This window comes from Homo sapiens, chromosome 11 (genome assembly GCF_000001405.40).
Source record: "Homo sapiens chromosome 11, GRCh38.p14 Primary Assembly".
NCBI lineage: Eukaryota > Metazoa > Chordata > Mammalia > Primates > Hominidae > Homo > Homo sapiens.
The window spans coordinates 63,067,453-63,288,732 of record NC_000011.10 but is presented as its reverse complement, the minus strand read 5'-3'; the positions used below and the strand labels follow the sequence as shown (position 1 = coordinate 63,288,732).

Here is a 221,280-nt window from a genome sequence, read left to right as displayed (position 1 = left end):
TTAAGATAAGCAACATGATGTTATAAGATACATATGTATATATATAGATAAAGATATATAGAGATATATAAAATGCTAACTATAGTGGAACCAATTAACCTATCAATCATCTCACAAATGGGAAAAGTTACCCATTCCCCCCTTTGGCAAAAGCACATATAATCTATTCATTTATCAAAAACACAAGATACTGTTATTAATTACAGTTCTCCTGTTGTACATGAGATACTTCAACTTGTTCATCCTACATATAGGCTACTTTGTATCCTTTGACTTACATCTCCCCACTTCTTCCCACCCCTCACACCCCAGCCCTTGTAAACACCATTCCATTCCCTATCTCTATGTACTTGACCATACTTGACCTTATTATTTTTTTAGTTTTTTTTTATTATTATACTTTAAGTCTGGGATACATGTGCAGAACGTGCAGTTTTGTTACATAGCTATACATGTGCCATGGTGATTTGCTACACCCATCAACCCATCATCTACATTAGGTATTTCTCCTAATGCTATCCCTCCCCTAGCCTCCCACCCCCAGACAAGCCCCAGTGTGTGATATTCCCCTCCCTGCATCCATGTGTTCTCACTGTTCAACTCCCACTTATGAGTGAGAATGTGAAGTGTTTGGTTTTCTGTTCTTGTGTCAGTTTGCTGAGAAGGATGGTTTCCAGCTTCATCCATGTCCCTACAAAGACATGAACTCATCTTTTTTATGGCTGCATAGTATTCCATGGTGTATATGTGCCACATTTTCTTTATCCAGTCTATCATTGATGGGCATTTGGGTTAGTTCCAAGTCTTTGCTATTGTGAACAGTGCTGCAATAAACATATGTGTGCATGTGTCTTTATGGTAGAATAATTTATAATCCTTTGGGTATATACCCAGTAACAGGATTGCTGGGTCAAATGGTATTTCTAGTTCTAGATCCTTGAGGAGTCACCACACTGTCTTCCACAATGGTTGAACTAATTTACACTCCCACCAACACCTAAAAGCGTTCCTATTTCTCCACATCCTCTTCAGCATCTGATGTTTCCTGACTTTTTAATGATCTCCATTCTAACAGGCATGAGATGGTATCTCATTGTCTTTGTGATTTGCATTTCTCTAATGACCAGTGATGATGAGCTTTTTTTCATACATTTGTTGGCTACATAAATGTCTTCTTTTGGGAAGTGTCTGTTCATATCCTTTGCCCACTTTTTGATGGGGGTTTTTTTTTTCTTGTAAATTTTTAAAGTTCTTTGTAGATTCTGGATATTAGCCCTTTGTCAGATGGATAGATTGCAAAAATTTTCTCCCATTCCGTAGGTTGCCTGTTCACTCTGATGATTGTTTCCTTTGCTATGCAGAAGCTCTTTAGTTTAATTAGATCCCATTTGTCAATTTTCGCTTTTGTTGCCATGGCTTTTGGTGTTTTAGTTATGAAGTCTTTGCCCATGCCTATGTCCAGAATGGTATTGCTTAGGTTTTCTTCTAGGGTTTTTATGGTTTTAGGTTTTATGTTAAAGTCTTTAATTCATCTTGAGTTAATTTTTGTATAAAGTGTAAGGAAGGGGTCCAGTTTCAGTTTTCTGCATATGGCTAGCCAGTTTTCCCAACACCATTTATTACATAGGGAATCCTTTCCCCATTGCTTGTTTTTGTCAGATTTGTCAAAGGTCAGATAGTTGTAGATGTGTGGCATTATTTCTGAGGGCTCTGTTCTATTTCATTGGTCTATATATCTGTTTTGGTACCAGTACCATGCTGTTTTGGTTACTGTAGCCTTGTAGTATAGTTTGAAGTCAGGTAGTGTGATGCCTCCAGCTTTGTTCTTTTGGCTTAGGATTGTCTTGGCTATGCGGGCTGTTTTTTGGCTCCATATGAAATTTAAAGTATTTTTTTTTCAGTTCTGTGAAGAAAGCCAATGGTAGCTTGACGGAGATAGTATTGAATCTATAAATTACTTTGGGCAGTATGGCCATTTTCACAATATTGTTTCTTCATATCCATGAGCATGGAATGCTTTTCCATTTGTTTGTATACTCTCTTATTTCCTTGAGCAGTGGCTTTCTGTTCTCCTTGAAGAGGTCCTTCACATCCCTTGTAAGTTGGATTCCTAGGTATTTTATTCTGTTTGTAGCAATTGTGAATGGGAGTTCACTCATGATTTGGCTGTCTGTTATTGGTGTATAGGAATGCTTGTGATTTTTGCACATTGATTTTGTATCCTGAGACTTGGTGAAGTTGCTTATCAGCTTAAGGAGATTTTGGGTTGAGACTGGGTTTCCTAAATATACAATCATGTCATCTGCAAACAGAGACAATTTGACTTCCTCTTTTCCTCATTTAATACCCTTTCTTTCTTTCTTTGGCCTGATTTCCCTGGCCAGAACTTCCAATACTATGTTGAATAGGAGTGGTGAGAGAGGGCATCCTTGTCTTATGCCAGTTTTCAAAGGAACTGTTTTCAGCTTTTGCCCATTCAGTATGATATTGGCTGTGGGTTTGTCATAAGTAGCTTTTATTATTTTGAGATACGTTCAACCAATGCCAAGTTTATTTAGAGTTTTTAGCATGAAGGGGTGTTGAATTTTGTCGAAGGCCTTTTCTGCACCTCTTGAGATAATCACGTGGTTTTTGTCATTGGTTCTGTTTATGTGATGGATTAGATTTATTGATTTGTGTATATTGAACCAGCCTTGCATCCCAGGGATGAAGCTGACTTCGTAGTGGTGGATAAGCTTTTTGATGTGCTGCTGGATTCTGTTTGCCATTATTTTATTGAGGATTTTCACATCAATATTCATCAGAGATATTGGCCTGAAATTTTCTTTTTTTGTTGTTGTTGTGTCTCTTCCCGGATTGGTATCAGGATGATGCTAGCCTCATAAAATCAGTTAGGGAGGACTCCCTCTTTTTCTATATTTTGGAACAGTTTCAGTAGGAATGGTACCAGCTCCTTTTTGTACCTCTGGCAGAATTTGGCTGTGAATCCATCTGGTCCTGGACTTTTTTTGGTAGGTAGACTATTAATTACTGCCTCAATTTCAGAACTTGTTATTGGTCTATTCAGGGATTCGACTTCTTCCTGGTTTAGTCTTGGGATGGTGTATGTATCCAGGAATTTATCCATTTCTTCTGGATTTTCTAATTTATTTGCGTAGAGGTGTTTATAGTATTCTCTGATGGTAGTTTGTATTTCTGTGGGATTAGTGGTGATATCGCCTTTATCATTTTTTATTGCATCTATTTGATTCTTCTCTCTTTTCTTTATTTGTCTGGTTAGTGGTCTATCTATTTTGCTGATCTTTTCAAAAAACCAGCTCCTGGATTCATTGATTTTTTGAAGGGTTTTTCATGTCTCTATCTCCTTCAATTCTCCCTGATTTTAGTTATCTCTTGTCTTCTGGTAGCTTTTGAGTTTGTTTGCTCTTGCTTCTCTAGTTCTTTTAATTGTGATGTTAAGGTGTTGATTTTAGATCTTTCTCACTTTCTCTTGTGGGCATTTAGTGCAATAAATTTCCCTCTATATACTGATTTAAAATGTGTCCCAGAGATTCTGGTACATTTTGTCTTTGTTCTCATTGGTTTCAAAGAACATCTTTATTTCTGCCTTCTTTTCATTATTCACTCAGTAGTCATTCAGGAGGAGATTGTTCAGTTTCCATGTAGTTCTGCGGTTTTGAGTGAGTTTCTTAATCCTGAGTTCTAATTTGATTGCACTGTGGTCTGAGAGACTGTTTGTTAAGATTTCCATTCTTTTACATTTGCTGAGGAGTGTTTTACTTCCAATTGTGTGGTCAATTTTAGAATAAATGCAATGTGGTGCTGAGAAGAGTGTATCTTCTGTTGATTTGGGGTGGAGAGGTCTGTAGATGTCAATTAGGTCTACTTGGTCTAGAGCTGAGTTGAAGTCCTTGCTATCCTTGTTAATTTTGTCTCATTGATCTGTCTAATATTGACAGTGGGGTGTTAAATTCTCCCGCTATTATTGTGTGGGAGTCTAATTGACTTAGCTATTCTATGGCCTGTTTCTTCCCACATACATTTTAGAATTAAGATGTTTATATCTAAAAAATAACTTCCTGGAATTTTCATAAGAATTACATGAAACCTATAAAATCAATTTTTTACTACATCCTATTACATTTAACCTACCTATGTCCTTATATTTAAATCTACCACTTGTAGACAGCATTTAGATGGGACACCTATTCAATGCTGCCTTAAAACTGTGACTTTTAATTGGTATATTTAGTCCCTTTAATTGCAGTATTTAGTCCATTAAATTACATTTAATGTAATTCTCCATACTTTTGGAAATAAACCTGCTGCTCAGGTCTTATAAAGTTCTGTTAAAAGGCTTATAAAGTTAAAAATAAGCCTACTTAGTAAATAAAAATCACCAAATATTACCAAATATTTGTGTCCATAAGATTTCATAAAAGAATATGTAAATAGCAGCTGCATTTACAAAACATAAACTGAAAAAAAGCCATATGTCCAATAACAACATCCATCCAGCAATATGGATAAGTTGTTAACATCCATATCCAAATGTAATGTTACTCAGCAATAAAAAGAAATAGAATGCTGATAAAAACAAAAGCATGCATTAATCTCACATATACTATATTGAAAAAAGAAACTGTATGCAAAAATACAAAGTTTATAATTTCCATTTACATGATGTTCTAGAACAAGTATGATTAAGTCCTAGTGAAAAAAATATAGAATTGGCTTCTAGAAGGCTGATTAAAGGCATCTGGAACTCGCCATCTCCACAAAGAAGAACCAAAATAACAAGTAGATAATAACACCTCAAATAGATCATCTAAAAGGAAACACAAGAATTAAGCCAAGGAGTGACAGGAAACATCTAGGGAAGAATGAAGAAGGAAGCAGGGCAGTCTGCTTGATTAGCATTGTCTGTCAGCTAAGAGAGCCTCCGCAGTGTAGGAAAAGGGTAAGTTAGAGATCCCCAGTGGTTCACATTTCCTCCACAGACTCCTGTAGTCCTAGCCATGGGATAGCACCTAGAGCACTGTGGGTTTTCAGACTAACATAAGGAACTGCCTGAAGACTGTGCAATGGCATTGCTCCAGAGAGGGAGGTCATGCTGCATCTCACATAACCTCCCCCTCAAGACCTAAGCGGCTACAGCATGGCATCATTGGGGGAGCCCAGCCTATGGCACCATTTGGGAAACAGCCACCACTGCTGCTAGCAGCTGCCACCAGGCTGAAGCATGAACCACTGGTTGCTCCCAGTAGCAGCAGGTCACCCTGAATTTGCCTTCTCCGGGCCAAAGAGCAAGAAACTGGCAGCAACTTTGCTGTCTACAGTAGTAGGGTGGCACCATATTTGTATGTGCCTTGAGGGCACTCACTCCCCACTCACTGCCACCACTGTCACCCCCATCATAACACTCTGCAAAGGTCTGAAGATAACTCCATGCCTGCCCAACAAAGCCACCACCCATATACAATAGCAGAGGACCCAAGGACAGGACCACTAGGTCTGGCTCCGCCCACCACTCCCAGTGCCTGAGCACTCCATCCAAGGATCTGGGGAATCTCCTTGCAGTGTCCACTACTATTGGTACTTAGCACTCCTCCTAGAGCCTAAGAAGCAGCCCACACAGCCTGTCACTACAACCACAGCTAGCACCCATCTCTATGCATCACCTGTGGTCCTGGGGACTGGCCAGTGCAGTCCATCACTGCCACTGCTAACACCAATGCAGACCACTTGTGAGCCAGAGAATACTTCCACCACTGCTACTGCCATCACCCATTTCATGCATGCTGCCCAAAAGACCTAAGAACCTGTCCACTAGCATAACCCATTGTTGCTACTACTGGCAACTGAGCAAGTTGCCTGGAGGCCCAAGAATCAACTAGCCCATAACTGCTAACACCACTGCCAGCAGGCAATGCCCTGGAGTCCAAGGACAGGTATGCTTGGCCTGCAGCTGCCACAACTGTGACCTGAGCACTGGCCCAACTGGTGTCCCCATCTTCAACAAAATTTCACCACAGCCTCCACTTAGAGCCACTCCTGAGGCCACTGAGACAGTGCCCACTGACACTCTTTACAGTGTAGGAAATCATATGAAGACTATACTATTACAGCACCCAAAATCAAAGCCAAAATACCATACAAACCAAAACCATAGATAAACTATCAGAAAAGATGAGTTCATGTCCTTTGTAGGGACATGGATGAAGCTGGAAACCATCATTCTCAGCAAACTATTGCAAGGACAAAAAACCAAACACCGCATGTTCTCCCTCATAGGTGGGAATTGAACAATGAGAACATGTGGACACAGGAAGGGGAACATCACACACCAGGGCCTGTTGTGGGATTGTGGGAGGGGAGAGGGATAGCATTAGGAGATATACCTAATGTTAAATGACGAGTTAATGGGTGCAGCACACCAACATGGCACATGTATGCATATGTAACAAACCTGCACTTTGTGCATATGTACCCTAAAACTTAAAGTATAATAATGAAAAATAAAAGAAAAGAGTTCTCCCCTATGAAAGCAGATTAAAAAAAGGAAATGATGGTTATACCACATCCACAGATATCAATATTATTAATATAAGGATACAATAAATATGAAAAAGCAAGGAAATGGGATACTTTCTAAAAATCACAATAATTCTCCAGCAACAGATTCAAATAAAAAAGAAATTTATAAAATGCCAGGAAAAAGATTAAAAATATTAACATTAAAGAAGTTCAATAAGATACGAGAGAACACACAAAGAATATAAAGAAATCACAAATACGATTCGGGATATGAATCAGAAAATTGCCAGAGAGATAGATATGATTAAAAAAAGAACCAAATCGAAATCCAGGAACTGAAGAATTCATTAAATGAAATTAAAATATATGCCCAAAGGCTTCAAATGTAGACGAGATCAGGTAGAAGAAAAAATTTCATAATGTGAAACAGGTCTTTTGAAATCACACACTCAGACAAAAATAACAGAGAAAAATAAGGTATGAATAAAGGCTTTGTGACATATGAGACACCACAAAGTGATCAAACATTTGAAATTTTAATGTCCCAAAAGATGAAGAGCAAATGAAAAAAATATGAAGCCAATTTGACAAAATAGTAGGTGAATATTTCCCATGTCTACCAAGATATTTAGACATCCAGATATAGGAAGTGCACACATTCCCAAATAAATACAACTCAATATCTTCTCCATGACACATTCTTGTCAAACTGTCAAAAGTCAAAGACAAACAGGGAGTTCTAAATTCAGCAAAAGAGAAGCATTTCATTCCTTATAAGGGAACCCCCATCAGGCTACCAATGGATTTCTTAGCAGAAACTTCACAGACCAGGAGAGAATAAGATGATATATTCCAAGTGTCGAAAGAAAGAAAAATCTTTCATCCAAGGATACAATGCTTAGCAAAGTTATACTTCATAAATAAAAGAGAAATAGTCTTTCCCAGACAATCAAAAGCTGAGGTAATTGATAAATGCTAGACAAATCCTACAAGTCATGCTTAAGGGATTTCTAAACCTGGAAGTGAAAGAATGTTATCTATTAATACTACCCTGAATACACATGAAAGTATAAAACTCACTGGTAGAGCAAACAGACAGTTACCACTGTCAAAAGCCAACAAACCACACTGATAAACAATAAGAGAGAAAGTAAGGAACAAAGAGCATACAGAATTACCAGAAATCAAGTAATAAATGGTAGTAATAAGCCCTCATATATCAATAACAACCTTGATTGTAAACAGATTAAACTTTACACTGACAAGATATAGACAGGCTAAATGGATTTTTAAAAATTACCAACTATATTCTGCCTGTAGGAAAATTATCTTCTCTGTAAAGACAACATGTATAATGAAAGTAAGGGGATAGAAAATGGTATTCCATGTAAATGGAAACCAAAAGTGAGCAGGGTGACTATACCTCTATTGCATACAACAGACTTTAACTCAAAAACAGTACAAAGAGACAAAGAAAGTCATTATCTAATGATAAAGGGATCAATTCAGCAAGAGGGTATAACAATTCTAAATAGAATATGCCCCACCCTGGGGAACCCAGGTATATAAATTGAATATTACTAGATCTAAAAAGACAGGTAGATTTCAATATAGTAATACTTGGGAACTTCAGCACCCCAACCACAGCATTAGACAGAATATCTAGATAGACAATTAATCAAAAAATGGATTTAAACTGTTCTTTAGACCAAATGAACCAAATAGACATTTACAGAACATTTCATTCAACAGTTACAGAACACACATTCTTCTTATCAGTACATGGAATACTCTTCAGGGTAGACCATATGTTAGCCAACAAAACAAGTCTCAATAAATTTTAAAAAGTTAAAATCATATCCAATATCTTCTCAGACCACAGTAGAATAAAACCAGAAATCAAAAACAAGAGGAACTTTGGAAACTATACAAACACACGGAAATTAAATGACATACTCTGGAATAATCAGTGGGTCAAGAAAGAAATTAAAAAGTGAAATTCAGAATGTCTTGAAATAAATGAAAATTAAAACACAACACATTAAAGACTAAGAGATACAGCAAAAGTTTTGCTAAAGTGAAGTTTATAGCAATAAATGCTTATTTCAAATAAGGTTTCAAATAAACAATATCACAGTGTACCTCAAGGAACCTGAAAAGGAGGAATAAATCAAGCCCCAAAATTAATAGCAAGAAAGAAATAATAAAGATTGGAAAAGAACCAAACAATATAGAGACTTTTTAAAAAGCACAAAGCCTAATGAAATGAAAGATTGGTGTTTTGAAAAGACAAACAAAATGGACAAACTGCTAGCTACACAACCAAGAAAAGAAAAGACACAAAATCCAAATAAATAAAATTAGAAATGAAAAAGGAGACATTACAATAGCGATCACAGGAATACAAAAGATTGTTTGAGACTATTATGAGCAACTGTACACTAAGAAACTGGAAAACCTAGAGGAAATGAATAAATACCTAGATGCCAACAATCTACCAAGATTAAATCAGGAAGAAATAAAAACCTGAACATATCAATAAAGAGGAAAAATTTGGAATCAGTAATAAAAATTCTCCCAATAAAGCAAAATTTAGGACTAGATGGTTTTACTGACAAATTTTAACATTCAAAGAACTAGGCATACTTTACAATGGCTGACTAGAAGCAGATATCATGTGCTGCTCTCACAGAGAGGAGACAAAGTGGCAAGTAAATAGCAGATCTTCAAGAGAATCATCTAGGACACCATACTGGATTTCACTGAGGAAGTGAGGGGACCCACAGAGGAAAAAAAAGGAGCAAAACTGGGCAGCTGCCCACCTAGGACTGGTATGAAGCTAGAAGAAGCTCCCTAACATGGGGAAAGGGTGAGTGAATGAGAGTCACAAGGGGGTCCACACTTCCCACACAAGTCTTCATAACCCTGAACATGCTTGAATCCCTCAGACCCCACCCATCAGGCTTCTAGCCTAACACTGAGAGCCTCCTGGAGTTTTTGCAAAGACACCACTCAAGTCCACATGGAGATCTACGGGTCCTAGATCCCTGAGCAGCCCAGAATCAGCTGCCGTATCCCCAGTAGAGGCCAAACTCACAGTGTGGAGAAGCAGTCAGGCTACCCCACTCCTTGCTAGGCAAGGCTTGACTCAGTCTTCCACTACAGCCACTCCATCCTTGTCTGAATTCTGTGGATGGGCACAGCTCAGCATTACCCCAGAAACAGCCCATATGGTAAAATGTGTAACCCCTGCCCACACTGCTCTGAGCCAAACAAAACTAGCTGACTTGGGCTGCCAGCACAGCAGCCCAGCCCTTGCTTGAATTCTACGGGTGGGCAACTGGAGGTAGAACTGGAGAATTATCCAACCAATTCCAACTCTTACCAGCATTCTTCCATGAACCGCCTGGATGGCAGACCATGTGACTCATGCCCCACTGCTCTGAGCCACGCAAGGCTTGGCTTGGGCTTCCAGTGCAGTAACCCCACCCCTGCCTGAACATTGCAGTGGGTTGCAGCTCTGCAGCTCTGCAAAACTCCCAGAGGAAACAGACAATGCTTGGCACTTTTGTGTGCCTCCGACAGTGAAGTTCAGCATCATTTGGGTGGGAGGGAAGTGCAATCATGCCATATACCTCACAGCCACCAGTCTCCTTTGCCCCAGGTGGAGGTTCCAGCCATCTCCAGTGAATGGCCCACAGCAAAGCCACTCTGCCCTAACCTGAACATCTCATCTGAAGCCCACAGCCCTTCTAAAAACCCAACCCCAACAGGCCTGTGATATTTCTTCAGACTCCCACCACCTAAGCATTCTGCCTTCCCCTCCCTGAGAGTTTGGCTGGTGACCCAGGAACCCACCCACCACCCAACACAGCCAACACCTAAACTCTGGGCTAGCCTGACCATAGTCCAGCGCCTTCAGGACTCATACATGCTGTCCAGAAGGTTATCTAGGGGCCTGGGAACTGAAGAACTACCTAACCCATTCCAACTCTGCTTGCACTTAACACCTTCCCTCAAGGCCTCGGGTCAGGCCAACCCAGCTGACACCACCATAACCAACATTCACTCACTCACAAGCGCCCAAAGGTGAAGCCCCAATTTTACAAGAAGCAGCAGTGCTGCTGCATCAGAGAACAGGTGGGTCTAAATGCTATCTGTTTCAGATAAAGTGATGAGAATGTGCACCAGAATCACTCCCACAGAGAGTCACAAAACAGGCATTTCCCATGACTCTCAACCACATTGCAGCCAAGAGACAGACTACAGTATTTTTCTGACTAGGAGTCATGAGCCCTGAAACAGGGGTGTGATAGGGAAACAGATCATATTCCTGCCTATCTAAGACAGAGCAGGTGCAGTCCAGTCAAACTTCCCCCCAGAGACTTCAAGGCACTTTACCAGGAGCTCTTCCCAACCACCCTCATCAGGACAGGTGTCTTTACTTGACATTAGGATATTTGTGCACAAGCCAGGAACCCCAGCTCTGCCCAACTGTGTCCCCTCAACCCCATGGAACAGGAAGCTCAGGACACCAGGCACACCACTGTTCAGTTCTTCCCTTGAAATAACAGAGAGCACCTCACAGTAAACAAAAAACAGACTCATACCCATCTGCTTGTGCAGCAGCTGGCTCTTACCTGCAAACACCATCTACTGGCCTGTGGGTCAAACTTCAAAGACCAATACGAAACCTACTGATAGAAATGCACAGGAATAGAGAACCAGAGCCAAAAGACTCTACCCTGTCCAGATAAGAAAAAAACAGAATTCTGCCAACATGAATAATTTGGATGTTTTGACTCCATCAAATATTGCTCTAGCTCTGCAGCAATGGTCTCTAGCTAAAATGGGGGCAGAGAGATGACAGATGGAGAATTCAAAGCATGGATTGCAGGGAGACTCAATGAGATCCAAGATAAGGTTGAAAATTAACACAAAGAAATCTGTAGTGCAATCCAGAAAATAAAAATGTAGACATCTTAAAGAGAAAGCAATCAGAGCTAATAAAACTGAAAAGCTCACTTAAACATTTCAAAATATAATTGAAATCTTTATCAATATAATAAAACAAGTGGAAGAAAGAGTTTCAACTTCCTAAATTGATTGAAACCTGTCTCAGAAACTTTTTGATTTCCAGAAGGGACTCCTCCAAAACAAATTCTATGAAGCCAGCATCAGTCTGATACAAAAATCAGTTAAAGACAACAAAAATAGGAAACATCAGGCCAATATCCCTGATGATAACAGATACAAAAATCCTCAACTAAACACTTGAAAACTGAATCTAGCAGTACATGAAAAAGCTAATCCACCATGATCAAGCAGGCTTTATTCCTAGGATGCAAGATTGGCTCCACATGCACAAATCAATAAATGTAATCCATCACATAAACAATTTTTTAAAAAAAATCTCAATTATCATCTAAATAAACACACAAATAGCTTTTGATAAAATCCCTTATTCTTTCATGATAAGAGCCCTCCACAGACTAGGCATCAAAGGAATATACCTCAAAATAATAAGAGCCATCTGTGACAAGCCCACAGTAAACATCATAGAGAATAGTCGAAAACTAGAAGATTTCCCATTGAGAGCTGGAATAAGACAACTATACTCACTCTCACCACTCCTATTCAGCGTAGTACGCAAGTCCTAACCAGAGCAATCAGGCAAGAGAAATAAATAAAAGGCATCCAAATAGAAAAAGAAGAAAATTTATCTCTCTTCACTGATGATATGATTCTATACTTAGAAGACCCTAAAGCTGCCACCAAAAGGCTATTAGAGCTGATAAATGACTTCAGTAAAGTTTCAGAATACAAATTCAATGTACACAATTTACCAGCATTTCTATACACCAATAACATTTAAGTTGAGAGTAACATCAAGAATGCAATTCCGTTTAAAGTAGTTGGGAAAAAAACTAGCTTGGAATACATCTAACCAAGGAGGTGAAAGATCTCTACAATGAGAATTACAAAACAGTCCTGAAACAAAATCATAGACGGTACAAACAAATGAAAAAATCCCATGCTCATGGATCAAAAGAGTCAATATCATTAAAATGGCCACAAGTCCCAAAGCAATCTACAGACTCAACCCTACTCCCATCAAACTACCAAGGTCACTTTTCCCAGAATTAGAAAAAAAAACTATTCTAAAATTCATATAGAACCAAAATAGAGCCTGAATAGCAAAAGCAATTCTAAACAAAAAAGAACAAAGTTGAAGGCATTACACTACCCAACTTCAAACTACACTGTGAGGTTACAGGTACAAAAATAGACACAGACCAATGGAATAGGATAGAGAATCCAGAAATAAACCTGCACCAACCAAATCCAGCAGTACATCAAAAAGCTAATGTACCATGATCAAGTAGGCTTTATCCCTGGAATGCAAAGTTGGTTTAAGATACAGAAATCAATAAATGTATTCACCACATAAACAGAACTAAAAACAAACACCACTTGATCTTTCCAGAAATTATGGGTCCAACTGGCTGCAAGTCCATAGATATCCCCAGGACCTATTATTCAATCAGAGAATAGCAGATTTCAGCACCCTTCCCTAGTTGTGACCAAAATCCTAGGGGAACTGCTTTCCCATGCTGGACTTTCCAGAGGTCCCAACTGGTTCCCTTAGGGCTTATAGTTACATCCAAAGACTTTGGTATCCCCAAAGAAACTATCAAAAGAGTAAACAGACAACCTGCAGAATGGGAGAAAAATATTCACAAACTATACATCTGACCAAGTCTGATCTCCAGGATCTATAAGGAACTTCTACCCCAAAGGGGGTAGCCTAAGGCTTGTGCCTGAGCCCCTAGTATTTCAGCCTTCTGTAATGCCTCATCTTGCTCCTTATGCAGTACCAACTAGTTCAATTTTTCACTAGTCTGTATAGGGGACACAAAGAGCTAAATATGGACAAAAAGCCTACAAATATCCCAAAAGACCTAAGAAACTTTGTAACTGATTTTTTAAGTGTGGGAAATTGTTGTATTTCATTAATGGCTACACCTGGGATAAGGCATGTCTTACCAACCAAGTGACACTGAGGAACTTTACAAGAAATCCTGGGCCTTGTATCTTTTGGGAATTAATGGCTCATCCTCTGGATTGGAGAAGGGTGTACAATGAGTCAAGGTGTTGCTATAGCACTGACAAGTCTTCAGAGGTTAGCACAAATCATCAATGTAATGAAACCATTTAACGGTAGGTGGCAGTGGGCATAAAGTTAAATATCTAGAAGTAATTCCATGACAAATAGTGGGGCTATGTAGAAAACCCTGGGACAACACATGGACTCTCCATTATTGACCATTCCAAGTAAAAGGGAATTGATCCCATGTGTCAGGGTATAAAGCAATAATGAAGAAAGCATTGGCCAAGTCTAATATAGCATGGCAAGTGCCTAGAGTTTGTATTAGTTGTTCTATCACTTGAGCTATATTAGGAATACCAGCATGTATCTCAGGAATCACCTTATTTAATTTCTGGAAGCCTACTCTCATGTGCCAGGTGCCATCAAGTTTCCTTACCTGTCACATAAGACTGAAAGAACTCAGCTGGCCATATAATATTAACTTCAACAAGCTTCTGTACCGTGGCTGTAATCTCTTCCATCCCACCAGGAAGATGGTAGTGTATCATACTGATAATGCACCCTAGGGGAGGGATGTATATAGGTTCCCATTTTGATTCCCTTCTCAAAATAGCTTTTACTGCCCAAACTTGTGTGGAATTCTCCCAAAGATATTTGTAAAGTTGAAACCAAAGTCTAATCTTTTTAGTCACTTGCTTCTTATAGAGTTTTTTAACCCACACAGCTGAAAGCCATACTGCCAAATGCTATAACTTGGTCTTCACTAGCTTCCTTATAGATAACACCTCTGATGTATATGTCACCATGGTAACAATTGTTTGCTTTTTCAGGAACTTAGGGGCAGCCTTTGTCCAGCTTGAACTGGTTGAGACCACCAACCCTTCAACTGAGTCTGTTCAAATGCCCAAGCGACCTTTTAATGTCATAGGGCCAAAAACTTCTCCCTCAGATCCTGCTAATACTGCCATTTTCTGAATATGTGTCCTATGAAGATCTATGAACTCCGAATATGTTTGCGCAGATCACCAATTACCTCATTTACCTCCATTGCTAATCACCTTTTCCCACACCTTAGACCATTCTGCTTTTTTATCCCATAAATATTCCAAGCCCTATCTACAGAAAGGCAGATTTGAGAGCTATTATGTCATCTCCTGACTGGGTGGCCCTGTGAATAAATCTTTTCTGTATTGCAAAACTCACTAATCAGTGATTGGCTTTCCATGCAACTGGCAGAATGGGCCTAGTTTTGTATCAAAGTTCATCCTAAAAGGATGTCCATACCAAAGATATTTTCTGGAATAGGTGAGATTAAAACAGTATACTAACCGGGGGGACTCCACTCAACACCAAGGAGGAGAGGAGTTTGTTTTACTCAGATTGTTCACCCCTGTAATAATCTATAGCTGCCCAATTACCAGGGTATATCTCTGGATTTCCATGAATTAAGATACAGTCTACATCTGTGTCTATTAACGTTAAGGTTCTTTGTTTTTTTTGAAGTCCACTAGATTTTGAGCTTCACATGGCACCTCTAGTTGCCCCCTGTTGCTCACAAATGGAAGCAACCTTAGCCCTACCCCTAGTCTCCAGGCTGGGGAGGCTTCCACCTCTGGAACATGGTAATTGAAGTAATTTTATGTAAAGTTTCTTTTCTTTTGGTGGGGCACTAAGAAGGAGTCTAAACTAATGATCAGGAGGAGGTCTTTCCAAAGGCCCACTAATATGGCATTGGGTTGCTGGTCTATGTTTTTCTTTGTCTAGCACAGGTGAGATCAGATCATACCACACTTGTTTCCTGGTAATCCTATCTGGGCCTTTTAGACCTCCTTTTTTCAGGCTGGCAGGTTTGGCTTCTCCATTTTTTCCTTTTTCTTTAGTAACCAGTTGGACCTTATCTCTTCACTTTTCAGTTTCTCCAGGATCAGCTATAGCTTCCTCCATATTATATACATCTTGTCTCACAAGGGAGCTCAAGAAGGATATGAAAGAACCATGCCAATCATAAAGGGCACCTTGCAATGACTGATTTTTATGCCCATGGCAAACACAACTTTATCTGGTCCTAAAGTTGTTAGGCATATATGACCTGATGCTTGCCAAACTCCCATAAATCGCCCTGTGCTTTCTCCAGATATTTTCATGCTGAAATCTGACCCAGGAAGTCATTTGGCCAAGCCTCCATCATAGCCAAGATAATCCAGTCCGTAAGACTATGATTGCCCTCAAGAATTCTAGCATTATGCAAATGTTTCCTCAAAGGAGGATGAGAGGTTATATTACTAATTTTTTCAGCTTCACTCCCTGCTAGGGAAATGCCATCCACACCAGTATCCCATACTGCACCATCCATGTGGCTATGCCTTCTCTCAGCAACTACGCAAACATTTTTCCTATGTACAATAATTCTGCCAAGATGTACTCTCAGACAGTTAAGTTTTCTGAAAAGGCTGTCTGATATTGCCCAGCTGCATGTGTTAGGCATTTGCTTTCTGCTGTATGAGCGGTCTTGCTCTCAAAAAGGGAGGTTGGTTATCCTCTCCCTCCCTGAAAGAACCTATGTGTCTTCATCTGACTCACCAATGGGTCCCCACAAATTTCAGGTCTTAACATTCCAGTCCATAGACCTAAAACCATAAAAAACCCTAGAAGAAAACCTAGGCAATACTATTCAGGACATACGCATGGGCAAAGACTTCATGTCTAAAACACCAAAAGCAATGACAACAAAAGCCAAAATTGACAAATGGGATCTAATTAAACTAAAGAGCTTCTGCACAGCAAAAGAAACTACCATCAGAGTGAACAGGCAACCTACAAAATCGGAGAAAATTTTTGCAACCTACTCATCTGACAAAGGGCTAATATCCAGAATCTACAATGAACTCAAACAAATTTACAAGAAAAAAACAAACAACCCCATCAAAAAGTGGGCGAAGGATACCAACAGACACTTCTCAAAAGAAAACATTTATGCAGCCAAAAAACACATGAGAAAATGCTCATCATTACTGGCCATCAGAGAAATGCAAATCAAAATCACAATGAGATACCATCTCACACCAGTTAGAATGGCGATCATTAAAAAGTCAGGAAATAACAGGTGCTGGAGAGGATGTGGAGAAATAGGAACACTTTTACACTGTTGGTGGGACTGTAAACTAGTTCAACCATTGTGGAAGTCGGTGTGGTGATTCCTCAGGGATCTAGAACTAGAAATACCATTTGACCCAGCCATCCCATTACTGGGTATATACCCAAAGGATTATAAATCATGCTGCTATAAAGACACATGCACACGTATGTTTATTGCAGCACTATTCACAATAGCAAAGACTTGGAACCAACCTAAATGTCCAAAAATGATAGACTGGATTAAGAAAATGTGGCACATATACACCATGGAATACTGTGCAGCCATAAAAAATGATGAGTTCATGTCCTTTGTAGGGACATGGATGAAACTGGAAACCATCATTTTCAGCAAACTATTGCAAGGACGAAAAACCAAACACCGCATATTCTTACTCATAGGTGGGAATTGAACAATGAGAACACATGGACACAGGAAGGGAAACATCACACACCAGGGACTGTTGTGGGGTGTGGGGAGGGGGGAGGGATAGCATTAGGAGATATACCTAATGTTAAATGATGAGTTAATGGGTGCAGCACACCAACATGGCACATGTATACATAGGTAACAAACCTGCACGTTGTGCACATGTACCCTAAAACTTAAAGTATAATAATAATAAAATTAAAAAAAAAAACAAAAAAATTCCAGTCCAGTTTAGCAAGGACCACTCACACATTTGGCCAGTGCAGCTTCCTTCCTCCCTGGAAAACACAGCAGTAGGCTAGGATTTCCAATTGTGACTTTGAGTTTCGAGCTTATCCATCAGATTAGATGCTAACATGGATGTGAAATTTCTCATTTTTTTTCTAATTGTAATACTTTCTCTAGCTTTTGTACCTTCATCTCAGCTGCTAACTACACTTCTGTGGCCACTTGCAAATCTGTAACAGTGGCCAACCTACTGTTGACACCACCTAGCAACCTTCATTACCCCAGTGGTCAGACAGCTTTCTACTAGCAACCATTCTAGACCCGTTGGCACTTTTGAGGTGTTACCCTACTCACACAGTGGTCTACAGGCATCTAGTAAACAGAAAACATCATTCCATATAGATGAAGAGGACCACTCTGGAATTTCTTCTACTGATGTGTCCTTACTCTTGCCCAAACTTTGGTTCCTAGTCTCCTCCTGCATGGATTTCCAATTATTTTGTGAAAGGAACATATATGCAAAATGACCCCCCAAATGGGGAAGGAGTCATAAAACCAAAGAACAAGGGAGACAAATCCAGTTTGTGGGCAGAAGATGATTTATCGGGAAACTTATGGACAGACATATGGTCTTCAGTGGCAGCAAGACAGACAGATCGCCACACTGTTATTCCCAGGGCTTATAGACAATAGGGAAATACTGTATGTGCTCTATACAGACAATTAAAGGTGATGCTCCAGAACAGACAAGAATGCTATGTCTGTCATGGCCTATCATTCGTGTGATGACATTAAAATTGCTTTGATCTGGCCGGGTGCAGTGGCTCATGCCTGTAATCCTAGCACTTTGGGAGGTCAAGGCGGGTGGATCATGAGGTCAGGAGATCGAGATCATCCTGGCTAACACAGTGAACCCCATCTCTACTAAAAATACAAAAAATTAGCCTGGCATGGTGGGACACGCTTGTAGTCCCAGTTACTCGGGAGGCTGAGGCAGGAGAATCACTTGAACCTGGGAGGCATAGGTTGCAGTAAGCTGAGATCATGCCACTGCACTCCAGCCTGGGCAACACAGCAAGATTCCATCTAAAAAAAAATTGCTTTGATCTAAGGGCAGGATACATGATGAGTACATGTTCTTACATGAGAGATGGTAAATAAAGTAGAAATCAAGAGACATACCCAGGATTGGGGTTAATCAGCAGTCAACATGGTAGATTAGCATCCAAGATGAAGTCACTTTTATTTCCACAAGTTGGGAGACATCTCTGTCTGTCTGTATGTCAAGAGTTTGGTGATCCTTGGATGAAGCTTATCTTACAATACAGAATTCTTTTGTCTGTGTCCTGGGTTATCTTGCCTCCCTAGAAGGTAAAGAAGGTTCTGATTCAACTTATTTACTGAGAGGTATATTCAGATTTGAGGGCAGCATCTTCCTAGGGCATCTTTCTATGCAGACTTGTTGAAGAGGCCTCAGTTTTTACAGCAGTATTGCCCTACCAAAATTTCTCCAGTGATTCAGTATACAGTTTGCTTCCATTAAGCAAATAGAGATGTGAATACTAGTTTTGCCCCCTTGCAATATTGAAAGGTATCAATGAGATCAAAGGAAAGAACTGAGCACAGTAACAAATCAATTCAAACATCTTACAGAACTTAAATCAAGTTAGCAAAACAACTAGTAATGTTGGAAGGAAAGAAAATAATAGATGAAAATCAGAGCCCATAGGCACAAAAAACAGGGATAGCAGTGGTGGTGCCCAATGGGAATTTGACTTCAACAAGAAAGTGAGCAGCTTTCCTCTTTCTTCCATTGAAAGAATGAAAGTGTAAAAACTCTCATTACAGTACCTGGGCTTCTTTTGTCCAATTAATTCTAGAATCTGTGAAACAGAAGAAGCCTGGGTGCCATGAGGGTGGAATGAGAATTTTACAGGTGAGTGTTTGTATCATTACTCATAGTTTCCTAATTGCCACCAGTCTGATCCTCCACTGTGTACCCAACACTGGACTCCATGCCAGATTTTGTTAGGCTTTATACAGTGTTCACATCTTACTATCCCAGTCAACTTAATGGGGCATATTACAAGATTTCTCCATGTTACATTTCCCTGTAAACCAAGGAGGGTAATACCCATCTCACCGGGTTGTTGTGAGGAATAACACATGCACAGAAATCACCCACCCCAGTGTGTGACACATGGGAAATGTCAATATATTACTAGTGATCATTATTATCCTTACTAATGCTTTTTTCTCTGCATGCTTCTTTACATCCTTATTACTCTAGGGATACATCACTATTTTGATCTATAGAGCACTCATTCTCTTTCCTTTTTGTATCTATACTTGGTCATCATGGTACTTACTAATTTCCTCTTCTTTGGATTTTCTGTGTTTCATGGGAGATTTGGGGGATGGGGCACAATGGCTTCAGCTTCTTCTCTTCCAGCCATCTTGACTCTAGATAGGCCATCGTTGTTTCTCAGCATAAAAACAATCATTTAATTAATGAGATGAAAATAAGTATTTATTAAAGTGAGTAAGAGGCTTTTCCTTGGAGTTAGACTACCCTGGGTCCATATTTTGGCTCTACCACTTACACTCCATATATCCTTTGACAAATTATTTAGTGTTCCTAGGCCTCTGTTTTCCAAGGGGTAAAATTTAGATAATTTAGTGATAACTGAAGGAAAGAATACGTTAAAAGTGCTTACAACAGAATTGAATACTCAGTGAATTCACAACTGTAATCATCATTTTTTTTTTTATCATTTTACTCATGTGGCTCTGAATGGTTTGCTTTGCTGGAACATTGACTTCTCACTATTTTTAGTGGTCAGTAATTTTAGTAAAATAGAAACCTGATTTGTGCCCCTTCAAAATTCCTATGTTGGAATCCCGACCCCTAATACCTTCGAATATAACCATATTTGGTGATAAGTTAAAAGGAGGCCCATATGGTGGGGCCCTAATCAATACAACTGCTCTTCTTATAAGAAGAGGAAGAGAGCTAGGTGCGGTGGCTCACACCTGTAATCCCAGCACTTTGGGAAGCTAAGGCAGGCGGATCACCTGAGGTCAGGAATTTAAGACCAGCCTGCCCAACATGGTGAAATCCCATCTCTACTAAAAATTAAAAAAATTAGCCAGGCGTGGTGGTGCATGCCTGTAGTTCCAGTGACTCAGGAGGCTGAGGCAAGAGAATCCCTCGAACCCAGGAGGCGGAAGTTGCAGTGAGCCAAGATTGTGCCATTGTACTCCAGCCTTGGCTACAAGAGTGAGACTCCATCTCAAAAAAAAAAAAAAAAAAAAAAAAACAGAAACCCAGAAGAAGAAGAAAAAAGAAGAAGGAGAAGGAGAAGAAGAAGAAAAAGAGACACCAGGTATGCACATGCATAAAGGAAAGAACATATGAGGACACAGAAAGAAGGCAGCTATCCACAAACCAGAGAGAGAGGCTCAGAAGAAATCAAATCTGTTGATACCTTGCTCTTAGACTTCCAGCCACCAGAACTGTGAGAAAATAAATTTTTGTTGTTTAAGTCACCCAGTCTGTGGTATTCTGTTATGCAGCCCAAGCAAACTAAGACATTTCTAACAATTTACAACAGCATCTCACGATTCCTTAGATTTAATCTTTAGAATGAATCCATCAGAATCGTTTCCTGAAAAAGAATCCTTGCAGGCTGGGCAGAAATTTGCATTTTAACATGTTTCATGGATGATCATTTTGAAATTCAAGGATAAGAACCTCTAGTTAGTCTGCAGAATAAATTCTACAGGCTTTGCTTGTTTGGTTTGGCTCTTCATTCAATCAACCTACCTTCTCTCATTAATACCCTTCATGTTTTGCAGCTTCCAGCTTTTCAATATCCTATAGGTGCACAGTTATACCACACCATTTTGTTATAATTGTACACTTATTATTCCCTCATTTAGAAATTGGCTTTTTTTCATTCACTATTTCATTATCTCAAGAATCTTCCCCTAAGAATAGGTAAAAGTTAATTTCTACAGTGATGACTCCTTTGTCCCATGGCACCTACCCAGGAATCATTGAACAGTTTCTCTTTAATTCTTCCATAGGACACTGTCTATTTTCTTTATAGTTATGACATTACAGTATAATTATTTATGTACCTATCACTTATTAACTGGAATATGAAACTTTATAACATTGATGTCATATTTTACTTATAAACATATAAACATTTTACTTATAAACATATAAACAGATTAAGTATATAAATAAATACCATTGCTTTACAGCAATAGCAGCAGAAAGTTCAAAATGCTATTTGAAAAAATCAACAAATTTGGTGAAATAAACTATCACATAAAGACACTATTCCCTTCCTGTCTACCTCTTATCTTTATTTCCCTATCTCAAAAATCTTAACATCACTGTCACTGGTATGATTTGAACTGAAGCAGAACTTCAGTTACCAAAAGTCAATGTTTATACTTAACATTCCACCTGCTTTAATTAGACAAGAGCAAGACTCTTGTGTTCATTAGTGTTCACTAACTTTTAGTCAAAAGTCAGTCCTCAGCAAGAAAAAGCCATTCTCTTTGCACAAAGCATAATAAAGCAGTACACTTTTAAGTATCCAATATCCCTTTTCTGAAAAGAATGGCATACCATTGATCAGGTATAATTTTAGGTGTATTTTAGGTTGTGTGGAAATTATATCCACCTGAAAGTCCACTGTTGACTTCTCAGAAAGCTCAGAGATCAGGATCTTTCACAGAGTAGTCCTTTAAGAATATTCAGTTGTCAAAAGATAGATGTACCTTTGCCAAATAATTATATCTGTGACTTCGCTGAAACTATCTAGCTGCCTAAACTCAAAGGACTTGAGGAAAGTCCTTCCATTGCTCTTCTGCAGTGGTGTGACAGGGCCCACTGAGAAGAAAATGGTGTAAGGATCCACATGGCACTACTGTGACTTTGTGAAAGGGAACACTTTCTTCTTCTGAACTTATCTCTACAAAGTCATTGTGCTTCCTCTTGGGGATCACCTGTTCTGTCTCGATGGGTTTTGATATGCTCCTGGATCAAGTGGGTGGCCTGGGGAGATTCCAAATCTTTCATCTGATTTTCCTTACAATCTCCATCATTATACATTATCCTCATCTTCTATTGGAGAATTTCATTGCATTCATCCCTGGTCATCACTACTGGGTCCACATCCTGGACAATGACACCGTCTCTGACAATGACACTGGGACTCTCAGCCAGGTTGCCCTCCTGAGGATTTCCATCCCACTGGACTCAAACCTGAGGCCAGAGAAGTGTCGTTGCTTCATCCATCCCCAGTGGCATCTCCTTCACTTGAATGTGACCTTCTCAAACATGAGTGAGCCAAACACGGAGCCCTGTGTTGGTGGCTGGGTATACCACCAAAGCTCCTTCCTCTTCACCATTGTGACTGATGTAAAGGGACATGTTTAGATCTTCTGTTTATATGATCAAGATGTTTGGAGTTAACACAAAGAACAGACTTGCTTTATACCCTTAGTCCTCAGATGGTTACTGTTATCAGCTCTTTCTTCATTCCTTCAGCAGGTAGCAGCAATTGCTCACCAACTCTACAATACAGTCAAGCGCATTAGTATTGAGTGAATGAGCCAAACAAACTCAACATGAACCTCCTATTATATCGTCTAATTTAGTGAGAAAGACCTACAGTGTTTAAAGTAATTGAAATACTGTTTGGCAAACATTATGCTAGGTTAGTGTTCTCAATACTCATTGCAAAACTGATATCCACAGCAAGTAACCTCTGAGTACAGAATCCAGGGATCAGTATTTTTGAAGCACTTCAAGCGATTCAATGTGTGGCCAAAAAAAAAGATAGTTATTGTAGTAGTTGAATTATAAACTGCTAAGTGAAGTCAATGGCAAGGCCCTCATGTGGCCTACATGATGAAAAAAAGCCTTCCTGTAAAATTATGGGTTTCTAATATATTTTTTAAATTTAGGTAACTGAAGTTTTTTAAAAAAATTGTGTCCTTATATGTTTTTAATTATAATACCCAAAGAATGTGTATAACAACACAATAAAAGGTGGTCTGAGGGGAAAATGAATAAAGACATGTAGACACACGAATACAGACTGTTGGAAGGCTGGGAATTGAGAGGGAGAGGCAGCTGCATTTGAAAGCCTGAAATAAGTTTAGTTTTAGAATTTGGGCTACTAGAGCGTAGTGTCTATAGATGAATCTAGAGAGGGAGGCAGGACCCGCATAGCTGAGGATTGTGTACATATGTCAGTGTTTGGAGTCAGTTTCCATAAAAGAGCTGAAACTCTTCTCAAGCTCTGCTATGCTGATTTCCTTCTCTTCTAGTGGTACCTGGTATGTGAATCTCAGTGACTAAAATTAATCGGGTGGTAGTGGCACACTCCTGTAATCCCAGCTACTTGGGAGGCTGAGGCAGGAGAATTGCTTGAGCCTGGGAGGTGGAAGTTGCAGTGAGCTGAGATCGCACCACTGCACTCCAGTCTGGGTGACAGAGTGAGACCCAGTCTCAAAAAAAAAAAAAAAAATTAATGATTCAATCCCTACTTAGGGCTGGGTCACTGCTGGGAGGTCTAATATATGGCCATCTTTCAGACAGGTGAGTGTCATTTAACTTTCTTTGGGGCTATTTTTCAGGTGATATATTCATTTCTTTATTTTATAAATATTTAGTAAGCACTAACTGTATACTTTGCACTGTGCTATGTGCTGATCTCTCTTTCTGACTTCAGGAAGCTACAGCTGATTAAGAATACTTGGTGTTTGAATTAGAAATTATAGTTGGATATGATCTGTTCATTGTACTGCATCAACAAGGACAGAAAAAGACATCTAAATAGGATTCAAAGAAGTTTCAAGAAGGGATTTTTAGAGTAGTTTACAGGATTTTACATTTACATATAGAAGTTAGCTCAATACAGGGAGAGGAAAGCGGTTTGAGGCAGAAGGTGCCTTCCTGTTTGAAAGCACAAATTTGTGAAACAGTGTTATTGGCCTTGAAAATATTCTTAGCCACCTAGATCCTGTGAGATAAATCATTACAGACACTTTTAGACTGGCCATATTTTCCTACCTGCAGTGTAAGTGCTTATGTGCAGTGGATAGTCATTATAAAATCTGAGGGTTGTGCAAGCACTGTGGCACTCGCAGGATTGGAAGACATTGCACCTCTAACCTGGATGCTGATCCTGTGGAATAGCTTTAATAGGTAATTTTTGCAAAGTAAGAACCCAGGATGACTTGGCTTAAGGATGAGATATTTAGGGCTTTCTGTGTCCTGGCAGAGCTCCTTCTGGAGGAGGCAGTCAACCATGGCTGTCACTGAAGCATGTCACCCACAAGGACACTGAGAGGAGTTTAGATGCTCAATGCCATCTAATAGTCTCAGTTAAAACTTGTGACCTTTGAGTCTATCTCACTTACATATTACCTGTATATATTTCTGGGTTAGAGAGTTCATTTTCCCCTTGTGTTCAGACTTAGGCCTCTGTGCCATTAATTCAAATAGCAGAATTAATGAATTAATTAAACATTCGAATTTAAAAAGTGAATAAATAAGGTTTCTCAGGTCATAGGTCCAAGTTAATATCCATTAACAGTAAAAAGATGGGCAGAGGGGGCCAAGATGGCCTATTAGAAGCAGCTGCAGTTGGTGGCGCCCACCAAGAAGAGCAAAAATGGTGAGTGGATCCTGTGCCTTCAACTGAGGTATCCAGGTTCTCTCATTGGGACTGACTAGGCGGTTGGCATGATCCACTGAGAGTAAGAAAAAGCAAGATGGAACGAGGGCCCACCCAGGAGTTGCATGGAGTAAGGGGAGCCCCCACTCCCAGCCAAGGGAGGGAGTGAGTGATTGTGGTACCCTGCCTGAGAAACCACGCTCTTTCCACGGATCTGTGCAACCCATGGATCAAGAGATCCCTCGTGAGCCCACACCACCAGGGCCTTGGGACCCAAGCACAGAGCTGTGCAAGCTCTTGGTGGCTGCCCAGGTTGCAGCCAGTGGCAGCAGGACAGAGACTGCCTAAGAAGACAACCATCACTGTGGCTCCAGTCTGCTGTTCTCCCCTGCTGGTGCCAGGAAGACTGGGCAGTTTGGACCAGCAGGAATTCTCCGCAGCATGGAACAGCAGCTGTGGCAGATTGTGGCCAGACCCTCTGGTCCCAAATGATTCCATCCCTCTGATGTACTACATTATCATGTGTGAAATGTCCAGAAAAGTATTATTTCATTATAGCACACACTCAAAGTCCAGAATCTTACCATTTAAATGAGGTTCAAGTGTAAGTGAGACTACTTACATGGAGTTCTCTGGCTTTTATCTTTGTATTTGTTAATCTGTGAAACTGAAGAGACAAGACACTTGTCTCCAAAACACTCAACACACAATAATAATACAAGCATCCAATTACTACTGTAGACATTCCCGTTCAAAATGGAGGAGACGTGAGACACAAGGAGTTCAGAGCAATTATGAAGTGCACTTAGGCAAATATTAGAAGTTCCTTGAATAGGTCTGGAGGCATGAAAAATGAAAGCAATTTGGCTCTCAGCCACAGCCTCGTGCCACTTGGATCCAACATTTTTTTTAAAAGACAGAACATACCTCTAAGTGAATAGTATTCTCAGCTACCTTCCCACCCAGAGCATTTTGAGGACTACACAGCCTTTTTATTTTTGTACTGTCTTTGCCCCTTGCAGTCAAATTGGCAGCATTTTTCTGATAAAGATTTCTTTAAAAAGTTGTGGATGTTCTGTGAATCTCTTTGTGGTTTATCTTATTAGAGAAAATCTACCCCAACAAATATCTTTGAGATAAACTTTTCACCTTGGGCTTCTGCTGAGATGGTGAAGAAACAGTGCACCTAAGTATCCTAGAGCCTCTGTTGTTTGATTGAGGGGCATGTCCTTAATCTTTTTAAAGGCCCTTTGTTTCTCAGTAATACACAGAATCTTTGACCTTTCTGGGACCTTAAGAAATGTTGTACCGGGCAGACCTGGCAAGACGGCCAAATAGGAACAGCTCCGGTCTGCAGCTCCCGGTGAGATCAACATAGAAGGCAGGTGATTTCTGCTTTTCCAACTGAGGTACCCGGCTCGTCTCATTGGGACTGGTTAGACAGTGGGTGTAGCCCATGGAGGGTGAGCCGAAGCAGGGTGGGGCATTGCCTCACCCCAGAAGTGCAAGGGGTCAAGGAACTCCCTCCTCTAGCCAAGGGAGGCCTTGAGGGACTGTGCCATGAGGAACAGTCCCAGCCCAGATACTATGCTTTTCCCATGGTCTTCCCAACCCACAGACCAGGACATTCCCCAGGGTGCCTACACCACCAGAGCCCTGAGTTTCAAGCACAAAACTGGGTGGCCGTTTGGGCAGACACCAAGCTAGCTGCAGGAATTTCTTTTCATATCCCAGTGGTGCCTGGAATGCCAGCAAGACAGCCATTCACTCCCCTGGAAAGGGGGCTGAAGCCAGGGAGCCAAGTGGTCTAGCTCAATGGATCCCACCCCCATAGAGCCCAGCAAGCTAAGATCCACTGGCTTGAAATTCTCCCTGCCAGCACAGCAGTCTGAAGTCGACCTGGGAACTAAGCTTGAGCTTAGTGCGGGGAGGGGCATCTGCCATTACTGAGGCTTGAGTAGTTGGTTTTCCCCTTACAGTGTAAAAAAGCCACAGCGAAGTTCCAACTGGGCAGAGACCTCCACAGCTCAGCAAAGCCACTATAGCCATACTGCCTCTCTAGATTCCTCCTCTCCAGGCAGGGCATCTCTGAAAAAAAGGCAGCAGCCCCAGTCAGGGGCTTATAGATAAAATTCCCATCTCCCTGGGACAGAGCACCTGGGGGAAGGAGTGGCTGTTGGCGCAGCTTCAGCAGACTTAAACGCCACTGCCTGCAGGCTCTGAAGAGAGCAGCAGATCTCCCAGCACAGTGCACTAGCTCTGCTAAGGGTCAGACTGCCTCCTCAAGTGGGTCCCTGACACCCATGTCTCCTGACTGGGAGACACCTCCCAGCAGGGGCTACAGACACCTCATACAGGAGAGCTCCGCCTGGCATCTGGTATGTGCCCCTCTGGGATGAAGCTTCCAGAGGAAGGAACAGGCAGCAATCTTTGCTGTTCTGCAGCCTCCACTGGTGATACCAGTCAAACAGTGTCTGGAGTGGACCTCCAGCAAACTCCAGCAGACCTGCAGCAGAGGGGCCTGACTGTTAGAAGGAGAACTAACAAACAGAAAAAAATAGCATCAACATCAACAAAAAGGATGTCCATTCAGAAACCAATGCCAAAGATCAAAGGTAGATATACCTATGAAGATGGGGAGAAACCAGCACGAAAAGGCTGAAAATTCCAAAAACCAGAATGCCTCTTCTTCCCCAAAGGATCACAACTCCTCACCAGCAAGGAAACAAAACTGGGTGGAGAATGAGTTTGACAAATTGACAGAAGTAGACTTCAGAATGTGGGTAATAATAAACTCCTCCAAGCTAAAGGAGCATGTTCTAACCCAATGCAAGGAAGCTAAGAACCTTGAAAAAGATTACTGGAACTGCTAACTAGAATAACCAGTTTAGAGAAGAATATAAGTGAGCTGATGGAGTGAAAAACACAGCACGAGAACTTCGTGAAGCATACACAAGTATCAATAGCCAAATCAATCAAACAGAAGAAGGGATATCAGAGATTGAAGATCAACTTAATGAAATAAAGTGTGAAGACAAGATTAGAGAAAAAATAATGAAAAGGAACCAACAAAGCCTCCAAGAAATATGGGACTATGTGAAAAGACCAAACATGCATTTGATTGCTATACCTGAAAGAGAAAAGGAGAATGGAACCAAGTTGGAAAACACTCTTCAGGATATTATCCAGGAGAACTTTACCAACCTAGCAAGGCAGGCCAACATTCAACTTCAGGAAATACAGAGAACACCACAAAGATACTCCTTGAAAAGAGCAACCCCAAGACACACAATTGTCAGATTCACCAAGGTTGAAATGAAGGAAAAAATGTTAATGGCAGCCAGAGAGAAAGGTCGGGTTACCCACGAAGGGAAGCCCATCAGACTAACAGTGGATCTCTCTGCAAAAACCCTGCAAGCCAGAAGACAGTGGGGACCAATATCCAACATTCTTAAGCAAATAATTTTCAACCCAGAATTGCATATCCAGCCAAACTAAGCTTCATAAGTGAAGGAGAAATAAAATCCTTTACAGACAAGCAAATGCTGAGAGATTTTGTCTATGCCAGGCCTATCTTACACGAGCTCCTGAAGGAAGCACTAAACATGGAAAGGGACAACCAGTACCAGCCACTGCAAAAACATGCTAAATTGTAAAGACCATCGATCTATGAAGAAACTGCATCAACTAATGGACAAAATAACCAGCTAACACCATAATGACAGAATCAAATTCATACATAATAATATTAATCTTAAATGTAAATGGGCTAAATGCCCCAATTAAAAGACAGACTGGCAAATTAGATGAAGAGTCAAGACCCATCAGTGTCCTGTATTCAGGAGACCCATCTCACATACTGAGACACACATAGGCTCAAAATAAAGGGATGGAGGAATATTTACCAAGCAAGTGGAAAGAAAGAAAAAAAAAGCAGGGGTTGCAATCCTAGTCTCTGATAAAACAGACTTTAAACTAACACAGATCAAAAGAGACAAAGAAGGGCATTACATAATGGCAAAGGGATCAATGCAACAAGAACAGCTAACTATCCTAAATATATATATGCATCCAGTACAGGAGCACCCAGATTCATAAAGCAAGTTCTTAGAGATCTACAAAGAGACTCAGACTCCCAAAAATAATAGTGGGAGATTTGAACACCCCACTGTCAATATTAGATGGATCAATGAGACAGGAAATTAACAAGAATATTCAGAAATTGAACTCAGCTCTGGACCAAGAAGACCTAATAGACATCTACAGAACTCTTCAGCCAAAATCAACAGAATATACATTCTTCTCAGCACCACATCGCACTTATTCTAAAACTGACTACGTAATTGGAAGTAAAATACTCCTCAGAAAATACAAAAAAACAGAAATCATAACAAACAGTCTCTCAGACCACAGTACAATCAAATTAGAACTCAAGATTAAGAAACTCACTCAAAACCACACAACTACATGGAAACTGAAAAAAAAAAAAAAACTGCTCCTGAATGACTACTGGGTAAATAATGAAATTAAGGCAGAAACAAATAAGTTCTTTGAAACCAATGAGAACAAAGGCACAATGTACCAGAATCTCTGGGACACAACTAAAGCACTCTTTAGAGGGAAATTTATAGCACTAAATGCCCACAAGAGAAAGCAGGAAAAATCTAAAATCGACACCCTAACATCACGGTTGATAAAACTAGAGAAGCAAGAGCCAACAAATTCAAAAGCTAGCAGAAGACAAGAAATAACTAAGATCAGAGCAGAACTGAAGGAGATAGAGACATGAAAAACCCTTCAAAAAAATCAATAAATCCTGGAGCAGGTTTTTAGAAAAGATCACTGAAATAGATAGACTGCTAGCAAGACTAATCAAGAAGAAAGGAGAGAAGAATAAAAGACACAATAAAAAAGTGATAAAAGGAATATCACCAGTGATCCCACAGAAATACAAACTACCATCAGAGAATATTATAAACACCTCTACACAAATAAACTAGAAAATCTAGAAGAAATGGATAAATTCCTGAACAAATATACCCTACCAAGTCTAAACCAGGAAGAAGTCCAATCCCTGAATAGACCAATAACAAGTTCTGAAATTGAGGCAGTAATAGCCTACTAATCAAAAAATGTCCAGGACCAGATGGAGTCACAGCTGAATTCTACTAGAGTTACAAAGAGGAGCTGCTATCATTCCTTCTGAAATTATTCCAAACAATAGAAAAAGAGGGAATCCTCCCTAATTCATTTTATGAGGACAGCATCATCCTGATACCAAGATCTGGCAGAGACACAACAAAAACAACAAAGAAATTTCAGGCCAATATCCCTGATGAACACCTAGATGAAAATCCTCAATAAAATACTGGCCAACTGAATCCAGCAGCACATCAAAAAGCTTATCCACCATGATCAAGTTGGCTTCATCTCTAGGATGCAAGGCTGGTTCAACACGTGCAAATCAATAAACGTAATCCATCACATAAACAGGACCAAAGACAAAAACCGCATGATTATCTCAATAGATGCAGAAAAGGCCTGCAATAAAATTCAACACCATTCCATGCTAAAAAAAAAAAAAAAACTCTCAATAAACTATGTATTGATGGAACATATCTCAAAATAATAAGAGCTATTTCTGACAAACCCACAGCCAATATCATACTGAATGGGCAAAAACTGGAAGCATTCCTTTGAAAACTGGCACAAGAAAAGGATGCCCTCTCTCATCACTCCTATTCAAAATAGTATTGGAAATTCTGGCCAGGGCAATCAGACAAGAGAAGGAAGGGGAGGGGAGGGGAGGGGAGGGGAGGGGAGGGAAGGGAAGGGAAGGGAAGGGAAGGGAAGGGAAGGGAAGGGAAGGGAAGGGAAGGGAAGGGAAGGGAAGGGAAGGGAAGGGAAGGGAAGGGAAGGGAAGGGAAGGGGAGACAAAGAAAGGAAGAAAGAAAGAAAGAAAGAAAGAAAGAAAGAAAGAAAGAAAGAAAGAGAAAGAAAGAAAGAAAGAAAGAAAGAAAGAAAGGAAAGAAAGAAAGAGAGAAAGAGAGAGAGAGAAAGAAAGAAAGAAAAAGAAAAGAAAAAGAAAGAGAAAGAAAGAAAGGAAGGAAGGGAGAAGGGAGGGAGGGAGGGAATCAAATTTTCTCTGTTTGCAGATATCATAATTGTATATTTAGAAAACATCATCATCTCAGCCCAAAATCTCCTTAAGCTGACAAGCAACTTCAGCAAAGTCTCAGGATACAAAATCAATGTGCAAAAATCACAAGCATTCCTATACACTAGTAATAGACAAACAGAGAGCCAAATAATGAATGAACTCCCATTCACAATTGCTAAAAAAGAATTAAATACCTAGTAATACAACTTATAAGGGATGTGAAGGATCTCTTCAAGGAGAACTGCAAACCACTGCTCAGGGAAATAAGAGAGGACAGAAACAAACAGAAAAACATTCCATGCTCATGGATAGGAGGAATCAATATCATAAAAATGGCCATACTACCCAAAGTAATTTATAGATTCAATGCTATCCCAATCAAGCTACCATTAATTTTTTTCACAGAATTAGAAAAAACTACTTTGAATTTCATATGGAACCAAAAAAGAGCCCGCATAGCCAAGACAATCCTAAGCAAAAAGAACAAAGCTGGAAACATCATGCTACCTGACTTCAAACTACACTACAAGGTTACAGTAACAAAAACAGCATGGCACTTGTACCAAAACTGATATACAGACTAATGAGACAGAATAGAGGCCTCAGAAATAACACCACACATGTACAACCATCTGATCTTCGACAAACCTGACAAAAAAGCAATGGGGAAAGGATTTCCTATTTAATAAATCATGCTGGGAAAACTGGCTAGCCATATGTAGCAAACCCAAAACTAGACCCCTTCCTTACACCTAATACAAAAATTAACTCACGATAGATTAAAGACTTAAACATAAGACATAAAACTATAAAAATCCTAGAAGAAAACCTAGGCAATACCATTCAGGACATAGCAATGGGCAAAGTCTTCATGACTAAAACACCAAAAGTAATGACAACAAAAGCCAAAATTGACTAATGGAATCTAATTAAACTAAAGAGCTTCTGCATAGCAAAAGAAACTATCATCAGAGTGAACAGGTAACCTACAAAATGGGAGAAAATTTTTGCAATCTATCCATCTAACAAAGAGCTAATATCCAGAACCTACAAAGAACTTAAATAGGTTTTGAAGAAAAAAAACAAACAGACCAGGCATGGTGGCTCATGCCTGTAATGCCAGCACTTTGGGAGGCCAAGGCAGGTGGATCACCTGATGTCAGGAGTTCAAGACCAGCCTGATCAATATGAAGAAACCCCATCTCTACTAAAAATACAAAATTAGCCAGGCATGGTGGCACATGCCTGTAATCCCAGCTACTCAGGAGGCTGAGGCAGGAGAATCACTTGAACCCAGGAGGCAGAGGTTACAGTGAGCCAAGATCACACCATTGCACTCCAGCCTGGGCAACTAGAGTGAAACTTCATCTCAAAAAAAAAAAAAAAAAATCAGAAAGTGGGCAAAGAATATGAACAGACACTTCTCAAAAGAAGACATTATGCGGCCAATAAACATGAAAAAAGCTCATCATCACTGGTCATTAGAGAAATGCAAATCAAAACCACAATGAGATACCATCTTGTGCCTGTTAGAAAGATGATCATTAAAAAGTCAGGAAACAGCAGGTGCTGGAGAGGATGTGGAGAAATAGGAACACTTTTACACTGTTGGTGGGATGGTAAACTAGTTCAACCATTGTGGAAGTCAGTGTGGCAATTCCTGAAGGATCTAGAACTAGAAATACCATTTGACCCACCCATCTCATTACTGGGTATGTACCCAAAGGATTATAAATCATGCTGCCATAAAGACACATGCACACGTATGTTTATTGTGGCACTATTCACAATAGCAAAGACTTGGAACCAACCCAAATGTCCATGAATCATAGACCAGATTAAGAAAATGTGGCACATATACACCATGGAATACTATGCAGCCATAAAAAATGATGGGTTCATGTCCTTTGTAGGGACATAGATGAAGCTGGAAACCATCATTCTCAGCAAACTATCACAAGGACAAAAAACCAAACACCACATGTTCTCACTCATAGGTGGGAATTGAACAATGAGAACACATGGACACAGGAAGGGGAACATCACACTGGGGTCTGTTGTGGGATGGGGGGAGGGGGGAGGGATAGCATTAGGAGAAATACCTAATGTTAAGTGATGAGTTAATGGGTGCAGCACACCAACATGGAACATGTATACATATGTAACTAACCTGCACGTTGTGCACATGTACCCTAAAACTTAAAGTATAATAATAAAAAAAAATCCTTGTGATTTTTGCACATTGATTTTGTATCCTGAGACTTTGCTGAAGTTGCTTATCAGCTTAAGGAGATTTAGGGCTGAGATGATGGGGTTTTCTAAATATACAATTATGTCATCTGCAAGCAGAGACAATTTGACTTCCTCTCTTCCTATTTAAATATCCTTTATTTCTTTTCTTGTCATGTTGACCTGACCAGAACTTCCAACACTATGTTGAATAGGAGTGGTGAGAGAGGGCATCCTTGTTTTGTGCCAGTTTTCAAAGGAATGCTTCCAGTTTTTGCCCATTCAATATGATATTGGTGAGGGGTTTGTCAAAAATAGCTCTTATTATTTTGAGATATGTTCCATCAATATCTAGTTTATTGAAAGTTTTTTTCATGAAGCAGTGTTGAATTTTATCAAAGGCCTTTTCTGCATCTATTGAGATAATCATGTGGTTTTTGTCATTGTTTTTGTTTATGCAATGGATTACGTTATGATTTGCTTATGTTGAACTAGCCTTGCATCCCAGGGATGAAGCTGACTTGATCATGGTGAATAAACTTTTTGATGTGCTGCTGAATTCAGTTTTCCAGTATTGTATTGAGGATTTTAGCATCGATGTTCATCAGGGATATTGGCCTGAAGTCTTCTTTTTTTGTTGTGTCCCTGCCAGGTTTTCATATCGGGATGATGCTGGCCTCACAAAATTAGTTAGGGAAGAGTCCCACTTTTTCTATCGTTTGGAATAGTTTCAGAAGGAATGGTACCAGCACTTCCTTGTACCTCTGGTAGAATTTGGCTGTGAATCCATCTGGTCCTGGACTTTTTTTGGTTGGTAGGCTATTAATTACTGCCTCAATTTCAGAACTTGTTATTGGTCTATTCAGGGATTCAACTTCTTCCTAGTTTAGTCTTGGGAGAGTGTATGTGTCCAGGAATTTATCCATTTCCTCTAGATTTTCTAGTTTATTTGTGTAGAGGTGTTTACAGTATTCTCTGATGGTGGTTGTCTTTCTGTGAGATCACTGGTGATATTCCCTTTACCATTTTTTATTGTGTCTATTTGATTTTTCTCTTTTTTCTTCTGTATTAGTCTGGCTAATGGTCTATCTATTTTGTTGATCTTTTCAGAAAACCAACTCCTGGATTCATTGATTTTTTTAAAGGGTTTTTCATGTCTCTCTCTCCTTCATTTCTGCTGTGATATTAGTGGGTTTTTTGTTTGTTTGTTTTTTGTCTTCTGTTAGCTTTTGAATTTGTTTCCTCTTACTTCTCTAGTTCTTTTCATTGTGATTTTAGGGTGTCAATTTTAGATCTTTCCTGTTTTCTCTTGTATGCATTTAGTGCTATAAATTTCCCTCTAAAGAGTGCTTTAGTTGTGTCCCAGAGATTCTGGTACTTTGTGCCTTTGTTTTCATTGGTTTCAGAGAACTTATTTGTTTCTGCCTTAATTTTGTTATTTACCCAGTAGTCATTCAGGAGCAGGTTGTTCAGTTTCCTTGTAGTTGTGAGGTTTTGAGTGAGTTTCTTAATCCTGAGTTCTAATTTGATTGCACTGTGGTCTGAGAGACTGTTTGTTATGATTTCTGTTCTTTTGCATTTGCTGAGGAGTGTTTTACTTCCAATTATGTGGTCAATTTTAGAATAAGTGTGATGTGGTGCTGAGAAGAATGTATATTCTGTTAATTTGGGGTGGAGAGTTCTGTAGATGTCTATTAGGTCTGCTTGGTCTAGAGCTGAGTTCAAGTCATGAATATCCTTGTTAATTTTCTGTCTAGTTGATCTAATACTGACAGCAGGGTGTTAAATTCTTCCATTAATGTTGTTTGGGAGTCTAAATCTCTTTGTAGGTCTCTAAGAACTTGCTTTATGAGTCTGGGTGCTCCTGTATTGAGTGAATATATATTTAGGATAGTTAGCTCTTCTTGTTGCATTGATCCCTTTACCATTATGTAATGCTCTTCTTTGTCTTTTTTGATCTTTGCTGGTTTAAAGTCTGTTTTATCAGAGCCTGGGATTGCAACCCCATTTTGTTTGGGTTTTTTTGTTTGTTCATGTGAGATGGGTCTCCTGAATACAGAACACTGATGGGTCTTGACTCTTTATCCAATTTGCCAGTCTGTGTCTTTTAATTGGAACATTTAGCCTTTTTACATTTAAGGTTAATATTGTTATGTGTGAATGTGATCCTGTCATTATGATGCTAGCTGTTTAGTTTGCACATTAGTTGATGCAGTTTCTTAATAGTGTCATTGGTCTTTATATTTTGCTGTGTTTTGGCAGTGCTGGTACCAGTTTTTCTTTTCCATATTTAGTGCTTCCTTCAGGAGCTCTTGTAAGGCAGGCCTAGTGGTGACAAAATTCCTCAGCATTTTCTTGTCTGTAAAGGATTTTATTTCTCCTTTACTTATGAAGCTTAGTTTGGCTGGATATGTAATTCTGGGTTGAAAATTCTTTTTTAAAAAAGAATGTTGCATATTGGCATTCACTCTCTTCTGGCTTATAGGGTTTCTGCAGACAGATCCACTGTTAGCCTGATGGGCTTGCCAATTATTCCAGCACCCTTTGTTGAACAGGGTGTCCTTTCCCAACTTTATGTTTTTATTTGCTTTGTCAAAAATCAGTTGACTGTAAGTATTTGGCTTTATTTCTAGGTTCTCCTTTTTTAGTTTATTTTTTGAGACAGAGTCTTGCTCTGTTGCCCAGGCTGTAGTGCAGTGGCATGATCTCAGCTCACTGCAACCTACACCTCCCAGGATCAAGCAATTCTCCTGCCTCAGCCTCCCAAGTATCTGGAACTACAGGTTTGTGCCACCATGCCCTTTTGTATTTTTAATAGAGACAGGGTTTCACCATGTTGGCCAGGCTGGTCTCAAACTCCTGACCACAAGTAATCCATCCACCTCAGCCTCCCAAAGTGCTGGGATTACAGACATAAGCCACTGCACCCAGCCTATTTCTGGGTTCTCTATTCTGTTCCATTTGTCTATGTGCCAGTACCATGCTGTTTTGGTGACTATGGCCTCATAGTATAGTTTGAAGTCAAGTAATGGGATGCCTCCAGATTAGTTCTTTTTCCTTAGTCTGCCTTTGGCTATGTGGGCTCTTTTTTGGTTCCATGTTAATTTTAGGATTTTTTTTCTAGTTCTGTGAAGAATGTTGGTGGCATTTTGATGGGAACCATATTGAATTTGTAGATTGCTTTTGGCAGTACGGTCATTTTCACAATATGATTCTACCCACCCATGAGCATGGGATGTGTTTCCATTTGTTTGTGTCATCTATGATTTCTTTCATCAGTGTTTTGTAATTTTCCTTGTACAGGTCTTTTACCTCCTTGGTTAGGTGTATACCTAAGTTTTGCTTTTAGTTTTGCAGATATTGGAAAAAGGGTTAAGTTCTTGATTTGATTATCAGCTCGATCGCTGTTTGAGTATCTATGAGGCAAGAGATTCCTAGAGAGTTTTTTAATTCTGAAGAATATAATTTTTAGGTAATGGCTCATTAGTTGATAATTAATGTGAAAATAGGATCATTTGTTCACCAGGGCAACTGGTGCTGAAACAACTGCCTAAAATTTGGCCAAATTTGTTGTTTTGGGGTGTCATTCTTTATTAAGGACACCCTGGCTGAGGAGTGGAAAACAGTCACATTGCACAAAGTTCCATGATGCAAGATGCTTACAGTGCCATTTACACAGTCTACAAACTCCCATTACTATTTACTCAGTTAATCCCATGAACATTTCCAGGCAGTCAAAGGGTCTAGGGGTGATATGGTTTAACTGTGTCACCCGAATCTCATCTCGAATTGTAGCTCCCATAATCCCATGTGTCACAGCAGGGACCCAGCAAGGTGTAATTGAATCATGGGGTCATGTTTTTTCATGCTGTTTTCATGATAGTGAATAAGTCCCATGATATCTGATAGTTTTATAAAGGGCAGTTCCCCTGCACACACTCTCTTGCCTGCCGTGATGTAAGACATGCCTTTGCTCCTCCTTCACCTTCTGCTGTGATTGTGAGGCCTCCCAGCCATGTGAAACTGTGAGTCCATTGAGCCTCTTTTTCTTTATAAATTAACCAGTCTGGGGTATTTCTTCATAGCATATGAAAAATAGACTAATATAGCGGAATGGATGACCTCCTCCAGTACACTAGCACCTGGCAAAACACTGAGGACAGAAGGCCACCGTCTCCCACAGGTGGAATGTACCAGAGACCCAGGTTTGGCTTCGTACTGTCTTAGGGAGCCCTCGGTAGCCTTGCCAAGTTTGTGGGGTGCTGTTTCCCAAACCATAACTGGAGCTGGGTATGGAGAAGCACAGGTTCAGGATCTGTGAGAGCCTCTGCTTCCAGGAGGTCCCAGCAGATAGTCAATCATTTGTTGTTTTAATAGTGAGTGATGCAGGCCAAGAGGGGCAGTTCTTTGTTTATTTTATTTTGTTTTTTGTTTCATCGGAAGCTGTGAGGCAATTGATGACCATCATAAGTGGTTTAGAAACTCCAGAAGATGTATGAAGAAGTTGTCAAAGCCTTTACAGTGAAGATGTTTCTGACTTCACTCACAGAAGTGCCTGCTGATTTTAATTTGTAAGTAAATTTTGTAAATGAGGATGTGTTACCATCAGAACCCAAAAAGTGCTAAGAGATACTAGACTTCTATGTCTTTAAGGAGTGTGTCACATGAGTCTCCTTGGAGGAGGATGTACTCAAAGTAATGTCACACCTGTGTTCCTGGAGAAAGGTGAATATCCTCAAAATCTTGTCTGCAAAGATTGCATGGAATGACAAAGTTATGGAGATACCCCATGGGTATCCTGGAAAAGGTGTCCCTTTAGAGGTCAAGGCAAACTTTGACCTGAGAGGATGTTGAAATAGGAACTGAACAGTACATGAAAGGCAATCAATAAGAGCAAATATTTACTGGTTATTGCTTAAATAGAAGCAGTCAGTTTAATGAAATTGGACATTAAATATGAAAGCCTTGATGGATAGGATCATGACATTAAGCCTGCGTTAATCCATAGTGAGATATCTTTTATTTTATGTTTTCAGATTTAAGAACAGGCAAAATTGGGCTGCCAAATGGAGAAGCAGAGGAGAAAATCAGTCTTTTATTAATTAGCTTTTATATAATAAATTTGAATCCTTGAGGCCCTGTATTAATTTACATTGGGTCAGATTAACTATTTTAACTGGGGATTGAAGGGGTCCCCTTTTATCAAGCCAATTTATGTCAAAGGCTAAATTTATTATTTATTATGTTAGAGTATTTATGTTGAATATGGAATATTTTAAGGCAGTGGATTCTATGACTATGAGAAATTTAAACAAGGATACAGGTTTTTTCTAACTTTTAAGTTCGGGGGTACAAGTGCTGGTTTGTTACATAGATAAACTTGTATCATGGGACTATATCGGACAGATTATTTCATCACCTAGGTATTAAGCCTAGTACTCATTAGTTTTTTTTCTTGATTCTCTTCCACCTTTGGCCCTCCATCCTCCAAAAGGCCCCAGTGTGTGTAATTCCCCTCTACACATCCATGTGTTCCATCATTTAGCTCCCATTTATAAGTGAGAACATGCAGCATTTGGTTTTCTTTTCCTGTGTTATTATGCTAAGGATAATGGCCTCCAGCTCCATCCATGTCCCTCAAAAGGACATAATCTCATTCTTTTTTATGGCTGCTTAGTATTCCATGGTGTATATGTACCACATTTTCTTTATCCAGCCCACCATTAGTGAACATTTAGGTTGATTCCATGTCTTTGCTATTGTGAATAGTGCTGCAATGAACATACACGTGCATGTGTCTTTTTAATTGAATGATTTATATTCCTTTGGGTATATACCCAGTAATGGGATTGCTGGGTTGAATGGTATTTCTTTCTTTAGATCTTTGAGGAATTGCCACACTGTCTTTCACACTGGCTGAACTAATTTACACTCCCACCGATAGAGTATGAGCATTCGTTTTTCTCCACAACCTCACCAGCATGTTTGTTTGTTTTTACTTTTTAATAATAGCTGTTCTGACTGGCGTGAGATGGTATCTCATTGTGGTTTTGGTTTGCATTTCTCTAACAACCAGTAATGTGGGGCTCTTTTTCATATGATTGTTGGCTGCAGCTATGGCTTCTTTTCAAAAGTGTCTGTTCATGTCCTTTGCCCACTTTTCTATGGGGTTATTTATTTGTTTCTTGTAAACTTGTTAAGTTCCTTGTAGAGGCTGGATATTAGACCTTTGTCAGATGCATACTTTGCATAATTTTTCTCCCAGCCTGTTTACTCTGTTGATAGTTTGTGTTGCTGTGCAGCAGCTCTTTAGTATAATTTGATTCCATTTGTCAATTTTTGTCTTGTTTAAATTGCTTTTGGCATCATCATGAAATCTTTGCCCATGCCTACTTCTTGAGTGGTATTTCCTAGGTTTTCTTCCAGGGTTTTTACAGTTTTGAGTTTTACACCTAAGTCTTTAATCCATCTTGAGTTAATTTTTGTATATGGTGTAAGGAAAGGGTCCAGTTTCAGTCTTCTGCATATGGCTAGCCAATTCTGCCAGCAACATTTTTTGAATATGGAATCCTTTCCCCACTGCTAAAGTGAGGCAAACTCATTTTTCTTTATATATATTTAAGTATCTTCTCAAGATTATAGGAGCAGAGTGTTTAAATTTAGTGGAATCCTGGTGTATCATTGTAATTTGAGTCCCAGGGTTGATTAAGCTTGTGAAGTTCTGCCAATTGATGCATTTTAACAAATGTTAAAGTTAAGTTAAAGTCTATGTTATAGAGGCACAAAAGCCAATCAGTGTCTTTTTTAAATCATTTTGTTATATAAGTCCTTTAGTATAGAAATTTAGTATATAAATTTTGGATTTCTAATTGAGTCAAATTATGGAAGTTTGTTTTAACTTATTATATAAAATATACACATATACTTCATTTATCTATTTATTGTATTATGTATGTATATGTAATTTATTTAATTAGCTTTTATTTCCCCCCTGTATCTAGGGGCTTGTTTCTAAATCAGTAAGTAATATAGGGCTAATATCATGTTTGGTAGACCTGGTGTTTACTCAGGACTTAAGTTTAAAGTTCTTTTACTTATTTTTCAGATTCGTAGCCACCTACAGCTTTTTCCTTTTGTGCTGTAGTTTTGTTTGTTGTTTTTGTTTTTAGACTTTTAGTCTTCTGAAGTCGTGGCTCTTAGTTTTAATTTCTGATTTAAAAAAAGAGAGAGAGACAGGGTGCTGGTCCATCTAAGCAGTAGTCTCTCTCTTGAATCACCCCAGACTGCAAGATAATCATTACCTCCCTCCCACATAGGGACCTTGCTTTTTCTTTTAAGTAAATATTTAGAATAACTAGGCGCTAAAAAGTTTTTTTTTTTTTTTGAGACAGAATTTATTTTACTCTGTTGCCCAGGCTGGAGTGCAATGGCATGATCTTGGCTCACTGCAAACTCCGCCTCCCAGGTTCAAGCAATTCTCATGCCTCAGCCTCACAAGTACTTGGGATTACAGGCATGTGCCACCACACCTGGCTAGTTTTTGTATTTTTAGTAGAGACAGGGTTTCACCATGTTGGTCAGGCTGGTCTCAAACTCCCGACCTCAGGTGATCCACCCACCTCGGCCTCCTAAAGTGCTTGGGATTACAGGCAGGAGCCACTGCACCCAGCCTAAAAAGAATGTGTTCCCTCGCTCTCTCAATGTTTATGTGACAAGCTTCTGGTGGCTGTGAGTGGCCTCCCTTGTGAGCCTTGGCTTTCATTAGTGGTTCTCTTCAGCCCCATTTACTGACAGCCACCTCCTTCTTTTTTTTTTTTTTTAGGTCATGAGTTTATTGTCCAGTAGTCGGGCAGGCTTGTGCCTTTCCTTATTTGTCAGATTCTTTCATTTGCTGATTCTGTTTAAGCTCAAGGGTCAGTCACTGTGAAATGAATTTGCACCTCGTTTTCTCTTTAGGCTCCAAGACTCCCAAGAACTCCAGGGCTCCCACTTTCCCCATTCTGTGGGACTCCTTAGGGCCCAGAAGAGTGTGCTGTGCAAAGTTGGCTTTTAGAAAACTGGCTAGCTAGCTTGCTGGCTCCTCCACTTTCCTCTCCAAAACTTCAGAATTCACCACTCACTGTCCTACCAGAAATCCCCTAGAATTTTAAGGTCATGCTTACTCACAAAGTCTTGAACCCTTCTAAACACACTTCCCAAGAGACTGACTTATCTGGAATCTCATCTCTATAGAGAAGCAGCCTCTTCATCTCCCTTCAACTATCTTCCCATACTTCTCTGAACAATTTTTCTTGTCCTGCCAATTCAGTGTGATTGAAAACCTGAAAACCACTTAGCAGAGAATCTGGGCTTACATAGTGCTTGCCTGTGCAGTTGGAGACAGAGGAGGGAGAAGGAAGCACCGCAAATACTGCATGCTGCAGATTCATCTACTCACAGATTCAGACCTAGGAAAACTGTAGAGAAGACCCTCAACTCAGTGTCCATTCCAGAGAAGGGGGAAGATGGAGGAAAATGTTTCAAGATGAAAGGGCCCAATGCAGAGGATGCCCTGCTTTTGAAAAAGCTACAAGATGAGGATCCACATATAGCCTGCTGGAATTCCTTTTAGTCTGTTTCCTGATACCTGGTACCCAAGTGCAAATTATGACGTCCTAGTCTGCTGCATAAATGTCTGTACTGAACATCTTCCTTGTAGGGGAGGAAGGATCCCTTGGTTCAGTGTACTTTTTCCATCATAATGAGCATACCAGAGTCAAAATGGGAGCCCAGTGGCCTTCATGACCAAAAAGGTCCCTGGGATTGAGACCACCCTGCCTTCCACCTGAGAAGGAGTTTAGCCCTGTTCACCCTGCTTCTCTGTTCCTCACACTAATAGACTCCCAAGCAGAAACTGTATGGTTGTGAGTTATTGTGAAAACAAAAGTGTGAATCATTGTCTTTTATAGTTGTTGATTTTGTCCAGTAAACCCGAGGTAAAGAACACTCTGTCTCTGATGAATGTGATCAGAGGAAAAAGAGAAAAGAAAAAACAACAACCATGAATATGCAACCAGAAGAAGACAAACTACAGAAGGGTTTTTCCAATATGAAGAACTCTTATCTCAACCATCTATTTCAGGACTTGGAGTTTAAGCAATAAAATAATATACTATAAAAATGTTTACAAAATAGCAGTACACTCCGTGAAACACATGAATAAAACAAAATGAAAAATAAGAGACTCTTAAATTTTTTTCCATCTTCAACCTTCGCACTCTGAAACAAGAAATAATCTGTGTATAAAATAATTCTTCAAAGTAGCCCCATTCTGATTTTTCTTTTTTACTTAAAAAGGCAAATATTTTAACAAATGGCTTCATTACCTGTTCGATTACAATTGTGAAAAAAAAAAAAAAAGAGTTGTTGCTCCAACCTCTTTACTAACTGAATGCCTCTATCGCAAGGACAAAAAACCAAACACCGCATGTTCTCTCGCATAGGTGGGAATTGAACAATGAGAACACATGGACACAGGAAGGGGAACATCACACACTGGGGCCAGTTGTGGGGTGGGGGGAGGGGGGAGGGATAGCATTAGGAGATCTACCTAATGTTAAATGACGAGTTAATGGGTGCAGCACACCAACATGGCACATGTATACATATGTAACAAACCTGCATGTTGTGCACATGTACCCTAAAACTTAAAGTATAATAAAATAAATAAATAAAAAAATAACAATAAAAAAGAAAAAAGAACAGAAGAGGAAAAAAAATTCATGTACACTGAATACAACTTTGCAATAAAATTACCAAAAACAAAAAAGGAAAAGGAAACAAAATGCCACCCCCTGATGTTCAGCCATCTGTCTTTGCACCCGCAATAACTTTACTTTCCATGTCCAAAGAAGTATAAAGATGTAAAATTAGGTATTTAAAGAAATAAAATGAAGATCCTCTGTGTCATCAGAATGGTAACAGATCTTTGTTTTTAGGCTTTTCTGAGGAATGTTGTGATGGGGATGTCAGCAGAAAGAGGTGTCTCTTGTGTCCTGGTAGGAACACCAGAAATGTGTACCCAAGAATGTCAGATACCAGAGGTGAAGAGTAACCCAGATGGAGGCAGGGAGGGAGGGGGCAAGAGAGAAGAGGGGAGGAGTATTCAGCATGACTTGCATAAACCATGCCATCTATTGCTAGGGAAAAATTTTTCAAAGTGCTTTTCGAATGGAATGGTTTAGAACAATGCTAACCTGTGGAGCAGACATGCCAATCAGCACCAAAAATTAGTTTTTCCTAAGAAGGAATGCCAAGGTCACGTTACCCTTTTTAATACAATAAGAGAAAAGATTCCATTCTGGATGCCACCCCAGGTCTCCATCTGCCTCCATTTCATGTGAGTTTTGGTTACAGCCCATAGCTACATTTCCCCCATTAGATAGCAATACTGTGGTGTCCGCAATGAACTGCATTTGGAAGAAGCAAGATGTCACAGGACAAGAAATCCAGAAGCCAATCACCTGTGTCCAACTGGCAAAATAAAACATCTTATTTAGGTAGCAGCTAATGTAGACAGCAAGAGTACCCAACATAGAGATCCAACCACACTTCTGACTTAGTAACAGGTGGCTGAGAGTAAAGGTGCTTCTCCGTCCCAAATGGTTCAATCATGTTGAGAGATTGTTTTGTACTCCTTCCCCATCAAGTCCTTCCTTATTTCCAATTCCTTCTTGAGTTCATTGCTTTATAATCTAATCATGCCATAAATGGCATACACAGTTCCTTGAAATTATACTACAAGGGGGTGTATGTGCTAGCTCACAACATGAAAAAAAAAAGTCTCCTCTAATTTGTTTCCATATTGCAGACATACATATTCTCTAACTACCCTGCAGGTTTTCCTGCAAGCATTTTACCATTACTTTTACATAATCAAACAATAACTGTTCGAATATACGAGGGATTCCCTTATGCTGTACTTCAAATAAGCACCAAAGGCTTTTTCTTATTCTGTTTTTATAGGACTATTTTCTGTCACTTCTAAAAGATCTTTAAACACGAACTATGTGGGGGCAGAGGTTTTTTTTTTTAAGTTTCGCCCTAAGATACAAAGAACAAAACATAACCAGAAAGAAGGAGACAGCAGATTATGAATGCGCCTCTCAGCTGGACTGCCATCCTCACAGGTCGATATCTCACAGGTCTATAGGGGTGCTGGCTTGGCCCAGTTCATCCTCTGACTTGGATCTGTCCTGCTGGTCCTGATGGCACTGCTGCAGGCTGTTGAGGAAGACCACCTCAATATGCTCCCGGTTGGCTTTTGAGACAATCCACATCTGTGTTGGTGATCTTTGCCAGCAGCTCAGTCAGGGCATTGCAAGGGAGTGAGCTCACTTCCTCATGTTGCTGAAGTCCACAGATAGCTGCTCCTACACTTCCAGTTGCAACCATTGATGGCGGGTACATTGCATACAGAGCATTGAAGTTCTGGACTTGCTTGCAGATTGGAGACAGCTTCTCCCGCTGCTGGGGCAGCTTGTGCAAGATGTACTAAATGAAGTCATGAGGCGTGACAGCTGCCAGGTTCCACTTCAACTTTCCCAACACCACCAGTTCCCACTCCAGCAGCTCCTGAGGCTTGATGGAGTTGTCGGTATAAATGCACAGCTTTTTGGCAGTCAGTGGGCTGGACTCTTTGAGCCTGGAGGCCAGGAACATGCAGACAGCACCCAGGAGTTGCAGATGGGACTTTGAAGTTGGGATCCTGGCGAAGAAACAGTCCAGGTAAATCGTGGCCAGAGGGAAAACCTTTTCTTCACACTTCTGTTCCTCACAGACCTCCAGCATTAGTTAACAGGTGGCTGAGAGTAAAGGTGCTTTTCCATCCCAAATGGTTCAATCATGTTGGCCACCATCAGAAGTGGCCACCAATCAAATGGCCACCATCAGAAGTGGCCACCATCCTGTGCATGTACGGCTGGATGGCCTTCTGCACACACTTGAAGTAGGAGCATTACTGAAGGTAGCGCTTCTTGATAGCAAGCAGGTTCTTCAGGACACGGTCAACTTGGAGTAGGTTGCAGTCCCTCGTGGCTCTGAGGACCGGGTCTACCTCACAGCCCAGCAGCTGCATGGCCAGCTCTGTGACCCCTCACTCCCCTGCTTTCTCTGGACTGGAAAAGTGTGTTTGTTTTTGTTTTTGTTTTGGAGGGGGAAGGCAAAAGCATTCCCCTCATCTCCTTCCTTTGGCTCAATAGGGGGTTTTCAGAGGAGAGGTGAGGGCAGAGACAGAAGGTGGAGGAGAAGAGAGGTGAGGATTGGGCAGTGGGCGAGCAGAGCTTCCCTGCCTGCCTCGCTCACATCTCTCCTCCCCTTCGAACTCCACCTCCTTCTTTAGTGTGTCCCAAGGAACCTTATTTGGGTTGGGGCCAAAGAGCAATAGAAACGAGGGAAGGCAGCAACATAGGGATCACAGTCTATGAGGGTTAATATTGAGTGTCAACTTGATCAGATTGAAGGATGCACAAAGTATTGTACCTGGGTGTGTCTGTGAGGGTGTTGCCAAAGGAGATTAACATTTGAGTCAGTGGACTGGGAGAGGCAGACCCACCCTCCAGCTGGCTATATCACAATCACACAGGAAGAGGAAGTTTTAACTAGGCTGAAGTGATGGGGTATAGCTGAGTTTCAAATAACTTATGTCAGACCTAAAAAGGCATGCCAAGGAAGCAACGATATTAAACAAGTCTACTAAATATGACACTATTCTTAGATGGGAAAACAGGAGTCATGCAAGTGTTATTGCTGTATAGCAGTTCTGAAATCCAGCTGGGCAAATATCGAGTGCCCCTTGATAAAGACGCTATCCTACTCCTGCCAATGAGTTATTCTATACAGTTGTTGGTTCTGACATCTGGTCTCTGGGTTCTGCCTAAGAGACATCCTTCCTTTTATATTAAAGTTAGTATGTGGTTTTCGGTGTGTGGTTTTTTCCACCTGCTCTCTGAAAGTAGAATCCAGGGGTGGAGGGGGAGGTAAATAGCACCATTTCATTTTGTACATTCTCTGTTAGTTTCTGTCCCAACTAGCAGTGTTTCTGCCCATGTAATTCTATTAAACTTTTTCTTGGTCTCTTGTGACTCTTACTGGAATCTGCTCCATTAGACAAAAGCCACACCCAAAATATCTCCATTCATATAGATGGACTATGATATTCTGCTGAGAGGTAATGACATTAAGATTCTTAGAAACCTCATTTCTGTTTGACAGAGTTTGAATGTAATATCCTTAACCATCTTTAGAGAGCTTTTTGTCTGGGCTACAATCTCAGTTTATTGTCAGTACTTAACAAAAGGCCATTTAAGCTGCACAGTCTGGTGGTTCAGAGACCCTGTTGCCCACCAATGTTGTGCCTCACCTCAGTGCATACCCTCAGGTGCTTGGGTGTCTGTTGTGATCAGATGACAGAAGAAAATAGCCTTTCTAGGTTCAGATATAGAATGACTTGGTATATGGGAAAAGTAAAACTTAGTGAAGTAATGCTTCCCTCTGGGGGCCTTGATAGTCACTGATGACTGTTAACCCTCTCAATGCATTGAGCTTCAAGTAATACAACTGATTATCTACTTTGTGTATAAATAAGATAATCCTGAGGTAAGAATACAGAGACTAGGAGCTCCAGATGACTTTGTTTGATGGACTGGACCTATAAACAGAAAGATTGGATAATAGGAAGGAAAGAGGTCTGGGAAAGAGGCATGGGGATGCACCTGTGGAGTGGGCATGAGGTGTGAAGGTCTTTCTATTACATGGAACACCGTGGAAGAAGGAGAGAAGCACTAACCAATCAAATATCCATAATGACAGAGTTGAAGTCCACCAGGCTCTGTCATTAGCCTCTCCAATGCAAGCAAACAGGGTTCCTTCTGTGGCTCAATTCCAGACTTTTCTGAAGGGCCATTCCAGGTTCACATCTCCCCATGGAATGGCTTCAGGCCTGTTTTGCAACTATATTATGGTTCAACAATTAGCTCCAATCAATCATATTTCATCATGCACTTACATAAGAGCATGCCTTAGTAAACCCCTTGCACACACATTTCTGCCTCAGAATTTCTTTCCCAACCAAGACAAATACTAATATTTTCATGTGCCTGCAGTTAAACATGACAAGATAGCATGAATGTTGTTTCTGCATTTTGAGCTAAAGCCATATCAAGTCAGTCAATGCTACAAATTTTTTTTTATGGTCTCATTGTGTAAGTTAGTAGAATTGACTAGATTTGTGCTGGCTTGTTTGGAATGAGTAAAAGTAAATAGTCAAAGGATAAAGTGCTAATTTACTAGTTGCATAACAGGTTGGATGGGAGTACCATTTACACAGACAGGCCTTGCTCTCACAGGAGATGACAACCCCATGCATGTTACTGCTCCAGAAGACCTTCTAGTGAGACAAGATGTGAAGATGGAAAATGGTGATATTAATGATTATGACCTTGTGTAGGCTTAGGCCAATGTGAGAGTTTGGTCTTTATTTTTAACAAAAAAATTTAAAAAGCAAAAAATAAACTTAATAGAAAAGCTTATAGAATGAACAAGGATATAAAAAAATTCTTGTACAGCTGTGCAACATGTTTATATTTTAAGTGTTATTACAAAAGAGTCAAAAGTTTTTTAAAAACTAAAAAGTTTATAAAGTTACAAAATTACAGTAAGCCTAGGTTAATTTATTATTGAAGAAAGGAAAATGTTTGTTTATATATTTAGTGCAGCCCAAGTGTACAGTGTTTATAAGGTATATCTTATGATTTAAACTTGAAACAGATTTCATTATAATCTGTTGGAATTAACACAACAAAAACATTTTTCTTTGACTCTAATGAAAATGACTAACTTCCAGATCCCCAAAAGTGCCTTCACATTCACTCACCACTCACACACTGACTCACCCAGAGCAACTTCCAGTACTGCAAGATCCATGCTTGGCAAAACCCTATAAAGTGTAATTTTTTTATCTTTTATCTTTTATTTTTACTCTAACTTTTCTATGTTTAGATACGTTTAGGTACACAAGCACCAATGTATTATAATTGCCTACAGTATTCAGTGAAGTAACATACTGTACAGGTTTGCAGGATATGAGCAATAGGCTATACCATATAGCCTAGGTGTGCATTAGACTACACCATATAGGTTTGCGTAAGTACACTCCATGATGTTCACACAACAAAATCACATAATAATGCATTTCTCAGAGCATATTCCTGTTGTTTTGAGATGCATGACTGTGAACATTTTATATCAGAGTGTGAATATTTAAGTACCTATCCCTTACTCACTATAAGAACCTTGAAGACCTTATCTTGCACTTATTGTATCCCTGGAACGAGCCCCGAAAAGTTTCTCACAAATGCAGTGTGAATAAATCAACAAGCCTAGAAAAATGAGCTTGCCATGGCTTACTCTGCCCTCCTTCACTACCCTGACTCTGCCCTTTCTGAAAAACTTATGTTTGAAATGAGTTTCTGCTGTGATTTCACCTGAAGCAGAGAGCTGTTAAAGGGGAAGGACTGTACCATGTTTAAATTGCTCTAATTAGCTCACACTAACTCTTTAAGCCCAAATTCAATACTGAACAAGAAAAGCACTTACTTTCAGTACTTTCACAGGAAGATTTCTAAAAGTGCATCCCTTTTGATTGTCACAAATTACACATTCTGGAAAAGACTGCTAACAATATAGCATGTTTATTTTACTGTATTTACAGAAAATGTGGAGATCAAAGGTTGATGCTTTTGTGAGGTGCTGCTGATAACATAAATTTTCACAAAGTAGAACTTTAAACAGATTTCATTGACAACTGTTGGAGTATCCAAGCAAAATATTTTTCTTTGACTTTAATAAAAATTGCTATCTAATCCCCAAATGATAATAAGATGTGTAACCTTCCATGGTCCTGCTGCAAATGTGATGCAGGGCCTATTAAAAGAAAGTGGATCAACATACACTCAATGGGACTTCAGGAAAGGAAACATTTTTTCTCTTTGAACTTATCTGAATACAGTCATTTTGCCTCCTTTTAGGGATAATCTCTTCAGCCTCAATGGTATTTCAGGACTTCTTGGATCAAGTTGGTGGCTTGGGGAGATTTCAGATCCTTCAGATGGTTTTTCTTATCATCTCCACCTTTATAGTTTGCCCTCGTGTTGTATGGAGAATTTCACTGCATTCATCCTGGTCACCACTGCTAGGTGCACATCATAGACAATGTCATCGTCTTGGACGAAGAAACTGTGATCCTCAGCCAAGATGCCCTCCTGAGAATCTCTATCTCACTGGACTCAAACCTGAGGCCACAGAAACGTTGTCACTTCATCCATCCCCAGTGGCAGCTCCTTCACCTGAATGGGACATTCCTCAATATGAATGAACCAGACATGGAACCGTGTGTGGACAGCAGGGTGTACAACAGAAGCTCCTTCCTCTCCACCATCGTGACTGGGTAAGAGGCCCCAATTTCCTCCTACATACACAACTACAGTGTTTACAAATAACACAAGTAATTAACATGCTACCAGCATTTTGTCACATGTAGGTGCTTATTCTTCATTCTTTCAGCAAATATTAATTGCTTCTCTGTTAAATACCAGACCCCTATGCATTTTATAAGTCTAGTGATTTCAAAAGTAGACATGTACACTGCTATCATAGTGCTTTCATTCTTGGGAAGACCAAAGTTTAGGCAAGTATTTCATGTATTTTGTTATAAATTGTATGCCGAATCAGTAAGGCTCAGCCTGTGGTTGCAATTAAAAATACTGGGAGGTTGATCAAAACCCCCATGCCCAGACTGTACACCCAGAGTGGTCATAGGAGAAGGTCTGCAGTGATAATCACGAATCATTAAATTTTTTAAGGTTCACAAATGATTGCACTCTATGGCAAAATTTGAGAACCACACTTAGTATGGAGCAAAAGTGGTTGTTAATATAACCTACAGTTTTAGAGGCAGCTTCCTAGAGAAAGTTGTTGAAGCTGAGACCTGAATGATAAAGGTCAAATAGTAAAGAAAAGGGAGGCTACAGAGGAAGATAGAGGCCTGCTGTAATGAAACATTCAGGTCATGTTCAGGAGTTTTGATCAGGTTCCTCTGAGGCGTTTTAAGTTGCTATAAAACTCTACGATGCTGGTTTTTATTTCTTCTAGTGGGACCTGGTATGTGGATCTCAGTCACTGAATTTAGTGGCTACATTCTTATTCATGGAGTGGTGGTGAAAGGCATCCAATATGGCCATTTATCAGACAGATGAGCATCTCTGTTCAAAGATCACTATACTAGTGAGTATTTCCATCCACTGATTAAATATTTATTCATTGAGAAATATTTATTGCAAATCACACTGTCCTGGGGCTACCTTGGTCTTCAGGGATCTAGAAACACAAATGGAGTACTACAATCTGTGTGGTGAGGGCTATCCTGTCAGCACTGAGTGTTGTGTACAAGACACAGAAATGACATCTCCATTAAGCCTGACAGGTCAGGGTTTGGAAATCTGGTGCCACAACATGTGATTTAGAAATATGAGAACAGTTACTGTCTTAGTCCATGTTCTGCTGCTATAACAGAAGGTCACAGGATAGGTAATTTATTCACAATAGAAGTTTATTTGGTTCATGTTTATGGAGGCTTGGAAGTCCAAGAGTTTGGCATCAGCATCTGATGAGTAACTTTGTGCTGTATCATCTCACAGCAGAAGGTGGAAGGGCAAGCAAGGTCACAAGACAGAGAATGGGGGCTGGATTTCATCCTATCATCAGGATCCCCTCCTGCAATAACCCACCTCCGCGATATCCACATGAACCTATTCACCTCTTAAAGGTCTCGTCTCTTTTTTTATTTCAACTTATATTTTATATACAGAGGGTATATGTGCAGGTTTGTTATGGGTATATTATACCCAGGCAGTGAGCACAGTACCCAACAGTGGGGTTTTTTCAACCTATACCTTTCCTCCCTCCTTCCTCCCTCTAGTAGTCCACAGTGTCTATTGTTCCCATGTTTATGTCCATGTGTGCTCAATGTTTAGCTCCGACTTACAAGTAAGAACATGCAATATTTGGTTTTCTGTTCCTGCACCACCTCTTAATACAATCACAATAGCAATTAAATTTCAACATGAGTTTAGGAACAGACATTGAAACCATAGAAGTTACCTATGAGAACTGAAAGACAGATATTTCATGACATGGAATTCAGCCTGTTTGAAAATGAAGATATGGAGAACAGTGTTCTATGCTGGATACAAGGGAGCCACAGCCCAGACAGGGGAACCGGTAGATAGTTAGAAGATGAAAGCATTAGGTAAGCTAAGTGTGAAGAAACAGAGATGCATATAGTTAATAAAAAGAAGAAGGGGGTGGAGCCAAGATGGCCAAATAGAAACAGCTCCAGTCTACAGCTCCCAGGGTCAGCGATGCAGAAGATGGGTGATTTCTGCATTTCCAACTGAGGTACTGGGTTCATCTCACTGGGGAGTGCCAGACAGTGGGTGCGGGACAGTGGGTGCAGGACAGTGGGTGCAGCACACCGTGCATGAGCCAAAGCAGGGTGAGGCATCACCTCACCCAGGAAGCACAAGGGGTCAGCGAATTCCCTTTCCTAGTCAAAGAAAGGGGTGACAGACGGCACCTGGAAAATTGGGTCACTCCCACCCTAATACTATGCTTTTCCAATGGGCTTCACAAACGGCACACCAGGAGATTATATCCCACACATGGCTTGGAGGTTCCTATGCCCATAGAGCCTCACTCATTGCTAGCACAGCAGTCTGAGATCAAACTGCAAGGTGGCAGCAAGGCTGGGGGAGGGGTGCCTGCCATTGCTCAGGCTTGAGTAGGTAAACAAAGCTGCCGGGAAGCTCGAACTGGGTGGAGCCCACCACATCTCAAGGAGGCCTGCCTGCTTCTGTAGGCTCCACCTCTGGGGGCAGGGCACAGACAAACAAAAGACAGCAGTAACCTCTGCAGACTTAAATGTCCCTGTCTGACAGCTTTGAAGAGAGTAGTGGTTCTCCCAGCACGCAGCTTGAGATCTGAGAACAGGCAGACTGCCTCCTCAAGTGGGTCCCTGAACACCAAGTAGCCTAACTGGGAGGCACCCCCCATTAGGGGTGGACTGACACCTCACACAGCTGGGTACTCCTCTGAGACAAAACTCCCAGAGGAATGATCAGGCAGCAGCATTTGCAGTTCACCAATATCTGCTGTTCTGCAGCCACCGCTGCTGATACCCAGGCAAACAGGCTCTGGGGTAGAGCTCCAGTAAACTCCCACAGACCTGCAGCTGAGGGTCTTGACTGTTAGAAGGAAAACTAACAAACAGAAAGGACATCCACACCAAAAACCCATCTGTACGTCACCATCATCAAAGACCAAAAGTAGATAAAACCACAAAGATGGGGAAAAAACAGAGCAGAAAAACCGGAAACTCTAAAAATCAGAGCACCTCTCCTCTCTAAAGGAACGCAGCTCCTCACCAGCAACAGAACAAAGCTGGACAGAGAATGACTTCAATGACTTGAGAGAGGAAGTCTTCAGAAGATCAAACTACTCTGAGCTAAAGGAGGAAGTTTAAACCAATGGCAAAGAAGTTAAAAACTTTGAAAAAAATTAGATGAATGGATAACTAGAATAACCAATGCAGAGAAGTCCTTAAAGGACCTGATGAAGCCGAAAACAATGGCACAAGAACTACGTGACAAATGCACAAGTCTCAGTAAACAATGCGATCAACTGGAAGAAAGGGTATGAGTGATGGAAGATCAAATGAATGAAATGTAGCGTGAAGAGAAGTTTAGAGAAAAAAAGAATAAAAACAAATGAACAAAGCCTCCAAGAAATATGGGACTATGTGAAAAGAACAAATCTACGTCTAACTGGTGTACCTGAAAGTGACGGGGAGAATGGAACCAAGTTGGAAAACACTCTGCAGGAAATTATCCAGGAGAACTTCCCCAATCTAGCAAGGCAGGCCAACATTCAAACTCAGGAAATACAGAGAATGCCACAAAGATACTCCTCAAGAAGAGCAACTCCAAGACACATAATTATCAGATTCACCAAAGTTGAAACGAAGAAATGAAGGAAAAAATGTTAAGGGCAGCCAGAGAGAAAGGTCAGGTTACCCACAGGGAAGCCCATTAGACTAACAGCTGATCTCTCAGCAGAAACTCTACAAGCCAGAAGAGAGGGGGGGCCAATATTCGACATTCTTCAAGAAAAGAATTTTCAACCCAGAATTTCATATCCAGCCAAACTAAGCTTCATTAGTGAAGGAGAAATGAAATAATTTACACACAAGCAAATGCTGAGAGAGTTTGTCACCACCAGGCATGCCCTAAAAGAGCTCCTGAAGGAAGCACTAAACATGGAAAGGAACAACCGGTACCAGCCACTGCAACAACATGCCAAATTGTAAAGACCATCAAGGCTAGGAACAAACTGCATCAACTAACAAGCAAAATAACCAGCTAACATCATAATGACAGGATCAAATTCACACATAACAATACTAACCTTAAATGTAAATGGGCTAAATGCTCCAATTGAAAGGCACAGACTGGCAAATTGGATAAAGAGTCAAGACCCATCAGTGTGCTGTATTCAGGAAACCCATGTCACTTGCAGAGACACACATAGGCTCAAAATAAAGGGATGGACGAAGATCTACCAAGCAAATGGAAAACAAAAAAAGGCAGGGGTTGCAATCCTAGTCTCTGATAAAACAGACTTTAAACCAACAAAGATCAAAAGGGACAAAGAAGGCCATTACATAATGGTAAAGGGATCAATTCAACAAGAAGAGCTAACTATCCTAAATATATATGTGCCCAATACAGGAGCACCCAGATTCATAAAGCTAGTCCTTAGAGACATACAAAGAGACTTAGACTCCCACACAATAATAATGGGAGACTTTAACACCCCACTGTCAACATTAGACAGATCAATGAGACAGAAAGTTAACAAGGATATCCAGGAACTAAACTCAGCTCTGCACCAAGCGGACCTAATAGACATCTACAGAACTCTCCACCCCAAATCAACAGAATATACATTCTTTTCAGCACCACACCACTCCTATTCCAAAAGTTGACCACATAGTTGGAAGTAAAGCTCTCCTCAGCAAATGTAAAAGAACAGAAATTATAACAAACTGTCTCTCAGGCCACAGTGCAATCAAACTAGAACTCAGGATTAAGAAACTCACTCAAAACTGCTCAACTACATGGAAACTGAAAAACCTGCTCCTGAATGACTACTGGGTACATAACGAAATGAAGGCAGAAATAAAGATGTTCTTTGAAACCAATGAGAACAAAGACACAACATACCAGAATCTCTGGGACACATTCAAAGCAGTGTGTAGAGGGAAATTTATAGCACTAAATGCCTACAAGAGAAAGCAGGAAAGATCTAAAATTGACACCCTAACATCACAATTAAAAGAACTAGAGAAGCAAGAGCAAACACATTCAAAACCTAGCAGAAGGCAAGAAATAACTAAGATCAGAGCAGAACTGAAGGAGATAGAGACACAAAAAACCCTTCAAAAAATCAATGAATCCAGGAGCTGGTTTTTTGAAAAGATCAACAAAATTGATAGACTGCTAGCAGGACTAATAAAGAACAAAAGAGAGAAAAATCAAGTAGATGCAATAAAAAATGACAAAGGGGATATCACCACCAATTCCACAGAAATAGAAACTACCATCAGACAATACTATAAACACCTCTACGCAAATAAACTAGAAAATCTAGAAGACATGGATAAATTCCTTGACACATACACCCGCCCAAGACTAAACCAGGAAGAAGTTGAATCTCTGAATAGCCTGAATAACAGGCTCTGAAATTGAGGCAATAATTTATAGCTTACCAACCAAAATAAGTCCAGGACCAGATGGGTTCACAGCCGAATTCTACCAGAGGTAAAAGGAGGAGCTGGTACCATTCCTTCTTAAAGTACTACAATCAATAGAAAAAGAGGGAATCCTCCCTAACTCATTTTATGAGGCCAGCATCATCCTGATACCAAAGCCAGGCAGAGACACAACAGAAAAAGAGAATTTTAGACCAATATCCTTGATGAACATTGATGCAAAAATCCTCAATAAAATACTGGCAAACCGAATCCAGCAGCACATCAAAAAGCTTATCCACCATGATCAAGTGGGCTTCATCCCTGGGATGCAAGGCTGGCTCAACATATGCAAATCAATAAAAGTAATCCAGCATAAAAACAGAACCAAAGACAAAAACCACATGATTATCTCAATAGATGCAGAAAAGGCCTTTGACAAAATGCAACAACACTTCATGCTAAAAACTCTCAATAAATTAGGTATTGATAGGACGAATCTCAAAATAATAAGAGCTATTTATGACAAACCCACAGTGAATAACACACTGAATGGGCAAAAACTGGAAGCATACCCTTTGAAAACTGGCACACTACAGGGGTGCCCTCTCTCACCACTCCTATTCAACATAGTGTTGGAAGTTCTGGCCAGGGCAATCAGGCAGGAGAAGGGAATAAAGGGAATTCAATTAGGAAAAGAGGAAGTCAAATTGTCCCTCTTTGCAGATGACATGATTGTATATCTAGAAAACCCCATCGTCTCAGCCCAAAATCTCCTTAAGCTGATAACCAATTTCAGCAAAGTATCAGGATACAAAATCAATGTGCAAAAATCACAAGCATTCTTATACACCAATAGCAGACAAACAGAGAGCCGAATCATGTGTGAATTCCCATTCACAATTGCTTCAAAGAGAATAAAATACCTAGGAATCCAACTTAAAAGGGATGTGAAGGACCTCTTCAAGGAGAACAACAAACCACTGCTCAATCAAATAAAAGAGGATACAAACAAATGGAAGAACATTCCATGCTCACGGGTAGGAAGAATCAATATCGTGAAAATGGCCATACTGCCCAAGGTCTTTTATAGATTCAATGCCATCCCCATCAAGCTACCAATGACTTTCTTCACACAATTGGAAAAAACTACTTTAAAGTTCATATGGAACCAAAAAAGAGCCCGCATTGCCAAGTCAATCCTAAGCCAAAAGAACAAAGCTGGAAGCATCACGCTACCTGACTTCAAACTATACTACAAGGCTACAGTAACCAAAACAGCATGGTACTGGTACCAAAACAGAGATATAGACCAACGGAACAGAACAGAGCCCTCAGAAATAATGCCACATATCTACAACTATCCGATCTTTGACAAACCTGACAAAAACAAGAAATGGGGAAAGGATTCCCTATTTAATAAATGGTGCTGGGAAAACTGGCTAGCCATATGTAGAAAGCTGAAACTGGATCCCTTCCTTATACCTTACACAAAAATTAATTCAAGATGGATTAAAGACTTAAATCTTTGACCTAAAACCATAAAAACCCTAGAAGAAAAACTAGGCAATACCATTCAGGACATAGGCATGGGCAAGGACTTCATGTCTAAAACAACAAATGCCAAAATTGACAAATGGGGTCCAATTAAATGAGAGAGCTTGTGCACAGCAAAAGAAACTACCATCAGAGTGAACAGGCAACCTACAGAATGGGAGCAAAATTTTGCAATCTACTCATCTGACAAAGGGCTAATATCCAGAATCTACAATGAACTCCAACAAATTTACAAGAAAAAAAGAACCCCATCAAAAAGTGGGCAAAGTATATGAACAGATGCTTCTCAAAAGAAGACATTTATGCAGTCAAAAGACACATGAAAAAATGCTCATCACCACTGGCCATCAGAGAAATGCAAATCAAACCCACAATGAGATACCATCTCACACCAGTTAGAATGGCCATCATTAAAAAGTCAGGAAACAACAGGTGCTGGAGAGGATGTGGAAAAATAGGAACACTTTTACACTGTTGGTGGGACTGTAAACTAGTTCAACCATTGTGGAACACAGTGTGGTGACTCCTCAAGGATCCAGAACTAGAAATACCATTTGACCCAGCCATCCCATTACTGAGTATATACCCAAAGGATTATAAATCATGCTGCTATAAAGACACATGCACATGTATGTTTATTGTGGCACTATTCACGATAGCAAAGACTTGGAACCAACCCAAATGTCCACCAATGATAGACTAGATTAAGAAAATGTGCCACATATACACCATGGAATACTATACAGCCATAAAAAATGATGAGTTCATGTCCTTTGTAGAGACATGGATGAAGCTGGAAACCATCCTTCTCAACCAACTATCTCAAGGACAAAAAACCAAACACCGCATGTTCTCACTCATAGGTGGGAATTGAACAATGAGAACATTTGGACACAGGAAGGGGAACATCATGCACCGGGGCCTGTCTTGGGGTTAGGGGATGGGGGAGGGATAGCATTAGGAGATATACCTAATGTAAATGACTTGTTAATGGGTGCAGCGCACCAACATGGCACACGTATACATATGTAACAAATCTGCACGTTGTGCACATGTACCCTAGATCTTAAAGTATAATAAAAATAAATAAATAAATTTTTTTTAAAAGGGTGAACTGTATGGTAAATGAATTATACCTCAATGAGGTATACATTTTAAAGAATTTTAGTCCTAATCAAGGTGCAATTTTCTCCTATATTTTGTCTGCAATTCTTCCATAGCACATTGTGCGTCTCACATAATATTTACAATATCAGATTACAATTGTTTATGTACTCTATCTTACTCACTGAACTGCAAGATTTTTGAACCTGGTTGTACACATTATTCAAGATACTGACACAGAAAATGTCCCCACAAATAATATCTGAAAGAATCAATAAGCCAGTAAAAGTAAACCTCCATATGAGCTTAGCACTGGCTTACTACTCTGGTTCTTATCACTACCCACTCTCCCCACATTTGAAGTAATTTACTTCCAGTGTGAGTTTGTGGTATGCTTTGGCATGAAGCAGAACATCAGTCAACAAAATGGAAGGTTTGCACCATATTACTCATTTTAATTCAACTCAGATTGTGTTTATTAATCCTTAATCAAAAATTGGTACTTAACAAGAAAGACATTTGCTTTCTGTTCTTTTCACAGAGAAAAGAAAAAGCACTTTGCCTTTGAGTCCCACAGATTACACGTTCTGGAAAGACTGCATACCAAGTAGCAGATTTATTTTAGTTTGTTTACAAAAAAATGTGCAGACCAAAGTTCAATGCTGCTATTGGGGAGCTACTAAAGACATCAATAAGTAGATGTCTAATGTTTAAACACATTTCATTGAAAATGGTTGGAAGTATCTGAGCCAATTATTTCTTATGTGACCCTAAAGAAAACAGATACCTACCTGACCCCAAAACTACTTGAGGAAATTGCTTCCGTGACCCTGCTGCAGATGGGAGAGAGGGCCCATTAAGAAGAGAGTGGGGTCAGGATCAACACACACACTTAGTGTGATTTAAGGAAAGGAAATATTTTCTCTTTGAACTTATCTGGATACAGTCATTTTGTCTCCTCTTGGGGATCACTTGTCCAGCCTCAATGGCCTTTCAGGACCTCCTAGATCAAGTTGGAGGCCTGGGGAGATTCCAGATCCTTCAGATGGTTTTCCTTATAATGTTCAACGTCATAGTATACCATCAAACTCAGCTGGAGAACTTCGCAGCATTCATACTTGATCATCGCTGCTGGGTTCATATACTGGACAATGACACTATCCCTGACAATGACCCTGGGACCCTCAGCCAGGATGCCCTCCTGAGAATCTCCATCCCATTCGACTCAAATCTGAGGCCAGAGAAGTGTCGTCGCTTTGTCCATCCCCAGTGGAAGCTCATTCATCTGAATGGGACCTTCCCCAACACGAGTGAGCCAGATACAGAGCCCTGTGTGGATGGCTGGGTATATGACCAAAGCTCCTTCCCTTCCACCATTGTGACTAAGGTAAGAGGCCTCATTTTCCTCTCTTGTGTACATGACCTGGCTGTTTAGAATAACACAAGAAATGATTGTGCTTCCAGCCTTTAGTCACATGTAGGTGCTTATTCTTCATTCTTTCAGGAAACATTAATTGCTTCTCTACTGAATGCCAGATACCTGCACATTTAATGAGTCTAATGAATTCAAAAGTAGATGTGACCCTGCTATCATAGTGCTTTTATCCTTAGTAAAACCAAAATTTAAGCAAGCATTTATGAATAATGTGTTAAAAAATGTTCTGCTAAGTAAAGAATGCTCAGCCTGTGGTTGAAAATTATAAACCTCTGGGAAATCACTGAAAACCTCCAAGTCCAGACTATATCTTACAACAATCATATGAGAAAGTCTAGGGGTGAAATTTAGGCAACCAAAAATATTTAAAGGTTCTCAAATGATTTCACTGTGTGGCCAAGGTTGAGAACCATTTAGTATGGAATAAAACTGGGCACTAATAATATCTAAAAGTTTAGGAATAGCTTCCAAGAGAAAGTTGTGCTTAAGTTGAGACCTGAACAGTGAATATCAGGTAATGCAGAAAAGGGAAGCTAGGGAGGAAGATAGAATGAAACTTGCAGGCTATTTTAAGACATTTTGATAAGGTTACACTGAGGGGCTATAAGCATTGATATGAGGGTTTCCTTTTCTTCCAGTGGGATCTGGTATGCGAATCTCAACCACTGAATTCAGTAGCTAAATTTCTATTCATGGCTGGAATGATGGTGGGAGGCAACCTATATGGCCATTTGTCAGACAGGTGAGTGTCTATGGAGCATAGCTCTCTTCAAGGGTATTTTCATCAATTCATGAAACACTTTTCATCTAGAAATATTTTTGGAAATCACACTATCCTGTTGCTCCCTTGGTCCCCAGGGATTTGTAGACACAAAAGGAAAATTATGGTGAGTGTGGTGAGTGCTATTTTTTAAAATGTGTGTGCTGTGCACAAGACACAGAAATTTCATCTCCATCTGACCTGGGGGTGTTTCAAAATAGGGTTTGGATAAATCCCAGGGGAGGCAGAGCAAGATGACAGAACAGAAGCTTCCACTGATTGTCCTCCCCACAGGAATACCAAACTTGAAAACTATCTACACAAAAATGCACCTTCATAAGAACCAAAAATCAAGTGAATGATCATAGTACCTGATTTTAACTTCATTGAAGGGGGTAGGAAAGACAGTCTTGAATTGCTGACAACACTCCATCTCCATCCCCCAGCACTGGCCATGTGGCACAGAGAATCTGTGCACTTGGGGGAGGAAGAGCACAGCAATTACGGGACTTTGCATTGGGACTCAGTGCTGCCAACACAGGGCAGAACTCAGCCAGCACTCATGAAGGAAGCATTTAGACCAGCCATAGCCACAGAGGTGAATCACCCATCCCAGTGTCCAGAATATGAGTTTTGGTAAGCCTTGCCATCACAGGCTAAAGTGCTCTCGTCCTAAACAAACTTGAAAGACTGTGTAGGCCACAAGGACTGCAACTTCTAGGCAAGTTCTACTGCTGGGCTGGGCTAAGAGCCAGTGGACATGGGGAGCACAGGATCTAATGAGAAAACAGCTTGGGTGGCTAATGGAGTGCTTACATCACTCCCTCCCCAACCACAGACAATGCACCTTGCACCTCCAAAATAGACTCCTTCATTCCATTTGAGGAGAGGAGAGGGAAAAGTAAAGATGACTTTTTTTCACAACTTGGATACCAGCTCAGCCACAGTAGGAGAGGGCACTGGGCAGAGTCATGATCCCTTCATTTGAGGACCTAACTCCTGGATGACATTTCTAGACACACCCTGGGCCAGAAGGGAATCTGCTGCCTTAAAGAGAAGGGCCCAGTCCTGGCAGGAAATAGTACCTGCTAACTAAATATCCCTTGGCTCCTAAATAATCAGCAGTGGTAACCAGGTAATACATGTCATTGACCTTGGGAGAGACTCCGAGATATGCTGACTTCAGGTGTGGCCCAGCATATTCACATCTGTGGTGGCTACAAGGAGAGACTCCTTCTGCTTGAGAAAAGGAGAGGGAAGAATAAAGGGGACTTTGTCTTGCACCTTAGGTACCAGCTCAGCCGCAGTGGGGAAGACCACCAAGTAGGCCTTTGGGGTTCCCAATTCTAGGTCTTAGCTCTTGGGCAGCATTTCTAGACCTACTCTGGGCCAGATGGGAGCCCACTGCCCTAAAGGGTGAGTCCCAGGTCTGGAAGCATTCACCACAAGCTGACCAAACAGCCCTTGGACCATAAGTTAATAATCACCCTGGAAGTATTCCACATGGGCCTGTGGCGGTATTGGACACACAGACAGATTCCTCTTCTGGTGGAAAGGGGAGAGAAGAGTGGAAAGGATTTTGTCTTGTGGTTTTGGTGGCAGCTTAGCTGCAGTAGAATAGAATGATGGGTAGATTTATAAGGTTTCCAACTCCAAGCCCAGGCTCCTGTACAGCATCTCTGGATTTGCCTGGGGCCAAGGGGAACTTGCCACCCTGAAAGGAAGGACACAAGGTTGGCTGGTTTCACCACCTCCTGATTGTAGAACCCTAGGACCTTTAGCAAATATAGGTGGTAACAAGGAAATGCTTACCTTGGGCCTTGGCCAAGACCCAGTGCTATGCTGTCTTCAGGTCTGACCCAGGACAGTCCTAGTGGTAGTGGCCTCAGGGAGTTTTTGTCATCCCATCACTAGCTACAAGCAGCTCAGAACAGAGAGAAAGACTCCATTTGTTTGGGAGAAAATAAAGAAAAAAAACAAGAGTCTCTGCCTGCTGGTCCAAATAATTTTTCCAGATCTTATCCAAGACCACCAAGGCAGTCTGCAAGAACTACAGCATTACTATGTTTGGAGGCCCCCTAATGCAGATGTGGTTGCAGTGATCAAAAACTTAGATCACAACACTCAAGCCCCTTTGAATACCTGAAAAGTCTACCCAAGAAGGACGAGTATGAGCAAAGCCCAGACTGTGAAAACCACAATGAATATCTAACGTTTAAATGCCCAGGCACCAAAAAGCATCCACAAACATCAAGACCATCTAGGAAATCATGACTTCACTAAACAAACTAAATAAGGTACCAGGGACCAATATTGGAGAGACAGATATGTGACCTTTCAGATAGAAAATTCGAAATAATGGTATTGAGAAAAAATGAAGAAATTCAAGATAACACAGAGAAGGAATTCAGAATCCTATTAGATTAATTTACCAAACACATTGAAATAATTAAAAAGAATCAAGAAGCAGAAATTCTGGAGTTGAAGAAATGCAATTGACATATGGAAGAATGCATCAGAATCTCTTAACAACAGAATTGATCAAGCAGAAGAAAGAATTAGTGAGCTTGAAAACAGGCTATTTAAAAACACAGAGTCAGAGGAGACAAAAGTGAAAAGAATTAAAAAGAAGGAAGCACTCCCACAACATCTAGAAAATCATCTCAAAAGGTTAAATCCAAGGGTTATTGGCCTTCGAGAAGGCAGAGAGAGAGACAAGGGTAGACAGTTTATTCAAAGAGCTATTAAGAGAGAACTTCACAAATACAGAGAAAGATATCAATATTCAAGTACAAGAAAATCATAGGATATCAAGCAGATTTAACCCAAAGAAGACTACCTCAAGGTATTAATAATCCAACTCCCTAGGTCAAGGATAAATAAAGAATCCTAAACACGCAAGAGAAAAGAAACAAATAACATCCAATGGAGACCCAATATGTCTGGCAGCAGACTTTTCCATGCAAACCTTACAGGCCAGGACAGAGTGGCATGATATACTTAAAGTGCTGAAGAAGAAAAAAAACTTTTACCCTATAATACTATATTTGGCAAAAATATCCTTCAAATATGAATGAGAAATAAAGAGTTTCCCAAACAAAGGCTGAGAGGTTTCATCAACACCAGACCTGTCCTACAAGAAATGCTAAAGGAAATTATTCAATCTGAAAGTAAAGAACAGTAATGAGCCATAAGAAATTATCTGAATGTATAAAACTCCCTGCTAGTAGTAAATACACAGAAAATCACAGGATATTATGACACTGTAATTGTGGCATATAAACTAACTAAAACAACTTTTTTATTTTATTTTATTTTTATTTATGTATTTATTTATTTATTTTGAGACGGAGTCTTGCTCTGTCACCCAGGCTGGAGTGCAGTGGCACAATCTCGGCTCACTGCAAGCTCCGCCTCCTGGGTTCACGCCATTCTCCTGCCTCAGCCTCCCGAATAGCTGGGACTACAGGCGCCCGCCACCACGCCTGGCTAATTTTTTGTATTTTTAGTAGAGACAGGGTTTCACCGTGTTAGCCAGGATGGTCTCCATCTCCTGACCTCAAGTTCCACCCACCTCTGCCTCCCAAAGTGCTGGGATTACAGGCGTCAGCCACCGCCCCCAGCCTAAAACAACCTTTTCAAGATATAGATAGTACAATAAAATATAAACAGAAACAAAGGTTAAAAAGCAGAGAGATCGAGGTAAAGTATGCAGTTGTATTAGTTTTCTTTTTGCCTGTTTGTTTTTCATGTTTATGCAATCTCTATTAACTATCAGTTTAAAATAATGAGTTATAAGATATTAATTGTAGGCCTCATGGTAACCTCAAATCTAAAAACATACAATGGATACACAAAAAATAAAAATCAAGAAACCAAAACATATCACCAGAGAAAATCACCTTCACTAAAAGGAAGACAGGAAGGAAAAAAAGAAGAAAGAGAAGACCACAAAACAACCAGAAAATAAATAACACAATGGCAGGAGTAAGTCCTTACTTATCAATAATATTATTGAATGTAAATGAACTAATCTCTGCAATCAAAAGACATAGAGAGACTGAATAGTAAAAACAAAAACAATGATCTGTTGCCTACAAGAAATGCATCTTATCTATACACACATAGACTGAAAATAAAGGGATGGAAAAAGATATTCCATACCAATGAAAACCAAAAAAGAGCAAGATTAGCTACGCTTATATGAGACAAAATAGATTACAAGACAAAAAAACGTAAAAAGAGATGATAAAGGGGTCAATTCAGCAAGAGGATATAAAAATTATAAATATATACGCACAACATTGGTGCACTCAGATACATAAAGAAAATATTACATATCAAAGAGAGAGATAGGCCCCAATATAATAATAGCTGGAGATTTCAACACCCCACTTTCAATATTGAACAGATCTTCCAGACAGAAAATCAACAAAGAAACATTGGACTTAACCTGAAATAATTTCAGGTATCTTCTCTGACCACACTGGAATAACAGAAATCAACAAGACAGATTCTGGAAACTATACAAATACATAAAAATTAAAGAGTATGCTCCTGAATGACTAGTGGGTATGAATAGATTAAGAAGGAAATTGAGAAATATATTGAAACAAATGATAATGGAAACGCAATATACCAAAATCAATGGAATACAGCAAAAGCGGTACCAAGAGGGAAGTTTAGAGCTATAAGTGCCTACATCAAAAAGGAAAAAATAAATTTCAAACGAACAACATAATGATGCATCTTAAAGAACTAGAAAAGCAAGAGCATATTAAATCAAAAATTAACAGAAGAAAATAAAGATCAGAGCAATAATAAAGGAATTTGAAATGAAAAAAAGAATGCAAAACAGCAACAAAACAAAACTTGGTTTTCTGGAAAGATAAACAAAATTGGCAAACCTTTAGCTAGACTAAGAAAAAAGAGAGAAACCCTATGTAAATAAAATCAGAGATGGAAAAAAGAGACATTACAACTGATACCACAGAAATTCAAAGGGTCATTAGAGGCTACTATTAGCAATTATGTGCCAATAAATTGGAAAATATACAAGAAATGGGTAAATTCCTAGATACATACAACCTACCAAGATTGAACCCTAAAGAAATCCAAAACCAGAACAGACCAATAACAAGTAATGAGATTGAAGCTGTAATAAAAAGTCTCCAGGTAAGGAAAAGCCTGGGACCTGATGACTTCACTGCTGAATTCTACCAAACATTTAAAGAAGTCATACGAATCCCAATCAAACTATTCCAAAAAATAGAAACAGAGGAAATATATTAAACTCATAATACAAGGTTAGTATTACACAGATACCAAAACCAGACAAAGACACCTCAAAAAAAAGAAAACTACAGGCCAATATGCCTGAAGAACATTGATGAAAAAATTCTCCACAAAGTACTAGCAAATTGAATTCAGCAACACATTAAAAAGATTTTTCATCATGACCAAGTGGGATTTTGAACCAGGGATACAAAGATGGTTCAAAATACAAAAATCAATTGATGTGATACATTATATCAATAGAATGAAGGACAGAAACCAGATGATCATCTCAATACTGAATAAACATTTGATAAAATTAAACATTGCTTCATGATAAAAAAAAACTCTCAAAAAAAAACTGGGTATAGAAGGAACATACTTCAACATAATAAAAGCCATATATGACAGACTCATAGCTAGTATCACATGAAATGGGGAAAAAATTGAAAGCCTTTTCTCTAAGATCTGAAACACAACAAGGATGCCCACATTCACCCTTGCCATTTAAAATAGTACAGGAAGTCCTAACTAGAGCAATCAGACAAGAGAAAAATATAAATAGCACCCAACTGGAAAAGAAGAAGTCAAATTATCCTTGTTTGCAGACTATATGATCTTCTATTTGGAAAAACATAAAGCCTCCACCAAAAAACTATTCAAATTGATACCCAAATTCTGTAAAGTTGCAGGATAAAATATCAACATACAAAGATCAGTAGCATTTCTATATGCCAACAGTGAAAAACCTGGAAAACAAATCAAGAAAGTAACCCCATTTACAATAGTGACAAATAAAATTAAATACCTAGAATATAACCTAAGAAGTGAAAGATCCCTACAATGAAAACTCTAAAATGTTGGCGAAATAAATTGAATGGGACACCAAAAATGGAAAGATATTCATGTCCGTGGATTGGAATAATCAATATTGTTAAAATGTCCATACTACCCAACACAATCACAGATTCAATGCAATCTCTATCAAAATACCAATTACATTATTCTCAGATGTAGAAAACACAATTCTAAACTATATATGAAACCACAAAAGACCCAGAATAGCCAAAGCTATCATGAGCAAAAAGAACAAAACTGGAAGAATCACATTACCTGACTTCCAATTATACTACAGAGCTATCGTAACCAAAACAAGATGTACTGGCATAAAAACACATGCATAGACCAATGGAACAGAATGGAGAATCCAGAAAAAAATCCATACATCTACAGTGAACTCATCATCAACAAAGGTGCCAAAAACATACATTGGGGAAAAGGACAGTCTCTTTAATACACAATGCTGGGAAACTGGATATCCACATGCAAAAGAATAAAATTAGACCCCTATCTTTGGCCATATATAAAAATTAAATCAAAATGAATTAAAAATTTAAATCTAAGACCTCAAACTATGAAACTAATGCAAGAAAACATTGGGTAAACTCTCCAGGACATTGGACTGGGCAATGATTTCTTCAGTAATACACAACAAGCACAGGCAAACGATGCAAAAATGGAGAAATTGGATCATATCAAGTTCAAAAAACTTCTGTACAACAAAGGAAACAATCAACAAAGGGAAGAGACAACCCACAGAATGGGAGGAATTTTGCAAGTTACCCATCTGATAAGGGATTAATAACCAGAATATATAAGGAGTGTGCACAACTCTGTAGGAAAAAAAATCTAACAATTTAATTTTTAAATGGGTGAAGTATCTGAAGAGACATTTCTCAAAAGAAGACACACAAAAAACAAACAGGTATATGAAAATGTGCTCAACATCATTGGTCATCAGAAAAAATGCAAATCAAAACTACAGTGAGATATCATCTCACCTCAGTTAAAATCGCTTGTATCCAAAAGGCAGGCAATAATAAATGCTGGTGAGGATGTGGAGAAAAGGGAACCCTCATGAACTGTTGGTGGGAATATAACTTAGTACAACTCCCATGGAAAACAATTTGGAGGTTCCTCAAAAAGTTAAATGTAGAGCTACTATATGATTCAGCAATCCCACTGCTAGGTACACACCCAAAAAGGAAATCAGTATAGCAAAAGGAAAGGATATCTGCTCTCCATGTTTATTGCAGCACTATTCACAATAGCCAAGATTTGGAAGCAACCTAAGTGTCCACAACAGATGAATGGATAAAGAAAATATGGTACATATACAAAGTAGAGTATTATTCAGCCATAAAAAAGAATGAGATCTTGTCATTTGCAACAACATGAATGAAACTGTAGATCATTATGTTGAGTGAAATAAGCCAGTAAAAGAAAGACAAACTTCACATGTTCTCACTTATCTGTAGATCTAAAAACTAAAACAATTAAACTCATGGACATAGAGAGTAAAATGATAATTACCAGAGACTGGGAAGGGCAGTAGTGGGTGTGTCAGGGGGAAAGTGGGCATGGTTAATGGGTACACAAAAAAATGGAAAGAATGAATAAGACCTAGTATTTGATCACACAACACGGTGACTGCAGTCAGTAATAATTTAATTGTACACTTTAAAATAACTAAAAGAGTATAATTGGATTGTTTGTAACACAAAGGATAAATGCTTGAGGTGATGGGTGCCCCATTTACCCTAATGTGATTATAACACATTGTATGTCTGTTTCAAAATCTCTCATATACTCCATAAGTATACACACCTACTATGTACCCACAAAAACTAAAAATTTAAAATTTTTCCAAAGACAGAGTTTGGAAAGAAAGTGCCACAACATTTGGTTTAGAAAGATGAAACAGAGTTATCTATGGGAACAGAAAGGAACATGTTTCACGACATGGAATTCAGCCTCAGCAAGGGGTACCATGTGCAGTCCCTCCTGGACATTGTGTGCTGATGGCTTGTGCCTGGAGCATGATCATTAGATCATAGTTCCAAGTGTGATGGGGCAGACATTTTTCTAAAATCTGCAGGGTACATTTCAAGGTGTCATTGATGGTGTCCTGAGAAATCATGCCTGGATTCTTGATTTTTTTTGTCTTTGCAAAAACAGCTTTTTAGAGGTATTACAACCTCTACCTTACAACAAAAGGTAAGTAATCTAAGGACAATATTGTCACAGTCTGTGACATGAGAAGTTTGGGGTACCCTCTAACTTACCGTATGTCTTCTGAAATGGCAGGAAACCATTATCATCGCCCAACCATGTCTCCACTGATTGTGACGAGGGACTTGAGGTGCCCATTGCCATCCACCAGCATCACGTCTTCTGGTATCTCTCCTGAAACCCTGAATGTATGACAGTAAAAGTAACACTTAAAAGAGTTGAGAGTCAGAGGGTTGATTTCCAACAGTCCAGTAACCCAGCTCTCTGGGACAGTGCCATGAGAAAATGCAGATAAACCAATTTTAATGGATCATAGGGTGGTGCAAGATAAGGTAGTGGTACCAGGCAGGAGATGACAGTGGAGAACCAGCTGAAGTTGACGGGGCAAGGTAATCTAAGGATTTGGAGCTTTATCACAAACCTGGGGGGAAATATTAATTGATCATATGCAGAGACAGCCATGATCAAATTGATACTTTGGATATAACACACTCAACTGTTCATGATATCCCCAAACTAGAAATACTGTAGAATTTCATTAATAATAGAATGAATAAATAAGATGCAGGATATTCACATAGTGGATTTTTATACAGAAAAAGGAATGAAGAACTTACTCTGTACCATAACATGGATGAATACCAAAATCATTTTGTTTGCCACAAGAACAACCAAAAATGATTGCACACGATACCACTTCACTTATGTAAACGTCAAAGAAAAGCAACGATGGTGTTGGGAGTCAGAAAGGTGATTCTCTTTAGGATTTCATTGGGATTGCATTAAATCTATATAGCAGTTGGTAAAATTGCCATTTTAAAATATTGAATTTTATAGGCTGTGAATGTAATAACACTCTCCATTAATTTATATTTTCTTAAATTCCCTTTGCAATATTTTATGGTTTATAGAAAAAAGTCATGCATTTTTCCATTAAATTTATTCTAATTAACTTAGTTTTTGAGGCCATAAAGTTGTTCATCACAATTTTAATTTCTAATTAGTCATAGCTACTATATATGAAGGTAATTGTCTTTTTCTATATTAAGCTTACATCCTTCCAACTTGATAATTAGTTCTAGTAGCATTTTGTGGATTCCCTAAAATTTTCCACTACAAAATCATGCCATCTGCAAGAACATGTGAGTGCATGTGTGTTTTTGGTAGAACAATTATTTTTCTATCTTTTGCTTTTTATTATCTTTCTGGCAGTAGCTAGGACCTTCAATACAGTAACAAATGACAATTGGCAAGAGCTGAAATTCTGCCTCACCACATGCCACATTGTCCAAGTTGTCTACAGAGAGGTCCTCTTTCCCAGAAAATAATAAAACACAGAATTTCCTTTTTATTTTTTTAACCCTCCCCTGAAAATCTTAACCCACTCTGATGTATTGTTTCATGGATGTTCCTTTCACATCCATTTACCTATGGCCTGCACAGTCCTAGAATTTCATGTATAGAATTAGATCTCTTGCCTCCCAGCCACTATACAGACTCTCTAGTGTGCTAAAGTACATAGGAGAGAACTTGTGTTCATGGTGCACTGTATGTTAATACAGGAGATATTTCTCTTTTTTTAATTTCAACTTTTATTTTAGATTCAAGGTGTGCATGTGCAGGTTTGTTACATGAATATATTGCATGATGCTGAGGCTAGGGGTATGAATGAACCCATCACCCAGGTAGTTAGCATAGTACCCAATTGGTAGTTTCTCAAACCCTTTTCCCCTCCCTCCCTGCCAACTCTTGTAGTCCCCAGCATCTATTGTTCCCTTCTTTATGTCCCTGTGTACTTAACGTTTAGCTCCCCCTTATAAGTTGAGGACATTGTAATGTTTGGTTTTCTGTTCCTACATTAATTCACTTAGGAAAATGGCCTCCATCTGCATCCATGTTGCTGCAGAAGACATGATTTCATTCTTTTTTGTGGCTACATAGTATTCCAGTCTACCATTGGTGGGCATTGAGGTTATTCCATGCCTTTGCTACTGTGAATAGTGCTTCAATGAACATGTGAGTGCGTGTATCTTTTTGGTAGAACAATTTGTCTTCACAAGGGACATTTCTGGTGTGTTAACATTTCAACATCCCAGCCTGTCTTACATGTTTTGAATTTGTATCAATGATCTACTGGCAACAGATTGGAGAAGAAACTTTTATACACTCAGTATCTATTTACAAACAGAGAACATTCCTTCTGAGAAGACCTGCCATTGATTAACTGTTGATTCTTTAACGTTTTAAGTGTAAAGTTTCACTTGTTAAACATCCTTTAAGTTTCAAAGTGTGCTTTCCCTTTGCTAACATTTCCCAAAGGTTGTTATTGTTCCCATTATCTAATGTGCCCCTGTTTCTCAGGTTTGGGAGAAAGTTCGTGCTCAGATGGTCTTACCTCCAGCTCGCCATTGTAGGCACCTGTGCGGCCTTTGCTCCCACCATCCTCGTATACTGCTCCCTGCGCTTCTTGGCTGGGGCTGCTACATTTAGCATCATTGTAAATACTGTTTTGTTAAGTAAGTCAATATTTTCGATCCACATTTTCCAAGCCTTGGCTTTGACATTGAAGCTCCACCTGTATTTAAAGCTAAATCTTGTTTGTGTTTTCTTTCAGTTGTAGAGTGGATAACTCACCAATTCTGTGCCATGGCATTGACATTGACACTTTGTGCTGCTAGTATTGGACATATAACCCTGGGAAGCCTGGCTTTTGTCATTCGAGACCAGTGCATCCTCCAGTTGGTGATGTCTGCACCATGCTTTGTCTTCTTTCTGTTCTCAAGGTATTGAGCTTGCATTCTTCTTTTGCCATATGACATCCTTGAATGCAGATGTACATGGAATGAGGACATGAATTCCATTTGATCCTCTATCTAGCCTTGAGTACATTCTCCTAATCTGTGCTAAATATGCAATTCAAGAAGCAAAACACAAAGGGTTTCCTGATGAAATTAAGGACAGTTAATTAAATTTGAATATAAGATAATCAACAAATACTTCTGAAAAATATCCAAATATTGCAAGGGATGCAATAAAACTCAAAATTATTCACTGTTCATAGGAAATTTTATTTCACCCAAATATTCAGTATTTTATTTAACTGAATAAAACATAGGAGGTTCCATTTAATTCAAATTTCAGATAAAGAACAAATAATTTTTAGTGTAATGATATCCAAAATATCTCATGGGACATGCTTATACTAAAAAAATCATTGCTGCTCATTAGAAATTTAAATTTATCCATACCACTTTTTTTATAAGAAAATCTTTTTTAACTTTTATTTTAAGTTCAGGGGTACATGTGCAGGCTTGTTACATAGGCAAACTTGCATAATGAGGATTCGTTGTACAGATTATTTTATCACCTAGGTATTAAGCCTAATACCCGTTTGTAATTTTTCCTGATCCTCTCCCTCCTCCCACCTTTAGCTCCCACTTATAAATGGGAACATGTGGTATTTGGTTTTCTGTTCCAGCATTTAGTTTGCTAAGTATAATGGCCTTCAGCTCCATCCATGTCCCTGCAAAGGACACAATCTTGTTCTTTTTTATGGCTGCATAGTATTCCATGGTGTATATATGTACCAATTTTCTTGGTCCAGTCTATCACTGATGGGCATTTAGGTTGATTCCATGTATTTGTTATTGTGAATAGTGCTGCCATGAACATACGTGTGCATATGTCTTTATAGTAGAAGAGTTTCTAGTCCTTTGGGTATATACCCAGTAATGGGACTACTGGGTTGAAAGGTATTTCTTTCTTTAGGTCTTTGAGGAATCACCACACTGTATTCCACAATGGTCGAATGAATTTACACTCCCACCAACAGTGTAAAAGCATTCCTTTTTCTCCGCAACCTAGCCAGCATCTGTTACTTTTTGACTTGTTATTAATAGCCATTCTGATTAGTGTGAGATGGCATCTCATTGTGGTTTGATTTGCATTTCTCTAATGACCAGTGATATTGAGCATTTTTTCATAATAGTCGGTCATATGTGTGTCTTCTTTTGAAAACTGTTGCAAATGTTCATTACAGCTCTATCAACAATAACAAAAACATGGAATCAACCTGAATGCCCATCAATGACAGATTAATGAAAATGTGGTACTTACACACCATGATTATGCAACCATAAAAAAGAATGAGAGTATGTCTTTTGCAGGAACATGGATGGAGCTGGAGGGTATCATCCTTAGCAAACTAATACAAGAACACAAAACCAAATACATGGTTTCACTTATAAATGGGAGCTAAATGATTAGAACTTATGAACACAAAGAAGAAAACAATAAACACTGGGGTCCACTTGAGAGGGGAGTTTGGAAAGAGAGAGAGAAGCAGAAAAGATAACTATGGGTACTGGGATTAATACCTGGGTGATGAAAAAATATGTACAACAAACTTCCATAATACATGTTTACCTGTGTAACAAACGTTCACATGTGCCCCAAATCTAAAATAAATTAAAAAAAGAAAAGTGTCTGTCCATGTCCTATGCCCACTTTTATTTTATTATACTCTAAGTTCTGGAATACATGTGCAAAACGTGCAGGTTTGTTACACAGATATACATGTGCCATTGTGGTTTGCTACACCCATCAACCCACCATTGACATTAGGTATTTCTCCTAATGCTATCCCTCCCCTAGTCTCCCATCCCACAACAGGCCCCAGGATGTGATATTCCCCTCCCTGTGTCCATGTGTCCTCATTGTTCAACTCCCACTTATGAGTGAGAATATGTGGTGTTTGGTTTTCTGTTCCTGTATTAGTTTGCTGAGAATGATGGTTTCCAGCTTAATCCATGTCCCTGCAAAGGACATGAACTCATCCTTTTTTATGGCTGCATAATATTCTATGGTGTATATGTGCCACATTTTCTTTATCCAGTCTATCACTGATGGGCATTTGGGTTGGTTCTAAGTCTTTGCTATTGTGAATAGTTCTGCAATAAACATATGTGTGCATGTGTCTTTATAGTAGAATGATTTATAATCCTTTGGGTATATACCCAATAATGGGATTGCTGGGTCAAATGTTATTTCTGGTTCTAGATCTTTGAAGAATCACCACACTGTCTTCCACAATGGTTGAACTAATTTACACTTTTACCAACAGTGTAAAAGTGTTCCTATTTGTCCACATCCTCTCCAGCATCTGTTGTTTCCTGACTTTTTAATGATTGCCATTCTAACTGATGTGAGATTGTTGTGGGATTGTTAAGGAATCAGAGAGACTGATGGGGTTCAGGAGGATATTTATTATTTAGGTGCACTGGCCCAGTCAAATTAACATCCAAAGGACTGAGCCCTGAACAAAGAGTTAAGTTACCTTTTAAACATTTCGTGGGGTGGGGGGAGATCTGTGCAGGGGGAAGCATATTACAGAAGTGAGAAACAAAGACAGTTATTCAATTAATTGAGACATGCATTACATCATTTCTTACTTTTCAAGGAAAAACATGTTTTACAACTTGAGTTTATCTGTCTAGTGACCTTGCAGCTGCACAGCTAGAGAAACAGGGTCTTCACAATGCTTGGGAAAGGAGGAGAGATAAGGCTCACTAGCAACAGAAAAACAGGCAGTTAATTTTTAAAAGACTCCAGCTCTTTCTGTTTCTCAGGGGGAATTGGGTTTTCTTACATGCAACTGAGTTTCTGCTTACACATTCTTTAATTTCTTTTAATTCCTGTTCCATTCCTTCCTTTGGTGCTTTTTATAACAAAAGTGTTAATAGAAAGCACCACTGTTTGCCACCTCTTCACGGAGCTGCGCTTCTTCTACTGGCAGCGGCTGATATTTTGTTAATGCTATCAACTGCGCAGTAGTGTGTCAGGTTACTATTGCCTCTATAGTTGACTGTATACTCCTAACAAACTGGGTTAAAGGGCAAAGGAGGATGAGGCAGATACCAAGAATAAGCAAGAACCCACCAGAGGGTTTTGAATCCTCCAAAAGCTAAGAACCATCCTCCAAACAAGGAATCTGGGGACCACCTGGACCAAATCTGAACTGGAACATGGACCAACTTGTTCATTCTAGCTGTGATTTCCATGACAGCTAAGCCATTATCATCAATTTCTTGGCAACAGTTGGTTAAATTAAATTTTCCATGTACTCCTCCTTCTGAGGCTTTTAATTCAGCCTTCTGAGTGGAAGTCCCAGAAGGTAAGGCTTGAGCCTCGACTACCGAGTGTTGGATCACTACTACATACCTTGCATATCGCACCCCATCTGTTATGAAACTGCTACCATCAGTGAAGTATTCAACATCTGGCCTCTCCAAGGGGGTATCTCTGAGATCTTCCCGGCTCGAGAACACTTCGTCCACCATATTTATGCAACAGTGGGGAAGGTCCTGCCAGCAGTGAGGCAACCCACTGCCCTTCCAATCGGGTTTCTCCACAGACAGCAGGGTAGCTGGGTTCAAGGTATTTATAGTCTCTAGTGTTATCTGGGGATTTTCACACAGAAGTCCTTGATACTTTAGCATTCTAGAATTGGACAGCCAACGATGTCCTCTTGGCTCCATTAAGGTGACTACAGCGTGTGGCACCCGAACTATTAACTTCTGACCTAGGGCTAGCTTGTTGGCATCTTCTATAAGGATTGTGGTAGCCACCAATGCCCTGAGGCATTGGGCCAACCTAAGGCCATGAAGGTCCAGTAAGCTACCAGCTGATGCCAACAGCCCAACAACTGAGTTAAGACTCCCACTGCCATTCCCTTTCATTCATCCACATACAAAAAGAAGGGCTTTTTTTACATCTGGCAACCCAAGTGCTGGGGCCTGGATGAGAGCTTCCTTTATATCCTTGAAGGCCTTTTCCTGTTCCTTTTCCCATAGGAGGGGCTCTCTTTCCTTTCCTTTGATAGCCTCATATAAGGGAGGAGCCTTGCTATAAGGGAGAAGTTTGGAATCCAGATTCGGCAGAATCCTGCCACACCTAGAAATTCCCTGACCTGCCACTTGTAACTGGGGTGGGCAATGCACATACAGCCTCCTTGTGTGCACTTCCAAGCCTGGGCTGGCCTTGGGATACCATGAATCATAGATATCCAACCTCTCAAAAACAGACTTTTGCCTTGTCCTTGGACACTTTATAACCAGCTTCACACAGCAGGTGAAGAAGCCTCTCTATTCCTTGGAGGCATTCCTCCCTCATGGGGACAGTGAATAACAAATCATCAATGTATTGTAATAGCACACAATTGTCACTAGGTGGTGCAAAAGCCTCAAGATCTGTGGCCAAGGCCGCCTCAAAAATGGTAGAATTTTTTTTTTTTTAAATTATACTTTAAGTTTTAGGGTACATGTACACAACGTGAAGGTTTGTTACATATGTATACATAAGCCATGTTGGTACGCTGCACTCATTAACTCATCATTTAACATTAGGCTATCCCTCCCCCCTCCCCCACCCCACAACAGACCACAGTGTGTGATGTTCCCCTTCCTGCGTCCATGTGTTCTCATTGCTCAATTCCCACCTATAAGTGAGAACATGTGGTGTTTGGTTTTTTGTCCTTGTGATAGTTTGCTGAGAATGATGGTTTCCAGTTTCATCCATGTCCCTACAAAGGACATGAACTCATAATTTTTTATGGCTGCATAGTATTCCATGGTGTGTATGTGCCACATTTTCTTAATCCAGTCTATCATTGGTGGACATTTGGGTTGGTTCCAAGTCTTTGCTATTGTGAATAGTGCCACAATAAACATACGTGTGCGTGTGTCTTTATAGCAGCATGTTTTATAATCCTTTGAGTATATATCCAGTAATGGGATGGCTGGGTCAAATGGTATTTCTAGTTCTAGATCCCTGAGGAATCGCCACACTGTCTTCCACATGGTTGAACTAGTTTACAGTCCCACCAACAGTGTAAAAGTGTTCCTATTTCTCCACATCCTCTCCAGCACCTGTTGTTTCCTGACTTTTTAATGATCGCCATTCTAACTGGTGTGAGACGGTATCTCATTGTGGTTTTGATTTGCATTTCTCTGATGGCCAGTGATGATGAGCATTTTTTCGTGTGTCTTTTGGCTGCATAAATGTCTTCTTTTGAGAAGTGTCTATTCATATCCTTCGCCCACTTTTTGATGGGGTTGTTTGTTTTTTTCTTGTAAATTTGTTTGAGTTCATTGTAGATTCTGGATATTAGCCCTTTGTCAGATGAGTAGATTGCAAAAGTTTTCTCCCATTCTGTAGGTTGCCTGTTCACTCTGATGGTAGTTTCTTTTGCTGTGCAGAAGCTCTTTAGTTTAATTAGATCCCATTTGTCAATTTTGGCTTTTGTTGCCATTGCTTTTGGTGTTTTAGACATGAAGTCCTTGCCCATGCCTATGTCCTGAATGGTATTGCCTAGGTTTTCTTCTAGGGTTTTTAAGGTTTTAGGTCTAAGATTTAAGTCTTTAATCCATCTTGAATTAATTTTTGTATAAGGTGTAAGGAAGGGATCCAGTTTCAGCTTTCTACATATGGCTAGCCAATTTTCCCAGCACCAAAAATGGTAGGAGAATTCTTAAACCCTTGCGGCAGCCTTGTCCAGGCATATTGCAATTGCCCCCACTGGCAGGCAAATATAGGCTGACTTTGGGGAGCAAGCTTCAAACAAAAGAAGGCATCCTTTAAGTCCAGACATGTGAACCACGTGGCCTCAGCAGGAATCTGTCCCAACATTGTGTAAGGGTTGGGTACTATGGCATGGATAGTCACAGTGGCCTTGTTTACCGCCTGGAGATCCTGCACTGGCCTGTATTCACCTTTTGGCTTGCTCATGGGCAGCAGAGGAGTATTCCAGGAGGACTTGCATTTCACTATAATCCCATGTTCATAGAGCTGATTTAGATGTTTTGTTATTCCTTCAATTTCCTCTCTAGGTAGTGGGTATTGACGGACTCATACCGAGGCAGCATGAGGGTTAAGCTCTACTACCACCCAGGGGTCTGTTTGCAGCAAGTCCAGGGGGGTTTTCCTCAGCCTATACACGTGGTACCTTGAAAAGCATCCCCCACATATTGTGTAGGTCTGGCTCCAGTGGCCTTCTGGCACACAGTTCATAGAGCTGCCACTCCTCAGCCCTTGGGACAGTCAGGGTCAATACCCATTGCCTTTAGCACCTCTATCTCCAGGGTCATATTCCCTTTAGGTATAAAGGAAATTTGTGCCTGCAGTTTCTGGAGTAAGTCTCTCCCTAACAAGAGCACTGGACAATTTGGCATATATAGAAACTCATGCTGTACTTTTTGTGCCCCAATAACACATCCCCTGGATTTGCATAAAGGTTTCTTTTCTTTGGCCCCAGTAGCCCCTACGATAGTAGCACAGTTCTTCGTGGAGGGGCTAATTGGGTGAGTTACCACAGAGTAATCAGCACCAGTATCAACCAAAAAATCCATTAATCGGCCCCCTACTTCCATAGACACCATAGGCTCCCCATGGCCTAAAAATATGGAGCCCAGTCTGTCTCAGTCCTCAAAATTCTCAGCCCCCTAAGCCAATCAGGTCAGGATCTGCCTTTCAGACATGAATAGCAACAGAATGCCACACTCGGGTGTTAGACAATTGACCATCATCTCCATCCTTTTCCTTTTCGGGGCACTCATCTTTCCAGTGGCCCATTTGCCTGCATCTTGCACATTGGTTCCTGTCCAACCAAGACTGGCCTTCCTCTCCTGGTCTTGTCTTCCCCCTTCCTCAGCCTCTGCCTCAGCCATGCCCTCTAGCAAATCCAGGGTTAATTTCTGCTAGTGCAGCAGCTATAAATCAAGCTGTCTCTTTGTTTCTATTTCTGGTTTTTCTTTCTTCCTTTCTTCCCGGTTTATGTATACTTTGTTTGTTATTTCCAGGAGTTCACTAATGTGTTTCCCTGCAAAGCCTTCCGGCTTCTGAAGGTTTCATCTTATGTCTCCCTGAGCTTGCCTGACAAAGGTCATTTTTATCATATTTTGGTTTTCAGGAGCCTCTGGAATAATTGGAGAGTACAGCCTATATGCCTCGCAAAGCCTTTCATAGAATGCACTTTGGCTTTTGTCAGGCTTTTGGCACACTTCTGATATTTTACTCATATTCATTGCCTTCCTTCCTCCTGCTTTTTTCCCATTTGGGAGTGCCTTTCTATATAGCTGCAGCCATTCCATGTCCCTTGCCTCATTTGGGTATTGCTCCACAGTGAACTGGCATGGGTTAGGGGTGGCCTCTGGGGCTTCCCCTTCTAACCAGCTGAGAGCTGCCTGATTAACTCTCCTATGCTCCTCTGTATTAAATAAAGTTAGCAAAAGTTGTTGACAATCTGGTCAGGTTGGGTTGTGTGTCATAATAATAGAATTCACCAAATCAATGAGGGCCTGAGGCTTTTCTGTATAGGAAGGGGTGTGCTGTTTCCAATTTAAGAGATCAGTAGTGGAGAAAGGCTGATAAACGTAAACCCTAGAGCCACCTTGTGTCTGCCCCTGGTCATCATAAACTTGTATCCTGGTCTCTCAAAGTGGCATCTGCAAAGCCTGTGGTTCGCCTGAGCAGAGGTGCCCAGCTGCCTCGCCCTGTCCATCTTCCCTGTTTTTTTCTAACGGGGGCTTCTGTTACTCTTTCAGGGGAGACTGAGCCTCACTTTCCTCCAAGCCTGACTCTCCAGATGCTCCTGACTCTGCCTCCTGCCTTATTCTGGCCAAAGACGGGTAGACTGGCACATATGGGGGCCGACATTCTCTTTCCTCTGGTGGGGCCTGAAGAACTGGTTTTGGCTGAGGCTTCAGGGATTCCTTTTCCTGGGAGATGCTAGGGGCTTTAGGTTCCTCTGCTTTCTTTGGTTGGGTGCCCGAGCCACTAATGCCTTGCAGTATCCCTCTAGGCAGGGCTGTAAACAATTGGGGCTAGTTTGTGCCACACTGAGCCAAGAGTCTATATAGGGAAACTGGTCTGGGTATCCTGGTTGTCCTCCAACTCCAGTGACCACCTTAAACACACGGCCAATTAATTTCCTGTCTTTTGTACCTTCAGAGGGCCACCCCACATTGAAAGCAGGCCAATCTATCTCACAATACGTCCTTAATTTTTGAGCATCCAGTTTCATGCCATAATCACCTCTAAATCCTTTTTTTAAATACTTTATCATGCACTCCAAAGGAGTTGGTTTTGACACTTTCCCTCCCATTTCCTCCCTTGTGGCACACTTTCACTCTTGGGTCCACCAGACCGGGTCCTGTTATGGGAGTTTTGGATGCTGCTTAGCCAGGAACGTGCCTTCCCCTGTCACAGCCTGCTACAGCCATGAAGCTGGCCATGAAGCTGGTCCTATCAGCCATATGCAGCATCCTAGTTCTAATTTCCCCCACACTCACCTCCAAGCACACAGCCCCTGCTAAGGGATCTATGCCTCCTGTCACTCCCCACATTGGCCTCTCCCAACACTGTCTCTTTCACACACTTTCACACATCTCCCCTGCCCCAGGACTCCTCATCAGATGAAACAAGCCTCTCTCATGTCCCAGGTGAGCCTAGTTAGGCTCCCACATTCTCACACATACACACACCACTCCTACCCCAGGACTTCCTATCAGATGAAATGAGCCTCTCTCGTGTCCCGGGTAGGTTTACATGCACGCACACACTCCCAGTTCCTGTCTCCAGATCCAATGAACCACTTTCACTTTGTTAGTGGGGACATGAGGTTCATCCAAATTGGCAAGCGACTCCTGCCACCCCCAGCCATTCTGGGTTGGATTAGTGGTTGTTCCCTGGGAGGTGATGAAGCTCCCCTTTGTCCTTATGGGATGGGCTTCCCTGCCTTGGGCCCTTGCTCCTTACCATGGTTCCTGAAGTGCTGGTATCATACTGCAGCCCCACCCCTGGCTCCATTGCACTGCCAGGCAGGCTGCCAGGATGGGGGAAGAGCCAGTCTCCATCCAGGTGAAGCTCCCTCATGGTATGCCTTGGATGCCAGGTCTCCCATGGCCACAGGGCTGTAGTCCCACAGGCAAAGGAGACAGTAAATCTGTCATCTCCAATCCTGGATGAGTCCCCAGAAATGTTGCAGGATTGTTAAGGAATCAGAGAGACCAATGGGGTTCAGGAGGATAGTTATTATTTAGGTGTGCTGGCCCAGTCAGATTAGCATCCAAAGGACTGAGCCCTGAACAAAGACTTAAGTTACCTTTTAAGCATTTCGTGGGGTAGGGGGAGATCTGTGCAGGGGGAAGCATATTACAGAAGTGAGAAACAAAGACAGTTATTCAATTAATTAAGACATGCATTACATCATTTCTTACATTTCAAAAACAAACATGTTTTACGACTTGAGTTTATCTGTCTAGTGACCTTGCAGCTACACATCTAGAGAAACAGGGTCTTCACAATGCCTAGGAAAGAAGGAGAGATAAGGCTCACTAGCCACAGAAAAATAGGCAGTTAATTTTTAAAGGACTCCAGCTCTTTCTTTTTCTCAGGGGGAATTGGGTTTTCTTACATACAGCTGAGTTTCTGCTTACACATTCTTTCATTTCTCTTAATTCCTGTTCCAAGATGGTATCACATTGTGGTTTTGATTTGCATTTCTCTAATGACCAGTGATGATGAGCTTTTTTTCATATGTTTGTTGGCTGCATAAATGTCTTATTTTGAGAAGTGTCTGGTCATATCCTTTACCCACTTTTTGATGGAGTATTTTTTTCTTGTAAATTTATTTAAGTTCCTTGTAGATTCTGGATATTAGCCCTTTGCCAGATGAATAGATTGCAAAAATTTTCTCCCCTTCTGAAGGTTGCCTGTTCACTCTGATGATAGTTACCAATGCTGTGCAGAAGCTCTTTAGCTTAATTAGATCCCATTTATCAATTTTGGCTTTTGTTGCCATTGCTTTTTGTGTTTTAGTCATAAAATCTTTGTCCATGCCTATGTCCTGAATGGTAATGCCTAGGTTTTCTTCTAGGGTTTTTATGCCTTTAGGTCTTACATTTAAGTCTTTAATTCATCCTGAGTTAATTTTTGTATAAGGTGGACCCCTCAGTTTTCTGTATATGGCTAGCCAGTTTTCCCAGCACCATTTATTAAATAGGGAATCCCTTCCCCATTGCTTGTTTTTGTCAGGTTTATCAAAGATCAGATGGTTGTGGATGTGTGAAATTATTTCTGAGGGCTCTGTTCTGTTCAAGTGGTCTATGTATCTGTTTTGGTACCACTGCCATGCTGTTTTGGTTACTGTAGCCTTGTAATGTAGTTTGAAGTCAGGTAACATGATGCCTCCAGCTTTGTTCTTTTTGCTTAACATTGCCTTGGCTACGTAGGCTCTTTTGTAGTTCCATATGAAATTTCAAGTACTTTTTTCTAATTCTGTGAAAAAGTCATTTGTAGCTTGTTGGGGATAGCATTGAATCTTTAAATTACTTTGGGCAGTATGGCCATTTTTATGATATTGATTCTATCCATGAGCACAGAATATTTTTCCATTGTTTGTATTTTCTCTTATTTCCTTGAGCAGTGGTTTGCAATTCTCCTTGAAGACATCCTTCACATCCCTTGTGAGTTCTATTCCTAGGTATTTTATTCTCTTTGTAGCAACTGTGAATGAGAGTTCACTCATGATTTGGCTCTCTGTTTTTCTATTATTTGTGTATAGGAATGCTTGTGATTTTTGCACATTGATTTTGTATCCTGAGACTTTGCTGAAGTTGCTTATCAGCTTAAGAAGATTTTGGACTGAGACAATGGGGTTTTCTAAATAAACAATCATACTGTCTGGAAACAGAGAGATTTTGACTTCCTCTCTTCCTGTTTGAATACCCTTTATTTCTTTCTCTTGCCTGATTGGCCTGGCCAGAACTTCCAATACTATGTTGAATAGGAGTAGTGAGAGACACCACCCTCATCTTGTGCTGGTTTTCAAAGGGAATGCTTCCAGCTTTTGCCCATTTAGTATGATATTGGCTATAGGTTCATAATAAATAGCTGCTATTATTTTGAGATACGTTCCATCAATAACTAGTTTATTGAGAGTTTTTAGCATGAAGTGGTGTTCAATTTTATTGAAGGCCTTTTCTGCATCTATTGAGATAATCATGTGGTTTTTGTCATTTGTTCTGTTTATGTGATGGATTTGCTTACGTGGAACCAGCCTTGCATCCCAGGGATGAAGCTGACTTGATGGTGGTGGATAAGCTTTTTGATGTGCTGCTGGATTCAGTTTGCCCATATTTTATTGAGGATTTTTGCACTAATGTTCATCAGGAATATTGGCCTGAATTTTTTTGTTGTGTTTCCAACGGGTTTTGGTATCAGGATGATGCTGGCCTCATAAAATGAGTTTGGGAAGAGTCCCTTTTATTCTGTTGTTTGGAATAGTTTCAGAAGGAAGGGTACCAACTTCTCTTTGTACCTCTGGTAGAATTCGGCTGTAAATCTTTCTGGTCCTGGCCTTTGGTTGGTTGGTAGGCTATTAATTACTGCCTCAATTTCAGAACTTGTTATTGGTCTATTCAAGGATTCAACTTCTTCCTGGTTTAGTCTTGGGAGAATGTATATGTCCAGGAATTTATCCATTTCATCTAGATTTTCTACTTCATTTGCATAGGGTTGTTTATAATATTCTGTGATGGCAGTTTGTATTTCTATGGGATCAGCAGTGATATCCCCTTTATCATTTTTTATTGTGCCAATTTGATTCTTCTCTCTTTTCTTCTGTATTAGTCCTGCTAGCGGTCTATTTTGTTATTTTTTTCAAAAAACAGCTGCTGGATTCATTGATTTTTTGAAGGGTTTTCATGGTTCTATCTCTCATTTCTGCTCTGATCTTAGTTATTTCTTGTCTTCTGCTAGCTTTTGAATTTGTTTACTCTTACTTCTCTAGTTCTTTTCATTGTGATGTTAGGATGGTAATTACAGATGTTTCCCACTTTCCTCTGTGGGCATTTAGTGCTATAAATTTCCCTCTAAACACTGTTTTAAATGTGTCCCAGAGACTCTGGTACATTGTATCTTTGTTCCCATCGGGTTCAGAAAATGTATTTTTTTCTGCCTTAATTTTGTTATTTACCCAATAGTCATTCAGGAGCAGGTTGTTCAGTGTCCATGTAGTTGTGTGGGTTTGAGTGAGTTTCTTAATCCTGAGTTCTAATTTGATTGCACTGTGGTCTGAGAGACTGTTTGTTATGATTTCCATACTTTTGCATTTGCAGAGGAATGTTTTACTTCCAATTATGTGGTCTATTTTAGAGTAAGGGTGATGTGGTGCTGAGAAGAATGTATATTCTGTTTATTTTGGCTGAAGAGTTCTGTAGATGTCTATTAGGTTGGCTTGGTGCAGAGCTGAGTTCAAGTCCTGAATATCCTTGTTAATTTTCTGTCTCATTGATCTATCTAATATTGACAGTGGGGTGTTAAAGTCTCCCAATATTATAGTGTGGGAGTCTAAGTCTCTTTGTAGGTCTCTAAGAACTTGCTTTATGAATGTGGGTGCTCCTGTATTGGGTGCATTTATATTTAGGATACTTAGCTCTTCTTGTTGCATTTATCCCTTTACCATTATGTAATGCCTTTCTTTGACTTTTTTGATCTTTTTTGGTTTAAAGTCTGAAGTCTGTTTTATCAGAGACTGGGATTACAACCCCTGCTTTTCTTTCTATTTGCTTGGTAAATATTCTTCCATCCCTTTATTATGAGCCTATGTGTGTTCTTGCATGTGAGATGGATCTCCTGAATACAGCACACAGATGGGTCTTGACTCTTTATCCAATTTGCCCATCTGTGTATTTTATTTGGGGCATTTAGCCCATTTACATTTAAGGTTAATATGGTTATATGTGAATTTCATAGTGTCGTTATGATGCTAGCTGGTTATTTTGCCCATTAGTTGATGCCGTTTCTTCATATTGTCAATGGTCTTTACAATTTGGTATGTTTCTGCAGTGGCTGCTACCAGTTTTTCCTTTTTATATTTAGTGCTTCCTTCAGGAGCTCTTGTAAGGCAGGCCTGGTGGTGGCAAAATCTCTTAGCATTTGCTTGTCTGCAAAGGATTTTATTTCTCCTTCAATTATGAAGCTTAGTTTGGCTGGATATGAAATTCTGGGTTAAAAATTCTTTTCTTTAAGAGTGTTGATTATTGGCTCCCACTCTCTTCTGGCTTGTAGGGTTTCTGCAGAGTGATCCACTGTTAGTCTGATGGGCTTCCCTTTGTAGGTAACCTGACCTTTCTCTCTGGCTACCCCTAACATTTTTTCTGTCATTTCAACCTTGCTGAATCTGATGCTTATCTGTCTTGGGGTTGCTCTTCTCGAGGAGTATCTTTGTGGTGTTCTCTGTATTTCCTGAATTTGAATGTTGGCCTGTCTTGCTAGGTTGGGGAAGTTCTCCTGGATAATAGCCTGAAGAGTATTTTCCAATTTGGTTTCATTCTCCTCGTCACTTTCATGTACACCAGTCAATCATAGGTTTGGTCTTTTCACATAGTCCTATATTTCTTGGGGACTTTGTTCATTCCTTTTCATTCTTTTTTCTCTAATCTTGTCTTCACACCTTATTTCATTAAGTTGATCTTCAATCTCTGATATACTTTCTTCTGCTTGATCAATTTTGCTATTGATACTTGTGTATGCTTCATGAAGTTCTCATGCTGTGTTTTGCAGCTCCATCAGGTCATTTATGTTCTTCTCTAAACTGGTTATTCTAGTTAGCCATTCATCTATCCTTTTTTCAAGGTTCTTGGCTTCCTTGCATTGGGTTAGAACATGCTCCTTTAGCTCAGAGGAGATTGTTATTACCCACCTTCTGAAGCCTACTTCTGTCCATTTGTCAAGCTCATTCTGTGTCCAGTTTTGTTCCCTTGCTGCCAAGGAGTTGTGATCCTTTGGAGAAGAGGCATTCTTGGTTTTGGAATTTTCAGCCTTTTTGCACTGGTTTTTCTTCATCTTTGTGGATTTATCTACTTCTGGTCTTTGATGTCGGTGACCTTCAGATGGGGTTTTTGTGTGATTGTACTTTTTGTTGATGTTGATGCTATTCCTTTCTGTTTGTTAGTTTGACTTCTAATAATCAGGCCCCTCTGCCGCAGGTCTGATGGCATTTGCTGGAGGTCCACTCCAGACCCTGTTTCCCTGGGTATCACCAGCAGAGGCTGCAGAACAGCAAAGATTGCTGCCTGCTCCTTCCTCTGGAAGTTTCATCCCAGAGGGGCACCTGCCAGATGCCAGCTGGAGCTCTCCTGTATGAGGTGTCTGTCAACCCCTGCTGGGAAGTGTCTCCCTGTCAGAAGGCACCGGGGTCAGGGACCCACTTGAGGAGTCAGTCTGTCCCTTAGCAGAGCTCAAGCACTGTGCTCGGAGATCCACTGCTCTCTTCAGAGCCAGCAAGCAGGAACGTTTAAGTCTGCTGAAGCTGCGCCCACAGCCGCCCCTTCCCCCACGTGCCCTGTCCCAGGGATATGTGAATTTTATCTATAAGCCCGTGACTGGGGCTGCTTCCTTTCTTTTAGAGATGCCCTGCCCAGAGAGAAGGAATCTAGAGAAGCAGTCTGGCTACAGCAGCTTAGGCACTGAGCCGTGGTGGGCTCCGCCCAATTCAAATTTCCTTGTGTCTTTGTTTACACTGTGAGGGGAAAACCGCCTACTCAAGCCTCAGTAATGTTGGACACCCTTCCCCTCACCAAGCTCTAGTGTCCCAAGTCGACTTCAGCCTGCTGTGCTGGCAGTGAGAATTTCAAGCCAGTGGATCTTAGCTTGCTTGGCTCCATGGGGGTGGGATCTACTGAGCTAGACCACTTAACTCCCTGGCTTCAGTGCCCCCTTTACAGGGGAGTGAATGGTTCTGTCTCACTGGCATTCCAGGCACCACTGGGGTATTAAAAAAAAAAAAACTCCTGCAGCTAGCTCAGTGTCTGCCCAAATGACTACCCAGTTTTGTGCTTGAAACCCAGGTCCCTGGTGGTATAAGCACCCAAGGGAATCTCCTGGTCTGCGGGCTGTGAAGACCATGTGAAAAGCATAGTATCTGGGCCCAGATGCACCGTCCCTCACAGCACAGTCCCTCATGGCTTCCCTTGGCTAGGGGAGTGAGTTACCCAACCCCTTGCACTTCCCAGGCAAGGTGATGTCCCAACCTGCTTCTGCTCACCCTCTGTGAGCTGCACCCACTGTCTAACCAGTCCCAATAAGATGAGCCAGGTACCTCAGTTGGAAATGCAGAAATCACCCACCTTCTGCATTGATCTCGCTGGGGGCTGCAGACCAGAGCTGTTCCTCTTCAGCCATCTTGCCAGCCACCCCTCTTTGCCCACTTTTAATGGGGTTTTTTTATTGAAATTTTGTCTAACTTCCTTATAGATTCTGAATATCAGACCTTTATTGGATGCATAGTTTGCAAAAATTTTCTCCCATTCTGTAGGTTGTCTGTTTACTCTGTTGATAGTTTCTTTTACTGTGCAAAAGCTCTTTAGTTTAGTTAGATGCCATTTGTCAATTTTTGCTTTGGTTGCAATTGCTTTGGGTGTTTTTATCATGAAATCTTTTCCTGTGCCTATGTCCTGAATGGTATTGCCTAGGTTGTCTTCCAGGGTTTTTATAGTTTGGGATTTTACGTTTAAGTTTTCAATTTATATTGAGTTAATTTTTGTACATGGTGTAAGTAAGGAGTTCAGTTTTAGTCTTCTGAATATGTCTAGCCAGTTATCATAGCACCATTTATTGAATAGGGAATTATTTCCCCCATTGCTTGTTTTTGTCAGTTTTGTTGAAGATCAGAGAGTTGTAGGTGTTTGGTCTTATTTCTGTGTTCTCTGTTCTGTTCCATTGGTCTATGTGTTTGTTTTTGTTCCAGTACCATGCTGTTTTGGTCACTGAAGCCCTGTAGTAAAGTTTGAAGTTGGGTAGCATGATGGATGCCTCCAGCTTCATTTCTTTTGCTTAGGATTGTCTTGGCTGTTCAGGCTCCTTTTTGGTTTCATATGTATTTTAAAATAGTTTTTCCTAGCTCTGTGAAGAATCTCAGTGGTAGCTGAATAGGAATAGCATTGAATCTATAAATTGCTTTGGGCAGTATGGCCACTTTAACAATATTGGTTCTTCCTATCCATGAGCATGCAATTTTTTCTGTTTGTATCATCTCTGATTTCTTTGAGCAGTGGTTTGTAGTTCTCCTTGTAGAGATCTTTCACCTCCTTAGTTAGCTGTATTCCTAGGCATTTTATTCTTTTTGTGGCAATTGTGAATGGGTGTTCATTCATTATTTGGCTCTTGGCTTGGCTGTTGTTGGTGTACAGGAATGCTAGTGATTTTTGCACATTGATTTTGTACCCTGAGACTTTGCTGAAGTTGTCTATCAGCTTAAGAAGCTTTTGGTCTGAGACTATGGGGTTTTCTTGATATAAGACCTGTCATCTATGAACAGGGATAGTTTGACTTCCTCTCTTCCTATTTGGATGCCCTTTATTTCTTTCTGTTGCCTGATTGCCCTGGCCAGGAATTCCAATACTATGTTGAATAGGAGTGGTGAGAGAGGGCAACCTCATCTTGTGCCAGTTTTCAAGTGGAAAGCTTCCAGCTTTTGCCCATTCAGTATTATGTTGTTTGTGGGTTTGTCATAGATGGCACTTACTATTTTGAGGTATGTTTTGTCAATACCTAGTTTATTGACAGTTTTTTTTAATATTAATGGATGTTGAATTTTATTGAAAGCCTTTTCTGTATCTCTTGAGACAACCATGTGTTTTTGTCTTTAGTTCTGTTTATGTGATGAATCAAATTTATTGATTTGTTTATGTTGAGCCATCCTTACTTCCCAAGGATAAAGTCTACTAGATCATGCTGGATAAGCTTTTCAATGTGCTGCTGGATTCTGTTTACCAGTAATTTTTTAAGGATTTTTGCACTGATGTTCATCAAGGATGTTGGCCTCAAGTTTTCTATTTTTGTTGTATCTCTGCCAGGTTTTGGCGTCAGGATGATGCTGCCCTCATAGAATGAGTTAGGGAGGAGTTTCTACTCCTCAATTTTTTGGAATAGTTTTGGTAGGAATAGTACCAGCTCTTCTCTGTACATTTGGTGGAATTCAGCTGTGAAACCATCAGGTCCTGGGCTTTTTTTGGTTGTTATGTGTGAGAAACAAACTCACTTGTCCAAACCCAAAGAATGGACTCAGAGACACAGAGAACAGCGGAAGTGAGACTTTCAATGGTGATCTTGCAAGATTGGGTGTCTGGCACGCAGGCACATCCAGCACAGTATCAACAAGCAATTTATCCCATAGTGTGCAAGTCCCTCCCCTGGTTCCTCATAGGCTGAATATATGAGGTTACAATCTTCTCGGACGTCGCCTATTGATTTTTGGGTAGTGGCTTCAGGTGTTTTTTTAGGGTTGTCTTGCTGCATTTTTTTTGCAACCCACAATGCCTTGCAATCCTAATGAGCTCAGGGGCTTTTTACATATTTGACTTATGACCTAAGTAGCTGGGCAGGCTGATAAGAACACACAAAGTGAGCTACTTTGGAGACTAGTAAATTTTATCTTAGACTAAATGTCTTTGGTTCAAGTGAGGGCAGCTAAGTGAGGAGGGAGGCGGGAGGGGGAGGCTGAGAAGTAGGCATCAGCTATTCAAGCAGGGTCTTAGTATATCCTGTCTCTTCTGTAGTTCTAAGCCAATTCAAGGCACTTTGTCTTGGAAATGGACCACTGTATACATTATTTCCTTCAGTAGGTTATTTATTACTGCCTCAATTTCAGAGCTTGTTATTGGTCTGTTCGGGGATTCAAATTCTTCCTGGTTCAGTCTTGGGAGGGTTTATGTGTCCAGGAATTTATCCATTTCTTCTAGATTTTCTAGTTTATGTGCATAGAGGTGTTCATAATATTCTCTGATTGTTGTTTGTATTTCTATGAGGTCAATGGTAATATCACCCTTGATGTTTCTGATTTTGTTTATTTGAGTCTTCTCTCTTTTCTTCTTTATTAGTCTAGCTAGGGATCTATATATATATTATTAATTTTTTCAAAAAATGAATCTTTATTAGTTCATCTTTTGAACGGCTTCTGTGTCTCAATCTCCTTCAGTGCAGCTTTAATTTTGATTATTTCTTGTCTTCTAGTTTTGGGATTTATTTGCTCTTTGCTCTCTAGTTCTTTCAGTTGTGATGTCAGGTTGTTAACTTTAGATCTTTCCAACTTTTTGATGTGAGCATTTAGTACTATAAATTTCCACCTTAACACTGCCTTAGCTGTGTCCCAGAGATGCTGGTATGTTGTATCTTTGTTCTCATTAAGTTTCAAAGAATTTCTTGATTTCTGCCATAATTTCCTTACTTATCCAAAAGTCATTCAGGAGCAGGTTATTGAATTTTCATGTAATTGTATGATTTTGAATAAATTTCTTGTCTTGATTTCTTTTTTCTTTTTTTTATTATACTTAAAGTACTAGGGTACATGTGCACAATGTGCAGATTTGTTTCATATGTATACATGTGCCATTTTGGTGTGCTGGACCCATTAACTCATCATTTACATTAGGTATTTCTCCTAATGCTATCCCTCCCCCATCCCCCAACCTCATGACAGGCCCTGGTGTGATGTTCCCCACTCTGTGTCCAAGTGTTCTCATTGTTCGATTACCACCTATGAGTGAGACCATGTGGTGTTTGGTTTTCTGTCCTTGTAACAGTTTGCTCAGAGTGCTGGTTTCCACCTTCATCTATGTTCCTACAAAGGATATGAAGTCATCCTTATGGCTGCATAGTATTCCATGGTTTATATGTGTCATATTTTCTTAATCCAGTCTATCATTGATCGACATTTGAGTTGGTTCCAAGTCTTTGCTATTGTGAATAGTGCCACAATAAACATATGTGTGCATGTGTCTTTATAGCAGCATGATTTATAATCCTTTGGATATATACCCAGTAATGGGATCGCTGGGTCAAATGGTATTTCTAGTTCTAGATCCTTCAGGAATCACCACACTGTCTTCCACAATGGTTGAACTAGTTTACAGTCTCACCAACAGTGTAAAAGTGTTCCTATTTCTCCACATTCTCTCCAGCACCTGTGGTTTCCTGACTTTTTAATGATCGCCTTTCTAACGCTGTGAGATGGTATCTCATTGTGGTTTTGATTTGCATTTCTCTGATGGCCAGTGATGATGAGCATTTTTTCATGTGTTTTTTGGCTGCATAAATGTCTTCTTTTGAGAAGTGTTTGCTCATATCCTTCGCCCACTTTTTGACGGGGTTGTTTCATTTTTCCTTGTAAATTTATTTAAGTTCTTTGTAGATTCTGGATATTAGCCCTTTGTGAGATGAGTAGATTGCCAAAATTTTCTCCCATTCTGTAGGTTGCCTGATCACTCTGATGGTAGCATCTTTTGCTGTGCAGAAGCTCTTTAGTTTACTTAGATGCCATTTGTCAATTATGGCTTTTGTTGCCATTGCTTTTGGTGTTTTAGTCATGAAGTCCTTGCCCATGCCTAGGTCCTGAATGGTACTGCCTAGGTCTTCTTCTAGGGTTTTTATGGTTTTAGGTCTAACATTTAAGTCTTTAATCCATCTTGAATTAATTTTTGTATAAGGTGTAAGGAAGGGATCCAGTTTTAGCTTTCTACATATGGCTAGCCAGTTTCCTCCATTTCTTCTTTTTGCCAGGTTTGTCAAAGATCAGATGGTTGTAGATGTGTGGTATTATATCTGGGGACTCCGTTCTGTTCCACTGGTCTATATCTCTGTTTTGGTACCAGTACCATGCTGTTTTGGTGACTGTAGCCTTGTAGTAGAGTTTGAAGTCAGGTAGCGTGATGCCTCCAGCTTTGTTCTTTTGGCTTAGGATTGTCTTGGCAATGTGGGCTCTTTTTTGGTTCCATATGAGCTTTAAAGTCATTTCTTCTGATTGTTTGAAGAAAGTCATTGGTAGCTTGATGGGGATGGTATTGAATCTATAAATTACCTTGGGCAGTATGGCCATCTTCACGATACTGATTCTTCCTATCCAGAAGCATGGAATGGTGTTCCATTTGTTTGTGTCCTCTTTTATTTCGTTGAGTAGTGGTTTGTAGTTCTCCTTGAAAAGGTCCTTCACATATCTTGTAAGTTGGATTCCTAGGTATTTTATTCTCTTTGAAGTAATTGTGAATGGGAGTTCACTCATGGTTTGGCTCTCTGTGTGTCTGTTATTGCTGTATAGGAATGCTTGTGATTTTTGCACATTGATTTTGTATCCTGAGACTTTGCTGAGTTGCTTATCAGCTTAAGGAGATTTTGGGCTGAGATGATGGGGTTTTCTAAATATACAATCATGTCATCTGCAAACAGGGACAATTTGACTTCCTCTTTTCCTAATTGAATACCCTTTATTTCTTTCTCCTACCTGATTGCCCTGGCCAGAACTTCCAACACTGTGTTGAATAGGACTGGTGAGAGAAGGCATCCCTGTTTTGTGCCAGTTTTCAAAGGGAATGCTTCCAGTTTTTGCCCATTCAGTATGATATTGGATGTGGGTTTGTCATAAATAGCTCTTATTATTTTGAGATACAGCCCATCAATACCTAATTTATTGAGAGTTTTCAGCATGAAGGGCTGTTGAATTTTGTCAAAGGCCTTTTCTGCATCTATTGAGATAATCATGTGGTTTTTGTCGTTAGTTCTGTTTATATGCTGGATTATGTTTATTGATTTGCATAGGTTGAACCAGCCTTGCATCCCAGGGATGAAGTCAACTTGATCGTGGCAGATAAGGTTTTTGATGTGCTGCTGGATTCGGTTTGCCAGTATTTTACTGAGGATTTTTGCATCGATGTTCATCAGGGATATTGGTCTAAAATTCTTTTTTTTGTTGTTGTGTCTCTGCCAGGCTTTGGTATCAGGATTATGCTGGCCTCATAAAATGAGTTATGGAGGACTCCCTCTTTGTCTATTGATTGGAATAGTTTCAGAAGAAATGGTACCAGCTCCTCTTTGTACCTCTGGTAGAATTCGGCTGTGAATCAGTCTGGTCCTGGACTTTTTTTGGTTGGAGGGCTATTAATTATTACCTCAATTTCAGAGCCTCTTATTGGTCTATTCTGGGATTCAGCTTCTTCGTGGTTTAGTCTTGGGAGGGTGGATATGTCCAGGAATTTATCCATTTCTTCTAGATTTTCTAGTTTATTTGCATAGAGGTGTTTATAGTATTATCTGATGGTAGTTTGTATTTCTGTGGGATCCGTGGTGATATCCCCTTTGTCATTTTTTATTGCGTCTATTTGATTCTTCTCTCTTTTCTTCTTTATTAGTCCTGCTAGTGGTCTATCTATTTTGTTGATCTTTTCAAAAAACCAGCTCCTGGATTCATTAATTTTTTAGAGCTCTTTGTGTCTCTATCTCCTTCAGTTCTGCTCTGATCTTAGTTATTTCTTGCCTTCTGCTAGCTTTTGAATGTGTTTGCTCTTGTTTCTCTAGTTCTTTTAATTGCGATGTTAGGGTGTCAATTTTGGATCTTTCCTGCTTTCTCTTGTGGGCATTTAGTGCTATAAATTTCCCTCTACACACTGCTTTGAATGTGTCCCAGAGATTCTGGTATGTTGTGTCTTTGTTCTCGTTGGCTTCAAAGAACATCTTTATTTCTGCCTTCATTTTGTTATGTACTCGGTAGTCATTCAGGAGCAGGTCGTTCAGTTTCCATGTAGTTGAGTGGTTTTGAGTGAGTTTCTTAATCCTGAGTTCTAATTTGATTGCACTGTGGTCTGAGAGACAGTTTGTTGTGATTTCTGTTCTTTTACATTTGCTGAGGAGAGCTTTACTTCCAACTTTGTGGTCAATTTTGGAATAAGTGCGGTGTGGTGCTGAGAAGAATGTATATTCTGTTGATTTGGGGTGGAGAGTTCTGTAGATGTCTATTAGGTCCACTTGGTGCAGAGCTGAGTTTAGTTCCTGTATATCCTTGTTAACATTCTGTCTCACTGAGCTGTCTAATGTTGACAGTGGGGTGTTAAAGTCTCCCATTATTATTGTGTGGGAGTCTAAGTGTCTTTGTAGGTCTCTAAGGACTAGCTTTATGAATCTGGGTGCTCTTGTATTGGGTGCATATATATATTTAGGATAGTTAGCTCTTCTTGTTGCATTGATCCCTTTACCATTATGTAATGGCCTTCTTTGTCTCTTTTGATCACTGTTGGTTTAAAGTCTGTTTTATCACAGACTAGGATTGCAACCCCTGCTTTTTTTTTTTTTTTTTTTTTTTTTTTTTTTTTTTTTTTTTTTTTTGCTTTCCATTTGCTTGGTAGATTTTCCTCCATCCCTTTATTTTGAGCCTATGTGTGTCTCTGCACATGAGATGGGTCTCCTGAATACAACACACTGATGAGTCTTGACTCTTTATACAATTTGCCAGTCTGTGTCTTTTAACTGGGGCATTTAGTGCATTTACATTTAAAGCTAATATTGTTATGTGTGAATTTGATCCTGTCATTATGATGTTAGCTGATTATTTTGCTCGTTAGTTGATGCAGTTTCTTCCTAGCATCGATGGTCTTTACATTTGGCATGTTTCTGCAGTGGCTGATACCCGTTGTTCCTTTCCATGTTTAGTGCTTCCTTGAGGAGCTCTTTTAGGGCAGGCCTGATGGTGACAAAATCTCTCAGCATTTGCTTGTGTGTAAAGGATTTTATGTCTCCTTCACTTATGAAGCTTAGTTTGGCTGCATATGAAATTCTGGGTTGAAAATTCTTTTCTTTACCCGACCTTTCTCTGTGGCTGCCCTTAACATTTTTTCCTTCAACTTTGGTGAATATAACAATATGTGTCTTGGGGTTGCTCTTCTTGAGGAGTATCTTTGTGGCGTTCTCTGTATTTCCTGAATTTGAATGTTGGCCTGCTTTGCTAGGTTGGGGAAGTTCTCCTGGATAATATCCTGAAGAGTGTTTTCCAACTTGGTTCCGTTCTCCCCATCACTTTCAGGTACATCAATCAAACATAGATTTGGTCTTTTCACACAGTCACATATTTCTTGGAGGCGTTGTTCATTTCTTTTTACTCTCTTTTCTCTAAACTTCTCTTCTCACTTCATTTCATTCATTTGTTCTTCAATCACTGATACCCTTTCTTCCACTTGATCGAATTGGCTACTGAAGCATGTGCATGCATCTCGTAGTTCTCATGCCATGGTTTTCAGCTCCATCAGGTCATTTAAGGTTTTCTCTACACTGTTTATTCTAGTTAGCCATTTGTCGAATCTTTTTTCAAGGTTTTTAGCTTCCTTGCAATGGGTTTGAACATCCCCCTTTAGCTCAGAGAAGTTTGTTATTACCGATCTTCTGAAGCCTACTTCTGTCAACTCATCAAAGTCACCTCCGTCCAGCTTTGTTCCATTGCTGGCAGGGAGCTGCAGTCCTTTGGAGGAGAAGAGGCACTCTGGTTATTAGAATTTTCAGCTTTTCTGCTCTTGTTTCTCCCCATCTTTGTGGTTTTATCTACCTTTGATCTTTGATGATGGTGACATACAGATGGGGTTTTGGTGTGGATGTCCTTTTTGTTGATGTTGGTGCTATTCCTTTCTGTTTGTTAGTTTTCCTTCCAACAATCAGGACCCTCAGCTGCAGGTCTGTTGGAGTTTGCTGGAGGTCCACTCCAGACCCTGTTTGCCTGGGTGTCACCAGCAGAGGCTGCAGAACAGCAAACATTGCAGAACAGCAAATGTTGCTTCCTGATCCTTCCTCTGGAACTTCGTCTCAGGGGGGCACCCAGTTGTATGAGGTGTCAGTCAGCCCCTATTGGGAGGTGTCTCCCAGTTAGGCTACTCGGGGTTCAGGGACCCACTTTAGGAGGCAGACTGTCTGTTCTCAGATCTCAAACTCCATGGTAGGAGGACCACTGCTCTCTTAAAAGCTCAGTTGGATATACAGAAATCACCCATCTTCTTCATCACTCATGCTGGGAGGTGTAGACTGGAGCTGTTCCTATTCAGTTATCTTGGAACAATCTCTTGTCTTGATTTCTAATTAGATTGTGCTGTGGTCTGAGAGACTGTTTTTATGATTTCAGTTATTTTGCATTTGCTGAGGGGTGTTTTGCTTCTGATTAAGTGATTGATTTTAGAATATGTGACATGTGGCAATGAGAAGAATGTATATTCTATTGGTTTGGGTGGAGAGTTCTTCAGATACATGTCAGGACCATTTGATCCAGTGCTGATGTCAGCTCCTGAATATCTTTGTTAATTTTCTGTCTTGATGATCTGTCTAATATTGTCAGTGGAGTGTTAAAATCTCCCACTCTTATTGTGTGGGAATCTTTCTTGTTGAAGGTCTCTAAGAACTTGCTTTATGAATTTGGGTACTCCTGCATTGGATGCATACATATTTAAGATAGTTAGATCTTCTTGTTGAATTGAACCCTTTGCCATTATGTAATGCCTTCTTTCTCTATTTCATGTTTGTTGGTTTAAACTCTGTTCTGTCAGAAAGTAGGATTGCAACCCCTGGTTTTTCTGCCTTTTTATTTTATTGGTTGATTTTTCTACATCCCTTAACTTTGAGCCTGTGTGTGCTATTGCATGTGAGATGGATCTCTTAAAGACAGCACACCAATGGGTCTTGTTTTTTTATCCAGATTTCCACTCTGTGTCTTTTAACTGGGGCATTTAGCTTATTTACATTTAAGGTTAGTATTGATACGTGTGGATTTGATCCTGTCATCATGATGCTAACTGATCATTTTTCAGACTTGTTCATGAGTCTGCTTTATAGTGTCTCTGTCCTGTGTACTTCAGTGTGTTTTTGTAATGGCTGGTAATGGACTTTCTTTTCCATATTTAGTGCTTCTTTCAGGAGCTCTTGTAAGACAGGTCTGGTGGTAATGAACTCCCTCAACACTTGCTTGTCTGAAAAGGGATCTTATTTCTCCTTCATTTCTGAAGCTTAGTTTGGCCAAATATGAAATTCTGGATTAGAATTTCTTCTCTTAAGAATGTTGAATATTCATCCCCAATCTCTTCTGGCTTGTAGGGGGTTTCATCTGAGAGGCCCACTATTAGTCCAATGGGCTTCCTTTTGTAGGTGACTTGGCCTTTCTTTCTAGCTGCATTTAACATTTTTTCTATCATCATTTCAACCTTGGAGAACCTGAATATTATGTGTTTTGAAGATGATCTTCTTGTGAAGTATCTTACTGGAATTCTGTGCATTTCCTGCATTTCCTGAATTTGAATGTTTGCCTCTCTAGCTAAGTTGGGAAACTTCTTATGGAAGATATCCTGAAATGTGATCTCCAAGTTGGTTCCATTCTTCCAATCCCTTTCAGGTACATCAGTCAGTTGTAGATTCAGTCTCTTCTGTTGCTTTTATTCCTTTTCATTCTTTTTTCTCTATTCTTGTCTGACTGTCTTATTTCACAAAGGCAGTCTGCAAGCTCTGAGATTATTTCTTCTTCTTAGTTTATTCTGCTTTTAATATTTGTGATTGGGGGGGTGGAGCCAAGATGGCCAAATAGGAACAGCTCCAGTCTACAGTTCCCAGTGTGAGCAACACAGAAGACAGGAGATTTCTGCATTTCCAACTGAGGTACCAGGTTCATCTCAATGGGGAGTGTCAGACAGTGGGTGCAGGACAGTGGGTGCAGTGCACTGAGCATGAGCTGAAGCAGGGTGAGGCATTGCCTCACCCAGGAAGCACAAGGCATCAGGGAATTCCCTTTCCTAATCAAAGAAAGGGGTGACAGAGGGCACCCAGAAAATCGGGTCACTCCCACCCTAATACTGTGCTTTTCAATGGTCTTAGCAAACGGCATACCAGGAGATTATATCCCATGCCTGACTCAGAAGGTCCTATGCCCACAGAGCCTCACTCATTGCTAGCACAGCAGTCTGAGATCAAACTGCAAGGTGGCAGCGAGGCTGGGGGAGGGGCACCCACCATTGCCAAGGTTTGAGTAGGTAAACAAAGCAGCTGGGAAGCTCCAACTGGGTGGAGCCCACCGCAGCTTGAGGAGGCCTGCCTGCCTTTGTAGACTCCACATCTCAGGGCAGGGTATAGCCAAACAAAAGGCAGCAGAAAACTCCGCAGACTTAAATGTCCCTGTCTAACAGCTTTGAAGAGAGTAGTGGTTCTCCCAGCACATAGCTGGAGATCTGAGAATGGGCAGACTGCCTCCTCAAGTGGGTCCCTGAACCCTGAGTAGCCTAACTGGGAGGCAGCCCCCAGTAGGGGCAGACTGACACCTCACACGGCTGGGTACTCCTCTGAGACAAAACTTCCAGAGGAACAGTCAGGCAGCAACATTTGCGGTTCACCAATATCCGCTGTTCTGCAGCCTCTGCTGCTGATACCCAGACAAACAGGGTCTGGAGTAGACCTCCAGCAAACTCCAACAGACCTGCAGCTGAAGGTCCTGACTGTTAGAAGGAAAACTAACAAACAGAAAGGACATCCACACCAAAATCCCATCTGTAAGTCACCATCATCAAAGAGCAAAGGTAGATAAAACCACAGAGATGGGGAAAAAACAGAGTAAAAAAAACTGGAAACTCTAAAAATCAGAGTGCCTCTCCTCCTCCAAAGGAATGCAGCTCCTCACCAGCAATGGAACAAAGCTGGACAGACAATGACTTTGACGAGCTGAGAGAAGAAGGCTTCAGATGATCAAACTACTCCGAGCCAAAGAAGGAAGTTCGAACTCATGGCAAAGAAGTTAAAAACCTTGAAAAAAAAATTAGACGAATGGCTAACTAGAATAACCAATGCAGAGAAGTCCTTAAAGGACTTGATGGAGCTGAAAACCACGACACGAGAACTACATGATGAATGCACAAGCCTCAGTAGCCGATTCAATCAACTGGAAGAAAGGGTATCAGTGATGAAAGATCAAATGAATGAAATGAAATCAGAAAAGAAGTGTAGAGAAAAAAGAGTAAAAAGAAACAAGAAAAGCCTCCAGGAAATATGGGACTATCTGAAAAGACCAAATCTACATCTGATTGGTGTACCTGAAAGTGATGGGCAGAATGGAATGAAGTTGGAAAACACTCTGCAGGATATTATCCAGGAGAACTTCCCCAATCTAGCAAGGCAGGCCAACATTCAAATTCAGGAAATACAGAGAACACCACAAAGATACTCCTCAAGAAGAGCAACTCCAAGACACATAATTGTCAGATTCACCAAAGTTGAAATGAAGGAAAAAATGTTAAGGGCAGCCAGACAGAAAGCTTGGGTTACCCACAAAGGGAAGCCCATCAGACTAACAGCTGATCTGTCGGCAGAAACTCTACAAGCCAGAAGAGAGTGGGGGCCAATATTCAACGTTCTTAAAGAAAAGAATTTTCAACCCAGAATTTCATATCCAGCCAAACTAAGCTTCATAAGTGAAGGAGAAATAAAATCCTTTACACACAAGCAAATGCTGAGAGATTTTGTCACCATTAGGCCTGCCTTAAAAGAGCTCCTGAAGGAAGCACTAAACATGGAAAGGAACAACCGGTACCAGCCACTGCAGAAACATGCCAAATTGTAAAGACCATCGATGCTAGGAAGAAACTGCATCAACTAATGAGCAAAATAACCAGCTAACATCATAATAACAAGATCAAATTCACACATAACAATATTACCCTCAAATGTAAATAGGCTAAATGCTCCAATTAAAAGACACAGACTGGCAAATTGTTTAAAGAGTCAAGACCCATCAATGTGCTGTATTCAGGAGACCCATGTCATGTGCAGAGACAAAGATAGGCTCAAAATAAAGGGATGGAGGAAGATCTACCAAGCAAATGGAAACAAAAAAAAGCAGGGGTAGCAATCCTAGTCTCTGATAAAACAGACTTTAAACCAACAATGATCAAAAGAGACAAAGAAGGCCATTACATAATGGTAAAGGGGTCAATTCAACAAGAAGAGCTAACTATCCTAAATATATATGTGCCCAATACAGGAGTACCCAGATTCATAAAACTAGTCCTTAGAGACCTAGGAAGAGACTTAGGCTCCCACACAATAATAATGGGAGACTTTAACACCCCACTGTCAACATTAGACAGATCAATGAGACAGAAAGTTAACAAGGATATACAGGAACTAAACTCAGCTCTCACCAAGTGGACCTAATAGACATCTACAGAACTCTCCACCCCAAATCAACAGAATATACATTCTTCTCAGCACCACACCGCACTTATTCCAAAATTGACCACATAGTTGGAAGTAAAGCACTCCTCAGCAAATGTAAAAGAACAGAAATTATAACAAACTGTCTCTCAGACCACAGTGCAATCAAACTAGAACTCAGGATTAAGAAACTCACTCAAAACCACTCAACTACATGGAAACTGAACAACCTGCTTTTGAATGACTACTGAGTACATAACAAAACGAAGGCAGAAATAAAGATGTTCTTTGAAGCCAACGAGAACAAAGACACAACATACCAGAATCTCTGGGACGCATTCAAAGCAGTGTGTAGAGGGAAATTTATAGCACTACATGCCCACAAGAGAAAGCAGGAAAGATCCAAAATTGACACCCTAACACCGCAATTAAAAGAACTAGAGAAACAAGAGCAAACACATTCAAAAGCTAGCAGAAGGCAAGAAATAACTAAGATCAGAGCAGAACTGAAGGAGATAGAGACACAAAGAACTCTTCAAAAAATCAATGAATCCAGGAGCTGGTTTTTTGAAAAGAGCAACAAAATAGATAGACCGCTAGCAGGACTAATAAAGAAGAAAAGAGAGAAGAATCAAATAGACGCAATAAAAAATGACAAAGGGGATATCACCACCGATCCCACAGAAATACAAACTACCATCAGACAATATTATAAAAACCTCTATGCAAATAAACTAGAAAAACTAGAAGAAATGGATAAATTCCTGGACACATCCACCCTCCCAAGACTAAACCAGGAAGAAGTTGAATCTCTGAATAGACCAATAACAGGCTCTGAAATTAAGGCAATAATCAATAGCTTACCAACCAAAAAAAGTCCAGGACCAGATGGATTCACAGCCGAATTCTACCAGAGGTACAAAGAGGAGCTGGTATCATTCCTTCTGAAACTATTCCAATCAGTAGAAGAAAAGGGAATCCTCCCTAACTCCTTTTATGAGGCCAGCATAATCCTGATACCAAAGCCTGGCAGAGACACAATAAAAAAAGAGAATTTTAGACCAATATCCCTGATGAACCTTGATGCAAAAATCCTCAATAAAATACTGGCAAACCAAATCCAGCAACACATCAAAAAGCTTATCCAACATGATCAAGTGGGCTACATCCCTGGGATGCAAGGCTGGTTCAACCTATGCAAATCAATAAATGTAATCCAGCATATAAAGAGAACCAATGACAAAAACCACATGATTATCTCAAAAGATGCAGAAACGGCCTTTGATAAAATTCAACAATTCTTCATCCTAAAAATTCTCAATAAATTAGGTATTGATGAGAGGTATCTCAAAATAATAAGAGCTATCTATGACAAACCCACAGCCAATATCATACTGAATGGGCAAAAACCGGAAGCATTCCCTTTGAAAACTGGCACAAGACAGGGATGCCCTCTCTCACCACTCCTATTCAACATAGTGTTGGAAGTTCTGGCCAGGGCAATCAGGCAGGAGAAGGAAATAAATGTATTCAATTAGGAAAAGAGGAAGTCAAATTGTCCCTCTTTGCAGATGACATGATTGTATATCTAGAAAACCCCATTGTCTCAGCCCAAAATCTCCTTAAGCTGATAAGCAACTTCAGCAAAGTCTCAGGATATAAAATAAGTGCACAAAAATCACAAGCATTCTTATACACCAATAACAGACAAACAGAGAGCCAAATCATGAGTGAACTCCCATTCGCAACTGCTTCAAAGAGAATAAAATACCTAGGAATCCAACTTACAAGAGATCTGAAGGACCTCTTCAAGGAGAACTACAAACCACTGCTCAATGAAATAAAACAGGATAAAAACAAATGGAAGAACATTCCATGCTCATGGGTAGGAAGATTCAATATCATGAAAATGGCCATACTGCCCAAGGTAATTGATAGATTCAATGACATCCCCATCAAGCTACCAATGACTTTCTTCATAGAATTGGAAAAAACTACTTTAAAGTTCATATGGAACCAAAAAAGAGCCCACATTGCCAAGTCAATCCCAAGCCAAAAGAACAAAGCGGGAGGCACCATGCTACCTGACTTCAAACTCTACTACAAGGCTACAGTCACCAAAACAGCATGGTACTGGTACCAAAACAGAGATATAGACCAATGGAACAGAACAGAGCCCTCAGAAATAATGCCACATATCTACAACTATCTGATCTTTGACAAACCTGACAAAAACAAGAAATAGGGAAAGGATTCCCTATTTAATAAATGGTGCTGGGAAAACTGGCTAGCCATATGTAGAAAGCTGAAACTGGATCCCTTCCTTACACCTTATACAAAAATTAATTCAAGATGGATTAAAGACTTAAATGTTAGACCTAAAAGCATAAAAACTGTAGAAGAAAACCTAGGCGATACCATTCAGGACATAGGCATGGGCAAGGACTTCATGTCTAAAACACCAAAAGCAATGGCAACAAAAGCCAAAATTGACAAATGGAATCTAATTAAACTAAAGAGCTTCTGCACAGCAAAAGAAACTACCATCAGAGTGAACAGGCAACCTACAGAATGGGAGAAAATTTTTGCAATCTACTCATCTGACAAAGGGCTAATATCCAGAATCTACAATGAACTCAAACAAATTTACAAGAAAAAAACAAACAATCCCAACAAAAAGTGGGCAAAGGATATGAACAGACACTTCTCAAAAGAAGACATTTATGCAGCCAAAAGACACAGGAAAAAATGCTCATAATCACTGGCCATCAGAGAAATGCAAATCAAAACCACAATGAGATACCATCTCACACCAGTTAGAATGGTGATCATTAAAAAGTCAGGAAACAACAGGTGCTGGAGAGGATGTGGAGAAATAGGAACACTTTTACACTGTCGGTGGGACTGTAAACTAGTTCAACCATTGTGGAAGTCAGTGTGGCAATTCCTCAGGGATCTAGAACTAGAAATACCATTTGACCCAGCCATCCCATTACTGGGTATATACCCAAAGGATTATAAATCATGCTACTATAAAGACACATGCACACGTATGTTTATTGTGGCATTATTCACGATAGCAAAGACTTGGAACCAACCCAAATGTCCAACACTGATAGACTGGATTAAGAAAATGTGGCACATATACACCATGGAATACTATGCAGCCATAAAAAATGATGAGTTCACGTCCTTTGTAGGGACATGGATGAAATTGGAAATCATCATTCTCAGTAAACTATCGCAAGAACAAAAAACCAAACACCGCATATTCTCACTCATAGGTGGGAATTGAACAACGAGATCACAGGGACACAGGAAGGGGAATATCACACTATGGGGACTGTGGTGGGGTGGGGGGAGGGGGGAGGGATAGCATTGGGAGATATACCTAATGCTAGATGACGAGTTAGTGGGTGCAGCGCACCAGCATGGCACATGTATACATATGTAACTAACCTGCACAATGTGCACATGTACCCTAAAACTTAAAGTATATTAATAAATAAATAAATAAAAAATAAAAATAAAAAAAGAAAATGTGGCACATATACACCATGGAATACTATGCAGCCATAAAAAAGGATGAGTTCATGTCCTTTGTAGAGACATGGATGAAGCTGGAAACCATCATTCTCAGCAAACTATCGCAAGGACAGAAAACCAAACACCACATGTTCTCACTCATAGGTGGGAATTGAACAATGAGAACACATGGACACAGGAAGGGGAACATCACTCACCAGGGCCTGTTGTGGGGTGAGGGGAGGGGGAAGGGATAGCATTAGGAGATATAACTAATGTTAAATGACGAGTTAATGGGTGCAGCACACCAACATGGCACATGTATACATATGCAACTAACCTGCACATTGTGCACATGTACCCTAAACCTTAAAGTATAATAAAAAAATAAAATAAAATAAAATACTTGTGATTGCATTATGAAATTCTTGTAGCGTGTTTTTCAGCTTTATCAGGTCAGTTACGTTCTACTCTATGATATTTTGTCTGTCAGGTCCTGCAATGTGTTACATGATTTTTAGCTTCCTTGCATTGGGTTACAGTGTACTCCTGTAGCTCAGTGAACTTCATTCCTATCCATATTCTGAATTCTGCTTCTGTCATGTCAGCCATCACTACTGCGTTTTCATTTGCTAAACCAATAACCCATAAGACAGGACATAGCAATAAATCATTGCCTGGGAGTTATTCATGTTCCTGACCATCCTTTCCTTAACAAGTATTGTAGAAACAGAATTATTACAAAAATGTTTTCTCCAATAGAGGAAAATATTTGAGTAGATATCCTTAATTGTGATCTATGTTTATATGTACATCCCTATAAAGAAATTTGTGATAAAGTTTGAGATGCTTTTAATTGTCGTAGGTGATATTGGATGATAGGAAGGGACATCAATTTACCTGTATACATTTCTAAGAACTGCATAGTTGCTCCAGTTAAAAACATAAAGGCAAAACGAACAATTTACATCTTGTCCTGTGCTCTCTCTTCCTTCTATTTACTTTACAAACCCTAATGTATGATTAACTATACCCCTTCCCTTAACAAAATCAGTTCAGTGGAGGAAGCCTATTTGGTCTTTACCTCAGAGAGATAATTACAGATTTAATACAGAGAGAAAGTTCAGATAGAGAGAAAGTGTACTCCTTGTCAGGCTCATCCATTAGTTCCTCTTATCTCTGTAACAATCATACATGATAACATTGTCCCATTTACATAGATGAGCAAACTGAGGAAGATTTAGGTAAATGACTTGCTAATATATCCAGTTTTGGTCATAGATGGTATGGCCAGAAATGAATCTAGTCTCTATGAGGCCTCAAGCATACATCAATTATTTCAGGGTCTTTACTTTAGGAAAAAGAACACATTATGAATAGACATTTGTTATGCCCTTACTAGGACCTTGGCAGGCATCTGTACAAGTGATGATTCCTCATGCTTCAGCATCAGGAGCTCCATGACAAATTTGCTGAATAAGAGGGATGCCAATATGACTCAAGTGTTTATCCCAACAGTGAATGTGTACTGCACAGAGAGTCACCCTTACATTTTCCTGGTGATGGCACAAGAGAATGTAGGCTTTTATTTCCTGGTATAACCAAACAAGAGGTGGGTATTAGCTTAGAGGGGAAAGGCATCTCAGGATAAATGTTATGTGAAAAAATGAGTAAGTAGTGGTTGGCTGCACCTCTGTCCTCTTCTTTGCTCAGGTGGCTGGCAGAGTCTGCTCGGTGGCTCATTATCAACAACAAACCAGAAGAGGGCTTAAAGGAACTTAGAAAAGCTGCACACAGGAATGGAATGAAGAATGCTGAAGACATCCTAACCATGGAGGTAAGCAAGACGGGAGCTGGATATGGGATGCTGGGAAGACATAAATTGTCATCTATACTTGTTGGTGTTCATAAGGTGAATAAAGGAGAGAAACACAGGTAGAGTTATGGGTCATCTCACCTCACGATCATTCTCAATGGGTGTCAACATTGGATTAACATTGAAAGAGAATATCCTGTTGCTGAAAGGATGGGACACAGATATTTTACTCAACAGAGGCAGAGGCACAGAGTGTTAACAATGCAAATTTTGCACTGGACTCACTCTAACTCCATAATAGAAAGTAACCTAAATTAGTTCATTACTTCCCAGTTATTATTCTGTGGCCTTCTTTCAGGGTAATAAGGACAGAGGAAGGAAGGATTAGGGAGCAAACAGAATAGAACATAAGGAGGTTCACTTATTTGTTCACTCTGTCATATATTCTTTCATTCAAGATATATTTAGTGAGTGCCTACCTGTTCAAGATTTCATTCTTTCTTGGAAATATGACAGTACCAACACCAGTCCAAATCTATATTTGTATGGAGTTTCTTCTACTTACTATAAGCTTTAAAGCATGGCTGAGTGGAAATGCCTGGGGGAAGTCTTTATCTTTTTTTCCACCCCATGGATTATTAAGTAAATGTAAAGTATTTATCAAAAAATTATAGTATGCCACAAATGGTACTAGGTCATGAATGACAGAGGAAGTCAGGGTCACAGCCTGAATGGAGCTTTTACTTTAATATGAGAGAGGAGAACTAATGGACATGTTTAAATCTAAGTGTTGGAAATTATAAAAGTATAGAAAGAATGTTAATGAAGACAAGAAAAATACATTTTACCTTATTTTACTGAAACAGGAGAGGACTAGGAGCTAGTTAATCAGAGAGAATGAATAAAACATCTCTTAAGACATGGTCAATGACATATCTGATGGAACTTAGTCCCAGAAGGAAGCACAGCTCCTTCAAAAGGAGATTTGAAATAAGAAGCCTGAAAATCTTCCTGTGAGTTAACGTTCAACAGAAGGTGGCAGGAAGAAATAAATATTTCCCACAGAGATGAACCCATTGCAGAGACAATAGCACAGGCATCCCAATAGAATAGTGAAAATATTGGCATAGCATTTTTTTTAAAAAGGAAATGTTGAAATTCAGATGGAACTGAATGTCATTTCTAGACTGTATCTAAATATATATAAAGAATATATAGAGAGAATATATATATATATATAGTGTAATTCTTTTGGGTCAACTGAATTCTCAGATGCTATCTGTGGTTTCATACACACACACCTAGCATGTGACCTACAAGGTTGGCCCAATAAGAAAATAAAAGCTACTCTTACAGAAGTTCAGGGAGATTCAAAACAACGACAACAACAACAACAATTAAGTGTTACAAAAAACAGTAGAATCCAAAAAATAGCAATGCATTATCTCAAAGTGAATGGCAACTGACTGTCCCCTCAGCACCCAGAGGAAGGCCAGTGTTGCTCAAAAAGAGCAATTGGTTTAGGATGTGGATTCTATGCATGAATGGGTACCTAATATTGTGTTAACTTGATTTTTTTATTTTGTAAATATTATCCATATGTGTGTGGTCTTATTCCTGTTTCAACCTCCATCTGACAGACTGCTTAACACACCTACTCTAGGAAGCCCTTCTAGCCTAAAGCAAATCCACTTTATGTCAATAGCAATCCGTTGATCAGTCTAATTTTAGTGGTCAGCGAGTTCAGTACGTAACATTCATCTCCTATGCCCAAACCACACATAACTGAGAGATAGTTAAAGGGTTCAGAAACATGGAGATCAAAATTTTTAGCATTTGTACTACTGAGAAAACTGGAATAGAAGACATGACTTCACGTACCTTGCCTCAACAGGATTTCTAACACTTCATCCCAGAATTAAGCTTACTCACCAGTCACAGGTTTTCCCAGAGGTGCAGAGCCTAACCTGATAAATATAGGATGTGGCCCAGAAAGCAGACTTGAATGCAATCTCTTTCTAAACGTGTTCTGGGCACTACAGCATGCCTGTCTCATTCTCCCACACTCACCAACAATACCATAGTCCTCCACAGACAACTTAGGGTATGTGGAGAGGGACCAAGATTATCCCTGTTGAAACTTGTTCTTCACAGAAACATAAGGGTTAGTTTCCAGCTTCATCCATCATTCTCATCAAACTATCGCAAGGACAAAAAAACTAACACCGCATGTTCTCACTCATAGGTGGGAATTGAACAATGAGAACACATGGACACAGGAAGGGGAACATCACACACCAGGACTGTTGTGGGGTGGGGGGAGGGGGGAAGGATAGCATTAGGAGATATACCTAATGCTAAATGACGAGTTAATGGGTGCAGCACACCAACATGGCACATGTATATCATGTACCCTAAAACTTAAAGTATAATAATAAAACATAAGGGTTAGGAAGAAAGTACCCCACTCCCAAACCTCCAGCATTTCTGAAACAAGAACCAAAATAAACTCTCTCAGGAAATTTATCTCTTTCCTGAGGCAGGCAAACTGTTTTTCACCAAAGGCAGTTCAGCTGAGAACCAGGTCTTTGGGGCCCATCTGGTATAAATGGAGCTTTGGAGTTTAATCCAAGTAACTCTTCATTTTTTTCCCCATCCTGATCTGAATCTCTAACCTACATATTCTTTTCAATGCTCTGCAGCCAATTAAATCTCTTGTCTAAAATAGCCTTGATAAATAATTTCTCTGAGGCTTCTTTAACTCTCTATTCTAACTTCCATACCACTTTTATATTTGCCATTGCATTTTTAAGCCATGTATTTTCTGCTAGACAGAAAGGGATGTCATCTATCTTGTCATCTGTTGGTTGACAAGTCCTCTTACAATGCCTACCATTTTGTGACAACTGAACAGTTTATTGCTTCTGTTGTTGTTGAAGGTTTTGAAATCCACCATGAAGCAAGAACTGGAGGCAGCACAGAAAAAGCATTCTCTTTGTGAATTGCTCCGCATACCCAACATATGTAAAAGAATCTGTTTCCTGTCCTTTGTGAGGTAAGTTTCATGCAGTGTGTGAGGAATGTTAAAATAGAGGAGACATAAATCCATTTCTTATTTCAAATGATACAACATGTTGAAGGAAAATATTTGGGGGATAAAAGATGATAAATCCATAAAGAGAATTGCTATTTTTAAAAGTGGTAAAAGGGTTATGAAAAGGCTGACACAGAATTAATTACACAATTTCTGTTTATAACATCATTCTACCAGGCTCATCAGTGGAGACTTATGCTAAGAACTTCAATTATAGTATAGGTTTAGACTCAAAGTTTCTTCATTTGTTTCCATTTTAATTGAGCTAATTTATAAACAGCAAATCATATGAATGTACACAGATCAATGAATATTACCAGTTATTAATATCTAGCTACCACTCAGATCAAGGTATAGAAAAAATTCTAAAACACTGGGAAATGATCACAAGTTCAGCAAGATGACGTAACAGAAAATCCTACCCCTCAACCGCACACAGAAACACTGATTAAATAATGACTGGACAAAAATACTTCTATGAGAATTTCAAAACTGAGACAAGACATTGTAATGCCCCAGATGAGCACGAAACCAAAAACAGTTGCACTGAAATGGGCAAGAAGAGTAATGTCAGTTTATACATGACAACCCCTTCCCAAAGTTGTTACAGCTCATGCCAAGAGAGGACACCCTGGCCTATGACTTTTCCCTCACAGGGAAGGAAAGAGTAGAGCATTCAGCCACACCTTGGCCTTTGGACACACTGTGTGAGGAACTGGTCTCTGTCTCCCCTCACTCAGAGCACTGATGGAACTGGCATATTTGGATGCCTAAGGTCACTGAGGACAAAGTGAGTACAAAAGAAAGCTGTGACTCACACAGCTCAGTGCAATGAAAAGAATATGCACAACTTGAGATTTCTCCCTCAGGAGGGAAAGGAGCTCAGTATGTGTCTGATATACTGATTTTCCAGGGAGCTGCCCAAGAAATTAGTTTTTTTCTAGCCCAACCATTATGCCAGTAGGACCCCACACGCACTCTAGATGCCTCAGAACTACTGAGAACAAAGACAGCTGGGTGTTAAGCTGCTACATCAGAGGACTCATGGTATGGCAGACAGATACCACAGAAAGCAAGAGATTGCCAGTTCCTGAAAAACAGAAACCAGGAAATCCCTCTAATTAGGAATCTACATGCACAAATACAGAGAAGATACTTTCACAGAGTAGAATTGAAGGTCCCCAGAATCTCTATCTGGGCTGATTGTAAAAGCCAGTCTGGGAAGACAGGAAGAGGTGGCTATTTCTTCAAATGTATAGATACCAATGCAAAGCTACAAAGAACACGAAGAAACAGAGAAATATGACACAAAAGGGAACAAAATAAATCTTAAGAAACTGATCATAAAGAAATGGAGAGATATAGACCAGGCACAGTGGCTCATGCCTGTAATTCCAGCATTTTGAGAGCCTGAGGCAGGCGGATCACCTGAGGTCAGGAGTTCAAGACCAGCCTGGCCAAACATGGTGAAACCCATCTCTACTAAAATTACAAAAATTAGCCGGGCATCATGGCCCTGTAATCCCAGCTACTCAGGAGGCTGAAGCACCAGAATTGCTTCAACCCACGAAGTGGAGGTTGCAGTGAGCCAAGATTGCACCACTGCACTCCAGCCTGGGTGACAGAGCAAAACCCCATTTCAAAAAAAAAAAAATTACAGACTTAAATGTAAGACCTAAAACTATGATAATACTAGAAGAAAGCATTGAGGAAATCCTTTAGGACATTGCTATTAGCAAAGTTTTCTTGAGTAAAAAGTCAAAAGCACAGGCAAACAAAGCAAAAAAAATGACAAATGGAATTACATCAAGCTAAAAATCTTCTGCACAACAAAGGAAAACAATCAACAAAGTGGAGAAACAACCTACAGAATAGAAAAAAAATTGCAAACTATTCAACCGACAAGGGATTAATAAATCAAACCTATAAGGAACATAAACAACTCAGTAGCAAAAAAACAAATAAGCTTATTTTTAAATGGGCAAGATACCTGAATAGACATTTCTTAAAATAAGATATACAAATGACCAACAAGTATAAAAAATGCTCAATACAGTTAATCACCAGAAAAAATGTAAATTAAAACCACAATAAGATATTATTTCACCCCAGTTAAAATATTATCAAAAAGACAAAAAAAAAAATGCTGGGGAAGATGCATATAGAGGGGGATGTTTGCACACTGTTGGTGGGAATATAAATCAGTACAGCCACTATGCAAAACAATATAAAATTTTGTGAAAAGATTAAAAATGGAAATACCATATTATCCAGCAGTCTCACTTTTGGATATATATGCAAAGGTAGAAAATCAGCATATTGAAGAGATATCTGCACTTCTATGTTTTTTGCAGCAGTATTCCCAAAAGCCAAGATATGGTATCAACCTAAATGTTTATCAATGGCTGTATAAAGAAAATGGGGTATATTGGCAGGGCGTGGTGGCCCACACCTGTAATCCCAGAATTTTGGGAGGCCAAGGTGGATGGATTGCTTGAGTCCAGAAGTTCAGATCAGCCTGAGTAACATGGCAAAACCCTGACTCTGCAAAAAAAAAAATAAATAAAAATACAAAAAATTAGCCAGGCATGGTGGCACATATGTGTAGTCCCAGTTACTCTGGAGGCTGAGATGGGAGGATAGCTTGAGCCCAAGGAGGTGGAGTGTCACTTTTAAGACAGAGTGAGACCCTGTCAAAAAAAAAGAAAATGGGATATACATTATATATATATATTATATATATACATTATATATATTATATATATACATTATATATATATACACATTATATATATACATTATATATATGTATTTGGATATATATATAATCGGATATGTAGAGAGAAATAGATATAATGGAATATTATTCAGCCATAAAAATAATACATTCCTGTCATTTACAACAACATGGATGGAATTGGAGGACATTATTTTAAGTTAAATTATCCAGGCACCAAAAGACAAATATTGCATGTTCTCACTCATATGTGAGAGCTAAAAAATTTATCTCCTGGTGGTAATAAGTGAAATGGTGGCTACCAGAAGCTGGGAAGGGTACTGGGGAAAGGGTATTAAGAAGGATGAGCTAATGGGTACAAAAATACAGTTATATAGAAAAAATAAGATCTAGTTTTCAGTAAAACAATAGTTATAGTTGACTATAGGTGACTTTAGTTAACAATAAAGTTATTGTATATTTCAAAATAGCCAGAAGAGTATATTTAAAATGTTCTCGACACACACACACACACACACACACACACACACACTCAAATGATGAATGTGTGAGATAATGGATATCCCAATTACCCAGGTTTTATCATTATATACTGTATGAATATATCAAAATATCACAGTGCCTCATAAATATGTATAATTATCATGTATCCATAAACATTAAAAATTTAAAAAATTCACATCTAGACATTTTATAATAAAATTATCAAAAGAAAAGAATTTTGAAAGCAGCAAGAGAAGTGACTTGTCTTGTACTAAGAGAACCTCCATAAGACTTTGGTTTGTTTTCCCACAGAAAGTTTACAGGCCAACAGAAAGTATGATGATATATTTAGAGATGAAAACTGCCAACAAAAAGTATTATATCCAGCAAACTGGCCTTCAAAAATGAAGAGAAATAAAGAGTTTCCCAGACAAACAAAAACTGAGTGAATCTGTCAACACTAGATCTGCATTATAAGAAATGTTAAAGGGAACCCTTCATGTTTAAACAAAGAACCCTAATGAGCAACACGAGAGCATATTAAAGTATAAGGCTTACTGGTAAAGGAAACTATGAGAAGTCCAGAGCTAACATCATACTCGATGAAAAACTGAAAGCTCTTCCTTTAACATCAAGAATGAGTCACCACTTCTATTTAATATAGTACTTAAAGTGCTAACCAGAGCAGTTAGGGAAGAAAAACAGATTAAAAGCATCTAAATAGGAAAGGTAGAAGTAAACTAAGCTCTACTCACTGGTTATATGATCTTAGAGGTAAAAATCCTAAAGATTACACACACAAAAATTTTAGAGCTAATAAACAAATGCAATCTAGTTGAAGGATACAAAATGCACTTAAAAATCAGTTGTGTTTTTATACACTAACAACAAACTATCCAAAAATGAGATTAAGAAGCAATCTCATTTATAATACCATAAAAAGGAAGAAAATACTTAGGAATAAACTTAACCAAGGAGGCAAAAGACTTGTACACTGAAAACTACAAAACATTGATGAAATAAACAAAACAAAGATGAATGAAAAGATATATGCATGAATGGCAAAGCTTTATATTATTAAATGTTCATGCTACTCAAAGTAATCTGAAGATTCAGTGCAATCCCTATCAAAATCTCAGCGGCATTATTTTACAGAAATAGAAAAAAATCCTAAAATCCTATGGGAACCATACAAATTTTAGAATAGATAAAACTACCTTGAGAAAGAAGAACAATGCTAAAGGCCACAACCACCTGATTTCAAAACATATTGCAAAGCAACAGTAGTTTAAAACACTATGGTACTTGCATAAAGATGGACATTTAGACCAATGGAACAGAATGGAGAATGCAGAAATCAATCCATGCATATACAGTCAACTGATCTTTGTGGGGGTGACAAAGATACACAATAGAAAAAGATAGTTTCTTCAGCAAATGGTGCTAAGCAACTACATATCCACATATATGTGCCATAAGGAAAGGATTCAATTTCATTTTACTGTGCTATCAGGAAAGGGTTATGTGCTATAAGGAAAGGGTTTCACTTTATTAAAATGTGTATATATATATATACACACCCAATTTTCTTTATTAAATGAAATTGAACCCTTTCCTTATAGCACACACAAAAATCAACTGAAAATGGATTCAAGACTTAACATGAGACCTGAAACTATCAAAATCCTAGAAGAAAACATAGGTGAAAAGCTTCATGACATTAGTTTTGGCAATTATTTCATGGATATGATGCCAAAAGCACAAACGATGAAAGGAAAAATATACAAATAGGACATCAAACTAGAAAGCTTCTGCACAGCAAAGGAAATAATAGAATGAAAAGGCAGCCTTCAGAATGAGGGAAAATATTTGCCAACCACATATCTGATATGAGTTAATATCCAAAATATATTAGGAAAACCTACAACTCACTACCATGAATGCAAGTAGTCCAATCACAAAATAAGCAAAGGACTTGACTAGACATTTTTCCAAAGAAGCCATACAAATGGCCAATGGAAAATGTGCTCAAAATCACTAGTCAGGAACATGCAAGTCAAAACTACAATCAGATATTACTTCAAATCTGTTAGGACATTATCATAAATAAATTGAATAAATAAATAAGAGATAATAACTGTTGGCAAGAATGTGGAAAAATTGGAACCATTGTACACTGTTAGTGAAAATGTAAATAGTATAGCCCCTATGGAAAGCAGTAGGACTACCATATGATTCACCAATCCTACTTCTAGGATCTCAGTTTTTCAAAGAAACAATTGAAATCAGGATTGGGAAGAGATATTTGCACTCCCATGTTCATTGCAACATTATTCATAATTGCCAAGATGTAGAAGCAACTTAAATGTCCATTGACATATGGATAAGTAAAATGTGGTACGTACTCATGATGGAATATTAGTCAGCCATGGAAAGAAAAATGTCATATCCAACATGTTTGAAACTTGAGGACATTATGCTAAGTTAAATATGCCAGGACAGAAGGACAAACACCGCCAATTCCCCTTATATGAGATATCTAAAATAATCAAATTTATAGAAGCAGAAAGTAGAATCATAGTTTCCTGGGGCAGAGGGCAGAGGGAAATAGGAAGTTCCCATTTAATGGGCATAAAGTGTCAGTTACGCAAGATGCTGTGCAACATTATGCATACAGTTAAGAATATTTTACTGTACACTTAAAAATTTGTTAACAGGGCAGAACTCGTGTTATGCATTTTTACCACAGTTTTAAAAAGTAAATAGGTGTTTTGAGAGTTCCCAGCTAAACTGGGATTTCAGTATCTGAGTGACTGGCAAGCCTGCCCTAAGGGAAAAAGAAGAGGAACTAGACGTGGGTGATTTCAGTGCCTTTCACAGGATACGTGTTTTACCTGGTGGACAGCTAGTGCCTAGTTGTCCAAACCATAACTAGGAAGGTTTGGACAACTAGGTAGTCACACAGGAAAATAGCTTAGACTGGCATATGCCATTGTGGTTCTTATCTGATCTATGTGCAATTTATGCCTGCCTGACCATTGCTCTGCCACTGGGAGCCCAATCTTGTGTTCTCATTGCTATCCTAGAGAAAATCCAACCTTGATAGACTAGATTAAGAAAATGTGGCACATATACACCATGGAATACTATGCAGCCATAAAAAAGGATGAGTTCATGTCCTTTGCAGGGACATGGATGAAGCTGGAAACCATCTCATTCTCAGCAAACTCACAAGATCAGAAAACCAAACACCGTGTGTTCTCACTGATAAGTGGGAGTTGAACAATGAGAACACATGGACACAGGGAGGCGAACATCACACACCAGGGCCTGTCAGGGGGTGGTGGGTTAGGGGAGGGATAACATTAGGAGAAATACCTAATGTAGGTGATGAGTTGATGGGTGCAGCAAACCACCATGGCACTTGTATACCTATGTAACAAAAAGGCACGTTCTGCACATGTATCCCAGAACTTAAAATGTAATAAAAAAAAAAAAAAAGAAAAGAAAATCCAACCTTGAATAGCTAGCCCCTAGTTCTTCCAATGGAAAGCATAAATTCAATGCACTGAACAAAAGGAAACAAGTTCAAGGATGTCTACTTACAGATCCTGGGTAAGGATCACCAGATCACATGATGCAGAAATAAAGAATCATGCACAGAGAGAGAAATGTACATGGCAGTGAGCAGTATACATAAGGAAGTAGGTTGTGGGTCACTTAGAGCTTCCAGGCAAATGCCTGAATTGTACACTTACAAGAAGCACTGGGAAAGTCACAAACCCAATCTGCTAGGCAGGAGAGATGGCTCCAAGTTTTTCTCTCTGGCCATTTGGGAGTGGCATAGAAATGGAAACTGTGTCAAGGGTGACTGAGCCCTGCCTCTGGTATAAGAAAGTTAAACTTGAATTCAAAATGGATGCTGACATAACATAAAATTATAAGTATTCACTACAATGAGATACAAATGTATGTTGAATATATAATTAAAGTTTATTGACTGCCTCTTTTTTAAAATTATACTTTAAGTTCTGGGATACATGTGCAGAACATACAGGTTTGTTACATTGGTATACATGTGCCATGGTGGTTTTCTGCACCCATCAACCCATTATCTAGGTTTTAAACCATGTATGCATTAGGTATTTGTCCCAATGCTCTCCCACCCCTTGCCCCCCACCCCCAACAGGCCCCAGTGTGTGATGTCTCCCTCCCTGTGTCCATGTGTTCCCATTGTTCAGTTCCCACTTATGAGTGAAAACCTGTGTTGTTTGCTTTACTGATCCTGTGTTAGTTTGCTGAGAATGATGGTTTCCAGCTTCATCCATGTCCCTGTTAGGGACAGGAACTCATCTTTTTTTATGGCTGCATAGTATTCCATGCTGTATATGTGCCACATTTTCTTTATCCAGTCTATCATTGATGGGCATTTGGGTTGGTTCCAAGTCTATGCTATTGTGAATAGTGCTGCAGTAAACATACATGTGCATGTGTCCTTATAGTAGAATGATTTCTAATCCTTTGAATAATATACCCAGTAATTGGATTGCTGGGTCCAATGGTATTTCTTTTTCTAAATCCATGATGAATCAACACACTGTCTTCCACATGGTTGAACTAATTTACACTCCCACCAACAGTGTAAAATTGTTTCTATTTCTCCACATCCTCTTCAGCATCTGTTGTTTCCTAACTTTTTAAGGATCACATTAGGCTATCCACCAGGTTAAAAAAAAAAAAAAAAAAAGGTATCCTGTGAAAGGCACTGAAAACACCCACACCTAGCTCCTCTTCAAACTGGCATGAGATGGTATCTCGATGTGGTTTCGATTTGCATTTGTCTGATGACCAGTGATGATGAGCTTTTTTTCATATGTTTGTTGGCCACATAAATGTCTTATTTTGAGAAGTGTCTGTTCACATCATTTGCCCACTTTTTGATGGGATTTTTTTCTTGTAAATTTGATTAGTTCCTTGTAGATTCCAGATATTAGAACTTTGTCAGATGTATAGATGGCAAAAATTTATCCCATTCTGTAGGTTGCCTGTTCACTCTGATGATAGTTTCTTTTGCTGTGCAGAAGCTCTTTAGTTTAATTAGATCCCAGTTGTCAATTTTGGCTTTTGTTGCAATTGCTTTTGGTGTTTTAGTCCTGAAGTCTTTGCCTGTGCCTATGTCCCAAATGGTATTGCCTAAGTTGTCTTCTAGGGGTTTTATGGTTTTAGGTATTATATTTAAGTCTTTTATCCATCTTGAGTTAATTTTTGTATAAGGTGTAAGGAAGGGGTCCAGTTTCAGTTTTCTGCATATGGCTAGCCAGTTTTCCCAGCACCATTTATTAAATAGGATATCCTTTCCCCATTGCTCATTTGTGTCAGGTTTGTCAAAGACGAGATGGTAGTAGATGTGTGGTGTTATTTCTGTTCGCTCCATTGGTCTATGTATCTGATTTGGTGCCAGTACCATGCAGTTTTGATTACTTTAGCCTTGTAGTATATTTGAAGTCAGGCAGTATGATGCCTCCAGCTTTGTTCTTTTTGCTTAGCATTGTCTTGGCTATACAAGCTTTTTTAAAATCCATGTGAAATTTAAAGTAGTTTTTTCTAGTTCTGCAAAAAAAGTCAATGTTAGCTTGAGGAATAGCATTGAATCTATAAATTGCTTTGGGCAATATGGCCATTTTCATGATATTGATTCTTTCTATCCATGAGCATGGAATGTTTTTCCATTTGTTTGTGTCCTCTCTTATTTCCTTGTGCAGTGGTTTGTAGTTCTCCTTGAAGAGCTCCTTCACGTCCCTTGTAAGTTGTATTCTTAGGTATTTTATTTTCTTTGTAGCAATTGTGAATGGGAGTTCATTCATGATTTGGCTCTCTGTTTGTCTATTGTTGATGAATAGGAATGCTTGTGATTTTTGCACATTGATTTTGTATTCTGAGACTTTGCTGAAGTTGCTTATCAGCTTAAGGAGTTTTGGGGCTGAGATGATGGGGTTTTCTAAATATACAATCATGTCATCTGCAGAGACAATTTGACTTCTTCTCTTCCTATTTGAATACCCTTCATTTCCTTCTCTTGCCTGGTTACCGTGGCCAGAACTTCCAATACTATGTTGAATAGGAGTGGTGAGAGAGGGCATTCTTGTCTTGTGCCAGTTTTCAAAGGGAACGCTTCCAGCTTTTGCCCATTCTGTATGATATTGGCTATGGGTTTGTCATAAATAGCTCTTATTATTTTGAGATATGTTCCATCTATACCTAGTTTATTGAGTAGTTTACCATGAAGGGTGTTGAATTTGATTGAAGGTCTTTTCTGCATCTATTGAGATAATCGTGTGGCTATTGTCATTGATTCTGTTTACGTGATGGATTATATTTATTGATTTTTCTATGTTGGACCAGCCTTGCATCCCAGGGATAAAGCCTACTTAATCGTGGTGGATAAGCTTTTGATGTGCTGCTGGATTCAGTTTGCCAGTATTGTGCTGAGGATTTTTGCATTGATGTTCATCAGGGATATTGGCCTGAAATTTTCTTTTCTGGTTGTGTCTCTGCCAGGTTTTGGTATCAGGATAATGCTGGCCTCATAAAATATGTTAGGGAGGAGTCCCTCTTTTTCTATTATTTGAAGAATTTTCAGAAGGAATTGTTCCAACTCCTCTTTGCACCTCTGGGAGAATTCAGGTGTGAATCCATCTGGTCCTGGGCTTTTTGAGTTGGTAGGCTATTATTTACTGCCTCAATTTCAGAACTTGTTATTGGTCTATTCAGGGATTCAACTTCTTCCTGGTTTAGTCTTGGGAGGGTGTATATGTCCAGGAATTTATCCATTTCTTCTGGATTTTTAGTTTATTTGTGTGAGGTGTTTATAGTATTCTCTGACGGTAGTTTGTATTTCTGTGGGGTTAGCGGTGATATCCCCTATATCATTTTTTATTGTGTCTATTTTATTCTTCTCTCTTTTCTTCTTTATTAGTCTTGCTAGCAGTCTATTTATTTTGTTGATCTTTTCAGTAAACTGGTTCCTGGATTCATTGATTTTTATGAGTGGTTTTGTGTCTCTGTCTCCTTCTGTTCTGCTCTCATCTTAGTTATTTCTTGTCTTTGCCTAGCTTTTCTTCAATTTGTTCACTCTTACTTCTCTAGTTATTTTAATTGTGATGTTAGGGTATCGATTTTAGATCTTTCTCGCTTTCTGATGTGGGCACTTAGTGCTGTAAAATCCCTCTTAATACTGCTTTTGCTGTGTCCCAGAGATTCTCATACATTTTGTCTTTGTTCTCATTCGTTTCAAATAACTTCTTTATTTCTGTCTTTACTTCATTATTTACCCAGTAGTCATTCAGGAGCAGGTTGTTCAGTTTCCACGTAGTTGAGTGGTTTTGAATGAGTTTCTTAATCCTGAGTTCTAATTTGATTGCACTGTGGTCTGAGAGACTTGTTTGTTATGATTTCTGTTCTTTTGCACTTGCTGAGGAGTGTTTTACTTCCAATTATGTGATCAATTTTAGAATAAGTGCGATGTGGTGCTGAGAAGAATGTATATTCTGTTGATTTGGGGTAGAGAGTTCTGTAGATGTCTATTAGAGATCCACTTGGTCCAGAGTTGAGTTCAAGTCCTGAATATCCTTGTTGATTTTCTGTCTAGTTGATCTAATATTGACAGTGGGATGTTAAAGTCTCCTACTATTATTGCGTAGGAATCTAAGCCTCTTTGTAGGTCTCTAATAACTTGCTTTATGAATCTGGGTGCTCCTGTGTTGTGTGTGTATATATTTAGGATAGTTAGCTCTTCTTGTTGCATTGATTCCTTTATCATTATGTAATGCCCTTCTTTGTCTTCTTTGATTTCTGTTGGCTTAAACTCTGTTTTATCAGAGAATAGGATTGCAATCCCTGCTTTTTTTTCTTTCTCTTTGCTTGGTAAATATTTCTTTATCCCTTTATTTTGAACCTATGTGTGTCTTTGCACATGAGATAGGTCTCCTGAATACAGCACACCAGTGGGTCTTGACTCTATGCAATTTGCCAGTCTGTGTCTTTTAATTGGGGCATTTAGCCCATTTACATTTAAGGTTAACATTGTTATGTTTAATTTGATCCTGTCATCATGATGTTAGCTGCTTAGTTTGCACATTAGTTGATGCAGTTTCTACATAGCATCATTGGTCTTTATATTTTGGTATGTTTTTGCAGTGGTTGGTACCAGTATTTCCTTCCCATATTTAGTGCTTCCTTCAGGAGCTCTTGTAAGGCAGGCCTGCTGGTGACAAAATCCCTCAGCATTTACTTGTCTGGAAAGAATTTTATTTCTCCTTTGCTTATGAAGCTTAGTTTGGCTGTATATGAAATTCTGGGTTGAAAATTCTTTTATTTTAAGAATGTTGAATATTGGCATTCACTCTCTTCTGGATTGTAGGGTTTTTGCAGAGAGATCCACTGTTAGTCTGATGGACTTTCCTTTGTAGGTAACCTGACCTTCCTCTGTGGCTGCCCTTAACATTTTTTTCCTTCATTTCAATCTTGAAGACTCTGACAATCATGTGTCTTGGTGTTGCTCTTCTCAAGGAGTATCTAAGTGGTGTTCTCTGTATATCCTGAAATTGTATGTTGGCCTGTCTTGCTAGGTTGGGGAAGTTCTCCTGTATAATGTCCTGACATGTGATTTCCAACTTGCTTTTATTCTCCCTGTCACTTTCAGGTACACCAATCCATCATAGATTTGGTCTTTTCACAGAGTCCCATATTTCTTGGAGGCTTGGTTTGTTCCTTTTATTCTTTTTTCTCTAGTCTTTCCTTCACACTTTATTTCATTTAATTGACCTTCAATCTCTCATATCCTTTTTTCCACTTGATTGATTCAGCTATTGATACTTGTGTATGCTTCACAAAGTTCTCGTGCTGTGTTTTTCAGCTCCATCAGGTCATTTATGTTCTTCTCTAAACTGGTTAACTAGTTAGCAGTTCCTGCAACCTTCTATTAAGGTTCTTAACTTCCTTGCATTGGGTTAGAACATGCTTCTTTAGCTCAGGGGAGTTTGTTATTACCCACCTTCTAAAGCCTACTTCTGTCAATTTGTCAAACTCATTCTCCATCCAGTTTAATGCCCTCCCTGGAGAGAAATGTCATCATTTGGAGGAGAAGACGCATTCGGTTTTTTGGAATTTTCAGCATTTTTGCACTGGTTTTTCCTCATCTTTATGGATTTATCTACCTTTGATCTTTGATGCTGATGGCCTTTGGATGGGGTTTTTGTGGGGGCATCCTTTTTGTTGATGTTGATGTTACTTCTCTCTGTTTGTAAGTTTTCTTTCTAACAGTCAGGTCCCTCTTCTGCAGGTCTGCTGGAGTTTGCTGGAGGTCCACTCCAGATCCTGTTTGCTTGGGTATCACCAGCGGAGGTTGCAGAACAGCAAAGATTCCTGCCTGCTCCTTCCTCTGGAAGCTTCATTTTAGAGGAGCACCTGCCTGATGCCAGCCAGAGCTCTCCTGTATGAAGTGTCTGTTGACCCCTGCTGGGAAGTGTCTCCCAGTCAGGAGGCACAGGTGTTAGTGACCCACTTAAGGAGGCAGTCTATCCCTTAGCAGAGCTCAAGCACTGTGCTGAGAGATCCACTGCTCTCTTCAGAGCTGGCAAGCAAGAATGTTTAAGTCCACTGAAGCTGCACCCACAGCCACCCCTTCCCCAAAGTGCTCTGTCCCAGGTGATGGGAGTTTTATCTATAAGCCCTTGACTGGGGCTGCTGCCTTTCTCTCAGAGATGCCCTGCCCAGTGAGGAGGAATCTAGAGAGGCAGTCTGGCCACAGTTGCTTTGCAGCACTGCAGTAAGTTCCACACAGTTTGAACTTCCCAATGGCTTCCTTAACACTGTGAGGGGAAAACTGCCTACACAAGCCTCAGTAATGGTGGACATTCCTCTCCCACCAAGGTTGATCATCCCAGTTCGACCTCAGACTGATGTGCTGGCAGTGAGAATTTCAAGCCAGTGGTTCTTAGCTTGCTGGGCTCCATGGGAGTGGGACCTGCTGAGCGAGACCACTTGGCTTTCTGGCATCAGCCCCTTCTCCAGGAGAGTGAATGGTTCTGTCTCACTGAGGTTCCAGGTCCCACTGGGGGAAAAAAAAAAAACTCCTGCAGCTAGCTCAGTGTCTCCCCAAACAGCCACCTAGTTTTGCACTTGAAACCCAGGGCCCTGGTAGCATTGGCACACAAGGGAATCTCCTGGTCTGCGTGTTGCAAAAACTATGGGAAAAGCATAATTTCTGGGCTGGATAGCACAGTCCCTATGGCTTCCTTGGGTAGGTGAGGAAGTTCCCTGGCCCTTTGGACTTCCTGGGTGAGGTGATGCCCCACCCTGCTTCAGCTTACCCTCCGTGGGCTGCACCCACCCGCTGTCTAACCAGTCCCAGTGAGATGAACCGGGTACCTCAGTTGGAAATGCAGAAATCACTCACCTTCCGCATTGCTCTCGCTGGGAGCTGCAGACCAGAGCTCTTCCTATTCGGCCATCTTGCCAGCTGTCTCTATCGACTACCTCTTATTCCAAAAAATAAAACCATAATGAAGTTAGACACCATTAAATATACATAATATAAAAATAGGTTTTCTTATTCTAATCTAGATTTGCTACACAAGACCATCTACAGAATGAATGCCATGAATATACAATCTGTACCCAATAAGTTGTACATTTTAGTAAACATTCCTGATTGTAAGGGTGGCAAATGGAAATTTTGGCTTCTTAGATCTTTACTGTGAGTTTGACTGACATCAGTACATTTTTATTTTTAATTGTATATTTTCATTACTGTGAATTTTTTTGCAGTGATTTTTGATGCCATGTGGCTACATTGGTTTTAGAATACTAATAAAATCCATTGCTTTTAAAATAAATAAATAAACCCCATAGCACATCCTCCATACAACATCTGTTGTCCCTCAAGATACAATTGTTACCACTATCATCTAACCATTATTTTATGATAACTTTAAAATATCAACTTGCAAGAAAATATTCCACAAAACACACTCTGCCTTTTTACTTTAAAGAGTCCTTGGCTACCTGGGCCAATATTATTCTCATTTGTAGGATTTAGGTTCCACAGATTATAATATGTGCCTTTTTCTGTGTTCCCTGCAGATTTGCAAGTACCATCCCTTTTTGGGGCCTTACTTTGCACCTCCAGCATCTGGGAAACAATGTTTTCCTGTTGCAGACTCTCTTTGGTGCAGTCACCCTCCTGGCCAATTGTGTTGCACCTTGGGCACTGAATCACATGAGCCGTCGACTAAGCCAGATGCTTCTCATGTTCCTACTGGCAACCTGCCTTCTGGCCATCATATTTGTGCCTCAAGGTGAGAAAAGTTCACAGGTGGAAGAAAGAAAATGTCTTTCCCTCTTTTCTCAGGGATTGCCCTGGTCACACCTATCTGAAGCCAGAAGGAAAGGGAGAATTGAGTTCTCAGGATTCCCTGATAGAAATCTGGGGCTTTAGGACAGATTTTGCCACACGGAAGTTGCTGGGAAATGAGTCAAAGATGAGTAAGATTGGCTCGGATATATGGTTGTCTTCAGCACATTTGAGAAGTAGTAAGAAGTTGGTGCCATTTATTCCTGATAGTTTCTCTAGGACAGCAATTGATCACTTGCCCTTTGGCCAATCAAACTCTTAGTAAGTGTTGAGGTGCTGGGCCTTTGTATCCCAATATGAGAACACAATACTGCTATTTCCTCTGTCTGGGCTCTTTCTTACCACTACAGCTTCTGTGACAAAGTACTCCCTAATCACTACATATCCACTGTGTGCCTTGTATTAGGTCACCATAACTGCAATCCTGGTTTAGGGGAGTCATCTTGACTTCAAAGAAACAAAAGTCCCGTATCTTTATGTACAGAAATGTCCAGTAGGAAGGAGACAATTGTCAATTAAGACCTTCTCTTAGAATCTTAGAATTCATAAATTAAATGATCACAAGCAATAAATAAGGGAACCCAAGTTGTCATCAGGCTTCACCTCACTCCCGGTCTAGTAATGTACTTAAGAGAATACCAGGTTGGTGTGCTCCAGTTCTCCTCTTGAATGTCAGCAGTGATACCAGTCTGGTGCAATGCAACAGAACCCACTCCAATGACATGAGGCAATTATGATCTTTTTGTTTTAATTGGATAGAATCCTGCCTCTGAAACTTCACTTCATTTGTTTCCAAAGTCTGATATTTTTCTCCAATAAATGTCCTTATTCTTCATCCTTGAAACATTAATACTGTCCAATCTGTCCTTTAACATAGGAACCCTGTCCTTTTATGACTGCCTTTTGCAAACATAGCCCCATGTCAATATTGTGTATATATCTGGGTTTTAAAATCTATGAGGACATGGATGAGTCTTACACTCCCTAGTATTGCCCACATGACACTCCTGTTTTCTGCAAGGAGGGCAGAGGTGTTCCCAGATAGAATAAGTGAGACAAAAAAAAAACTCTTTAGCTCTAATGTTCCCTTTTCTGCTATGGCATACCCCTGATATATAGTGAGAATTGAAGCATCAACTCAGATCCTTTTATTCACTATTTAAGTCACAATATGTAGGCCAATCACATTTCTCAGCTATTAGCCACTGCACATTCTTTGCCTCTATGCAGTTTTCCTACAGTACATTTTACCCCTGGAAACACCTCCAAAGCAGTCCTTTTCACTTCTACCTTGGGAGATGCTGATTCCTTCAGCTCAGATTTCCTGAGGCCCTGTGGTCTTCCTTTCTCCAGAAATGCAGACCCTGCGTGTGGTTTTGGCAACCCTGGGTGTGGGAGCTGCTTCTCTTGGCATTACCTGTTCTACTGCCCAAGAAAATGAACTAATTCCTTCCATAATCAGGTACAAAAGTTTATGTGTGCTCTGTCATTCTCAAAATGGACCTGTCTCAACCAATTGACACTTAACAAGGGAAAAAAATCCAAGACAAGTTAGTTAAAAAACAATCAAATGTAATAGTCATAAAAACAACAAATTACAGCCCAAGTTTATATCAAGCTGACTTTGTTCCAGACGCTGCATTAAGTCTTTTAATGCAGTATCCCATGTACCTTCTGAACCACCTGAAAGGTTGATGTTAAGGAAAATAGCATTTTGTAAATGATAAAAATGTGTCTAATTCACTTGTGAATCTAAAATAAATTGCTAGCAAATAAGAGAAAATTTCAAAAGCAAGAGTATGTTATCACCTCCATGTGTTTAAGTGCTCATCCATAATCACAGCAAAATGATAAATCACAAATTATATGTATGATTTTTAACAACTTTTCCTCTGTTGCTGTTTTTACTCCAAGGGGAAGAGCTACTGGAATCACTGGAAACTTTGCTAATATTGGGGGAGCCCTGGCTTCCCTCATGATGATCCTAAGCATATATTCTCGACCCCTGCCCTGGATCATCTATGGAGTCTTTGCCATCCTCTCTGGCCTTGTTGTCCTCCTCCTTCCTGAAACCAGGAACCAGCCTCTTCTTGACAGCATCCAGGATGTGGAAAATGAGGGAGTAAATAGCCTAGCTGCCCCTCAGAGGAGCTCTGTGCTATAGGTCTGTGCTGAGGAAAGCAAAACACCATTTAGGGCTACCATCCCCCAAAAAGGCTTAGATCTGGGCTATTCCCATGTAGTCAGTGCCTTTGCCTTTGGTGTATCCTCATCCCTTCCACAGTGACCTCATACATCCCCTGAGCCTCACTAGATCACACAGACCATCTCTGCCCAGCCTGTCCAGGAGGTTAATTTGTGGTGAAAAGACCAAAATTAGGTGACCTCTGCCCTTCCTGCCCTGGTATGACATGCATACTCTTGAAGGTATTCTACAAACATGCAGGGATCCAAACACCATCTTCTCATCCCTGGGGAGCCCTCAGCCCAGTGAGTGTACCTGTTAGCTGTCTGGGATTGCCAGTGCTTACAGGCCTGACTCCCAGGACACTGAAGAATTTGTGAGAGACTGTATAGAAAATAAGAGCCCCTCCCACAGATGAGAAGTCCTTTTGTATCACATGTGAGATTCAGTCTATCTAATTTTCACGGGGGAAAAAAAGCGTTGGAAAAGGGGAAAAGAAGTGATAAGTAAAGGAATTTTTTAAGTAATGAAGAATGAGAAAAGGTTCTAAAACTTTTCTGTGCTTCTCTTGCCTTTTCCAAAATCCCTTTGGTCAATGCCATGGTGTCCAAGTGTGAGAGTTGAAGCTATTCAAGCTGCCTTCCCAGATCCTAGGCTGGGAGCTTGGTTTTTTACTTCACAAGGTTTACACAAACACTTGCGGGCAGAGGCATGTTTTTTATTAAAGCTAGTGGGCAAAGAATCAGTATGTCCTAAAGAATGCAGGACTTATATGTTTAGTCCATGTCTTTCATTTTTGAGCTTTTTTGTTTGTTGGTTTCATTATATTTGCACCAGGAGAAGATGCTCCAGAAAAGCAGGGCAGGAAGATACCTGCAGCAAAGTGACACAATTTTAAGGAATTCCAGGTGCTGATTGCTGATTAAACAGCAAGATAAAGGAAAAATCGAGACCATTTCTAGATACTACTAAAATTTAGAAAATAAATAAATAACAAGATATAATGGATAAATACATTCCATTTACAACTGTGATTCTAAATGGTTAAATATAAAATATCTACAAATAATCATAAGAAGTTTGAAGAAAATCATAACACTTTAAAAGGAATCATAATAGAACATTTGTATAATTATATACATCTCACATGTTTCTGGATATGAAGATGGAATAATATTTAAAACAATGATTCTTCCTTAATTATTTAATAGAGTAATTGCTTAAATAATTACAATGTAAAAAATGAAAAAAGTGGAAAAACCTCATTTTCAAGCTGCATACTTTTATAAGAACATAAAAAATAGTTCCAAAACTGGATATCCATATGCAGAAGAATAAAACTAGAACTCTCTCACCATATACAAAAATCAAATCAAAATGCATTAAAAACTTGAATCTAAGACCTCAAACTATGAAACTGCTACAAGAAAACATTGGAGAAATTTTCCAGTACATTAGACTGGCCAAAGATTTCTTGAGTAATACCCCACAAGTACAGGAAAACAAAGCAAATGTGGACAAATGGGATCACAGCAAGTTAAAAAACTTCTGCACAGCAAAGGATACATTCAACAAAGTAAAGAGGCAACCCACAGAATGGGAGAAAATACTTGCAAACTACCCCTCTGACAAAGGACTAATCACCAGAATATATAAGGAGCTCAAACAACTCTATAGGAAAAATCAAATAATCTCATCAAACAATGGGCAACGTGAATAGGTATTTCTCAAAAGAAGACATACAGATGTCAAACAGTCATAGGAAAAAGTGCTGAACATCATTGATCCTCAGAGAAATGCAAATCAAAACTACAATGAGATCTCATCTTACCTCAGTTAAAATGGCTGATATCCAAAAGACAGGCAAGAACAAATGCTGGTGAGAATGTGGAGAAAAGGGAACCCTCATACACTGTTGGTGGGAATGTAAATTAGTACAATCACTATGGAGAAGAGTTTGGAGATTCCTCAAAAAAATTAAAAATAGAGCTAACATTTGACCCAGCAATTCCACTGCATCATTGTATTAGTCCATTTTCAAGCTGCTGTTAAAAACATACCTGAGACTGGATAATTTACAAAGGAAAGAGGTTTAATGGACTCACAGTTCCACATAGCTGGTGAAGCCTCACAATCCTGGTGGAGGGCGAAAGGCACGTCTTACATGGCAGCAGGCAAAAAGATAATTTTTGCAGGGAAACTCCCTTTTATAAAACCATCAGATCATGTGAGATTTATTCACTATCATAGGAAGAGCATGGGAAACACTCACCCCCATGATTCAGTTACCTCCCACTGGATCCCTCCCATGATGTGTGGGAATTGTGGGAGCTACAATTCAAGATGAGATTGGGTAGGCGGACACAGTCAAACCATATCATTCTGCCCCTGGCCCCTCCCAAATCTCATGTCCTCACATTTCAAAACTAATCATGCCTTCCCAACAGTCCCCCAAAGTTTTAACTCATTTCAGCATTAACTCAAAAGTCTACAGTCCAAAGTCTCATCTGAGACAAGGCAAGTCCTTTCCACCTATGACCTTGCAAAATCAAAAGAAATTGGTTACTTCCTAGATACAATGGGGGTACAGGCATTGGATAAATACATCCATTCCAAATGGGAGAAATTGACCAAAACAAAAGGATGAGGCTGTACCTAGATAAAAGGCACTGACTACATGGGAATCGTCTTCCACCATGATTGTGAGGCCTCACCAGCCACATGGAGCTGTGAGTCCATTAAACCTTTTTTCTTTATAAATTATCCAGTCTCAGGTATGTCTTTATCAGCAGCTTGAAAATGGACTAATACAATGGTGCAGTGGAACTGTTGGGTCAAATGTTAGCTTTACTTTTAATTTTTTTGAGGAACCTCCAAACTGTTCTCCATAGCAGTTTTACTAAAGGCCCCATACAATTCCAAAATCCAGCAGGGAAGTCCAATCTTAAAGCTCCAAAGTTATCTCCTTTGACTGCATGTCTCACATTTGGGTCACAATGATGCAAAAGGTGGGTTTCCATGCTCTTGGGCAGCTCTGCTTCTGTGGCTTTGCAGGGTACAGCCTCCCTCCTGGCTGCTTTTGTGACCTGGCATTGAGTGTCTGCAGCTTTTCCAGGTGTGCAGTGCAAGCTGTCAATGCCTTTACAATTCTGGGGTCTGGAGGTCGAAGACCCTCTTCTCACAGCTCCACTAAGCAGTCTCCGATGGAGACTCTGTGTATGGACTTCAACCCCACATCTTCCTTTCACACCGCCCAAGCAGAGGTTCTCCATGAGGACCCCACCCCTGCAGCAAACTTCTACCTGGGCATCCAGGCATTTCCATACATCCTCTGAAATCTAGGTGGAGGTTCCCAAACCTCAATTCTTGACTTCTTTGCACCTGTAGGCTCAACACCACATGGAAGCTGTCAAGGCTTGGGGCTTGCACCCTCTGAAGCCACAGCCTGATCTGTACCTTGGCCCCTTTTAGCCATGGCTAGAGTGGCTGAGACACAGGGCACCAAGTCACTAAGGCTGCACACAGCAGGGGCACCTGGACCTCCTAGGCCTCCAGGCCTGTGATAGGAAGGGCTGTCACAAAGGTCTCTGACATGCCCTGGAGACATTTTCCCCATTGTCTTAGGGATTAACCTTTGGTTCCTCATTACTTATGCAAATTTCTGCAGCAGGCTTGAATTTCTCCTCAGAAAATGGGTTTTTATTTTCTATCACATCACCAGGCTGCAAATTTTTCAAACTTTTTTGCTGAGTTTCCCTTTTAAAACTGACTGCTTTTAACAGCACCCGTCACATCTTGAATGCTTTGCTGCTTAAAAATTTCTTCTGACAGATACCCTAAATCATCTTACTCAAGTTCAAAGTTCCACAAATCTCTAGGACAGGAGTAAACGCTGCCAGTCTCTTTACTAAAATATAGCAAGAGTCACCTTTACTCCAGTTACCAACAAGTTCTTCATCTTCATCTGAGACCACCTCAGCCTGGATTTCATTTTCCATATCATTATCAGCATTTCAGTCAAAGCCATTCAACAAGTCTCTAGGAAGTTCCAAACTTTCCAACATTTTCCTGTCTTCTTCTGAGCCCTCCAAATATTGCCCCAGTTCCAAAGTTGCTTCCACATTTGTGGGTATCTTTACAGAAGCACTTCACTCTATCAGTACCAATTTACTATATTAGTCCATTTCTCATGCTGCTGATAAAGACATACCTGAGACTGGGTAAGTTATAAAGAAAAGAGGTTTAATGTACTCACAGTTCCACCTGGCTGGGGAAGCCTCACAATCACGGCAGAAGGTGAAAGGCACAACTTACATGGCAGCAGGGAAAAGAGAATTTCTGCAGGGAAACTCCCCCTTATAAAACCCTCAGATCTCATGAAACTTATTCAGTATCACAAGAATAGCACGGGAAAGACCTGGCCCCATGATTCAATTACCTCCCACAGGCTCCCTCCCATGACAGGTGGGAACTATGGGAGCTATAATTCAAGATGAGATTTGGGTGGGGGTGCAGCCAAATCATATCAAAGGCATATACCCAAAAGAAAGGAAATAAGTATATCAAAGACGTATCTGCACTCCCACATTTGTTGCAGAACTGTTCACAATGGCCAAGGTTTGGAAGCAACCTAAGTGTCCATCAGCAGATGAATTGATAAAGAAAATGTGGTACATATACACAATGAAGTACTATTCAGCCATAAAATAAAGAATGAGATCCTGTCATTTGCAGCAACATGGATGGAACTGGAGATCATTATGTTAAGTGAAATAAGCCAGGCACAGAAAGACAAACATCACATGTTCTTGCTTATTTGTGTGAGATAAAAATAAAAACAATTGAACTCATAGACATAGAGAGAGAAGGATGATTACCAGAGGCTGAGAAGGGTATTGGGTGCTTCAGGGGAAGTGGGAATAGTTAATGGGGGGAAAAAAGGAAGTTGGAAAGAATGAATAAGATCTACTATTTGATAGCACAACAGGATGACTATAGTCAATAATAACTTAATTCATTTTTAAATAACTAAAAAAGTATAATTGGATTGTTTGTAATCACAAAGAATAAACGCTTGAGGGACAGATACCCCATGCTGCATAATGTGATTATTAATATCCAGTATTTGATAACACAACAGGGTGCTGTAGTCAAAATAATTTAATTGTACATTTTAAAATAACTAAAGGAGTATAACTGGATTGTTTGTAACACAAAGGATAAATGACTGAGAAGATGGATACCCCATTCTCCATGACAAGATAATTACACATTGCATACCTATATCAGAACATCTCATACACCCCATAAATATATCCATCTACTATGTAGCCACAAAAATTAAAAATAAAACATTTTAAAATATATATTTGTTTAAAAATTTCTATTTGATGTAATGTGGTTCACTTTAGGAAACTGCACCATATATGCTTTAAAAGATATATATTCTCCATATGTCAAAATAAGTATTCTAGGGGACAGGTAGATCAAGATGCAGCATAGAAAGTTCCACCCGTTATCCCTCCTGCAGGGACACCAAGTGAAAAGCTATCTACATAGAAAAAAAAAACTTTCATAAGACCAAAAATCAGGACAGCATGTAACCGCCCAATGGGATCACCTTGCATGTTGCCTAGACAGAGCCAATTTATCAAGACAGGGGAATTGAAATAGAGAGAGTAACTCATACACAGCCAGCTATGTGGGAGACTAGAGTTTTATTATTACTCAAATCAGTCCCTCTGAGCATTCTGGGAGCACAGTTTTTAAGGACAACTTAGTGGGTGGGAAGAAGCCAGTGAGCCAGGAGTGCTGATGGGTCGGGTCGGAGATGAAATCATAGGGCATCAAGGCTATCTTCTTTTGCTGAATCAGTTCCCTGAATGGGGGCCACAAGACCAGATGAGCCAGTTTATTAATCAGGGTGGTGACAGCTGATCCATCAAGTGCAGTGTCTGCAAAATATCTCAAGCACTGTTCTTAGGAGCAGTTTAGGGAGGGTCAGAATCTTGTAGCCTCCAGCTGCATGACTCCTAAACAATAATTTCTAATCTTGTGGCCAATTTCTTAGTCCTACAAAGGACTTATTTCTTAGTCCTTCTAGTTCCCAGGCAAGAAGTAGGTTTGTTTCTGTAAATGGTTGTTATCATCTTTGTTTTAAACTGTAAACTATAAATTACGTTCCTCCCAAAGTTAGTTCAGCCTACATCCAGAAATTAACAAGGACAATTTGGAGACTAGAAGCAACGTGGAGTTGGTTAGATCAAATCTCTTTCACTGTCTGTTACAATTTTGTAATGGCGGTTTCAAGCATTCACAGTACCAGATTTTAACTTTACATAGCTGAAAGACGCACTGAAGAAAGATAAAAGAGAGGGATGCCACCCATCCTCCACCCCAGGCAATGCCAGCCTTGTGCAGGGAGCATCTCTGGGCACTGGGGAGGGAGAACACTGTAATTGTGAGGAATTGAACTCAATGCTGTCCTGTTAGAGCAGAAAGAAAAATTGAACCAAACTCAGCTGAGGCCTGCCCACAGAGGAAGCATTTGAACCAGCCTTAGCTAAAGGGGAATCTCCTATACCAGCAGTCCAAAATTGGGTGCCCAAAAACCTTGCCACCCAGGGCCAGAGTGCTTTTGATCTCTAAGTAAACTTGAAAGGCAGTCTAGACCATAAGGAATGCAACTCATAGGTGGGTCCCAGAGCTGAACTAGGCCTGGAGACAGTGGACTGGAGGGACAGGTGACATACTGAGGCACGACCTGGGGCAGCCAAGGGAATGCTGGCATCAACCTTCCCTAACCCAAGGCTGCACAGCTCACCATTTCAAAAAAGGTCCCTTCCTTCTGCTTGAGGAGAAGGAAGAAGCAGGAGGACTTTGTCCTGCATCTTGGATACCAGCTCAGCTACAACAGGATAGGGCACCAGTCAGAGTCAAGAGGCCCCTGACCAGGCCCTAGATCCCAGATGACATTTCTAGATACACCGTGGGCCAGAAGGGAACCCACTGCCTTGAAAGATAGGACCCAGTCCCACCAGCATTTATCACCTGCTAAATGAAGAGCCCTTGGGCCCTGAATAACTAGCAGTGATACCCAGGTACTACATCAAGGGCTTTGATGAGCCTCTGGGACTTGCTGGCTTCTGGTGAGACCCAGCACATTACCAACTGTGATGGCTATGGGGAAAAATTCCTTTTATTTGAGAAAAGCAGAGGGAAAAGTAAAGGAACTTTGTCTTGCACCTTTGGTACTGGCACCACCACAGGTTGGCAGAGCACTAAGCCAGCTCTTGGGGTCCTCCAATTCTAGGACTAGATTCTTAAATGTTATTTCTCGACCTGTCCTGGGCCAGAGAGGAGCCCACTGCCCCAGTGGGGGAGTTGCAGGCCAGGCAGCATTCATGACAAGCTGACTTAAGAGATCTTGGGCCTTAAGGGAACACTGGCAGTAGGCTGGCCTCATAGTCAGGGGTGGCAGTGGCTACAAGGCTAGGCTTCTCTGCCTTTGAAAAGGGGAGGACAGAACAGGAAGAATTGCATCCTTTGGTTTGAGTGCCAGATCAGCCACAATACAATAGAATACCAAGTAGACTTTTAAGTTATTTGATTGCAGCCTGATTCCTGGAGAGCACTTCTGGACCCACTCACAGCCTGGGGGACTTCACCACCCTCAGGAGAAGGATACAGGACTAGTTGGCTTTGCCACTTGCTGATTATACAGCCCCAGGGCCTTAAATGAACATAGGTAGTAGTCAGGGAGTGGTTACAGCAGGCCCTGCATGACAGCCAGTGCTATGCTGGCTTCGGGTCTGATCTAGTGCAGTCCTACTGGCAGTGGCCACAGGGGTGCTTGTGTTACTCTACCTCAAGATTTAGGTGGCTGAGAACAGAGAGAGAGACTGTATAATTTGCACAAAGTAAGAAAAGGGAACAAGAGTCTCTGCCTTAAAATCTAGAGAATTTTTTCAGATCTTGTCCAGGACCATCAAGGCAGTACCTCTATGACACTGAAAGAAACACAGTGTTACAAGGCTTGGGGTACCCTCTAAAGCAGATACAGCTTAAGTCACAACACCCAAGCCCTTTCAAATATATGAAAAGCCTTCCCAAGAAGGACAGCTACAAATAACCCAGCCTGTGAAGACTATAATATATACCTAACTCTTCAATGCCCAGAAACCCAAGAACATGTACTACCATCAACGCCATCCAGGAAAACATGACCTTACCAAATGAACTAAATAAGGTACCAGGGACCAGTACTGGAGAAACAGAGATATGTGACCTTTCAGCCAGAGAATTCAAAATAGCTGTGTTGGGGAAACCCAAAGAAATTCAAGATGACACAGAGAAGGAATTCAGAATTCTATAAGTCATTTGCAACAGGATGGATAGAACTGGAGATAATTGTGCTAAATGAAATAAGCCAGGCACAGAAAGACAAGCATTGCCTGTTCTAACTTATTTGTGGGATCTAAAAATCAAATAAATTGAACTCATGGAGATAGAGAGTAGAAGAATAGTTACCATAGGCTAGGAAGGGTAGTGGTGCATTGTAGTGGAGGTGGGGATGGTTAATGGGTACAAAAATAATAGAAAGAATAAATAAGACCTACTATTTGATAGCACAGTAGGGTGACTGCGGTCAATAATAATTGTATATTTTAAAGTAACTTAAAGAATGTAGTTGGATTATTTATAACTCAAAGGATAAATGCTTGAGGGCATGGATACCCCATTCTCCATGATGTGTTTATTTCACATTGCATGCCTGTATCAAAACATCCATGTACCCCATAAATATATACACCTAAAATGTACCTACAAAAATTTTTTAAAATAATGAATAAATAACAGACACAGAGATCAATGGAACAAAACAGAAAGCCCAGAAGTAAATGAATGCATTTATAGCCAACGCATTTTTTACAAAGGCATGAAGAATATTAATTAAGGCAAGGACATTCTCTTCCATAAATTATGCTGGGAAAGCCGGATATTCAAATGCAGAAAAATGAAACTAGATCCCTATCTCTCACCATATATGAAAATCAAATCAAAATCAGTTAAGAATTAAAATTATGAAACTACTGGAAGACTAAAGCTATGAAACTAAAACTAAAGACTAAAACAATGAAACTGCTGAAATAAAACATTGGGGAATGCCCCAGGACTTTGGAATCAGCAAAGGTATTTTGTGTAAGAAATCAGCATGGACAACCAAAGTAAAAATAGACAAATAGAATTACCTCAAGCTAAAAATCTTCTGCACATCAACAGAATGAAGAGACAACCTGTTGCAAGAAAGAAAATATTTGCAAACTATTCATCTGACAGGGAATTACAAGAATATACAAGGAGTTCAAACAACTCAACAGCAAAATATATATCTATATCCAACTTAAAAATTGGCAAAAAAAAAACATGAATAGGCATTTTTCAAAAAATATACACAAATGGCCAACAGGTATATGAAAAAATGCTGAACATCACTAATCATCAGAGAAATGCAAATCAAACCCACAATAAGGTGTCATCTTACCCAAGTTACAATGGTTATTATTAAAAAGACAAAAATAGGCGGGGTGCAGTGGCTCATGCCTGTAATTCCAGCACTTTGGGAGGCCAAGGCAGGTGGATAACCTGAGGTCAGGAGTTTGAGACCAGCCTGGACAAGATGGTGAAACACCATCTCTACTAAAAATACAAAAATTAGGTGGGTGTGGTGGCACATACCTGTAATCCCAGCTACTCGGGAGGCTGAGGCAAGAGAATCCCTTGAACCCGGGAGACAGAGGTTGCAGTGAGCCAAGATTGCACCACTGCACTCCAGCCTGGGCAACAGAACAAGACTCCATCTCAAAAAAAAAAAGACAAAAATAACAGATGCTGTCAAGGATTGTGAAAAAAAGGGAGCTAATACACCATTGATGGGAATGTAAATTAGTACTGCCGCTATAGAAAACAGTATGGAGAGTGCTCAAAAAAACTAAAAATGGCACTATCATATGATCTAGCAATCCCACTGCTGAGTATATAGCCAAAGGAAAGAAAATCAGAATAGCAAAGGGATATGTACATTCCCATGTTCATTGCAGCAACATTGCACTGTTCAGTGCCAAAGATATAGACTCAACCTGTGTCCATCAACAGATGAATAGATAAAAAATTTTGGTACATATATACAATGGAATACTATTTAGTATCTTAAAAGCAATAATATCACTTTCAGCAACATGGCTGGAACTGGAGAGTTTTATGTTACGGGAATAAAACACCAAAAGACAAATATCAGATGTTCTGTCTCACATGTGGGAGCTAAAATGTTGATCTCATGAAGGTAGTGAGTAGAATAATGGATACCAGAGGCTTAGAAGGGTATGGGAGTGTGGGGAGTGGGGAGAGAAAAAGGTATTAGTTAATTAGTACAAATATACAGTTAAATAGAATAAATAAATTCTAAGGTTCTATAGCAGAGGAGGGTGACTATAGTTAACAACAATGTATTCTATATTTTGAAATAGCTAGAAATGGTAAATACTTGAGGTAATGAACACTCCAAATACTCTGGATTTATTACTATATACTCTATGTATGTAACTAAATATCAAATATATCCCATAATATGTATAAAAATTATATACCAAGTAAAAAGTTAAAAATTAAAATTAAAAAATTAAAGGAAAATGAAAAAATCTGTAGTCAAGAGATAAGGGCTAGCAGCCAAAACTGATCTAGGAAGAAGCCCACCCATCAAGCTACCATTCACTTTCTTCACAGAAATAGAAAAAACTACCTTAAATTTCAAGTAGAACCAAAAAAGAGCCCATATACCCAAGACAATTCTAAGCAAAAAGAACAAAGCTACCTAACTTCAAACTATACTACAAGGCTACAGTAATCAAAACAGCATGGTACTGGTACCAAAACAGATATGTAGACCCATGAAACAAAACAGAAGCCTCAGAAATAACACTACACATCTACAACCATCTGATCTTTGACAAACCTGACAAAAACAAGCAATGGGGAAAGGATTCCCTGTTTAATAAATGGTATTGGGAAAACAGGCTAGCCATGTGCAGAAAACTGAAAATGGACCCCTTCTTTACACCTTATACAAAACTTAACTCAAGAGGGATTAAAGACTTAAACATAAGACATAAAACCATAAAAACGCTAGAAGAAAACCTAGGCAATACCATTCAGAACATAGGCAACATAGGCATGGGCAAAGACTTCATGACTAAAACACCAAAAGCAATGGCAACAAAAGCCACAATTGACAAAAGGGATCTAATTAAACTAAAAAGTTTCTGCACAGCAAAAGAAACTATCACCAGAATGAACAGGCAACCTACAGAATGGGAGAAAATTTTTGCAATCTATCCATCTGACAAAGGGCTAATCTACAAGTAACTTAAACAAATTTACAAGAAAAAAAACAAACAACCCCGTCAAAAAGTGGGCAAAGGATATGAACAGACACCTCGCAAAAGAAGACATTTATGTAGCCAACAAACATATGAAAAAAAGCTCATTATCATTGGTCATTAGAGAAATCCAAATCAAAACTACAATGAGATACCATCTCATGCCAGTTAGAATGGCAATCATTAGAAAGTCAGGACACAACAGATGCTGGAGAGGATGTGGACAAATAGGAACACTTTTACACTGTTGGTGGGAGTGTAATTAGTTCAACCATTGTGGAAGTCAGTGTGGCGATTCCTCAAGGATCTAAAACTAAAAACACCATCTGACCCAGCAATCCCATTTCTGGGTATATACCCAAAGGTTTACGAACCATTCTACTATAAAGGCACACGTACACATATGTTTATTGCAGCACTGTTCACAATAGCAAAGACTTGGAACCAACCCAACTGTCCATCAATGATAAACTGGATAACGAAAATGTGGCACATATACACCGTGGAATAATATGCAGCAATAAAAAAGGATGAGTTCATGTCCTTTGCAGGGACATGGATGAAGCTGGAAACCATCATTCTCAGCAAACTAACACAAGAACAGAAAACCAAACACCACATGTTCTCACTCATAAGTGGGAGTGGAACAATGAGAACACATGGACACAGGGAGGGGAACATCACACACTGGGGCCTGTTGGTGGGTGGTGGGCTAGGGGAGGGATAGCATTAGGAGAAATACCTAATGTAGGTGATGGGTTGATGGGTGCAGCAAACCACCATGGCACATGTATACCTATGTAACAAACCTGCACGTTCTACACATGTACCCCAGAACTTAAAGTATAATAATAAAAAAAAAGAATTTTCTGGGAGTAGGAAATTGTTCTGCATGTTGAGAGGATTGCAGTTTACACTGCTAAGCGAAGTTATTTAAATACCTTGAAATTGCACTTAAGATTTGTATATTTCATAATGTGTAAATTTTACCTAAGATAAAGGAGCCATAAACAAAAAATGATATGCCTGTAAATTATTTTTACAATTATCTAAAAAGTGGTTACTCACAGAAAAGCAGGAAGACATTTATTCTGAAGTTGCACACAGGTGTTTTCTTAATTACGCTTAAGTTAGATTTTGTCATTTGAATGGTGGTTAAATACATGTTCTGTTTATAATAATTCTTTTAAATATACACACGTGGCTGGGTGCGGTGGCTCACGCCTGTAATCCCAGCACTTTGGGAAGCCAAGGCGGGTGGATCACCTGAGGTCAGGAGTTCAAGACCAGCCTGACCAACATGGAGAAACCCCATCTCTACTAAAAATACAAAATTAGCCAGGCGTGGTGGTGCATGCCTGTAATCCCAGCTACTCGGGAGGCTGAGGCAGGAGAGTCGCTTGAACCCAGGAGGCGGAGGTTGCGGTGAGCCAAGATCACACCATTGCACTCCAACCTGGGCGACAAGAGCAAAACTCTGTCTCAAAAAATATATATATATATATACACACACACACACGTGTTTTAGGTACACTTCTATATGTAAATTTCAATACTCATACAAGGTTAAAAATTTATATAGACTAATGTAGATTTGCTGGTAACTATTCTAATTTTGAAAAGAAGAACAAAGCTAAATGACTTTCCCTGCCAGATTTTAAGCATATACAAAACGAGTGAATAAAAACAATGAGGTATGAGAACAGGAGCAAACAGACTGATCAATAAACAAAATAGGTGTGTCTGTGCACAAAGTATAATACCTGTTAAATGATTCAGGAAGCAGAACATATAGAGGAGGCAGAAAGGCATTTTTAGGAAATCATAATGGAAATATAGCACACTCTGAAAACAAATATAGGTGAATACCACAGCATTTGTTAAAGTGGAATCCCAATATAAGTAAAGGTAATAACCAGGGAGATGTCCTTGCAAACTGCATGTATGAATCAGGGTTCTACAGAGAGACAGACCAGTAGAATATATATATGATATATGTATTCATACATATATGACATATATGACATTCCTACATATATGACATATATTATATATATATATATGAATGATAGGGGTTTCTTAGGATAATTGGCACATGTGATTATGGAGGCTGAAAAATCCTGTGACAAGTTGTCTGCAAGCTGAAGACCCTGGTATGCTGGTAATGTGGCTCAGTCCAAGTCTGAAGACTTCAGAACCAGGGAAGCCAATGGTGTAACTCTCCATCCAACACCAAAAGCCTGAGAACCTGGGAAGCTGCTGGTATAAGTTTTCGGGTTCAAAGGCCAGATAGGCTGGAGTTCTGATATCCAAAGCAAGATAAGAAAAGTGTATCCCAGCTCTGGAGAGAGAGAATAATTTACCTTTTCTCTGTTTTTGTTCTGTTTGGGCCCCCAGCAGATTAGACGGTGCCCACCCACATTGAGGGAGAATCTTTCTCACCTAGTCCACTCAGACGCACATGCTAATTTCTTCTGGAAAACCTCACTCTAGGTACTCTTTAATCGAGTCAAGTGGACACCTAAAATTAACCATCACACTACATTTCCAGATTCTGTTGGCAATTTGATTGTGGTTAGGGCCAGGCAATAAAAGACGGTGGAATATTGGAGAGCAAAAGGAAGGCAGAAGCCCCCTTGATTTAGGCAGGACCTACATCAGTGACAATATCTCCTCTGTTGTTCCAGCTCCCACCCATCTAGCGCATTTCCTCTAGGTTCCTCTGGGTGATCCTAGCACCTGAATACAGGTGGCATTAACTCTTCTACTTGTTCTCCAGTTCGTGTAGTAGCACCTTCCTCCATTGCTGATGTCTGAGTTGTTTTACCATTCCTTGTCTGAACTTTGCATGTTAGTTCCCCATATCAAATTCTATTGAATAAATGATATTATGTGGTTTTTACGATGGGTTGCCAATATCTTGGAATGTCTCATGTTTCTTTGTTCAGTGTTCCACAATTATTTATTTGGCACTTAACATGTTCCAAAAACTCTTCACGATGATGAGGATACAAGAAAGATCAAAGCAGACTGTTTTATTTCACTGGAAGTACATTCAAGTAGTGGGGAAATAGGTAATAAGCAAATATATGGCTGGTAGTGCTCAATGGCATGAAGAAAATGAAACAGAATAAGGATATGCGTAGAGAGAGAGATGGCATCTAGATCAATATGTAAGGAGACAACATAGGGAAGGCCTCTCAAATGTGGTAACATTTGACTGGAGAACTGAAAGAACTGATGGAATTTTTGAGGCATTTTGTGGAAAAGTCAATGCAGAAATCCTGGAGTGGAAATTGCCTAGCATCATTTGAAACACAAAGAAGGCCAGTATGGGTAGAGAAAAATAAGGTAAAGTCATATGGGTAAAGGGACAGAAGGGACTAAATCTAATAAGACCTTGAAGGTAGTAGGGTGGTTGACATTATTCTGCAGGACATGGAAGCCACAGGAGGTATTTGAGATTTGACATGACATGACAAATTGGAAACGGTATACTCTGCAATTTGTGTGGAAGAAAGGTAGCGGGGCAGGGGAATAGTCCAGGTGAGAAATGAGAGGGACTTAGACTTGGGAGGTAGTAGGCTGGTAGTTAGGAGAAGTCAGATTCTGGGCGTCATTTGAAGGTAAAGCAATTTTTAAAACTTGGAGTTTAGGGGAGTAGTTTGCTGCAGATAAAAATCTAAGAGTTTGTTATAGTTTGGATGTTTGTCCCTCCAGATCTCATGTTGAAATTTGACCCCAATTATCGGAGGTGAGCCCACTGGGAGGTATTTGGGTAGTGGAGGCAGATCTCTCATGAATAGATTAATGCTCTCTCTTGAAGGTGGGTGAGTTATCAATCTATTAGTTCCCTTAAGAACTGGCTATTAAAAAATGTCTGGCATCTCCCCAACTGCCCTCTTGCTACCTCTCTTGCCATGTGACCTCCACAATACCCTGGCTTCCCTCCACCTTCTGCAGTGGAAACAGCCTGAAGCCCACAGTTGATGTAGATGCTGATGCCACAATCCTTATACCGTCTGCAGAACCATGAGCCAAATAAGCCTCTTTTCTTTACAAATTACATAGCATCAGGTATTCCTTTATAGCAACATGCAACTGACTAAGATAGAAGCATTAGAAAATAAATTAAGGAAGTGAGTACATGTAAACAAGAGAAATTGTTAAAGAACTTAGCCCTCCAAAACTCCAATGTTTGAAGACTCAGCACAGAAGACTGAGAAACTAGAGCCTGGAATGAATTAGTAAAATAAAAACAGAGTAGAAATCTGGGAGGCCAAATGAGAAAAATGTTTCCAGGAAGAAGAATTTATCAACTGCAACACATAAACATTTGGATCTAATAATATGGAAAACATTAAGACCTTCCTTACTAAGAAGAAATTTGGTGATAAACGCCTGATAGGATTGAGTTAAAATGTAAATGGAAGGGAAGAAAGTGAGAAAAGATTTGCTGTCAATAATATCAGGTAATAGGGCAGTAGCTTAAGGAGAAAATGGGTTCATCAAAGTTTATTTTGGTTTCTGCTTTTCAAATTGAGAGACATCACTGTCCGTTTGTATGTCAGGAGGTTGGTGATTTCTTAATGGAGCTTATCTTACACTACAGAATTATTTTGTCTGTGTCCTGGCTTTCCTTGCTTCCCCAAAAGATAGGTAAGGTTCTGATTCCATTGATTCACTGGCAGGTGTATTCAGAGATGAGGGCAGCCCTTCCTGGTGCATCTTCCTATGCAGGCTTATAGGGGAGGCCTCAGTTTTTACAGTAGTATTGCCTTACCAAAGCTTCCCATGTCCTTCAGTATACAGTTTGTTTCCACTAAGAAAACATGGATGTTAAAACTAGTCTTGCTGCCATGTAATACTGAAAGGTGTCAGTGAGATCAAAGGAAAGAACTGAGCACAGTAGCAAGTCAATGTAAGTGTCCTAAAGAAACTATATAAAGCCAGCAAAACAATCAATAATGCTGGAAGGAAATGAGAGATAAATAGATGAACATAACAGCCTATAGGCACATAAAACAGAGAGATAGCTGTGGTGGTGCACAATAGGAATTCAACCTCAGCAAGAGTGAGTAGACTTCACCTCTCTTCCATTTGAATAAGACATAAACTTCTCATGCTGACATTACAGTACCTGGGCTTCTTTTGTCCAAATGATTGTAGAATCTGTGAAACAGAAGAAGCCTGGGTGCCATGAGGGTGGAATGAGAATTTTACAGGTGGGTGTTTGTATCATCACCCATAGTTTCCTAATTGCCACCAGTCTAATCTTCCACTGTGTACCCAACACTGGACTCCCTGCCAGACTTTTTAAGCTTTATACAGTGTTCACATCTTACTATCCCAGTCAACTTAATAGGGCATATTACAACACTTGTCCATGTTACATTTTCCCTGTAAACCAAGGAGGGTAATACCCATCTCACGGGGTTGTTGTGAGGAATAAATAACATGCACAGAAATCACCCAGCCCAGTGTCTGGCACATAGGAAATGACAATATATTGCTAGTGATCATTATTGTCCTTACTAATGCTTTTTTCTCTGCATGCTTCTTTACTTACTCATTACTCTAGAGATACATCACTATTTTGACCTATGGAACATTCCTTCTTATTCCTTTTTGTGTCTATACTTGGTCACCATGATACTTACTAATTTCCTCTCCTTTAAATTTTCTGTGTTTCATGGGAGATTTGGGGGATGGGGCACAATGGTTTCAGCCTCTCCTCTTCCAGCCATCTTGACTCTAGATAGGCCATCGTTGTTTCTGAGCATAAAAACAATCATTTAATTTATGAGATGAAAATAAGTCATTTACTGATGAGTTAATGGGTGCAGCGCACCAGCATGGCACATGTATACATATGTAACTAACCTGCACGTTGTGCACATGTACCCTAAAACTTAAAGTATAATAATAATAAAATAAAAGAAAAGAAAAAGAAAATAAGTCATTTATTAAAGTGAGTAAGAGATTTTCCTTTAGACTACCATGGTCCATATTTTGGCTCTACCACTTACACTCTGTATATCCTTTGGCAAGTTATTTAATGTGTCTAGTCCTTTGTTTTCTCAGGGGTAAAATGTAGATAACAAGGGTGAGAACTAAAATAAGGAAAACATTAAAAGTGCTTACAACAGAATCGACTTATAGCGAATACTCAGTGAATTCACAGCTGTAATCATTCTTTACATCATTTTATTCTTGTGGTTCTGAATGGTTTGCCTTGCTGGAACGTTCACTTCTTACTATTTTTACACTGTGTCAGTAACTTTAGTAAAATATAATTGTGATTGTCTAACCCCATTATGGGGTGAATTGTGTCTCCCACTCCCAAAATTCCTATGTCAAAGTCCCAACCCCTAATACCTCAAAATACAACCATATTTGGGGATAGGTTAAAATGAGACCCATAGGGTGGGGCCCTGATCCAATATGACTAGTGTCCTTATAAGAAGAGGAAGGAACACCAGGTGTGCACATGCATAAATGAAAGAATATGTGAGGACATGACGAGAAGGCAGCTATTGACAAACCAAAGAGAGAGGCTCAGAGGAAATCAAATCTGTTGACACCTTGATCTTAGACTTTCAGCCTTCAGAACTGTGAGAAAATAAACTTCTGTAAAGTCACCTTCTGTTAAGTCTGTGGTATTTTGTTATGCAGCCCTAGTGAACTAAAACATTTCTAACAATTTACAACAAAACCCTGTGATGTATTAGATTTCCTGTTTGGAATAGATCCATGAAAGTCATTTCCTGAACAGAGAATCTCTGCAGGCTGGACAGGAATCTGCTTTTTTTTTTTTTTTTTTTTTTTTTTTTTTTTTTTTTTGAGACAGAGTCTTGCTGTGTCACCCAGGCTGGAGTGCAGTGGCACAATCTCAGCTCACTGCAACCTTCACTCCCAGGTTCAAGTGGCTCTCCTGCCTCAGCCTCCTGAGTAGCTGGGATTATGGGTGTGAGCCACTGCACCCATCCAGGAATCTGCATCTTAAGATGTTTCACGGGTGACCAGTTTGAAATTCAAAAATAAGAACTTCTTGTAGGCAGAATAAATTCTGGAGATTCTGTTTGTTTCTTTGGGTTTCTTTTTAATCAACCTGTCTTTTCCCATTATATCCGTGCATGCTATTTAGCTGCTAGCTTTTGAATATCCTTGTAGGTACACAATTATGCCACACCTTTAACTGTAATTGTGTACTTATTATTCCCTCATTTAAAAATTGACTCTTGCAGTCCCTCATCCACTGCTTCATTATCTCAAGAATCTTCCCACAAGAGTAGGTCAAGCTGGCTGGGCATGGTGGCTCATGCCTGTAATCCCAGCACTTTCAGAGGCTGAGGTGGGCAGATCACATGAGGTCAGGAGTTTGAGGCCAGCCTGGCCAATATGATGAAACCCCTTCTCCATAAAAAATACAAAAATTAGCTGGGCATGTGGGTGAATGCCTGTAATCCCAGCTACTTGGGAGGCTGAGACATGAGAATTGATTGAACCCAGGAGGTCAAGGCTGCAGAGAGCCAAGATCCCACCGCTGCACTCCAGCCTGGTGACAGAGTGATACTTTGTCTCAAAAAAAAAAAGAGTAGGTAAAGTTAATTTGTAGAGGGATGACTCCCCTGCTCCATGGCATCTATCCAGGTATCATTAAACAGTTTCTCCTTAATCTTCCATAGCACACTGTGTATCTTCCTTATAGTTATATGATGACATTACAGTACAATTATTTACAAACCTATCATTTATATGAGACATTGAGCTCAAATTTTATTTTAAACTTATAAATAAATATATGTAAGTTAACATTGCTTTATTTACAGCAATAGCACCAGAAAGCCCAAAATGATATTTGAATGAATCAATAAATCTGGTGAAATATACTACTATAATACATAAAAGCACTATTTCCTTTCTCTTTGTTTCTTATCCTAATTTCCCTATTTTAAAAAATCTTTAAAGCCCTGTCATTGGTATGACTTGAACTGAAGCAGAACTACACTTAGCAAAAGTCAATGTTTAAACTCAACATTCCACTTTCCTTTAACTAAGAATAGTTTTTATTAACTTTTAGTAAAACTCAGTCCTAGTCCAAAAAAAGCCCTGCTCTCTGATCTTTGTACAAGAACATCATAAAGCAATTCACTTTGGATTTTCTAATATCCCATTTCTAAGAAGAATGGCAGACTATTGAACAGGTGTATTTTAGGTCACGTGGGGACTGCATCCACCTGAAAATCCACCGTTGACTTATCAGGAAACTCAGAGATCAGGATCTTTCACAGAGTAGTCTTTTAAGAAGATTCAGTTGTCAACAGCTAGCAGTCTCTTTGCCAAATAATTATATCTGTGACTTCTGAAACTATTTGGCTGCCTAAAGTTAAAGGACTTGGGGAAAGTCCTTCCACTGCTCTTCTGCAGTAGTGTCACACCACTCAGTGCAGGGCCCACCAAGAAGAAAGCAGTGTCAGGATCCACATGGCACTATGGTAACTTTGTGAAAGGGGACATTTTCTCCCTCTGAACTTCTCTTCATAAAGTCATTGTGCTTCCTCTTGGGGATCACCTGTTCAGTCTCAATGGGCTTTGATGTGCTCCTGGATCAAGTGGGTGGCATGGGGAGATTCCAGATTTGTCTGATAGCTTTCTTTTGCATCACCAACATCCTACTGTTCCCTAATATTGTGTTGGAGAACTTCACTGCATTCACCCCTAGTCATCGCTGCTGGGTCCCCCTCCTGGACAATGACACTGTGTCTGACAATGATACCGGGACCCTCAGCAAGGATGACCTCCTGAGAATCTCCATCCCACTGGACTCAAACCTGAGGCCACAGAAGTGTCAGCGCTTTATCCATCCCCAGTGGCAGCTCCTTCACCTGAACGGGACCTTCCCCAACACAAATGAGCCAGACACGGAGCCCTGTGTGGATGGCTGGGTGTACGACAGAAGCTCTTTCCTCTCCACCATCGTGACTGAGGTAAGAGGCCCCATGTAAATCTTCTGTTTATATGATTAAAGTGTTTGGAGTTAACACAAAAAAATTGACTTGCTTTATACCTTTAGTCCTTAGATGGGACCTGCAGTCAGCTCATTCTTCATTCCTTTAGCAGGTGGCAGCACCTGATTATCTATTAATACTCTACGATACAGCCAAGTGTATTAGTATTATATTGGTGTAAAAGTAAATTGTGGTATTAGACCATGAATTTTAAATCATTATAACTAGGCTCAAACACATCTTTATTAATCAAAATAGGAACCATTACAATCAACACATTTTTGGCAATGAGAAATAAGTTTGTTAATTCTGTAACATAAATATCCACGCTTTGGGATTTGACAAATTTTTCTGCATTCTGCTGGTTGTGAAAGTGTTTCTCCTACAAAATGTTGTTGAGATACTTAGTTTTGGTTGTTTTTGTTTTTTGCTTTTTGTTTTTTGAGGGAGGCCAGAGTTTTATTACTACTCAAATTAGTCTCCCTGAGCATTCGGGGAGCAGAGTTTTTAAGGATAACTTGGTGGTTGGGGGGCAGCCAGTGAGCCAAGAGTGCTGACTGATCAGGGCTGAAATCATAGGGAGTCAAAGCTGCCTTCTTGTGCTGAGTCACTTCCTAAGTGGGGGTCACAAGATCAGATGAGCCAGTTTATCGATCTGGGTGGTGACAGCTGATCCATCAAGTGCGGGATCTGCAAAATATCTCAAGCACTGATCTTAGGAGCAGTTTAGGGAGGGTCAGAATCTTGTAGCCTCCAGCTGTGTGACTACTAAATGATAATTTCTAATCCTGTGGCTAACGTTAATCTAGTCCCCAGGCAAGAAGGAGGTCTGCTTTGGGAAAGGCTGTCTTTGTTCAAACTATAAACTACAAACTAAGTTTCTCCCAAAGTTAGTTCAGCCTATGCCCAGGAATGCACAAGGACAGCTTGGAGGTCAGAAGCAAGATGGAGTCGGTTAAGTTAGATCTCTTTCACGGTCTCAGTCATAATTTTGCAAAGGCAGTTTCAATCCCTCCCTTTGGGTTTTATAACACCTTAATCTTAAGATGTAGGCTATGAAGACGGGAAAAGGCCATCTATCACTCCAGCTTCTTCCTGCTGACAGGGGACATAATGGGAATGGGAGTGAACCCCAAGGTGAGAAGAGTGGAACTGCTTTGCTACTGAGTGTATTCATGCAGGCCTGGATGGGCTTCCAAGGCTTGTGTGGCAAAAATATTAGTACTCTCATCTATAGTTTTAGTACAGTATTTAAATGAAGAGCATGCTATAAGGTAAATAATGAGTCCTAGGATGAGGAGTACAATTCCCAATTTTAAAAGCAAAGATTGGAAAGCATTTGTCTGGGGCCTTCTAACTCACAAATAATTTAGAATTTAGTCTAACCTGCAGAAAAAAAAACATCAAGAACAGCTAACAAAAGTGTAATATAGTTTTTCTTTTGAAGCATAATTTTTCTCTCTCCAGTCCCTATTTTTATTAAAAACAAATTATGATAGAACTGACTTACAGTTTACAAAACAAACTTTAGTTTCACTGTACTTGGCCTGATTATTTGCATAAAGTGCAGCAAGAATAATTATTTTTCACTTAGGCTTTTTTAATTGGCTTTGATGAAACTCTGTTCCATGAAGAATCTCAGATAAGGCTTTTTAAAAGCCGAGCCCAGCCATGGGTTTGAACCCTCAGATACCTATGAGTTGAACAAAGTCCTCTCCTCAAGATAACTTGGGGTTCCTGGGCCTGTTAGAAAGTGACATTCTTTACTTAACACAGGTCAGGAACCTTGTACAGGGACTCTGTCTGGACAAGGTATGAGGCCAGATTCCCCAGTGGGTTTTAATTGGTTCCATAAGTCAACTTTGATTCTTTACAAGAAGCATGCCATTCCAGTCAAAGCCTTGGAAAAATGACCAGTTTCTCCAATTGTATCCTTTACTCCGATGGAGGGGGGTTAGCTTTCCAAACAAAACCCAACGAAGATAGCATGAGGCCAACTAAATCTGTCTCCTCCCTCTCCTCCTTTTATTTCCTGCCGTTTACCCAAAGGAGAAAACAAAACCCTTTCATTATCTTTTAACATTACATAAAAATTGTCTTCAAAAGAGAAAACCAAATTTCATGTTTGCATTAGTGCATCTTTAATGTTAAAGTTTGTTTTTTAAAATAAAATTTTATATCTCTATCCAGTTTTAATTAGTTTGACCATAAGATAAGATTTTTATAAACTTTTTAGAACGCTTTACAATTTTCAATCAAACAGCACATCAATTTTCTAAGAAAACCCTGTTATTTGGACACATGGGCCCAGATTCTGGCCCCACATCAGTATGATTAGTGTTCTAACCTATTGTAAAAAGCTAAATAATTTCTTTTACATCTTAGCCAACTTGTGTATACCCACAGAATTTTTTATAAGATTAACGCTTTACAAAACCTTTTCACTTTGCTTAAACTTTCAGTTTTGTCTTATTCTCTCTTAGTTTAAGACAGTCTTTAAAACCCCCTCTAAACCAGAAAAAATTACATTCCCTTTAACAAAAGCCATATTCTTATGCCTTCTTATAAACTTTTACCAAAAACACATTCCCTACGCACCTTGTATGTCAAACTGTTTCTCCAGTAATCTCAATTTCATATTCCAATGTTAACTCTTTGCTACTTTTGTTTTTTAGTGAAAAACCTGATAAGTAAGCAATTTTAATTATGTACTGGGGTGAAGCCTAGGACATCAGATAGAAGTGAAGATAAGATCTAATTCTTTTCAGCATAGCTAAGGGCGAGGCTCTTCATGTGTCCCCAAGCCTCATCTATAATCTAATGCTCCAAAGTAGGTAAACTGAATGATTTTCAAAGGTCAAGGAAACAGTTTGACCTTAAGGCATTTAGCAGATCTGATATCTGGCCTTAATTTAGACCAAATGTCTATATTTTCAAGACACTTTGTTTTACCGATAATCTTTAAAACTGTCTTTATGCCCAGATGTGGTGGCTCACGCCTGTAGTCCCAGCACTTTGGGAGGCCGAGGTGGGCAGATCATGAGGTCAAGAGATTGAGACCATCCTGGCCAACATGGTGAAACCTCATCTCTACTAAAAATACAAAAATTAGCTGGGCATGGTGGTGTGTGCCTGTAGTCCCAGCTACTCAGGAGGGTGAGGCAGGAGAATTGCTTGAATCCAGGAGGCAGCAGTTGCAATGAGCTGAGATTGTGCCACTGCACTCCAGCCTGGTGACAGAGCAAGACCCCGTCTCAAAAAAAAAAAACAAAAAAAAAAAACAAAAAAACAAAAAAACTGTCTCTATTTCCAAAAGATTACTAAAGACATGTGAACAAAAAGTCATTAAAGTTTCTATTTTTCTGACAAAATATTAAGCTCTTATTTTTCTAAGCTAATTAATCAGAGCTCTTTTACATATAAATATCACACACAAAAAAAAACATATAAATACAGATAAAGAGAATATTCAGTACTTGTAAGATTTTTCATTTGCCAGTTTCTTAATTGGATTACTGGCTTCCAGGTAGAGCCCTTGGAGGAAAAGGGCCAGGAGAGCATGCATTTCTAGGGCCTAATCACAGCTGAAGGCAAAGACAGATCCCCAAAATTAGGGGTGCCATTTTATACTGGATCCTGGATCGGATCCCTAAAAGGAGGGAAATACTTTGGGAGAAGTCAGTGTGGTGCTTTTACCAACTGTGCATTTCCTTGCAAGGCAACCCAGACAATCAGCCCATCTTATAATTAGACCATCCCCCATGAGAGTCTCATTTCTCATTGGGGGTTGGGGATGTTTCCATATCTTCCAGGTAGCCAAGAGCATGCTTTTCTGATCCAGGTGTGCAAAGAGTCAAGTGTTCCTCCATAACTACTATTAGCCATCCCCTAAGGTATATTTCCTACCTAGTTATTACACACCAAGCTCTTTCATAATGAAAAGTAATTTCTGATACCCCTAAAACTCAAAACTGTCAGATGACACAATGCGAAACAGAACACAGCATTTTGAGAGGGATCTATCCGCTTTTAATTCCTGGGGTTTCATGAGGAAAACAGAGCTTTCTTCCGAAACGGTGTCTGTGGCACCTTCTGTTTTTCCCAAGGAGTTCCAGGCTACCAGAAATTATCTTAGGGCCCCTCGTGTGTGCATTAAGAGTGGCAAGACAAAAAAAAATGGAGAAAAATATTTCAGTTGACTGAGAAGAAAAAAGCTTTTTCCAGAAAAACAAGTTCCAAGAAGAGAAAAACATAAAGGCCTTTTAAATATGCCTATAACTTGCTTATCCACTTTTAATTAAGCTGACTTTTAACCACAGTGCTCTTTTAAAAAATCCTTTCAGATCTCTTATTACCCAAGCAGCCAATATTTCTAAACTTTACCAAAGGTAACCTCCTAGGTGCTTTAAAGACATGGTAGGCAGTTTGTTTTTACAAGATTTAGAATCTCTACAAGGTAGTTCAGAGAAAGGAAAATTCAACAGAGGAAATCAAAAGCTATCCATGGGGGGGAAAAAACCTTATTAAATGGCAAAGTTACACAAATAAACCAGGAAGGAATCATTCCAGAAGCCAACAATTGAACCCAGGCCACCATTATCAAAAGATAAAGCCTTAGCTATTGAACTATACAGCATTGAGCAGTTTCTATTGCTTTTCCCAGAAGGAGAGTACAGAAGCCAATTTCTTTTTTTTTTTTTTTTTTTTTTTTTTTTGAGACAGAGTCTTGCTCTGTTGCCCAGACTGGAGTGCAGTGGCATGATCTTGGCTCACTGCAAGCTCCACCTCCCAGGTTCATGCCATTCTCCTGCCTCAGCCTCCCGAGTAGCTGGGACTACAGGTGCCCGCCACCACACCCGGCTAATTTTTTCTATTTTTAGTAGAGACAGGGTTTCACCGTGTTAGCCAGGATGGTCTTGATCTCCTGACCTTATGATCTGCCTGCCTCGGCCTCCAAAAGTGCTGGGATTACAGGTGTAAGCCACCACGTACCCGGCCTCAGAAGCCAATTTCAAGCTTGCGAAGCTTTAACTGGTCAGGAAAAAATTGTAGGACTATGACATGAACCCCAAAATTTCTGTCCTCTGGATGGTGGAAACAAAAAGAAAGAATCCCTGCATGGTCACAAGGTTGAGCTCTTAAGGACACAAAACAAGACATAGAAATCTCATACAGTATTGGCTTCAGGGATCCATAGCAAAGTTTGTAACTGACCAGCCTGCTGAGCTGGCTTGAAAGGCAGGCTTATAGAGGTCCTAAACCCACGTTCTATCCTGTTGATACCCCTCTCTCCATTACAGAACACAGAAAGACAAATTCTTAGCACAAACTATACCAGATATGCTACAGCCTAAGATTAGTCTCATAAATCCTTTTTTTATTAATCAAACCCTTGCAGATGAGACAGATAGTTTACTATTTACCAAGACAGAGAAAGACAGAGAGAGACCAGAAACTTGGCCAGTAAGAATTTCTTACCCTTTTTGCTGGTATATCAGGTTTCCAGTTTCCCTTTCTCTGCAGCTTCCAGAAGAATGGAGTGGCTTCTGATGATCCTGCTCACTTGTGCTATAGCTGTGGGGTTCATGCCACTTTAAAAGAGGAAATCACACTTTCCTGTTTTATGGAAACATAGACAAGATTCTTAATTTGCAAGATGCTGCCCAATGGGCTGCATGGGTAACTGAATTAACATTTTCCATTCCAGCAAAATACACATACAAAACAGACATTAGTCACCTCATTCAGTACCCAATATCAGCCTGGCAAAGCTCAAACATTTTTCCTGTTGGTCCCTGTTGCCTTTGATCCACTCCAGGTGGGGAGAGATAACCTGCAAATGTAATTCACAATGGGATCTCTGGGCAAGGCAAAGAGCAGATAGTTACCATGAGAGACAGGCCTGTTGAGCCTTTTTTAGGGTCATCAAATATAACCAGACAAATAAGGAAGGTTCTCTGAGGTAGGGCTACTGGACTTCCACCAACAACCCCTTGTGAGATCCCTTTCACATATACAAACACACACAAAGATGAGATGGACAGCAGGCCTTCCAAATCAGATCCCTAGCCAAGAACTTCAAGATTATCCCTTCCAAACTATCCTTCTATTCTCCATCTGAGAAACCTCCTTGAAATCTTCCTGATTAAGGAGAAGCCTCCCAAACCAGGACTCTTCCTACTAGTTAGAAAGAACCAACCGAGACCTCCTCAGGAGCCAAACAGACACCCTGCAATGGAGCTACAGACACAGACACCCTGTGGTGGAGCTACAAACAGACACCCTGCAATGGGGCTACAGACATCCCACCACAGGGCTACAGAATCCATCGAGAGAAGGAAGGAGGTGTTGGCAGTGTCTAGGATACTCACCAATGCAGACACACCACATTGAGGCTACAGACAGACACCCTCTGATAGAGCTACAGTTAAGGGACATCTCCCCATGACTATGTCTCCATTGCAATTAAACCCATGTACATTGGATTGGCAGCTCCCCACCAGTAGAGAGAGTACCAGAGTCAGCCACCAGTCCAAGAGAACTAGGCGACCACTTGGGCTGGCTTCTGGATCCATTGCTGAAGAGGGGGCCACTGAACCATGGGCAGGTAGCCACAAGGGCAATCCCAGATGAGCTCCCAAATTTGCAACCACCCAAGGGTGAGACACCTTGTCCACTGCCTAGACAGAGCATATTCATCAAGACAGGGGAATTGCAATCAAGAAAGAATAATTCATGCAGAGCCAGCTGTGCAGGAGACCGGAGTTTTATTATTACTCAAATCAGCCTCAAAACAGTTGTTGAGATGTTTGAAGAAGTGGGAGTCAGTTGGCAAGAGGTCAGGTGAATATGGTGGATAAGGCACAACTTCGTAGCCGAATTTGTTCAACTTTTGAAGCATTGGTTGTATGATGTGCTGTTGGATGTTGTCATGGAGAAGAATTGGGCCCTTTTTATTGACCAGTGCCAGTTGCAGGTGTTGCAGTTTTCAGTGCATCTCATCGAAGTGCTGAGCATACTTCTCAGATGTAATGGTTTCACTGGGATTCAGAAAGCTGTAGTGGATCAGACCAGCGACAGACAACCAAACAGTGACCATGACCTTTTTTTCGTGCAAGTTTCACCTTGGAAAGTGCTTTGGAGCTGCTTCTCAATCCAGTCACTGAGCTGTTCATTGCCAGTTGTCATATAAAATCTACTTTTCATCACACATTACAATCTGATTGAGGAATGGTTTGTTGTTGTGTAGAATAAGATGACACTTCAAAACAATGATGTTTTCTATTTGCAGTCAGCTCATGAGGCACCCACTTATCGAGCTTTTTCACCTTTCCAATTTGTCCCAAATGCCAAATGACTGTAGAATGGTCAACGCTGAGTTCTTTGGCAACTTCTTGCGTAGTTGTAAGAGGATCAGCTTCGATGATTGCTCTCAACTGGTCATTGTTGACTTCCGATGGCCAGCCACTACACTCCTCATCTTCAAGGCTCTCGTCTCCTTTGCAAAACTTCTTGAACCACCACTGCACTGTATGTTCATTAGCAGTTTCTGGGTCAAATGCATTGTTGATGTTGCAAGTTGTCTCCACTGCTTTACAGCCCATTTTGAACTCAAATAAGAAAATCACTCGGTTTTGCTTTTTGTCTAACATCATTTCCATAGTCAAAAATAAACATAAAATAAACAGCAAGTAATAAGTCATTAGCAAAAAAATAAAGCGAGAAATGTCCATTGCAATGACTGATAACATAACCACATTATTTAAGAATGTATTCCAATATCAAATGGCAAATTCCAACAATGCAAAAACCACAATTACATTTGCACCAACCTAATATTAAGCGAATTAATTAAACAAACTAAACATAAACCTGTTACTATGTCATTTAATCTAGGGAGAAAGACCTATAATTTGTAAAGTATTTGGAATGCTGTTAGGCAAATGTTATGCTAGGTCGCCCCAGTTTTGAGTGATTCTCAATACTTAAAAAACTGATACCCAGAGTAAGTAAATCAGAACCTCTGGGCACAGGATCTAGGCATCGGTATTTTTAAAGCTGTTCAGGTGATTCAATCTGTGGACAAAGATGAGACTTACTGTAGTAGTTGAATTATAGACTGCTAAGTGAAGTCAAAGGTAGAGCTCATATGTTACCTACATGATGAGGGAAGCCTTCTTAGAAAGATTGTGGGGGTTTTATATATTTTTAAAATTTTTGTACCTGAAGTCTTTAATTGTTTTTATGTGCTTTTAATTATAATACCCAAAAAATGTGTATAAGGTAATGCATTAAAGGAACTTAGTGGTCCGAGAGGAAAAGGAATAAAGACTTGTAGACATGTGGATATATATTTTGGAAGGTTAGGAGGTGAGAGAGAGACAGATGCATTTGAAAAGTTGAAATAAGTTTAGTATTTTTAGAATATGAGCTACCAGAAAAGAGTACCTGCAGATGAAGCTGGAGAGGGAGGCAGGACCTGCCTAGCAGAGGATTGTGTACACCATATGTAGGAGTTTGGAGTCAGTTTCTACTAAAGAGTTGAAACTCTTCTCAAGCTCTGCTGTACTGCTTTCTTTCTCTTCCAGTGGGACCTGGTATGTGAATCTCAGTCACTAAAATCAATGGTTCAATCCCTATTTATGGCTGGGTCACTTCTGGGAGGTCTAATATATGGCCATCTTTCAGACAGGTGAGTGTCATCTCACTTTCTTTGGGGCTGTTTATCAGATGATATATTCATTCCTTTATTTTAGAAATATTTACTGAGCTCTTACTGTATACTTTGCATTGTGCTATGTGCTGATCTCTCTTTCTGACTCCAGGAAGCTACAGCTGATTAAGAATGCTTATTTGAATTAGAAATGATAGTTGGGTATTAAAAGTCTGTTCATTGTACTGAATAAAAGAGGACAGAAAAAGACATCCAAATCAGATTCAAAGAAGTTTCAGGAAGGGATTTTTAGAGTAGATTACAGGATTTGAGGTTTACTTGTAGGAGTTAGTTCAATACAGGGAGAGGAAGGGTGTTTGAGGCAGGAGGTGCTTCGGGTCTGAAAGTGCAAATTTGTGAAACAGCGTTATTGGCCTTGACAATGTTCTAAACCACCTAGACCCTGTGAGAGAAATTATTGAGGCACTTTTAGACTGGCCATCATTTCATACCTGCAGCATAAGTGCTCATGTGCAGTGGGTAGTCATCATTATAAAATCTGATGGTTGTGCAGCACTGTGGCACTCACAGGATAGGAAGACATTGCACCTCTAACCTGGATGCTGATCCTTGTGAAATAATTTTAAAATGTCATTTGTATAACCACATAAGGGTTATACAAAATAGATTGTATTTATCTACTAATCTACTCTAATAGATTGTGGTATATTCATATAAATAAATTAAGAACCTAGAATGGAGTGGGCACGGTGGCTCACGCCCATAATACCAACACTTTGGGAGGCCAAGGTGGGTGAATCACTTGGGGTAAGGAGTTTGAGACCAGCCTGGCCAATACTGTGAAACCCCATCTCTACTAAAAATACAAAAATTAGCCTGGCATGGTGGCTGGCACCTATATAGCTCCCAGCTATTCAGGAGGCTGAGGTGTGAGAATCACCTGAACCCAGAAGGCAGAGGTTGCAGTGAGCTGAGATCATGCCACTGTACTCTGGCCTGGGCAACAAAGCGAGACACTGTCTGAAAAAAAAGAAAAAAGAAAAAAAAAGAACCTAGGATGACTTTGCTTGAGGATGAGATGTTTGGGGATTCCTTTGTCCTGGCAGAGCTCCTTCTGAAGGAGGCACTCAACCATGGCTGTCACTGAAGCATGTCACCCACAAGGACACTGAGGAGAGTTTAGATGCTCAATGTCATCTGACAGTCTTTATTTAAAAATTGTGACCTGGGATCACTTCCAAGATGGCTGAATAGGAATAGCTCCGGTCTGCAGCTCCCAGTGAGATCAACACAGAAGATGGGTGATTTCTACATTTCCAGCTGAGGTACCTGGTTCATCTCATTGGGACTGGTTGGACAGTGGGTGCAACCCATTGAGGGTAAGCTGAAGCAGGGTGGGGTGCCGCCTCACCCAGGAAGTGCAAGGGATTGGGGATTTCCCTTTCCTAGCCAAGGGAAGGTGTGACAGACTGCACCTGGAGAAACAGTACACTCCTGACCAAATACTGCACTTTTCCCACAGTCTTGGCAACCTGCAGATCAGGAGATTCCCTCGCATGCCTGGCTCGGTGGGTCCCATGCCCACTGAGCCTTGCTCACTGCTAGTGCACCAGTCTGAGATCGACCTGCGATACTGCAGCTTGACAGGGGGAGGGGCATCCACCATTGCTGAGGCTTGAGTAGCTCACAGTGTAAACAAAGTGGCTGGGAAGTTCGAACTGGGCAGAGCCCACCGTAGCTCCGTAAGGACTACTGCCTCTCTAGATTCCACCTCTGGGGGCAGGGCATAGCTGAACAAAAGGCAGCAGACAGCTTCTGCAGACTTAAACATCCCTGTCTGACAGCTCTGAAGAGACCAGTGGTTCTCTCAGCATGGCATTCGAGCTCTGAGAAAAGACAGGCTGCCTCCTCAAGTGGGTCCCTGGCCCCCATGTAGCCTGACTGGAAGACACTTCCCAGTAGGGGCCGACAGACACCTCATACAGGTGGGTGCTCCTCTGGGAAGAAGCTTCCAGAGGAGGGATCAGGCAGCAATATTTGCTGTTCTGCAATATTTGCTGTTCTGCAGCTTCTGCTAGTGATACCCAAGCAAAGAGTGTCGGGAGTGGACCTCCAGCAAACTCCAACAGACCTGCAGCTGAAGGACCTGACTGTTAGAATGAAAACTAACAAACAGAAAGGAATAGCATCACCATCAACAAAAAGGACTTCTACACCAAAACCCCATCTGTAGGTCACCAACATCAAAGACCAAAGGTAGATAAAACCACAAAGATGAGGAGAAACCAGAGCAGAAAAGTGGAAAATTCTAAAAACCAGAGTGCCTCTTCTCCTCCAAAGGTTCACAGCTGCTTGCCAGCAAGGGAAAAAAACTGGATGAAGAATGAGTTTGACAAGTTGACAGAAGTAGGCTTCAGAAGGTTGGTAATAACAAACTTCTCCAAGCTAAAGAAGCATGTTCTAACCCATTTCAAGGAAGCTAAAAACCTTGAAAAAAGGTTAGACGAATGGCTAAATAAAATAAACAGTGTAGAAAAGACCTTAAAGGACTGGATGGAGCTGAAAACCACAGCATGAGAACTTTGTGATGCATGCACAAGCTAAAATAGCCTATTGGATCAAGTGGAAGAATGGATATCAATGATTGAAGATGAAATGAATGAAATAAAGTGAGAAGACAAGATTAGAGAAAAAAGAGTGAAAAGAAATGAACAAAGCTGTCAAGAAATATGGGACTAAGTGAAAAGACCAAATATATGATTGATTGGTGTACCTGAAAGTGACAGGGAAAATGGAACCAAGTTAGAAGATACTCTTCAGGATGTTATCCAGGAGAGCTTCCCTAACCTAGATAGGCAGGCCAACATTCAAATCCAGGAAATACAGAGAACACTACAAAGATACTCCTTGAGAAGAGCAAGCCCAAGACATGTAATTGTCAGATTCACCAAGGTAGAAACGAAGACAAAAAATATTAAGGGCAGCCAGAGATGAAGGTGGGGTTACCCACTAAGGGAAGCCCATCAGACTAATAGCACTTCTCTCAGCAGAAACCCTACAAGCCAGAAAAGATTGGGGGCCAATATTCAACATTCTTAAAAAAAGAATTTTCAACCCAGAATTTCACGTCCCGCCAAACTAAGCTTCATAAGTGAAGGAGAAATAAAAATCCTTTAAAGACAAGCAAATGCTGAGAGATTTTGTCACCACCAGGCCTGCCTTACAAGAGTTCCTGAAGGAAGCACTAAACATGGAAAGGAACAACCAGTACCAGCCACTGCAAAAACATACCAAATTGTAAAGACCATTGACACTATGAAGACACTGCCTCAATTAACAGGCAAAATAACCAGCTAACATCATAATGACAGGCTCGAATTCAAACATAATAATATTAACCTTAAATGTAACTGGGCTAAATGCCCCAATCAAAAGACACAGACTGGCAAATTGGATAAAGAGTCAAGACTCTTTATCGGTGTGCTATACTCAGGAAACCCAGCTCACATACAAAGACGTGTATAGGCTCAAAATACAGGGAGGGAGGAAGATCTACCAAGCAAATGGAAAGCAAAAAAAAGCAGGGGTTGCAATCCTAGTATCTGATAAAACAGACTTTAAACCAACAAAGATCAAAAGAGACAAAGAAGGCCACTATATAATGGTAAAGGGATCAATTCAACAAGAAAAGCTAACTATCCTAAATATATATACACCCAATACAGGACCACCCAGATTCATAAAGCAAGTTCTTAAAGACCTACAAAAAGACTTAGACTACCACACAATAATAATGAGAGACTTTAACACCCCACTGTCAATATTAGACAGATCAATGAGACAGAAGGTTAACAAGGATATCCAGCACCACTGATCCCACAGAAATACAAACTACCATCAGAGAACACTATAAACACCTCTATACAAATAAACTAGAAAATCTAGAAGAAATTGATAAATTCCTGGACAAATACACCCTCCCAAGACTAAACCAGGAAGAAGTTGAATCTCTGAATAGAACAATAATGGGCTCTGAAATTGAGGCAATAATTAACAGCCCACCAATCAAAAAAAGTCCAGGACCAGACAGATTCACAGCCGAATTCTGCCATAGGTACAAACAGGAGTAGGTACCATTCCTTCTGAAACTATTCCAATTAATAGAAAAAGAGAGAATCCTCCCTAATTCATTTTATGAGACCAGCATCATCATGATAGCAAAGCCTGACAGAGACACAAGAAAAAGAGAATTTTTGACCAACATCCCTGATGAACATTGATGTGAAAATCCTCAATAAAATATTAGCAAACCGAATCCAGCAGCACATCAAAAAGCTTATCCACCATAATCAAGTGGGCTTCATCCCTGGGATGCAAGGCTGGTTCAACATATGCAAATCAATAAACGTAATCCATCACATAAACAGAACCAATGACAAAAACCACATGATTATCTCAATAGATGCAGAAAAGACCTTCAACAAAATTCAACAGCACTTCATGCTAAAAACTCTCAATAAACTAGGTATAGATGGAACGTATCTCAAAATAATAAGAGTTAGTTATGACAAACCCAAAGCCAATATCATACTGAATGGGCAAAAACTGGAAGCATTCTCTTTGAAAACCAGCACAAGACAAGGATGCCCTCTCTCACCACTCCTATTCAACATAGTGTTGGAAGTTCTGGCCACGGCAATCAGGCAAGAGAAAGAAATAAAGGGTGTTCAGTTAGAAAAAGGGGAAATCAAATTGTCTCTGTTTGCAGATGAAATTATTGTATACTTAGAAAACCCATCATCTCAGCCAAAATCTCCTTAAGCTGATAAGCAACTTTAGCAAAGTCTCAGGATAAAAAATTAATGTGGAAAAATCACAAGCATTGCTACACACCAATAACAGACAAACAGAGAGCCAAATCATGAGTGAACTCCCATCCACAGTTACTACAAAGAGAATAAAATACCTAGGAATCCAACTTACAAGGGATGTGAAGAACCTCCTCAAGGAAAACTACAAACCACTGCTCAACAAAATAAAAGAGGACACAAGCAAGTGGAAGAACATTCCATGGTCATGGATAGGAAGAATCAATATCATGAAAATGGTCCTACTGTCCAAGGTAATTTATAGATTCAATGCCATCCCCATCTAGCTACCAATGTCTTTCTTCACAGAATTGGAAAAAAAACTACTTTAAAATTCACATGGAACCAAAAAGAGACCGCATAGCCAAGACAACCCTAAGCAAAAAGATCAAAGCTGGAGGCAACACGCTACCTGACTTCAAACTATACTACAAGGCTACAATAATCAAAACAGCATGGTACGGGTACCAAAACAGATATATAGACCGATGGAACAGAATAGAAGCTTCAGAAATAACACCACACGTCTATGACCATCTGATCTTTCACAAATCTGACAAAAACAAGCAATGGGGAAAGGATTTCCTTTTTAATAAGTGGTGCTGGGAAAACTGGCTAGCCATACGTAGAAAGCTAAAACTGGATCCCTTCCTTACACCTTATACAAAAATTAACTCAAGATGGATTAAAGACTTAAATGTAAGACCTAACACCATAAAAGCCCTAGAGAAAACCTAGGCAGTACCATTCAGGACTTAGGCATGAGCAAAGACTTCATGACTAAAACACCAAAACAATGGCAACAAAAGCCAAAATAGACAAATGGGATCTAATTTGTAGGGACCAGCCCTACAGGGTCTATGGGTTTTTCTCCCCATGTACAGAGATGAGAGATTGTAGATATAAAGACACAAGACAAAGAGGTAAAAGAAAAGACAGCTGTGCCTGGGGGACCACTACCACCAAGACGCGGAGACTGGTAGTGGCCCTGAATGCCAGGCTGCGCTGTTATTTATTAGATACAAGACAAGGGGGCAGGGTAAGGAATGTGAGCCATCTCCAATGATAGGTAAGGTCACATGGGTCATGTGTCCACTGGACGGGGGCCCTTCCCAATTTGGCAGCTGAGGCAGACAGAGAGAGAGAGAGGAGACAGTTTACGCCATTATTTCTGCATTTCAGAGACTTTTAGTACTTTCACTAATTCTGCTACTGCTATCTAGAAGGCAGAGCCAGGTGTACAGGATGGAACATGAAAGCGGACCAGGAGCATGACCGCTGAAACACAGCATCACAGGGAGATGGTTAGGCCTCCGGATAACTGCAGGTGGGCCTGACTGATGTCAGGCCCTCCACAAGAGGTGGTGGAGCAGAGTCTTCTCTAACTCCCCCAGGGAAAGGGAGAATCCCTTTCCCAGTCTGCTAAGTAGCGGGTGCTTTTCCTAGGCACTGACGCTACGACTAGACCAAGGTCCGCTAGGTAACAGGTGTCTTCCCAGGCGCTGGTGTTACTGCTAGACCAAGGAGCCCTCTGGTGGCCCTGTCCAGGCATGACAGAAGGCTCACACTCTTGTCTTCTGGTCACTTCTCACCGTGACCCTTCAGCTCCTATCTCTCTATGGCCTGGTTTCTCCTAAGTTATAATTGTAGAGTGATGATTATTATAATATTGGAATAAAGAGTAATTGCTACAAACTAATGATTAATAATATTCATATATAATCATATCTATCATCTATATCTAGTATAACTCTTCTTATTTTATATATTTTCTTTATTATACTGGAACAGCTCCTGCTCTCAGTCTCTTGCGTCGGTGCCTGGGTGGCTTGCCGCCCACACTAATTAAACTAAAGAGCTTCTGCACAGCAAAAGTAACTATCATCAGAGTGAACAGGCAACCTACAGAATGGGAGAAAATTTTTGTAGTCTATCCATCTGACAAACAGCTAATATCCAGAATCTAAAAAGAACTTAAACAAATTTACAAAAAAAAATCAAAAAGTGGGCAAAGGATATGAACAACATTTCTCAAAAGAAGACATTTATGCAGAAAACAGACATATGAAAAAATGTTCATCATCACTAGTCATCAGAGAAATGCAAATCAAAACCACAATGAGATACCATCTCACACCAGCTAGAATGGCAGTGATTAAAAAGTCAGGAAACAACAGGTGCTGGAGAGGATGTGGAGAAATAGGAACACTTTTACACTGTTGGTGGGAGTGTAAGTTAATTCAACCATTGTGGAAGATAGTGTGGCGATTCCTCAAGGTTCTAGAACTAGAAGTACCATTTGACCCAGCAATCACATTCCTGGGTATATACCCAAAGGATTATAAATCATGCTACTCTAAAGACACATGCACACGTATGTTTATTGTGGCACTATTCACAATAGCAAAGACTTGGAACCAACCCAAATGTCCACCAATGACAGATTGGATTAAGAAAATGTGGCACATATACACCATGGAATACTATGCAGCCATAAAAAAGGATGAGTTCATGTCCTTTGCAGGGACTTGAATGTAGCTGGAAACCATCATTCTAAACAAACTATCACAAGGACCGAAAGCCAAACACCACATGTTCTCACTTATAGGTGGGAGTTGAACAATGAGAACACATGGAAACAGGGTGGGGAACATCACATACCAGGGCCTGTCAGGGAGTGGGGGGCTGGGGCAGTGACAGCATTAGGAGAAATACCTAATGTAAATGACGACTTGATGGGTGCAGCAAACCAATATGGCACGTGTATACATATGTAACAAACCTGCACATTGTGCACATGTACCCTAGAACTTAAAGTATAATTTTTAAAAATCACAAGTATTCCTATACACCAATAACAGACAAACTGAGAGCCAAATCCTGAGTGAACTCCCATTCACAATTGCTACTAAGAGAATAAAATACCTAGGAATACAACTTACAAGGGATCTGATGGACCTCTTCAAGGAAAACCACTGCTCAAAGAAATGGGAGGACACCAACAAATGGAAAAACATTCCATGCTCATGGATAAAAAGAATCAATACTGTGAAAATTGCCATACTTCCCAAAGTAATTTATACATTCAATGCTATCCCCATCAAGCTACCACTGACTTTCTTCACAGAATTGGAAAAAACTGCTTTAAACTTCATATGGAACCAAAAAAGACCCCACATAGCTAAGAAAATCCTTAGCAAAAAGAATAAAGCTGGAGGCAACACGCTACCTGACTTCAAATTATGCTACAAGGCTACAGTAATCAAAACAGCATGGTACTGGTTCCAAAACAGATATATAGACCAATGGAACAGAACAGGGGCCTCAGAAATAACACCACACATCTACAACTATCTGATCTTTGACAAACCTGACAAAAACAAGCAATGGGGAAAGGATTCCCTATTTAATGAATGGTATTGGGAAAATAGGCTAGCCATATGCAGAAAATTGAAACTGGACCTCTTCCTTACACCTTATACAAAAATTAATTCAAGATGGATTAAAGACTTAAAAGTAAGACCTAAAACCATAAAAATCCTAGAAGAAAACCTAGTCAATACCATTCAGGTCATAGGCATGGGCAAAGACTTCACATCTACAACACCAAAGCAATGGCAACAAAAGCCAAAATAGACAAATGGGATCTAATTAAACTAAAGAGCTTCTGCACAGCAAAAGAAACTACCATTAGAGTGAACAGGAAACATACAGAATGGGAGAAAATTTTTGCAATCTACCCATCTGACAAAGGGCTAATATCCAGAATCTAAAAAGAACTTAAACAAATTTACAAGAAAAAAAACAAACGACCCCATCAAAAAGTGGGCGAAGGATATGAACAGACACTTCTCAAAAGAAGACATTTATGCAGCCAACCAACATAGGAAAAAATGCTCATCATCACCAGTCATCAGAGAAATGCAAATCAAAACCACAATGAGATACCATCTCACACCAGTTAGAATGGCAATCATTTAAAAAGTCAGGAAACAACAGATGCTGGAGAGGATGTGGAGAAATAAGAACACTTTTACACTGTTGGTGGGAGTGTAAATTAGTTCAGCCATTGTGGAAGACAGTGTGGCAATTCCTCAAGGATCTAGAACCAGAAATATTATTTCACCCAGAATCCTACTACTGGGTATATACCCAAAGGATTATAAATCATGCTACTATAAAGACACATCCACACGTATGTTTACCGCGGCACTATTCACAATAGCAAATACTTGGAACCAACCCAAATGTCCACCAATGACAGACTGGATTAAGAAAATGTAGCACATATACACCATGGAATACTATGCAGCCATAAAAAAGGATGAGTTCATGTCCTTTGCAGAGACATGGATGAAGCTAGAAACCATCATTCTCAGCAAACTAACACAGGAACAGAAAACTAAACACTGCATGTTCTCACTCAGAAGTGGGAGTTGAACAATGAGAACACATGGACACAGGGAGGGGAACATCACATACCAGGGCCTGTCGTGGAGTGCAGGGCTAGGGGAGGAGTAGCATTAGGAGAAATACCTAATGTAGATGACAAGTTAATGGGTGCAGCAAACCACCATGGCACTTGTACACCTATGTAACAAAACTGCACATTCTGCACAGGTACCTCAGAACTTAAAGTATAATAAAAAAATTTTTTAATGAAAAATAAACTTCAATGAAATGTTTTTTTGTTTTTTTTTATTTTTGTATTATTATACTTTAAGTTTTAGGGTACATGTGCACAATGTGCAGGTTAGTTACATATGTATACATGTGCCATGCTGGTGTGCTGCACCCATTAACTCGTCATTTAGCATTAGGTATATCTCCTAATGCTATCCCTCCCCACTCCCCCCACCCCGCAACAGTCCCCAGAGTGTGATGTTCCCCTTCCTGTGTCCATGTGTTCTCATTGTTCAATTCCCACCTATGAGTGAGAACATGCGTTGTTTGGTTTTTTGTCCTTGCAATAGTTTACTGAGAATGATGATTTCCATTTTCATTCATGTCCCTACAAAGGACATGAACTCATCATTTTTTATGGCTGCATAGTATTCCATGGTGTATATGTGCCACATTTTAATTTGAAATGTTTAATAAGGGATATGACAATGATAGGGTTTGTGACAGTTGAGTTGAAAAGACTGTTAGTAAGAGCTAACAGTGGCAGCCAGGAGACCAGTTGTAAAATAATTTATTTCAATAACCATGGCTCAGATTTGTAAGATGACCCTAACATCTAAAATAGTGAAGGGATATTTTGGAAGATAGTAAAGGAACTCTAGAAGTTATCAAGTTCAACCTCCTATCAAATGAAGGAACTTCTGCATTTCTAACAAATAACTACCTTGTTCTGTTACAAAACCTTTAAGAATATGTTGCTCACTTCTTTAAAAAGAACCGTCTGCTAGTGTTTGACTCCTGTTAATATCACACAGTTAATCCATACATCGAATTTATCTCATTATCTGTGCCTTCTCAAGCTTGAAAGTTTTTTCTGTCTTTCTTCCCCCCAGGAGCTAGATGACACTCAACAGTATTCCACTGCACTTAGAATAAAATCTAAGTTTTCTTATCATAAATCTTGCCAGCTCTGAGATCTGGCTGCTGTATCCCTTTCTCACCTCATCTATTACCTTCTTCCATTTTCTGCTAGTCTTCAAGACATCAAGCTGGTTCCCATCATGTAGCATTTATACTTGCTGTTCCCTCTGGCCATAATATTCTTTTTTCTGCACATAGCTCAGCCCACACCTTCTGTTTACTCAAATTTAAATTTCACCCCCTCAAAGATCTCTTCCTTGACTCCTATCTGGTGGTGCCTTCACCCAAGTTACTCTCAGTAAATTTCTCGATCTTTATTTTTAAGGGGAATTTTACAATAAAACCTTTTTAAAGACTTACTCCTCCACTGAGTAGTAGCAAGGACCATTTAAAAGGCTGTTGAAATAGTCCAGAGGAAAGATCATAAGAATGTAAATTAAAGGGATATCAAGGGAGATGGTAAGATAGAGTTGGATTTGTAAAATGTTTTAGAGGTAGAGACAATAAGAGTTGCTGATAAGCTTAGAATATTTTCCACTATTGGGGGACTGCTAGGAAGAGAAACAGAAGAATCCAAGGGGATATAGGCTTTTCGCCCAAGCAAACAAGTAAATTCTGATGCCACTATACAAGATGAGAGAAGACTAGAAAGAAAGTAAATCTGGGGAAGAAAGTCAAGATGTCTGCTTTGGACTTTCTGGGTCGGAGTTGCCTATTAGACATGCATATGGAGTTTCAGGTAGACAGTTGTATATAATGGATATTCAGGTCACAGAAGAGGTCAAAGCTAGAGACAATAATTTAGAATTTATTAGCATATAATTATTTTCATAGTTATGAAAGTGGAAGGGGTAACTCAGAAAAGAAATGTAGATAGAGACCAGTGATATCAAGTAGATTAAACTCTGTCTAAAGCAGGAACTCACCATATGATCACCATTTTACATCACTGTGACTGGCATTGGCATTCTCTTACCTTATTAATTAAGTTTTCCAGCCTTGACTTCTTTCTTTTTCAGGTTTCAAAGTTACCCTGTATTCATTATGTGCATAATATTCATTATGCACTGTAGTATACAACTGTGCCCTCATTCTTTTTTCACTAGCATTCATTTTCACCTTAATGTAAGTTCATTAAACCAAATCAAGACTGACACAACTTTTTCATTCTAGATGTTCTCTTTGCCTCTTCTCCTTCCTCCTCCAATCAAAATATGCACATAGTATTCTATACCACTGTAGGATTACTTTAGTTAACAATAATATATATAGTTTCAAATAGCTCAAAGGAGGATATCTAATATTTCCAACACAAAGAAATGATAGGTGTTTTGAGAAGATAGGTATGCTAATCACCCCATTCTGATTACTGTACATTATAAGTATTGAAACATCACTATATATCCCACGAATATGTACAACTATTATTTGTTAATTTAAGAAATAAAATAGGCCAGGCACAGTGGCTCAGGCCTGTAATCCCAGCACTTTGGGAGGCCGAGGCTAGCGGATCACGAAGTCAGGAGATCAAGACCATCCTGGCCAACATGCTGAAACCCCGTCTCTACTAAAAATACAAAATAAAAAAACTAGCTGGGCATGGTGATGGGTGCCTGTAGTCCCAGCTACTCGGGAGGCTGAGGCAGGAGAATGGCTTGAACCCAGGAGGCGGAGGTTGCAGTGAGCCGAGATGGCACCACCGCACTCCAGCCTGGTGGCAGAGCAAGACTCCATCTCAATAAATAAATAAATAAATGTTTAAATGCACATAAACCTTCTCTGTTTATCTTCATCAAACACCAGCTTCATCTTAGCCCTAACACATTAGTCATGAGAGTTAGCTGCCCAAAATCTTAAACAGTTACCATAATGAAAGGATAATCCTCATTGATGTTTTAGTCAGATATGGTGGAATGAGTCTACAGGGCACCCATCTTTCAGACAGTAGCTCGGAGAACCAGGGCCATTTATTGCAGGTCTTTAATTTCTATGAAAGAGCGTGTGAGACTACAGTGGACCTTTTATGGTCAGGTCTGGAGTTAGCGTATATTACTTGCCACATCCAAGTAAATCCCCATGGTAACTACATTGAATTACAAGAAATGCTTTCTTCCAATAGGCCTTTAAAAAGAAAAATGATGGTAAATATCTAGCCAGACTCTGTACCATCTGTACTTTTAATGAATGAAAATGATTCAGTTAATCATTTTCCTTATTGATGAGGTAATATCTTCGTTAATTTGGGCAAGGCCTCTTTCATACTTGTATAACTCTTCATGTCTACCCCATTTGTTTCTATTCCCATCTTTCACCATAAAGGGCTTTCTCATGTGTTTATTATTAATGTTTTTATTTCTTCAAGCTAAAAAAAGTGTGTGATATCCTGCATGTTCTCACTCATAGGTGGGAATTGAACAATGAGAACACATGGACACAGGAAGGGGAACATCACACTCCGGGGACTGTTGTGGGGTGGCGGGGAGTCGGGAGGGATAGCATTAGGAGATATACCTAATGCTAAATGATGAGTTAATGGGTGCAGCACACCAGCATGGCACGTGTATACATATGTAACTAACCTGCACATTGTGCACATGTACCCTAAAACTTAAAGTATAATAATAAAATTAAACTTAAAAAAAGTAAAATAAAAAATTTTTTAAAGCAAAAAAAAATGTGTGATATCATTGGGTATGCAGGTATTTTAATTTACATAAAAAGTATCCAATCTCTTTCTAACCTTTGTCATTCACCAAGTTTTTGAGATCTACCTCTAGTTTCATGTGCATATCTAGTCTGCTGCTTCAAACTATTTCATAGTTCTTCATAGTGATCCCCCAACAATTTTTTCCTATTCTCATTTCCAGTGATGAATTCCTAACAACAGTATTCCTAACAACACATCTATTTCTAATATTAACATCTCGATATGTGTTTCTTTACTATGAGAATTTTTTTTACTAATAGGCTTTAATTTTTATAGCAATTTTAGGTTTACAGAAATAATGAGTAGAAAGTAGAGTGTTCCCATATAATCCCTTCCACAAAGTTTCCCATATTACCAACATTTTGCACTAGTGTGATACATTTATTACAATTGATAGACCAATATTCATACATTATTTACTAAAGTTCATAGTTTATCTTAGGGCTCAGTGTTTGTGTTGTACAGTGTTATGGGTTTTGGCAAAAGTATAATATCATGTATCTACCATCAGAGTATCTCCTTAAAAATGTCCTGTGCTACATATACCTATTTATCCCTCCCTCTTATCTGGGGGCAACCACTACCATGAGATTTTTATTGAGGATATATACATTCTCATTGTACTTATTGTGTTTCTATTTCTCAGTTTTCCAATGATTCCTTCTCCATCATGTCCTGTATCATAGATCTTTTTTTAAAGATAATTCTATTCTAAGTTGCCTCATACAAATTTAGTAATAAAATATATTCTATATAAACATTCAGAAAGTAAGACATTTTATAAGAGTAATCATGACATAAATATACTACTAGGGTAACAAAAATTACAGAACAGGTGTCCAAAACTAAAGTTTGTTTGTATGCTAATACTACTGAGAATTTAGTATCAACTCATGTAATTTGGTCAAAGTTAACTCTAGAAAGGGTGCCTGCCCTTCCTGCCAGTCTGTGACACACATACTGCTCTTTTCTATTTGTTTATCTTCCCCTTCTTTGTTTCTCATTCTCTGCCTTACCTCATCCTCTCCTCTGTAAACTTTCTACCAGTTTCTGCACTGAGGGGAACAGTTGCTGAACTGTTTTCTTTTTCTTTTTTTTTATTTATTTTTTATTATATTTTAAGTTTTAGGGTACATGTGCACATTGTGCAGGTTAGTTACATACGTATACATGTGCCATGCTGGTGCGCTGCACCCACTAACTCGTCATCTAGCATTAGGTATATCTCCCAATGCTATCCCTCCCCCCTCCCCCCACCCCACAACAGTCCCCAGAGTGTGATATTCCCCTTCCTGTGTCCATGTGATCTCATTGTTCAATTCCCACCTATGAGTGGGAATAGGCATTACCATTCAGGACATAGGCATGGGCAAGGACTTCATGTCTAAAACACCAAAAGCAATGGCAACAAAAGCCAAAATTGACAAATGGGATCTAATTAAACTAAAGAGCTTCTGCACAGCAAAAGAAACTACCGTCAGAGTGAACAGGCAACCTACAAAATCGGAGAAAATTTTCACAACCTACTCATCTGACAAAGGGCTAATATCCAGAATCTACAATGAACTCAAACACATTTACAAGAAAAAAACAAACAACCCCATCAAAAAGTGGGCGAAGGACATGAACAGACACTTCTCAAAAGAAGACATTTATGCAGCCAAAAAACACATGAAAAAATGCTGAACTGTTTTCTATAGAGCTGAAACACATTTCCCAAGCCTGTAAATCTAGACATAGCTGAGTGATTGTTATGCAGCCTATCTGCAACTTTGATTTATTGTCTTTCCACTCTTCCTTTCAAATAAGTTTAGCTTTTACCTGGACAGTGCAGAGACCCAAGAACAGATCTCTGGATTTCCCTCCTCAGTGCTCTAAACACAACACACATATCCACTATCCTAAATGCATATGTTTTGTAGAATAAACATTTGGGAAATATGGGACAACTTCCCATATTTCATCTTCTTTTATATGGCTTCATATGGCGAAAGAGTCCTTCCAGTGATGGTTTGGTGAGAGCTTTGACAACACTCTCATACTGACAAATAGGGAGGGTTACATCTGTGATTTTTGCTGCTCACTAATATAATTATGCCACCCGGTGTCAAGCACCATGTTCCACTTGTTAAACATTTATCCTAATTTCAAGATGCGCCATTGTTTGTCAAGTTTTCCACGTGTTATTTTTGTTCCTAAGTAACGTTATCTGGTTTAATATTTCTTAGGGTTGGACGGAAGATCATATGCAAATTGTGTTTCCTCCAGCTGGCCATCTCTAACACCTGTGCGGCCTTCGCTCCCACCTTCCTTGTTTACTGCATACTGCGCTTCTTGGCAGGGTTCTCCACCATGACTATTTTGGGAAACACTTTTATTCTCAGTAAGTCAATAATTTGAGCATTTTATCATCTCCATGTCTTGAATTGACCTTGAAATTACCATTTGTCTAAAATTATTACTATGTATATGTTTTCTTCCAGGCTTAGAGTGGACATTGCCCCGGTCACGATCTATGACAATAATGGTGCTATTATGTTCCTACAGTGTTGGGCAGATGCTCCTAGGAGGGCTGGCTTTTGCCATTCAGGACTGGCACATATTGCAACTGACTGTGTCTACACCCATAATTGTCCTCTTCTTGTCCTCTTGGTATGAACAATCTCCACATTCTTTGCCTGTAAGCGAGGCTATGGTAGACATAGAAAGGAAAATTCTGACACCTGGGATCTGTTCGGTCTCTGGCCTAGTCCTGAGCCATGATGTCCATAGTACCTATTGTGTCACCTGAGAAGCAAACAATGGAATAGGATGACACTATATGTGGGGAGGCTGGCACTTTGCATTCATTATTTTAGACATGGAATTATCATGAAATTATTTTTCTTAATAGAAAAAATACCCACTTATTTTTGAAGCAAATGTATTATTTATCTAACTTTTGGAATATTATGTGATGGAGATAATTTGGGGGCTTTTGTCATTGTAACTGAGATTGAATATAAGGAAAACACAATAAATTTATCTACATAACTATTTAAAATTAGAAGAGCATGCTGTCTCTAGCACCAAGAGTTAGGATGGGGGCGACTTCAGGGAACTTGACAGAGTAGGATCTCCAAAAATTGGTTCCTCCATAAAAGCAACACAAAACTAGCAAAAAGTTGTCAAAATCATCTCTTTCAGAACTCTGAAAATTAACCAAAGACTTGCAGCAATTTAGGGAATCTTTTGTTGAAGAAAAACTGAGTCCCAGTAAGAAAGTGAATGTTGGGATGTTTTTAACATATCTTAGTTTCAGTTCCTACTCTCCAGCTATGCTGCAGCCTTGAAAAAAAAATAACAGCTAACATTCTTGGTACTAGAGGGAGGAGGACAGAGCTTGAGTTATTTCAAAACCTCATTCACAAAAAGCTGTCATTATTATACCTTTCTGCTGGCTCCCCTAAGACCCTATTTGGAAGGCTGTCTCTATTTGACCTGACTCAAAGTTGCCTAGTGTGAGAAGGCTCCCCTCATAAGGCATTTGTCAAACATATTTACTGACAAATGTTTTGAGGTCACAGCTGTCTGAAGTGATGGATAACAATTTGGGAAAATAATATAATTAACAAAGAGTTGAAAATTAGAAGCTGAGGAACAAAATACAGTTGACCCTTGAACAGTGCAGAGTGTTGGGGGCGCCAACACCCCATGCACTCAAAAATCTGCATATAAATTTTGACTCTAAAAACTGAACTACTTATAGCCTACTCTTGGCTGGCAGCCTTAACAATAACATAAACAGTTATTAACACATATTCTGTGTGTTATATGCATTATATACTATATTCTTATGGTAAAGTAAGCTAGAGAAAAGAAAATGTTATTAAGAAAAGCGTAAGGAAGAGAAAATGTATTTACTATTCATTAAGTGGAAATGGATTATCATACAGGTCTTAATCCTTAACATCTTCATGTTAAGTAGGCTGAGGAGAGGAAAGAAGAGGAGGAGTTGGTCTTGCCATCTCAGGGGTGGCAAAGATAGAAGAGGTAGATGAGGTGAAAGGGGAAGTCCCTAAGCTCTCACCTCTGGATGATCTTGGGGCTCTGCATATGCAGTTGGTGGAGGCTAAGGCAGAGATGTAAACTGCCTGACTGAGTGTCACATACTCAGAGCCTCTCAATAAAGACTGGGAGAAGTATTGGTTGCAGACAACTAACTTAATAGCTGAGCACTAAGCTAACCAAGTAGAGATTCAGTGGCCACACATGACGAATACTGATTTTACAGAATTCGTTAACAAAAAGCCACTAACCAAACAAACAATCACTACAACAGGGAGCAACAACAACAAACATTGAGAAAGAGGGAAGAATATGATTTCCAGAATTGTTACATTATATGTTTAAAAGGCCTAGTTTTCAACAAAGGAGCCATGGAAGAAAACATGAAAGCATGACTTCTACACAGGAAGAAAAGGCAATCAGTACAAACTATACCTGACAAGCCAGATGTTGGCTTATGAGACATAGGATTTGAATCAACTAAGTTAAATATGCTCAAGAATTAAAGAAAACCATGTCTAAATAAGTAACAAAAAAATACAAAAAAAAGATGTCTCCAAATAGAAAACATCATTGAAGATGGAAATGTTTAAAAGGAGCCAAATAGAAATTCTAGAGTTGAAATGTTCAGAAGTGAAAATTTATTGGATGGTCAAAACAGAAGAGTTGGGCAGGCAGAAAAAAAGCAGTAAATTTGAAGACAGTGTTGAGATTATCCAGTTTAGTGAATAAAATAAGTAAGGAGGAGCAGAGTTTTGAGGACATGTGAGACTCTATCAAGGGTATCAACATATGCATTTTGTAGTCCCAGAAGGCGAGGGCTGAGAAAAAGGAACAAAGTATATTTTTAAAAATAATGGCTAATAAAACAAATATGTTGGAAACATTAATCTACACACCCAAGAAATTCAAAAACTGTAATTCAGATAAACTGAAAAGATCCATACCTAGACACAGTATAATCAAGCTACCAAAATCCAAAGAAAGATTTTTAAAACCATCAAAAGAAAAGCTAACTCATCATGGAAAAGAGATCCTCAATAAGATTAATAGTTGATTTATCAACAGAAAACAGAGTCTGCAAGGCAGTGGGATTAATTATTCAAAGTGTTGAAAAAAAAATCTGCCAGAGCCTTCTGGTTCTAGGTGCTTTGGGAGCTGCGGCTTAAGGTGCAGACATAACCAAGTCCAAGAACCATACCAAACACAACCAGTCCGAAAAATGGCACAGAAATGGTATCAAGAAACCCTGATCACAAAGATATGAATCTCTTAAGGGTGTGGACCCCAAGTTCCTGAAGAATATGCGCTTTGCCAAGAAGCACATCAAGAAGGGCCTAAAGAAGATGCAGGTCAACAATGCCAAGGCCATGAGTGCACATGCCAAGGCTATCAAGGCCCTCATAAAGCCCAAGGAAGTTAAGCTCAAGATCCCAAAGAGTGTCAGCAACAAGCTCGATTGACTTGCCTACATTGCCCACCTCAAGCTTGGGAAGTAGGCTCTTGCCCATGTTGTCAAGGGGCTCGGGCAGTGCCAGCCAAAGGCCAAGGGTCAAACCAAGGCCCAGGCTGCAGCTCCAGCTTCAGTTCCAGCTCAGGCTCCCAAAGGTGCCCAAGCCCCTACAAAGACTTCAGAGTGGATATCTCTGTCTACCAAGGTGAGGACAGAAGGAATGGTGCAACCTCCCCAATAGGCTGCCATCTGCATGGGGCTGGGGTCCTCTGGTGCTATTTGTACAAGTAAACCTGAAAAAAAAAATCTGTCAGCAGAGAATTCTACATCTGCCCATATAAAAAAAACAAAACCGGGTCTTCCATTCCAAGATGGTCGAATAGGAACAGCTCTGGTCTGCAGATCCCAGTGTGATCGATGCAGAAGATGGGTGATTTCTGCATTTCCAACTGAGGTACCTTGTTCATATCACTGGGACTGCTTGGACAGTGGGTGCAGCTCATGGAGGGTGAGCTGAAGCAGGGCGCAGTGTTGCCTCACCTGGGAAGTGCAAGGGGTTGGGGGATTTCCCTTTCCTAGCCAAAGGAAGCCATGACAGACTGTACCTGGAAAAATGGGACACTCCTGCCTAAATACTGTGCTTTTCCCAAGGTCTTAGCAACCAGCAGACCAGGAGATACTCTCCCATGCCTGGCTCACTGGGTCCCATGCCCACGGAGCCTTGCTCACTGCTAGCACAGCAGTCTGAGATCGACCTGCAAGGCAGTAGCCTCATGGGGGGAGGGGTGTCTGCCATTGCTGAGGCTTGAGTAGGTAAATAAAGTGGCCAGGAAGCTCGAACTGGGTGGAGCCCACCACAGCTCAGCCAGGCCTACTGCCTTTCTAGATTCCACCTCTGTGGGCAGGGCATAGATGAACAAAAGGCAGCAGAAACTTCAGCAGACTTAAACGTCTCTGTCTGACAGCTTTGAAGAGACCAGTGGTTCTCCCAGCACAGTGTATGAGCTCTGAGAATGGACAGGCTGCCTCCTCAAGTGGGTCCCTGAACCCTATGTAGCCTAACTGGGAGACACCTCCCAGTAGGGGCTGACAGACACCTCATACAGGCAGGTGCCCTTCTGAGACGAAGCTTCCAGAGGAAGGATTAGGCAGCAATATTTGCTGTTCTGCAAAACCTCCACTGGTGATACCCAGGCAAACAGGGTCTGGAGTGGACCTCCAGCAAACTCCAACAGACCTGCAGCTGAGGGACCTGGCTGTTAGAAGGAAAACTAACAAACAGAAAGGAATAGCATCACCATCAACAAAAAGGATATCCACACCAAAACCCCATCTGTAGGTCACCAAAATCAAAGACCAAAGGTAGATAAAACCACAAAGATGGGGAGAAAACAGAGCAGAAAAGCTGAAAATTCTAAAAACCAGAGTGCCTCTTCTCCTCCAAAGGATTGCAGCTCCTCACAAGCAACAGAACAAAGCTGGATGGAGAGCTACTTTGATGAGTTAACAGAAGTAGGCTTCAGAAGGTCAATAATAACAAACTTCTCCGAGCTAAAGGAGCATATTCTAACACATCACAAGGAAGCTAAAAACCTTGAAAAACGATTAGATGATGGCTAAACAGTGTAGAGAAGACCTTAAGTGACCTGATGGAGCTGAAAACCATGGCATGAGATCTTCATGACCCATGTACAAGTTTCAATAGCCGAGTCAATCAAGTGGAAGAAAGGGTATCAGTGATTGAAGATCAAATTAATGAAATAAAGTGAGAGGGCAAGTTTAGAGAAAAAAGAGTAAAAAGAAGTGAACAAAGCTTCTAAGAAATATGGGACTATGTGAAAAGACAAAATCTATGTTTAATTGGTGTACCTGAAAGTGACGGAAAGAATGGAACCAAGTTGGAAAAACACTCTTCAGGATATTATCCAGGAGAATTTCCCCAACCCAGAAAGGAGGGCCAACATTCAAATTCAGGAAATACAGAGAACATGACAAAGATACTCCTCAAGAAGAGCAACCCCAAGACACACAATTGTCAGATTCACCAAGGTTGAAGTGAAGGAAAAAATGTTAAGGGCAGCCAGAGAGAAAGGTCGGGTTACCCACAAAAGGAAGCCCATCAGACTAACAGCAGATCTCTCGGCAGAAACCCAAAAAGCCAGAAGAGAGAGGGGGCCCATATTCAACATTCCTTTTTTTTTTTTTTTTTTGAGATGGAGTCTCACGCTGTTGCCCAGGCTGGAGTGTAGTGGCACAATTTTGGCTCACTGCAATCTCTGCCTCCTGGGTTCAAGTGATTTTCCTGCCTCAGCCTCTCAAGTAGCTGGGACTACAGGCATGTGCCACTATGCCGAGCTAATTTTTGTATTTTTAGTAGAGATGGGGTTTCACTGCATTAGCCAGGATGTTCTCGATCCCCTGACCTCGTGATCTGCCCACCTCGGCCTCCCAAAGTGCTGGGATTACAGGTGTGAGCCACTGTGCCCGGCCTCAACATTCTTAAAGAAAAGAATTTTCAACCCCAGAATTTCATATACAGCCAAACTAAGCTTCATAAGTGAAGAAGAAATAAAATCCTTTACAGACAAGCAAATTCTGAGAGATTTTGCCACCAATGGGCCTGCCTTACAGGAACTCCTGAAGGAAGCACTAAACATGGAAAGAAACAAACGGTACCAGCCACTGCAAAAACATGCTAACTTGTAAAGACCATCGATGCTATGAAGAAACTGCATCAATTAACAGGCAAAATAACTAGCTAACATAATAACGACAGGATCAAAGTCACATGTAACTATACGTGTGTGTGTGTATGTGTGTATATATATATATATGTATATATATATATGTGTATATATATGTATATATATATGTGTATATATATATGTATATATATGTGTATATATATATGTATATATATATGTGTATATATATATGTATATATATATGTGTATATATATGTATATATATATGTATATATATGTGTATATATATGTATATATATATATGTATATATATATATATATATTTTTTTTTTTTTTTTTTTTTTTTTGAGACAGAGTCTGCTGTCACACAGGCTGGAGTCCAGTGGCACAAACTTGGCTCACTACAAGCTCCGGCTCCCGGGTTCACGCCATTCTCCTGCCTCAGCCTCCTGAGTAGCTGGGACTACAGGCACTCATCACCATGCCTTGCTATTTTTTTTGTATTTTTTAGTAGAGACGGGGTTTCACCATATTAGCCACGATGGTCTCAATCTCCTGACCTCGTGATCCACCTGCCTCAGCCTCCCAAAGTGCTGGGAGTCACACGTAACAATATTAACCTTAAATGTAAATGGGCTAAATGCCCCAGTTAAAAGATGCAGACTGAAAGAACTAGAGAAGCAAGAGCAAACAAATTCAAAATCTAGCAGAAGGCAAGAAATAACTAAGATCTGAGCACAACTGAAGGAGATAGAGACACAAAAATCCTTCAAAAAATCAAAGAATCCAGAAGCTGGTGTTTTGAAACAATCAACAAAATTCATAGACTGCTAGCAAGACTAATAAAGAAGAAAGAAGACCTACAAAGAGACTTAGACTCCCACACGATAATAATGGGAGACTTTAACACCCCACTATCAACATTAGACAGATCAACGAGACAGAAAGTTAACAAGGATACCCAGGAATTGAACTCAGCTCTGCACCAACCGGACCTAATAGACATCTACAGAACTCTCTACCCCAAATCAACAGGATATACATTTTCTTCAGCACTACACCACACTTATTCCAAAATTGACCACATAGTTGGAAGTAAAGCTCTCCTCAGCAAATGTAAAAGAACAGAAATTATAACAAACTATCTCTCAGACCACAGTGCAATCAAACTAGAACTCAGGATTAAGAATCTCACTCAAAACCACTCAACTACATGGAAAATGAACAACCTGCTCCTGAATGACTACTGGGTACATAACGAAATGAAGGCAGAAATAAAGATGTTCTTTGAAACCAACGAGACCAAAGACACAACATACCAGAATCTCTGGGACACATTCAAAGCAGTGTGTAGAGGGAAATTTATAGCACTAGATGCCCACAAGAGAAAGCAAGAAAGATCCAAAATTGACACCCTAACATCACAATTAAAAGAACTAGAAAAGCAAGAGCAAACACATTCAAAAGCTAGCAGAAGGCAAGAAATAACTAAAATCAGAGCAGAAATGAAGGAAATAGAGACACAAAAAACCCTTCAAAAAATTAATGAATCCAGGAGCTGGTTTTTTGAAAGGATCAACAAAATTGATAGACCACTAGCAAGTCTAATACAGAAAAAAAGAGAGAAGAATCAAATAGACACAATAAAAAATGATAAAGGGGATATCACCACCGATCCCACAGAAATACAAACTACCATCAGAGAATACTACAAACACCTCTACACAAATAAACTAGAAAATCTAGAAGAAATGGATAAATTCCTCGACACATACACTCTCCCAAGACTAAACCAGGAAGAAGTTGAATCTCTGAATAGACCAATAACAGGCTATGAAATTGTGGCAATAATCAATAGCTTACCAACCAAAAAGAGTCCAGGACCAGATGGATTCACAGCCGAATTCTACCAGAGGTACAAGGAGGAACTGGTACCTTTCCTTCTGAAACTATTCCAATCAATAGAAAAAGAAGGAATCCTCCCTAACTCATTTTATGAAGCCAGCATCATCCTGATACCAAAGCCGGGCAGAGACACAACAAAAAAAGAGAATTTTAGACCAATACCCTTGATGAACATTGATGCAAATATCCTCAATAAAATACTGGCAAACCGAATCCAGCAGCACATCAAAAAGCTTATCCACCATGATCAAGTGGGCTTCATCCCTGGGATGCAAGGCTGGTTCAACATACACAAATCAATAAATGTAATCCAGCATATAAAAAGAACCAAAGACAAAAACCACATGATTATCTCAATAGATGCAGAAAAGGCCTTTGACAAAATTCAACAACCCTTCATGCTAAAAACTCTCAATAAATTAGGTATTGATGGGATGTATTTCAAAATAATAAGAGCTATCTATGGCAAACCCACAGCCAATATCATACTGAGTGGGCAAAAACTGGAAGCATTCCCTTTGAAAACTGGCACAAGACAGGGATGCCCTCTCTCACCACTCCTATTCAACATAGTGTTGGAAGTTCTGGCCAGGGCAATTAGGCAGGAGAAGGAAATAAAGGGTATTCAATTAGGAAAAGAGGAAGTCAAATTGTCCATGTTTGCAGACGACATGATTGTATATCTAGAAAACCCCATCGTCTCAGCCCAAAATCTCCTTAAGCTGATAAGCAACTTCAGCAAAGTCTCAGGATACAAAATCAATGTACAAAAATCACAAGCATTCTTATACACCAACAACAGACAAACAGAGAGCCAAATCGTGAGTGAACTCCCATTCACAACTGCTTCAAAGAGAATAAAATACCTAGGAATCCAACTTACAAGGGATGTGAAGGACCTCTTCAAGGAGAACTACAAACCACTGCTCAATGAAATAAAAGAGGATACAAACAAATGGAAGAACATTCCATGCTCATGGGAAGGAAGAATCAATATCGTGAAAATGGCCATACTGCCCAAGATAATTTATAGATTCAATGCCATCCCCATCAAGCTACCAATGACTTTCTTCACACAATTGGAAAAAACTACTTTAAACTTCATATGGAACCAAAAAAGAGCCCGCATTGCCAAATAAATCCTAAGCCAAAAGAACAAAGCCAGAGGCATCATGCTACCTGACTTCAAACTATACTACAAGACTACAGTAACCAAAACAGCATGGTACTGGTACCAAAACAGAGATATAGATCAATGGAACAGAACAGAGCCCTCAGAAATAACGCCGCATATCTACAACTATCTGATCTTTGACAAACCTGACAAAAACAAGCAATGGGGAAAGGATTCCCTATTTAATAAATGGTGCTGGGAAAACTGGCTAGCCATATGTAGAAAGCTGAAACTGGATCCCTACCTTACACCTTATACAAAAATCAATTCAAGATGGATTAAAGACTTAAACGTTAGATCTAAAACCATAAAAACCCTAGAAGAAATCCTAGGCATTACCATTCAGGACATAGGCATGGGCAAGGACCTCATGTCTAAAACACCAAAAGCAATGGCAACAAAAGCCAAAATTGACAAATGGGATCTAATTAAACTAAAGAGCTTCTGCACAGCAAAAGAAACTACCATCAGAGTGAACAGGCAACCTACAAAATGGGAGAAAATTTTTGCCACCTACTCATCTGACAAAGGGCTAATATCCAGAATCTACAATGAACTCAAGCAAATTTACAAGAAAAAAGCAAACAACCCCATCAAAAAGTGGGCAAAGGACATGAACAGACACTTCTCAAAAGAAGACATTTATGCAGCCAAAAGACACATGAAAAAATGCTCACCATCACTGGCCATCAGAGAAATGCAAATCAAAACCACAATGAGATACCATCTCACACCAGTTGGAATGGCGATCATTAAAAAGTCAGGAAACAACAGGTGCTGGAGAGGATGTGGAGAAATAGGAACACTTTTACACTGTTGGTGGGACTGTAAACTAGTTCAACCATTGTGGAAGTCAGTGTGGCGATTCCTCAGGGATCTAGAACTAGAAATACCATTTGACCCAGCCATCCCATTACTAGGTATATACCCAAAGGACTATAAATCATGCTGCTATAAAGACACATGCACATGTATGTTTATTGTGGCATTATTCACGATAGCAAAGACTTGGAACCAACCCAAATGTCCAACACTGATAGACTGGATTAAGAAAATGTGGCACATATACACCATGGAATACTATGGAGCCATAAAAAATGATGAGTTCATGTCCTTTGTAGGAACATGGATGAAACTGGAAATCATCATTCTCAGTAAATTATCGCAAGAACAAAAAACCAAACACCACATATTCTCACTCATAGGTGGGAACTGAACAATGAGAACACATGGACACAGGAAGGGGAACATCACACTCTGGGGACTGTTGTGGGGTGGGGGGAGGGGGGAGGGATAGCATTGGGAGATATACCTAATGCTAGATGACGAGTTAGTGGGTGCAGCACACCAGCATGGCACATGTATACATATGTAACTAACCTGCACAATGTGCACATGTACCCTAAAACTTAAAGTATAATAATAATAAAAAAAAAGAAATGTAAAGACAAAAGGAAAAAAAAAAGAATCAAATAGATGCAAAAAAAAATGATAAAGGGGATATCACCACTGATCCCACAGAAATGCATACTACCATCAGAGAATACTATAAACACCTCTATGCAAATAAACTAGAAAATCTAAAAGAAATGGATAAATTCCTGGACACATACACCCTCCCAAGACTAAACACCAGGAAAAAGTTGAATCTCTGAATAGACCAATAACAGGCTATAAAATTGAGGCAATAATTAATAGCCTACCAACTAAAAATGTCCAGAAGCAGACAAGTTCACAGTCAAATTCTACCAGAGGTACAAAGAGAGCTGATACCATTCCTTCCGAAACTATTATAAAAAACAGAAAGAGAGGGAATCCTCCCTAACTCATTTCATGTGGCCAGCAACATCATGATACCAATGCCAGGCAGAGACACAACAAAAAAAGAATTTTAGACCAATATCCCTGATGAACATTGATATGAAAATCCTCAATAAAATACTGGCAAAACGAATCCAGCAGCACATCAAAAAGCTTATCCACCACGATCAAGTCGGCTTCATCCCTGGGATGCAAGGCTGGTTCGGCATATGCAAATCAATAAATGTAATCCATCACATAAACAGAACCAATGACAAAAACCACATGATTATCTCAATAGATGCAGAAAAGGCCTTTGACAAAATTCAATAGCCCTGCATGCGAAAAACTCTCAATAGACTAGGTATTGATGGGATGTATCTCAAAATAATAAGAGTTATTTATAACAAACCCACAGCCAATATCATACTGAATGGGCAAAAACTGGAAGCATTCCCTTTGAAAACTGGCACAAGACAGGGATGCCCTCTCTCACCACTCCTATTCAACATAGTGTTGGAAGTTCTGGCCAGGGCAATTAGGCAGGAGAAGGAAATAAAGGGTATTCAATTAGGAAAAGAGGAAGTCAAATTGTCCATGTTTGCAGATGACATGATTGTATATCTAGAAAACCCCATTGTCTCAGCCCAAAATCTCCTTAAGCTGATAAGCAACTTCAGCAAAGTCTCAGGATACAAAATCAGTGTGCGAAAATCACAAGCATTCCTATATACCAATAACAGACACACAGAGAGCCATATCATGAGTGAACTCCCATTCACAATTGCTTCAAAGAGAATAAAATACCTAGGAATCCAACTTACAAGGGATGTGACAGTACTTTTCAAGGAGAACTGCAAACCACTGCTCAAAAAAAATAAAAGAGGACACAAACAAGTGGAAAAACATTCCATGCTCATGGACAGGAAGAGTCAATACTATGAAAATGGCCATATTGCCCAAGGTAATTCATAGATTCAATGCCATCCCCATCAAGCTACCAATGACTTTCTTCACACAATTGGGAAAAACTACTTTAAACTTCATCTGGAACCAAAAAAGAGCCCACATTGCCAAGACAATCCTAAGCCAAAAGAACAAAGCTGGAGGCATCACACTACCTGACTTCAAACTACACTACAAGGCTACAGTAACCAAAACAGCATGGTACTGGTACCAAAACAGAGATATAGACCAATGGAACAGAACAGAGGCCTCAGAAATAACACCACACATCTACAACCATCTGATCTTTGACAAACCTGACAAAAACAAGAAATGGGGAAAAGATCCCCTATTTTAATAAATGTTGCTGGGAAAACTGGCTAGCCATATGTAGAAAGCTGAAACTGGATCCCTTCCTTACACCTTATACAAAAATTACTTCAAGATGGATTAAAGACTTAAATGTTAGATCTAAAACCATAAAAACCCTAGAAGAAAACCTAGTCAATACCATTCAGGTCATAGGCATGGGCAAGGACTTCATGACTAAAACACCAAAAGCAATGGCAACAAAAAGCCATAATTCACAGACGGGATCTAATTAAACTAAAGAGCTTCTGCACAGCAAAAGAAACTACCATCAGAGTGAACAGGCAACCTAAAAAATCGGAGAAAATTTTTGCAACCTACTCATCTGACAAAGGGCTAATATCCAGAATCTACAACGAACTCAAACAAATTTACAAGAAAAAAGCAAACAACCCCATCAAAAAGTGGGTGAAGGATATGAACAGACACTTCTCAAAAGAAGACATTTATGCAGTCAAAAAACACATGAAAAAATGCTCATCATCACTGGCCATCAGAGAAATGCAAATCAAAACCATGATGCGATACCATCTAACACCAGTTAGAATGGCGATCATTAAAAAGTCAGGAAACAACAGGTGCTGGAGAGGATGTGGAGAAATAGGAACACTTTTACACTGTTAGTGGAAAACTAGTGACAACCATTGTGGAAGTCAGTGTGGTGATTCCTCAGGGATCTAGAACTAGAAATACCATTTGACCCAGCCATCCCATTACTGGGTATGTACCCAAAGGATTATAAATCATGCTGCTATAAAGACACATGCACACATATGTTTATTGCAGCACTCTCCACAATAGCAAAGACTTGGAGCCAACCTAAATGTCCAACAACGATAGACTGGATTAAGAAAATGTGGCACATATACACCATGAAATACAATGCAGCCATAAAAAATGATGAGTTCATGTCCTTTGTATGGACGTGGATGAAACTGGAAACCATCGTTCTCAGCAAACTATCGCAAGGACAAAAAAACCAAACACCGCATGTTCTCACTCATAGGTGGGAATTGAACAATGAGAACACATGGACACAGGAAGGGGAACATCACACACCGGGGACTGTTGTGGGGTGGGGGGAGGGGGGAGGGATAGCTTTAGGAGATATACCTAATGCTAAATGACGAGTTAATGGGTGCAGCATACCAGCATGGCACATGTATACATATGTAACAAACCTGCACATTGTGCACATGTACCCTAAAACTTAAAGTATAATAATAATAAAATTTAAAAGAAAAAAATTCAGTTTTAAAAGGGCAACAGTGCATAAATGTTTGAAAAATTTGCAGCCTGATGATGTGATAGAAAAGAAAAACCCATTTTCTAAGGAGAAATTCAAGCCTGCTGCAGAAACTTGCATAAGTAATGAGGAGCCAAAGGCTAATCACCAAGAAAATGAGGAAAATGTCTCCAGGGCATGTCAGAGACATTTGGGCAGCCCCTCCCATCATAGGCCTATTTACCTAGGAGAAAAAAAAATGACTTACTGGGCTAAACCAAGGGACCCCTGCTGTGTGCATCCTAGGGGCAGGTGTCCTGAGTCCTAGCCACTGTAGCCATGGCCAAAACGGGCCAAGGGACAACTTGGGCTGTGGCTTCAGAGGATGCAAGCCCCAAGCCTTGGCAGCTTCCACGTGGTATTGAGCCTGCAGGTGCACAGAAGTTAAAAATTGAGGTTTAGCAACCTCCATCTAGATTTCAGAGAATGTATGGAAATGCTTAGATGTCCAGGAAGAAGTTTTCTGTGGGGCAGGACCCTCATGAAAACCTCTGCTAGGGCACTGCAGAAGGGAAATTGGGGCCAGAGCTCCCACAGAGAGTCCCCACTGGTACACTGCTGAGTGGAGCTGTGAGAAGGGGGCCACTGTCCTCTGGATCCCCGAACTGTAGATCCACCAACAGCTTGCACCATTTGCCTGGAAAAGCCACAGACACTCAATGCCAGACTGCAAAAGCATCCAGTAGAGGGGCTGTACCCTGTCCAAGCCACAGTGGCAGAGCTGCCAAAGACCATGGGAACCCACCCCTTGCATCGGCATGACCTGGATTTGAGACATGGAATCAAGGAACATCATTTGGAGCTTTAATATTTGACTGCCCTGCTGGATTTTGAACTTGCATGGGGCCTGCAGCCCCTTCATTTTGGTCAAATCCACTGCTATACCCCCATTGTATCTAGGAAATAACTAACTTGCTTTTGATTTTATAGGCTCATAGGCAGAAGGGACTTGCCTTGTCTCAGAAGAGACTTTGGACTGTGGACTTTTGAGCTAATGCCGAAAAAATTAAGACTTTGGGGGACTGTTGGGAAGGCATAATTGGTTTTGAAATATGAGAACATGAGATTTGGGAGGGACCAGGGCAGAATGATCTGGTTTAGTGAGGGACCCAGTGGGCGATAATTGAATCATAGGGATGGTTTCTCCCATACCGTTATTATGGTAGTGAATAAGTCTCATGAGATCTGATGATTTTATAAGGGCTTCCCTTTTGCTTCTCTTGCCTGCCACCAGGTAAGACATGCCACCATGATTCTGAGGCCTCCCCAGCCATGTGGAACTATGAGTTCATTAAACCTTTCTTTCTTTATAAGTTACCCAGTCTCAGGTATGTCTTTATCAGCAGTGTGAAAATGGACTAACACACTCATGGTTCTGTATAATCACTTTAACAAACACTTATTGATGGCCAGATACATCCTTCACCCTAGGAGTCCAGCAGAGGAGGCCAATTTGGTCAGAAATGACTCTACTATAATTTATAATGTCTGTATTAAATCAAAGGGGAAAGGAATTTCATGTTAAAGGTTAAGTGCCAAATAAGTAATTGTTTACTATACCTATGTTGTCTTCTTTCATCAGGAAGATGGTGGAGTCTGCTCGGTGGCTGATTATCAACAATCAGCTAGATGAGGGCTTAAAGGAGCTTAGAAGAGTTGCACACATAAATGGAAAAAAGAATACTGAAGAGACACTGACCACTGAGGTGATCTGGAAAGGGGAAATGATTGCTGTGATTAAATGAAAACATGACCTCACAATCATACTAGTCTAGGTTCCTGGAGTGACAGAATTAGACTTCTGTGAGTGGAGTCTTACATCTCTGTCCTGATAAAATATATATATCTTTCCTCCTGTCAAAGATTTGGATATAGATATTGAAATATACTGGGAGAAGTGGATATAATTGTTTAATTAAATTGATTGGGAAATTTTCATGCTCTTACCCTAGACGTATAGGGGAAAGTAATCAAAACACAATTTATTTCTCACTATTTTACTGACTCATGGTCCCCTCTGGGGAAAATAAGAAAGCCAATAAAATAAATTATAATTAATCATACAGAAGATAGATTTAAATGTGATTTTGACCCTTTATGTATTTATTCAATAATTCAATAAATATCCCATTGAGCACCAAATAAGTCAAATAAAGTTCTACACAATGTGGATACAGCAGTAAAATAGATAAAAGACCTTTTTGGCATTTACATTGTCTTCATCAGGGGTACTAATATTGTGTGTGCCAGAAAAACAGCTGAGAATTTTTCTTTTTTTGAAGTTTTTCTTCTCATGACTGGAAGCCAGAGCCTGACGTGGCTCATTCAAGCACTCTTTCACTCATTCCTTTAAAAATGCTTATTGCCTACCAGGGTGTACCAGGGTATTGTTAGATGTTGATAAGAAAATAAGTCAGAGTCTCTGACCTCAAAGAACTTAAATTTTACTATGGGACACAAAAATTAAGAGATCATTATAATATAGAATAGGTGCTATCATATGGTTATATGCAGAGTATTTTTGAGAAAACACAGAGGAAGTATCCACTTTAGCCTTAATAGGTCAGAAAAGGATTAGGAGTTAGCTGGTAAAAAGGAAGACAAATAGCATTTCAGGGATAAAATGAACTGGTTGGTATAAGCAAAACTAATAAATACATGTCAGTCCTGAAAGAGAGCAAATGCCCTGTAGAAGAACATGTTAGTAAAGGAAAACACAAAGATTCTAGCCTCTGGCCCCAAATGATTTCATCCCTCTGATATGCTAAGTAAATTAACACATGTACAATGTCTGGAAAAGTATTATTTCATTATAGCATATGCTCAAAGTCCAGAATTTCAATTAAGTTCGAGTGTGAACAAGCCTACTTATATGTAGTTCTCTAACTATAGGACCTTTGTGTTTGTATAAATTGACCTGTGAAACTAAAGACACAAGACATCTGTCTCCAACACATCCAGCATACAATAATGATAGCAGCATGGAATAACTACTGCAGATATTCCTGATCAAAATGGGAGAGACATGAGGTACAAGGAGTTCAGAGCAATTATGAAGTGCAGCCAGGCAAACGTTAGAAGTTCCTTGATTAGGTCTCAAGGCATGGAAAATGAAAGCAATTTGGCTCTCTGCTACAATCTCTTCCCTTTTGGATACAATTTATGAGTTTTCTTCCCTCTCATGAAAAAGAACATGTTTGCAGCTGAATGGTACTCTTATTCAGCTTTTCACCAGCAAGATTTGTGGGGTTACACAGGCTTTTTCATTTTGTACTGTCTCTATCCCACGCTATCATGTGTGCAGTGTTTTTTCCACCAAAGATTTCTCAAAAACATGGCAGATCACCTGTCAACCCATTGGGGTTTATTTTTGTTAGACAAAATTCACAGCAACAAACATCTTTGAGATAAGCTCTATTCTACCTATGGCTCCTGCTGAGATGGGTGACAGACCAGTGCATCTGAGTATCCTAGAGGCTGTATTTTTTTTATTGAGAGACATATTTTTAATCTCTTTAGAGGGCCCCTTGTTTCTGAATAATACACTGACTCTTTTATCTTTCTGGGATCTTAAGAAACAATCTCTAGGCCATGTTTTCATAACAGTATTCCAAAGCCATTTCTTTTTTCTTGATTTTAATTATTATGGGTACATAGTAGTTATAAATATTTATGGGGTATGTGAAATATTTTGATACAAACATACAATGCATAATAATCACATCAGAGTAAATGCGGTATCTATGATCTCAAGCAGTTATCCTTTCTTCATGTTACAAACAATTCAATTATTCTATTTTAGTCATTTTTAAATGTACAATATATTATTGTTCACTTTAGTCACACTGTTGTACCATCAAACACTTGACCTTATTCAATTTATCTAACTATATTTTCGTACCCACTAACCAACCTTATTCCCCCTCCACAACTACCCTTTCTTGTCTCTGCTAACCATCCTTCTACTCTTTATCTCCATGTATTCAATTGTTTTAATTTTTAGCTCCCACAAATGTTCCTGAGAACATGAAAAGTTCATCTTTCTGTGTCCGGCTTATTTCACTTAACATAATGACCTCCAGTTTCATCCATGTTGCTGCAAATTATAGAATCTCATTCTTTTTATGGCTGAATAGTACTCCATGTATACGTATCAACTTTTCTTTATCAATTTATTTGTAGATGGACACTTAGGTTGCCCCCATATCTTGGCTATTGTGAATGTTGCTGCAATAAACATGAAGTGCAGATATCTCTTCAAATATTGATTTCATTTCCTTTGGATAAAAACCAAGTAGTAACATTGCTGGATCATATGGAACTCCTGGGCTTTTTGAATCTTTTTACCTTATAGTAGTGATCCATATTAAGCTAACACTTATGCTTTATTTCTAATTTGTTTGATATTAATAATTGAATATCAGCATTAATTTAATTAACACTTACCTAGTATAATATTATATACAATTTTTGAATAGCAGCATTGATTCTTGCCTAGTGTAATATTATATGCAACTTTTGAAGAGTAGCATTAATTTAATAAACACTTACCTAGTGTAATTTAAAAAAAAAACAAGTAGTAACATTGCTGGATCATATGGTAGTTCTATCTTCAGTTTTTTGAGTAACCTCCAAAATATTTGCCGTAGTGATTGTACTAATTTACATTCCCTCCAACTGTGTATGAGGGTTGAGCTCCTTATATATTCTGGTTATTAATCCCTTGTCAGATGAGTAGTTTGCAAATATTTTCTCCCATTCTGCAGGCTGTCTCTTTACCTTGTTGATTATATCTTTTACTGTGCAGAAGCTTTTTAACATGATGTGATCCCATTTATCCAGTTTTACTTTGTCTGCCTGTGCTTCTGCTTGGCATATTACTCAAGAAATCTTTGCCCAGACCAATGACCTGGAGAGTTTCCCCAGTGCTTTGTTATAGTAGATGTATAGTTTGCAATCTTAGATGTAAGCATTTAATCCATTTTGATTTGATTTTTTATATGGTGAGAGCTTAGTTTCATTCTCCTGCAAATGGATATCCAGTTTTCTCAGCACCATTTATTGAAGAAATTGTCTTTTCCCTGAAGTATTTTCTTAGTACCTTTGTCAAAAATCAGTTCACTGTAGATGTAGGGATTTATTTCTGGCTTGTCTACTCTGTTCCATTGGTCTGTGTCTTTATGCCAGTACCATGCTGTTTTGGTAGTTACAGCTCTGTAGTATAATTTAGAGCCAGGTAACATGATTCCTCCAGTTTTATTCTTTTTACTCAGAGTAGCTTTGGCTATTCTAAGTCATTTGTGGTTCCACTAAAACATTAAGACTATTTTTTCTATTTCTGTGAAGAATATCATTGGTATATTGCATTGTATCTGTAGAATGCTTTGGGTAGTATGGACATTTTAACAATACTGATTAATCCAATCCATGAACATGGAATATATTTTCATTTTTTGTGTGTTCTCTTCGATTTCTTGCATCAGTGCTTTATAGTTTTCATTGTAGAGCTCTTTCACTTCTTTGATTAAAAATTTATTCCTAGGTATTTTATTTGTACCTATTACAAATGGTATTACTTTATTAATTTATTTTTCAGATTGTTCACTGTTGTCATATAGAAATGCCACTTATTTTTTATGTTGATTTTGTATCTTGCAACTTTACTAAATTTGTTTATCAGCTCATAGTTTTTTGTGGAGTGTTGGCTTTCCCAAATATAAGCTTATATCATTTGTAAACAAAGATAATTTAACTTCTTCCTTTCCAATTTGGATGCCATTTATATCTGTCTCTTGTCTGATTGCTCTAGCTAGGATTTCCAGTACTATGTTGAAAAACAGTAGTGAAAATGAGCATCCTTGTCTTTTTCTGAATTTTAGGGATAAGACTTTTAGTTTTTATCCATTTACTATGGTACTAGCTGTGTGTCTATCATATCTGGCTTTTATTATATTGGGGTATGTTCCTTCTATACTGAGATTTTTTTGAGTTTTTATCATGAAGGGAAGTTGAATTTTATCAAATGCTTTTTCAGCATCAACTGAAATGATTATGCAGTTTTTGTCCTTTATTCTGTTCATAGGATGTATCACATTGGTTGAATTGCATATGTCGAACCATCCTTGCATTCCTGGTCATAAATTCTGCCTGGCCGTGAAAAACAGTCTTCTTCACGTGTCATTGAAATTGGCTTGCTAGTATTTCATTGAGGATTTCTGTATCAATATTCATCAGGGATATTAACCTGTAGTTTTCTTTTTTATCTGTCTCTGTCTGGTTTGGGTATCAGAGTAATACTGGCCTCACAGAATGGGTTTGAAAGTATTTTCTCCTCCCGTATTTTTTCAGAATAGTTTGAGTAGGATTAGTACTAGTTCTTTAAATGTTTGGTAAGGCCAGCAATTTGGGAGGCCAAGGCAGAAGAATTGCTTGAGTCCAGGAGTTCAAGACCAGCCTAGGCAACATAGACCCTATCTCTACAAAAAAAAAAAAAAAAAAAAAAAAAAAAATCTTAAAAATTAGCCAGGTGTGGTGGTACAGACTGTGGTCCCAGCTGCTCAGGGGGTGAGATGGAACAATCACCTCAGCCTGGAAGGTTGAGGCTGCTATAAGCCATGAAAGCATCACTGCACTCCAGCCTGGACAAAACAGTGAGACAGCAACTCAAAAAAATTTTAAATATAAATAAAAACCAATAAATATTTGTTAACATGCATCAGCGAAATCATCAGTTCCTGTGCTTACTTTGCTGGGAGACTTTGTATTGTGGCTTCAATGTCATTACTTCTTATTGGTCTGTTCAGGTTTTGAATTTCTTCATGGTTCAATCTTGATAAGTTGCATGTGACTAGGAATTTATTCATTTTTTTCTAGCTTTTATAATGTATTGGCATACTGTTGCTCATACCAGCCTTTAATAACCCTTTGAATTTCTGCAGTATTGGTTGTAATGTCACCTTTTTCATTTCTGATTTTATTTGAGTCTTCTCTCTTTTTTCTTAGCCTAGAAGTTTGTCAATTTTGTTTATCTTTTCAAAAAGCCAGCTTTTGTTCATTTTTTGTATTGTTTTCTCTCAATTTCATTTCTTTCTCCTCTGATCTTTGTTACTTCTACTATTTTGGGGGTTTGGTTTGCCCTTGTTTTTCTAATTCTGTAAGACACATCATTAGATTGTTTAGTTTTTTTATTTGTTTGTTTGCTTGCTTGTTTGTTTTTTTGAGATGGAGTCTCACTCTGTCACCTAGGCTGGAGGGCAGTGGTGTAATCTTGGCTTACTGCAACCTTCAGCTCCCAGGTTCAAGTGATTCTCCTCCCTCAGCCACCCAAGTAGCTGGGTGGCATGTGCCACCATGCCTGGCTAATTTTTGCATTTTTAGTAAAGACAGGTTTTCACCATGTTGGCCAAGCTGCTCTTACACTCCTGACCTCAAGTGAGCCACCCACTTTGGCCTCCCAAGTGCTGAGATTATAGGCATGAGCCACTGTGCCTGCCAATATTTGAAGTTTTTATACATTTTGGATGTAGGCACTAATTGCTATAAATTTGCAATTAGTACCACTTTCTCTCTGTCCCATAGGTTTTGGTATGTTGTGTGTCCACTTTCATTTGGTTCAAGATAGTTTTAATTTCTGTCTTCATTTATTCATTAACCCACTGGTCATTCAGGAACATATTGTTTAATTTCCATGTGTCTGTATAGTTTCTAAAGTTTCTCTTGTTACTGAATTCTAGTTTTATTCCACTGTGGTAAGAGATGATGCTTGATATTATTTCCATTTTTTAAACTTTTTAAATTATAATTTAAGTTCTGAAATACATGTGTAGAACATGCAGGTTTGTTACATAGGTATACATGTGCCATGGTGGTTTGCTGCACCCATCAACCCATCATCTAGGTTTTAAGCTTCACATGCATTAGGTATTTGTCCTAATGCTTTCCCTCCTTTTGCCCCCCATCCCCCAACAGGCCCTGGTGTGTGATGCTCCCCTCCCTGTGTCCATGTGTTCTCATTGTTCAGCTCCCACTTATGAGTGAAAACTCATGGTGTTTGGATTTCTGCTCCTGTGTTAGTTTGCTGAAAATGATGGTTTCCAGCTTCATCCATGTAGGGACATGGATGAAGGACATGAACTCATTATTTTTCATGGCAGCATAGTATTCCGTGGCATATATGTGCCCCGTTTTCTTTATCCAGTCTATCATTGATGCACATTTGGGTTGGTTCCAAGTCTTTGCTATTGTGAACAGTGCTGCAATAAACATATGTGTCTTTATAGTAGAATGATTTATAATCCTTTGGGTATATACCCAGTAATGGGATTGCAGGGTCAAATGGTATTTCTGGTTCTAGATCCTTGAGGAGTTGCCACACGATCTTCCACAATGATTGACCTAATTTACACTCCCATGGTGTAAAAGCATTCCTATTTCTCCACATCCTCTCCAGCATCTGTTGTTTCCTGACTTTTTAATGATCGCCATTCTAACTGGCATGAGATGGTAACTTACTGTGGTTTTGATTTGCATTTCTCTAATGACCAGGGATGATGAGCTTTTTTTCATGTTTGTTGGCTGCATAAATATCTTCTTTTGAGAAATGTCTGTTCATATACTTCACCCACTTTTTGATGGGGTTGTTTTTTTTTTCTTGTAAATTTGTTTAAGTTCCTTGTAGATTCTGGATATTAGCCCTTTGACAGATGGATAGATGATAGATTGCAAAAGTTTTCTCCCATTCTGTAGGTTGCCTGCTCACTATGATGATAGTTTCTTTTGCTGTGCACAGCCTGAAATATTTACTTACTGGAGCTCTATGTAAAAGTCTCCCATATCCTGCACTAAATCATAAATGTAAGAAATGAATTAATATTATTTTTAAAAATAATGTTTCTACTCCTGTGCTAAATACATTTTATATTTACATGTAAGACTTCAGATAATTATTAGATAATCCCTATGAAAGAAACGCTAAATTCATTTTCTAAATGATAAGAAAACTAAGCACCTGAGATAAGTAATATATCAAATGGCAGGGCTGAAATTCCAAGCCAGACTTGTGCAAGCCTAAAACCATCTCCTTTCCAACAACTATATTTCACTTCTTCAAATATCTGGCTTAGGCAAAAATCATACTCCACCAACACATCCCCAACTTTTTTCCTTGCCTTCACTTCTGTGCACTCCACTCATGAGGGGACCCAGCAATCCCATTACTGGGTATATACCCAAAGGATTATAAATCATTCTACCATAAAGACACATGCACACATATTTTTATTGCAGCACTGTTCACAATAGCAAACACTTGACTGGCATATCTAGAGAATAATTGCTCAGAAGCTAATCATAAAGTGGACCCAGCTTTCAAGAAAGCTATTGACTTATAAAAATAAACACCTTCTCTCATAACAAAGGAAGGACAAGTATTTCATGCCCAGTGGATAAGAAAGAAACCTTTAACCTTTAAACAAATACCGTTTCATTTCCTCCGATTTATAATGCAAATATTTTTGTTAATGCTTTTACCTATCACTGGCTCAGTGTTTAACCTGGTTTTATTCCTATATAATTCCTCTGAGTTCCCATTTCTTCCTACACCTTTTGTAACACTTCACACATGAGATGAATTATTTAATGCTCATATTCCCCACTAGACAGAAATTTCCTTGAGGATAGTTTACAATATGTCTATCTTGTTCTCTAGTACTTACCACTATGCCTGACACATTATTGACATCTCACAAATGCTTGTTGTTATTTTTGTTGCTGAAGCTTGTGAGATCCACCATGAAGAAGGAGTTGGATGCAGTCCGAATTAAAACATCCATTTTTTCCCTGTTCCGTGCACCCAAATTGCGAATGAGAGTCTTCGGCCTGTGCTTTGTGAGGTAAGTTCCATTTGGTGATGATTCACTTTAAAATATTGGAGACACAAAACTGTTTCTTCTTTCAAAAGATTAGCAGCAGCATTTGGAGGACATTTAATACATAAGAGAAGAGAAAATCACATACAAATGTATGCCTCTAAGTGCCACATTTTTAGATAGCCTAATATTATGACAGGACAGTGGGACCTAACCACATAGTTAAAACTTATCAGCATCATATTCCAGCACAAAGTTTATCACTGGATATTATGGTGATAGTAAGTTTTACCATAAAACATAGTTTAATTTTTTGATTTTCTAATTTTTTATTCACTAAAGAAGTTACATCAACTGGCTGTCTAGATCAATTTTGCAAATCTATAAAACTATGTAACCACCACCCAGACAAGCTCATTTTCAGCATCCTGAATCATCTCTCATGTCTCTTTCACCCTAGTTAATACTTCTCCAAAACCACCAACTGTACTTACTGCTATCCCTGCAGATTACATTTGCTGGTTCTTGAATTTAATATTAATGGAATCATGCTATCTGTGTACCTTTAAATATGTGAAATTTATTCATTTTGTCTTGCATAACAGTAATTTGGTCTTTTAATTAATTGTAGGTCATTTTCTCTTATATGAATATTCCATAAGTTATCTGTCTATTCTGGTGTTCATGGGTTTTGGATTTTTTTCCACTTGTGGGCTATTATGAATTCCTGGGTTTAAGGCACATGTATATTTGGCTATAGTGAACTATCAATCAATATTCCAAACTGGATGTGCAAATGTGCACTTCAACTGGCTAGCCATATGTAGAAAGCTGAAACTGGATCCCTTACACCTTACACAAAAATTAATTCAAGATGGATTAAAGACTTAAATCTTAGACCTAAAACCATAAAAACCCTAGAAGAAAACCTAGGCATTACCATTCAGGACATACGCATGGGCAAGGACTTCATGTCTAAAACACCAAAAGCAATGGCAACAAAAGCCAAAATTGACAAATGGGATCTAATTAAACTAAAGAGCTTCTGCACAGCAAAAGAAACTACCAGCAGAGTGAACAGGCAACCTACACAATGGGAGAAAATTGTTGCAACCTACTCATCTGACAAAGGGCTAATATCCAGAATCTACAAAGAACTCAAACAAATTTACAAGAAAAAAACAAACAACCCCATTAAAAAGTGGGTGAAGGATATGAACAGACACTTCTCAAAAGAAGACATTTATGCAGCCAAAAGACACATGAAAAAATGCTCACCATCACTGGCCATCAGAGAAATGCAAATCAAAACCACAATGAGATACCATCTCACACCAGTTAGAATGGCGATCATTAAAAAGTCAGGAAACAACAGGTGCTGGAGAGGATGTGGAGAAACAGGAACACTTTCACACTGTTGGTGGGACTGTAAACTAGTTTAACCATTGTGGAAGTCAGTGTGGCGATTCCTCAGGGATCTAGAACTAGAAATACCAGTCGACCCAGCCATCCCATTACTGGGTATATACCCAAAGGATTATAAATCATGCTGCTATAATGACACATGCACATGTATGTTTATTGTGGCACTATTCACAATAGCAAAGACTTGGAACCAATCTAAATGTCTAACAATGATAGACTGGATTAAGAAAATGTGGCACATATACACCATAGAATACTATGCAGCCATAAAAAATGATGAGTCCATGTCCTTTGTAGGGACTGGAAACCATCATTCTCAGCAAACTATCGCAAGGACAAAAAACCAAACACTGCATGTTCTCACTCATAGGTGGGAATTGAACAATGAGAACACATGGACACAGGAAGGGGAACATCACACTCTGGGGACTGTTGTGGGGTCGGGGGAGGGGGGAGGGATAGCATTAGGAGATATACCTAATGCTAAATGATAAGCTAATGAGTGCAGCACACCAACATGGCACATGTATACATATGTAACAAACCTGCACATTGTGCATATGTACCCTAAAACTTAAAGTATAATAATAACAAATTTTTTTTTAAATACAGGAAAAAAAGAATTTTGGTTGTTCCATATTTTGCCAATATGACTTATTGTGAAATCTTTTAAGTTCATAATTCCAATGACTGCATATAGTATCACATTGTAAATTTAATTTGCATTTTATTTTTTTAACTTACATTTTAAGTTCAAGGGCACATGTGCAGGTTTGTAATATAGGTAAACTCGTGTCACAGGAGTTTGTGGTACAGATTATTTCATCACCCAGGTATTGAGCCTAATACCCATTAGTTATTTTTCCTGATCCTCTCCCTCCTCCCACCTTCCCCAATTAGGTAGGCCCCAGTGTCTATTGTTCCCCTCTATGTGATGATGTGTTCTCATCATTTAACTCCCACTTGTAAATAAAAATATGCAGGATTTTGTTTTCTGTTTCTGCATTAGTTTGCTAAGGATAATAACCTCCAGCCCCACCCATGTTCCTGCAAAGGACATCATTCCATTCCTTTTTATGGCTGCATAGTATTCCATGGTGTATATGTGCCACATTTTCTTTATCTAGTCTATTATTGATGGGTCTTTGGGTTGGTTCCAAGACTTTACTATTATAAATAGTGCTGCAATAAACATACGTGTGCATGTGTTTTTATGGTAGAATGATTTATAATACTTTGGGTATATACCCAGCAATGGGATTGCTGGGTCAAATAATATTTCTGGTTCTAGATCTTTGAGGAATCACCACACTACTCTCTTCTACAATGGTTGAACTAATTTACACTCCCACAAACAGTGTAAAAGCGTTTCTACTTCTCCACAGCCTCTCCAGCATCTGTTGTTTCCTGACTTTTTAATGAGTACCATTCTAACTGGCATGGGATGGTATCTCATTGTGGTTTTGACTTGCATTTCTCTAATGACCAGTGACGATGAGCTTTTTTTCATGTTTGTTGGCCACATAAATGTCTTCTTTTGAGAAATGTCTGCTCATGTCCTTTGCCCACTTTTTGATGGGGTTGTTTGTTTTCTTGTAAATTTGTTTAAGGTTCTTGTAGATTCTGGATATTAGCCTTTTGTCAGATAGGTAGCTTGCAAAAATTTTCTCCCATTCTGTAGGTTGCCTGTTCACTCTGATGATAGTTTATTTTGCTGTGCAGAAGCTCTTTAGTTTGATTAGATTCCATTTGTCAATTTTGACTTTTGTTTCAATTGCTTTTTGTGTTTTAGTCATGAAGTCTTTGCCCATGCCTGTGTCCTGAATGGCACTGCCTAGCTTTTCTTACAGAGTTTTTATGGTTTTGGGGTTTTACATTTAAATTTTTAATCCATCTTGAGTTAATTTTTATATAAGGTGTAGGAAAGGGGTCCAGTTTCTGTTTTCTGCATAAAGATAGCCAGTTTTCCCAGCACATTAATTAAATAGGGAATCTTTTCCCCATTGCTTGTTTATGTCAGGTTCGTCAAAGATCAGATGGTTGTAGATGTGCGGTGTTATGCTGTTTTGGTTACTGTAGCCTTGTAGTATAGTTTGAAGTCAGGTAGCATGATGCCTCCAGCTTTATTCTCTTTCCTTAGGATTTTCTTGGCTATACAGTGTCCTTTTTGATCCATTTGAAATTTGAACTAGTTTTTTCTAATTCTACAAAGAAAGTCACTAGTAGCTTCATGGGAATAGCATTGAATCTATAAATTACTTTGGGCAGTATGGTCATTTTCACTATATTGATTATTCCCATCCATGAGCATGGAATTTTTTTCCATTTGTTTGTGTCCTCTCTTATTCCTTGAGCACTGGTATGTAGTTCTTCTTGAAGAAGTCCCTCATGTCCCTTGTAAGTTGTATTCCTAGGCATTTTATTCCGTTTGTAGCAATTGTGAATGGGAGTTCACTCAGGATTTGGCTCTCTGCTGGTCTATTGTTGGTGTATAGGAATGCTTGTGACTTTTGCATATTGATTTTGTATCCTGAGACTTTGCTGAAGTTGCTTATCAGCTTAAGGAGTTTTGGGGCTAAGATGATGGGGTTTTCTAAATATACAATCATGTCATCTGCAAACAGAGACAATTTGACTTCCTCTCTATTTAAATACCTTTATTTCTTTCTCATGCATGATTGCCTTGGCCAGAACTTCCAATACTATGTTGAATAGGAGTGGTCAGAGAGGGTATCTTTGTCTTGTGCCGGTTTTCAAAGGAAATGCTTCCAGTTTTTGCCATTTAGAATGATATTGGCTATGGATTTGTCAAAAATAGCTCTTATTGTTTTGAGATATGTTCCATCAATACCTAGTTTATTGAGAGTTTTTAGCATGAAAGGGTGTTGAATTTTATCAAAGGCCTTTTCTGCATCTATTGAGATAATCATGTGGTTTTTGTCATTGGTTCTGTTTATGTGATGGATTATGTTTATTGTTTTGTGTATATTGAACTAGGCTTGCATCCCAGGGATAAAGCTGACTTGATCGTGGTGGATAAGCTTTTTGATGTGCTGCTGAATTCAGTTTGACAGTATTTTATTGAGGATTTTCTCATCGATGTTCACCAGGGATATTGGCCTGAAATTTTCTTTTTTGTTGTTGTGTCTCTGCCAGCTTTTGGTATCAGGAAGATGCTGGCCTCATAAAATTAGTTAGGGAGAAGTCCCTCTTCCTCTATTGTTTGGAATAGTTTCAGAAGGAATGGTACCAGCTCCTCTTTGTACCTCTGGTAGACTTCGGCTGTGAATCTCTCTGGTCCTTGCCCTTTTTTGGTTGGTAGGCTATTACTCACTGCCTCAATTTCAGAACATGTTATCGTCCTACTCAGGGATTTGACTTCTTCCTAAGTTCATCTTGGGAGGGTGTGTGTGTCCAGAAATTTATTCATTTCTTCTAGATTTTCTAGTTTATTTGCGTAGAGGTGTTTATAGTATTCTTTGATGGTAGTTTGTACTTCTGTGGGATCAGTGGTGATACCTCTTTTTCTCTCTTTTCTTCTTTATTAGTCTAGCTAGCGGTCCATCTATTTTGTTAATCTTTTCAAAAAATCAGCTCCTGGATTCATTGATTATTTGAAGGGTTTTTCATGTCTCTATCTCCTTCAACTCTACTATGATCTTATTTCTTAATTCTTGTCTTCTGCTAGCTTTTGAATTTGTTTGCTCTTGCATCTCTAGTTCTTTTAATTGTGATATTAGAATGTCAGTTTTAGATCTTTCCAGCTTTCTGTGGTAGGCATTCAGGGCTACAAAATTTCTTTCTTAACACTGCTTTACCTGTGTCCCAGAGATTCTGGTACTTGGGGTCTTTGTTCTCATTGGTTTCAAATAACTTCTTTTTTTTTTAAGATAGCTATTATTTATTTATTTATTTATTTATTTATTGTACTTTAAGTTCTGGGGCAAAGAACTTCATTTCTGCCTTAATTTCATTATTTACCCAGTAGTCATTCAGGCACAGGTTGTTCAATTTCCACGTAGTTGTGTGGTTTTGAGTGAGTTTCTTAATCCTGAGTTCTAATTTGATTGCACTGTGGTCTGAGAGACTGTTATGATTTCCGTTCTTTTGCATTTGCTGAGGAATGTTTTACTTCCAATTATGTGGTCAATTTTAGAATACATGCTGTGTGGCACTAAGAATGTATATTCTCTTGATTTGGGGTGGAGAGTTCTGTAGATGTCTATTAGGTCTGCTTGGTTCAGAGCTGAGTTCAAGTCCTGAATACCCTTGTTAATTCTCTGTCTTGTTGCTCTGTCTAATATTGACAGTGGGGTGTTAAAGTCTCCCACTATTATTGTGTGGGAGTCTAAGCCTCTTTGTAGGTCTCTAAGAACTTGTTTTATGAATCTGGGTATTCCTCCATTGGGTGCATATATATTTAGGATAGTTAGCTCTTCTTGTCGCATTGATCCCTTTACCATTATGTAATGCCATTCTTTGTCTTTTTTTTTTTTTTTTTTTTTTTTTGAGACAGAGTCTCGTTCTGTCGTCCAGGCTGGAGTGCAGTGGCCCGATCTCAGCTCTCTGCAAGCTCTGCCTCCTGGGTTCACGCCATTCTCCTGCCTCAGCCTCCCGAGTAGCTGGGACGACAGGCGCCCACCACCACGCCTGGCTAATTTTTTGTATTTTTAGTAGAGACGGGGTTTCACCGTGTTAGCCAGGATGGTCTCGACCTCCTGACCTTGTGATCCACCCGCCTCGGCCTCCCAAAGTGCTGGGATTACAGACGTGAGCCACCGCGGCCGGCCTTGTTCTTTGTCTTTTTTAATCTTCGTTGGCTTAAAGTCTGTTTTATCAGAGACTAAGATTGCAACTCCTGCTTTTTTTGCTTGCCATTTTCTTGATAAATCTTCCTCCATCCCTTTATTTTGAGCCTATGTGTATCTTTGCACATTAGATGAGTCTTGACTCTTTATCCAGTTTGTCATTCTGTGTCTTTTAATTGAGGCATTTAGCCCATTTACATTTAAGGTTAATATTGTTATGTGTGAATTTGATCCTATCATCATGATGCTAGCTGGTTATTTTGCCCATTAGTTGATGCGCTTTCTTCATAGTGTTATTGCTCTGTATATTTTGCTGTGTTTCAGCAGTGGCTGGTACCAGTATTTCCTTTCCATATTTAGTGCTTCCTTCAGGTGCTCTCATAAGGCAGGCCTGGTGGTGACAAAATCCCTTAGTATTTGCTTGTCTGGAAAGGGTTTTGTTTTTCCTTCACATGAAACTTAATTTGGTTGGATATCAAATTCTGGGTTGAAAATTCTTTTCTTTAAGAATGTTGAATATTGGCCCCCACTCTCTTCTGGCTTGTAGGGTTTCTGCAGAGTGATCCACTTTTAGTCTGATGGGGTTCCCTTTGTAGGTAACCTGACCTTTCTGGCTGCCCTTAACATTTTTTCCTTTGTTTCAATCTTGGAGAATCTGACAATTATGTGTCTTGGGGTTTGCTCTTCTTGAGGAGTATCTTAGTGTTGTTCTCTGTATTTCCTGAATTTGAATGTTGGCCTGTCTTGCTAGGTTGGGGAAGTTCTCCTGGATAATATCCTGAAGTGTGTTTTCCAGTTTGGTTCATTCTGCCCATCATTTTCAGGGACACCAATTTATCGTAGGTTGTGTCTTTTCATAGTCTCATGTTTCTTGGAGGCTTTGTTCATTCCTTTTCATTCTTTTTTCTCTAATCTTTTCTTCACACGTTATTTCAGGAACTTGATCTTCATTCTCTGATATCCTTTATTCTGCTTGATCAATTTGGCTATAATATTTGTATGTACTTCATGAAGTTCTCATGCTGTGATTTTCAGCTCCATCAGGTAATTTATGTTTTTCTCTAAACTGGTCATTCTAGTTAGCAGTTCCTGCAACCTTTTATCAAGGTTCTTATCTTCCTTGCCTTGGGTTAGAATATGCTCCTTTAGCTCAGAGGAGTTATTACCCACCTTCTGAAGTCTACTTCTGTCAATTCATCAGTCTCATTCTCTGCCCAGTTTTGTTCCCTTGCTGGAGAGGAGTTGGGATCATTGGAGAGAAGAGGCATTCTGGTTTTTGCAATTTTCAGCATTTTTGCACTGATTTTTCCTCAACTTCTTGGATTTATCTACCTTTGATTGTTGAGGCTGATGACCTTTAGGTGGGGTTTTTGTGTGGAGTCCTTTATGTTGATGTTGATGTTGATGTTGTAGCTTTCTGTTTGTTACTTTTCCTTCTAACAGTCAGGTCCCTCTTTGGCAGGTCTGCTGCAGTTTGTTTGAGGTCCACTCCAGACCCTTTTCACCTGGGTATCACCAGTGGAGGTTGCAGAACAGCAAAGATTGCTGCCTGCTTCTTCCTCTGGAAGCTTCATCCCAGAGGGGCACCAGCCTGATGCCAACTGGAGCTCTCCTGTATGAGGTGTCTGTTGACCCCGTTGGGAGGTTTCTCCCTGTCAGGAGGCGTGGGGGTCAGGGACCCACTTGAGGAGGCAATCTGTCCCTTAGCAGAGCTGGTGCACTCTATTGGGAGAATCACTCTTGTCAGGATCAGCTGTGCTCTTCAGAGCTGGCAGGCAGGAATGACTAAATTTGCTGAAGCTGCGCCCACAGCCACTCCTTCCCCCAGGTGTTCTCTTCCAGGGAAATGAGGATTTTGTCTGTAAACCTCTTACTGGGGCTGTTGCCTTTCCTTCAGAGATGCTTTGCCCGGTGAGGAGAAATCTAGAGAAGCAGTCTTGCCACAGCCACTTTACCATGCCCAGCCCAGACCTCCCATCCTCCTTAGCACTGTCAGGGGAAAACTGCCTACTAAAGCCTCAGGAATGGCGCACACCCCTCCCCCCACCAAGCTCCATCGTCCCAGGCAGGCTTCAGACTACTGCGCTGGCAGCAAGAATTTCAAGCCAGTGGTTCTTAGCTTGCTGGGCTCCATGGGAGTGGGACTCACTGAGCGAGACCACCTGGCTCCATGGCCTCAGCCCCTTTTCCAGGGGAGGGGAGTAAATGGTTCTGTCTTGCTAAGGTTCCAGGCACCACTGGAATATGAAAAAATACTGCTGCAGCTAGCCCAGTGTTTGCCCAAAGAGCCACCTAGTTTTGTGCTTGAAGCCCAGGGCCCTGGTGGTATAGGCACACGAGGGAATCTCCTGATCTGCAGATTGCAAAAACTGTAGGAAAAGTGTAGTAACCCGGCCATGTAGCACAGTCCCTCATGGCTTCCCTTGGTTCAGGGAGGGAAGTCCCTGGCTCCTTGCACTTCCCGGGTGAGCTGACGCCCCACCCTGCTTCTGCCTGCCCTCTGTGGGTTGCAGCCACTGCCTAACCAGTCCCAATGAGATGAACTGGGTGCCTCAGTTGAAAATGCGGAGATCACCCACCATCTGCATGGGTCTTGCTGGGAGCTGCAGACCAGAGCTGTTCCCACTTGGCCATCTTGGCCCCTCCCTGATTTCTACTCTTATTTTTATTATTTCTTTGCTTCTACTTACTTGGGTTTCTCTCTCTCTCTCTCTCTCTCCCTCTGTGTGTGTGTGTGTGTGTGTGTGTGTGTGTGTGCGCCCTCCAGGCAGAAAAGCTTAATTCATTTTTTTTGCAAACTTTCATTTTTCCTAATAAATGCACAGTACTACAAAGGAACTATAAAGTTCCCTGTTAGCATTGCCAAACCTACATCCCATATTTTTTTAACAAATTGTATTGTGTATGTTTAAGGTATACACTATGATGTTATGAGAGATGTGTATAGTAAAATTATTATAGTGAGACAAATTAGCATATTCATAATCTCACATAGTTACTCATTTCCATATATTTTGAGATATTGTATTTTTATTCTAAATTAGTCTAAATTTCTAATTCATGATTTGGATCCTCTTTGACCCAATGGTTTTGGATAAATGTTGTGCTTAGTTTCCAAATAGCTGTGGACCTTCAAGTTATTGTCTATTTTGGTAAAAATTCAATATAAAATTTTTTAAGTTTTATTTTAGGCTCAAGGGTACATGAGCAGGCTTGTTATATAGGTAAACTCATTTCACAGAGGTTTGTTGTACAGATTATTTTTGTTTTTCTCTTCTCTGTGTCCATATGTACTCAATATTTAGCTCCCACTCATAAGTGAGAACATGTGGTATTTGATTTTCTGTTTCTGTGTTAGTTCAGTTAGGATAATGGCCTCTAGCTATATCTATGTTGATGCAAAGGACAGGATCTTGTTCCTCTTTATGGCTGCATAGTATTCCATGGTGTATGTGTACCACATTTCCTTTATCCAGTCTACCATTGATGGGCATTTAGGTTGATTCTAGGTCTTTACTATTATGAATAAGCTGTGATGAACACAGACATACATGCATCTTTATAGTAGAATGATTTATATTCCTTTGGGTGTATATCCAATAATGGGATTGCTGGGTCAAATGGTAATTCTGTTTTAAATTCCTTGAGGAATCACCATACTGCTTTCCACGAATGGCTGAACTAATTTACATTCCCACCAGCAGTGTATAAGCATTCTCTTATCTCTCCATCCTCACCGGTATCTGTTATTTTTTGACCATTTAGTAATAGCCATTCTGACTGGTGTGAGATTGGATCTCCTTGTAAAGAAGTTTCTATATCATGGATTAGGAGAGTGACAACCAGACTGCTTTCAGGCACTAAAGACTAGAGTCCCTGATAGTGCTAATATGATAGCCAGCAAAAGAAAATATGTGCATTCTGCTCATATATGTTTGCAGGGAGAATAATCATTGGTTTTGGCAGGATTATGATAATTATTTTGTTATTATCATTACCATCATCGTCATCATTGTCACCATTCATCGTCATGACCTCCTGATGTCTATGGAAAATATAAAATGTGCGAAGGCACTGGGCTATGTGTTAAGGTTGCAGAGGCATTAAGATCTAAACTCTGCATTCAAGGAACTTAAATAGAATATTTGCTTTTTATTTCTTTATTTGTTCATCTGTTTGTATTTTCTTTTCCTCTCCATAAATTATCATTTCAGTCAAAAAATGGAACTATGCAAATTGATTTCATGTCTCAGACGAAAACCTGCTGTCAAAGCAAATTACAAAATTAAGGACACCCTTTAATTAGCCTAATTCTGTTTATATTTTTTAATGTACTATTGATTATTTAAGGCATACATGATAGTAAACTTGTAACTATAATTTAAAAACACCTCATTACCCACATTAAGAAAGACAATCAGACCAAGATAATGGAGGCCTTCTGTATAAACCTCCATGGGCATATTCCCAACCTTTTTTTCCAGGTTTTTTGTTTTATCATCCCCAAGACTTTCATTATACGTTGCTACATTGGTATTTATCTCTAAGTAATATGCGGTATTCTTTCATAATTATAAAATTTATAGAAATTTTATATCTATGAATTTTTCTAAAATGTTAATTTTTTCCTCAAATTTTATCTGCAAGTTTTATCAAAATAATTCATGTCGAATAATGAGAAAGCACAGGGCCTAATCATGAAAACAGAAAATCATCATCTTCACCTAATCCCTTCTTAGCTTTCTCTTAAACCTGCTCTGTGGTTCTTTCCCTATCCCTGATGAAATCTCTGACAAGCCACATAACACATACTCTCCTTCTCAGTAATAAAAAAAAAAAAAAATCCCATCCTCTCACTCACAAGAATAGCCTCATCTTAGTAATACATATATTTCAGCCACATATGAAAATTAAACCTCAGATATTCATTCAGAGTTAGAGAACCTGTTTCTGCAGTTCAAGCTGACTTTGGTGGTTGATATGGTAAGAAGGGTAAGAAGATATTGTTGACTTTTTCTCTACGTAAATGTGTTATGCTTCCTCTCCACTTGTATAATCTGTGAGCCGGGTTTCTACACTCTACATACCTAGAGAGGGGGAAAGAAAGCAAAGGTCGGGCATTGGTAACTGTTGGATGCTGGGCATGGTGGATGATCAAATCAGACTCCTTTCCCTGGGTGCCTTTATGTAAATTCCTTGGAGGCCTCCACTGTAACCACTTGGCATTCACTCCATTTCTTGTGATGCAAGAAATGCATTTTCCTCTGGCTCCTGCATACATTTTCTCTCTAGGCCCTGCTAATCAATTTGGCTTTGCATTGCCTTATTGCTGGTCGCCTTCCCCACCCCAACACTCTTTTCTCCTTTCCTCTTTCCACAGAGGGATTAAAATGATTCCATACAAGCTCTCTCTTTCAGAGCCTATACAACCTGCGAGCAAATACAGGCATCCCTACCTTATTTTACTGGAAGTATATTTACCTGCCAGCCCCTTTATCTCAATTCTGATGATTTAATAACCCATTGCTTGTAGCTCTTAGACTGCTTAGAAATGTCAGGCCACTGCACTCAAGTCCAGGAAACACATGGAAAGCTCTTGCCTACAGTGCCCTTGCAGCCTCACTAAGGTAAGGTAAAGAAGGTTAGATATTCATTCAGAGTTAGAGATTCTCTGTTTCTGTAGTTCAAGCTGACCTTGGTGGTTGATATGGTAAGAAGGGTAAAAAGATATTGTTGACCTTTTCTCTATGTAAATGTGTTATGATTCCTCTCCACTTGTATAATCTGTGGGCCAGATTATACAAGTAAGTATTACCCCCATTCTCCAGGGATTACTAAGACTAAGGTAAAGAAGGTCTCTGAACGGGAGCAGAGAAGTTTGACTCACACAATGCTGAACTGCTGCAAAGAAACTATTCCCCTAATTTCCATCATCTAACCCTACCCATGTCCAATCATTTATATCATCCAGTTGACTGATGAATTCAGATTTCACATTACTTTTTCTACATGGGTAGGTTTTTAACTTTCATTGATAATATGTATGTTTGCTATCTCTTTTCTTCAGGACCCAGTAAAAATTATGACAATGAAGAGCCCATTTTAACATCATGTTCCACAATTATTTTATGTTATTTTAAGACCATTGTCTGAAAAGGAAATAGTCTATAAAACAGAATGATCCCTTTTTTAAAAGGAAAAACACCATTTGCCAATTGGGTCAATATTATAATCATTTGTAGGACTTACCTTCAAAATCTCAGAAAATGTTTCCTAGGCTTTAAATCTTATTGAATATGTCTTTGTCCTTTTTATTCACTTCAGATTCGCAATCACTGTACCCTTTTATGGCCTGATACTCAACTTGCAGCACTTAGGGAGCAATGTCTCCCTGTTCCAGATTCTCTGTGGAGCTGTCACATTCACAGCCAGATGTGTTTCCCTTTTGACACTGAATCATATGGGTCGTCGAATAAGCCAGATATTGTTCACGTTCCCGGTGGGACTTTTCATTCTGGTCAACACCTTTTTGCCCCAAGGTGAGAGAGACAGGAGTTTCAGGAAAGAAAGTAGTTACCCCCATTCTCCAGGGATTACATTGGTCTTTTATGCCTGGTGCCAAAAGAACAGCATTGCCCTTGACAGCCAAAAGATTCCCTGAAGTTAATATGAGGGTTTGGAACTGATTCTGACAATATGTTGTTTTCAGCACTTGGGCTCTTACTCAATCAATGTCAGCCGTGATGGTTCAGACACACGGTTGTCTTCATCACAGCCAAGATGAATCTGGACATGGGCTCCAATTACACCTAATGGTTTCTTTAGAAAAGTAACTAAGCACATGCTTTTTGGCTAATCACCCTTTTATAGCTATTGTGGAGGGGCTAGGCCTTGCAACTGTATGCCAAAGTGGGCACACAATGCCCTCACTGCCTCTGTCTAGGACACTTTCTAATTTTTGAGGTCTCTCTAACTTGTCCATATCCTCTTCCCTGTATATTCACTTTTGAGTTCCCTATTATCTCATATAAATGCAACACTTTTTTAGAAAAGGCTTCTTGACTTTGCTGAAATAAAAATTCCTTGTCTTCAACCATAAATGAAGTGTACAGTTGGAACAAGAAAAAGTCTCATCTTAATATCTCTTTATCTGTTTTATAATCTACCCCTAAACAAGGAACAGATTAAGAAGCTGACCCAGCCTCTCTTAAAATCCACTTTCCTAAGTTAAATTAATAGAATGACCTTCTGTAATGATTATGGGAACATTAGTGGTCACTATATTCCACTCATCTCCCAGAGCAGGAACATATTTTGCAGGATTCCCAGACTGGTGGGCTCCATGCCTCCTGCTGGTGTAAGTTTTCTGCCTTATAGGAGAGCCTTCTCCACTGTTTTAAAATCCTATTTTGATATTTTTATTGATGAAAAAGTACCTTTTTGAATTTTCAGTGTCAATGGTTCCCAGTGTGATATTATTTATTTCCAAATAGGAGTTAGGTTTTATAATGTTAGGTTTTACAATCCTGAATTATTCAGAGCTTATGTCTCTCCACACTGTCCACTCCCAAATAAACCCAGTCCTTTTCTTACTATATGGTAGAATATCTGTCCCATATCTAAAATTGTTCCCACATTCTTAGCTCTAAACTGCTCAAGACATGGCTCACAAACTCCTCAGTTATTATCTATATATAGTTCTATGCCCCACTGGAGGTGCACAGAAAATATTACATAGAAAAAATTAAAATGAATATTGTTCTAATAGAACAAATATAGTTCTGTGCCCCCACTGGAAGTACACAGAAAATATTACACAGAATAAATAAAACAAATATTTCCTGTTGGTCCCTACCCCCACCTTAATTGGCAATACTCAAATGTGCAGAAAGAGTTGAAGATTGAGATTGAGATCCTTTATTCAATGTTTAAGCCCTACCATTTTACAGTCTATATTTCTCAGCCTCGCAACCATTCCCCAATCTCTGGCATGTTGCAGTTTGTCTACCACATATTTCACACTTGCAAATTCCTCCATTAGAATCTTTTTACAATTATTTGGGGGTTGAAAAGTTTCTTCAGGCAAGATTTCCTGATTCTCACTGTTCTCTCTAGAAATGCAGATCCTGCGTGTGGTTTTAGCAACTTTGGGAATTGGTAGTGTTTCTGCTGCTAGCAACAGTGCTTCTGTCCACCACAACGAGCTCGTCCCCACCATATTGAGGTACAAGAGCTAAAGACCATCTGGTTTCAAAACACAAATTTCTGAATTTATTGATATTCATTGTGAATGAAAGACTGACACTGTTTAGGTGCCAGATGAATTAACTGTAATAGAAATGAACAGAGTAACTGAGAGCCATATATGTGCTATTATTATCAAATTATCAAAGCTGCGGGTTATTGCTACAGGTTAATTAATGCTATGGGTATCTCTATTTTAGTAATTATGAAACTAAGGTTAAGAGCAGTTACCAACATTATACTATCAAATAGGTAGAAACCAACAGAGGTAAATGTCACAATTAAGGGCTTGCTGTCAAAGCCCATGTGTTTAGTAACTCTGTTGTACTGGTCCCCATAAAGAAATAATGATGATAAAGAGCTGACATGTACAGATTCATACAAGATTTTTTGTATTGTTATTTGCACTCTAAGGTCAACAGTTGCAGGAATCAATGCAGTGTCCGGTAGGACTGGGGCAGCACTGGCTCCTCTGTTGATGACCTTAATGGCGTATTCTCCCCACCTACCCTGGATTTCCTATGGAGTCTTCCCCATCCTTGCTGTCCCTGTTATCCTCCTCCTTCCAGAAACCAGGGATCTACCTCTTCCTAACACCATCCAGGATGTGGAAAATGAGTGAGTAAACCCTCTAGCTGTCACTTGAGTGGGGAGTGGCTATGTGCTGTAGCTGTTTAATGAGAAAGGTCAACGACCATTTGGGGCCCTCTGTCCTTCATGTAGGCTCAGACCTAGGACTTTTCTATTTGTCACCATGTCCTTTAGTTCAGTAGCAGCCTACCCTATCCACAATGGAGTCAGACTCTTGAGGCCCTCTATGTCACACAGACCATTTCACACCAGAAGGTTCAGTGGTGAAAAGATCCAAATTAGCCTATTATGAGTGGCACATACTTTCTGCCCTTGTGGGAAACACACACTCCTGTTGTTTTCTCACAAATCTGCTAAGACTCAAATGCCTCATTCTCATCCCCTGGTTTTATCACACATTGGCTCAATGAGTGCCTGTTATGTGGTGGGAAAGGGAATGAGATTGCCTCATACCTAATTATTGCTTCAGTCAAAGAATCATGGGACTACAGCATAGAGCAAAATCTCCTTTGCAAAAATAACGATGTATCTGAAGGAAATGGATCTTGTTGGGATGCCTCTGAGATTTAGGCAAATTTGTTGCCATGGGCAACAGAAATTTTGAGGAGACAAAATTAAGAAAAGAAAGCAGGATTTTAAATGATGAAAAATAAGACAATAGCTTTAAAATTTTCAATTCTCGCTTTGATTTACTAAAGATGTCATTGGTCTGAGATCCAAAGAGACAATGGTGAGAGTATCAATATTCAACACTGCCTTCCCAGGAATGCCCAGGTATCAGGGCCTTTTCCAACACAATAGTATCAATATCTAGAGAATCTTGGATTACAATGCTGGTGGGTAGAGGGCAGCTTGTCCTCAGGCACACAGTATATATATGCTTAATCTATATCTTATTTATTTTTTGTTTCTTAATCTTGTTTTTGTTTGCATTTCTATTTCTCAGCAGAAAAGATTCAAGAAACATAAAGCAGGAAGATACTTGCATGAAAGTAACACAGTTTTAAGAGATTCCCAAGACCTGATCCAAAGAAGAGCAAAATGGGCAGGGGGAATCAAGATTATGCCTTTATATCTGCAAAACTAGCCAAAAATATAATGTGCAGACAGATGCCATTTATAATTATGGTACTACATGTATCAGTAATTCCAAAATACCTTATAAGTTTAAGTGATTCCATGAAATAATGATTTGCTTTTGGGAAGAAGTTGCACAACTAGTTTCAAATTCATCTGAAAATCACTAACAGCCAAGATGATTCAGGAAAAAGAGCATCATGGAGTGACGATCAGGCTGACTCATATACGGTAAAGCACATGCTGGACTTTTTATAAAACTACAATCAACAAAACAGTAATAGCAAATGCATTATAATTTGTTTGCATTAACACACCGTAATGACTCCAGAAACATGCCCAAGTATACAGAAAGAGTCTTCAAAAAATTCATGAAAATGCATATTATGAGTAAACTATGCATAGAGTTCAAATTTTTGTGCCAAAATAAATCTGTACTAATTTTTTATAACATGGCTGAACAGGATCTATTTTGAAGCACTAAGAAGGATAAGATGTTTGTGTGAAAAAAGCTGTTATCCAAGGAACACAAATTCTGCTGAAATAGAAGCAAGAACAAACATCAAATTTATGGTGAAACTTAGGTGGAAGAATGGTGAAATCATTGAGACTTTACAAAAAGTTTATGGGGACAATGCTCCAGAGAAATTAGTAGTTTACAAATGGATAATGCATTTTTAAAAGAGATGAGACAATGTTGAAGATGAATTCCTTAGCAGCAGAACATCCACATCAATTTGCAAGGAAAAAATAATTTAGAGAAGGCAGCCAAGATGGCCAAATAGCAACAGCTTGAGTCTACAGCTCCCAGCATGAGTGATGCAGAAGACGGGTGATTTCTGCATTTCCATCTGAGGTACCAGGTTCATCTCACTAGGGAGTGCCAGACAGTGGGCACAGGACAGTGGGTGCAGTGCATCGTGCGTGAGCCAAAGCAGGGTGAGGCACTGCCTCACTCGGGAAGTGTGAGGGGTCAGGGAGTTCCCTTTCCTAGTCAAAGAAAGGGGTGACAGACGGCACCTGGAAATTCGGGTCACTCCCACCCGAATACTGCGCTTTTCCAATGGGCTTAAAAAAACGGTGCACCAGGAGATTATATCCCGCACCTGGCTCAGAGGGTCCTACCCACATGGAGTCTCACTGATTGCCAGCACAGCAGTCTGAGATCAAACTGCAAGGCAGCAGTGAGGCTGGGGGAGGGGCGCCCGCCATTGCCCAGGCTTGCTTAGGTAAACAAAGCAGCCAGGAAGCTCGAACTGGGTGGAGCCCACCACAGCTCAAGGAGGCCTGCCTGCCTCTGTAGGCTCCACCTCTGGGGACAGGGCACAGACAAACAAAAAGACAGCAGTAACCTCTGCAGACTTAAATTTCCCTGTCTGACAGCTTTGAAGAGAGCAGTGGTTCTCCCAGCACACAGCTGGAGATCTGAGAATGGGCAGACTGCCTCCTCAAGTGGGTCCCTGACCCCTGACCCCCGAGCAGCCTAACTGGGAGGCACCCCCCAGTAGGGGCAGACTGACACCTCACACAGCCAGGTAGTCCTCTGAGACAAAACTTCCAGAGGAACAATCAGACAGCAGCATTCGCGGTTCACTAAAATCCGCAGTTCTGCAGCCACCGCTGCTGATACCCAGGCAAACAGGGTCTGGAGTGGACCTCCGCAAACTCCAACAGACATGCAGCTGAGGGTCCTGTCTGTTAGAAGGAAAACTAACAAACAGAAAGGACATCCACACCAAAAACCAATCTGTACATCACCATCATCAAAGACCAAAAGTAGATAAAACCACAAAGATGGGGAAAAAACAGAGCAGAAAAACTGGAAACTCTAAAACGCAGAGTGCCTCTCCTCCTCCAAAGGAGCACAGCTCCTCACCGGCAATAGAACAAAGCTGGATGGTGAATGACTTTGATGAGTTGAGAGAAGAAGGCTTCAGATGATCAAACTACTCCAAGCTACAGGAGGAAATTCAAACCAAAGGCAAACAAGTTAAAAACTTTGAAAAAAATTTAGATGAATGTATAATTAGAATAACCAATATAGAGAAGTGCTTAAAGGAGCTGACGGAGCTGAAAGCCAAGGCTTGAGAACTACGTGAAGAATGCAGAAGCCTCAGGAGCTGATGCAATCAACTGGAAGAAAGGGTATCAGTGATGGAAGATGAAATGAATGAAATGAAGTGAGAAGGGAAGTTTAGAGAAAAAAAGAATAAAAAGAAATGAACAAAGCCTCCAAGAAATATGGGACTATGTGAAAAGACCAAATCTACGTCTGATTGGTGTACTTGAAAGTGATGGGGAGAATGGAACCAAGTTGGAAAACACTCTGCAGGATATTATCCAGGAGAACTTCCCCAATCTAGCAAGGCAGGCCAACATTCAGATTCAGGAAATACAGAGAATGCCACAAAAACACTCCTCGAGAAGAGCAACTCCAAAACACATAATTGTCAGATTCACCAAAGTTGAAATGAAGGAAAAAATGATAAGGGCAGCCAGAGAGAAAGGTCGGGTTAGCCACAAAGGGAAGCCCATCAGACTAACAGCAGATCTCTCGGAAGAAACTCTACAAGCCAGAAGAGAGTGGGGGCCAATATTCAACATTCTTAAAGAAAAGAATTTTCAACCGAGAATTTCATATCTAGCCAAACTAAGCTTCATAAGTGAAGGAGAAATAAAATACTTTACAGATAAGCAAATGCTGAGAGATTTTGTCACCAGCAGGCCTGCCCTAAAAGAGCTCCTGAAGGAAGCACTAAACATGGAAAGGAACAAACGGTACCAGCCACTGCAAAATCATACCAAATTGTAAAGACCATCGAGGCTAGGAAGAAACTGCATCAACTAACGAGCAAAATAGCCAGCTAACATCATAATGACAGGATCAAATTCACACATAACAATATTAACTTTAAATGTAAATGGACTAAATGCGCCAATTAAAAGACACAGACTGGCAAATTGGATAAAGAATCAAGACCCATCAGTGTGCTGTATTCAGGAAACCCATCTCACAGGCAGAGACACACATAGGCTCAAAATAAAAGGATGGAGGAAGATCTACCAAGCAAATGGAAAACAAAAAAAGGCAGGGGTTGCAATCCTAGTCTCTGATAAAACAGACTTTAAACCAACAAAGATCAAAAGAGACAAAGAAGGCCATTACTTAATGGTAAAGGGATCAATTCAACAAGAAGAGCTAACTATCCTAAATATATATGCACCCAATACAGGAGCACCCAGATTCATAAAGCAAGTCCTGAGTGACCTACAAAGAGACTTGACTTCCACACAATAATAATAGGAGGCTTTAACAACCCACTGTCAACATTAGACAGATCAACGAGACAGAAAGTTAAGAAGGATACCCAGGAATTGAACTCAGCTCTGCACCAACCGGACCTAATAGACATCTACAGAACTCTCCACCCCAAATCAACAGAATATACATTTTTTACAGCACCACACTACACCTATTCCAAAATTGACCACATAGTTGGAAGTAAAGCTCTCCTCAGCAAATGTAACAGAACAGAAATTATACCAAACTCTCTCAGACCACAGTGCAACCAAATTAGAACTCAGGATTAAGAAACTCACTCAAAACCACTCAACTACATGGAAAATAAACAACCTGCTCCTGAATGACTACTGGGTACATAACGAAATGAAGGCAGAAATAAAGATGTTCTTTGAAACCAATGAGAACACAGACACAACATACCAGAATCTCTCGGACACATTCAAAGCAGTGTGTAGAGGGAAATTTATAGCACTAGATGCCCACAAGAGAAAGCAGGAAAGATCCAAAATTGACACCCTAACATCACAATTAAAAGAACTAGGAAAGCAAGAGCAAACATTCAAAAGCTAGCAGAAGGCAATAAATAACTAAAATCAGAGCAGAACTGAAGGAAATAGAGACATAAAAAACCCTTCAAAAAATTAATGAATCCAGGAGCTGGTTTTTTGAAAGGATCAACAAAATTGATAGACAACTAGCAAGACTAATAAAGAAGAAAAGAGAGAAGAATCAAATAGATGCAATAAAAAAATGATAAAGGGGATATCACCACCGATCCCACAGAAACACAAACTACCATCAGAGAATACTACAAACACCTCTACACAAATAAACTAGAAAATCTAGAAGAAATGGATAAATTCCTCGACACATACACTCTCCCAAGACTAAACCAGGAAGAAGTTGAATCTCTGAATAGACCAATAACAGGATCTGAAATTGTGGCAATAATCAATAGCTTACCAACCAAAAAGAGTCCAGGACCAGATGGATTCACAGCCGAATTCTACCAGAGGTACAAGGAGGAAATGGTACCATTCCTTCTGAAACTATTCCAATCAATAGAAAAAGAGGGAATCCTCCCTAACTCATTTTATGAGGCCAGCATCATCCTGATACCAAAGCCTGGCAGAGACACAACCAAAAAAGAGAATTTTAGACCAATACCCTTGATGAATATTGATGCAAAAATCCTCAATAAAATACTGGCAAACCGAATCCAGCAGCACATCAAAAAGCTTATCCACCATGATCAAGTGGGCTACATCCCTGGGATGCAAGGCTGGTTCAATATACACAAATCAATAAATGTAATCCAGCATACAAACAGAACCAAAGACAAAAACCACATGATTATCTCAATAGATGCAGAAAAGGCCTTTGACAAAATTCAACAACTCTTCATGCTAAAAACTCTCAATAAATTGGGTACTGATGGGCCATATCTCAAAATAGTAAGAGCTATCTATGAGAAACCCACAGCCAATATCATACTGAATGGGCAAAAACTGGAAGCATTCCCTTTGAAAACTGGCACAAGACAGGGATGCCCTCTCTCACCACTCCTATTCAACATAGTGTTGGAAGTTTTGGCCAGAGCAATTAGGCAGGAGAAGGAAATAAAGGGTATTCAATTAGGAAAAGAGGAAGTCAAATTGTCCCTGTTTGCAGACGACATGATTGTATATCTAGAAAACCCCATTGTCTCAGCCCGAAATCTCCTTAAGCTGATAAGCAACTTCAGCAAAGTCTCAGGATACAAAATCAATGTACAAAAGTCACAAGCATTCTTATACACCAATAACAGACAAACAGAGAGCCAAACCATGAGTGAACTCCCATTCACAATTGCTTCAAAGAGAATAAAATACCTAGGAATCCAACTTACAAGGGATGTGAAGGACCTCTTCAAGGAGAACTATAAACCACTGCTCAATGAAATAAAAGAGGATACAAACAAATGGAAGAACATTCCATGCTCATGGGTAGGAAGAATCAGTATCATGAAAATGGCCATACTGCCCAAGGTCATTTATAGATTCAATGCCATCCCCATCAAGCTACCAATGACTTTCTTCACACAATTGGAAAAAAATACTTTAAAGTTCATATGGAACCAAAAAAGAGCCCGCATCGCCAAGTCAATCCTAAGCCAAAAGAACAAAGCCGGAGGCATCATGCTACCTGACTTCAAACTATACTACAAGGCTACAGTAAACAAAACAGCATGGTACTGGTACCAAAACAGAGATATAGATCAATGGAACAGAACAGAGCCCTCAGAAATAACGCTGCATATCTACAACTATCTGATCTTTGACAAACCTGACAAAAACAAGAAATGGGGAAAGGATTCCCTATTTAATAAATGGTGCTGGGAAAACTGGCTAGCCATATGTAGAAAGCTAAAACTGGATCCCTTCCTTACACCTTACACAAATATTAATTCAAGATGGATTAAAGACTTAAATCTTAGACCTAAAACCATAAAAACCCTAGAAGAAAACCTAGGCATTACCATTCAGGATGTAGGCATGGGCAAGGACTTCATGTCTAAAACACCAAAAGCAATGGCAACAAAAGCCAAAATTGACAAATGGGATCTAATTAAACTAAAGAGCTTCTGCACAGCAAAAGAAACTACCAGCAGAGTGAACAGGCAACCTACACAATGGGAGAAAATTTTCGCAACCTACTCGTCTGACAAAGGGCTAATATCCAGAATCTATAATGAACTCAAATAAATTTACAAGAAAAAAACAAACAACCCCATCAAAAAGTGGGTGAAGGTCATGAACAGATACTTCTTAAAAGAAGACATTTATGCAGCCAAAAAACACATGAAAAAATGATCACCATCACTGGCCATCAGAGAAATGCAAATCAAAACCACAGTGAGATACCATCTCACACCAGTTAGAATGGCCATCATTAAAAAGTCAGGAAACAACAGGTGCTGGAGAGGATGTGGAGAAATAGGAACACTTTTACACTGTTGGTGGGACTGTAAACTAGTTCAACCATTGTGGAAGTCAGTGTGGCGATTCCTCAGGGATCTAGAACTAGAAATACCATTTGACCCAGCCATCCCATTACTGGGTATATACCCAAAGGACTATAAGTCTTGCTGCTATAAAGACACATGCACACATATGTTTATTGTGGCACTATTCACAATAGCAAAGACTTGGAACCAACCCAAATGTCCAACAATGATAGACTGGATTAAGAAAATGTGGCACATATACACCATGGAATACTATGCAGCCATAAAAAATGATGAGTTCTTGTCCTTTGTAGGGACATGGATGAAATTAGAAATCATCATTCTCAGTAAACTATCACAAGGACAAGAAACCAAACACCGCATGTTCTCACTCATAGGTGGGAATTGAACAATGAGAACACATGGACACAGGCAGGGGAACATCACACTCTGGGGATTGTTGTGGGGTGGGAGGAGTGGGGAGGGATAGCATTAGGAGATATACCTAATGCGAAATGATGAGTTAATGGGTGCAGCACACCAGCATGGCACATGTATACATATGTAACTAACCTGCACATTGTGCACATGTACCCTAAAACTTAAAGTATAATAATAATAAAATAAAATAAAATAATTTATCTTGTTGGTTTCTGACATGGTTTGGCTGTGTCCCCACCCAAATCTCATCTTGAATTGTAGCTCCCATAATTCCCATGTGTTGTGGAAGGGACCCAGTGGGAAATAATTGAATCATGGGGTCAGTTTCCCTCATACTGTTCTCGTGGTAGTAAGTCTCACAAGATCTGATGGTTTTATAAGAGGTTTCCCTTTTCACTTGGTTCTCATTCTCTTCTTGCCTGCTCCCATGTAAGACAAGACTTTGCTCCTCTCACCTTCTGCCATAATTGTGAGGCCTTCCCAGCCATGTGGAACTGTGAATCCGTTAAACCTCTTTCCTTTATAAATTACCCAGTCTCAGGTATGTCTTTATTAGCAGCATGAGAAAGGACTAATACAGTGCTCTAACTGAAGAGGGCCAATGATTAACAGCAGAAGCAATAGCTGACACAACAGACATATCCGCTGGTTCCGGTTACACAATTCTGACTGAAAAATTAAAGCTGATCAAACTTTACACTCAATGGGTGCCAAAACCATTCCACCCAGATCAGCTGCAGACAAGAGCAGAGCCTTCAACGGAAATTTTAAATAAGTGAGATCAAGATCCTGAAGCATTTATTTGAAGAATTGTAGCAGGAGATGAAACATGGCTTTACCAGTATGATCCTGAAGACAAAGCACAATCAAAGCAATGGCTATCAAGAGGTGGAAGTGGTCTAGTCAAAGCAAAAGCAGATCAGTCAAATGTGAAAGTTCATGGCAACAGGTTTTTTGTTTGTTTGGTTTTGGTTTTGGTTTGTTTGTTTTGAGATGGAGTCTCCTTCTGCCACCCAGGCTGGAGTACAATGGTGCAATCTCGGCTTACTGCAACCTCCCCATCCCAGGTTCAAATGATTCTCCTGCCACAGCCTCTGGAGTAGCTGGGATTACAGGCATCCACCACCATGCCCAGCTAATTTTTGTATTTTTAGTAGACACGAGGTTTTACCATGTTGGTCAAGCTGGTCTTGAACTCCTGACCTCATGATCCACCTGCCTCAGTCTCCCAAAGTGCTGGGATTAGAGGCATGAGCCACTGTGCCTGGCCATGGTAACAGTTTTTTGGGATGCTCAAAGCATTTTGCTTGCTGACTTTCCAGAAAGCCAAAGAACAATAATATCAACTTATTATGAGAGTATTTTGAGAAAGCCAAAGCTTTAGCAGAAAAGCACCCAGGAGAGCTTCACCAGAGAGTTCTCCACCATGACAATGCTCCTGCTCATTTCTGTCATCAAAAAAGAATTTTGTGAGAGTTTCAATGGGAAATTATTAGGCATCCACCTTACCATCCTGATTTAGCTTCTTCTGACTTCTTTTTTGTTGCCTAATCTTAGAAAATATTTGAGAGGCATCCATTTTCCTCAGTTAATAAGGTGGAAAAAAAAAAAAACACTGCATCGCCATGTTTACATTCTCAGGACCTCAATTCTCTATAGAAGGGCCAAATGGCTGGTATCATCTCTCACAAAAGTGTCTTGGATTTGACAGAGTCTATGTTAAAAAAATAACATTTATATTTTTATTTTTATTTTTTAAATGCCATTTTTTATAACTCCTTCAAGTCCGCTTGTATAAACATTTAATATATAAAATTTTTGGCACCAGAAATCTCTTATAAATTGAAAGATAATGTAATCAATAGTTTTAATTGACCCTTTGGAAATGAATTCACAAAACTGATGACACTGGTTTCCTTTGGTGATAAAATTTTATTGTTTTTTCTTTGCATTCTTTCTGGCTTTATATTTTAAACAACTAATAGGAATCATTTAAAAATATAAACATCAAAAACTAAAGGATAATTGATATAAGTGATTTCAAAATGTACACATATATTTGTGTGTACATATTTAACATATCATTAGGATTAAAATTATATACTTCGGTACAAAAACAGGCAAAGAGCAAGAACGAGTAATTTTCAGGGGAAAAGGCCACATAAATAATAAATACGTGAAAAATATGAAAAGGTGTTCAAATTTAGTAGTGATCAAAGAAATGTACACTAAAATGAAATAAAAATTTGCATTTCACAAAGGAACAAGGATTTTTTAATGTACTATTCATTCTCAAAGTGGGTAAAATGCAATGAAATAGGTACTCATACAATACTAGGGGAAGTATAACATAAAGTGTGTTATAACAGCATGGCATTTTCATCAAACTTTTTAATACAATTGTTATTCCTTCAGCAAACACTTATTGATGTTGTGCAACATGCTATGCTAGTTCCTGTCATCTGCCTATAAAGAAAGCTTTCTTTCCAATCCCCATGCCCTTTTTTTTTTTAACCTTGCCTATTGCACTGGTAAGAAACACCAGAACAATGTAGAATAGAAAAAGATGAAACTAAAAATTCTTGCTTTATTCCTGATCTTTGATGGAGAAGGAATTCAGTACTTCAGCGTTAAGTATGATGTTATCTGTAGGTCTTCTTTACATTCCCTTTATCAGTTTGAAGAATTCCTTTTTATTCCTACAATGTTGAAATTTTCATTTCAGCTTTTATTTTAGATAAAAGGGGTATATATGAATATTTGTTACATGGGACTATTGCATGTTACTGAGGTTTGCAGTATGGATCCCGTCACTCAGGTAGTGAGCATAGTACACGATAGTTAGTTTTTAACCCGCCAACCCTCTAGTAATACACAGCGTCTGTTGTTCCCATGTTTATATCCATGTGTGTTCATTGCTTATCTCCCACTTGTGAGAACATATATTTGGTTTTCTGTTTCTGTGTTAATTTGCTTAGGATTATGACTTCCAGCTCCATCCATGTTGCTGCAAAAGATATTCTTTCATTCTTTTTATGCTGCATAATATTCCATAGTGTATGTGTACCACTTTTTTTAGCATACAAATTTATTTAATGTAAGTTTTCTGTGACACAAGAGTTCACATAAGGAAATGATGACCTGAAGAAACAGGTAAGCTTGCGTATTTTTATGCTTAGACTTGATGAAGAGCAGATAGTGATGGAGAAATATAATTGTATGTACTATGCACAATATTTTAAATTTCTTTAATGACACCCAACAATTCAAAAGCTGTTATTAGGATGAGTTAATCAAACAACAGAACAAATCAAAATGGCCCATGTAAATCTACAGCCATATCTTCATTTGTGGTTTACTAATCAGTTAACTCACTTATTGCTAAGTCTGTCTGTTTGGGATACAATGTGCTTTGTCCATAAAGCTTTTTCTTTAATTTTTTTATTTCCAAAAGTTATTGGGGAACAGGTGTTGTATGGTTACATGGGTAAGAATGACACGATGGACTTTGGGGACTCAGGGGGATAGGGTGGGAAGGGGGTGAGGGATAAAAGACTACAAATAGGGTGTAGTGTATACTGCTTGGGTGATGCATGCACCAAAATCTCACAAATAGACCACATTTTCTCAATCCAATCTACCATTGATGGGCACCTGAGTTGATTCCATGTCTTTGCTATTGTGAATAGTACAGCAATAAACATGCCAGTACGTATGTATTTTTGGTAGAATGATTTATTTTCTTTTGGGTTTATACCCAGTAATTTAATTGCTGGGTCAAATGGTAGCTCTGTTTTAAATTCTTTGAGAAATCTCCAAACTGCCTTCCACAGTGGCTGAACTAATTTACATTCCCACTAGCAGTGTATAAGCATTCCCTTTTCTCCACAGTCTCACCAGCATCTGTTTAGTTTATTTTTTTAATTTTTTATCAAGAAAAGATGTCATAGGCTGGGCACAGTGGCTCATGCCTATAATCCCAGCACTTTGGGAAGCCAAGGTTGGCAGATCACCTGAGGTCAGATGTTTGAGACCAGCCCGGCCAACATGGTGAAACCCCGTCTCTACTAAAAATGCAAAAATTAGCCAGGTGTGGTGGCACACCCCTGTAATCCCAGCTACTTGGGAGGCTGAGGTGGGAGAATTGCTTGAACCCGGGAAGCAGAGGCTGCATTGAGCTGAGATCACACCACTGCACTCCCTCCAGCCTAGGCGACAGAGTGAGACCCCCTCTCAAAAAAAAAAAAAAAAAAAAAGTTGTAATTTGTCAGATCTACTATCTTTTTAATCTCCTAATCTGGAAAATTACAGTGGTTAATTTTTAAGTGTTTAGACACCCTTATAAGTCAGCAAAAAACATTTATTTGGACATGATATATTATCTTTATACAATGTTGGATAGGTTTTTGTCTTAGTCACTTCGGGCTGCTATAAAAGAACGCCATAGACTAGGTGGTTTAAACAACAAGCAAAATTTATTTCTCACAATTCTGGATGCAGAAAAGTCCAAGATCAAGGCAGAAGCAGATCTGATGTCCGGTGAGAGCACTCTTCCAGGTTCACAGACAGTTGTCTTCTTGTATCCTCATATGGCCAAGAGAGGGAACAGACAAAGCAAGCTCTTTTCTCTCTTCTTATAAGGGCTCTAATCCCATATGTGAGGGCAGAATCCTCATGAACTAATTCTCTATCAAAGGCTCCACCTCCTAATACCATCACTTTGTGGGGTTAGAGTTTCAGCATGTGAGTTTTGGGAGCACCCAAGCATTTATTCCATAACAGTTTTCTAAAATTATACTGAAATATTTCACATTCATATTCATGAGTTACTGGTTTGTAGTTTCCTTTTCTTGAAATATTTTCATCTCATTTTTATATCAGAGTGAATTATGGCCTCACAGATTAGTTTCAAACGACTTTCTTCTCTGAAAGAATGTGTGTAGAATTGAAATTATTTCTTCTTTAAACTTTTTGTAGAATTCAACAGTGAATCTATGTGGTCCTGTAATTTTTTATTTTGTTTTGTTTGTTGTTCTGTATTGTCTTTTTTAACACTACAATTTTGTAATGTCTTAACTACAAACTTTTATTTCTTTGGTAGATATATAAGGCTGCTTAAGTTATCTATTTCTTCTTCATTAATTTTTCTCCTCACTAACGGTCATATATTCCTGCTAATCCAAAGATTAGCCATAGTAAATTTTATCACAATGTTTCAGCTTTGAGCAAAGTTCTAAGTTTTTCTGAATGAAGAAAACCATCCTCTATTATAAAACACAGAATGTCTTTGGAAATTAGCTTATGCTGTGAACTTGGTAATGTTTCTTTATGAGTTCAACCTAAAATTATAAGATGAACATCACTTACAAGTAAATTTACACTAATCTAAAGTCACTCCAATGACAACTAATATTTGTTGAATCACAAGTATCAACTCTTTTATATACTTCCTGTGCTGTCAAATGTCAGAGCAAGAAGCAAGAGTTGTACTTTCACACAAATTTACAGCAGATGTATTTTTTTTGTTCAAATTATAGCTCAGCAACACTTTTCATATCTCATTGCAAATTGCTAAGGAAATTTCTATGTTTAACTATCCATTTAGCTATGCTGTTGAGGAGCTTTCACGCAAACTAATATCAAGAGAACACTCTAATAGAACTCCATAAATATCTTCCAAGCAATA

General features: G+C 39.6%; 2 protein-coding genes, 1 long non-coding RNA gene and 2 pseudogenes across 8 annotated transcripts, besides 1 other annotated feature; 4 read left to right on the top strand and 1 right to left on the bottom strand.

Annotated features, from left to right (window-relative positions):
• The first annotated feature begins 37,528 nt into the window (after positions 1 to 37,528).
• On the top strand, positions 37,529 to 43,038 carry LOC105369334 (uncharacterized). Its single transcript, XR_950178.3, has 3 exons — positions 37,529 to 37,738; positions 37,977 to 38,104; positions 41,490 to 43,038. It is a non-coding gene; the product is annotated as an uncharacterized LOC105369334 (long non-coding RNA).
• A 1,457-nt stretch (positions 43,039 to 44,495) lies between these two features.
• On the bottom strand, positions 44,496 to 45,848 carry CCND2P1 (cyclin D2 pseudogene 1; annotated as a pseudogene).
• Positions 45,134 to 130,296, top strand: SLC22A25 (solute carrier family 22 member 25). 5 transcript variants are annotated; one of them, NM_199352.6, is made up of 12 exons: positions 45,134 to 45,299; positions 49,598 to 50,016; positions 50,721 to 50,852; positions 58,637 to 59,482; positions 60,169 to 60,272; positions 70,998 to 71,152; positions 71,251 to 71,419; positions 104,916 to 105,039; positions 107,958 to 108,073; positions 122,475 to 122,689; positions 124,099 to 124,207; positions 124,660 to 130,296. In NM_199352.6, exons 4-12 carry the CDS (start codon positions 59,081 to 59,083, stop codon positions 124,907 to 124,909), a joined length of 1,644 nt encoding a protein of 547 aa, NP_955384.3. In that variant the 5' UTR covers positions 45,134 to 45,299; positions 49,598 to 50,016; positions 50,721 to 50,852; positions 58,637 to 59,080; the 3' UTR covers positions 124,910 to 130,296. The 5 variants fall into 5 exon arrangements, with proteins under 5 accessions (NP_955384.3, XP_047282873.1, NP_001380988.1 ...); XM_047426917.1 differs by lacking the exons at positions 124,099 to 124,207; positions 124,660 to 130,296 and adding an exon at positions 120,673 to 120,824 and having other exon boundaries at positions 50,721 to 51,393; positions 122,475 to 122,560; NM_001394059.1 differs by lacking the exons at positions 122,475 to 122,689; positions 124,099 to 124,207; positions 124,660 to 130,296 and adding an exon at positions 120,673 to 122,240 and having other exon boundaries at positions 49,709 to 50,016.
• Positions 86,061 to 86,240: a silencer, noted in NCBI's record as "fragment chr11:62969965-62970144 (GRCh37/hg19 assembly coordinates)". NCBI's record gives its function as "represses an EF-1alpha promoter that drives an FKBP-Casp9 reporter gene in an ReSE screen in K562 erythroleukemia cells {active_cell/tissue: K562}" and the evidence as "EXISTENCE:reporter gene assay evidence [ECO:0000049][PMID:32094911]".
• Positions 130,297 to 144,511: 14,215 nt separating the features above from the next.
• SLC22A24 (solute carrier family 22 member 24) lies at positions 144,512 to 208,793 on the top strand. Of its 2 annotated transcripts, NM_001136506.2 has the most exons (10): positions 144,512 to 145,355; positions 153,965 to 154,068; positions 169,398 to 169,552; positions 169,653 to 169,821; positions 184,435 to 184,558; positions 192,627 to 192,742; positions 205,276 to 205,490; positions 207,067 to 207,175; positions 207,610 to 207,813; positions 208,733 to 208,793. In NM_001136506.2, the coding sequence occupies exons 1-10, from the start codon at positions 144,954 to 144,956 to the stop codon at positions 208,791 to 208,793; spliced, it is 1,659 nt and encodes a 552-aa protein (NP_001129978.2). In that variant the 5' UTR covers positions 144,512 to 144,953. The 2 variants fall into 2 exon arrangements, with proteins under 2 accessions (NP_001129978.2, NP_775857.2); NM_173586.3 differs by lacking the exons at positions 184,435 to 184,558; positions 192,627 to 192,742; positions 205,276 to 205,490; ... (1 more) ...; positions 207,610 to 207,813; positions 208,733 to 208,793 and having other exon boundaries at positions 169,653 to 170,212.
• RPL29P22 (ribosomal protein L29 pseudogene 22) lies at positions 172,350 to 172,966 on the top strand (annotated as a pseudogene).
• Positions 208,794 to 221,280: the final 12,487 nt, after the last annotated feature.

Bases quoted from the DNA above. Each gene is read 5' to 3' on its own strand.
- SLC22A25 (NM_199352.6), top strand. From the start codon at position 59,081: ATGGCCTTTCAGGACCTCCTAGATCAAGTTGGAGGCCTGGGGAGATTC. The intron at 59,483-60,168 runs GTAAGAGGCCTC...CTTTTCTTCCAG, and splicing joins CTTCCACCATTGTGACTAAG to TGGGATCTGGTATGCGAATC. The intron at 122,690-124,098 runs GTGAGAAAAGTT...TCCTTTCTCCAG, and splicing joins CATCATATTTGTGCCTCAAG to AAATGCAGACCCTGCGTGTG.
- SLC22A24 (NM_001136506.2), top strand. From the start codon at position 144,954: ATGGGCTTTGATGTGCTCCTGGATCAAGTGGGTGGCATGGGGAGATTC. The intron at 169,553-169,652 runs GTAAGTCAATAA...GTTTTCTTCCAG, and splicing joins GGGAAACACTTTTATTCTCA to GCTTAGAGTGGACATTGCCC. The intron at 205,491-207,066 runs GTGAGAGAGACA...TGTTCTCTCTAG, and splicing joins CAACACCTTTTTGCCCCAAG to AAATGCAGATCCTGCGTGTG.